We start from the raw sequence: 236,264 nt of genomic DNA on the forward strand, positions 1-236,264 counted from the left end.
GTCCACTAGCAAATTGATCTGTGGCAGTGGGTATGGATCATTCAGATAAGCCCTTGTTAGGTATGTGAAGTCCATGCTCACTCTCCACTTGCCATTTTCTACACTTTTTTTTTTTTTCAATTACACTCTCATTTGAAAGCGAAACTTTAGCACGCTTGTCGTAGTGCGGCAGCTCTAATGGAGTGTGATGTGTACGTACAAGGGGGATATTTTTGTGAGTGCACTTTCCTACTAATGCCCATATAATAATTCCATTATCCCGACCAAAATTGAAAAATGTTGTTCTTTTTTATCTTTCTTTCTAGAATGATCGTGTTCAGTCTCTTCATGCAACTAAAATAAGGATTCTTCTTTTTTATAGTTTTCACTAGAAATATTGCCCGCGCATTGCTGCGGATTAGAAATCGCATGAAAAAAAATATGTTTTAGAAGGATAAAAGATTGTTACAGATGATTAATATTATTTACACTGAAATGTGTTTTAACTTTTTGAAAGAAGTTTTATGTGAAAAGTATAAATTGGGTGAATCTTGGAGCTCTTTGAACCACATTCTGAGCTTAATTGGTACAATTGAAATTGAAGAGTTTAATTAAACTTCATGAGCCTAATTGGAAGTTTGCCACTCAGAGCGTTACCAGGTAATCCAAGTTGTTGGAGGTTAGAGCAACGTGATATGTTGAATGCAATATGACCATTAAGGAGTTGTTTTCAAGGCATAGTTGTTGCAGCCGGAACAAACGACCAATTTCTGGAGGGATGGTGTGGTTGAATTTATTTTTTTCAAGGTTTAATGTCTTGAGAAAGCTCAAGTTTCCAATGTGGGGAGATAGTTGACCTACTAGCCGGCTTGATCGGAAGTCCAACACCGTGACTCTCTGGTGTCTGCGGTCGCAAGAAATGCCAGGCCATTTACAGAAGTGGAGTGATTCATTCCAGGAGGCGAGGATGGCCATGCTATCAATCACAATTTCAGCTTTAAAGGCAAGCAAGGACAGCCTATCCTCTACATCTCCTCCTAGAGTTAAGGAGGATGAAGGGCATGACAATTGACCAAACGCTAGTAACAATAGCAAGGACACCCTATCCTCTTCCATCATAATTTCTTGCACTATTTGTTTTGGGGTTCTTTTTTTTTGAATGAGAGATGTCATTGATAAAACAATAAAACAAAAGCAATGATTACAAAAGAAAAGGAACTCCAAGGAAACTTGAGGATCCTAGCAGCAAGTAAAGACCGACCTAAAGGTGGATATAGAAGACCAAGAGCGCGGCTTGAGTCACCACCCAAGGGTCAGGAAAGATAATGTTAGTGGGGCAGGGTAGGCCATCAATGGACAAGATATAGACCAGAACGGATGGGGGTTTGGTAACCTAGACTTTCGGACACATCTCTCTATTACATTACGAGGCAACCCAATCAGCCGCATAATTCGCTTGGCGAGGAACCCAACACCACTTAGATTTGTTTTGGGGTTCTAATCGAAGTGAAACATGACTGAATTATTAGCAGTGGATGAAATTCTTGTGTGTAATGAGATATAGCTCACATTAGTGTTTTTATTATTATATTTTAATGGCTGTGTAACGCATGTTAGTATATCTCTCGTCACGTGATGAGAAAGACGTAATAGTAGGAATAACTTCACTTCACAAAAATGAACACTCAAATATTTATCTGATTCTCAAAATTCATTAGCTGTTGTAAAATCGACTGTGGGTGCAGTGGAATAAATGAAACAAGACACAAAATTTACGAGGTTCCTCTACAGTCAGTGTGACTGGAGTACGTCCTCGGGGCAGCAGCGGTGCTTTCATTATAATTTGAAATAATAGGAGTACAAAGATAACTCTCTCTATTATCTCCTCTCATCTTCCTCTATTCTCTCTCTTCCTCTTCCTTCTCTCTCTTCTTTTCCTTCCTTCCTTCTCTCTCTTTCCCGTGAACTCTTTACATATCTATCTATTCTTCCTTTATATAAACAAAAGAAAGCACTATTCACTTTACAAATTTTCCACAAATGAATAGTGAAAATACTATGCATAAATAGTAACAAACTATTCATGTGGACCATCCACATAATATTTACAACACTCCCCATTGGATGGCCACAAGTCTTCGATTGACTCGTTAAAATCTTGATCTGTCTTGGATGCTCCCCCTGATGAGTATCTCCCCTTGATCTCAAATCATTTAGGTTGATCGTTGATTGTTCTGCTTTAGTCTCTTAGTAAGAAGAATTGCTAAAAGAGTTGCTTTACTTATTGTTAACTTTCCACAGCCTTTTTCTTGAACTGGGTTGTAGGACTTTCTGCTAGACTAGCATTGAAGATCGGAATTTACTCCTTTTATCTAGAGCGGAATTTGATTCAAGAGTAATGAACACTTGATCTTGAATCGGACTTGTGATTTCTTCAAGGACCTTCGATGCTTGATCTTGAATGAAATTGGACCATGAGGAGCTTCATGTGGCAAGTGATCTTCAGTTTTATCAGGGATGAATCAGCACGCGTTTGTTGCGCTTGTCTCCACATGCTTCAATGTATCATTTTCACTTTCCTTACTTGCTCCCCTTGCTTAAGTAGTATTTTCCCTGCTTTTCCCCCATGCATGTGTGGCATCTTCTCCAGCAGTATTTGCCCTCTGATGCCGGAGTGGAGTGCAACCCTTGCATTTGGATGGTTCATCACTTCTTGGTGATTGGAGACCCAGCTCCAACCGTTGAAGATGACTACTCGAGAGCAACATTAGGTAAGCAATCAGGAAAGGTTCCAGGCAGTCGGTTCCTTACCGGGAGTTTGAGTGGAGGTTTCGACATATTGCTTTCTTTATCCTTGTCTTCGCAGGCAAGAACATGGACAAAGGAAAGGACAGGGAGATTGCATGATATGAGATAATCTTGCTCTGGTCCCTGAAGATATGTGATAATCTTGCCCTGGTGTGACATGTTTGAAGAGGTATTCTCGGAGAGGAAGAAAACTGAGTATTTCGAGATGCTATGTTGAAGATGCATTCTCGGAGATGAGGAAGAGTTAGGTATTCTTGCAGAGTTGCAGGTCTGCCTTGTTATGAAGAATAGAGGTCGACATATATAGAGATTTCCCAATAGCAAGTGGTGGTGATGTGCTTTTACTCTTGTCAGCAACTGTGGTGTAAATAGAACAGTAAGATTTACGCGGTTTCAACTTTGTCAGAGATCTTTGACAAAATTGCACGCGACATTTGAAAAAGTTGGGATTACGTCTGAAAAATGCCAACGAACTTTATTCAGGAAAATCTGGCTTTTGAAATTCGGAGAGCGGTGCCTCTTCGATCTTTGAACAAGTGGCTCTGCTGCCTCTTCTTTTATAGAGACATCAATTGTGTTCAAGGGTATGCTCAGAAAATTGCTGCCTGAGAAATTTCCCCCTTCTTGCATTTCTGAAATTTTATTTGACCTCTGTTTTTCCTTCATCATTTCTGAAAATGACTTGCCCATCTAACATTTGCTTAGATTTGAGTCTTAGGAGTGATACAGACGAGCAGCGTCAGGATAATATATGGCGCCCGTCCTTCTTATCTTCTAATGGTCCTCTTACGGTTGGGGACTCTGTGATGAAGAATAACATAACCGCTACTGTGGTAGCTAGGAATCTTCTCACTCCAAGGGATAACAAGATCCTTTCAGAACGGTCTGAAGAGTCGGCCATTCAAGACTCCTTGGCTCTCAGTGTTCAGTGTGCTGGCTCTGTGTCCAATATGGGCCAACGCCTACTTGCTCAAACTCGCCAAGTTGAATCATTAATGGCGGAGGTGGCAAATCTTAAACAAGAGATCAGAGGGCTCAAGCACGAGAATAGGGTGTTACACGTGCTTGCAAATAGTTACTATACGAGCATGAAAAGAAAGCTCGTCCAACTGCAGGAATCCGAAAGTCGGATTCAAAGTGATCACCAGAGGTTCGTTGCTAGATTCCGAAAGCAACTGATGCCTTCCCCTTCTGGTGTTTTGCTAAGTACTGGGGTGCCACATGATCAATCTCCAGTGCCTCCCCCTTCTGGGGTACTTTCGAGTACTGAGGCTGCACATGAGTAACCTTTGTGAAGGCTCCATCCTGTTTGTTTGTTTTAACTCATGTGTATGTATATATCTGTAATTTCTTGGAGATATTAATAAATAAGCTTTATTTCATTCAATGTATTGTGCCAAATACAATAAAGCATATACTTCACTAAGATGTGGTACTTCTGGACCAAATATTAATTTATCTTTACCCTCACGAAGATAAATGATTATTCTTAGTGTCTTCATCATATGAGTATTCAACTCATAATCTTCAATCCATATGGTTCTTTTAATATCATAAATATCATGGATAAGATTCGTGTTGGTAGATTGTTCGATCTGCAGCTCGAGACAATAATTCCTTCAACACTTTATAATTTTTCTAGACTCTTCAGGAGTCCCAATTTAATATCATCAACTCTTCAAGAGTTCTAATTTAATGTCATTGACTCTTGCAAGAGATTTTAGTATGTTGCAACAATATCATAATGATAGTACTCACTAAGGCAATTTATATTATCCATTGATATTGAGTTCATAATTTATGCTTTACCCTTCGGGGGCTTACTTCAAGCAATTTGAATCCTTCAGGGATTTTCTATACTTCATGACACATTTTCCTTTGGAATTTATACAGAGCAATTTGCTCCCATGTATACTTGAGGGTTTTACTTATGGAGATATAATGTGGGCGACTCACAACCCTTCGTATATAATTCTCCATTCATATGAACTCGTTTACAACCTTGTGTCATATCATGTAAGTGTATTACACTGTATTACAAATGCCCATATATAACCTCCTTGGTTCAACATCTTTTGGCTATTTGTATTGTATTCAAATATATATAGGTTCATTTGCCCACGTTCTTACAAAATTGTAATGGAATTGCCTTTCTCCATTTTGGCCAATAATTTTTCTTTTGTCGACGAACAAAAGAACGTGACTCAATATTAACACAGTTCATTGATGAATTTAGTAGCTACTTGTAAAAACCAAAATTACCATTGGTTATCATCAATCCGTGATCCCATATTCTCATGTGCATGCGCATGCATAAAAGCTTTTCATTTCTTTGGATATCCATTGCCTCTTCAAGGGCATTACACTATCTCTTCCAGGATAGTCATAGTTTAGAGAATGCGGATCATAACCTCTTCTTGAGCGTTATAGAGTTTGGATTTTAATCTCCACTTCCAAGAGTTGAGTCATTTAGAACCTATACGTCAATCATGCTTCATGCATGAGACATCAATATTCCCATGTCTGTGGATTGTCCTATCTGGGACGTGTATCCATGCGGCGACTGTCATGCTTCTGGCATGCAACAGTTATGCTTCGGGAATGCAATAGTTCAGTAGTGCCATATTATTCTTCTTTCGAATAACTGAACCTTTTGAGTCTAAAAATCTGCCACGCTTCAGGCGTGCAATAGATAAATCATTTACTGTCTCATTATTTTGTCCAACAGAGACATCAATTCTTGTAGGCACATTTGCAGTAAGTATATATGATTTCATCACTTTCGTTGCATCATTCAATTATTCATATTTCATTTTCTCATTGATTGCTTCATGAATCAAAATAAGACAAATTCTCTTCGTTCTTCTGGAACGGTCTTTTCTCATCATTCTTTTGGAATGATATTTTCTCATCGTTCTTCTGGAACGATATTATTTTCTCCCCCTAATGGCAGGAAAATTGTCTTATCAAAATGACAGTCCGCAAACCATGCGGTAAACATATCCCCAATCAAGAATTCCAAATATTGAATGATAGATGGTGTTCAACATCAATGCCTAATCTGCAATGATGCCTCATTTCAGTACGTTGTGGCAGTCTTACAGGCACATATACAACACAACCAAAAACTCGTAAATGTATAATGTTTGGTTGGTTCCAAACCCGAGTTGTACTGAGAAGTATTGATGGTCGGTAACATGTCTCAACCGAATTAATAATGCATCATGTAAAGTTTACATGTCCCCATGTAGAAAATTGGCAATTTCGTTTTCATGAGCAGAGCGCGGGAAATCAATTTCATTCGATTAATAAAGGCTTCTGCTAAACCATTTTGAGTATGGACATAAGGAACTTCTGGTCCTTATTTAATAGTCTGTAAACTGAGACTCTTATGGCTTTTATTACAATTAAGTTAAGGCACTGCGGCACTTCAAACTTACGGTACTCATCTAGGAACTTCATGTCCTGATCTTCAGGATCAAGGGACTTCATGCCAGATCCTTTTGTATGATGGAACTTCGGGTCCAATCATTTTATATGATGAGGATCAAGAAACTGCAGGTTCTGATCTGATCAAGGAACTTCAGGTCCTGTATATACTCATAGTAACAAAAGATAAGTACAATAAATAAATTAAAGCAATAGGCGGTAATTCCAGCCATAATGAATAAATTGAATTTAAGTAAATAAAGCTTGTGACAAGGGCTTTAATTCAGCACCATCAAAACTTAAAGCAATAGGCGGTAAAACCGTCCATGGTAAATAAATTGCTTTAAAGTAAATAAAGCATGTGACAAGGGCTTTGATTCAGCACCATTCACATAAATATCAAAACTTTAAAGCAAAGGGTAATAATTCTACCCACTATAAATAAATTGCTTTAAATAAATAGAACTTGTGACATGGGCTTTAAACCAACACCATGCACATAAATAAATATATAATTTTATTATTTCTTTTCATAATGGTGATGGTCTCATCAACTTCCCACTATCAACTTTATTATTATTTTTTATTATTTCTTCCCTTCACTTCTGTCGGGGCACCCATCCAAATTGTCCTTATTTTATTAATGTTTTCATTTCACAACAACAAGTCCTTTTAGTTACTCAGGAAGTAAAAGTAACAATAAGTTCCAATTGGTGTTCCTCCTCCGGTGAGTTTCGAAAAAGTCGAAACGGTTCCCATAAGTTTTGGAGTCAAGAGTGTCTGCAACTTATGAGAAGATCAAACCGTTAGATTTAGTTCAAATTTTAATATGATATGGATAAGAGGATACCAAACAACTTTCGTGAAGAAACAATTTCGATTTGAGCTACAGAAATAGAGTTATGGTACTCATAAGGTGGCTGTCCAGTTTTCTGCGGAAATTGGAAACTGGTTTAGTATTTCAGACATCTGCAACGATCGCACCGTTAAAGTTTTCTGAAATTTTGATATGTTGTAGATACTGAGTAGACGAACAACTTTCAAGAAGAAAGTATTTTAATCCGAGGTCCGCAAGTTGGAGTTCAGAGGCTGTTTACATTGCTGTCAAATTCTTTACGAATTTTGAGTATGTACTCTTTTGCTTCTGCAAAGGATGATATACAGTCATACAACAATATATATAGTTGCTTCAAGAAAATCAATTGTACTGAGATTTGAAGATGAAATGAAAATTGTTTCTTATCTGTGAGATTCCAGTTGAAGGAGGTGAACAGGATTTGTGGCGTTGTGCTTTCCACTGACATAAGAGCTTCTCGTGCTGATAACGTGTTGTAAAATCGACTGTGGGTGCAGTGGAATAAATGAAACAAGACACAAAATTTACGAGGTTCCTCTACAGTCAGTGTGACTGGAGTACGTCCTCGGGGCAGCAACGGTGCTTTCATTATAATTTGAAATAATAGGAGTACAAAGATAACTCTCTCTATTATCTCCTCTCATCTTCCTCTATTCTCTCTCTTCCTCTTCCTTCTCTCTCTTCTTTTCCTTCCTTCCTTCTCTCTCTTTCCCGTGAACTCTTTACATATCTATCTATTCTTCCTTTATATAAACAAAAGAAAGCACTATTCACTTTACAAATTTTCCACAAATGAATAGTGAAAATACTATGCATAAATAGTAACAAACTATTCATGTGGACCATCCACATAATATTTACAACATTAGCTTAATTGTCTTCCGCTTATAATTAACATCTTACATTTTCTCAACAGCTGCTAATTCATAAGTAAACTATCATTTAGCTTCTGATTTTCGGTCTCTCTCGACGGATTTCTACACTAATCAACGCATTTTGTATATGATGCAGCTCCCCGGTGACATCCTGCATTTTCATTCTACGTTTTTGGTGATTCTTCCGAGCACGCGAGTCCAATTTCGAGGACTGGAAGTATGCACTTCCTCACAAATGGATTCATTTCACTTATGTTAACGTAGTTTTTGTTTTCTTCTCCCGACTCAGTTTCGCCATTGATGTAGTTTGCTTCCTTTCCTTTTGCTGCAGGCGCTTTCTCTTCAATAGCGGCAAGGAGAGCAGGATCCACGATCTGCATTGTTCTTTCAGGTATTGCCATCTTAACAAAGTTATGGAGATTGAAACCGTCTTTGAACATTTCTTCAGTCGGTCTTCTTCCAGTGAACATTTCTAACACTAGGATCCCATAACTGTATATGTCCCCTTGTCTTGATGGTTCGCCACCAATTTCGTACCCTGTAACTCATGAAACAATCAAGTTTATAAGTTCTGTGTGGACTAGATACAAATTTGGAGCATTACGTCTATAATATGAAAACTTTTACTAGGTGTAAATGAAGGGTCACTCCGATAGCCATTTCATTTTCAGGTTTTAGTTTTCTTTTACCGGTTTTTCTACCGCTTCAGTAAATAGTCCAACTAGGTAGAAATTTCAGAAGTTGTGAAGTTTTAGAAGAGTTTACCTGGAGTAGCATAGCCAATGGTTCCCATTATTCCAACTGTGCTACTTTGATTTAGAGAGGAGTCCACGGTGGCTGAAATGAGTCTTGCCAACCCAAAATCACCTACACGAGCAATCATGTCATCGTCCAGAAGAATGTTGCTTGGCTTCAAGTCACAGTGAATGACTGGTTGTTCACAATGGTCATGGAGATAGTACAATGCAGAAGCCACATCAACTCAATTTTCAGTCTTTGGTGAAGGCTATAACTCCTTGATTGGTTTTCTCTGTGCAGCCACTGCTCTAAACTTCCGTTTGACATGTATTCGAAAACCAGTGCTTTGAATTCGTTGCCATTGTAATCCATGCTGGAGCAACATGTTAAGATCTTAACGAGATTCCTGTGCCGGATATTTCTTAGTGCATTGCATTCCACCATGAAACTCTTGGAAGCTCCTTTTTGTTGAAGGTTGAGGACCTTTATAGCAACTACATTTTCTTCATTTTCAAAAATCCCTTTATATACAGAGCCAAAACTTCCTGATCCAATTAAAGCGTTTGGAATGAATCCGCTGGTAGCACGATGAAGTGTTTCATATGAAACCTTTGAAAGGAAGTTGATTGATGAGACTGCAGATGGTGGTTTCTTTTCCTGTTTTCTCCTCCAGTGAAGTGCAAGCAAGAACGAAAGCAGGATGGGACATCCCACCACTAAAGCAATTATAAGTTTTTGTTTGCGACCGAGGAACTTTCTAGGTTCTGATCCTTTGATGGGACATGCTGGTAGCTGAAATTCCGAGACACCACCACAAAGCTTTGCATTTCCAACCAATGATGTTATGCTTGTGTTTTGAAAGGCGCCTTCTTTTGGTACCTCACCCTCCAGATCATTGGAAGACAGGTTCATGTACAGCGGAATCTGTCCTGATAAGTTGTTTAGCAAAAGATCTAATCGCTGAAGACCACTCAAAGAAGCCAAAGAAGAAGGTATGATTCCTTGAAAGAGATTTCCTTGCAGGTAAAGAAACTCAAGGCTCAGACAGTCTCCAATACTTTATGGAATTTCTCCAGTAAGGTTGTTTCCAGAGATGTCGAGCGCATTGACATTCTTTAGCTTACTCACCCTCACAGGCACACTCCCAGTCAGTGAATTATGTGATAAATTGAGCGGGACAGATAAGGAGGAAAGACCAATAACATGTGGTGGTATATCTCCCCTGAGGCTATTGTCTGAGATGTCCATATATTTCAAATTTTTGCAGTTTCCGATGCTCGGGGGAATGCTTCCTTCTAATTTATGTTCTGATAAGTAGAATTGAAACATTTGAGTGAGGTTTCCTATGGAAGAAGGGATCTACCCTGATAATCTGTTTCCATCTAAAGACAGTATTTGCAGCTGTTGGAACTTCCCGAAAAAAGTGGGAATGATGCCGGTGAACAGGTTAGCCTGCATGCCTAAGACAATTGAATTGTTGAGGTTTTATAATGCTGCAGGAATATTTCCAGATATTTGATTGACTCCAAGTGAAACACCCCAACCCTCTTTTATATTTTAAAATTGTTTTAAAGCCTTAATTGGTGAGCCCGTGGGGCCCACCTTGTTTATTTTTTTTATGTTTTCTGATCTCTCTCTTCTTCCTCTTCGTTTCTCCCTCCCGTAGCTCTCTCCTTCTCAGCTCTCCCGTCTCTCTCTCCCTCAACCTTTCGCATCTCTCTCTTCCCCTGGACTCACTAGGACCGAGTCACCATCGAAGAGAGGCTCGCAACGAACCCCGGACCCTGCCCTGCGAGTTCGACGGCACGGAGTAAGCTCCGGCGAGCACCGCCCCTTTCGAGGCCATTTCCGGCCAAACCACAGCGAGTTGGCCAACGTGTAAGGTATCAATCTCTTCGTCTCGTCGAGTACTACAACTTTCCTTTTTGTTTCACTTAATTTCGTTGAGTATTGAAGAAGTTATACTCATTTGAATCTTACCCAGTTTCCGGCGAGTCCGACGGCTTTCGAGGCATTTTCCGGCCAAATCACGGCGAGTTAGACGTCGTGTGAGGTACCATTCTCTTCGTCTATTCAAGGGCTACAACTTTCATTTTTGTCTTGCTTGATTTCGTTGAGTATTGACAAAGTTATGGCCATTTAAAGTTGGGTGGTTTTCCGGCCGAAATTCCGGCCTTCTCCTTCGACAAACCCAGGCCATCCGGCCTTTCCCTCTCCCTCGGGCCTTAGGCCCGTGTTGCCTTAGCCCAGTACCCTAACCCATTCAGTTTTTATTTTTAGTTATATGTTTTTAAAACCCAAAGGGCTCGGGCCCTAGTTTTGGTTGGCCTTGGGCCGGTTTTCAACCAAGGGCTTAAAGCCCTGATTTCTGTTAGGAGGCCTTAGGGCCTTGTGTAGTGTGTGTGTGTGTATGTTTATAGTATATGTATGTGTTTGGGCTTAAACCCAAACCCCTTTCCTAACCCTAAACCATTTTAACCCAAAACCTTAGAAATCCAAACCACCCATTTTCACCCTAAACCCTTTTAACCTTAGAACCCTAAAATCAAAACCCAATAAATCCTAATCCTAATTAACCTAAACCCTAATCCGGATTTCAAGCCTAAAACCCGTTAGACCTAATTTGACCGTTGACCTCCGGTCAACATTGACTTTAGAGTTGACTTTTCGGGTTTTCGTCCGGGACCCTTCTTAGGGTAATTCGACGTTCTGAATCCGTTTCCAACGTCCATTTTCCCAAATCCAATTGCTATTATATAGTTTTATTAATTGGACCCTTTATGTGCTTAGGGGCAATATTGGTGACGTTAGTTTGCGTGGCTCTTCGGCGGCTAAGTACTGTGAGTGGACCCCTTCAAAAGCATGTTTTAATAGTAGAAATGCATACATGAAATGCATGATTTAATGATTACGTTTTATGAAACGTTTTGAGATAACATGCTTACTGAGGCTACCTTGAATTATTACTATTTTTCCTATAACCCGTGTTCTTATAGAATATCTGATGGATGACGATATGATATTTAGAACATGTTTCGAACACCTCTTTATAGTATAGATGATGGATGACTTTATACTATGAAGTTGTTTTTCAATATATGTATGTTCAATGGTTTTGTACTTACCTAGTGGTCCTTTCCGCTACGGGACGTAGGGATAGATTCCGGTCCATCCCGGGCGACGGTTTGGTGTTGGCATAGGGCCTGGAGTGTGTTTCCTCTGGCTATTTAGCACAGGGACGGGGAGCCGGCATGGGGCCTGAAGTGTATTTTCCTCTGACTGTCTGCTTAGAGATGGGGAGCCGGCATGGGGCCTGCAGGTTATCGGACAATTCACTAGTGATTATTATATATGAGTTATGATTTGAGATACTGCACATCATGCTAGGTTTCGGAAAACCTATGTTCATCATTATATATTTGTTTTCATAAACCTGGGGGTTAGTATATTGATAACTGTTTTATTATATATATATCAACTTGGTCCACTCATGTTTGTTTTGCGCCCCCTTCAGGATTTAGGATCGAGGCGTACAATCCCGACAATCAAGGCACTTCCGCATCAGCATCTTCGAGTCCTCTTGGTGTGGGACTCATTCTTTTATTCATTCCATTTTATATCATTCTTTTAGTGTTCTAGTTAGTTGTATGCTCTGAATACGTTCCTTAAATGCATATTCCTTATTCTTTTACATTTATAAGTTTTATCTATCCTTTATTTTCAGCAATTGCACTCAATAAATGGCTTTCGTCACCCTCGGGTGTCGGCCAGCACGTGACCATCCTGATATCCCGAGGATATCGGGATCGGGGCGTGTCACCGAGGTAGAGTTTAGTGAGTTGGGTTGAAAGATTGGCTACAGAGTTGGGTAAAACACCTCCAAAATGACCACTGAAGGAGTTGTTTTCAAGGCGTAGTTGTTGCAGCTGGAACAAACAACCAATTTCTGGAGAGATCGTGTGGCTGAAGTTATTGTTTTAGAGGGTGTTTGGACCCAATTTTACACCATCAGTCCGTGTAATCAAGGCCGTTGAGTAAGCGTAGTTCTCAACCGGCGGATGGAAAATGGAAGATATTTTTGTTAAAAGATAATATTATGGTTTTTATCATAATTATCTTTTAATATGAATTATCTCGGTGTATAAGCAGTACAATTCGAATTGATTTGGGATGTTTGACAGCACTTGGAAGTAAAATGGATTTAAAATTCATTTGATCAGAATGATGATGGCTATTGTTGATGAGGTGAGGATGTGATAGGATACCTAAGAGGGCTAGGTTTATGGATGTTGTCAGATGAAGTGAATTGATGATGGACATGGCCTGCATGTTGCATGTCGTGTCAAAGGCTACCAGCCATATACATAAATATATAATATATATATATATATATAATTGGCGACAGGACTGCGAACTCATTGGAAAGGTGCAAACTTTGTTTATATATATATATATATATATAATTGTTAGCTGTTTAGATAAACACTATTTGTTCAAAGTCCAAGCTTGCGGATTATCTTGGAATTCGAATTTGGTTGTATTTTCGACTAGATTCAGAGTCTTGGGGGTAGTATGGCTTATCTGACGAATCAGTGGAAGAGTTATAATACATGGCAGAAGCCTATATCCAAAGTTCTAAAAAACGCTAGGCGCTAGTCGGGCGGTGGGCTAGCGCCTAGCGCCTAGGCGGCTTGGCGGGGTCTAGGCGGATTTAGGTAAATTTCTGATATATTATATAAATTAATTAAATTTACTATATAAGATGTAAATAATTATTGACTAATATGCTATTTCTTATAGAAGAACATACATATATGAATGTTTTATGTACATATATGAAATGCTTGCCTAGGAAAAAAAAACAAAATATTATCTAAATAATTTATAATTTATATAAGATATATATATACACACATAATATATATCCCAAACTTTTAAAAATATAAAAAACCCACATAGTGGGTGGTTTTCATTGTTAAACCATCAAACCGTCCATCACCCATCCATCACCCATCCACCCAAGATGGTTTTCACATCACCCATCCACAAAACCATCAAAGTCCATGGTTTTCAATTTTAAAATCACAAACCATCCATGCTCTTTCACATCACCCATGCTTTTAGTCCTCAACTTGCACCACCAACACAGAAATGTTAGTCTCTCTCTCTCTCTATTTTCGCACTTTCTCTTCGCACTCTCTTCTCTGCTCTCATCTTCACAGATGAGCTGTAGAAATTATGAAATTATCTTCACGGGCAGTCTCACTCTCTCTATCTCTCTCTCTCTCTTCGCACTCTCTTCCCTCATCTTCACAGAGATGAGCTATATAAATTTTTCCGGGTCTCTGCTGCTACGTACGAGATCGGAAATTGTAGATCCTTTTGCGAAAATTGCAGCAAGTTTGGAATTTTCAGCTAGATTCAAACCGCCTAGACTACCGCCTAGCCCGCCTCAGGCGCCTAGCGAGCGTATAGGCGGCCGCCTATATCCTCCCCGCCTAACTAAACGTTTTGGTCTAAATTGAGTCGGAGCTCCACCGCCCAGCGCCTAGGCGCCGCCTAGACGGCCGCCTAGGCCGATTTTTAAAACACTGCCTATATCAGCTTATCAACCAACGCGCATATGTCCCTATAAATACAGAAGCAGAGGCAACGGAAGAAGGACCTCCAATTCAACACACAAAACTGCCCTGCGCAAACCCTCTCAACAACTTTGAGATTTTTTTATTTTCTCTTTTCGCTGACACATTTTCCGTTGGCATCAACAGCACTATGAAAGCAACCGGTGATATCTTAAGTCGGCATAGATAGCTATGTCACCGTAGAATCAGCCGGTCTCGCAGCATCTTCCGTTGGCATCAACATCACTACGGCGAGGACAGTTGGTTATCTATCCAAGTCTCGGTCGAGAAGTATTTCTAAATCCTTGTTGGTCGAGGTCATCTCATCAGCCTTCTCGGCGAAGTGAGGTGTTACGAGTTACTACATTCGGCACATTGAAAGCCGAATTTGATATTGAACTTTGCAGAACTAGCAGCCTTGTCTTCAGGCTCTAGAACCCGAAGGCCGAGAGTGTTCCTTCCTCGGCCGCAGTCGCAAGATTCAGAAGTCAGCAGCGCACCCAACGCAACATCAACAAATTTTACTCCTCGGCCGAGCACGGCCGATGAGTTGGCACGCCCCGCATACAACCGAAGGACGTAGTTAGCTTACTAATTACTCGGCCTGCGCGCCACGTAGGCTTGGTAGTTTTTAGGGTCAACATTTTGGCACGCCCAATGGGACCCAGTGCTAAAACTACGAAGTTCACATGATCTATCTCGACTAGGCTTCAAGGGATGAGTGTTATCGCCTATTAAAGAAGCAAAAACAACTTCTCGAGAGATTGGGAAGAATTTCTTAAAGGCAAGAGGCCGGGGGGCAAATTTCCACTCCGGCCACAACCAATACTCGGCCTAAGAAAATTGTTAATGTGGCCGAAGAACAAAGGCCACCTATTTTTTCGGTCGAGACTGAAAGTGTGGTAGGCCTAGAAAAAAATGTTCAAGTTTCTGAGCCACAAATTGACTCAGAAAATGATTCATCAGATGAGTGCTCCAATGACGAACAAGACCAACACACGACTTCAAACCATAAAATCACATCGATTGATATGGTAATTGAAGACATAGGTCTAGCCGAAAAACTCACGCCAATTGATATGATTATTGGTGATAAAGCCGATATGGGGAAATCTCGTTCGGCTAAGTTGTTCGAGTTAAAAGCCGAAATTGACGAAATTGTTATGCCTGGGGGGCATAATAATTGTTCAATACATTCGGCAGCCGAAAATGAAAAATATTTCGTCGAGTCAAAGATATTTGGAGAAAATTCTTTATTCAGCATAGAGCGAAATCAATTTGAAGATTTCGTTATTACAAGGTCTCGACTTGGAATAAAGCATCGTTGGCCTCCTCCTAACTATGGTTCGGCCACTTTTCTTTTCATTTGTTCAATATATATATGTTATTTTCTTAAACATACGGCTATGCAAGCAGATGCATAAAAAAAAGGGCAGCAACAACATTAGTTGGCCGAATAAAAAATAAAATAAAATAAAATAATTCGGCTGTCTAGGCCGAAGCCGAGAGCCAGGAAAATGCTATGGTGGCCATATAGGTGTTGGCAGATTCAAAGTCTTGTATTGCCGAGCTCGGCGAGGTTGGTTAGATCCAAAAATGAATTGGCAGATTCAAAAAAGGGCAAAGGCGTTAAATCTTGCTGAAGAAATGGAGGCTTCTCATCTTGATGTATGCACGACATGGAAATATATATAAAAGTATGGGGCTTTGAAAGGTCAAATCAGTTGAGAAAAGGCTTTAGGCCTAAACCCTAGACCTGATTGTTGCAGACATTTTTCGGCAGAATTGGGTGAATATATATATATGGCAGTATCACATGGGTGCTGACATTGGGATATATATATAGATATATATGTATAGCAGCGTCACATCAGGCAGGTTTATATATATATATATATATGTTATATGCCGATTGCATGGCCGAGAAATCACATCAGGCAATCTGGTTTACATGTATATATAGGCAGGCCTGGAGATTTTTATTGACCTCGGCCCCAATTTCTCTCGGCCTCGGCCTCGGCCCTGCTCGACCACAATTCTTCTCGGCCTCGACCCTACTTTATGATATTGCCAGAACAGAGGTGACTTTAATGCCGAGGAACAAACTTTGTTTTAGCAATACGACGAGATGTTGTTGGCTATGAACCAGTTAATTTCCTTAACCATTCGGCTTACAGGCCGAAGCTCAAGGAAACTGGGGGGCAATGTTTGGACCCAATTTTACACCATCAGTCCGTGTAATCAAGGCCGTTGAGTAAGCGTAGTTCTCAACCGTCGGATGGAAAATGGAAGATATTTTTGTTAAAAGATAATATTATGGTTTTTATCATAATTATCTTTTAATATGAATTATCTCGGTGTATAAGCAGTACAATTCGAATTGATTTGGGATGTCTGACAGCACTTGGAAGTAAAATGGATTTAAAATTCATTTGATCAGAATGATGATGGCTATTGTTGATGAGGTGAGGATGAGATAGGATACCTAAGAGGGCTAGGTTTATGGATGTTGTCAGATGAAGTGAATTGATGATGGACATGGCCTGCATGTCGTGTCAAAGGCTACCAGCCATATACATAAATATATATATATATATATATATAATTGGCGACAAGACTGCGAACTCATTGGAAAGGTGCAAACTTTGTTTATATATATATATATATATATATATATATATATATAATTGTTAGCTGTTTAGATAAACACTATTTGTTCAAAGTCCAAGCTTGCGGATTATCTTGGAATTCGAATTTGGTTGTATTTTCGACTAGATTCAGAGTCTTGGGGGTAGTATGGCTTATCTGACGAATCAGTGGAAGAGTTATAATACATGGCAGAAGCCTATATCAGCTTATCAACCAACGCGCATATGTCCTTATAAATACAGAGGCAGAGGCAACGGAAGAAGGACCTCCAATTCAACACACAAAACTGCCCTGCGCAAACCCTCTCAACAACTTTGAGATTTTTTTATTTTCTCTTTTCGCTAACACATCTTCCGTTGGTATCAACAGCAGTGTGAAAGCAACCGGTGATATCTTAAGTCGGCATAGATAGCTCTGTCACCGTAGAATCAGCCGGTCTCGCAGCATCTTCCGTTGGCATCAACAACACTACGGCGAGGACGGTTGGTTATCTATCCAAGTCTCGGTCGAGAAGGATTTCCGAATCCTTGTTGGTCGAGGTCATCTCATTAGCCTTCTCGGCGAAGTGAGGTGTTACGAGTTACTACATTCGGCACATTGAAAGCCGAATTTGATATTGAACTTCGCAGAACTAGCAGCCTTATCTTCAGACTCTAGAACTTGAAGGCCGAGAGTGTTCCTTCCTCGGCCGCAGTCGCGAGATTCAGAAGTCAGCAGCGCACCCAACGCAACATCAACAAATTTTACTCCTCGGCCGAGCACGGCCGACGAGTTGGCACGCCCCGCATACACCCGAACGACGTAGTTAGCTTACTAATTACTCGGCCTGCACGCCACGTAGGCTTGGTAGTTTTTAGGGTCAACAGAGGGTCAAAGCCTCAGAAAGCTCAAGTTACCAATGTGGGAGGACAGAACCTTCCAATCGACTTGATCGACTGTAACTCTCTTGTGTCTGCGGCCGCAAGTAAGGCCTGGCCACTGACAGAAGTGGAGGGATGCATTCCAGGAGCTAAGGATGGCCATGCGATCAATCACAATTTCAGCTTTAGAGGCAAGCAAGGACAGCCTATCCACTTCATCTCCTCCTAGACGTGAGCAGGGGGCAGAGGGAAAAGGAAAGAGTCGTATGAAAATAAACCTAGTACTAAGGAGGATGGGAACTCCATCAAGAAGGCCGCACATGAAAGCTTAAGTTTTGAAGCAGAAGTACATATACATGAACAGAAACAAAACATTAATTGCAGCAAATGTAGGTCTTGATGAAAGACATTGTAAGTTGATGGAAAGACTTTGAAAGTTGAAGAGCAGACAGGAGTAAATTCTGGAGTCCAAATTGGTTACTCAAAGACTTGGAAATGCTGTGGGTCTCATTGTCGCCGCCTTCATGACTCATACTAATTTTTAGATATCATAATCTGTTAGAATATTAATTATAATGTGAATGAAAATAATTCGGCGAGAGCAGTAGGGCCTTAGATAGATGTGAAATGGGGGTCTAGGTCTTCTCCGGATTGTTCACAAAACTCTAATCACTAAGATTGATTGCTGGCCGCATGATCTGCATTAACAGGCAGGATTACAGTTTTGGAAAGAATCCGCAGAGAGAGATTCGGGGAGAATCTGGTGTTAATTGCTGTGAGGGATTCTGGTGATCAAAATGCGGGTTATGAGTTGAATTCTTCACACCATGACTGAAGGGCATAAAGAAATTGTGCAGCAAACTGCGGAGAATATGACTATAAATTGCACTCATTCATACTAGTAAGAGTATATGTTAATCTTATATCTGTGTTCACACTTCAAATTTTCAGTGCTACTTCCTTTGAAAGTGTTCTTACTGTTAACACTTGACACACAGAGCAAATAGATGACACGGTCTGTTGCTGTCGCTGTTGACTGGAGGTTGACAAAGAGAAAAAGGAGAAAGTGATGATGCATGTTGGAAAGAAATACAGAAACAAAAAATGCAACTAAGAAGTTCCATTTTGAGTTGATAATTATTACTTTTTGTTTCTGATTTTATTTGATGCTTACAATATTGTTCATGTCTGCAATTCTGCAAAGGTAACTCAGAGTCTAGAAAGCTTATGAAATAAGCCCGAATCCTTGATTCAGTACTCGAACAAACTCAGTTGGATTGCATGCTGCTTAGGCCGTGATCTCCCGGCAAATCTGCAGAACAAGCAACTCCTATCCTGGCCATGATAACCAAGCACTTCCTAACTCTTTGCCTTTGATCATCTTGGACCTGATTCCTATTGCTTGAGCCATTACTACGAGTGCTGCTTTCTTTTATTTGAAGAAGCACCGGATCACATATTTCTTCTACGAGTTCAAGCAAAGCTATCTGAACAAACTTGTGCAGGTTCAGACCATCATTGAACATTTCATCTGTAGGCCTCTTTCCAGTAAGCATCTCCAACAGCAGGATTCCATAGCTATACACATCACCATATGTTGAAACCTCGTTTCCCATTTCATACTCAACAGGTTTTCGTACAGAAGATACAGTTAAAAATTGAAATAAGAAGAGAATTGTTCTCTTGTACATGTTAGAAAGAGGTTGAAACAACAATCCAACTTACCAGGGGCAATATAGCCTATGGAACCGTTAATGACATTTGCAGTGCTTCTGTGCAAAGGAAGTGAACATGAAGCATCTGGGAGGTACCTTGCTAGACCAAAATCAGCAACGCGAGCAGTCATGTCGCCTTCCAAGAGAACGTTGCTGGGTTTCAAATCACAATGAATTATTGGTACGTGAGAGTGGTTGTGCAAATAAATTAGAGCATTAGCCACGTCGATGGCAATGTTTACCCTCTGAATAAGGTTCAAATGGCCCTGCACGATGGGGGCCCCAGGTAGTCTATGAGCTGAAAAATGCAGCCACTCTTCAAGATTTCCATTCACCATGAATGCATATATCAAAGCTTTGAAATCATGTCCTTGAAAATCGATACTTGAACACACGGTCAGTAGCTTGACAAGATTCTGGTGCTTGATGTTTTTCAAGGCTTAACATTCAGCTGTAAAACTCTCTTGAACCTTGCACATTAAGCACTTTAACTGCAACAATTCTTTCTTCCTGATTGAGAATTCCCCTGTACACTGACCCGAAGCTACCAGCACCAATCAAATTCCGAGAAGAAAACCCATTAGTCGCTTTGAGGAGATCACTGTATGAAACTTTCAAGAGTGCAACCTCCCATGATGATCCTGAAGTTGACTTCATTCTTGATTTTCTTGATAGATAAAAAAGTACACAGCGCAATGATTTTCTTGATGGATAAAGAAGCACAAAGCACAACAGGAAGACAATTCCAATATCACTCCCACAGGCAATTGAGATAAGTACTTTTCGCCATGGAAATATTTCTTGCTTAGGTTTTTTGTTAGATTTGTCGGAGATGCATGGTGGCAACACTAACTGAGATATACCTCCACATAGCCGTTTATTTCCAATGATAGAAAACGAAGTTGAATTCTGGAAAACTCCTTTTATCTGTACTGCACCTTCTAAATCATTGAATGATAGGTTTAAGTTCCGCAAGACGCAGAAACTCCCTTAACAGTTAGGAATTCTTCCAGTTAAGAAGTTGCGAGAAAGGTCAAATTCTTCAACTCCTCTCAAAAGAACTCCAAGCGTCAGGAATGGTCCCTCGCAAAAAATGTCCTTCCAAATGCAAACTTTCCAAACTTATGCAGTTTCCTATCGAGCTTGGAATCTCACCAGATAATTTGTTTATCAGAAAGATCCAAGTAAGCAAGCTGCAACAAAAGACCTACTCCAAATGGAATGGAATGAGTAAAATAAGTTTATTTTGAGAAAGATTCAAAGCTTGCAAATTCCTGCATTCACCGAGACTTAGCGGTATGCTTCCTTGTAAGCTGTTTGACATGAGAAGTAATCTGCCTAACGAAGTTAGATTGCCTAGCAAAACTGGGATAGTACCGGGCAACTCATTGTGATTCAATGACAGACTAAAATTTTGTTCAGTTTACATATTGAGATTGGTATAGGGCCCGTTAATTGGTTTACCTGAAAGCCTAGTATCCCCAAGTTGATGAGATTTCCAATTCCTATAGGAATGCTATCTGATTCCCACCCAATCTCATTACCTCGAGCTTTGCTGAGAGGTTGCTGAGAGATTCAGGTAGCACTCCTCCAAAATTATTGTCACTGATATCCAAACGCTCTAAATTGGTGCAATTAACCAGAGAAGAGAGAAAGTCCAAGTCACCTTCCTCATTATTTCCAAGATTGTTAGCATCCATTTCTAACCGAAACAGATTGGACATCCCTGGCAGGCTAGGCACTCTTCCTGTAAACATATTGGCTGAGATACCAAATAATGCAAGGTTGGATGCATTGGAGATTGAAACTGGTATTTGTCCACTGAATCGGTTGGATTGAAAATAAAAGGCTTCGAGGTTTGGAAATGCAGGACTTAAATTATGGTAATGCAAATAAGAAAAATTATATATCTAATAAGAACATTTAAACATACAAAAAAACAATTGCAAAAAGTTCACTCGTTTGACTCCTCATCGTCATCATTAAGAATATCACAATGAAACACAAAAGCACCATCATGGGATTCACTAATTCGGCCGTAATCACAGATGCTCTCTAGGCCTCCTTGTTCCAGTTAGCACATCCCTTCTTAGACACAACTCAATGACAACATTGCTCATGTCCTTCCGATCTCTCGGCATTGCTGCAGAACAAGCAACTCCTCCGTCGATCTACGCCGAATCGAATGGACAGGGCTTTGATGGAGGTTTTGGCGGGTCCGACGATCCCATTTTGCCGCCTCCGTCGGAGATGCTGCCAGAGGAGGGCTTCGCTCTCAGAGGATGGAGGAGGTAGGGTTTCGAATTTTGATTGTTTGCGATTGAACCAATAGTTCTATATAGCAATTAAATTTTGACTCTTTTGTGCAATTCAGTTGAAAGTTCTTGGTTTTGATTTGGTTTGATATTTCTTACAGACAAATCTGCATATGCCAGTGCCCACACGTTCAAGACTAAACTAGCCCTCTGAAATCGCTCCAATCTTCACTATAAAAAATTTCTAGAAACGACTTCGAAACCTAAGAAAACTTTAGGGCCTGTTTGCTGGAGGACTTCGAAATCTGATTGTTATTAGTTTTGCTGGAGGACTCAGTCATGGATGCAGGACTTAGATTACGGTAATGCAAATAAGAAAAATTACATATTTAATAAGAACATTTAAACATACATAAAAACAATTGCAAAAAGTTCACTTCACTCGTTCCACTCCTCATCGTCATCATTAAGAATATCACAATGAAACATACAAGCACTGTCATGGGATTCACTAATTCGGCCGTGATCACAGATGCTCTCTAGGCCTCCTTGTTCCAGTTAGCACATCCCTTGTTAGACACAACTCAGCGACAACATTGCTCATGTCCTTTCGATCTCTCGGCATTGCTGCAGAACAAGCAACTCCTATTCTTGCAATGGAAGTCAAGCACTCCACAACCCTTTGTCTTTGATCATTTGGGACTTGATTCCCCCTATTACTTCTGGGATTAGTACTGCTGCTGCTTCTTCTATTTGAACAAGTACTGGATCACATATTTCTTCCACACGTTCTGGTAGAGCCATCATAACAAAATTGCGCAAGTCCATACCATCTTTAAACATGTCATTTGTTGGCCTCTTGCTTGTTATCATCTCCAACAGCAGGATTCCGTAGCTATACAGGTCACCATATGTTGACACCTTGCTTCCCATTCCATACTCTTAAGTTATATACACAAAAACACAGCTAGGTTCTTATGTGTGACTTCAAAAACTCATAAACAGAAAACATCGTGCAAGCACAAACAATATATGTGTGTGTGTGTATTTATTTTCACAAAAACAGAGATATTTTTTTATGTATGACTTTAGAAATTAATGCTAAAAATAAAAGAAATCTCATTTGTGTGTGTATATATATGTCACAAAAATTTACTTGGGGCAGTATAGCCTTTGGAGCCTTTTATTGCATTGGAAGAGCTTTCGTGCACAAGAAATGAACAAGAAGCCTCTGGGAGGAACCTTGCCAAACCAAAATCACCAACACATGCAGTCATGTCACCATCCAAGAGAATGTTGCTTGGCTTTAAATCACAACGAACTATTGGCATGTGAGAGCGGTTGTGCAAATAATCCAGAGCACACGCTATGTCGATTGCAATGTTTACTCTCTGAATAAGAACCAGATTTTTCTGCGAATTGGTTGGATTGTCACCCCGTTGAGCTGAATTATGCAGCCATTCTTCGAGACTTCCATTCACCATGAAGTCATAAACCAAAGCTTTGAAATCATTCCCTTGAAAATCGATGCTTGAACAAGCAGTCAATAGCTTGACAAGATTTCGATGCCTAAATGTTCTCAGAGCTTCACATTCAGCAGTGAAACTTTTGGAAGCTCTTGCACTTTGAAGATTGAGTACTTTCGAAGATTGAGTACTTTCACTGCAACAACTCTTCCTTCATACTGATCGAGTATTCCCTTATATACAGACCCAAAACTACCAGCACCAATCAAATTAGCTGCAGAGAACCCGTCAGTTGCTTTAAGGAGATCTCTGTAGGACAACTTCAAAAGTGAAACCCCCAATGATGATCCTGATGTTGACTTCAGTGGTCTTGTTTTTCTTGATCGGTAAAGAATCACAAACAAAATTGCAAAACTCAATCCAACAACCCCACAAGCAGCTGAGATAATTATTTTCGGCCTAGAAGATAAGCCTTGCTTAGAATGCTTGGAGACGCATTTGGGCAATCTTAAAGAAGGTATACCTCCACAAATTCGTGAGTTTCCCGTGACAGAAAGTGCACTTATATTCTCGAAAACTCCTTTCATTGGTCATGCACCTTCAAAATCATTAAATGAGATGTTCAAATTCAGCAAGAAGTGGAAACTCTCCAAATAGTTGGGAATTATGCCAGACAAGTTGTTGCGAGAGAGGTCGAAATCCTCAATCCCTCTCAAAGAGCTCAAGGATTCAGGAATGGTCCCCTGCAATGAGTTTTCACTCAGATTCAGAGTTGTCAAACTTGTACAAGTCCCTAAGCTTCGTGGAATCTCACCAGATAACCGATTGTGAGAAACATCCAAGAAATCTAGATGCATCAAGTTGCTTATCTCCATTGGTAGGGATCCAGTAAGCTTGTTGCTGGATAGATCCAAAACTTGTGACAAGGATGCTGTTTGCTCCCTAAATCCGCCATGGCGCCTTGCGGGCAAGCCGGGGATTTACTTCACATACAAGATTGGTGGTTGCGGGCGTGCCACTACTAGATGCCGCTAGTAGACGAGATTTGAATGATTGAGGTTGCGCCTTTTGACTTCAAATCAAGAGATTGTGCCATTTGAGTGGGAGTTGCTCAAATCAAGGTTCTTTCTTTGCCTTAAAAATAAGGACTTTACATATATGGAAAGGTAGAACAATATGTAAATGACAAAGGAAAGTAAATGACTAATATTGTTGATTGTTTGCAAATTAAATGACTGAAGATGAGTTGTACATGAAAACTACAAAGGAGATCGATACTGCAAGTGAGCAGCAGAGCTAATAAACTAGATAAAAGAAAGCTTTTAGTGAAGGTTGATCCTGAAAATGATGAAGGCTTGGTGCTGACTACAGCTTCGTTGAAGGCAAATCTGGTTTGAGCAAAGTTTGTGCTTGTATTTGTTTGTTTGTTTGAGTGTCCATAATCCTTCTCCATCTGCTTCTTTATATAGAGGTCTGGAGGAAACCCCCCTGCTGAAGACATTGCATCTGCCCGAAAGAAACTTGGGCAGCTTGCATTTCATTGCTTAGGCAGCTGGCAGCTTGCATTGCTTTGGGCAACTGGCAGCTTACATTGCATTTGCCAACTTGCGTGTAGAAACAATATTAAAAGGAAAACTTGCATCTCCACCACATGTTTTTAGCACATGTCTCCCCACTTGTAATAAACTAACAATTAAAAAAGAAGCAAGTTGCATCTCCACCACATGCCTTTTCCCATTTGCAATAAAATAATTAAAAGAAGCAAACTAGCTTCTTTCACTACACATTCTTGCCCGAAAGCATGCATGGTATCTTTCCATCCACTTGCATGAAAAAGCATGCCAACCTATCCCACTTGATAGCTAAATATCTTCCAAGTTAGCTTTCTTGCACATTAATCCTCCAAATGCCATATTTTACCCAAATTGCCCAAATAAGTAAAAATGGGTATATTTTAAGTGCAAACAGATGCTAAACCAATAACTTCTTTAGGAATTTGACCGCGGAGATTATTTTGGGAAAGAGCTAAAAGAAGAAGATTCCTGCATTCTCCGAGACTTTGCGGTATGTTGCCTTCTAACTTGTTTGACATGAGAAGCAACCTGGTCATTGAAGTTAGATTTCCAAGAGAAGATGGGATGATACCTGATAGTTTATTCTCGTTCAGATACAAAGCATCCAGCCTTTTCAATTTACCAATAGAACTTGGTATTGTGCCTGTCAATAGGTTTGCCTCAGAGCCTACTGCCTCTAGGTTGATTAGATTTCCGATTCCTATGGGAATTCTTCCGCGAATCTGGTTATGACCAAATACCATTTGCATGAGCTTTGTTGAGAGATTGCTGATGGATTCAGGTAGTACTCCTCCAAAATTATTGACACTAAAATCAAAGATTGTTAATTTGGTGGCATTAACTAGAGAAGATATGAAATCCAAGTCACCTTCCTCATCATTTCCAAGATTGTTATGGGCAAGTGTTAACACATACAAATTTGACAGGCGTGCTAGACTAGGCACTTTTCCTGTAAACTCATTGAATAAGATTAAAAAAAGTGAAAGGCTTGAGGCATTGGAGATTGAATTCGGTATCGGTCCACTGAATTTGTTGGACCAAAAATAAAATTCTTGGAGGTTTGGAAATATAGTGTGGCCCAACCCAGGAGGAAGAGTTCCATGCAGTTCGTTTAGAACCACAGAAATGACTGTAATTGATGAGAGGTTGTATATGGAGGGAGGGATGGTACCATTCAAATAATTTTGACCCAATGCAAGATATGTTAGACTTTTCAACTGGCCAAGGCTATTCGGAATGCCTCCATGCAGATTAATTTCTTCCACATCTAGTGCCTGGGGAGAAGAAAGATTTCCAAAAGAAGGTGGGATTTCCCCACTTAAATTGTTTTTTCTTAAAACAAGTACCTGAAGCTTGGACAAGGAGCCAATTTCAATTGGAATTTTACCCCTAAGATGGTTTCCATTTATGCGAAGTATTTGGAGGTTAGAGCAACGTGATATGTTGAATGGAATATCACCACTGAAGGAGTTGTTATCAAGGCGTAGTTGTTGCAGACGGAACAAACGACCAATTTCTTGAGGGATGGTGTTGTTGAAGCTGTTGTTTTGGAGGTTTAAATTTCTGAGAAAGCTCAAGTTTCCAATGTGGGGAGATAGCTGACCGTACAGCCGGCTTGATTGGAGATCCAGCACGGTGACTCTCCGGTGCCTACGGCCACAAACAATACCTTGCCACTGACAGAAGTGGAGGGATTCATTCCAGGAGCTAAGAATGCCCAGTGGATCGTTCACGATTTCAGCTTTAAATGCAAGTAAAGACTATCTATCCGTCTCATTCCCCACTAGATGTAAGGAGGATAAATTAACCATCAAGAGAAACAGTTGCATGAGAATTGATCAGATGCTAATAATGATACCCGAGAACCCTATGTATGCACTCTGCGAAATAAAGCTCGAGTTGTGAACCAGAGAGGCTAAGTTTTTACAAGAAAAAACCTTTGCAAAAATTATTGAAAAGGGGTGTGATATCCACACACCCCATTTTACTTCTCACACACCTTTCTAATTTTCGACCGTCGGATCGGATGAATTGAAGAAAATCAACGGATAGAAATTAACAAGGGGTGTGTGAGAAGTAATTTGGGGTGTGTGGATAACACACCCCTATTGAAAAATGCAAAAATTCTAGGCTTTGTTCAATGAACCTAACAAAGATACTTTGTGGAGTGAGACATTCTCCAATATTTAACACTGTTAGTGTTATCATTATGGCCGTGGCCCTATGTGGGATTGACCAATTGCAACGATCAGCTTCGAGAAGTCGAGGACTCATATTTCTAAACTTTACCATTATTCTAGATTGAAGGTCACGACTCACGGCACCCAAGCCATAATGATTTCTCTTCTCTTGAGTGCAATGATTTCTCTTAGGGAAATGTGAGTCTCCGCCCACGTATGAGTCTTTTCTTAAAATTCCAATACCGCCACCAACACAATAAAAAAATTAAAAAAATCACAATTAAACTTGATATTTTTTCTTTTTCTCTCCGTCTTCTCTCTGCCTGATGAAAACCAGAAGCAATGCTTCCCAAGTTCCAGTTGCTTCACTCCTCTCTGAAATTGATAACCATGGCAGCCAAGTTGTAAAAAAATCCATGAAAAAACTCTCTAAACCCCAAAACTGAATTGTGTAATCGGATATAAAAATATGAAGTTTGAATCTTTAGCAAAAAAAAAAAAAAAAAAAAAAATCCCAAGATCTAAATCTCCGTCTACGTTTCTCTCTATCCAAAATTTTAGTTCTTTAATGGGCTTCTATATCTACCTTATCAACTTCTGCTGGCATGAGATGATGAGATGTTGGTGGTGTGGAATTAAAGAAGCAAACCCGCTTAGGACTGATTGAGTTCCTTCCTTTTAGATTTTTTTACGTCAATAAATTTGTTATCGTAACTTTTAATTTCTAAATCTTCTGCACTATATTAGCCATGGCCCAAGTTCATATAGATAGCAGAAATGGCTTTTTTTGCAGACTTCTGGATTCATCAGTTTGGGAAGGACGTGAAAAGAGTTAAAATAGGTGGGTTAACTTTTTTTATTGTGTTAGTGGCGGGACCCATATATTATTTTGATTTTTTTAAGGAAGGTGCATAAGTGGGCGGCGGGTTCCATGCATGACTTTCATACTGTCTTCGATCTTTCTTTGAAGATTCGTTGACAAGTCTTTGATACGTTTCTCTTGCATTTTTAAGTGCAATGGCATAATTTTGTAACAGCACGTACCTCGGTTGATAACGAAGGTTGTTGCCTTCATTTATGGTTTGTATATCTTTGTCTGCTTGTATCTGAAGTAAGCATCCATGAAGCTCAGCAGATCATGATCTGCTGTTGAGTCCACTAGCAAATTGATCTGTGGCAGTGGGTATGGGTCATTCTGATAAGCCTTTGTTAGGTATGTGAAGTCCACGCACACTCTCCACTTACCATTTTCTACGCTCATTTGTTTACTTTTTTTGTCAATTACACTCATTTGAAGGCGAAACTTTACCACGCTTTTCGTAGTGCAGCAACTCTAATGGAGTGTGATGTGTAAGTACAAAGGGGATATTTTTGTGAGTGCACTTTCCTACTAATGCCCATATAATAATTCCATTATCCCGATCAAAATTGAAAAATGTTATTTTTTTTTTCTTTCTAGAAAGATCGTGTTCAGTCTCTTCAGTGGATTCTTCTTTCTTATGGTTTTCACTAGAAATATTACCTATGCAGTGCTGTGGGATTAATTAAGTACGATTACAAGAGGAAGCTGAATAAAATGTAAAAAGTTATACATTGAGATAGTTGGCCGCTTTTCAGCCTTCTTCGTATTGCACCTTCTTCGTATGTGAAACAATTCAAGACACCCAACAATCTCTTTCAGAAGAGAATGCTTTGAATGATGATATATTCTTCTCAATAAGAGGAACTTATAGGTGTACAACCCTAACATAAAAGGAAAGAAAAACTAATTACAAGTGATTACATGGGATTACATATCAATTAGGGATCCTACCTAAAATACAAAAGTCAACACTCCCCCTCAAGTTGGTGCATATATGTCGCTCATGCCCAACTTGTGTAAGAAACTTGAAAACTTGTGACTCGAAACAGCTTTTGTGAGGATATCTGCCAACTGATCTTCTGTTCTTATCGCTGGTACTTCAATTATTTTCCCTTCCAATTTTTCTTTGATGAAGAACCGATCAACTTCAACATGCTTTGTTCTATCATGTTGTACCGGATTATGTGCAATGTCACGAGCAGCTTTATTATCACAAAATAATTTCATGGGTTGATCATCTTGTATACCCAAATCGCTTAACAGAAGCTTAAGCCACAAAATTTCACAAATCCCCAAAGCCATACCTTTGTATTCTGCTTCTGCACTGGAACGGGCAACCACATTCTGTTTCTTACTTCTCCATGTAACCAAGTTACCATCAACAAACGTAAAGTAACCTGATGTTGAGCGTCTATCATCAATGGAACCAGCCCAGTCTGCATCAGTATAACCTTCAACACTAAAGTGATTATTCCTCTTAAACAAAATTCCTTTGCCCGGACTTCCCTTCAAATATCGCAATATTCTCGTCACGGCATTCATATGTTGTTCTCCAGGATCATGCATGTATTGACTCACTACACTCAAGGCATAAGCAAGGTCCGGTCTTGTGTGTGCCAAATACATCAAACGACCTATTAACATTTGGTATCTTCCTTTGTCAATTGGTACTTGATTATGATCAACACTAAGCTTCAATCCTTCTTCTAATGGTGTAGCTACTGGCTGACAAGCTGACATGCCAGTTTCGTGCAACAAATCAATAATATACTTCCTCTGAGACAAGAAAATTCCAGAACTGCTTCTCGACACCTCAATCCCTAAAAAATATTTCAGGGATCCAAGGTCCTTCATTTCAAATTCTGTAGACAGGTATCTTTGCAAGGCCGCACGTTCTTCTGGATCATTACCTGTTACCACCATATCGTCTACATACACAATAAGTGCAGTAAGCTTCCCATTCTGTCTTTTCAGGAACAAAGTATGATCAGAGTTACTTTGTCTGTAACCAAATGCTCTCATAGATTTCGTGAATCTTCCAAACCATGCTCGAGGGGACTGCTTCAAACCATACAAGGATTTCTTCAATCTACACACTTTTCTTTTGTATTTATTTGGAGCATTACATCCCGGTGGAAGATCCATATAAATTTCTTCTGTCAAGTCTCCATGCAAGAAAGCATTCTTCACATCGAACTGTTGTAAGGGCCAATTAAGATTTGCAGCCAAGGACAACAAAACACGAATTGTGTTGATCTTAGCTACAGGTGCAAATGTATCTGTGTAGTCGATTCCATATTTTTGAGTGTATCCTTTTGCTACCAGTCTTGCCTTGAAACGATCCACCGTCCCATCTGCTTTGTATTTCACAGTATAGACTTATTTGCATCCCACAGGTTTCTTACCAGCTAGCAAATCTGTGATCTCCCAGGTAGCATTCTTCTTCAAAGACTTCAACTCTTCATTCATTGCTACTTGCCAACGTGGATCGGTTAAAGCCTCCTGCACACTGTTAGGAATATATACAGTAGATAATTGATGCATAAACGACTTATTTGATTCTGACAGGTGACTGGTAGACACATAATTACTTAACGGGTATAACACATTAGACTCAGGGTTGGGCTTACTCACCGGATACCTAGTTTTGCATTTAGGGTCGGCTTCATAAGTAAGTTTAGGAATACCTCGGTTGACGCGATCAGGGAGACGACATAGTGGTGATGCATCCGGGATCGAAGACGATTGATTATGGTTATTGGGACTCAAGATCGACTGTGACGTAGCTAGCGACACATGGCTGTCCGGTGGTGAGGAAACTGGCAGTGAGCTATCAGGCAGTGAGTTATCTGGCGATGTCGACTCGTCCCTTTCAAGGTTTTCAACATTGTTTCCATGTGAATGATCACCACTTGTCTCCAAGACATTACCACTTAATTCCAATTCATTCACATCATTATTTTCGTTTGAATGATCACCACTTATTTCCAAGACATCACCACTTAAATCCAAATCATTCACTCTATCTATATCTAGAATAGTATAATCAAGAGTTTGAACTTCTTTCTGATTCTCCCCATGAAGTGAAGACTCGGGATTGGCAAAGTACATATCATTCTCATGAAACGCAACATCCATAGTGACAAACAACTTATTCGTCGGTGGGTGATAACAACGGTATCCTTTCTGCCTTGATGCATACCCCACAAACACACATCGTAAGGCTCGAGGTTCAAGCTTACTTCGATGTTGTTTATGAAGATGAACGAAGGCCACACAACCAAACACATGAGGTGGAAGATTAGGGACTGCAGGAGCATCAACATATGAAGAAAGTGCCTGAAGGGGTGTCTGAAAATCAACCGATCGGGATGGAACACGATTAATGAGATACGCAGCTGAGGTGAGAGCTTCTCCCCAATAGGATAACGGGAGACGAGCCTCGAATAAAGAAGCACGAACAACCTCCAGAAGCTGACGGTTTTTGCGTTCGGCAACCCCATTTTATTGTGGAGTATATGGACATGTAGTTTGATGAACAATCTCATGATGATCAAGAAAGGCACGAAGTTCAGAGTTAACATATTCGCCATCATTATCACTCATGAGAACCTGTATTTGTGACTTATATTATACTTGTACCATTTTGTAAAACTATTGAAACAAAGAAGTAACTTCACATTTGGATTTCATCAAACAAACTCAAGTCATACGTGTGCAGTCATCAATAAAAGTAACAAACCAATGAGCACCACCAAATGTAGCAGTTTTAGATGGACCCCAAACATCAGAATAAATTATCATAAATGGAACAGAACTTTTATTCAAACTGGATGGAAACGAAGCACGATGACTTTTAGCTAGTTCACAAACACCACATTTAAAGCTAGAAACATCATGCTTAACAAATAGGCTAGGAAACAACCTTCGTAGATAGCCGAAAGAAGCATGTCCAAGTTGACGATGCCACAACCAAACCTCCGAAGCTTTATTCCTATCCCCCGGATTTCCGTCCACTGCAAGAGCGTGAGTCAACATTCGAGAACTGTTTGATGTCAGCTCCAAGTAGTAGAGCTTCCCCTTCCTAATACCATAACCAATCGTCTTGCGAGTCCGAATATCCTTAAAAACACAAAAGGAAGGCCAAAAAATCACAAGACAATGCAGGGCGACAGTTATTTGAGCAACAGATAATAAATTATAGTCAAGAGAAGGAACAACAAGCACGGTATCAAGACTAAGGGTATCTGACAGGGAGACAGTGCCTTCTCCAATAATGGGAACAACATTACCGTTGGCAACACTCACAACAGTTTTGGTGGGTGGTTTTAGGATTTGTACCTGTCTAGATTCACAAGTCATATGTTCAGTAGCACCGGAATCAATTATCCATGTATTATTCGTAACAGATGCAGAAACTTTTAAAGCCTTACCTTTGTTACCTGTATTAGAATCTATTTTCGATTCAACAATCGAGGTACACGACTTGTTACAGTGGGGATCACAAGTCTTGAACTGGTCTCGATCGGTCCTACTCTCATGTCCGGTTCGGTCAAATCCATTTGAAAAAGGACAAGCACGGGGAGCCATTGTGAAGTGGGTGCACTGGTTTCAATCGAATCTGGGCACGCAAAACAGATACACAGGTTGAAATCTGGGACAAATTTTAGGCAGTAGGTTGAATCTCGGTTCGTGGTGGTGGATGTAGGGAGTGGCTCGGTGAACTCGGATCAGCAATGACGGCGTCGCTCGCTGGTTGATCGGCGCATTGCACACCTGGGTACGTGGCGGGTAGTTCGGGTTCTCAGGTCAGCAACGACGGCGTCGCTCGCTGGTCGGACGACGCTGCACAACTGGCTGCGCGGCTGGTAGTTATGGTTTTCCGTACATAGCACGATCTCGTCTCCTCTTTCTTTTCTTTTTTTTCAAAACCTAGGCTCTGGTGCCAAGAAGAGAATGCTTTGAATGATGATATATTCTTCTCAATAAGAGGAACTTATAGGTGTACAACCCTAACATAAAAGGAAAGAAAAACTAATTACAAGTGATTACATGGGATTACATATCAATTAGGGATCCTACCTAAAATACAAAAGTCAACACTTTCCACTCAACGGAATTTCAAAATTTGTAACTCTTTGCGCTATTCACCCAATTATTTATAGGGGTTTGGGTTTTAATGAAAATGAGATATAACAAATATTTAATGTAAAACACCTAATGGAGTTTTATCCGTCTAACGTGAATGTGAATTACACCTTGATCGAAACACAAATCATTGAATAGTTTTCTTTTCTCTTAGGAAAAGTTTCACAAACTCGAAATCAGCCAACAATTTGTGAACAACAGATTCTTGAACATAATGAGAACAAAGCAGACCACAACAAAAAGAATCAGAAAATGTAGCATGCATAAAGAAACCCAAAATTCATACTCTAAATCGAAAACTCTGACGGATCTTAGGGAGCGAAAAGAACGAATCATTTTCGGGTCCAATGGATAGTTCATTGAGTGTCTGCTGAATTCATCGTCGAACTAGTACATGCGGTTCCTAACAGTTCGAAAGTGGGTGACGGTCTATGCTTATAAATCAAGAAAGAAAAAAAGGATCAAGGCGATTACAGCTCAAAAAAACCACAACAGACTTCTTGATTTTAAAATGGTGTTACTGAAAATAAACACAAATTGCATCGAAAATGAAAAACTAGCAAATTCTGAAAATTCGAATGAAGTGAAATGGTCCAATTTCTGAATTCTAACAATCTCTAGGCATCCTGGTACCCATCAGCACATCCCTTATAAGACACAACTCAGATACAACAATGGTCATGTCCTTGCGCTCTCTCGGCATTGCTGAAGAACAAGCAACTCCTATTCTTGCAAGTGAAATCAAGCACTCCTCAACTTTTTGCCTTTGATCCCCACCATTTTTTTCTTCTTTTTGAAGAAGTAGCGGATCACATATTTCTTCCACGTGTTCAGGAAATGCATTCACAACAAAGCTGTGCAGATTCAGACCGTCATTGAACATGTCATCCGTTGGCCTCTTGCCTGTTAGCATCTATAGTAACAAGATTCCATAGCTATACACATCACCAGATGTTGACACCTCGCTTCCCATGCCATACTCTATAATTTAATGCACAAAAACATAGTTATGTCTTGACTGTGAATCACAAAATTAAAGCTAAAAAGAAAGATATCAGGAAAATTTACCTGGGGCAGTATAGCCTATGGAGCCTTTTATTGCATCGGAAGAGCTTTCGTGCACAGGAAATGGACGAGAAACGTCTGGGAGGAACCTTGCCAAACCAAAATCACCAACAGATGCAGTCATGTCACCACCCAAGAGAACGTTGCTCGGCTTTAAATCACAATGAACTATCGGCATGTAAGAACCGTTGTGCAAATAATCCATAGCACACGCTACATCAATTGCAATGTTGACTATCTGAATAAGATTCAGATTTTTCTGCAGATTGGTTGGATTGTTAACCCGTTGAGCTGAATTATGCAGCCAGTCGTTGACGCTTCCGTTCACCTTGAACTCGTAAACCAGAGCTTTGAAATCGTTTCCTTGAGAATCAATGCTTGAACAAGCAGTCAGTAGTTTGACAAGATTTCGGTGCCTAATGCTTTTCAAGGCTTCACATTCAGCTATGAAACTTTTAGAAGCCCTTGAATTTTGACTGAGTACTTTCACTGCAACAATTCTTTGTTCATGCTGATTGAGAATTGCCTTGAATACAGACCCAAAACTTCCACCACCAATCAAATTCGCAGCCGAGAACCCATCTGTTGCTTTATGGAGATCTCCATAAGACAATTCCAAGAGTGAAACCATTAGATACGATCCTGAAGTTGAGTTAAGTGCTCTCACTTTTCTTGATCGGCAAAGAAGCACAACGGACAACACTAAGATCAACCCAATAACCCCACCAGAAACTGAGAGAATTATTTTGAGCCTAGAAGATAAGCCTTGCTTAGATTGCTTGGAGATGCATTGGGGCAATCTTAAAGAAGGAATACCTCCACAAATCCTTGAGTTTCCCATGACAGAAAACGCACTTGTGTTCTCGAAAACTCCTTTCATTGGTAATGCACCTTCAAAATCATTAAACGAGAGGTTCAATTTCAGCAAGAAGTGGAATCTCTCCAAATAGTCGGGAATTCTGCCAGATAAGTTGTTGTGAGAGAGGTCGAAATTCTCAATCCCTCTCAAAGAGCTCAAGGATTCAGGAATGGTCCCCTGCAATGAGTTTCCACTCAGATTCAGAGTTGCCAAACTTGTACAACTCCCTAAACTTCGTGGAATCTCACCAGATAACTTATTGTCAGAAACATCCAAGTAAACTAGATGCATCAAGTTGCTTACCTCCATTGGTATGGATCCAGTAAGCTTGTTGATGGATAGATCCAAAAATTGTGACAGGGATGCTAAACCAATAACTTCTTTAGGAATTTGACCGCGAAGATTATTTTGGGAAAGAACTAGAAGTAGAAGATTCCTGCATTCTCCGAGACTTTGCGGTATGTTGCCTTCTAATTTGTTTGACATGAGAATCAACTCGGTCATTGAAGTTAGATTTCCAAGAGAAGATGGGATGGTACCTGATAGTTTATTCTCGTTCAGATACAGAGCATCCAACCTTTTTAGTTTACCAATAGAACTTGGTATTATGCCTGTCAATAGGTTTCCCTCAGAGGCTAGTGACTCCAAGTTAACTAGATTTCCGATCCCAACGGGAATTCTTCCATGTATCTGGTTATGACCAAATACCAGTGTGTTGAGCTCTGTTGAGAGATTGCCGATGGATTCAGGTAGCACTCCTCCAAAATTATTGCCACTAAAATCAAACTCTGTCAATTTGGTGCAATTAACTAGAGAAGAGATGAAATCCAAGTCACCTTCCTCATCATTTCCAAGATTGTTATCGGAAAGTGTTAACAAATACAGATTTGGCAGGCGTGCAAGACTAGGCACTTTTCCTGTAAACTCGTTGAATGAGATTAAAAAAAGTGAAAGGTTTGAGGCATTGGAGATTGAATTTGGTATGGGTCCACTGAATTGGTTGGACCAGAAATAAAAGTGTTGGAGGTTTGGAAATATAGTGTGGCCTAACCCAGGGGGAAGAGTTCCATGCAGTTCGTTTAGGTACACATAAATGTGTGTAATTGATGAGAGGTTGTATATGGAGGGAAGGATGGTACCATTCAAATAATTTTGACCCAATGAAAGATATGTTAGTCTTTTCAACTGGCCAAGGCTATTCGGAATACCTCCAAGCAGATTATTTTCTTCCACAGATAACACCTGGAGAGAAGAAAGATTTCCAAAAGAAGGTGGGATTTCCCCACTTAAAGTGTTTTTGCTTAAAGCAAGTACCTGAAGCTTGGACAAGGAGCTAATTTCAATTGGAAGTTTACCCCTAAGATGGTTTCCAGCTATGTGAAGTATTTGGAGGTTAGAGCAACGTGATATGTTGAATGGAATATCACCACTGAAGGAGTTGTTACCAAGGCGTATTTGTTGCAGATGGAACAAATGACCAACTTCTTCAGGGATGGTGTTGTTGAAGTTGTTGTTTTGGAGGTTTAAAATTCTGAGAAAGCTCAAGTTTCCAATGTGGGGAGGTAGCTGACCATTCAGCCGGCTTGATTCAAGGTCCAGCACGGTGACTCTCTGGTGTCTGCGGCCACAAGCAATGCCTTGCCACTGGCAGAAGTGGAGGGATTCATTCCAAGAGCTAAGAATGCCCAGTGGGTCGTTCATGATTTTAGCTTTAAATGCAAGCAATGACTGTCTATCTGTCTCATTCCCTCCTATACGTAAGGAGGATGAAGTGATCATAAGGAGAAACAGTTGCATGATAATATAACAGATGCTAATAACGATACCCGAGAACCCCATGTGTACGCGCTGAGAAATAAAGCTCGAGTTGCGAACCAGAGAGGCTGAGTTTTTACAAGAAAAAAACTTGCAAAAAATCTAGCCTCAGCTCTTCCTATTTATTTCGGTTGTACTTGGTCTGGTTCCCCCTTGTTTTTTATATTATTCGGTTAGTGTCGGGGTCTCAATGACAAGGAACTGTCTGTGTAAGCCGGCTGTTTTGTTCTATATGTTTGGAATTTAAGGCCAAATGGCGCAAAGACTTGAAAGAAATTGTCATAGTCATGACTTGATCTCAATTAATTATAAATTTACATATAACAAACAAGGAAAATAAAGATTAACCCAAATAAATGTGACCACAAGGTGAACGACAAACACAATTATTTGAGCTTTGATTCTCAACTGTAAAAATAATAACCTATTTTTTACGTTGAAATGGTGATAACAAGGTATTACTTAATACGTTAGGTCGTGATCAGCTGCAGCAATCAGCATTGCTGATGTCCGGCCGGTCGCTCTGTCTAGGAGTCAAGGAGTCATACTTCTACACTTAGTATCAGTCTAGTTACTTAAGTCTTCCAAGACGTACGGAGGATGAAATGATCATCAGGAGAAACAGTTGCATGAGAATAGACCAGATGCTAAGGGCTGGTTTGGTATTGCTTTCCTTTAAAAAAAAGTTGTTGTAATAATAAACGGTTGTGTTGTGAGTATAAGCGGCTGTGAAATAAATCAGCAGAGTGTTTGGTAAACTTTTTTGTAAAAGTGCTTTTGGAAGAAAAAAAACAGTCTAATAGTGGGTCTTTTCATTAAAGAAGCATTGTAGCTCCGTGTGCTTTGAAAAAAAACTAGTTTTCCAAAGTTACAAATAGCAGCTTCAACTTTTTCCTTTGATTTCAGCTTATTCTCACAGCAGCTTCCAAAATAAGCCATTTTTTTTCAGTTTACCAAACACCTGAAACTCTCACAGCTTTTTTTCATGGATGTTTTTTTTTAAGGACCTCACTCCCAAACTAGGTCTAACAATGATACCCGATAACACCATGTATGCGCGCTTCGGAATAAAGCTCGAGTTACCAGAGGCTGAGAAACTTGCAGAAAATCGAGCCTTAGTTCTTCCTACTTATTTGGGCTGTACTTGGTCTGGTTACCCCTTGCTTTTAATTATATTCGGTTATTTTCGGGGTCTCGGTGACAAGAACTGCCTGTGTAAGCCGGCTGTTTTGTTCTCTCTGGATTTCAGGCCAAATGGCGCAAAGACCAGGCATGCCGGATCCTGCATAACTTGCTCTCAACCGGGCTGGAGGTCAAAGAAAAGGCGACGGTAAATTGATTGTATGTTCGAAAAAGAGATCTTCGGTTATTTCTTGGGCAACATTGCTTTGGGCTGAACTAATGCAAGCTCAATGGGCCGGCCTAAGCCCAAATCAAAGCCCGCGGATATATCTCCTGCGTAGTTTTTGCCTCTGCGAGCAATTCGCTCGGCAGTTTCTTGCATGTCAGTACATTTGTTTGACTCGATCATGGCCTCGTTCACTCAGCCCGAAGACGACTCAGTCCCGCCCACCGTGTCAACTCGCCCATTCGACGACGACGGTTACCTGGGTTACGACCCCCGACTCCCCTCCCAGCCATTCGACTCCTTCGTCGACACCGAGTCGCTCAAGGACTCCGCCACCGATTCCCCAATCTTCCACGGCTCCGCCGCAGGCGATGCTTTCGCCACTCAGCCTGCGTCGGAGGCCTTCTCTCCTCCGTCGATCTACGCCGAATCGAATGGGCAGGGCTTTGATGGAGGTTTTGGCGTGTCCGACGATCCGATTTTGCCGCCTCCGTTGGAGATGCTGCCCGAGGAGGGCTTCGCTCTCAGAGAATGGAGGAGGTAGGGTTTCGAATTTCTATTGTTTGCGATTGAACCAATAGTTCTGTATAGCAATTAAATTTTGACTCTTTTGTGCAATTCAGTTGAAAGTTCTTGGTTTTTATTTGGTTTGGTTTGATCTTTCTGTTGCGCCAAAAATTGCATGCCTGGTCAGCAGTGATTATATTTCTGATATCAACTTGTTAAATTGAATGTTTATCAAAAAAATAAAAAATATAGACTTGTTGAAATCTTTATGAATTTAACATGCCGATTGTTTGTATAAGAATGTGGGGCTCAATTCGAAGCGGAAAAGATTCGTGAATCGTGATTGTTGTCAATGTGTAGTTATTCACTGTCAGAAAATGGTTTTATGTTTGCATTAGAAGGTGGTGGAAAAATAAATGGTTGAATTGTGTGAGGTTGTAAGGGAGTTATCGTAATCCGAACTTTTGTGACATTCAGGCAGAATGCAATTCAGCTCGAGGAGAAGGAAAGGCGGGAAAAGGAGTTGTTGGTTCAGATAATCGAGGAAGCAGATGAATTCAAGGTGGGATTCTACCAGAAGAGGAAGATCACATCTGAAAATAACAAGGCTGCTAACAGGGAAAGGGAGAAGGTTAGATCAAATTAAATTTTCCGAAAAATATGATTAGCGCTAATTTTTGTTTTTAATAAGATCCTCTGTGTAATAATGTGGATGTCTAACCTCACTGCCTCACTGCCTTAATTTTAAGTTTGGCATGCATATTAAGATCCTTTGAGCTGATACTGGTAGGGTATTTATTTCATTCGTTCTTGAATTGCTGGTTCGTTGAATAATTGATCGAAATTGTTGTCGAACAAGAGCCACAAATTGTTGACGCATAGCTCCCCACATCCACTCGACTTGGTTTTTCATAAATTTTACTGCAGGATCATAACTTTTATACCCTCCCTCTACTCGGACTGAACGTATGTGAATTCAATTATGTGATTGTCACAACTGTTTAGGATTTTCTACATAAATCTCAACTGCAATGTTTCCCCGTTAAGCTTCGTTGTAAAGCAAATATTACTAATACTGGATGTTTGGTCGGGTTAATGATTTCTGAAATCTAGTCTTTTTTTTGGCTAAACATTTTGGAATTGAACTTTGTCATACCATTCTGCTTTTCTTCGCCCTTAATATCCATATCAATTTCTCTGGTGTCTAAGTTATGAAGATGCAGAGAGTTAATATGCACTCCTAACATATGTTTTGAACTTGTACGTTTGGCGTTTCTCAGCTGTTCCTGGCTAATCAAGAGAAGTTTCATGCTGAGGTAGACAAGAACTACTGGAAGGCAATTGCTGACCTCATTCCAAATGAGGTGCCGGCTATAGAAAAGAAGAGAGGGAAGAAGGATCAGGAAAAGAAGCCATCCATTCTCGTTGTCCAAGGACCAAAGCCCGGAAAGCCAACCGAGCTTTCAAGGATGAGGCAGATACTTTTAAAGTTGAAGCACAATACACCTCCCCACCTTAAGCCTTCACCACCGGCCCCAGCTCCCGCCAAGGATGCAAAACCAAGTACTTCTGCTCCCCCCAAGGCAGCAATTGTCGCAGCTAGCCCCGACGCTGTAGTTGCTGCTTCGTAATTTGCCTGGCGTTCTTTGTTAGGCGTATTTCGTAGAAACTAAATACTTCCATTACAGGGCTGTGGAGTTTTTCTTGTTTAGTAGAACAATTTCCTGAGGGGTTATCCCGTTCTTAAATTTTGTGTTTCATGTGTACAAATGCGAGTCAGAAGGGAACTAGGACCCCTCCAGATTTTATTAGAATGTTTTTTGGGTGCATGGTGGCAAAAGTCTCTCAACTTTAGCCCATGTTTGGTACCATATTAGTTTTCTCCTGCCCTCCAACTTAACTCTGTGTTGCATGATTGGTCCTTCTGTCAAATTTGTTTTTTTACCCGTCAAATTTGTCTTCTTACTTGCGGCCAAAGACACCATAGAGTCACGGTGCTGGACCTCCGATCATCCGCGCTGGAAGGTCAGCTATCCCCCCACATTGGAAACTTGAGCTTCCTCAGGACATTGCGCCTTGAAAACAATAGCTTCGGCCACACCATTCCTTCAGAAATTGGTCGTTTGTTCCGCCTGCAACAAATACGCCTTCACAACAACTCCTTCAACAGCGCTATTCCATCAACATATCGTGTTGCTCCAACCTCCAATACCTTCTCTTATATGGAAACAATCCTAGTGGCAAACTTCCAACTGAAATTGCCTCATTGTCCCGCCTTCTTTCGGAAATCTTTCTTCTCTCGAGAAGCTTTATCTGGATCACAATAATCTGCATGGAGGTATTCCAAATAGCCTTGGCCAGTTGAAGAACTTAGCATATCTTGTATTGGGTACTAATAATTTGAATGGTACCATACCTCCTTCAATATACAACCTCTCTTCGATCACATATTTTTCCATGCTTATAAACCAACTTTGCGGAACCCTTCCACCTAGCTTGGGCCACACTATATTTCCAAACATCGAAAAGTTTTATTGCCATATGAACCAATTCAGTGGACCGATACCAGTTTCAGTCGCCAATGCCAACCTTATGCGATTTGTGATCTTAGACAACAAGTTTACAGGCAAAGTGCCTAGTTTGGCAGGCATGTCGAATTTGGTCTGGTTAGGAATCTCGAATAACAGTCTTGGATATAACCAGGAAGGTGACTTGGATTTCCTCTCTTCCCTAGTTAATTGTACAAATCTACAAATTTTATCAATCAGTGACAATAATTTTGGAGGAGTGCTACCTGAGTCTCTCGGAAATCTCTCAACAACGGTCAAGCAAATGATATTCGGAAGGAATTGGATGCGCGGAAACATTCCTGTCAGGGTTGGAAATCTCTTCAACTTGGAGGTACCAGCGTTTGATGCAAACCTATTGACAGGAACTATACCAAGTTCAGTAGCCATATTGGTTCTCATGTCAAACAAGTTACAAGGCAACATACCGCAAAGTCTCTGAGAATGCAGGAAACTGCTACTTCTGGTTCTTTCAGAAAAAAATCTTAGCAGTTCGATTCCAAAACAAGTTATTGGTTTATCATCCCTGTCACAAGGTTTGAATCTATCCGGTAACCAACTTACTGGATCCATCCCCACAGAAGTAGGTAGCTTGGTGAATCTTGATTCCTTGATTGTTTCTGACAACAGGTTATCTGGTGAGATTCCATGAAGCTTAGGGAGTTGTACAAGTTTGACAACTCTGTATCTGAGTGGAAACTCATTGGGGGTTTCACTTCTGAAATTGTCCTACGGAGATCTCCTTAAAGCAACTGATGGGTTCTCTGCAGCCAATTTGATTGGTGCTGGTAGTTTTGGGTCCATATATAAGGGAATACTCGATCAGCATGAAGGAAGAGTTGTTGCAGTGAAAGTACTCAATCTTCAAACTTCAAGAGCCACCAAAAGTTTCATTGCTGAATGTGAAGCTCTGAGAACCGTTAGGCACCGAAACCTTGTCAAGCTACTGACCGCCTGTTCAAGCATCGATTTTCAAGGGAATGACTTCAAAGCTTTGGTTTATGATTTCATGGTGAACGGAAGCCTCGAAGAATGGCTGCATAATTCAGCTCAACAGGGTGACAATCGAACCAATCTGCAGAAAAATCTGGATCTTATTCAGAGAGTAAACATTGCAATCGACATAGCAAGTGCTCTGGATTATTTGCACAACGGCTCTGACATGCCAATAGTTCATTGCGATTTAAAGCCGAGCAACATTCTCTTGGATGGTGACATGACTGGATGTGTTGGTGATTTTGGTTTGGCAATGTTCCTCCCAGATGCTTCTCGTCCATTTACTACACAAGAAAGCTCTTCCAATGCAATAAAAGGCACCATAGGTCCATAGGCTACACTGCCCCAGGTAAATTTTCCTGATATCTTTCTTCTTTGCTTTAATTTTGTGAAGTCACAGTCAAGACATAACCATGTTATTCTGCATTAAGTTATAGAGTACGGCAGTGGAACCGCAGTGTCAACATATGGCAACGTGTATAGCTTCAGAATCCTGCTACTGGAGATGTTAACAGGCAAGAGGCGGACTGATGACATGTTTAAAGATGGTCTGGACCTGCACCACTTTGTCTTGACGGCTCTGCCCGAACGTGTGAAAGAAATATGCGATCCCCGGCTCCTTCACACAGAAGAAAGTGGAATTACTACTGCCACGGACAACAGGGGCGATCTGGGCCAAGATGATCAAAGGCAAAGAGCTGACTACTGCCACGGACAATAGGAGTTGCTTGTTCTGCAGCAATGCCGAGAGAGCGAATGGACGCGAGCAATGTTGTAGCTGAATTATGTCGAACAAGGGATGTACTCGTTGGAACCAGAATGCCGAGAGAGCGTCCATGACCGCGCGGTGTTTGAGTTTGTTTGAGTAATGGATTTATGTAGTTACACAGACCTTGCATAATTTTATCACCAGCAGCTTTCCTGCTTCTGCTTACTGAACAATAGTGGTTTCTAGTTACCTAATTATAAAGAGCCATAATTTTACAAGTTTTTCTTCTTCTTTCTAACGCATAACTCATAGAGATTTTCGAGTGTGCCGAGAACACGATGAGGTACATCAAGTGTAATAATACAATTGGTTATAAACTTGAAAAAAATATAATTCAACCAATTGTATTATGACACTTACTGTACCGAACCATAGTCGGCACACTAAAAAATCTCTCCTTAATTGTATAATGTCATGTAGTATTCAGCCGCATGTTCCGAACAATCTCTCATTGTTCTGGCTTTTTATGTTGTATATACTTTGTTTACGTTGAGCTTACGTGTAATATTTGAATGGACCTAATATGCAAGGATTGTGGAACCGAATATACACTTGATTGACTTTTGAAATTATGTAATTCGAATATCCAGATTTCTTAAGGAAAATTGCAGCTTTCACTACACTCCCAGAAGTAAACATTCTGGTTTTTCAACAGAATATCCGTAGAAAGCGAGCCACGAAAAGCTGTTGGGTACACATCCAGATTTCTTAATATTACAAATATCATGAAGCACAGAGGGGGAATTTCTGGTCAGGTCTCTCAGAAAATTGGTTTTCTTTTGACTGTCACGATTGTTGGAACCGAAAATATAAAAACAAGAGGTAGATTAGAGATGCAGTTTATGTGGGATGATGGTAGCTCATCCAATCGATTACCTACCACGCACACTGGTTGGAGATCGACCACCTCTCTCACTGCCATTATCTTCTATTTCGCACCCATCTAAACAAAGGCCATTGTTGTTTACGCTAACTTCGGAGCTCGCATTACTGCTAGTGGCAAGAGGAGAATCTGAAACACTAATTGTTCTGCTTCGTGCAGGCCCCGATCTCACACTGTACATTGAGGATGCAGGAATATTTGTCATCAACGGTCGTAAATTACCTGGAATGGATCGCCTTATGTCCTGCAACCAACAGTTGAATCAGGTTAACATTAAATATACCAAACTTGAATAAAATATTTTCTCTAAAGGAAAGTAATTATCGACTGCGTAGCAAGCAAACTGGGAGGGAATGTGGGAAAGCCATATGGGGAAGCACACCGGCTCATAAAATATGAGATACTTCCGCAGAGTTAGCATGCACAACTTTGCAGGCATTCTAAACCAACTCATGTAGGGATGTAACCGACTCAAAAAATGGAATAATATGCTTACCATGTGGCGTATAGCCATATCAAGGGATTTCTTTGAGAGTGATCTACCAAAGCCTGAGCTGTCTGGTGAAGCTGACTTGCCGGAGTGGTTACCATGAGGAGAATGTTTGTCCTCTTGCTTTGGTGGTGCCAGTTTCCGCATATTTATTACCCTCTCGACCATTTTTGTTCCCATTAAAACAGGGCTCACATTGTCATTAACTTTAGAATGTCCACGACTGAATGCAGGAACAGAGCTCCCACTGGTATGACTAATGCCATTGGGAGCCCGTCCTCTTGAAGGAGAGCATGATTGCCGTCTTGGCCTTACATTAGGACCAGGCTCAATGGAAGATGATCGAGAACTGGGTGCTCCGGGCCTACCTCTAGCGGCTGAAAGTGGTCTGTCAGGAAGTGTTGTCCTTAAATTTGGTGGGGCCTCGAGTGAGAAACCAGGCATTTCTGAGGGCTTCCATGGTCTGGACTTCACTGTTGGGGACGCACCACGTGATGGCACTGGATTTCTTGCTGCTGTAGGAGCTGGCTTGGAAACTGAAAGTGAGGGCTTTGATGGAGGAGCGGATATACTAGGTGTAATGGATGGCATGGACGGTCGTCGAGTTGGTGTTGATGCTCTTGATGCAGATTTGGATGGGGGTACAGTGGGTCTGGAAGTTGGTGTTGAAGATCTTGCAGTAGACCTTGACGGTGTAGAGGATCTTGAGGGAACTGTAGATTTAGTTGCAGGAGCTGTCGATCTATTCGTAGGAGTTGTCGATCTCATTGCAGGAGTTGTTGATCTATTTGCAGGAGTTGTCGATCTCTTTGCAGGAGTTGTCGATCTATTTGCAGGAGTTGTCGATCTAGTTGTGGGAACCGTAGACTTAGGTGCAGAATTTATGGACTTGTTTAACGGCAAGGTTGCTCGAGAAGTAGGTGTTGATGATCTTGAAGGTCTAGGTGCTGAAGGCAATGTGGGTCGTCCAGTTGGTGTTGCAGGTCTTGATCCTGGACCACCAGACGATGAAGGCCTCCGGGTCCCTGAACTCGAAGAACTTAGCCCAGGGGAAGAAGTTGATTGTCTGGACACTAAGCTGCTCCTAGCAGCAGGCTCTGGCTGGGGGTTTGCTAACTATGACACAATGAAGAAATGACTAAGAATACTACATTAAACTCAAGCACAATTAGAATTTAAAACTCAAAAGTCATAAACTGAAAACCACCACGTAATTTATCCTTTTTATAGAGACTCATAAAGGAGGGAAGCAGCATCTTCTATGAATTACTACATTCTAAGCTCAATAGTTGTTGAATCTTTTCTACGTTCAATGCTATCTATAAGTTGTTTTCTCTTAAATGCAGTTTCTAAGTTAAGCAACGAAGAGTTTGAGAGATGAGAATGAATGACAATAATTCAGATGTTCATATAACTACCAATTAAGCGCCATATACCAAGGATATCTTTTGCAACTTTTCTGCTTCCTAATGTAACCCTTGTTCTGCAAGATTAACAGCACTCCAACATAACTATTACTTGGCAGAGAAAATAGGAGATTCCTCAAAATCAATTATCATAATGAAACGGGTGGCTTCTGCTTTAAAGAGGACTATCAACTCCCTTTCACATACTATAAATAAATTACAACCTGATCAGATGTAGAACTGCAACCCAGTTGAAAAGGAAATTCTTACTCTAGATTTCAGTGCAGTGGGACGAGCCTTTGGGGTTCCATGCTGACTCATTACGGTCTTATGTGATTCCAACTCCAATGAAGGAAAAAGAGGAGTCCCGGGTGGAGTTAAAAGCCTGAAAGGAGAATAAAATAATTAATACCAACTTAGACAAAACTTATCAGTACCTAATAGCATCTACGCTAGACTGAAATTTAATATGCATTTTATGATGAACGCTGTACAGACTTATTTCGTAAAAACACTTCGATTGCCATGCTTTCCTTTGTCAGAAATTTCTACCCCCTACACTGCATAGGCATGCAAAACTTCTAATGCTAAAATATGGTATTAGAAGCAAAACAAAGGGGAGGCAGGCAGGTTTAGGCCACCTTGAAAATTACCATCACACATGTAATCAGCAGAAATGCACTCCATCGATTATATCATGAGTGTATTATTATACTCTTGTACTTTATCCAGACACTTTGCAATCCAAAATATTTCATAAGATACGCGTAACTGGAACAAAATCTTCAAACATCTTAACATTTAAGGATATGGTTAACCTGATTTAAAAGTTCCATAACACGCAGGACAAATTTCGGAATCATAAGCACACAAAGGTAAAACAAATTCTGGCATTACCAATCATAATCGTTCTTGTCATTCTCAGAATTGAGGAAATCATCAGCGCCAGTCTTGCGTGGAGGTGCCGGCGTTGATGAGGAAATACTGAAAATGGGAGAAGTTCCGGGTTTCGCCCCTGCTATGTCAAAGTTACCATATCAGACGCAACCTTAGTAACAATATCAATGCACAAAATAAGAAACATTTCTAAACAAATTTAACATCCAAATTCAGTTTAAACTATTTTAGCATCGATTCAAGCAAAGAAGCATATTACAGATTAAGAATTCGAAATTCGAAATCCTCTACATTGCACTTGAAAATTAAAATCTTTATACCTAATGGTGAATCGAACTCTTCGGAGCTGTTGAGAAGAAGATCGTTCCGTTCCTTCTCGCGCTTCTTCATCTCTAGGAACAAAGCGAGCTCTTCTTCCTTCTCCTTCATCACCGAGGCTCTGAGCTGCTGCCTCTGCTTAATCATCGCTTGCATTTGCGAGTCCTGAGCCCTAAAACTCCGATTCATCGCTATAAACGCAAAGTCCACCGATAATTTTATAAAATCTAAAACTTAATTTCCAACCACCCGCTCAAGCAACCATTCTCAAAGAAAACGCCACGCAGTCGTAGCCGAAATGAAGATCAACGGCGGTTAGATCTGAAACCGAGGCCAATCAGTGCACAAATTCGAAGGCTGCGTCGGCATGTCGGCCTCGTTTTCTACCAATCGCCTCCAGAGCTCGTAGGAGTGTAAGAACGCTGAGAAATATGAAATCTTGGAGAGCCCTCAGCTGTAAGGAACCGGAACCGCCATTGCTGAGGAACGGAGCTCTCGAGTGTAGTGGAAACTAGACGAGAAGAGAGGTTGAGCTCGGAGGAACCGCCATTGTTGCGAAACTGAACTCGAGAGGCTGCGGAGGCGAGCGGGAGTTGCGGTGAGAAAGGTCGGAAGATCGGAGATTTCACAGTCGATATGGAGAGAGAGTGAGGGGGAAGAGGAGGAGTGGCATTGAATGGTAATTTAGGAGAGGTTTGGAGTCCGAAATCGGGAAAATGAATGGACGTGCGGACCGTGCAGGTTTTGTTGTCTCTCTCACTTAAAGCCTACGTTTTCAGCCTGTGGGTTTTGGTGGTAGATAATCACGATAATGCCCTCCTTTTTAATTTTTTAATTTTTTTTTTCGAATTTTGAAGTGGTTGTATTTGCAGTTAAGCCCGTGTATTTTTGTGTAATTTTGATGTATGGCTTCGAGGATTTTCTTGGTTTGGTGAAGATGAATATTGTGAATCGTACTCCACCTACAAGTAGAAGAAGTCCAGTCATGAGAGCATCTTAATGGTCTTCCTTGTCCTCGTTGATTTTGTTGTGGCGGTGTTAGGGGTGACGTTTATTTTGTTTTAAACGTCTTCTGGTTGTATTCCCTTTCATCGCTTGTTCTTCGTTGTGCCTATGTGGTGTTAGCTTCCTGGTAGGCTTTCTTGTTTCTGTTAGCTTTGTTGCATGGTTTGTTCAAAAAATAATAATAATAATAATAATAATATTGTTTTAATCTAATAATACAATGTTAGGTATTAGTATTAGCGAGATTGTCTCACTTCTTAAATCTCTTTGTAATCTTCTATATTAGATTCATTGTTTGGATTAGGCTCATTGTATGATGATGATTAGGTTTAGCCTAAACGCTAAATCTTATAGATTAAGTTCATTGAATTATTATTAATTTGTGTATTTGTACTCAGTATATATTGAATGTTTAAGAATGAATGAAACAACAAGAAATCATTTTCTACCGTTATTCTTACTTCACATAATATTATGTTACCGAATTAGAATGTCACAATGATGGTTTATTATGTCCATTTGGATCCTCCTTGCCCGATGCCCTTGTATTGTAGCTTTGGGTATGTGGTCGTATCGATGACCATATGAGAATTCCTCTTGATTAGGTTTAATACTATTGTAATTATGGAAATTTCAGTACTCGCATTAATTAAATTGAGAAGCTTCCTTTTATATTTCTTTTCACTAATGTGCAAAAAAAAAAAGTTTTCTTTAAATACGTGTGACGATTTGAATTTAAAATTTCTAAATTAATTTTTTTGGAATAATGTCTCTCTTTCAGTTTATTTTCTCGAGATAGGTAAAGACATGAACGCGTTGTAGAAGATTAGGATTGATCAAGGATTGATTAATTAGTAAATTATTCACATTCAATTTTAGATTGTATAATAGGTGTAACTAGCTCTCTTGGCATAGTGAAGTTTCTCTCTTCGGTCTCATGTAGAATGTTCAGTGAAGATAACGTGAGTAAAAAATTTATTATAGTTCAGACCATTTGCTCCGAAATTAATACTCAAGGTGTATAAAGTTTAAAATCTCAAAATTATGTATTTGCAATTGACGCATGCTTGAGCGCATATCAAGAGGCTAGTAACATGTATAGTGAACTTTGAAATTTGTATGTATGACCATATAAATACTCCAATTATTTATTTTTGCTGGTTATTCCTTTTTCTCACTGAAATAAAATAAATACAAATAAGAAGGGGAAAGAAGAGTAATTGCAGTTAAATTCACCACCAATTTGGCAATTTTCTTTAAAATTTTATAATAAAAAAACAAACGAAACTTAATAAAAATAATTTAAAATTTTTGAATTTTAACAATAAATATAAAATAATAGATAAAATAATAATACCAAAATTAACATTTTAATGTAAAAATATATTTTTTCGACTTTTCTTAAAGTTCTCAGAAAAACAAAACAAAAGTTTTTGTTTTTTGGTTGAAAAAACAAAACAAAAGTTAGATACACAACTGAAGTAAAGAATTAAAGCCCAATTGAAAATCAGCCGGCGAGATCAATAGAGAAGAAGGGAGGGTCGTCGTGCTCGTATAGGTGGTTATCGCGCGCCCCGACGTCGTTTGGAAGCTAAAACGCGGTCCAGAACCTCCTATGCAGAGGAGGAGCTGAGAGGAGAGAGAGGATCGAATCGGAAAATGGCAGGGAAGATGAAGAAGGGCGAGGCGAGCAGTAGCAGCAGAAGCGGCGGCGGCAGTAACCACAGAGGGGAAAGCGTGGTGGATGATTACGGCGAAAATAAAAGCTCCTGCGGCTACTGCAGATCCCCTGCTCGCACCAGTATCACTCACGGTTCGTCTCTCTCGTCAACTCCGTCTCTCTCTGTCGTAGTTTGTTTGGTTTTAAGTTCGTAATCCAGTTGATTTGTCTTGCTGATTAGAATCTGAACAAGTTTAGAATTTTGATTGTGATTAATGGAGCTGTGTGAAAAAAATTAGGCCTTTAAAGTTGATTACATTCTTCGGATGGTTGCTGTTCATTCAGTAGTCGTTGCGAATCCTCGAAAAATTTGTAGTTTTGAATCATTGGGTTTAATTCCATGAATACAAGGTACTGTGATCAATTTACAAATTAGTTATCAGGTTTCTAAGCGATTCGAATTCGACAGAAAGAGTTGTGATGTTAGTCCAATGCTAATATGGTAACTATAGCTCTATTTTCCGTCCCCGTGTTAAAGTTCTTTTGCTGTTTTTTTGATGAATTTAATGTTTCTGATTACGTTCTTAACTTGTCTTTGATTTTTCAGGTTTGTGGGCACATAGCATTACGATTGATGACTACCAAGGTTGGTTTTTTATTGGCTGCTCTTTATATTTTGTGAACAATACTACTGTTATTCTACTGGCATGATTTCTTTATTGTGTACGTATTTTAACGAGTCTCTGTTTAGATCTTCTTGACCGGGGTTGGAGGCGATCTGGTTGTTTCCTTTACAAACCTGACATGGAAAGAACATGCTGCCCTGCTTATACTATTCGTCTGAGAGCAGGCGATTTTGTTCCTTCCAAAGAGCAAGTGCGGGTGTCTAGACGAATGCAAAGGTATAGTTATGTTGCCTTTTATTATTCTTCCACCTCTCCCCAAAAAGCACAGTTTTCAGTGTTGTTGCGTGTAGATTGGGAATGATCATTCTTTTGGTATGTTTAGAATAATTCATCAGTTAACTTACAATATAGAACCCCTCCAAAGATAATGTCTGATGATCTTTCAAGGTTTCTGCACAGAATCTGCTTTAAAGAAAATTCTAATGTCGTATTTTGCAATTTTCCAAGGTTTTTAGTGGGTCATGGACTAATTGATGGCGATTACTTTCAGTTATCAGTAGTGTAATTTTTTATGATCTTCGTATCACTATTAAGTTCTAGCAAAACATACGTTTATTTAGATTTGTACTTTATCCTGATCACTGAAAATGATCTATGCCTAGGTACTTAGAAGGTAACTTGGAATGTAAGAAACTAGGGGAGTGTATGGAGAATCCAAATGCCTCTAAGGACACACGCAGCCATACCCATCTCGAAGTTTCAAGCTCAGCTGCGAAAGAATCCTGTTCCAATAACAATGAACAGAAGGGTGGGGAAGAAAAGATTATGCATTACTTATCAGATCAAGTTGATAATGCCGTTCGTGGTTGCTCTGAAAATGGGGAATTCCCTGACATTCAATTTCCAAAAGCTATTGTTAAAAAGGTTTTACAAGCCAAAAGAAAGCTATTGGTTGAAGGATCTGAAGATCTCTTGTACTCGAGCAATATTGCATTCCAAATAGCGGCTACTATAAGGAGGTCGTTACCAGGTGAGAAGGATGTCCACCAGGGAAGATTGTCGACGCATATTACAGATGAAAAAGGGCCATCTCCAAAACTTATTGCTGAAAAGCTAGAGAGTTACTTGAATCAGTTGGCAGAAACATCTGGTCTGTTAGTCAGGGCTTGCAACGGACATTTAAATTTTTATTCTGCCACAAAACAAGCTTCCTCATACGAAAGTGCTCAAACTGTTAACATCTCAAAAGGATCTGCTGCCGGGTCTGAAAGTAAAGGCTGCAGTGTGACACATAGCTCTCAAAATGCTCCAGTAAAGAGGCGTAGACTTGAGATTCATTTGAGAAGGTCCAGTTTCGATTCAGAAGAATATGCTTTATATAGACGGTATCAAATAGCGGTGCATAATGATACCCCTGAGCATGTTACTGAAAAATCGTATAAGAGGTTCCTGGTTGATACTCCCTTAAATTATGTGCCTCCAAAAGGTGATGGAACAGTTCCACCTTGTGGCTTTGGTTCTTTCCATCAGCAATATGTTGTTGATGGCAAGCTTATTGCAGTTGGTGTTATAGATATCCTCCCTAGATGTTTGTCGAGTAAATACTTATTTTGGGACCCAGATTTTGCCTTCCTATCACCTGGAAAGTATTCAGCACTACAAGAAATAAATTGGGTGAAAGAAAATCACGCCCATTGCTCTACTCTCCAGTATTATTATCTCGGTTATTACATTCACACTTGCAGTAAGATGAGATACAAAGCAGCATATTGCCCGTCTGAGTTACTCTGTCCGCTCCGTTACCAGTAAGTTCCCTTTCACTTGTAGCAGCTGACAATGGAAAGCCGTTACTTGTTTCAATTTACTAATTAGGTTGAAAATTCTTCCTTTATACATTTGTCCTCTTTGTTACTTCTCTTGATAATTATATACATGCGAGCTGAAGTTTCAGATGAGACCAATGTCAACTTTATTTACACACGATGGAAATCATTACTTGTCAATATTTTCATATAAATCAAGAAAATTTTCTAGTGTCCTGATATTCAAAGTTTTTCGGTGACTGACAAACAGAAATTTTAACTCCAGGTGGATTCCTTTTCATATTGCCAAGCCTTTGCTTGATAAAAAGCGGTATGCTGTTCTGTCGGATGTTTCCGTCTCACAAGATAGAGAGTCCTTGCCACCTCATGTTTCTGAAGAAGTCATGGAAGTGCAACATGATGACATCGGGAAAGAAGACACTAATGATTTTCCTATGTATGATGATGAAGGAGCAATTGACGTTGAATATGAAAGCTCAGACAACGAACAAAATCTGGTATCTGTTGATGTGAAAGATGGAGATATCGGTAACATTTTAATCGGGTTGAATGGATCTCGTGTGAGATTCAAGGTATGTATACTCAAGAGTCATAGAATTTTCAGACCTCCCCACCCAAAATCCAGATACCTTCGGGCATTCATTTACTTGCTACACTGTTTTTCGTTGAAGGATATAAAGTTCGCTTTTGGTTCTTCAAAAAGGAGTTACTTGGAGTTCCAGCTGCACCGATATATGAGAGTTGTAGGTGAAGAGCTGGCTGAGCGAATGGTTTATTCACTCGAGTGATTTGGTCGTTCTCGTGACCCTTCGATTGATTTCATCACAAATGAAAGATTTGCACAATGTAGCCGGAGCCGACTTTTCTGCCTGAATCAACCGCCTGGCCATTTTACCTGGGGGCTAAACCGGTAAGCCAATGCCGAGTAGTTTGGTTCCGGCAGCCGTTCCAACCGGCTATGTTCAATATCCGACAGACTCCTTCCTCGGATGCATCTTGCAGTTTACATTTTTTTCTTCATGTCAAGTTATGGAAAGGGATCCTGTTCCATCAAATCCTCCCCATCAATCAATCCGGACCTCTTGAAATTTGATACAACAATTAAAGTTATTATAACTTTTAAAGTGGATCCCTGTATGTAGCCGTTAGATCAAATTTTAAGGGTCTGAATTAGTTGATGAGGTGATGAGGAGGATTTGGTAGAAGGGAGAGGATCCCCTTCCTTCCTCAAGTTATATCTATTTAAATTGGTAAATTTATAAGAGTTGCCCAAATGCATAATTAAGCTACGATTCACCCTTTTATATTTTAATATAATATTAGATTTAATTTGGTCCCCAGCATTAATTTTGTGGGTCCCGTTGTACGATTGAAATTCTGACGTCAGCAAACTGTTTTTTCCCGCCGGACTGTGCGGATTAATTTTGGCGAATGAAGATGTTCGAGTCGGTTTATATTTGCTTCTGTTTCTTCATGTGCTAACTTTAAAAGTCCTTAGAAAATAAGGTGAGAAAATGACCAAATTAGGAATTCAAACAGAATCACCGATAATCGTGATTTATATAGCCCCGTACTGAAAACACGAGATAATCTGTCTTAACGTAATGAGAGGGATAGACAAAAAGAAATATACCATCGATGTCTGCTAAGAATGTCTCGATCACAAACACGCTAGACGAGCAAATCAATCATCGATCAATCACAATGGTGAGGGCAAGTGGGAATTTTATTGAACAAGAGATTGCATTTAAAGAGAGGTTACATACAAGAAGATCATATTCGAACACAATCAAAAGTTTTACGATTCCGTTATTGAAGGCAAGTTCGGATGGTTGCCTAAATTCAGGAATTACGAGCTTCTAATTCACACGAGTTGAAGAAGAAGAACAATGAGATTTGAAGAATGTACAGTTGAGTATGAACGGGGTCATCGATCAAGCTTCATCTGCATCGCTGCTACCGACTTGTGCTTCGTGACTGACCCAATAATTGTTTCCATCCGGACCCAACACCTTCACCCTGCTCAAGCATGAAGCTCACAAACTTATTTTCACATAACTCAGATTAGATTAGAATGCTAAATTTTCTTTCTCCGCACGTCTACTGACCGCTCAAGTACGGATTTTCCTTCCTTGTACTTCTGGGCCTCTTCGTGGGCAGTCTCCTAAAAGAAACCATCAGAACGAATAACAGCAGAAAAAGAAATGTATAAATCATGATAGTTCTAATCATGGCTCATGATCTTACATATTTCCACCCCACTATCGATCCACACCCGACACAGAAAATGTCAGCAACTGTGTGCAGTCCAGTGATCATCGATCTATCTTCACACTCTCCGGAAAATACGTTCACTCTGTAATATGATTGGAGATGTGAATCACATATCTAAAACCAACTAATTGCATGCATATACGGCTCAATGACAAATTTCGTTGAATGAGCTTGCAAATGTGCACTTATTATCCTATTTCAGACGGCATTATCCCCCCCACATTCCATACTTTCAGCTATGTTGGGACATAATTTGAGAGACCAAATGAAAAATATGACTCAGAGACTGAGTGCTGGAAGCTATTGGGGCAATTCTCTCGTTATATATAAATTCAAGGAAAGAAAGCAGATTTTCATTGAAACGGAAATAGACCAGTGTCGTATGATCAATAAAGCACACATGCAATCGATAAATGTTTCTTGAACACGGGTAAAAACAAACAGAATAGTCTTTCACTATTTCAACATCTCATCTGTAACTCCCATATCAGACATGGTAAAGATGTCCAAATATTAAGAAAAACTTACACCTTCTTGAAGAGATACGCCTTCCCGTGCCTGGAGTGGAAAGACTGAATGAAACACAGGCAAAACATGTAGTCAGAAAACGCGCTTGTTTTCAAATTTGAAATTACCAATCAAGAGTTATTTGACTCCAAATGAAAAGTGAAAATAAGTGGCAATCACAACAACGAAGAACAGAACAAGCCTTAGTTATACTAAACTATTCAATAATCAACATTGTTTCATACCTTGTCATCAAAACTTTAAAGACAGCACAGACTATAACCATCTTTCATTTCATTCTAATTAGAGCATTACGTTCTCTTACATTATACCACTCGAGACAATACCGATGCACTCATTCGCTGACAAATGCTTCTAAAACTAGTTGTGCACATGGACGTGAAGGCGCATTTGAAAGCAATGAACAATGAAAACTATGAAAGCATAATAACCAAAATTCTAACAGCTACACCATACACCACCAATCCATGTCCTCTCTCGGTCGAAAAGAGGATAAGGTTTCAATTAAGTTCTAGCTGTCCTCTTCACTAAAAACTAGAACCAAGTTCTTCCGGCACTCCCGGCCTTCAAGAGAAACAATAAAATGCAGCATCATGTTGGTCCTTGATATAAGTTCCAACTGCCTTATCATTAAATCCATATACTTCAACGGACAGACACCCTATTGAACATTCCTCTATTATCTAGATCATAGTCAATCAAGCTCACAAAAGACTATCTAAGAAACTACGACATACTTAACCAGATCTTCTGCTAATAACATTAATCACAAAAGCAGACCAAGTAATAGAGTTGACCAATTACACCGTCAAAGAACATGCACATCATCTCAAAAAAAGAAAAAAGAAAAAAGAAACAATTAATCAAGACCCGGATGGAAAATTCAGTAGAAAATCACAAAAAAGGAATAAATTGTTGCTGATTAAAAGATTGTAAAAGATCAAATTAACAACCCTGGAAACTATGTCCTCACAAAGAGCAAGATGGGTCCGGCAGTGCCTGCAGCTGTAGATCTTCCCCTCGAGACTCACCACAAATAGCCTCCCCATGTCTCCACCGCACACCCAGAAAATTCCTCTAGCCACCCAAATCCGAAGCAAGATGAAGATCCAGGAAAAGGGTAGTCGTTAAAATCGAAGAAAACCCAGAGGAAGATAGATTTTTGAAGAAATGAATCGACTGAGAGAGAAAAAGAATACCCAATTGAGAAAGAAAAGGGCAGATGCCTGAAAAGAAGAGAGAGAATTTCCGGCTGAATATTTTTTACCTTTACCCGGTGTCGTTGGTCTGGTCAAGTCTCTGTATGTAGTCGCAAGAAATGTGGACGGAAAGGAGGTATCACTTTTTCGGTCACAGTGGAACCCGACAACATGAAATCTACGGTTCTTTGCCCCTTATTAACAAAATATTTAAGGTTGGTTTTTGCAATAACCTCTGTCGTGTTTTCTACTTATTCATAATTAAAACTTCGCAGGTATGATGTATGGTTTTCATTTCAAGACAATAGGAGAATTCGAGTTTAAGTGCAAAAAGAGAATAAGACATTTTGTATATTGTTTTTGTTGGGAATGTCTTAGCGCAAAATTAGAAGTTAAGGATTTCGATTGATTTGATCACAACCTTCGTATACTAGACACATTGATTTAACAAACTTAATTACAGTTAAAAGTTACATATATGATATGTTTTCGTTATTAGAAATGCTAAGAAGACTTAATGGAATTCTTCATGGACTTTCTATCACATCACATTTTAACGTAATTCTCGTATTTACATTATAAAACATGGATATTAAAGAGACTCTAAAAACATGACTTTTCATGAACTGTCTGTCACTTCACACTTTAACGTCAATTCTCGAACCAATATTATAAAACATCGAATGAGACCGTTTAGGAAAAAGGGCCTCCAAGACGAATAGTTCTTCCTGATCATGATCACCAACATGTATTATTAATTTATTATCATAAAAGAAGCTTAAAGATATTCACCAAAAAATGAAGCTCAAAGATGATATTGACCGTAAGGTTGTAATGTGAGTTTACAAAGGTTCATAAAATATCACCCTAGTACATCTACTTACCATGTTTCCCCATATGTAACTAAATTTTGATGTCAAAGTTTCAACTTCTTTGGTATTCTTATATTAACAATTATTGTTGATAACATATGAATTTCTGATCTGTATATATATATATATATATATTTTTTATATGAAGGTAAGGTATAAAATAGAAACGTATCGCAAGCTCTCATAGGATAGGCCATTTAGAACCTGACAATTTCAAATTGGTATGCTATACCTATTACCTGAAAGGGATTTGACTCATGATTACTCAGGCCAGACTCTAAGAATTTGGGGTCTCAAGCAAGTCTTCGAAGCGGAGCCCTAAAGTTCTTGGACTCCCGAGCCTTTGTACATTGATATGTATAAAAAAAAATCGCTAAATACATGAAAGAGTATATTTCTATATCAAATATCATTAAAAATCAATATCAAAAGAAGAAAGATATACAAACATTACTTGAATATCACACGTCTGGCGTTTTTAGACACAAATATACTAATTAAGTTTACGTAATCTAATTTTTGAACCAATACTTTTTCAATTGATAAAATAGCTAACCCATCCAAATGGTTCAGCCGTTTAGGGTTTGGTGTATAGCAATCTAGGGAGTGCAAAAAAAGAAGTAAACAAATTTGTTTTTCAAGTTAATAAGAACATGTTTGAGTTGCTAGACATTTCACTCTTCATGTACAAAATAGGTTTGCTGTTTTTTATTCTATTAATATTGTTTGGGCCCAAATTTACACAATCGGCCCGTGCAATCAAGGCCGTTGAGTGAGCATAGTTCTCAACCGTCAGATGGAAAAATGAGATATTTTTGTTAGAGGATAATATTATGGTTTTTATCATAATTATCTTTTAATACGAATTATATGCATCTTTTTAAACCAGATAAATATGATTCGAATTATATCTCAACGGAGAGACATGTGGAACAGTCCAATTTAATTTGGGTTTGTTAGCAGTATACCGTGTGGGTTAGAATAACTCGACTATATATATATATATGATTATATATATATATATATATATATTTTTTTTTTTTTTATTGATGGCTGCCGTAACATACATATGGCAAGGAAAGGAGGCCTAGCCTAGCTAGGCTTCTAATATGATGAGGTTTGAATAAGTCAGGATGCATGGTTTTGGGATAATGTTGAAGTCAAGATAATGATGCAAATTGGAGCAGATAATGGTGCATGGGAATTTGGATGGCAGTAATCCACGACATTTAAATATTATTATAACCAATCTTTGGGTTAGATTGGTGTTCTGCAAAGATGAAAGAAGCATGGCATTACAAAATCTATAAATAGAGGCAGCGGCAATGATATAAGCCCACAAAAATCAATACAAAATTGCCCTGCGCAAACTCTCACAACTTGTGATTTTTCTTTTTCCTTTTTCGCTGACACATCTTCCGTTGGCATCAACAGCACTGTGGAAGCAACCGGTGATATCTTAAGTCGGCATAGATAGCTCTGTCACCGTAGAGTCAGTCGGTCTCGCAGTATCTTCCGTTGGCATCAACAGCACTGCGGCGAGAACGATTGATTACCTATCCAAGTCTCGGTCGAGAAGGGTTCCTAAATCCTTATTGGTCGAGGTCATCTCATCAGCCTTCTCGGCAAAGTGAGGTGTTACAGTTATTACATTCGGCACATTGAAAGCCGAATTTGATATTGAACTTCGTAAGAATAGTAACCTTGTCTTCAGGTTCGAGAGCCCAAGAGGCCGAGACGTGTTCCTTTCTCGGCCGCAATCGCAAGACGCAGAAGTCAGTAGCGCGACCCAACGCAACATCAACAAATTTACTCCTCGGCCGAGCTCGGCCGACGAGTTGGCACGCCCCGCATTCACCGAAGGACGTAGTTAGCTCATTAATTACTCGGCCTGCACGCCACGTAGGCTTTGTAGTTTCTAGGGTCAACATTTTGGCACGCCCGGTGGGACCCAGTGCTAATACTACGAAGTTCATATGATATATCAAGATTCCAATCTGGCTCAACGTAGCCGATTGTACGAGCTCCTGGAGGAATTGAAAAAACATAATGAGGAATGTAAAAAATCTTTGGAAGCAGAAAAAGTTCTTCGTGGCCATAGAGAGATGCAAAAGTCATTCGCTTGCATGTTGGAAATAAAAACTCCTGTTACCCTACAAGGGCAATGGGTAAATGAAGACAGGGCTCGATTTAATGCCTGGCTAGATAAAGAAAAATTTCCTTACGTTTCTGATTACAGATCAATTCCATTTGAAAAATGGTTAGGTCCAAAGACCGGGGGACAATTTTCCGCTCCGGCCGTAATCAAACATCGGCCTAAGAAAATTGTTAATTTGGCCGAAGAACAAAGGCCACCTATTTTTTCGGTCGAGGCTGAAAATATGGTCGGCCAAGAAGACAAACCTAGGCCACCTATTTTTTCGGTCGAGACTGAAAGTGTGGTAGGCCTAGATGGAAAAATTCAAGTTTTTGAGCCACAAATCGACTCAGAAAATAATTTGTCAAAAGAATGCTCCAATGACGAACGAGGCCGAGATATTGGCCTAGCCCAAGAAACTACGCCAATTGATATGATTATTGGCGATAAAGTCGATATGGAGAAATCTCATTCGGCCAAGTTATTTGAATTAAAAGCCGAAATTATGCCTAGGGGGCATAATAATTTTTTAACACATTCGGCGACCGATAAAAAACATTCCTTCAAGCCGAACGTATTTGGAGATGATTTTTTATTCGGCTTTGGAAAATGTCAAAATGAAAATTTTGATGTAAAAAGATCTCGGCTTGGAATAAAACATCGTTGGCCTCCTTCTCTTGATAGCTCGGCCACTTTTGTTTTCTTTTATTAAGAAAATGAATAAATTATTTTCTTAATCATCTGGCTAATTAAGCCGATGCATAAGAAAATAAGGGGGCCAACGGAATAAAAAAAAAATGTATCGATGCATAGAGGGTCTGTGGTAGTTGAATAATTGATCAAGACCACATGGTTTCGTGGTGTTGTTGCACTGTACAGCCAAGCCCCAGGAATAATTTGTAGATGGCCGAGTAAAATAGGTTTTTATATATAGGCAGACCGATGTCTTATTTTTTTATTTTTTGGTATCGGTCTCGACCTCGGCCACTCTACAAAGGCCTCGGCCTCGACCACCTCATATATAAGCCTTGGCACACATATATATATATATAAAGGAAATGGGAGATGCTCTCGGCCAAAACTATATATATAAAGGAAATGGGGGGTTGTTTTTAATGAAGGCATTAGAAACTCGGTGGACCTCAATTTGAAGGAATGGGTTTGACTTTCAACAGCCATGTGGGGCCGACATCATCATTTCATGGGATATATATATATATATATATATATATAGTTGAGGAGAGAAGCAGGAATGAAGAGTGAAGGTGATTCACAGATTCGGTCAAAGAATATGGTTGTGGCCATGGGGTGCTATTCTTCAGCAAATTATTTATTCAGCCGAGATGACTGATTTAGCAGAGATGAAGTCGAGCATTTTATGTTCACACTTGCTCGGCTGTTAGTCTGCCGAGTAGTGTATAAAAAAAAAAGAATGGCTTTTCGACAATTGTTCTTCATTGATAAGTTGGTGTATAGTCTTTCGGCTGGTGTATTCGGCTAGAAAGACAGGAAAGGTAACATCTTTGATAGGTGACAGGCCGAGCTGCCAGGAGTGGTTTGCCTCGGCCCCTATTTTTCTCGACTCTCTAAAAGTTTTTCGACCTCGGCAGTCGAGAACTACGGCAGGTTTTTATTGGCTGTGAACAATTAATTTCCTTAACCTTCGGCTTACGGGCCGAAGCTCAAGGAAACTGGAGGGCAATGTTTGGGCCCAAATTTACACAATCGGCCCGTGCAATCAAGGCCGTTGAGTGAGCATAGTTCTCAACCGTCAGATGGAAAAATGAGATATTTTTGTTAGAGGATAATATTATGGTTTTTATCATAATTATCTTTTAATACGAATTATATGCATCTTTTTAAACCAGATAAATATGATTCAAATTATATCTCAACGGAGAGACATGTGGAACAGTCCAATTTAATTTGGGTTTGTTAGCAGTATACCGTGTGGGTTAGAATAACTCGACTATATATATATATATGATTATATATATATATATATATATATATATTTTTTTTTTTTTTTATTGATGGCTGCCGTAACATACATATGGCAAGGAAAGGAGGCCTAGCCTAGCTAGGCTTCTAATATGATGAGGTTTGAATAAGTCAGGATGCATGGTTTTGGGATAATGTTGAAGTCAAGATAATGATGCAAATTGGAGCAGATAATGGTGCATGGGAATTTGGATGGCAGTAATCCACGACATTTAAATATTATTATAACCAATCTTTGGGTTAGATTGGTGTTCTGCAAAGATGAAAGAAGCATGGCATTACAAAATCTATAAATAGAGGCAGCGGCAATGATATAAGCCCACAAAAATCAATACAAAATTGCCCTGCGCAAACTCTCACAACTTGTGATTTTTCTTTTTCCTTTTTCGCTGACACATCTTCCGTTGGCATCAACAGCACTGTGGAAGCAACCGGTGATATCTTAAGTCGGCATAGATAGCTCTGTCACCGTAGAGTCAGTCGGTCTCGCAGTATCTTCCGTTGGCATCAACAGCACTGCGGCGAGAACGATTGATTACCTATCCAAGTCTCGGTCGAGAAGGGTTCCTAAATCCTTATTGGTCGAGGTCATCTCATCAGCCTTCTCGGCAAAGTGAGGTGTTACAGTTATTACATTCGGCACATTGAAAGCCGAATTTGATATTGAACTTCGTAAGAATAGTAACCTTGTCTTCAGGTTCGAGAGCCCAAGAGGCCGAGACGTGTTCCTTTCTCGGCCGCAATCGCAAGACGCAGAAGTCAGTAGCGCGACCCAACGCAACATCAACAAATTTACTCCTCGGCCGAGCTCGGCCGACGAGTTGGCACGCCCCGCATTCACCGAAGGACGTAGTTAGCTCATTAATTACTCGGCCTGCGCGCCACGTAGGCTTTGTAGTTTCTAGGGTCAACAAATATATAAAACAATTATATCTTACAAATGTTGGGGTCAGTCACTCAGCCACAAAGACTCAAAGACTCAAAGTCTCTAAACTTCTTATTTGAATAGACACAAGGTTTGTAATATTAATAATATGGAAAATGATCCTCGCCGGATCCTTTTCCTGGGGATCTGCTGAACCCCGTGGTTGTGACCATTCATCGTATATCGTGCGGTCAAAAATTATTTTAAAATTTAAAATTAAATATAAATAGTACCTAACGAAAACTGATCACACGATATACAATAAACGGTCACGATCACGGAATCTCCAAGAAAAGGATCCGGTAAGGATCCTTTTCCTAATAAAATATATATATATAATATGTATGTGGTTCAATATCCTAGTATATAGAGTATTAGATTTCCACCCATATGTTCCAGGTTCGAAACTCCCCATTCGTTAATTTATTGTTATAGTTCGAATACTCTCCTCCCCTTAATAATAATAATAATTTAAAAAAAATTGTATATAAAATATAAAAATATTGAAGCCCTTCCACAATATATTCCTAAGAGCAACTCCAGCGTTGCAAAGGCCTCCTAGGGCTACTCACTATTGAATCCACCCAGTGAACAATAACTGCTCTTAATGAACAGTAATTACATTTTGCATCTCCACCCCTACATTGAATAGCCCTAACAATAGGCAATGAAATATTAGTATTTTTTTAATAAAATAATACAAAATAATTTTATTTGTAATTTCGGATAAGATTTTTAATCGTTGATGAAGGTAGCCACCGTAATAATCCTCATCCTCGTTTTCTTGTTTGGGTTGGAAGAATGGCCTATCCAAGGAGTCCCCTTCACTTACATTTTCAAAGTTAACCATTGAATTTGAACCTGCACTGTGACGACCTGTCCCGAATAATTATATATTTTTCTCCTTGCATGTGTGAAATGACGATTATGCCCTCGAGGCTTAATGGCATGGATGTACATATATAGTTTTAAATTATTATTTTTTCGCTAATGTGATCAAATTATACTCGACGTCACGAGAGCGTCGACGCAAATTAGGATCAAATCGAGTTCGTAACGGAAATGTTACGAACAAATAGGTGTATATGAATAAGTTTTAGTTTTACACTTAATCTACCAATCATTTTCTTTTCTTTTCCTACAACTTTGGACCAATTGTTAGGCTCTAATTCCATAGCCCAATCAAGGCTTTGTTTCTTTTATTTTTGCCCAATCCCATAACACACACATACACTCACACGTACAAACCTTATATTTCTCTCTTATTTCTTCTCGACTCTTCTCCCTTGTTCGTACAATCCAAGCCTTCAACTCTCAAACACCATCCAAACTTCATCGATCGAGCTTGAGCTTTGCACCAACGTGTTTCTGGTGACTTCACGAACCCATCCATACCATTGGATCAAAGAACGGATCACGGGAACTCGAGAACCTAAGAGCTCTGGCGTGGTGCTATGTTGCTCTGTCGTGATCGTGGTTATTCCACGGAGTTTTAAAGCTTAAAGAAGTCTTAAAACCACTCCATATAGACCTGTGAACAATTTTCGGAAGGTTTTGGACGTCGGGATAGGCCAGTTCCTCGAGTTCTAGGTTGACCAGAATATTCAAGATATATTCCAACTATATTTCGTCAATTTTATGACCTCTGAGAGGAAAGATCATGTTCTACTCGTTCAGGGTTTCAAATTGATATAAAGTTTGTGAAATTTGGTTGAAAAACGAGGAAGATATTAAGGTTTAAAGATTTTTCCAGAATCCAGTGACTCAGCGACAGCCGGCAATGGATCTCGGTGAAACACCGGAGAAGAAAATAGCATATTCCGTCAACTTTGATAGAATATACTAATGGAGTCACGTATATTTAACGAAATATTCTATTATTTAGCGGAATATTCTCTAACAGACTTAAAGGTTCCGTCCACCGTGCTAAGCACGTGCCTTGGCCGGCGCGTGAGGGCACGTGGGTCATCGGAACTTTTTTTTAAAAATATGGGGATGCTCGTGGTGTTGAGTAGGCCACGATGGTATATTCAAACACCCAAATTGAGGAACGTATGAGAAGTTATTACACAGTTTTGGTTATGTGCTTAAAATTAACGTTGGATTAGTTGTTTCACATATAGGTGAGATGTTTTCGGAGGACAAGCGTAGCCAGGCGAGACTCGAGGGTTACGACCCAGTTACATACCAGTAAGTGGGCTTTTGGTTTTCTATATATACGTATATATGTTTTCCATTTTTCCAGAAATTGTTTTAAGTGGATTTGCATTTTTAAATGTCATGTCAATTGCATTACATTTTAGTATATGCATTAGTATATATATGCATATTATTGCATGATACTGCGGACGCCCAAGTAAGTTTCAGATGAGTACATATTAATGATAGTGATTGCAGTGTGTATAGTTATGTTTACATGCATTTAGTGCTCATTATCCTACACCTCGATGTTAGTGCTCCGCCCAAGGCCAGGTGCCAACCTGTCGTATAGACCATATTAGGTGGTTCCGACTCGTAGGTGACTTGCGATATTTCGCACAACCTTCACATGATCGTAGCACTTGAGCGTATTCATTTACACTTAGAATGTCGTACAAACCACATTAGGTGGTTTCGACTCGTGTGCAGGATTTGATTGATGAGCTATAAACTCAGCCATATAGGTCACGTTAGGTGACTCCGGCTGGCATCTCATTTTATGTTGATTCATTTCACTTGGCTTACTTATTTTATTGCTGAGATGGTTGACATAGCATATACTTGGTTTTCACTACTCTCGAGCATGATTTCTACATACGTATGTATTATTATTTTTTGGAAAATTATACGGGTTTTATGGTAAGGGGTTATTACTTTTGAAAAGTGAAATGGTTTTTAAAAGTTTTATTTTTGCCCACTCACGTTTTCTGTTTTGCGCCCCTCTAGGTTCTAAATAGAAGTTCGTGTTGGTGACTCACGAGGACTCTATGGCAGTTCTGACAGACATCCATCAATGTAGGGTTTTCTTTCATATCTTGTATAATTAGTATTTAGCTTGCTCGACTGCACCTGGGTACCTACGCTCTGATTATGTGCATCTACACTCCAATACTTCCACTCGTACTTATATACTAGTCTAGTGCAAGTTAGTTAGTTTGATTTTTATTTACCCATATTATCTTATCACCTTCACTTCTGCATGGCTCACATGGCTACGTCACCCTCACATGAGGGCCAGCATGCCTCGATTTAGGTCGGGGTGTGTCAGTTTGGTATCAGAGCCTAGGTTCGACAATCCTGCATATTTTGTGAGTATTCTAATCATTTTGATGTCTTATGTTAGAACCATGTCGCCTTGTAGAGAGCCACGTACTTCTTCTGAGTCTAATTTTTCAGATATTACCCAACTTGGGGGAGGCTATTGCTAGTGTTATCCAATCATTACTTCGTCTTTCCCAGAAAACTCCTTTGGAAACTGTTTATAACCTAAAGTTGAATACCTTTGCTGGTACTAAGGGGCCTGAGGGAGCTGAGCGATGGCTTAATCATGTCGAGAAAACTTATCGAGTGATGCAATGACAGGGGAATTTCCCTGAGGATAGATAAGTCGACACGACCACTTGATTTTTGGGTGAGGATGCTGCATCCTAGTGGAGGCATGAATCTTTTTAGTTGTCACCAGAAGAAACCGCAGACTAGGAGGTTTTTAAGCAGCTATTCCATAAGAGATTTTTACCTCCAGAGTATTTGAATTGTAAAAAGCAAGAATTCTCGTCTGTAAAGAAAGGGAAAATATCAACTAATGAGTATTATTGGAAGTTTACCGATTTGTCTCGGTATTGTCCGAAGATTGTTGAGAATCTTGTTAAGATGTTTCGACGATTTAAATGGGGTACTCAAAAGAAGTGGCGTTTTATGGCGACCACAACTCCCTGCTCTACATATCAAGAGTTTTATGAGATTCTACTACGGGTTGAGGATTCTGAAAACATGCCCAGTGACAGTGAGGAAGAGGAAGAAAAAGATAATAATAAGAAACAAAATAATAATAAAGATAAAGATCAGTCATCACAAGGACCTTGCAAGACGCAAAGTTTTAAGAAAAGTGGTACTAGTTTTAGTTCTTCTAGTGAGGGTTCAAATTCCATGACGTCATGAAGGGGTCGTTGTTCAGGCGGTTCTCGCTTCCAATGACATAGAGGTTTTAGTGATTCTGGTGGTCCATTCTGCCGTAGGTGCAATAATCGACAATTTGGGGAGTGCAAGCAAGGTAACAGATGATGTTTTGTTTATGGTTAGATGGGACATCAAGCTAATCAGTGCCTACAGAGCTAGCAAAAGCCCCAACCATTTGCCTTACCACCACCAATTCCTATTCAGCAGGTTCCAAGACCTAGTGGTCATACTCAGACTGGTTATGATGGAGCATATCATTATCAGGGTGATATAGCTCCATATTTTGGAGGAAAGTATTAGTACCTACATGATTCGTATCATCAGAGTGGTTATGCTCAATATCCAGGAGGTTATGCGCCATATTCGACATATCCAGCTGGTGGATCACAGTGGTATCCTAGAAGACAGTCCTAGAACGTTAAGGTTGCTTCTAGCAGTGCAGGATCATCGAGGTAGCCTAACCAGCCTAGTCAGGGATGAGGTACACAAGGGCGTGGAAATCAGGGTAACATGGGTCGTGGATAACGACAACAGCCACAGGGCTATGTTCACCATATCATCTTGCAGGATGCCCAGAACAATCATGATCTGATTATGGGTACGTTAAATATTCTTGGCCATTTTGCTACGGTATTAATTGATTCTGGTGCTACATACTCTGGTATTTCTCATACGTTTGCTTAGACAACGCAACCCTACCCTACACCTCTCGGTTATGAGTTAGAGTTTTCGATGCCTAAGGTTGAGACATGTTATGTTAGCTGGGTATATCAAGGATGTCCTGTTCTGGTGGAGGACATCGTTAGGCCGGCTAATCTTGTTCCATTAGATATTGTTGACTTTAATGTTATTATAGGCATGGATTGGTTACATTACAATCGTGCCAAGATGGATTGTTATGAGAAGACAGTCACATTTCATCGGCCTATTAAGGAAAGGTTGTCAGGGTTATTTGGCATACATGGTATTGAATGAGGATACTCCTATCCGTGTGGAGGATGTTCGAGTAGTTAAGCATTTCCCTAATGTTTTCCCTGATGATTTACTTGGATTACCACCAGATACAGAAGTAGAGTTCACTATTGATTTACTTCCAGGTACATATCGTATTTCCTTAACTCCTTACCAAATGGCTCCCGCTGAGTTGAGGGAATTGAAAACCCAGTTGTAGGAATTGGTTTGATAAGGACTTCATTCAGCCTAGTACTTCACCCTGGGGAGCTCCAATATTATTTGTACGGAAGAATGACGGAACCTTGAGGCTATGTATCGATTATCGACAACTGAATTAGGTAACAATTAAAAATCGTTATCCGTTGCCACGTATAGATGATTTATTTAACCAACTTCAAGGCGCTTAAGGTCAGGGTACTATTAATTAAAGATTAAAAGTGAAGATGTTCCTAAGATGACTTTCAGGACTCGATATGGTCATTACGAATTCCTCGTGATGCCATTTGGGTTAACAAATGCACCCGCAGCTTTTATGAATTTAATGAATCGAGTATTTAAGCCATACCTCAGCAGGTTTGTTATCGTCTTCATTGATGATATATTGGTGTATTCTAAGTTTAAAGCAGAGCATACTCGACATCTCACTTTGGTTTTGAAGATATTGAGGGAGCACCAATTATATGCTAAGTTTAGTAAATGCCAGTTTTGGTTAGATCAAGTAGCATTTTTGGGGCATGTAATATCAACTCAGGGTATTCAGGTGGATCCACAGAAAGTAGCTGCAGTCGAGAATTGGGAGCAGCCACAAACCGTCACCAAGGTATGGAGTTTTCTCGACTTAGCAGGTTATTACCGACAGTTTGTTAAAGACTTTTCAACTATAGCACTACCACTGATGAGGTTGACTAGAAAAGATGTTAGATTTGAGTAGGACGACGATTGTGAGGGGAGTTTCCAGCAGCTAAAGTATCGTCTCACTCATGCACCTGTTTTGGCACTTCCAGACGACGATGGTAATTTTGAGATTTTCAGTGATGCTTCTCTGAATGGCTTAGGTTGCGTGTTAATGCAACATGGCAGGGTAATTGCATATGCTTCACGACAATTGAAGCCACAAGAGATGAATTACCCTACCCATGATCTTGAGCTAGCAGCCATTATTTTTGCCCTGAAGATTTGGAGGCATTATTTGTATGGAGAAAAATGTCGAATTTTCATAGATCATAAAAGCCTCAAGTACCTTTTCACCCAGAAAGATCTAACCTTCGACAACGGAGGTGGATAAAATTAGTCAGTGATTATGATTGCATGATTGAGTACCATCCTGGTCGTGCAAACTTAGTGGCTGACTCGCTTAGCAGAAGATCACATGGCCGACTTAATACTTTATATGCTTGCCATATCCCTTTCCTCACATAATTAAGATCTACTGGAGTTGATTTGGGAGTGATAGATCAGGAAGAAGCTTTACTTGTTAGTTTCTAGGTTAGACCAATTTTAATAGATCGTGTGCTAGAAGCTCAAGTGGAGGATGAGGAATCCCAGGAATTAGCAGAGGTAGTGTCACGAGGGAAAAAGAAGAATCTTAGGATTCCACGTGATCTAGCTGTTTTCTTAGCTGGGTCGTCATTTTTTCCTTTAAATTCAGTTGGGTTTTTGTAAAGTTTGGAAATTTCAGGGATTTTGGTGGGTTTTTCGTATGAGTTGTGTCGACGGCGGATAAAAGTGGTTATGCGGGGGTGAAAAGATAGTGGGTTAGGGTGTTTGATGGTATCTGGATTTGATTGTTTTAAGGTTTGTGAGAAATGGGTTTGAAAGTTGATGACGGTAAAGTAAAGGCCTGGGACATCTGCAAATCGAAGGTAAGGAGGAAGAATAAGCAGACGTCAGCTTTGCATCACTTGGCCCTCAAGCTCTTGAGCCACTGATTGGAGCTGGGCCTCTCGATCGAGCACCCTTTCATCCACACGCTAGCATGGGTTAGAGCTTGCAACTCTGGCTATTGGGTTGGTGGAATGGTCGGTTCATCGGGCTAAAGAGTACGGTAGAGTTGCTCTAAGTTGCCGTCTATTCCAACTACCAGACTTGGATCATCTTCTGAGCTAGCCCCAACGGAGCCTAGGGATCAATTGATCCCAACCCTTCAATTTGATCATACGGCTAAGAACGGCCAATAAGCTTTCAAATTGTTTCACATAACCCAAGGCAATTTTGTTTGCCTTATACCATTCCCGTTCATAATCCACTTCTTTCTCCTCTTTCCCCCTAGTCTCCAGCTTTTTACGAAATTTCTGTTTCCCTAATCTCCAGCTTCCTTCCTCCGAAAAAAAAATCCAATTCCTGCATGCAATTTGGTGGCGGATGAGGAGGTGAGCTTGGCTGGGGTATGGGCCCGAATGGCTGTGCTGGATCAACGTCATCAGCTGCTTTGCCGTCTTCATCGTCATCGGCCGCGTTGACGTCGCAATTGGGTTTTGATTCTGTGCAGCATCAACAACATCAACAGCAGTAATTGGGGTCTAGACAGGTAATGATTGATTTTTATGGCTGGAAATTTGGTTTTTTGTGAGAATTTAGTTGAATTGGAATGTGGGTTTTGGAATTTGGAATCAGATCCTCTCCTGATCTCCACCTTTATTGGCTTTAGGGTCCGTAGCTCTTTCTTCAAGTAGAGGAATTTATGGAATTTGTTTCAATTAGGGAGAAAACATTAGGGAAAAAGTCGAAAACAATAAAAAATTGTTACATGTATAATGTATTTGATGCAGAAGTGAATTTTTTCTTAAGTTTTTTGGAAATTTGTGTTTTGATTTCAGTTGGAGGCATAATTTGCAGAAAAGATGGCTATGGTTGATGAAACCTTGTACCCAATCACCATTTTAATTGATGAGCTGAAGAATGAAGACATGAAGCTCCGTTTGAACTCAATCCGGAGGATTTCCACGATTGCCCTTGCACTGGGAGAAGAGATATGTAGCTATTGTTTTTTGGTCATCATTGGATTTCCTGATGTACAACTATTGTTTTTTGGTCATCATTGGATTTCCTGATGTACAAGAAATCCAAATGTATTAGGGACTCACTAGAGAATGCATGAGTTAGGGCATGTAAAGCTAGAGGTTTTTTGTAAACCATAACCTGTTATGTAAATGTCTACCTCAATTGATTATGTAAATGTCTACCTAACGTTCATCTTTTACTTCTTAAAGTGAAAATATATCACATGTGTATTTCCTTAGAGCTATGTCTATTCAGATAAGAATCTTGTTGATTCATTCTTCAAATAATATGCTCCAACACAGTCAGTTACACCAAAAACAAAAAGTAAAAAACATAGTACTCTGTACAAGCAAAAAAACAGAGTACTTCATGAAGTTAAGGTTTTGGGAAAAAGGAAGGATCTGCTGAATGGCAAGTTCTGGAATCAAAATTCGGCAAAACTTAATTACTTTTCCTGCAGCAGCTATTCGTAATTCAGCCTTATTATCTCTTTGAACCTGAACATATGCAGGCACCAGGTCCGACCTAATATATACCAACATCACCACACTCATCAATTAATTTAGAACTTAACAAAGCAGGTAGAGAGAGATCAGACAATTGATTCACATTTACATAATTACAACATCCTAATCCAAGTAATACAATATTCACAATAAAAGCCAAGCCACAAAATAAACTGACTACCTTGTAGCTTCTGGACCAACAACTTTACACAACTCGTATAATTTATTCACAACCATGTACCGAACACGCCAAGACTTATCCTAGTCCAAAGAAAAAGTTTGCATCATGAACTAGGGTAAGCAATATGAAACAAATTACTCGGGCTATAAACCATTATCCGGCAGCAAGTCTCTGTATTCAAAATGATGTATGGAGAGAAATACAGATAAGTCGTTCCAATACACTGAGGTAGAGCATTCTCATAGGGATAACGTGAACAAAATATAAGTTCTAGTGGATTTTGTGAATAATTACATTTTATGAACTGGAAAGAAAATAAAAGAGATAACGAAACTTTTGAATTGTGAACCTACTACCATGGCATTTTATATACACTCTACAACTCAATTCGCCAAGTCAAACCACAAGATCATGTGTCCAGAGTGAAAACGTAATGAGAAGGCAAACAACTACAATTAAATAATGGAATAGGATCAAATCATCTAACCTTAACCAAGGAAGGAAATATTCAACCCAGAACGTTGGCATGATCCACACCACCCACATAAAGGATAAACACCCCTAACTCTTCCGCCATTGCCAGCAGCACTTCATCATCGTCGTCATTGTTCTCGCTAAGGAAAGGAATCAGTTCCTTCTTGGTCATCTCTTCTCCGAGTGCACGGGCAATCGTGGAAATCCTCCGGATTGAGTTCAAATGGAGCTTTATGTCTTCGTTCTTCAGCTCATCAATTAAAACGGCGATTGAGTACAAGGTTTCATCAACCATAGCCTTCTTTTCTACAAATTATGCCTCTAACTGGAATCAAAATACAAATTTCCAAAAAACTTTAGAAAAAATCCACTTCTACATCAAATACATGTAACAATTTTTTATTGTTTTTTACTTTTTCCCTAACTTTTACTCCCTGATTGAAAAAAAATTCCATAAATTCCTATACTTGAAGAAAGAGCTACAGACTCTAAATCCAATAAAGCTGGAGATCAGGAGAGGATTTGATTCCAAATTCCAAAACCCACATTCTAATTCAACTAAATTCTCACAAAAAAAACCAAATTTCCAGCCACACATATCAATCATTACATGTCTAGACCCCAATTGCTACTGCTGATGTTGTTGATGCTACACCGAATCAAAACCCAGTTGCGGTGTCGACACGGCAGATGACGATGAAGACAGTGAAGCAGCCGATGACGTTGATTTTGCATGGCCAACCGGGCCCACTCCCCGGCTAGGCCCACCTCCTCTTCCGCCACCAGATTGCATGCAGGAATTGGATTTTTTTTTTTCAAATGAAGGAAGCTATAGATTAGGAGAGCGGGAATTTCGTAGAGAGCTGGAGATTAAGGGGAGAGAGAGAAGAGAGGGAGGTGGATTATGAGCGGGAATGGTAAAAGGCAAACAAAATTGCCTTGGGTTGCGTGAAATATTTTGAAAACTTCTTGGCCACATGATCAAATTGAAGGGCTGGGATCAATTGATCCCGAGGCTTCGTTGGGGCTAGCTCAGGAGAGGATCCAAGTCCCCAGCTACCTTTAAGGCAGCATATATTTGTGAAAAATATCTATTAGGTAGTTTTATTTAGGGTAAATTACATAGTAATCCCTCAGGTTTGAGGTCTATTACAACCCCATACAACAACTTTAAAAAATTTCACTTTCATACCTCACGTATTATTTTATTTCAAAATAATACATCTGTTACATTTTCCATCAATTGATCCGTTAAGCGCTGACGTGGCTGCCACATTTGTGCTGATGTGGTTGCCACGTGGCAAAAAAGATCTTTTATACATTAAAAATATTATAATATTAACCATATTTAAAATTTAAAAAAAAAAAAGCTGAAACCCAACAACCCATTCCCCTGACCCTCATTCATTCTTTTCACTATCTCTATCTCTCTCTCTCTCAAACCCTAAACCCCCCAAAATCCCCAAGTCCAAAACCCACACAATGCTGCTCAGCTGACGCCTTCCTCCTCACACTCACACTCCTCACGACCCTCACTGAAGCGAATGGCACAACATCACACGCTGCCAATCCCCTTCCGCCATGTTATCAGACCCCTTCTTCGACCTCTCCGACTACCTCACCCCCACTGAGGACTGATCGACAATACCCAACACGGCCTCCGACCCACCCCTTATCTGATCTGACCCAGCCCACGGAGATCGTCTCGGCCCCGTCGCCGTCCGTTGACCGGGACATCCCAACTGACACCGACAAGACGTCGTCGTCTCAGGAGAACGAAACGAGCGCTACGGCAGCAACGACCAATACGAGGTTCAACTATCTCTCTTTCTCTGTAATTGAATTTGTTGAAATTTGTGCATTTCGGTCTCGATTGGTGATTGAATTGGTATTTGCAATCCCTTAAATTTTCAGATAAGAGTTTGGAATTGATTTGATTAGGGTTCTAGGGTTTATTTTACTCGTTTTATTTGTGATATTGGTAAGAGAGGCTCAAAACAAGTTGAGCTTTTTATTCAACTCTGACGGGAAGGAAGAGATGGGTAGGGGTGGAAGGCATGGACGGAAGGGAAGGAAAAGATGGGTAGGGGGTGGAGGGCATGGACGGACAGGAAGGAAGAGATAGGTAAGGGGTGGGATGTGGGGTTGCGGGGAATCATTTCTGGGTTTGGTTTTTTTTTTAATAGGATTAATATTATAATATTTTTAATGTATAAAAAAATTATTTGCCACGTGGCAGCCACATCAGCACAAATGTGGCAGCCACGTCAACGCTTAACGGATCAATGGATAAAAAATGTAACGGATGTATTATTTTGAAATAAAATAGTATGTGAGGTATGAAAGTGAAATGTTTTAAAGTTGTTGTATGAGATTGTAATAGACTTCAAACCTGAGGTGCTACTATGTAATTTACCATTTTATTTATTTAGCTTACTCTTGAACTACCCATTATCAATTTTCTTTTGGGGTTAATTTATCTGTTATTATTGGATATCAAGAGAGGGTGGGTGGCGAGAGAGATCCTCGTCAGATTCTCTTTGTGAGAATTTCTGGATCCTCCAATCGCATCCCTTCATCGTACATCATGCTGCTTGTTTTCGCCATGTACTATTTATATTCAATTTTAAATAAAAAAATTTACAAAGATTTATAACCGCACAATATACGATGAACGAATGTGATTTGAGAATTCCCGGAATCCTCACAAAGAGGATCCGGCGAGAATCCTCACTCGGTGGGTGGGATGTGATTGTGCAAGACACTATGATGATAAGATGTTTTAGGCAGCTAAGACTGCTAGTGCCCATTGAATTTGCACAGCAAGGTTTAATATAAGAAAGTTTTAACGAAACACGCCAAATATTAAACAATTGATCTATTTACATCACATATCTGAATACACTGTGCCAATGATTGGAGATAAGGTGATCCAAGGTGGCTAAAATAGGTCCTTGGAGTTGAACCTACAACTCCACAAAATCTTAATTTGAACATAAAATAAAGTCCACTAGTTCTTGAACCTCATAAAAGTCCACACCTCCTACACATCGTCCAAATTATGCTCATCGATATGTTTGGCCCTTATTTTAGGGTAAATAATGCAAAGTTACAGTCTTACTTAAAAAATTACTCGTTAAAATATTAATAGTTTCACATATTTTAGTATGTTACAAACTTTTACCACACATATGCCAAACAAAGTTTTTTGTTCAAACGATATTCAAAACTAATTGAAAGGTGAATTCAAACGAACTTTGATACAAGAAGCCAAGTTGGTTACACCCAACATGTCAGGCGTTTCTTCTTCATCTTTTTTTTTTCTTATTGATAAATTGTTCATAATGACGTCCGCGATAAATGACAATTTGATTATCTGTTTTTTCTCCACAATTATACATTTGTAAAATCAAAGCATTATGAGTTTATAAGTGTACAAAATCACATCACAATTCGCATAAATATAGCAATTAAATATATGATAAAGAGCTAAGGAGGGCCATATATATATAGGTGATAAGGGTACTCTTAATCTTAGTCTTGGACTCTTTGGCTAGAGAGGAATAGACTGATACAATTAAGCTTGATTTTTTTTTTCTTTTAATTATCTTATTTGTTAAAGGTAAGAAGAAAACTGATAGGTCCCTTTCCTGTGACAGCAGCTTGGATTCCAAAAATGAGGAAGACGACCATGGCAAGACGGGCATGCTTGATCTCAGCCAGTTGAAGCCTTTCAAATTCATCGGGGTCGGAGGCCAAACCCAATGGGTCGAAAAACTTGCCACCCGGGTACAACCTCTTCTCCGGGTCAAGCTCGGCATTCCTCTGGAACTCAATGTAGCCAATCACCAACACCTCGATCCATATCAATGTGGTGATGGAGAAGGGAAGTGGAAGGCCAAGGTAGGACGATCCTTCGATCAACTCAACCTGTTGAGTCAGTAAAAAGAAAATTAGTCGTCGACAATTTATAGTAATGTTAAATTACGTGATGAGTGTTGTAAACATAAGAAGATAAATCTCCGGCTGTGGGGCAAACTTTCTCAGATTATCATGAGCACTAATAGGTTAAGTAAATTATTGTGTGAGATGTATAGAACAAGCCTGGAATTTGGAATGGTGTGGCTTTCATTTTCAGTATCTCTATCATCACATTCATCGTCAATAAGGACCTTACCTTTGGAGTTAGGACCATCATATGTTTTTTGCATGGATTATACTAAGACACGACGACGAAAACGCTGTGCCAGATATATGTATATACTCAGCTCTTTATATAATACTTACAAGATACGAGATACGGCCTATATGTCATAAATACAAATTAAAAAAAATGCATTTCCAGGACAAATAAGAAGAAAAAGCTTCAATGGGCACATGCACATCTTTATCTTTATCCACTCTTGAATGTTTTATATCTAGAATCTATGTATAAAATAGAAGATATATTTATTAAAATACGATTTTTAATATCTTTATATAGCTGAAAAATTCGTCAATTTTGACTCTATGGTTGATGAAAAAAATCAAAAAAATTACATTAGATTATTTTATCTGTTATCAACATAGATGAAAGATTTGAACTTTGGTGTTTTTTTATTTCTTAAGTTCTTGATAACTTTTTTGTACGTATAAACTCTATGATTTACATACAGTGTACATGTATTAAGCAGGCAACTGAGATCCATCGCACTAGCTAAACATTTTCATTAGAATCCTAAAACTAAAACAAATTTGGAATAATCAAATTAATGAAACTTAATTTAGCATGTGATGCACATACGATGTATTTTAGATTAATTAAGTAACCTTTCCAGCGTCTTGCCATGCAACACCGGTGAGTCCCTCAACGGCAAGAGCACCAAGCGCTCCTAGCATGGCCCACCTCCCGTGAATCAGCTCGCACTCCCTGAACCTCTGCAGCCCAAAAACCTCCGTGTACGGCTGAAAAGGCGTCGGATTCACCTCCACGGTCTCGATCCTTGTCCCGATGATGTCACCCGCCACATTCTTGGCCAGGTTCTGGTCGAGCCCATCGTAATCGTACTGCAAGTACTCGGCGGGCTTCCCCAACCCAAAGGGGTCAAACCCACGGTCCCCGGGCAGAGATCCGTCAAGCCACTCTGGCGGTTCAACACCCGGAAACCATACCAGTCGTTCGCCGTCATCAAACTTTTTTTGCTTTTGCTTTGGCGGTGCAGGTTGTGGTGACTTCTTGGTGCCGAAGCTGAAGCCTCCGAAGCCGCCAAGGCGGGCTTGGAAGCGTCCGAAACTGGGCTCTGGGGTTCGGAGTTGGGATCCAAAGAAGTGGGAGGTAACGGTGGCTGTGGCGGCAGTCATTGTCTCAAAAATGGAGGAGAGTAGGGTGGTGGGGTGGGACTGTAAGCGGAGAGCTATATAGTGTAAAAATAGTGGGAATTTTGTGAAGGATGTGTGTGAAATGTGAATGTTTAATTTTAGGCCTTACCTTTTGGCAAAGCCTTATCTTTTGGATATGTATGTACTATGTAATTTACGTAGGTGTGGGGTTATGCCTTCATCATCAGTCTCAGTCCTCATAAAAGGGATTGCGATTCTTTCTGGATCTCATACTTCAGAGTTCACAGATTGAGAGATATGGACCGCATAATATAAAATGAACGGTCTAAATTTCTTGTTTTGTAGGCTCTAAAGTGTGAGATTCGGAAATTATCTCAATCTGAATATGCACATGTATTTTAGTCTTTTACCCCACACAATGTATAGTTTTATCATAGAATTGTCATGTTACACTATGAACATATAATACACAGATGTCTCAATCTGTGGTTCAATATGTGATTTATATTCACCACCTAGCAATATACACATTTTGAGGTGGTAATATAGCTAGTTAGAGTAAGATCTCTTCATAGTAGCTCGAAAAACGGAAAAATTCTTTAATGTAACTATCACATCATCATGTATATTATCAATTTACTTATATTATAACACGTAAATCTATTTACTAGTACTAACTTTAAGTAAATGATATATTAATTACATTATTCACGTATATTATAATACATAAATTAATAACACCACATCATATTTCACCATCACCATATATTTTCTCCAATAAATGGGAGCAATGTGCTTCTTAAATTCATTGTAATTGTGGTAAGAGTGCTTCTTAAATTCTTAAACTCATTATTTTCTCAAATAATGATGCCAAAGCCCAACAAAATAAAGGCCTTGAAAGTTGGAAACCACCCATGTATGATCCCAACTCCCAAAATCAGGTCCGAAACCGACTTTAGGCCATGAAAGTCCAATGACAGATTTCAACCCAAATAAAAAAATAAAAAAATAAGTCCAATGACAGATGGACAAAACTTTCCATGCATTCATCTATAGGAAAACTAATGAAAATGACTTAAAAGCTTTAAGTTTTAACGAAAAAGACAAAATAAAAGGTAAAGTGAATAGTACTAGAATTGACTTTTTAGTGTAAAAAATATGGTTTTTCGTTGTGAACAGTATTAAAAGCTTTTCGTTAAAGTTCCCTTCATCTATTTTGAGAGGAAATATGTAAAAGTTTGTAAATATTTATTTATATATTAAGATTTTAAGTTTGATTCCGTTGTTGTTGTATAATAATAATAAAAAAAAAAGAAATAGAAGAGAAATTCCACGAATGAGGATTCTCTTCTGATCTTATTTGTGATGATCCCGGTAATCCTCTAATCATGTCCATTCATTGTATATCATGTGGTCAGAAATCATTGTAAATTCTTTTATTTAAAATTGAATATAAACAGTACCTGACAAATATCGATCGCACGGTATACGATAAACAAACATAATTAAAAGATATGATCAAAAGAGGATCCTCATGCCACCAGTAAACACCTATAACTCATGACGTTAGGTAAAATATAATATTTTATTTTATACACATATAATATTGCTTTGCATAAAACCAAATAGGATTGATGTGCTCTAGCCTTCTGGGTTACACTTTGAAAACATCATTCCTAATGGACAGACATGACATAATAACTCTCACCATTTAATTATTAAGAAATTTTTGTGTACAACAATCATACAAAACAAACCATTCAACTTACTAATAAATATCGAAGTTGTATTTAAACAATACCAAATAGTATCGGCTTTAGGTTTGCTATCTCCTTTTTATGTATCTCTTTACTAATATTGCGACACATGATTTTTGACGCTATCCAATCAAAACCCCTCAATTATCTTGTATGTATGTGTATACATGTGGCATGACCTGAGCCCAAAAAAAGAAAGAAATTAAAAATAAAAAAGAAAGAAATTTAAAAAAAAAAAAAAAAAAGTTCACCAAAAAAAAAGAAAAAAAGAAAATAAATGGTCAACCAGCTCAGTGGCTCCAGACGTGTCAGCTGCTAGAGTTCACAGACATATCTTCTTGGCATCTCTCTCTCTCGATGGACCGGATGACTTCCCACAAATATCTCTCTACTTTTTATGTCTTTGGTTTCTTAGCTTGAACTTGCTTTAGCCACACTACTCTCTCTCTCTCTCTCTCTCTCTCTCTCTCCTTTCCCCTGTTGCGTTCGCTTCTCTCCAAAACCAAGAGGTATGCGATTCTTCCATTTTCTTTTACTTTTCTCTCAGATTAATTTATAAATTTTATTATTTTTGCTCATATTTTCAGTCTGCTGATCATTTGTTTGCATAATTCACTTGCCTGTTGACAATTTCAACCATCTGGGTTGGTGATCATTCTATTTTTCTTCCTAGTTGTTTTATTTCTTTGATTTGGTATTGATAATTAATTCTGCTTGGCTGCTGAGAAAATATAGAAATTTTTACTCTTCTGTCAGTGGTATAACTTGCTTAAATTTCCTGGAAAGTTGAACTGAATGGTTTGACTTCTCAGATTCAGCAATGGTTTTCTTAAGGTTAGAATTTAATGTTAATACAGCATGGTATCATAACTTTTGATAACTCGAAGAACATCCTCAAAAGAAAAAGGAAAAGATTAATAACTTGATGAAAAGTCATAATTAAGGTAAAGATTAGTGGTTTGATTAAAGAGAGAGTGTTTTTAGCACTTAAAAAATGTCATTTGCACTCCTTCCCTCTGTATTTTCTGTGCACTAGGTTGTAGTGCTTAATGGCATTTTACGAGGGCAAATAGCAGCTCCCTGATTATTATCCATAATTAGTATATTTTTTTAGGGTAATATGCCCGTTTTGCGGCCTGAATTTTCACCCCTAGCGTTAAATTAGGGCTTGAACTTCTTTTTGGCCAATTCCGTACTTCTTCAAGGGAAATGATTTTCACACACCCCATGGCCAAAACATAAAGAAGGGTTTGTAGGGGGAGAAATGGATTGTGAAAATCATTTCCCTTTTTTTGAAATAGGCCAATGTAGGGTGTACTGACAACTTTTTTGGACGTCATCTATTATTCCGTCCAAAATGTCGTGTGCACAGGTTTCATCCATTGTTACTACAATATCTGTTTTCTTTCCGTTGGACTTGGCAGTGGTGTTTTAATCTAATTGTATTTTTCCAGAAATCAGTCTGTTGAGAATGAAGGCTTCCAAAGGCAAAGGACCTGTGAGGAAGGACAAGAAAGAAGTATTAAAGCCTGTCGAGGACGTGTAATTTTCTTTAATCAAAATTCTCTATATGAACTACTATCTTGAGTGAAACTTTAGATTAAGAATTAGTGAGGCAGTGTCAGATGTGAGTCTTAAATAGCGTTCCTTGAAATTTAATATTATGTTTAATTTTCTTCAATTCAGAAAGGTGGGAAAACGAAAGGCGGCGATTGAGGCTGACAAGAGCCGCCGAAAACTTGCCAAGAACGCAAAATTGGGCAAGAAGGACCCCAATAAACCAAAGAGACCTGCGAGCGCTTTCTTTGTTTTTCTGTAAGTACTCTCTTTATATGAGATGGGTGGGGGAAACATGTTAAGACTTTTAAATGAATCTTATAATAAGTTGCTGTTTAATTAATTAATGTAGAGAAGAGTTCAGGACGGTTTACAAGAAAGAGCATCCGAATGTGAAAGCTGTGTCAGCTGTAAGCAGCTACCATACTTTATGTTTCATTTAGTAGAGAGTTGTCTATTTTAGTTTGGTAGGTATTTAATCTTTAGTTGGATATTGATGAGATTACTGGATGCTTGAATGAAGGTGGGGAAAGCTGGTGGAGAAAAGTGGAAATCTATGTCACCTGCGGTAAGTCTATACTGTATAGGTATTATCCTCTGAAAGTAACAGTATTGGGATGTATGGAGGATGATATAATGTGCTCTCACTGGACCTAGCTATGCACAAAGCAATTTAATGGCTATGGAAATTTGTTGTGTGTCATAGCCATTGTCATTCGGGTAAATGGCTTCGTAGTTGTTGCCTGCCTGATGAACTTAAAGGGCAGAAGTGTCGAAGGGTGAATTTTCATCTTCAATTGTGTACCAAGTTGGTAATTTAGCAGAATATTAAAATAGTCAGTGAGGAAAGGATATATAAGTTCTTAGTTTCTGTAAGCTTAATTCTCTTTTTGTAGATTCAGTCCAGGTCACAATTGATTGGTCCCTTGCATTTATTGTCTAATTTATTTTTTACTGGGCCGGCATTGGTAGGAGAAAGCTCCATATGAAGCTAAAGCAGCAAAAAGGAAAACGGAGTATGAAAAACTTATGAAAGCTTACAACAACAAAGAGGTATAAATGGACTTGCACGTTAATAGAAACAAACCCTTCATCCTTTCTCTATCTTTAGTTTCTGACTGTCACGTCTTCTATCAGGATGAGACGGAGGATGACGAGGAAGAAGTTGCTGAAAAGTCAAAACCCATTGCGAAGGTTGTTGAAGAAGAAGAGAGTGCCGAGGTAATCTTCGCAGCCATATATGAATCCTTGCACGGCTGCGCTGTACTATTGCTTGCTTTGTTCAGTCTTTGATACTTTCATATCTTGCATGCATTCTGATCTTTCATCTGATGCTATCAAGATCTTCTTATAATATCAGAAAGTTCAAACGTATGAGCTGCATTTTATTATAAAAATGACGTGTAAAATCAACTGCAATTTCTGTTGTGAACAAGTAGTTCATGTTGCAGTGAGTCAGATAGATACAGTTTTTACCTGAACAAAAATGAATTGCTCCTACTTTTAATCGGAAAAAAAAAACATTAATTGTTCCTACAGTCCTACTATATACTCTACTAGATTGTCAAAATGGGATGCATGAGGTTCATCTTATATTTGGAAATCATTTGTTCCCTTGTTCATACTTGACTAATTAGGATTGCTTTCATCACGGGGGCTTCTCTGATCATGTTAACATAAATTGGAATTTTCAAATTGCAGGAAGACGATGAAGAAGATGATGACGACGATGAAGATGAGGACTGATCTGGCGTGCCCGGTTGATCCATAATCATTCCCACGGGATGGGACTTGTACTATGACACCTTTCACTTATGTTAAATATGCTTGTTTATTTGAGAGGGAAGCATCAAGCATGCCGAGCCCTTGCATCTTCTAAGTAGCCTTTCTAGGTTACATCATCTATATGTACCTTGACCACCATTGTTGTATATACCGTGTTTAAACCGTGTTCATTGGCCGTGCAGGATATGATATCTATGTTATTCTATTTACTAAATTAGAGATGAACGGGTTGATCTTTGATATGGAAGGTGGAAGCGATTAAGAATCGTTTTACGAGTCATCTACTTATTATCCATCAGCATTAGCTCTCTTTTCTCCAAATCGAGTAGCACACTTATTCCTGAAATGATTTCGTTTCAGTTGCCGAGTCATGTCATGGAGTCATAAGGGATGGCAATTTTACCTGACAAAACCCGACTCCTGCCGGGCCTCGGACCGGGTACGTTTGCCGGGCCTCGGACCGGGAAGGTTTGGGGAGAAACAACCAGGGAAGGTTTGGAGAGAAAAATATCACGGATATGTGTTGACGCGGGGAAATTTTATACCTTTCTGGTTTGATCAAAGTGTGGAACTTCCGATTTTGTATGGCATGGAACGGAGGGAGGGTAAACCGGACCCCCTGCCCTACTGCCATCATATCACGGGAGAAATTCTTGTGTTCATCTAGAGGACCAGTCCATCCGTATACTTAACACACAATTAAATGTATCCCTAATACATAGGGTCTTACTTCGTTATGTGTTGAGGTGTACGAATGATGTGATCCTTTAGAGGATATGGCTCTCAGCCTGGGCAGCTGAATGATGACATTTGATATGGAACATTTTCAAAGGGGAGGCCCAACCGAGGCAAAACGAATACACAAAATGTAACCACCCAAAGAAAAGAAAAAAAAACCAAATCCTGTGATAAGTATTTTGGGATTAGGGTTTATGTGAAATTATGAAAAAGCTAATGCTTTTTAGAACAAATGAAAGGGCAAACCACTTTCCAAGCAATTATCTTTATCTACACTGAGCTTTATACATAAGTCTGATCAAACAGATGGATTATGCTGTAAAGAAAATAGATTAGACATTATAGTTACAGGAAAAAAATAATCAAATGGTGACAGGAAAATTGATGAGAGAATTGCCATGATTTCACACCTGTCGTTGTCGGAAACATGTTGTGAGAAAGTGAGAAATGTGATGGTCACATGGTCGCCAGTAACAAAATGTAGCATGCCGCAGTGCATCATGATAAAATTCCATGATTTCATCATGTTTATGAGATATAAATTCCATTTAAATGATCACATTCCATGCATAATCCTCAACACTAATCATGTTCAATGTCATTTCCCACCCAAAACCAAATTACTACACAGTTACTATGCTTGTTTATGTCGGAATTTTGTCGCAGTGATTAGCGGCCGCACGTATGCTGTTCCAATAACGTTTTTTTCTTTTATTGTAGCAAAAGCTAATTATAGGAGAGTTTTACATTTTTTTCATCGACCACTCATCCTCTTCATCAGTATCATGACATCTTAAGGATATTGAACGACAATATCTTGGAGTATCATTGAATATTGTGTCTTCCTTAGTTAGAGGAATAGTTTGATCCGTGTAAATTATGTATTGATATTCATGGTTGACTTCTTAGAATAGCCTCATGTATTATTGTATAAATCTTGTACTCCATGTAAAGTAGAATTTGCATGAAATCAAACTACCATTATTTTCTCCCTCGCTTATCCTAAATCCTAGAAACCCGAAACCCTAGCAGCTTCATATTTTTAACATGGTATCAGAGCATTGTTTCTGGTGACTCTGAATACCCAACGTTTTCACACCTTAACCAAACAATACTATCATCATGAATGAATCAGCAGCCAATCCAAAACCAACAGAGATGTCTACTGACATCTCGAACCCATTCATATTACATCCATTTGATCAACCTGGGAACATTTTGGTCTCCAAAACTCTTCAAGGAGACAACTACAACACATGGAGCTGTGCTATGCACATCAATCTGAGTGCGAAAAAGAAGATGGCTTGGTCGATGGAACCAATGACTTTCGTGCTGAAACAAACAAACAATTTGTATTGTAGCAATGATGCAATGACATGGTCCTTGCGTGGATCCTGAACTCTGTGCATGAAGACATCGCAAACATCGTTTCTTACTACACATCAGCAGCAGATGTGTGGGTAGACCTGCATGATCGTTTTTCCCAAGGAAATGATTCACGCGTTTATCAGATTAAGAGAAAAATTGTTGAGCACAGACAAGAGCAACAATCGATCTCGGTTTACTACATGAAGTTAAAGGCATTATGGGATGAATTGGCATCCTACCATGAGCTTCCAACATGCTCTTGTGGGGGCTTGAAGAAGATTAATGAACGAGATGATAAGGAAATGGTGATGCAGATTCTCATGGGATTAAAAGAATCTTATGTCGTGGTATGTGGGAAAATCTTGTTGATGCAGCCACTCCCAGACACTCGGAAGGCATACTCTTTGTTCTACAACAAGAGAAACAAGTGGAGGTATCTCTCACTCGCAATAATAACAACTTACATGCCATAAATGTGATAAGCAACAAGGAACCTGCTACACAATGAGGTAATTTATCCTTTAAATGCTCCTATTGTGATAAAAATATCACACTGTAGATCGATGCTTCTATCTTTATGGCTTCCCGTCGGGGCACAAATATCAGGGCAAGAAGGTAACACCTCCTAACAAGAGAAAACATGCGGCCAACCAAGTGAAGACTGGTGATAAAGTCGCCAAAAACGTTGAATAGTGCCACAAAGGAACCACCAGTGACGGGCCCAAATTCATTGCTAAAGAGTACAATCAACTCATGGCAATGCTTAAGAAAAACAATCTTGACGGTAACCCACAACAGTTTGCAAACGCCACAGGTACACTTACACCCTTGTCTAATATATATCAGAAGTTTTACCATAAAAAACCCTCTATTAGATCATTTATAGTGGGGCAACAGAATACATCTCTCATTCACCTCACTTACTTGACAAGAAAGCCTCATCTATGTTTGAGTCTGTACACATGCCGAATGGGTTCAAAGCCCCATATGTCACATCCCAGCCCAAGGCGGACCACTTCCCGGGCTCGCTCCACCACCATAGCACGATGTTGTCCGCTTTGGGCCCCGACCACACCCTCACGGTTTTGTTTCTGGGAACTCACAAGCAACTTCCCAGTGGGTCATCCATCCTGGGATTGCTCTCGCACGCTACTCGCTTAACTTCGGAGTTCCGACGGAACCCGAAGCTAGTGAGCTCCCAAAAGGCCTCGTCCTAGGTAGGGATGAGAATATACATTTAAAGATCACTCTCTTGGGCGATGTGGGATGTTACAATCCACCCCCCTTAGGGGCCCGACGTCCTCGTCGGCACACTTCCCGCTAGGGATTGACTCTCATACCATTTATCACATTCCGGCCCAGGTTTACCACATCCCGGGCTTGTTCCACCACCGTAGCACGATATTGTCCGCTTTGGGCTTACCATTCCCTCACGGTTTTGTTTTTAGGAACTCACGAGCAACTTCCCAGTGGGTCACCCATCCTAGGAGTGTTCTGGCCTCCTTCTCGCTTAGCTTCGGGAGCGAGAATAAGGCTAGAGCATTCCTAGGATGGGTGACCCACTGGGAAGTTGCTCGTGAGTTTCCAAAAACAAAATCGTGGGGGAATGGTAAAGCCCAAAGTGGACAATATCATGCTACGGTGGTGGAACGGGCCCGAGATGTGGTAGACTCAGGTCGGGTTATGACAATTCAGCCCGGGGTCCACCACGTCCCAAGCTCACTCCACCACCGTAGCATAATATTGTCCGCTTTGGGCCCTGACCACGCCCTCACGGTTTTGTTTCTGGGAACTCACACGAGAACTTCCCAGTGGATCACCCATCATGGGAGTGCTCTCGTGCGCTACTCGCTTAATTTTGGAGTTCCGGTGAACTCCGAAACCAGTGAGCTCCCAAAAAGCCTCGTGCTAGGTAGGGATGAGAATATACATTTAAGGATCACTCATCTGGGCGATGTGGGATGTTACACCATAGACTCTGTTGGTTCCGTTCAAGTCACTCCTCTTATTAAACTTGATGATGTGTTACATGTGCCTAACTTTCGAGTCTATTTGTTATTCGTTAGCAAACTCACCGAGTCCTTACAATGCATAGTGATTTTCTTTCCCACCTTCTGTGTGATACAGAACATGGATACGAGGAGGACGATTGGCCTGGGCAAGTGATATAATGGGCTCTATTACTTGTCGTAGGCACAAAATCCTCACCTTGCTCGCAACGTCAGCTGTCATTCCAACCTTTGGCACCAACGCTTAAGACACCCCTCCACCGGCCCTCTATAAGTTTTGACCAAGCAAGTTTTAACTATTATGTTTGACTCGAGTCATTCGTGTGACATTTGCCCTGTTGCTAAGCAAACTCGTTTATCTTTTCCATCAAGTTTTATTTCATCTAAAGCACCTTTTGATTTAATACGTTGTGATATTTGGGGACCCCATCGAGTCAATTCCCATTTGGGGGCTTGATATTTTTTTACCATTGTTGATGATTATTCTCGTTATACTTGGATTCACCTTATGCATTTTGAAGTCTGAAACACAAGGCTTGTTATGCTCTTTTATTGCTTGGGTTCAAACACAATTTAATTGCATGATCAAAACACTTAGGGCAAATAATGGGGTTGAATTCACTTCTTTACGATCATTCTTTGATAGCAAAGGTATCATGTTTCACACATCTTGTCCTTCAACTCCTCAACAAAATGGGGTAGTTGAAAGGAAACATCGCCATCTTTAAATGTTGGGAGAGCACTTCGATTTCAAGCCAATTTACCTTTAACATTTTGGGGGGAAAGTGTTCAAACCGCATGTTATTTAATTAATCGTTTACCCACACCACTCCTTTAGCACAAAACTTCTTTTAAGCTTTTACATCATACCCATCACGATTTTAACCACCTCCGAGTTTTTGGTTGCTCATGCTATGCCACAAATCTTACTCCCACACATAAATTTGATCAACGTGCTCAGAAATGCATTTTTGTTGGATACCCTCTTGGTCAAAAAGCTACCATTTCTATGATCTCACTACCCACAAATTTTCCACTACTCGTGATGTTGTCTTTCACGAAGATCAATTTCCCTTTCTTTCTCAGCCACCAGATCACCAACCTGATAGTGTTGTCCTACCTCTACCTCTTGATCCCCCTATTTCCACACCTTCAGAACCTATCATTAATTCTCCCACTACCATGCCTTTACCACCTCCCACAGACACATCTCCACACCCACCACCTCCCACCTAGTCTACCCCCCACCTTCACTCGACCTTACTCCTTCAACCCATTCCCCTTGATACTCGACACTCCCATTGTCCCACTAAACGCTTTGTGCGACTCCAGGGCTACCATTTATATCATGTCCAATCACTTACTCTTGGTGCCAACTCCTCCTCCATGTCAGGTAGTCACTATCCATTATCTCACTATGTTTTTTATGCTTATCTTTCTTCTTCCTATCACTTTTTTGCCTGTGCTATTTCCACCCTTGTCGAACCTACCACTTTTGAGTAGGCTAATAATGATACTCAGTGGCAAGCTGCTATGCAATCCAAACTTCTTGCTGTAGAACACAACAATACATGGACTCTCACTCGTCTCATTCCCGGTCATCAGGCCATTGGTTGCAAATGGGTCTATAAAATCAATTACAATTCATATGGTTTTATCGAACGTTATAAAACTCATCTTATTGCTAAGTGCCTTCGCCCCTGCTGCCAAACTCATTATAGTTCATTGTCTTTTGGCCGTGGCTTCTGTTCGTCATTGGTCTCTCCACCAAATGGATGTCCAAAATGTTTTCCTCCATGGGGACCTCGGGGAAGAGGTGTATATGTAGCTGCCTCCTGGTCTTCGTTGGCAGGGGAACATAATGTATGCCGACTGAACAAGGCACTTTATGGGCTCAAACAAGCTTCTCGTAGCTGGTTTTCCAAATTTTCCATCGTCATACATCAAGCCGGTTATCAACAATCCAAGGCTGATTACTCTTTATTCACCAAGGTACGTGATCACTCATTCACAGCCGTACTAATCTATGTCGATGACATGATCATCATATGTAATGATGAAGTGGCCTTCCGTGACCTTAAGCAATTTCTTCACACTCATTTTCGAATTAAGGACCTTGGACCATTAAAATACTTTTTCAGCGTAGAAGTGGCATGGTCTTCTCAAGGCATCTCCATTTCTCAACGGAAATACACACTTGATATTTTTTATGAAGCTGGTTTACTTGGTGCCAAACCTACAAAATTTCCCATGGAAGAAAACTTGAAGTTATCTCTAACGGAGGGACAAGTTCTTCACGATGCTTCGAAGTATAGGAGGCTTGTTGGCAAACTCATTTATCTTACGATCACCAGCCTAGAGATTTCATATATATACAGTTCATATACTCAGTTAATATATGCAACAACCAAGAAAACCACATCTAGAAGTCGTTCATCGCCTCTTGCGTTACTTAAAAAAGGCACCTGGACAAGGACTTCTATTTCCTTCAAAAGGGGACTTAATGTTGACTGGTTATTACGATGCCAATTGGGCTTGATGCCCAATTACAGAGAGATCCATCACAGGCTATTGTATATTTCTTGGTGGTGAATTGGTGTCTTGGAAAACTAATAAACAAACGACTGTTTCTCGATTTTCAGCAAAAGCGGAGTATCGTGCCATGGCTTCTACTACATGCGAGCTTACATGGATGAAATATTTATTAGCTGACCCATGAGTTGATCATCGTGTGCCAGCAAAGCTACATTATGACAATCATGTTACTCTACATATAGCTGCTAATCCAGTGTTTCATGAGCGCACCAAGCACATAGAAATCGATTGTCATGTCGTTCATGAGTGCATTTAATCAGGGATCATCACAACAACTTACGTTCGTACTGAAGCGCAGTTAGCTGACATGTTCACCAAGCCACTTGGAAAAGCTATGTTTCGATCCTTACTTGGCAAGATGGGTGTGATTGACATTCACACTCCACCTTAAGGGGGAGTATTGAACGACAATATCTTGGAGTATCATTGAAGATTGTGTGTCTTCCTTAGTTATAGGAATAGCTTGATCCGTGTAAATCATGTATTGATATTCATAGTTGACTTCCTAGAATAGCCTCATGTATTATTGTATAAATCTTGTATTCCATGTAAAGCATAATTTGTATGAAATCAAACTACCATTATTTTCTCCCTCGCTTATCCTAAATCCTAGAAACCCGAAACCCTAGCAGCTTCATATTTTTAACAAGTATTGAGAAAGGACAACGTATACACGTGACAACACATTAACCAAATGACTTTTTCTTGTTTGAGAGACGATCTTTAATGGTCTTGTGTATGCATGTGCAGTAATACAAATTGTTGCTAACATGATCAACTGAATTTGTTTATCTTTTTTCATAGGCTGGCAACAGAACTTTAGCTCAAGATCTAATTGTTTTACTTTTGGAGTTCAAATCTATACTATAGTGAGCACTATCGAATAGATGTGAATGGCATAAATTTTCCTAAATAAATTAAAGAAAACAAAAGTGGAATACCGACAGTAGATTTATAGTAGGTAGGTTTGTCCACCATTTTTCAAACAAACAACCAAGATGGTACGCGTCTCGAATTAAAAAGATAAAACCCTAACCCTGTTCACTTTTGCTGTTTCAAACTCTTTCTTGCAACTCATACGCATGGTATAAAATATCGATAATATCGGAAATATCGGTAATCCAAAAACATGGAAATTTCGATGGAAATATCGAGATATTATCGATATCGATAAAAATTAAATAAAAACCACGGAAATTGTAAGAAAAACTTGGAAATTTTTATTGAAACTTTGGAGAATGTTTATTTAATCAATTATCTATTAGTTTATCAAAAAAATTAGAAGGAAATGCATTACATGATGGATTTAACTGATTTAAGTTGATTATACAGCTAGCTGGCAAACACTGTGAGTGTAGAAAATATGTAGTAATTAATGAAAAAAAGATTAAACACACCATAATTATTTATATATAATGATTTACTACAATATTTTACACTTTATACATTGCATGGTAAGATACATGAGTGATTTAGTACCACATAAAGTTCCTATGAGGTTCAAAATTTTCACTATCTTCATCATCTCTATGTGTAGAGTAAGTTTATTGTGAAGAGTATTCATCAAATGATAAATCCCCAAAATAGTTTTGCATGTAATTGTTAACATGCCACTCTTATAAATATAAATATTTTAGCATATTATCACTAAAACATAAGTGATATATGGTGGTTACGGTGTTGGAGGAGTAAAATGGGAGGGGTTCAAGTACCCTTTGTGTTTTTTTTCCTCCCTTTTTCCCTTTTTTTTTCTTCTTTTTCTTTTTTTTTTCCTTCCTTTACATCGATATTTTCGATATTTTAGCGATATTACACCGATATTTTGACAAAATATTGCTGAAGTGTGAGCGAAATTATCGACATCGATATTTTCCGATATTATCGTCGATATTGTCAATATTTGTACGATATGTACATGGATATATTTCGAAATATCCGTGATTTGAAAAAACCAAAATATCCTTGATATTTCGTCGATATTATCGATATTTCAGACTATGCTCCTATGTCAGTCACTACACGTTCGCGTGAGAAAATAGAATTTGTTATTTCGTCTTTACAAAAAATAAATAAAAACAAAAATATGATTAATTAATGGTGACACGTTCACTAAAAATAAATCCTTTTTGTAGCAAGAGGGGGGTGTTGAGGGGAAGATAAAAGTACAATCGTACAAATATTTTAGCGATATTACACCGATATTTTGACAAAATATTGCTGAAGTGTGAGCGAAATTATCGACATCGATATTTTCCGATATTATCGTCGATATTGTCAATATTTGTACGATATGTACATGGATATATTTCGAAATATCCGTGATTTGAAAAAACCGAAATATCCTTGATATTTCGTCGATATTATCGATATTTCAGACTATGCTCCTATGTCAGTCGCTACACGTTCGTGCGAGAAAATAGAATTTGTTATTTCGTCTTTACAAAAAATAAATAAAAACAAAAATAGGATTAATTAATGGTGACACGTTCACTAAAAATAAATCCTTTTTGTAGCAAGAGGGGGGGTGTTGAGGGGAAGATAAAAGTACAATCGTACAGGGCCTCAAATATTAAGGGGCTTTAAAAATTTTGTCATCTAATATTATGTAATGATGTTTTATATTTAAAAATTATTTTTGTTAGCACTTTAAAATCTCATTGTGCACTACTTAAAAGAGTATTTTTTTTTTAAATATAAAAATTTGAAGTGCAATGAGATATTTTTGGTGTCAATAGTAACATCCTATAAGGGGATATTTTTCAATTTATTATATAATAATGTTATATATTCAAGTGAAACTTTAAAGTTAGCATTTTGAAGTTTTTTTTCATGTTTGGTTGTTGAAGATTGAAATGCTTTTGATCATTTAGTGAATGTTATATTTATAACTCTTTTTACTTATAATTAATGACATTTGTAAATTTGCAATTAGTGAGTGCTAAAGTTCGTTTTGATTGAAGTGATTGTTTTCTGGCATCAACATTGTCCTACTTTTCTAAAACTATCTTAGAGAATGGCTCTTTTATAAATTTCGCACAGAACTCCCAAAATCTCTGAGATGACCATACATGTACGTACCTTAATTTTGCCCTAAATTCTATATCTAATACAAAAGTATGTACCATAGAAGGCACGAGAAACTAATTTGGATGGAACCGAAAGCTAAAGACCAAGGTTGAATGTGACCAAGTCTGTGAAAGAAGCCACAAACAAACTAGTTAGTTGTGAATCAATTGGAAGCTAAAGCTAAAAGCCAGGCACAGAAAGAGAAACCCGGGGAAGGGGGGAGGGTGGATCGACAAAACCTTGCTCCGGAAGTACCTGAACATCGCCAGTGCTCTCTCAAATCTCAATCTCTTCCATCTCTCATGTCCCCCACACTGCGTTGGCACAGAGAGAGAGAGAGAGAGAGAAAGAGAGAGCGCCCCCGGGGAGGGGGAGGGGGAGCGACAAATGGCATGGGAGTGCATGTGAACCTTGCTCCGGAAGTACGTGAACATCGGCAGTGCTCTCTCAAATCTCAATCTCTTCCATCTCTCATGTCCCCCACATCGGGGGGAGGGGGTGTTTGGGGGTGTGGGGTGGGAGCGACAAATGGCATGGGAGTGCATGTGAACCTTGCTCCGGAAGTACGTGAACATCGTCAGTGCTCTTTCAAATCTCAATCTCTTCCATCTCTCATGAAGGTCTAAAATACCGATATTTCCATCGAAATTTCCGTGTTTTTGGACTACCGATATTTCCGATATCATCGATATTTTAGACCTTGATATGAACTCTATGTGATACAAAGTCACTCATGTATCTTACCATGCAATGTATAAAGTGTAAAATATTGTACTAATTCATTATATATAAATGATTATGGTGTGTTTAAACTTCTTTCATTAATTACTACATATTTTCTACACTCACAATGTTTGTCAGCTCGCTATATAATCAACTTAAATCAGTTAAATCCATCATGCAATGCATTTCCTTCCTATGTTTTTGTGATAAACTAAAAGATAATTGACTAAATAAAAATCTTGCAAAGTTTCAATAAAAAATTCCAAGTTTTTCTTACAATTTAATTTTTATCGATATCGATAATATCCTGATATTTCCATCGAAATTTTCGTGTTTTTGGACTACCGATATTTCCGATATCATCGATATTTTAGACCTTGCTCATGTCCCCCGCACGTGCACTTCTGACAGACAAACCCAAACGTGAACATCGTCATGCTCTCTCAAATCTCAATCTCTTCCATCTCTCATGTCCCCCACACGTGCACTTTTGACAGACAAACCCATTCGTGTGAAGTCAGACTGATGAAATTTACAGACATTGAGAAGTGTACACACTCACACAGACATACAGAGAGAGGGGTATGGCATTCAACGCACAGTCGCCCCACACGTGTGGCTGCAGACCTCGTGTCTAGTGGCTGACCACTCTATAACCCTAGTTTGGCTCTGACCTCAGTCATCACTCTTTCTGTTTCTATCTCATCCGAGTCAACCCTCAAGGAGGTGGATTGTCTGCCCTCCCATTTCCATACTCTTCACATTCCTTTTTATTTTGTGTGGTCACGATTAAGCCACGATAACATTTTATATTCCCATTACTTTTTATTTTATTATTTTTATAAAAAAAATCAATATAAAAAATTAACGTGGCTTAACCGTGACCACATAAATATAAAAGAATGAGAAGAGTATGAAAATTGAAGGGCAGACAATCCACCTCCATCCCTCACCCCCACACTTCCCTACTTGAATGTGTATCTTTGGGAACCGGGCACTTTCATCTTCTTGTGGTACATTGCATGCATGCGCTACTTCTCTAATTTCATCGATTTATTGTGATTAATTGGGCTGCATTTACAAAATTAGTGGCTATGACCAACACTTTGTTTTATGATACAAACTATGGAACCATATCTATGCAACGGGGTATCTGCTTATTAGGCTCAGCGAAAACAATAACGACAATAACCGATCACATTTTAATAATACTATATCAATTGTATCAACAATAATAATAATGTATAGATAACATATAAACTACATATATATGCGCATATTTGTTTTTTAATGTGAGTCACTACACAACCTTAAAGTTTAATACTTTAGCTTTAGCATATAACACGTAGAGGACAATCTAGCTATATATGCGATTCACCAACCATACATACGAAATTCGCAGGTTTTTAAGCCTTGCATAATATCTTTTGCCAGGGTTTAGGATTATGTCTTAACATGATTTCTTCACTAAGGGTTAGGGCTTTATTGTTTCTCATCAAAAGTCTATCCTAACCGAAAAAAAATTCTATCTTAACATGAAGAGCTTAAAAATTCTTCACTAGGGTTAGGGTTCTATTGTTTATCGTCATAAAGTTCTATACTATTTCCAACTTGCAGAGGCATTTGCTCTTAAATATACAACTCCTAAAGTTAAGCATATCGAGATTCATAATCATATTAGGAAATTGACAAGTGAAGCCAGCCCACTTTTCTTTTGAATGTTTGCTACTGATTTGTCACAATTGGACAAATTATTGGAGTTCATCAATCTTGCATTATTGGTATTGCTTGACTAGCCACATAAAATTCCAATTTATGTCATTCACTACCTGACACACATTGAATTAATGGATGAGAATTCACCAATGATTGCATAGCACGCATAGATTTTTCCTCAAACACTTGCCCGTGTAAATCCAAATTATACGACCATAGAAATATTAGTCCACCCTCACTGATCCATGTCCAGCATGATTGAACGCTCTTGATTGTTAGTGAAATACATGAATATCTTCAACCTGAAAAGGATGTCTTTGGGAAATAAAGGAAAATAAAAACCTTTGTCATGTTTCAAGACCAAAAAAAAAAAAAGTATACATAACAAAAAAGTGCGTGATTTAAGGCAGACTACCGCGTTCCACTATAAAAATCTATCATCTCTATCCAAATTCTAGCCTAATTAATCAACTAGAATTTATGACCTCTATTCGAAATCTTAGTAAAAGATCTTAGATCTGTTATCTTATGTTTGATCATTTCATTTATTCAAAGTAAAAAACAAAAACATTTTCATTGGAATTATGATCTTGAGCTTTTTAATTAAACGAAATTAATTTTTTTGGTCCCCTTTACAGTTGAATCAATGAATCCAAGATTTGATAAGATTCCGTGGTCCTTTGGTGGCGGCTTTATAGCTGGTACAGAGCTGATAGAAAAGAAAGGAAATCTAAAGAAAATTCGGAACCTCAAATTGAAAATTCACAGTTCATCATGTTATCTTGCAACTAAACCAGTTAACCATATAGTTATTTGAATGTTATTGTGTCGGCAAGCGTACATGATATATGCGATGCATCAAAAAATTTCCAGTGTCCCACATGACTTCATGAGCCCCTCGTAGGTCGCCAAACAGACCTCAAACTCCCATATTTTTCAAGTTAAATCCCCTTCACTGGATAAACAAAGCACAACTAGCTACCATTTTCTCCTTCGATATTCATCATTTATGTCGTTTACATCACTTACAAGAATATCTTTTTCTTACCAAGCAGTTTGAATATTGTTTTGTAACAGAATACGTCATCAGTTTGTTGTTTTGTGTGTGTTTAAATCCATACATTATTTATGTTGGGGTTATAGGAGATAAATATCGACGATATAACAATGATCATATTAACTACAGATCAACAATGATAATCTCAGCAGGTCAAAAACATTGACTAGCTCAACATATCGACTACTTCGGGTCCACATTCTTAAGAATAGGATTAACTCCAACCCAGAAATTCTGTATATGAACCCTGGAGAGCACGGACTCGTACCAACTTGGCTGCTGGATCAAATCCCAAAGGATCGGTTTGATGGACCAGCAACAATATTAGATCGTTTGATGTGTTGTAGCTTCACTGTGGTTGGTGCAAATACATGGATATTACAGCGACCAATCGATCGAGGGCTAGTGGCACATATGGTTGGAGTCGGGCGTAATGGCCGGGCCCTTGAAAAAGGACACAGTTTATACACATGATCACTTCCATATGCATCTCACTAGCTATAGATTAATATCAGGACTGTCACCTCACACGTGAGCTGAGACGTGTTGTAGGGGCAACATCATCTACTACAATTGGCCAACCTTGATGATGACTTGCATGAGCAATGTCTCACGATTGGGGTTTGCAACTTTTCTTAAGGTAGGGTTGACTTTGCATCATCAAATATATATAACAATTGATTAGTGCTTTCTTGTTTTGACATAATCATTCAGATTTTTTTTAACAGGACATAATCATTCAGATTTCGTTCATGAATTTCAGAGGACATTGGACATTAACCTCAAATATCCTAGTGATATATACGCATTAATCTAATGTATGTCTAACTAACCTAAATAGATGCATGAAAGAACAATCTTTTCGGATGATTTAAATTAGATGGCGGAGTGGGTGGACCAAAGATGCAAATTCAGCAGCAAAATATACACCTTCCATATTAAGCTTTATTGTTTAATTTGGGCTCATGATCCGCCTGTGTGCAACTCGTTCTTTTCAATGAAATATGATTTTTCTAATATCAAATTTTGTGGTTTACTATGTTTTATCAGCGTTTTTATGTTTTTCGGATAATTTTGATAATTTTTGTTTCTATCTGTTAGGGTTATATATCTTTCTTTGGAGTGTTAGATTTTGTTAACTTTTATTTATTCAATTAATATACTTTGAGGCTTTCTCATATATTTTTTTAGTGGATTATAGTTCTATGATGCATTACGATTATCGTTTGATACCATTTTTTGGTTACAATGCGTTATCAAAGTACCAAATTATAAAATAACAACCATATAATTCAAATGCAATAATGCTATTTAGACATTGATAAAAATGACATATTTATTGACATACCCACTAATGCCTATGTGATCTATTGTGATCCAAAGTTGATAACATATATAGCATATAAAATTACACCCTATATTAATATATATATTCTGAAACAACAATGATGAGGTTAGTTTATAAGGAATAACAGACTATCTCTCTGGCAAAAGAAAGAACTCGATCGAACTACAAAGATTTAAGATATATTTAAAAGTGAGAGCTTGTTCTAACATTGTTCAAGCTAATGAATTAATGGGGATTGAAGGATGTGTGTGTTGTATGGGTTCGTACAGTTGCAGTGATCACCAAAGAAAGGGTTGGAGGGCACAACACAAACACATGCATGATAGGATTCTGTCATGAAAATAAAGCTTGATAAATACGAATATATAAAAATCTGTGGTTTTGAGAGTGCTTCATAGGGATCATTATCTTATGGGGCAGGACTTGTCCAGTTGGTAGAGATCGATCGATCGAGCCTAATGTTCCTTATGGGGACCATGTGGATTGAGCGATGTGTTATCATCACCTCATATTCTTCAAGTCCAAACCCTATAATTGCATCATACTGATCATTATTTGTATACACGTGGCCCCTTGCTATGTTTAAATTATCTTTTTAGAAGCTTCATTTGTGGGGTTCACACCCCCCGTGGCTGCATCCTGCAGGAAGGAGAGTTCAGATGAACTTGTTTACTACTCATAGTTCGGTTTGATAATGACAATGTAAAGGAAGAGGTTTAGTAAAGTATGTATTGAACATTGAATGGGTGGGACAATTAGCGTTTAGTAAGTATGATGACATCCAATTTGATAACATTAAACCTCAACTGAAGCAAGATACTAACTCATTACTCATTATTGTATCCTATTTTATCAGTTAGACAAACACAGATTACTTGAAGATGAATAACGTTAGCAGCAGGGCCGTCTCTGAGATTTTGGGGTCCTGTGCCAAATTAATAAAAGGGCGCCTTTTAAGATAGTGTTTTAAAAAATGGTAAGACAATGTATTGACGCTAGAAAGTAATCACTTAAATCAAAACAAAATTTAACACTCGTTGATTGCAAGTTTAAAAATATCACTAATAATAAATAAAAAGAGCTGTAAACATAACGTTCACTAAATAATTAAAATCAGTTCAATCTTAAACAACCAAACAAGAAAAAAAACCTCAAAAACTCTAACTTTAAAGTTTCACTTGAATATATAACATTATTATATAATAAAATTGAAAAAAAAAATACTTATTATTGCCATTAAAAGTATCTCATTGTAATCCAACTTTTTATATTTATAAAGGAAAAAAAATTAAAGCTTATAAGGAGTGCATTATGAAATTTTAAAATGCTAACAAAAGCAATTTTTAAATATAGAACATTATTACATATAAATATTTTTTTTTAGTACAACAACATATTTTACACTAAGGGAAGGGGGTTCGGTTAAGCCACACAAGGGCAACCTAATTTGATATCAAATTCGTCATCCATGAGATTCGAACCTAAGACCTCTCACTTAAGTGAAGAGGAATATCAATGGACCATAGTACTAAATGGCTATTACATATAAATATTAGGTGACAAAAATTATGGGGGCCCCTTCAAATTTGAGACCTTGTGCGACTGCACATTTCGCTCCCCCTCAACGCCCCCTCTGGTTAGCAAATAACGTCGAATCTCCCCCCTTATATAATAGATTAGGATAGCTTATAACTTTAGGGGAATTTGTCAAACATGCATGTATAATAAGAATCAAGCTTCGTTCAGTTATTTTCAACGTCGTCCAGTCCACCAAACCCTTGAATCTTACCATCCCTCAATCTGTAATCCTACACTTACCACCTATCATTTGTATTAGTTCTCTGATAAAGGTAGAACCCATCAACGCATATGGGTCATATTTCTATTAAAAAAATTAGTGGCAAAACCTAAATTAAATAAAAATTTAAATGAGAATATATTAAGTGCTATATATACTTTTTTTTTTAACCAAAGAAAGAGAATATATTAAGTGCTATATATACTTTAATCTCCTTCCTTACATTAGGTATATGTTTCTATATATAGGTTGTGTAGTCAGATACAAGGAAATGGATTCTCTCCTGAGCATCTGCTCAGGATCCTACTGACCCACACACAAGGGCCGTTGGATGAAAATCTAACGGCTACAAACAGGAAGCTCTCTTTAAAGTTCTAATAATTGTAGCCGTTAGATTTTCATCCAACGGCTCTTGTACGTGGGTCAGAAGGATCCTGAGCAGATGCTCAGGAGAGAATCAATTTCCCAGATACAAATCCAGAAAAGGATTAAAAATTCGAATCGGGTTGGTGTACTTGCAACTTGTATGATATAACTTGTGATTTTATACTCCCAACCCATAGTTTGAAATATTAAGAAATGTTCGTGCGCCACATGACCAATAATTAATGGCTCAATTAAACAAATTGAATTCGATTTAGTAATCATATTGTTGCTCAATAGATTTTTCTTATATTTTTATGCATAAAAAAAAAGAACTTTAACGAAAAGTTTATGGTGTTGTTTACTCTTTATTTTATCATTTTCTTTAAAATTCAAAGTTTTCAAACATTTTTCATTAGTTTTTCTTAACAAAAAATGGTGTCTAAGGTTATTATTATTAGCTAGTCTTCCACATGTTAGGAGGGTTTCTCTACAAGCTTTATTTTAAAACCATTAATTTATTATCGATTGCGAGTATATACTAAGACGAGGAGTGTTTTGCGCTACTAATTCCAAGTCGTTGCGTTAAATTGAAATCAATATATTTTTCAGTAGAATTAATGTTGTATATTTTTTGTCAACCAAAGGTAAAAACCTTTATTACACAAACAACACAAACTTAGAAAACACCACCAAAGACAAATATACAAACAAAATTAGACGAGCTCGTTCAAAAAAAAAAAAGCACAATTAGACGAGCCAAAATTACATGAGAAGCCCAAACCAAACAGAAACGAAAAGAAACCTAGAACACTGCTGCAACCTCTTCCGCACCAGCAAATTCCGTCCAGGTCGATTCCACATCCCTGACAAAGCATTCCCACTCCGATCACCTCCATCAGTTTAGAACAACACTTCAATTACAATCACAAGCTGGGAAAACCCAGCCATGAAGCATGTGGAAATCCACACGCAACGCTGTAAAAGGCAGATAGAAGAAGGCGGTGGTGTTGATAACACCGAAATAAATACAAACATTTACCGAGATCAAATATTCCGCATTTATTTTGTGTGTGGTCTTTGTGTGGCCTCTAAATTTATGACAACAAAGTTGAAATTTATTAAGCTTATTAATACGTGTTAATTAATAATATAAGCCACAGTGATACCACACATAGAATAATTGCAAAAAAATTAAACTCATACAAATATTTATCTTCTCCCAGACTATAAAGCATTTAAACTGTGAAGTTTTAACAAAACGCTTCTGGTATTATTCACTTTTAACGAAAAATCATATTTTTACCTTTCTTTGATACTATTCACTACACCTTTATTTATCATTTTTCATTAAAACTAATTTTTTTAAAAACTTTCCATTAATTTTCCTTTTAAGCTAAAATTCGCAATCGGTAACTTAAAAAGTCAACAATTTTCTTTCTCCTAATGCATTCTTTTAATCAAACGGCCAAGACATGGACACTTCAACACATTCATACAACACCAATGAAACACACCAAAACTAAACCAACAATCCGCTCTTTTTACCACTCCATATTTTCCCCAACAAAGTCTCACTACTCTTTATCCACAGAAACGCAGAAAAGGAACGATATCGTTTTATGAGAAAAAGTAGAAAAAGTGATTAAAAATAAAAAGTTGTCAGACACTAAAATATCCGACATTAAATTTCCTTCTCTCCTCTCATCTCCCTCTTTAGATTCTTATTTAACAATCAGATCCACCGATCCATTTTTCGATTCTCGAAACCCCTCGTGTGCTTTCCCCACCACCTCCCCGCCATCTCTTTCCCTACCCCCAACTCTTTCCTTTTTCTATATATACCCACTCCCCATACACAAATATATACATATAAACAAATATATACACAAGCACTTTGAGCTTAGAGAGAGAGAGAGAGAGAGAGTACACAAGCACTTTGAGCTTAGAGAGAGAGAGTACACAAGCACTTTGAGCTTAGAGAGAGAGAGAGAGAGAGAGAGAGAGAGAGAGAGAGATTGTTAGTGTGTACTCAAATATTAAAACTCCATGGATTTCCTCTTCTCATTTTTCTTGGTTTTCTCTATCCTTTCAACCCTAGTTTACGTTTTTCTGAGAAAGTCTAGGTGCCGGAGGCTGAGGCTGCCTCCGGGGAATCTAGGGTTACCATTTATAGGGGAGACTCTGCAGCTCATCTCAGCCTACAAGACTGAGAACCCCGAACCGTTCATCGACGAGCGCGTGACCCGGTTCGGATCCATATTCACAACTCACGTGTTTGGAGAGCCGACCGTGTTCTCCACCGACCCGGAGACCAATCGGTTCATCCTGCAGAACGAAGGGAAGCTGTTCGAGTGCAGCTACCCTGGCTCCATAACCAACCTTATGGGGAAGCACTCTTTGTTGCTGATGAAGGGCAGCCTCCATAAACGGATGCATTCTCTGACTATGAGCTTTGCAAACTCCTCTATCATTAGGGACCACCTTTTGGACGACATAGACCGGTTGATCCGGCTCAACATGGATTCATGGGCCGACCGGATCTTTCTCATGGAGGAGGCCAAAAAGGTATTGTACCACTGTACTTCTTTAAGATAGGATTAGGGCAGGTTCGGAATTCGAAATTAAGACCTACAAGATAAGCTATTACATTTTAGTTTGGATTTTTTTCTTCACCAAGTTAGAAATAGAAAATGGTGTTTTTCTTACATGGTGTTGTTTTCTTTTCTTTTTTTAATTAAATACAATTATAAAAAGATGATATTGGACACGTAAAATTGGCACAGTTATTAATAAACAGAGTATGAAGTCATGAGGACTGATAATCTGTCAATTTTGTGGATTCAAATAGTTTTATTAAAAATGCAAAGAGATATTGACAATTTTTTTTTTGTTGCTATTCCTCAAAAAGTAGAGGACAAAGGTAAAGTTTGTTTAGAATGCTTTATAATCAATGGAATGTTTTAATTAAAATGAGTTTTTTTTTATAAAGGAAAGCTAATGAAAATAGCTTTAAAACTCTGAGTTTTAACTATAAGGACAAAATAAAGGTAAAATAAATAGTACTATAATTGATTTTTTAGTGTAAAAATGTGATTTTTCGTTAAAGTAAACAATACCGGGAGTTTTTCATTAAAGTTCATCTTTTATAATTGGTTATATAGTTAGTTTTAATTTAATTAATTATGTTATAATTTAATTAATCATGTTATAATGGTATTATGCTCCATGGGGTTTCGACTTCCAGTCGAAGAGAAATGGAGGTGACTAGGATCCCATGGCCTAAAGTGTGGGTGACATGCATACAAGTGCAAAGTGCACGTTACCACAATTTAAAGTAAACGGCTACAAATAGAAAAATAAAAAAAAGAAGTCTTTAAGAGAAGGGATCTCATTTTTCAAAAAAAAATAAGAACATCCTCTTAACTGTTAGATTTGGCTTTAATGAAATCATGTGGTTGAGATTATGTGTTTTGTAATTTAATCACAGTTACGTAATTTCATTAAAGTCAAATTTAATAGTCAAGAGGGAGTTCCCATTTTTTTTTTTTTAAATAAGGACTCCTTCCCTAAAAGGGGCTGTCCCCTTGAGACATCATTTTCTTGCTAGCTCGTGTACTTCTGGATTTATATTTTATTGAACCTTAATTAATCTTAATTTTTATTAGTTAATTAATTAAATTATGTGCAGATAACTTTTGAACTAGCAGTGAAGCAACTCATGAGCTTTGATCCAAATGAATGGACCGAAAGTCTAAGGAAGGAGTACGTCCTACTGATCGAAGGCTTCTTCTCCGTTCCTTTGCCTCTATTTTCCACCACCTACCGCCGGGCCATTACTGTAATTTCCTCTCTTTTTCTTGTACGATGATTTAATTAATTGTGTAATTAGAACTATATTATTTGAAAACACAAAATAACGGATTTATCGTTTGTCAAGTGTGTTAGACTTTGTGTATTTTTCATGTATTTAAACCTAATTAGTTTTTTTTTTGTCAAATTTAAACCTAATTTATTTAATTAATTGGGAATTTGAAATTGAAGGCGCGGACAAAGGTGGCGGAGGCATTGACCTTGATAGTGAGGCAAAGGAGGGAGGAGAGCGAAGCCGGGCAGATAAAAGAGGACATGTTAGGCGCACTTTTGAGCGGAGACACCGCACTCTCCGACGAGGAGATTGTGGATTTCTTGCTTGCTTTGCTGGTGGCCGGCTATGAAACCACCTCAACAATCATGACACTTGCCGTAAAGTTCTTGACGGAGACACCTCTGGCCCATGCTCAACTCAAGGTGCCACTCTCTCCCCCACGTCCCTTTTTCTTTTCTCGCTTTATTTGCCTAGTGGGGACTGCTAGTCTTGCAACTGCCATCATATGCTCACGTTACTCTGTTGGGCATTTCAACATCCACTTTTTTGTTATCTAAATCCTCAACCATTCACTTTGTTTTCGATAGATTGCATTGGATAAACTAGGGTTTAAGTGACCGCCATATGGTTTACTGAGTAATTGCACGTATCTTGATCAGTCGTAAGTTGCATTAGATAATTACATATATAACTAAACAACGTGTCCTCGAAATACATAAACTTGTAAGATTATCACATCCGATGTGTGTGCATAGAGAATTAACATAAGAAAGAAAAATGAGTGTCGGACATTCCTCTCCATGTTTGTATCTTTCAATTATCTTTCAATTTATTCACTTTTAAGACCCAAAAATGAATGAGGGTGGGGCGTTAAAGAGAATGTGAAAATTACTTCTCAAATTTTTGCATTAAAAAGACAAAATTGTCCCTATCGAGAAAATATAGCCTAAAGTGTTACAAGGTAGTAAAAAAATAGGGGTGTGATATCCATACATCTATTTTTACTTCTCACACATTTTCTCATTTTCGGTCTTCGGATCAGATGAATTGAAGAAAATCAACGGACAAAAATTAACAACTAATGTGTAATAAATAAAAAGAGATGTGTGAATATCACATTCTAAAAAATAAAGTAGAGAATGTAAAAGTGGGACAACATACTGATAAAACCAACGGACAGAATGATGACATGCTTTTCCCCTTCGCTCCCTTCCAAACTGCACGCTTCAGTGTGCTGTAAATATTGTCAGATTCTCGGCAGTTTTGGTCTTTTGACTACGTCGCCTCTTTGCTTCACGTGCAGCTGGTTTGGGAGGGTATTCTGGTCATTCTACTGACCCTAGGGGTCCCAAAGCTGGGCCATTGGGAATCGTGCGGTTCTGATTTCTAGGACCACAACAATCCAACGGTGTAAATAGGAGGTTTCAATGCTGTCAGCACCCTAGCATTGTTATCCTTTTTCGATTCCTAGGATTGTTTTGGTGTCCGTGCACTCGTGTGATGTTCCGAGCTCTACCGTCGGATTATGTTGTCAACCGAAAGTGCTAAAATGGACCTGCTCTTAGTCTGGAGTCTGGACTGAGTTTCAGGCCATGGCTAAAGGGTTAAACAGCTAAATATCTCGATTCATGCTATGAGCCGGTTCATACTAGACAATCAAGATTATTATCTTTGCTGAATAATGGAAGTCTTTTTCTTATTTTTTATAGGTAAAATGTTTGTTAAATTGTTAATGAAGTTCTGAATCCACATTGCAGGAGGAACATGAGCAAATTAGGGCGAACAAGAAGTCATCCGAGACTTTGGAATGGAGTGATTATAAGTCAATGCCATTCACTCAGTGTGTAAGTATTGATTTCAAAACTCTCAAAAATAACGGATATTATTATGTCGAACTCTAATAACAAAAGTGTTGTTAGAATCCGACATTATGTCATTGCCAAACATGCTTACAAATTGTCGGGACTCTAATTCTTCGAAGTTTATTGACTTTGTTCGTTCAAATTTAGGTTGTAAACGAGACACTGCGAGTAGCAAACATAATTAGCGGGATATTTAGGCGGGCAATGACGGATGTTCACATTAAAGGTAACAACTTTCTATACCACGTAAACAACCTGCATTCCGAACTGGATATTTTTCAAATTCTTATGCACGCGAATAAAGTTATTAATCGGTGAAAATAATATGAACAGGATACACAATCCCTAAAGGTTGGAAGGTATTTGCATCGTTCCGTGCTGTACATCTTGATCAAGATCATTTCAAGGACGCTCGAACTTTTAATCCATGGAGGTGGCAGGTACTTAATTATACATCTCTGCCTAATAAGTATGTTTACTCATTTTTTTTTAATTTATAATTTTTTATTAAAAACATGATTTTCGTAGAGCAACTCTGGACCGGCCACAAGCCCAGCAAATGTGTTCACACCATTCGGAGGAGGGCCAAGGCTGTGCCCAGGCTATGAGCTTGCCAGAGTAGAAATCTCAGTCTTCCTTCACCACTTAGTCACTCGTTTCAGGTACCCAAAAAAACTACGTAAATCTGCACAAATAGAAGTGGTATTATATTTTCAATCACAAATAGAACTTGAGGGGCACTAAACCGACAATAAAGTGGCATGAAAATGTTTTATGTGTACGGGTTATTGTTTGTTTAGATTTGCAACCACTTGTATTTGCGCATATTTCCTGTTAAACTGACGACGCTGATTGTTTATGTTAGCAGTTGGGTTCCTGATGAGGAAGATAAGCTGGTGTTTTTTCCGACGACGAGGACGCAGAAGAGGTACCCGATCAATGTGCAGCGGAGGAACAATGTGTCATATGGGCAATGTAAAGAGTAAACCAGAGGAGAAAGCAAATGAGTCAGGAAATTATGTAGTAGTACTAGAGCTGTAATATCCTTTGATCTCCAACCCAATAAAATTATATTATTAATTAATTAATAGTTTAGTGAAATTAAATCAAATGATTAATTGATAGGAAAACTAATAAAAATAGTTTGAAAACTTTGAGTTTTAACGAAAATAACTAAATAAAGGGTAAAGTGAATAGTATTAGAATTGACTTTTTAATGTAAAAATATGATTTTTTTTTTAAATAAACAATACCGAAAATTTTTCGTTAAAATTCTTTTAATTGATTTCTCTTTCCTTCGTAACGTGGGGGTTTTGTAGGTGATGGCAGATTTTGTAGCTCTTTTATGTTTTAGCCTATCATTAATGTGCTTTAATTATTAAAAAGGAAATCCACCTGAAAGACTTTTCCTCCTCGAGCCATTCTTCCGCGTGCTTTTATGGCCCTGGTCCACATCATCATTCGCCGTCGTTGGGATATGTTCTCGGTTGCATCTAAGAATCTCTTAAAACTTCGATCGTTGAAGTGATTACTTTTTAGTTTTTAATCAATTTGCCGTTTGTATTTGATTTTGATTAGTTCAACTCACGTTACCAATTACAACAGAAACATATAATTCCAAAGAGAAAATGAATCGACCAAAAATACATTACAAGTGCAACACATTCAATAATGTTTCAATCTTTCAACAGATTCAACATTTCTCATCTTGTAAAATGATAGAAGCCGAAATTGCTTAAGAAAAAATTACAATTATTTTGTACACAATACGTCGTCTCTCAAGGAGAGCATCTGCCACTACAAGCATGCCAGAATAACTACAGCAGTAGAGCTGTTGGCGCCCCCCGGCTTCAATTGCCGGAAGCTTCCGCTCGACTTGCACATCTGCTGGGCAATACCGTTCAAAATGGCACCGTCTTGACGGAATGACACATTGTGCACCGCCACAGGTTCAAAACTTACATCCGAGTTGCCATAACTTAATCGCAGATTCGGAAACAAAGTAGGTCTCAACATCTGCCTGTTTCCTGACTTTTCAATGCAGATTCAACAAGCTTAACCTTTTTCGAATTTTCGCTATTGAGCAGTGAAAGTTTCTCAAGTGAGGATTTCAGCTGGGAGACTTGAGATTCTTGCACAGGATCTTTCCCCCTTGCAATCAGCCTACGTTGGTTTGATGCATTGCCCTTCGGCGATTGTGTGTGCCTTTTTAACCTTGCAGTTACAGCATTAATGGAAGAATGCAATGCATCCAATTCAACTACGGAGAAGTGGTCTGCGTAGCAACAAAAATGTATGTTAGAAGTGAAAAATTAGTGCTGGGCATAACTCCTGACCAAAAATGTATAGGCTAGTCACCTAAGCAGGAGTGAATTATGAAGATTTAGGAACCAGTAAAATAGGAAAACGGAAAATTAAATTACTGACTACGAACTAGGGCATAACTCCTAAGCTCATTTATGATGGAAAAAGCTACATTAGTACACTTATTATTGAAAAATGGTCATTACCAAGCTCCAACTTGAACTCTCGCTCAGCTCTGGACAGTGGTTTCTTATGAGGCCCTGGCAAGTCCCGCAAACATTTCAAGCGCTCCTCCAGAAGATTTTGCATCTGCTTTGCACGGTCAATTCTGTCCTCCAATTTTGATTGTTTCTCCTCAACTTGTGAAAGCCTCTGTTGTGCATTACCTAGGCGAGCATGCTGGTCATCGATTATCCTCTTCAAGATGGGTCCATGATGCTTGAGTTCAAAGTAAACCTAGAGGGTGGAGGAAAAATTCATAAAAAAACAAAAGGAACCATTTCCCTTAATAAGGTAGATTTGACACAAGTAAACATAATCTGTTGTATTGCTTGGCATATTGTTACCTTATATGCATACTCCGCATAATTTTCATGAAAGCTTCTGAAGTACTCATGAAGCATTGATCGACCTTCAATAGAATCAGCTGAAAGAGAACGTAAACTTGGTGAGCTCTGAGGAAGAAGAACCACCTTAGGTCCAACTAGTAGTTCTTTGCTTATAAGATCAGGCATATCTTTTTCTTTTGGTTCTTCCAGGCAAAGAGATTTGTTCTCCGTATCAACTTGATGAGGAAGTAACAGGTTCCAAGTCTTCATCTCCAGCACTATACATTCTCGCGAAACAGTGAGTCCCACGATCCAGGAACACCCAAATGAATCTGATAATGACACAAAACCGGAAAGTGGAGATTGTGAGGGGACTTCTCCCTGGCATGTGCTTAGAACAGGATGCACAGAAGGAGTTCTCATAGTCTCGTTCTTGCCACTGATCTGACTTGTAAATGGAAGATAATGCAACACTATTGAATCTAACCCTCCATCATGAAGGGTGTATATTCTTTCCGGCATCAGCGGATCAGTAAACATCATAATAAGAGAACCACTCTTTGCTTTCCTAGGCAAAGCCAGATCCACAATAGCCAACCTCAAAAGAGGGGGAGGAAGTCCCAACCAAAGAGTACTATCAAGAGGTTGATCAAGCTTCACAGGTGAAAGCTTGCCTGGGGTTGGCTCACAAATCATTGCAAGACCAAGAATATGATCATGGGAATCAACACGGAGTCGAGGTGGGCTGCCAGCATTCCACAACGGTTGGATTTCATCGGCCATAGCATCTATTTGCAATTGCCCACCACTCCAGGCAGTGACCAGAATTGAGTCTTTGACGACTAAATTATAAAGAAGACTGACTGCTCCACCTTCACATTCTGCACCCCGGAAGGCTAAATCTTCTTCATCCTCACCACGACACACTTTCCTCAGAGGTCCCTGGGAAATTACAATGTAGGTCAGACTGTGGACTTCTACAGATTGCAATAAACACAGACCAAACTTGGAGACACAAATTACCAACTTAAGACACCCAACACTGAAAGAGAGTAGGCTTTAAGCCATTCGTTCAAATTTACTTGGAGAGATTCAAACAGATAAAGGGCAGCAACTTTGAAGTAAATGAAATTATCAAGGAATTGTAGCTAGTGCCGACACATAATTTACTCAGGAGCATAGATAGAGCTATAGTAACTACTGCACGCTTATAGGTAAGAGAGCACAGATACCTGCAGTGAGAGTGAGGCATCAAATATAGCATACGGATGAGCTTTTATCACATATGGATCTGATCCTTCTGTTTCTTGGTTTGTGATTGCTGGAAATGTTGCTTCCAACCAAGAAATAGCTAGATTCGAGTTACTAACAGCCTCTGAATTGGCTGACTTCAGGCCAAATGTCTGGGCATCATTATGTATCTCTACAATGGATTCCCATTTGTAGGCACTGTTCAAAAGAAAACAATTTATTATGCTCAGCACCCAATACAAAGATCAGTTAGCATACGATGGCTACAAGGTATAAATACTTCTAACACCCCAAGATGCTACAGCCTATACAAGGGTAACAACTCAAGGCAGTGATGCAAAGGGAAAAGACTATCAGTTAAATATTTCGCTTTGATTTATAACATTAGACTATCAGTTAAATACTTCACAACCTTTAAGTGACACAGAAGCACCAGATTTACATGGAGGAATATTATGTCATAGTTCCAACAAAAACGTATTAGGACAACTTTAATTCTTCTCTGTAAACTAACCATTTCTGAAAGGTTCCTAAAAGGATTAATTGACGCATCCAGCTTTATAGTACATGGCACGTGTCCCGGAAAATGATAGTTGAAACCATACAATCCTCTTGGTTTAGGTATCCCGAATCTTTATGCTTTTAAACAAATTAAAAATACCTTGATCACTTTCTTCTCAAAAAAAAATACCTTGATCACCAGGCCTAGTTGATCTCTAGTTGATCAACTAGGCCTACGTGTAGTTCCTCTTAAGAAAAAACTATAAGCCTTACAAAGGGGCACGACATGAAGAATAAAATACCTTCCAAATGGTACAACGGGACAAAGGATGTAAATTGAACCATCGTTGAACAAAATGAAAACCTGTACAATAGCATATGAATGAGAATTTAAGTAAATTACGTGAAAACAGTTAAAACGGTTAAAATGCAAAACTCAACTTGCCTAATATGAATGACCATAGTAACAAAAAGATGAACAAACAGTTGAAACATGTGTTATGCTAAAACAAACGTAAGCTTTGAAAAATCCTAATAGAATAGCTCGTATCTTCATGACTTAATTGATAGAAACAGACAATATTTCAAGGAAAAATCATATTACAGATGAACAATAAATGACGCCACAGGAAACAAAAGACCAAGAGCATTCCAATCTATAGCATCAGTGTTTGAACAAAAAAAAAAGCATGACAAAATAAATTACCAAAGTCAATTTTTTTTTTTAAATGAACTTACACTAAATGAATCCCACAGGTGTTCACTCCCAAATGAAAAGTCAACTGGGCAAATTGATGTCGCATTCCTGGATCGACCTGGTTGCACAGGCTGTAGATAGTATTCTTGCTCTGGTTGAATAAGATCTGAAGACAAATCAAAGATTCTACAAAAAAACTGAAGGTAAATGTAGATACAAGGACATTAATTGTTCAAAACACAAAAATTAAAATAAATTCAGAGATACACTAACCAAACCTGGACACAATGTTTTTTTTTTTTTTGTCTAAATCAGACACAATATGAATAAGAAACACCATTTATAAAAGCTAATGCTCGATCTGATGAAACCTAAGAAGACCTCAAAGAATTTCTTTTACATTTGAAAAAGATTTCATACCTGAAAACTGAATCAGAAGAAAGAATTCCCAGGTGGGTGTCACTGTTAGGATGCCATGAAACTTGCAGTATACGTATGAGATTGTTTTCTCTTAAGTAGATTTGTGAACCAACAGTTACAGTCCTGTAAGGTTTTATTTAAAAAATAACAGATACATTAAGAATCTTTACTTTGGAACATCAAAACTATTTAATTTGCAACACAATCTCCATTAAGCTCATACGGTCATACCCACAAGTACATTTTCAGAAAGGGAACACAGGCTAGTACATGAATACAAAATCATGATGATAGATAACGAGGGAAGGGGAGAGGGGAACTAAATAATCATATTGTGCTCCGAGAGAAAGATCAGCAGAGGAATCACCACCACCACCCCCCCCCCCTTCCCCCCAAAAAAAGTGTATAATCTAAACCATCATTACGATTCATCACTCAGGTTGCTCTCTAAGACACCCCAGCACAACATGTTCAAAGATGAAAACGAAAAATGATAACGTATTTCCATTTTTCCAATCATACCTGCAAATGGTTGCATTGTCTTTGTTGGAAGCCCGCCCATAAAGATACAGAACGCAGAGACCACCTGAACCAGAAAGAAGCAATGCTGATCCATTCCTATTGATTGAGATTTTGTGAACCGCAAAGTCGAGCTTTACATCAGTTTGCAATACCTATCGAATTACAGGCATAATCAACAAGATAAGTATTAACTGACATAGATAGTACACTCCAAGATTAGTCGATAATCGTTACCACACTATGCCCGAAAATTCAATTCACAGTATAATTTTCAATTCTTGTACAAATTATCGCTTCAATAATCACTTTCTGTTACCATAAAACTCGAAGCTAGGCAACTAACTACATTAAGCTCAGCTGAGTACCTACCATTCGAGTGCATTTACTTTCTTATCCTTCAATTTTCTCAGCGACCAAACAGAACCAAAGAAATTGAAATTTCAAAAAAAAAATGAGGGAAAGAGAGGAAACCTTGGAAGGCGAAGAAGCGATGACGGAAGTCGGGTCGGGTTCGCCCAGCCGGATGGAGATCCGGTGAAGGCAGAGCTTATCGGAGTCCCAGAAGTAAAGCCGAGAGGCTCCGTCCCAGGCCAAGAGATTTCTGGGCGCTCGAGCCGCGGTCAAGTCGTGGACCGGACCGGCAGCGGAGGAGGAGAAGACCGGGTGGTTCTGCAGCAGGACCCACTCCACTTCGTCTCTTTGGGGCGTCGGAGACCGCCCCGGTTCCGCTTCCGTTGCCTGCAGGTCGAAGTTGTACCTCATTTTCTATCACTTTCTATTCCGAGCTCTGGAGTTTGTGGAGGCTTCTTTTCGCACTGTGGTTTTGTTTTTCTTTAATGGAGTTTGTGGAGGCTTCTTTTCGCACTGTGGTTTTGCTTTTCTTTAAAAGAAGTTGGACGGAAAGCTAGGGATACTGTTTTTAACAAAAAATTATATTTTTACATTAAAATGTTAATTTTGATACTATTTATTTTACCCTTTATTTGGTCTTTACTGTTAAACCTCAAAGTTTTCAAGTTTTTTTTATTAATTTTCCTTTTCTTTAAACGATGCAACACAGGGGTTAAACTGTGGGACGACGTCGTTTCGTTGAGTTTTGCATTGCACCTGGGGGGGGCAATGTAGAAGCGCGCATTGCGTTTTATCTCAGGTCTAAAATATCGATATTATCTCGATATTTCTATCGAAATTTTCGTGATTTTGGACTACCGATATTTCCGATATCATCGATATTTTAAACCTTGATAGGAACTCTATATGGTATTAAGTCACTCATGTATCTTACCATACAATGTATAAAGTGTAAAATATTGTACTAATTCATTATATATAAATGATTATGGTGTGTTTAAACTTCTTTCATTAATTACTATATATTTTCTACACTTACAATGTTTGCTAACTCGTTATATAATTAACTTAAATCAGTTAAATCCATCATGCAATGCATTTCCTTCCAATTTTTTTATGATAAACTAATATATAATTAACTAAATAAACATCCTGCAAAGTTTCAATAAAAATTTCCAAGGTTTTCTTACAATTTCCGTGGTTTTTATTCAATTTTTATCGATATCGATAATATCATGATATTTCCATCGAATTTTCCTTGTTTTTGGACTACCGATATTTTCGATATCATCGATATTTTAGAACTTGGTTTTACCAACGCTCCCGCCACACAAGCCTCGCGCGACACCAACGTTGGTATTTGGTAGAGAATTTTTAGAGTGTCCGTAAGATTAGTGGTAATGATTGTACATGTTTCGAGGACATTAAAAAATTTAAGAAAAACTAATGAAAATGGCTTGAAAACTTTGAGTTTTAACGATAAGGACAAAATAAAGTGTAAAGTGAATAGTACCAGGATTGAATTTTTAGTGTAAAAATGTGGTTTTTCGTTAAAGTAAACAGTACCAGGAGCTTTTCGTTAAAATTCCCAAAAATTTATCTATATTTTGAAACGTTTTATGTCTATTTGACAAAAGAAAGACGTTTTCTGTCTAGAATAAACGACACATCACACATACAGTCGAAGTTCGAAATTTCAATCTAAAATCTCTTTCAACACTTTCTAAGAAAAATATTACATAACTGAGTTTTAATATCATAAGTCAATTTAGTGTTCTAGATATGTTACGCTAAGTTGCTCATACAGATAGTTCTGACAACAATAATTTCATTAATTTCAAGCACAAGTTTACAAAACCCTAGCTTGGGCTAGTTTCATAAATATTATGCCTTTTACATAGAAATTAAACTGTACACTTGATGAATATAAAGAACAAAAAATGATGGTATTTGCCGCAGTGGTAACAAGTTATATACTCTCTCTCTCTATGATGAACAAATATATACACAACCTCCATTTGCACAACATGATGTTGATTGAAGGGGCTGCTTCTATAGCTTCTTCTATATACTTTAACAAATCTGCACCAAAACAAAAGCCACTGAGATGAGAAGAGAACATAAGATGGGGAAATGGAAAGGAAAACATCACGAGAAGCACTTCTGGTACATATGCTTTTGTTAGGCTTTTTAGCTAAAATAGTTTATGAAATTGACATAACCCCTTGCTTTGGTCCCTAAGACTAATCCTTGAGTTTGTTCACTATCATTCATTTTTGTCATTCAATGAAAAATCTTCGTTAAATAATGAGAAAATGACCAAAAACCATCAATTTTTGTTAATTTTGGCCCATTGTTTATGAAATTAAATGTATTTTTGTCATTTTAGTCCTTATTTAACATATATTTTTCACTGGATGACCAAAATAATTTACGGTAGACAAACTTAAGTACCACTTCTATCAGTTTCAAATCTCATGGACCAAAGTGAGTAAGGAGGAGTTATGCCAATCTAATAGACCATTTTGGTTAAGATGTCTTTTTGTTATAAGAGTTTTTTGTTATCTCAAAACGCTGATAACCGTTATAAAAACCCTTCCAAACAAAACCAAAAATTAACTGCTGCAAAATCAAAATTACCTGTAACTAAATGAACCACCCCTAAGATTGGGGTTGGTTTGTGCGAGTTTACTTCACTCTTTCTTCTTTCAGAAGCTTCTGGTACCTAGGGAACCCATTTTTGCAAGCTGAAACCTGCAAACATACCGCAATTTTCACATCAGCATTTGATAAATCATGAACTTTTTTATGCTTAATCATGTTTAATTATGATTAACTGGGGATTAGCAGAAAGCACATGATTTGGGGAAGATTCTCATGGCAGAAAGTAGTTTATTCTGACGTGACAAAATATTTGGCAGCGTTGCTGCATATGGCATGTGGTCAACAATTCGAATATAAAGGAAAAGCTGCCCATCTCTGTATACGGCCACCCATCACGGATTCTTCCTCGAATACAGGACTCAGTGATGTATTTGGCCTTATTCCTTAAAATGATCGATATAACTCTCCACTTTGATTCTTGAAATGAAAAATCGATACAAGTAGTTTTGACTTTGTCCACCGTCATTCATTATGATCATTCCTCGAAAAATCTCCGTTAAAATTGAAGGTATTTTGTCAAATCATTTCCTCCACTTTTTTTTTCATTTAATGAAGATTTTTTATAAAATAACCAAAGAATTGACGGTGGATGGACTCATTAACCACTTCTATCAAGTTTCAATGTCAGGAAACAAAATGGAAGTTATGCCAACCATTTCGTTTAAAAAGCCGATATATTTTGACAATTCACCAATAAAGTTAAAAAAAAATGGAAAGCAGGGATTATGGACAAAGATTAATATTAATATGGTAAGAAGCAAGCATCGTAAACGTTTTCAATGTTGCCTAAAGAAAAATGGAAAATGAATTTCGACCTTCCAGAAGATTAGAAATTTAGAATCCAAAGTATTCAACCCTTTCACGATCAGCAATTAAATTATTGGCCAAAACAAAAAAAAACACCAATTGAATTGAAACTTTCAAGCGAATTTCAATGATAGTGGTTGAACCACAGACATCTCAATTTACTCATATACGCTTATTTACGAACAAGTCACTTAAAAAGCCTATTTTATCAGAAAAAATTCTTAAAACACCGTTTTAAAAAAGAAGAAAACTTTTGATTTTCAAACGTTTCTCATTGATAAGTGGGAGCAAGATTTGCCCTTCTTTTCAGGAAGCAATATTCTAAATTATTCTAACTCGTCGTGAGATGATTTGAACTTGTGTTAAGGAGGCGCTGACACAAACCTAACCAACTAGCTTAACCTTCGTCTGTCATTTGATTTAAGAACTCCATTTCTTCCAATTAAAGTCAAAACTTACAGCCCCAAAACTGACACGATTTCATCTGAGAAAATGGAGATTAGATAAGAGCGAAAGGACTTACAGCTTCAATGTCAATTTTGTACACCCAAAGCTTCCTTCTTTCTCTGCAACTTGTTCTATATGCCACCACAATATGCCCAACGGCCAAAACCAGGGAGCAGACGAACAAAGCAATATCTGTTGCTCTCACATACTCTGCCCTCTCCACACCGGAAGCCCCAAACACGAACGAAGCCTTCAATGAAACAAACACCAGGGACAAAACAGAACACATGGTTGTGATCCCCAAATACGGTCCGTGTGATAGCCTTCGTCCATCACAGAAGCTGTAAACGCCTGCAGATAAAAGAAAAACCCAATTCTAATTAATTTCACCATGATTAGATTAGTCGAAAAACAATCTAATCTACAGGGAGGTGATTCAAACTCGGGAGGTGGCAAAACATGCTATTCTGGCCAGCTAACCTGACTCATGTCTACGATCCTAAAACATAGCTCATGAGAGATGACACACTGACCTCGCCAACTAACCTAACATATGTATCCAATCTAAAAATATATGCTTTTTGGATCAGGATTCCAGAGCAACAAGATCAACTGTTCTGATCAAATGACCTAACTCACGGCTGCAATCTCGAGACTTATGCTTTTCGGCTGCAATCCCGAGACTTATGCTTTTCTCGATTCAAATTTGAGTGCAAAGCGACAGGAGACACTGTTCTGCTGTCATAGCCAGCTAACCTAACTCATTTCTGCAATCCCAATACAAGCGTATTCTGCTGTCCTAGCCATCTAACCTAACTCATTTCTGCAATCCCAATACAAGTGTGATCATTGAACGGCACACCAACTGAAGTAACTCGTATCTTACGGCTGGCCGACTGACCCGACTCACCTAATTTTGTGCTCAGAAAGTGAAAGAAAAACAAGTAGTACGAAAAAAACAAGCAACGAAAGGAGTAAGGATTAAGGCTTACAAAATATGACAGCTGATCTTATGATGGAAATCAACGGAATATCGACGAGGGAAGATCGAAAATCGTAGTTATTGAAATGGGACGACAGCGTTTCAAAAGAAATCAAAGAAGAAGACGAAGAGGCAGAAAGTATAGCCGAAGGAACAAGCGTATCGGCAATCACAAGCAGAATCGGAGCCGAAAACAGCAGCAGAGAAATCAACATAGTAATCAAGAAAAACACAGTCTTAACCCCCCTCAGAACCCTCTTCGATTTCTCTTCCTTCAAAAAACCCATGTCTTAATCTTCGGTTTCGAGTTCTGGTTCTCGAAGAATGATCGGAGGCTCTAGGACTGGTACGAAAGGGAGAAAGAAGGCAATTAAGAAGGGTGGGAACTGGGAAGGGAGGGGAAGGTGCAGTGCAGGCGTGAGGTGTAATGTTTTGACTGGACTCGGTTCTTGGATTTCTTCCTTGGGGGGTTAGTGATGACAATGACTGGGACTTTATACGCGCAAGTTGCCGGTCAAACGGATGAGTCCTCCCTTTCTCGGTATTTTACTCATCACAAGTTAACGGCAATACCTAAATGCCCTAGAACCGACAATCAACGACATATTTTACTTTTTTCGGCAAAACAAACGACATATTTTACTTTTCTATTTTATTTAGAAAGGGTTTGATTGTTCATGCATCGATATTTTCGAGTTCTAAATTGCCTGAACATGCGTAGAAATATGCGAATTACACAATAACTTTGTCACTGATTGCGTGAACGAATTATGATCACCAATAATCATGGGTCAAATCATTCAAGCTTAAGCACATAATAACTTTGTCAAGGATAATCTCTTTACTCGTGTTAATTCTGATAGTTGATGAATCATAGGTTTCAAATCTGGACTTGGGTGCGTGTCTATGCAATAACTTTGTTAAGGACAATTTTCTACATGCATGAATGAATCATAATCGTTGATACCATGTGTTAAATCATCTAGATTTGCATGCATGTCTACGCAATAACTTGATCAAGGACATTAGTCTACATTCGTGAATAAGTATTGATCCTTTAGGCATGATGAGTCTTTAATCATTCAAATTTGTGTGTACGCCTATTTAATAACTCTGTCATAATCTGTCTCACAAGCATACATGATTATTAATGTATTGTAAGTCCTATATAAATCAACGATAAAAAATTAACAATACTCACATAAACGACCAACTGTAACATACTTTTCACTCACAATTTTAAAGTTTATTGCTACAGAGTTTTGGCAAATATCTCGTTTGTGGGTCAATTGACCAGGAATATTTAGGCTGTACGATGTACATGAATCTTATCAAATGGGCAAAAGCTGCTATATTTCTTTTTTTCAAAAATTTGGTTCACTTCACTATTAAAAGAACTGCCAATCAATTGAACCGGGTATAGTGGAACCAACCGATTCGAGACCATGTGGCCACATGGAACAATTCGCCTTTGCGAATCAATTTGTGGGTTTTAAATCAATTTTTGGTTTGTGTATATTTGGGGGCTAAATACTTTACAATTTTCTAATGGCGTGGTGGTTAGATTATTTGGTGGTTGAATTTATAAACCGTTATGGGTCATGCTGATAATTATCCAACTTAATCTGTTCTTTAATCTAATTAAAAAATAATTAATCCAATCTAATCTGTTCTAAAAAGTTGTACAAATTGAGGAATAAAATATGGAATTGTTACGTTGGCATTGGAAACTTTGGTGAATAAATTCAAAATCCATCTGGGAAGATAAGATATCCATCGGCAGCAATCATGCACCTAATCTGTGTGCAGTGAGTAGTTATAAGAGGACCCTATGTGGCCTGGCATGTTGGTGATACTGATGAGATTCCTCATACAACGGCTAGTGAAGTATATACTCAAATGTTATAAGGACGAATCCGTGATATTACTTTTTTTTTACATAATTTTGACACATGTTTTTTGTAAGACTCACTTTGTAATGTACTTCAACGATCCGAACCAACTGTATATCTTTTAGGTCTTTCTCCAAAGATCATGTCTACCAAAAACTATTCAAATCTGAAATCATATGACCGTTAGGTAAAGGGTTCAGAGTTTCTTTACAGTGCTGTATACGTCCATTCTTTTTTTACTACAAATGAATGTCATGATTTTGGACCTGGCTAAGTTTTTGCAAGGGTGATCTATGAATAATATTCTAAAAGATAGACAATTCGGCTTGTTAAAAATACAATACGAAGTGAGCCCCACAAAAACAAAAAAACGAAGATTGTACACTCATCCGTTAGATCGGTTTATTGAGGTTGTGCGGCTGAGATTAAATATGCCATAAAACCTTTTCCTTCTCCATTTTCTCCCTTTCTTTCCTGTTTCTCCTTTCTCTTCCTCGCGAATGAGGCGCAACGCGAAGAGCACAACCAAAGCTTCACTTGAAGCTCTAAGAATCACATGCCATCGCGTCAAACCTTTGCAATTTCAAGTTTGGGAGATTATGTGTGTAATTGGATTCAGTACGGTTGTCTTATCTGATAAGACTAAAACACAAGAGGTCTCTGTATAATTTGTCTTACGAATGACGCCGTCAAATGATTTTGTCCAATTTTTTTCTGTTTAAATGGCGATGCTCTCGTATACAACTTTAATAACGTTACAAGAGTTGTTGATAGAAAAGGATGATATTAATGACCGAATTGTATAAAATCATCTCTTGTAGACGAGCCTATAAATATATGGCCTGCAAAGGCGGACAAGCCACCGAGATTAAGTGAAGTTTTGTCCTCCAGCTGTTTGTAAAGATTCCAGCGTGCCTCTCCGGCAGCTTTGTGTTATGAAACACATTACATATGCCAGGCTATGCCAGCTTTGAGATTTCTTTATCAACCTGATCCAAAATGGGCGTGAGAGCAACCCAACAACTAGACCTGTAAAGGGGTGAGGTTTATTGGGTTTGGATCGGGTTGAACCCGACCCGTTAATTTAAAAACTCTTCCAAACAAGACCTCAGTCATGAGTGCTATTTATAGGTTCTTTTTGTTAACTGGTGTTTCACCGCATGCAGAAAAGTTCTTCCCAATACTTGACGTTGTTTTGGTATTTGAGGTTTGAATTTTTTTTGAGATTTCGGTCAGTTTGATTCATCACATGAAACAACAGGGTGTATCATCAACCAACTATATTTTGCATCAAAACGCAATATGAAAACTAAAACCAAGGCTTAGCTTGTAATGTGGCACAGAAAGTACGCAAAACCTGGAAATTACGAGTTAAAACATTGTTAAAATTCACGATCACATGTAATTATAGTAGAGTTGGATGTTTAGGTGTGTTGAAACGAAGAAAACTTACATACAAACTGTTTCTTACCGTCGTTTCTTAAGTTAGAATTTATGCATGGTGAGGAGGATATGAAACAAGTTGAATGCAAATTTTTCTCCGTTGAAAAAATGTATTTTGTTTTGTGAAAGATATACACTTACATTGTTACATTGTAAATAACTAGAGATTCGTTAATTTAACGTACATTCCAAAGTTAATTCGATAATATTGGACGTTAATAGTTTATACGAACGACAACATAACCATGGCAAAAGAACTCTTGCACTTTTTATCTCGACATCCACTTATCCAGCTGATAGAACATTTCTCGCAAGACCCTTTGGATGCGCGGAATCACGTCCGATTCCACTCCCACGGCGCAGTCGGCTTCCACATGGTCAAAAGAAATCCATATATCTACGTCATTACCTTTTGACATAGATGGGATGGCGATTATATTTACACAGAATATATTATTATATAATCTGTGTATGTGTGAAAACTGTGAAACTTGGATAAGACCAAACCCCTTTTACGTGATAAGGCGAATTAAAATTGAACAAAATCTGTCTTTTGCTTGGAGGACTAAGCAAAAGCAGCCTCAATCTTTATTTTTGTCAAATACGTAAAAAGTTCGTTCAAATTTAATAGAGTAATGTTAGAAAAATCAAAAATTTTAAATCAAATTACAAATTAAATAATATGTCATTAATAAGAAATATGTGTATTAATCAATGTTTAATTAATAATCCAATAAGTAATGTTAGAGAGACTAAATTTGTAGACAAAATTTTAAAAACTAAAGGACATAGAAGTTGATGATTGATTTATTAGTTGCACGTTGATAAACGTGTTAATTCCTATTAGTGACACATCATTTAGTTTGCAAATTTAGTCTCTAAATTTGGTCTCCCTAGCATTACCATAATCTAATTATCTACAACTACATCATTTAGTTTGCAAATTTGATTAAAAAAATTTGATCTACCTAGCATTACTTAATTTAATAAAATTCAAGTCTCTTGGGCATCACATGGTGGTTTAGTAGTTAAAGATGAATTCTAGGTTTGTATTCCACACGGCATATTTTGGTATGATATATTGCACTGATGAATCACATGATGGTAATCGATGAATGTTGAAATGTCTCTTCGAGTCTTCCTTATTTAAAAATAATAATAAATTACTGTGACAAAATCACCGACTAGTCTCTTTTTAAAGAAAAAAAAGTCTTTTGGGTTCGTTGAGAAGAAGGATATATTTAACTTGGTGTCTAATTGGAAGTAGTCAAGTATTACTAGAATTGTGAATGATCAAAATTTGTATTTGGAGCCGCCTTTTGTTAATTATAATTAATGAGTCAAATGTCAGAAAAAATCAAAGGCCGTGATTCTAGAACTACATCATGAGAGGCCCGTGAAAACAGCGTGGTATTGTGACATTTGGTGCTTAATTAAAAGGTTTTTCATATTATTTGCATTTTCAAGTGTTTATGATGTTGAAACTAATGCTAAATTATAAGGTTGTACTAAAATTTTCGCATTATTCTGTATTTAATTTTAGGTTATTTATAATGTTGAACTAATCCTTCCAACTCAATTAGTACACCAACAGTGTTTTTGATATATAATCACATTTTATATATACTAAAACTCAATTTTATAATCACTATTCGTTAACAGTATTTTTGACGAAAATGTTCCTCAACAGTTGGCCATCTCCAGTTTCCTTTTGATGTTGCACAATTGATTTACTATTTTGCCACTAGGTTACTCGTGTTGATCATGGCAGCCGAATTGGGTATGCTTCGAACACGAATTATGGTTCCATTATGACTCCTCTCTCAGAAACCTCGCCTTTACTCTCCCAAAAATTTTAAACTAAGCTTCACAATAGTCTAGCAATAATAAGTTAGTATCGAACCTGTCATTACAAGATTTGAACAAAAAATCTCTCGTTACAAGTGAAGATGAATACAACTTAACTGTAGTACTAATAATAAATTGGTTTTGAAATTGAACCTCAACTGTTTTTACAGTATTAGAGCAAGTTCGGCACATACAAAATTAAACTCTTTATGTAATAGGTCGAGCCACTCTATCCATACTCTATCCATTACGGATTCATTTTGAGATAAAACATCACACGTGAGCGACTCACCTAGGCATTGGTCGAACTTTTTCGTTGTACAATCGAGCTGTTACTTGTTAGTTACATAACCGCTTTTTAACCTTTCCATTGACATTTCATGAAAATGCGTGGGACAACGCATGGAATCCGATTCCAAAAAACTCCGTGGTTAAGCACTATGAAACAAAAGAGGAACTTTCCACCTATAAGATTGGACATTGAATCGTATTGCCACAATTACAATGAACGGGTGAATGAGATTGAGAGAGACAGGACAGATCACAGGATCAACACTGTTCCGCAAGAAATCACAACGCAGGCAATTGCCATGGGATACCGTACAAATTATACCATGAGCAAGAACAGTAAAATTGACTTTGCTAGGTGCCTTGAGATTCTTAGCCAAATCACAATTGTATGGTTCTTTAGGCTTTTTACACTGTGATTATATTCTAAAAACCGCTATGTGCTAGTCGGGCAGCGTTCAGGCGCCTAGTGCTTAGATTTTTAGGATAAATGTCTACTTATACTTAAAAAAAATCTACTTATACTAATAAATTTTTGGGATAATTACATTTATTGTATAATGTATAAATAAATATCTACTTATACTTAAAAAAGTACATATTGTATTGGGATATATAAATTACAAAATTGAATGACATATAGACTATGAAGTATTAGAACATGTTGAAAACATGGGGAACAAGCATATAATGAGTGTACATCCAAGTATTAAACAAGTCTCTTACAATTTATTGAAAGAATAAAATGCCGAATGAAAATTATATATTTTTTGTTCATGTGAGAGTCGCGTCCTAGACAGATGCCTATGCAGGTCTAAATGTCATTTCTTAATTTACAAACGCCTATGGATTGTTCAGGATGGTGGCCAGCCGCCTAAAATTACAGCGCAAACTTTTAAAACACTATATTTAGTGATACAAGTATGTCACATCCCGGCCCGGGACCCCCACCACATCTCAGGCTCAACTTCATCATAGCACGATATTGTCCGCTTTGGGCCACAACCACGCCCTCACGATTTTGTTTTTGGGAACTTCTCAGTGGGTCACCCATCATGGGATTGCTTTCGCGCGAACTCGCTTAACTTCGGAGTTCCAATGGAACCCGAAGCCAGTAAACTCTCAAAATGCCTTGTGCTAGATATGAGAATATACATATAAGGCTTATAGGATCCACTCCCCTGGACGATGTGGAATGTTACAAGTATCAGTCGTGCATAATTTTGTGGCCAAATGTCAATCATTAATTTAAGTGGTTGCGTTAAAAAATCAAACCTACAACGTCACATAGAAAAATTAAATACACATCGTCGTTTTATGTAAATCCTTATCTATTGTGTGTCTCATCCAACAAGCGCCTAGGCCCTATGCAATAATTTTTAGAACAGCATATGTAGTGATACAAGCATCGGTCATTCATAGTTCTGTGGCTGAATGTCAAATCGTTGATTTATGTGGTTGTGTTAAAAAATCAAACATACAACGTCATAGAGAAAAACTGAATACACATCGTTGTTTTATGCAAGTCCTTATCATGTGTGTGTCATCCAACACGTACCAAACTCGGAAATGTGTATAAACACGCAACAGAAAAGGAAGGAAAAGTACAAAGGAACATTGCCTCCCCCTGGAAGGATAAGTGTTGCCCTTCACTTAGTATTGAAGGGAACAAAGATGGGCATGTATTTATGCGCATACGGCGTACAGCACGCGGCATAAATTGATTAATATTAGAAACCGTCTGGAAAGCAAGGTAGGTGATGTGGATGAATTGTCACACAATTTAACTTCTCTTCTTCAAACATTTGTTGTTAATTTATTATGGAAGAGGTCATGGCATTGACACGCATGGGACATGGATTCTGAGCATGGTTATGAACGTGCATGACTCATTGAAATACAATCTCTATAGACTAGCAATTTATAAATAAAAAATACTGGTATTGTGACGTTTTATATCATAATAAATTGTAGTAATAGTCTCTCAAATTTAATCTAATTGGAGAAATGGTACTTCAATTTTAACCCTATTGGAGTAATGATCCTTTAACTTTAACTCAATTGTAGCAATGATCATTTCAACATAACTTATTTAACATAATTTTGACGAAGTTGACTAAAACGAACATAGCTACACGTTTTGATGAGTTAAGGGACAAATGATCATGAAATTTTAGTTGATGGACTATTACTCCAATTAGGCTAAACCTTGAGAGACAATTGCTACAGTTTCTCTTTATGTTAATAGTATGAATACATATGTAAGTTTCTCTTAACATAACATTAAGTAACTGTATACTCGTACAATTAACAAACAATGAAAATGTGTGGCATGCTATGCAATTATATGAACTTTTTGTATTTTTAAAGAGAAATTTGAAAAAATAATCAAAATTTGTAACTATATATAATTATAGTCATATAACTAAAAGTTGATAGAAAAGTATTAATTTATCCTTAAAAATGACGTTTCCTAATTAAAATGAAAATGAAGATCACCTCCTCTATCTACACCTCTAAGCTTTGTCTCCTTCTCTAAAATTAAAGATTAGTTTTCCTTTGTTCTTTGACACTGTCATTTTCCTCTTCTTGGTCGTCAATGTCTACATCCCACCGTGCTCTGCAATTGGCTCGCGTGGTCTCTGTGCTCGAGCCTGTCCATGGGTTCCCTGCCATGAAGAAGAGCTATGAGCAGCTAAAGGGGAGGGTTGGCCTGCTATTGCAAGTGTGTTTTGCTACGTCTGCAAACATAGAGATGAATTCTTCAAATTGACACCGAATTCTAATTGTAATTTTGTTTTTACTTTGGGTTATGGTTATCACAAGGCTATTTCTGAGATTTCGGAGGCCTTGTGCGAAATTATTTAAAAGGCCACTGCTTAAGATAGTATTAAAAAAAGTAAAACAATGTATTGATGTTAGAAAACAATCACTTAAATCAAAATAAACTTTAGCACTCACCGATTACAAGTTTACAAATGTCATTAATTATAAGTAAAAAAGCTACAAACATAACCTTCACTAGATAATCAAAAGCAGTTCAATCTTAAACAACCAAACATGAAAAAAAAAAACTCAAAACTCTAACTTTAAAGTTCACTTGAATATATAATATAATAAAATTGGAAAACTATCATTTTTTAGGATGTTATTATTGACAATCAGAATATCTCATTGCACTATAAATTTTTATATTGAGTGAGATGCTAATGATACTAAATTTGTAGACAAAATTTTGTAAATTAAATGACATATAAGTTGATAATTGGATTATTATTTAATGATTGATAAACATGATTATTTCCTATTGGTGACTCATCATTTAGTTCACAAATTTAGTCTCCCTAGCATTACCCTTTTATATTTAGAAATGAAAAAAATTTACTCTTATAAGGAATGCATAATGAGATTTTAAAATACTAACAAAAATAATTTTCTAAATATATAGCATCATTACATAACATTAGATGACAAAAATTTTAGGAGCCCTTTCAAATTTAGAGCCCTATGCAACTGCATCCCCCCCCCCCAAAAAAGGGCCCCCTCTGAGTTATTATAAACTTAAAAAAGTTGCTATAATTCTATATAGAGTCTAAATTTTAATTATTTTTCCAAAATTACTATTTTTAAAATATAATGGAAAAGATAAGATTTTGGAAAAGACGAACCTGGCTGGCCTTGTCATGCCCTTTTGTCATTCACAAAGACAGTACGATGACTGCGCAAACGCAATAATTTTCTAGGGAAGGTGTTTTCAAATTAATTAAATTCCCAATAATGGACTGTATGTAATTTTGTATTGTTCTTTCAACAAGCGAGAACAACAAAGACTCATCCAACTAACGAGGAGCTTTTGGCCAAAAAAAAAAAAAAAACTAACAAGGAGGAGCCTTGTCCGACCAGATAATCGTATCTCATCACACTTTAAAGCAAAACTAAGCATAATTTAGAAGAAAGTGTAATGTTATATAGATGATAAATTTATTCATCAAATAACGTGATAATGTTTAATTGATTTAACTTAAGTGCAGTTTAAACGATATATATTACTAATATTAAATGAGTTCACATATACACTGAAGCATCATTTGGGAAACATATTTTACCAATAAATTGGCCAGTCTAACATCATTGTTTCTTGGGAACTTTAACGAAAAGCTCCCGGTACTGTTCACTTTAACGAAAAACCATATTTTTACACTAAAAAGTCAATCCTGGTACTATTCACTTTACCCTTTATTTTGTCCTTATCATTAAAACTCAAACTTTTCAAGCCCTTTTCATTAGTTTTCCTTTGTTTATTAGCTTTGAGAATTTCACTAGTTGTGTCTATAAATTGGGGAAAAAATGGAAGAGAAGAAAAGAAGTATTTAGACAAAATGAACCAAGCCCAGCCCAAATAGACCCTTAAAAACCCCAAAGTCAACCAACCCAGCCCACTAACTTCGGATTATGTCAAAGCAAACCGGCCCAATCCAATAGCTCTATTTTTTTTTTAACAAACGATATTATCTACACTAAAGAGATGAGGTGGGTTTAGCTTCACAATGAGCCTGCAATAGTATGGTTCAAATTCGCCTTTGAGAGAATCAAACCTAAAACCTCTCACTTATAAGTAAAAAAGAATATCACTAGACCGTACCACTCCATTTAATTAACTGCTTTATCAAACCAATAAAATAATAAAAAATTAAGACTTTAGAAAGACATCGAAACGTCACCGTTGCGTACCACCTATTTATTGGTTTCCCTCGCACCTTTGGCTCTTTTCTGGCAACGCGCCTATGCCAAAAACATGGCCACGCGATCCTTATGGAGAGCCACGAAGCTCGCGCTGTCGGCGACCGCCCTCATCGGCGGCGGTGCGGCGGCGGCGGATGTCGCCACCTCCGACGACCCCGCCATGACTTACAAGCTCTACAGCACTGTTCCCCCACGCCTTGTTCGCGGCGCCGTGACAGCCGCTGCCATCGCCTTCGGTAAGTCCCACTCCGCCTCATAACCTCTGCGTTTTCTCCAAGCAATGTCAATTCTAGGGTTTAGGGCTTACAATACGTCGCCGTTTCGAAGTTGAAATCATTCAATCGAGCATTAATAACTCAGCTTTAGCTTAATTAATCCGATTTGTTAAATTTAAGTGAAAATTCGATTCTAATGGAGTTCCGAAATTGCTTGTATGTAATCAGATTATGAGTACTCACTGTTGGGGCTTCCTGAAGGAAGCAATGAGAGGGAAAAAGCTAAGCATGAAGTTCACCTCAGGTCTGCGCTTAAACTTCAAGAATTGTGTTTCAAAAATGGAGGAATATATATCAAGCTCGGTCAGCATCTCGGGCAGCTGGTAAGCTTTCGAATTCAAATTTGAAATGATCAATCAGAATTCGGAAGAGTATGGGAGCTGATTATTTTTTCGTTAATTCGATTTTATACAGGAATACTTGGTACCTCAAGAGTATGTCCAGACAATGAGGGAGTCCATGTTGAACAAATGTCCGGTTTCTTCGTACGAACAAGTGCATGAAGTCATCAAAAAAGAGCTCGGAGATAGTCCCGATAAAGTATGTGATATTGGTTGTAGGGGTTTATGATTAAGCTCTCGCAAATGCTCGATATTTTATTAGCTTACTTATAGGTTTTGATCATTATTTTCTTTGATGAATGCAGATATTTTCTGAATTTGATCCTGTTCCAATAGCAAGTGCTTCCCTTGCACAAGTCCATATTGCTCGCGATCACAATGGCGAAAAAGTGGCTGTGAAGGTCACCGTTGTCAATTTTATAAGGGTTTTACTGCTAGGTGCAATCAAGTAGTCGTTTGGATTTATTCAACTTTTAAAACATGCATCTTTCTTATCAGAATTTTCTTTCTTGGCCCAAATAATTTTCAATTTTCAGGTTCAGCACACTCACATGACAGATACTGCAGCTGCGGACTGTGCTACTGTGAACTTTATTGTGAACACCCTGCACCAGATTTTTCCTTCTTTTGATTACAGGTAGTTCTAGGAAACCTGTTGTACCTGTTTATTTTCTTGTCTAGTTACTAGTTGACAAGATAATGAACACCATGCTAATCTTACTGACAAGCAGATATGTTATGGTACTAATTGCTGTATTTTCATTCTTGCTTTCATGAACAGGTGGTTGATTGAGGAGATGCGGGAAAGTTTACCCAAGGTAATTTGTTTCAATTTCTCTAACCCTTGATTGGCTTCTTCATAACCTTGTAGAAATATACGTCTACAATATGTCTAATTGTCTATTAGTAACTTTTATATGTCCATAAATTCTTTTTGGCACAAAATGTTTGTTTCCTTCCTTATATGCCACTGTAGCGATAGAAAAACACGTGGAGTTTGGACCTTAGCTTGACGCGTGTAATAATTCTCTATCATACAAATATGTGCTGCGTAGTAGTTTCAACTTTCAATAGATGTGTTGTCATTTGTTTGCATGTGATTGTGGAAATCAGGAACTGGATTTTATAAACGAGGCCAAGAACAGTGAGAAATGCTTGGAAAACTTTCAGAAGTTCTCTCCTCATATTGCAGCTTATGTATATGCGCCAAAGGTGTATTGGAGTTTAAGTACCTCAAAGTTATTGACCATGGAATACATAGATGGTGCACAAGTAAATGATGTGAAGACCATCAAAAGACTCGGAATGCGCCCTGATGAAGTTGCAAGGCTAGTAAGTCCATGAGTTACATGTCATGTTTTTACAATCTATGTTAGACAATCATGTTGTAAAAATACTGATTGCCCATTTAAAACTACATACTCTTTCTTCTAAACAATCCCATTGACCATAAGTTGACCACAGAAGTAGGTCCGTAATATGACTGCATACTGATTTTATTTTATTTTTGAGAATAGACTGCATATTGATTTGACTGCAAATGAATTAAGATTTTAGGACATTGGAACCACAACTTTGGGTCTATGGTTTAAGGTTGCGGCTAAAACATAGACTGTCCACAAAGGCTGGTTTTGGATGCCTGTTCCCTTGTGTGATTCATTATTTGTTTACGTGTTAAGGATATCAAACAATGGACCACAAAAAGGAAAATAACTTATGCTTCATCTCCCCTCCCTTATAAAGATGTGTAATTTAGCGAGAAAAAAAGAAGTAAGATTGGATGTACTTTTTGCAGGTTAGTGAATCTTTTGCAGAAATGATGTTCAAACACGGGTTTGTGCATTGTGACCCCCATGCTGCCAACTTGTTAGTTCGTCCTCGGCCTGGTAGTGGAAAGAGCTTTCTAGGTGAGAAACTACTTTGTTGTAGAGGCTATCATTTGAGAATTTTTATAGTAGTGGCTATCATTTGAGAATTTTTATAGTACTTTGCTTTCTATGGTAACCACAACTAGAAGTAAACCATGACCTAGTTCTATGGTATTATGATATTCAACTCCATTTGTTTGAGAGCTAGTTGGCCGGTCATCTTCATGATATCTTATCATGCTATGCTTGTGGGTCACAAGGATGATTGTAATGCTGCTGATAAACTGTTTGGTAGTATATTTGTGTATTTCTCAATCATATTTGGGGTCTTCAAGACTCACTGTTGTGCATAAGGTGCCACAAGTTGCTGTGTACTTGTGGTCGTAATAGTAAAGCACAATATATGCAGACCTTCAAGACTCACTTAATTATTTTCCCTGACTTCTCATGTACAGGAAAGAAAGAACCACAATTGATACTTCTAGACCATGGTCTGTATAAAGTTCTTGACTCCGAGACCAGAACTAACTATGCTGCACTATGGAAGGTACACCATTGCTTTTCTTGAGTTAGTTTTCTTCCATATTGTAGCAACTTACTTTGCTGCATTCTCTAAGTTATTATGATTGTTGCAGGCATTGATTTTTTCTGATGCCAATGCAATAAAAGAATATAGTGCAAAATTAGGTGCTGGAGAGGACTTGTATGCATTATTTGCAGGGATTCTTACCATGAGGCCTTGGGATAGGGTCATTGACCCAGCCATTGATCATTTGATTATACAAGGCACTGAAAGCGACCGTTCCGAACTGCAGGTGAGCTCTTGCAGTTATATAAGAGCTTTTGCCTGATTTATATGCTGTTACTGTGTTGCTGATAAGTTCTTTTGTGTATTGGGACTTTTTTCACTGACCAAAAGCGACTTACTTTGGAGCGTTGCACTTGCAATTAAGTTCTTTTGTTATGTGATTGATGTTGTTGGTATATAATCATACTTTACTTCTCTCACTGCTTGAATGTCCCTCTGTTTCATTTTCAGATGTATGCTTCTCAGTATTTTTCTCAAATCTCACAGCTTTTGAGGAGGTTGCCGCGCGAGATTCTTTTAATGCTGAAGACAAATGATTGTTTGCGATCAGTTAGCAATGCTCTGGTATTGCTTTGCTGTTATTTCTTTTGCTGATACCATTGAAAACCTGGTTATAGTAAGATGAGCATGTTTTTCTTATACTGCTGTTGAATACACGTAGCATTTTTTGCCTTCTGCATAAGCTGTATGTCAAACATCCTTACCATGCACCCATTGAGTTTTAACTATATAGCTTTGTAATCTTAAATTTGTCAAATTATGCGAGTCAGATTTCAGTTGTTGCAGAAAAATTAACTTAAGCATCTATCATAAGGGAGCTGTTTTCTATTTTAAAATTTTTTAATTTTTGAGCTCGAACCTGAAATGCTTCTCAAACAGTTGCAGGTACCTTCTCTTGAGACATTCATGATCATTGGAAGGGTTTCTTCTGAAGCCATCATTGAGGCAAAACTATCACAAAAGAGATCCTTCCTACGTTGGTTGAGTGCTTGGTTAGACAGAATCATATTAGAAGTTCGACTTTTTACAATTCAAGTAGCATTGTGGCTTATACGGGGAAGGAGAGCTTTATCTTGGGAAATCTGAGAAGATACTGCAGAAACACAATTTCTTTGACTTGCGAACTCAGGAAACCCAAAGTTTGGTGAAATTATGGTTACTTCTTTGTTCATTACCCAAAAATGGGCATACACATTCTTTGTCTCCATAGATCAAGCCGCTTCATCTACAAGCGGGGTCTCTGAAAATGGATTGACAGGTGATTTTTTATCGCAACAGAAGGAATAAATGATTTGTATTGTATCTTTTTCGTTTTATACGTAATTATTCTCAATGTCCTCTGGAATCTGATCTATGTTTAGAAACCCTTTGATGGGAGAACTGTATATCGGAAGCAGATTATTTGCTAGAGATATTAGTTACAAACTTATATGCACAGAGAGATTTTAAACTTTTGAACCGATTCTTTCACAAATGAGTTGTACATTACATTCTTATTTGGATAATAAAGCTTCTTGAGTTACTCATATGAGTTATATCTTGACCTCATCCGTATTCTGGTTGTCGAAAACACACATGAACCAGGTGTTCTATGCAGTGTGCCCAAATCCCTTGCTTCACAACATGCTTCTTAAATGCGAAGGCTCCATGGCAAAGGGGTTGTTTGGCTGCAGACTGAGGTAAGCCTCTTGAATGCCTAGCATGCATATGAGTAGTGCTTGGATTTGGCAATGCTAGGATCAGTCGACTCTGTGTGCGCCGAACTTGGTCATTCATGCCTGTGGAGCCCACAAAGCAGGAACGGCCAGAATCAACGCACATACGCGACCGATCTTAGCACAGTAGCAGTCCGCATCCTAACATTGACCATGTCCATTGCTGGAATAAGTGGTTGGTTTTATTTAATTTTCAGCAGTGTCCATGTTATTTAGGAATGGTAACTATAGGGAATGGATGGGAATAAATGCCACTTCTGATAGTAGTTGGTTTATTAATTCCGGTAGGTGTTATTGCCTTATTACCCCCTTTTCCAATCGTTTCCAATCGTTGTCCTAGCGACTAAACTTCAACTAAACTATTGTCAATTGCTACTTTTCTTTGCTTATAAATTTTTTGGTTGAGTGTGAATTATAGACCCTTTTGGATTGTGAACATTGGCAACAAGAAGTGCACACTTTTGCTTCACCCTTCCATGGAAGTGTAACCTCCAAAGAAAACGACCGCAACTTTGATCGGTCCATGCTATACTTAGGTCAGTTGGAATTGCTTTGGTAGGAAACACTTTTCCTTATTTATGTCAGGCACTGCTAGAAGGGTTTTTCAGTATTTGAAAGCGCTTTTAGTCATTCCTACGATTTCCAATTCGGACCCTGGTTGTTTCCGTCTAACATTTATGATTTCCCTAGCAGAGAAGTACAAGGTCAGTGCTTGGTAGATATCGTACGTTGGGTATTGAAATCTTTGTTTGGTTGATAGTTGGTATTTGTTTGAAATTGAATATTACAACTAGATACCCAAGTCCCCATAAAAAAAACAGATGATAGTAAAGAAGATGAAACAAGTCATAAATGGGAAGGGCTGGATGGTCGGCCAAGTTTGGTGGCCTATTTGGTATTTACCAGCTTCACCTTCTTTTACGTACCTACGTCAGATTGCTTTTATTTTTCATTGTTATGAGATTTCTTCTAACTATAAGCATTTTTTGACAACTAAAATCGCTATTGAATGTGTTCTGGCTCTTAAAAGCACTTTCTAAAAAAGTATGGGCTCATAAGTGTTTTTAAAATGACTGGAAGGGTTATAGGTAGAAGTGCCTTTAGGTTTCAAAAACATTTGAAGTGCGTTTTGGAAGAAACATCAGTTATATACTTTTTGCCAGAAGCATTTGAAGTGTTTCTCCTAAACTCACTTGCATTTTTATTAAGGATTAGTTTCAAAAACACTTTTATCAAAAGTGCGTTAAGTTATTTTAAAAGTACTTTTTAATTTAGTTAAAGGCTATATCCTAAAGTGTTGGCCTGCCTCTATAAATAATAAAATAGGTGAAATCATATTAACACACTAATTAGCAAACAATGAGAAGCTTTCATCTTAATAATGCAAGTTTGTGTTGTTTGCAATGCTCTATTTTGAGGTTTGTGTAGTTCTTTTTTATAAAAGTCGGTCGAGGAGAATGTATGTAACAAGGATGGGGCAGTGATTTGGAGAGGGAAAGTGACTTGTATGGGCAAATAATTAAGTCTTTTGCCTAACCTTCATGTGAGGGGCAGTGATTTGGAGAGGGAAAGTGACTTGTATGGGCAAATAAACAAGTGTCATATGAGGGAACTATCTTCCATTTCTATAATTTTGTGGCATAATGTGAATACTAGTCAATTATTTTCGTGAGAAAACTACGCTAAAAACAATAACGGGAAAATATTAGGGAGGGAGAGCTTGAGTTGAAACTTTTTAATTTAAAACTATAGACTTAATTATTTGGTACTCTTTAAAAAGAGCTAGAAGTGTATATCGGTTGTAAAATACTTTAAGTACTTTTTTAACAAGTATATAGGCTCCTTTTAGTCCAAGTTTATACAAAATCCATCTCCGATCAAGAGTCAAAATAAGTATGCTAAAAAGAATCAGGCTTAAATTTAGCCAAAGGTTGGATACCTATACCAAGCCCTCAAGCCCCTCGACAGGCTCCAACGCGTACATTCCAAACTAAAGATTTAGTCGGATGAAAAATATAATTCTACAATATTGTCTTCTTTTTTTATCACAAGATATATATTTAAATGTAATCAAAGTCGAACATCGCCACCCACCTTAGCGGCCAATACATTGGATACCTAACTGGGTTCGAAACGATCCCATTGATACCTAGCACCTTCCTTGGGTTGGTTTGGTATTGCTGTCCTTTAAAAAAAAGAAAACTAATGAAAATGACTTGAAAACTTTGAGTTTTAATGATAAGGATAAAATAAAGGGTAAAGTGAATAGTACAATGATTGATTTTTTAGTGTAAAAATGTGGTTTTTCGTTAAAGTGAACAGTACCATGTGCTTTTCGTTAAAGTTCATTTTAAAAAAAGCTGCTTCTGCTGTGTTGTGAGAATAAGCGGCTGTGAAATAAAGTTGTAGAGTATTTGGTAAACTTTTTTGTAAAAATGTTTTTGAAAAAAAAAAACAGTATTATAGTGTTTGGTGAACTTTTATGTAAAACATATGTGAAAAAAAGCCGGCTTTTCAAAGTTGGGTTTTGCAGCTTCTTGTTTTTGGCTTTTTTTCACCCAAAACTGTGAAAAAAAACTGAAGCTGAATGTTTACCAAATACAAAAAAAAAACTAGGAGCTTTTTTTTATACCAGTTTTTTTCAGAATGATCTCAGTACCAAACCAAGCCTGGGAAACATAAGCACCCACTACATGTGCACCCTCATTACAACATCGGGGAACAACACGAAACACCGTCTTGAGAAGCCAAGATGCCTTCATCGATGCGTCTTGACCGGAGATGACCTAACGGAATTAACCAAGGGCTATGTATAGCCTTCCATGACGGGAGATGGCCTGACGGAATTAACCTTGTTTCTCTTTCTTTGGTTGTAACTCCGTTCCTCCCCACAACGTAATTACCATAACGGTTTTGTCATGACTCATCATGTCGTTACTCCTTTTATATACGAACAGTACAACCCCAAATAAAAAACAAAATTACGAGGAACATTGATTGCGACAACCCACTAATTACATAACATCATTTGCTTGCACCCAGCTGCCCACCAAACCAAACTATTTCAGAGTAAACTCCGAGGTCGTCCTAGTCCTCCTCCTGCTCTTTACTCTTCCTACCAATTCCTCGTATTCTTCCTCCTCTTCTCCCTCCTCGTACATTCCCGTGCTTTTAGAGAGAGGGAGAGAGATGGTCGGACCGGCAAGGCCCTTGTTTGTTCTGTTCGGATCCTCCATTGTTCAGATGAGCTACGACGTCGGCGGTTGGGGCGCAATTCTTGCCGATATCTACTCTCGTAGAGTTCTGTCTCTCTCACTCTCCCCACCTTTTTTGTTCTAATTTGGGTCGTCATTTTTCGCTGCGAAAATCAAGAAACAAGTCTAAAGTTGCAATCTTTGGGTTCATTTTGCTGATTGGGTTTGTGATTTTTTGTAGGCAGACATATTGGTGCGTGGTTACTTTGGTTGGAATTCACGGCGTGCTGTAAATGTCCTTGATCAAGTCTTTCCCAAGGTAATTATGCTTTTTTAGCTGAGAAGTTGCTTGTCTTTTCTGTATGTGTTTGTCAAGGAAAAGTAATTTAGTGATTTGAACCCGCCTTTTTAGTCCCTCCACTCGTTGTGAGTGCTACTGCAGAGAAAGATTTTTAAAATATTCGATTTGGAGTGTACACGGTTAAACTTGGAGTGCGAAAATCGCTACCTTTCGAGAATATGGTAAACCAACAAAAATCTTTGTTAAAGAGAAACAAGAGATGGGTTTGTTTGTGTTGAGGAGTAGATTATCTCATTCTCTTTATATTAAAGTAATTTAGAATACCGTCTCGTAAAAAGGAACATGTGTGTCGAAGATTATATTGCTTGTTTGTACTCTTATTCCTTAATAAATGGCATGTTTTTGGGCGTTAATATTATAAGATTGCAAACTTAGATATTTTATTTGTTTATACTTTCATTTAGGCATTTTTTTGGGTCAAATATTTATGCTTCAATAAAGTACACGGTGGTCTGACTCCAATGTTGCATTTGTGTTTTTGTTATAGGATGCCGCTGTAAAACCTTCTTTGGTGATAGTTTATTTTGGTGGTAATGATTCTATGGGGCCTCATCCATCCGGCCTTGGCCCTCATGTCCCGCTTCCTGAATACGTCGAGAACATGAGAAAGATTGCAATTCATCTGAAGGTAGTTTCTTCATCTATGTTAAGATACATGCCTTTGAATTTCTGAACCATCTGTTACATGAATTCCATTTCGGCATCTATTGTTTTTCCTAGGCTCCACCGAAATTGTTGTTTGCATTGTTCGGAAGTAGACATAACGGAATCAACCGTTTATTTAGCATATCACAAGTCTCTAATGCGAATGGAAGCTTAAACAAGTAGCCAAATTTGTTTTCAGGAAACAATAGGGGTCGATTTTTGAACACTTGAGAACGATAATTATCCAGAATCATGTATCTTTTATGTGGTTGCAGTAATTCGATTCTGGTTTTGTTGCATATGTGTTTCCTGTAGGGTCATCCTCAAACAAAAGAATAATGTGCTTGCATATCTAAGTGAAAATATTGATGCATTCTAACACGGTATATTTGATAACCAGAGCCTTTCAGATTCAACGCGGATCATCTTTCTTAGTTGTCCTCCAGTGAATGAGACCTTAATTAATGGAAGCTCAAGGTACTCAGATGCAACTCTTGTGTTTATAGTTAACCTTATCATATGTCTATGGCAGTGTCCCTCATATCATTTTTCTCCTCTTTAAAAGCAGCGGGATTTTCAGTGAGATTATAAGAACCAACGAGTTATGCCAACAGTATTCAGAAGCTTGTATAAAGCTGTGCCAGGAAATCAATGTCCCATTTGTTGATCTTTTCACTGCATGTCAGAGAAAAGATGACTGGAGAAATGCTTGTTTTACGTATGTTAACTTGGCCCTTTCGCTCTCTCATTTTTGTTATCTGTTTTGACATTTGTATCATTTGCTTTAAATCATCAATTTTCCCTGCCTAATATCTTAGCGTCCTCATGTACTGGATAAGTTATATATATACTTCTGAATCATCAATTGCTTAGTCCCCTGATATACCTTGCGTATAATATTTTAGCTAGTATGGTCATATATGTAATATGTAATGGAGCGATGATTTATATAGACGATTAGCCATAACCTGTACGGTTGATTTGCTATTACAAATTTACACATTCATGCATCTTGCATTCTTGCTACATGTTTGCTTTTCAGCACACGTATTCAAGCCCTTGGTTGATTCAGTTGTGAAGATTTTGTTTTTTCAGTTAATAGCTCATACACTAACAAATCCATACATTCGGGAAGAAAACACTTAATATCCTCTCCTCAGATAGGGTTTCCATCCTCCATCCATCGCGAGTAAATGTCTAGATGATTTTTGTCATATGGTAGTCGTTACGAACCAATTCAAAGTAGCGATGAAATACCATGATCACCGTTCAGATATCTCTTTGAGATGTATTCCTTCCGCTTTTTCCCGGAGGAGAGTACGGTGTCATTCTGCATCTTTATACTGAACCCCGCCATTAAAGTAGTTTAGCTTTGAAATAAATCTCTCTTAATTTTTTTAACGTATCTCCGCTTATCTTTTTCCAGAGACGGGATTCATTTTTCAGCAGAAGGGAGCAAAGTAGTGGTGGAAGAGATACTCAAGGTACTGAGAGAAGCTGACTGGAAGCCAAGTTTGCACTGGAAATCAATGCCGATAGAATTTTCAGAGGATTCACCGGATGATCTCGTTGCTGCTGACGGAAAGACAACGTTAAATCCTTCCAGCTGGACTTATTACAGGGAGATTCAGTGGGACTAGTTCGCTGAAGGGGAATGATTTCCGCACTCTTTCTTTTTCCTCTAGCCTTTAGAATCAATTGACAGCAACAAGTGGAGGCAGAAGGACACAAAGGAAGTGCGAAAATCACTACCCTTGCGGAATCGTGTTTCACCGGCGTTCCCATGGTGGAGCTCTGCCATCGAAGGTTGAAGTATGTAATGAAAGCCGAAAATAAAGGAGGGGTTGAAGTATTTTATGCACATTGGTAATTATATTGAGGTATTGGAACCACTGGTGAATACTTTGTTATAACTTCTTTTGTTGAAGCATTGTGAAGTTAATATAAATAGCCCAAAAGATTTATTTAAAACTCAATCATGAAAATTAAAACAAAAACCTAATTTCATTTGTGTTTTTTAGAAAATGGAGTCTAAATAAATAAATTTCGGAAAATATACATAATCTCTATAAAGTTTACTAGAATTCATATCTTTCTTGCTTGGGAGCCTCCCGATATTGGATGGTGAGAGCTTAGGGCGTGTTTACGTATCCGTAATAATCAGAATGTGGAATTGAATTCCGATTCTGACTTCTCCTCATTCCAATTCCTCCTCAATTCAATTCATCTTATTTTCATTACCGTTACGTAAACGTGCCATTAATGTTGATGGTTGGGGGAATTTTCTGCTAATTTGGGTAGGAACAAGTTATTAAGGCAAAGATTTGGAGTTTGTAGTTTGGCCTTAAGCTCACTTTGGACAAAGGTGTCTTTAGACTTATTATTTAGATGGATTAAGTGGGTGCGGTCAACTTGATTAAGCAAAATATGGCACATGATTTTCACCTCTCCATACAATTTTGAGCAGCTGCAAAAATACGATGGGTCAGCTGAAGCTTTATGGATCTGGGGTTGCATTTTCATGATCCTCCTATGTGGATTGGAATGGTGTTGATGGATGATTGCTTAGGAATCTCCAAGGCTCGGTTTTTCTGTTATCATGTTGTTTTATAGTTTTTTTATTTTTATGTTTAATCCCTTATTTTATCTTAATTTTGTTTGGATGTTTAATCCCTTATTTCATCTTAATTTTGTTTGGATGTTTAATCCCTTATTTTATCAAAAAGAGAGAGGACAGAAATGGTGAAACATTTAACATATATATTTTACACTAAGGGAAGATAGGAGTTCGGCTAAACAATACAATGGGCAATCTAATTTGGTACTGAATTCGTCATTTCTGCCTAATATCTCCAAGGCTCGGTTTTTCTGTTACCATGTTGTTTTATAGTTTTTTTTTTTCGCTCAATGTTGTTTCTTAATTTTGTTTGGATGTTTAATCCCTTATTTTATCAAAAAGAGAGAGGGCAGAAATGGTGAAACATTTAACATATATATTTTACTCTAAGAGGAGATAGGAGTTCGGCTAAACAATATAATGGGCAACCTAATTTGATATTGAATTCGCCATCCACAAGATTCGAACTTAAGACATCTTATTTACAAGTGAAGAAGAATATCACCAGACCGTAATACTAAGTGGCACAAACCCACTTGTTATGTTTGTTATTTTATATGTTTTTATTGAAAAAAAAATTAAAAAATCATTTTTAGTTTAACATAAAAAAGGTCAATTTGCGCTACGTGTGCCAAGAGAGAGATTTTTCCACACGAGATGGTACATTATGTGTCCCTATATAAATGATAGATTATGTGTGTTAAAAGGTTAATAACTTAAAAATTAAAAAATTTCACCACTTGTGTAAAAAATTGTGATGGTACACTATCTGTATTTCCGTCACAACTAAAAATCTCTGATGCCAAGAGACTAGATGATAAAATGGTAATGTCTATGACGAGACACGTGGTCATTTAAAAGTTAAAGCCATCTCATTAATGAACATTCTACATAATGGTACACCGCATCACACTGGAGCATTTCATCTCTCAATATTTTTTAGTTTCCCTCCTTTTTATTTTTTGGATCGTCTTCTTCCCTCCCGTTTTGTTTAATCTCTCTCTCTCTCTCTCTCTCTCTCTCTCTCATCGGCCTCAGATTTCACCCCTGAAACAGAGAGCGAAACAACAACCCAGGTAAATACTAGTATTTCTAACTCTATTCTTTAATTCCGCTGCGAATTATGCTCTTGTTTTTATTGGATTTTAGATCATTTTATTTCCGAATTTTTGTCTCGCTATGTGAAGCTGTAGATTCATGGTTGGCCTGATCTGATTCTTGCTTTTGAAGCTAGTGTTAGTTGGATTTATATTTTCGACCAACTGGGTGTTTGTGGGTTTCGTTTCTTTTTTCAGAATTTTCTGTCTTTTCCTAAATTATCTGTACTTCTTCCATGAAATCAATAAGATGGGTTTGTTGCCTGCAACGTGTTTGTCAAAATGCTTCAGAGAGTTCATAACTTGTTGGTATCTGGAATCCTCTCGCTTTGGCAATTGTTGAAATAGGAAATCTTGAATCTGTTGGCTCAATATATCTGTAGAACCCAAATAGGCATTCTAACCCCAAATTTTGGTTTTCAAATACATCCCAAGTACTTATGTCACTGGAATATGGGAAATCCTATTCCGGAGCGGTTCAGATGGTTCAAAGATTTATGCTTTTGCAAAGTCAAAGATCGTTTATTAAACAAGAATGTGACAATTTTATGCCTATGATTTGTTTGTCATTTTGGGTTTTGGTGGCTCGAGAGATGATAAGATTGGAAGGTTCAATTAGTAAGGTTTTTGAAATTGGTCTTTGTTGCTTCAGGAATCTGTTTTGGAGAAGCAGGGGACGTTACAAGGAAAGTGGGATCTTTCCTGAATATGGCTAACTACTATGACATTGATGATATTATTATGGAGCAACAGGTTACTTCCCGTCTCTTCGTATCCTTGAAATCTAAAGTGCATCTGCTACATTTATTTAAATCTGTATTCTAAGCATTATTTCTGTTTCCAAGCAGCTCGTCCCGGTTGTTTTCCATAAAGCAGTAAATGGTGTGGAGATTGATCCTAGTGCTGAAACTGATTATGTAAGTGATCAGAGTGGGTTTGGAGCGGATAGCCTTTGGTGAAAAGGATGTGCTCTTATATCTTCTTGGGTTTGTATTTCAGGTTGAAGCCGGTTCAAAGGTAGAGCTGCCTTTATGGCTTGCTTATGAGTTACACCTCAAACAAGTAGTAAAGATGAAGGTTCCTGCCTGTTTCAATCACAGGTATGATATCATATTATAAGTTCGTTTAACATTTTTAAATGGCCAATTTGGTTTGGGCTGAGTTTAATGGCCAGTTTGGTTCATTCAACAGTTTCTGGCCATGGTCATGGAGATTCATTTTGTTCTCAGGCTCGAAATCTGATATCCGTACATTTCTTGTCTGTGGTATACAAGATATTATGTTTATTCGTCATATCTTTGAATGTGCTTAGTTGCCACTGACCAATTACAATTGCTGCCATTCTGTGGGATGTGTAATTTTAGGAAAGCATGAAGAACAACTCACGTGATTCAAGTTCAAAACTAGCGATAGCTATATATCTAACACTTGTACATTTTTTTTTATCAGAACAAAGCTGGAACTTGGGGCTGATGGTGCAGCAGTAGATTTGAGATCTCGATGTCTATACTTCTATGAATTTGGATGCAAGATAGCACCATTGTGAGTCTCTCTCCTACTGATTTCCTGTATACATAATTCAATCGGTATGTTCTCTTGATGTAATTTATCTTCTAATAGGCACATTTTTAATAAAAATCACTCTTAATGTGGTAGAGGGTTGAGAAAATGGTACATGACAAGGACTCCCATGGATAAACTTGTTTTCACAGTAACTTGTCATGATCTGGTTCTTCGTCAATCTGAAAGAGAAAATAATTCCGCAAGTAATCCAGTTTCTCCAACATTGTGTGTTCATGCTATTAAAAAAATTTCCGGTCATGAAATTAAAACTCCCGTAATTTAGATTAGATTAGAACATCACTGGTAAATGTGACTAATATTTTCTTTATTTTGTGCAATCATTTGGATGGACAGGATTGGTGACAGAGACATGGGATCTTTCCTATTATCTGCATTCAGAACCAGGTACCAGCAAATACTGGCAAAGGCACATAATGCAGCATTTACGGCACCTTCGAAATTGTTGAGTTTCTTAACAAAAGAAGAAACCAACTGTAAGATTTATATTACATTTGTTTTTCTTTTTTTTGGGTTACGCCGGAGGGAATCGAACGCTTGACCTATGTGTATCTCTTTAGTCTGTTTGACACAGAATGTGTTTACAAATTACAATTGCAGTGTATGAGGCGGCTCAATCCTCAATGGCAGCCTTCAAGAAGTGGCGGATCGGCGGCCCCCGATTCGAAAGAGCTTCTGTTCTTGGGAGGAAGAGGAAATCAACTGACTAGTCGATCCATCTTTTTCTGAATCGTTACCTCAGTTTGTAATTTTTCCCGAAATGTATCAGTTCTTATAGTGTTCTCCAAACACCATTTTATAAATTATGAAGTTTATTTCGCGGTCCCTAACTCACGACGGGTAGAAATGGATTGTGTTCGAGCTTACTTATATGTCATGTTTTTATCAATTTACGAGTTTATTGACATGCAAGATGAGAAAAGGCTTTGTATTTTATAAGATCATTTTTAAAATAACTGAAAGCGCATCGTTTTTTATCAGAAGCGTTTTTAATCATTTTAAAACTCATATTATCTTGCTACCCAAACAGCAATTTTCTCCTTTCAACCTTAACCAAACATACTGCTTCTTCTCCCACGTCAAAGACACAAACATACATCTTCACTACCATCACCAGAAACCATCCTCTTCCACCACCATTAGCCCCCCCCGTCCTTCACCCCTCGTCCGTCGAACCCAGCCCCAGTCCCTCCTCTCAATTTCCCACTCCGAGTCTTGTAAGTTAGTCTAACTGGAAGGTGACGAGGGTGCGAATTTCTGACGGCAAAGGCAATGGAAGGAGGAAGATGGATGTTTGGATATGGATTGAAAGTGAGCTGCCTGCTGTTTGGGTAGAAAGATAATATCATTTTGGGTGAGAGTTTGATACGACAGGTGTAAGCATTTTATTGGGCTACATAGGAGAGGCAGTTTACCAGAGGAAAATGATCATCGCCGATCATTTTCCTGAAGATCTTAAGAATCTTATGATTATGATCGTACATCATTGATCAATATGACAGGTTGGCTTGTCCGTCTGAAATTGTTATTTGTCACAATTTTCTTATCGGTGCATATTTGTATATTTGTATATTTACCTTGTCCCCAAAACCCAAAACAGGAAACAACAAACGACAAAACACAGAGCCGACCGATGCGCCCGCATTTTTCACGCACATGACCTCCCGCGATTCATCTTCCGGAGCCGAGTCGAGCATGGACTACTTCAGCCACGAATCCCCAACCAAACGCACCGTTCCGGCCACCGCCGTCTTCGATCAAGACGAGGAAGCCGACGATTCGGAGCTGTGGGACCAGTTCAACCGCAGGTTCAGCGAGGTCCAGTCCTTACTGGATCGCAACCGCTCCCTGATCCAGCAGGTCAACGACAACCATCGGTCTCGGATCGCCGACAACATGGTCAAGAACGTGGCGCTTATCCAGGAGATAAACGGCAACATCTCCAAGGTCGTTTCTCTTTACTCCGACCTCTCATCAAATTTCTCCACCTTCTTTCACCACCACAACGCCTGCAAAAATGCCGAGGACGGCGGTGCCGAGCCCGATAACTAGTGTCGTTTTTCAGTAGAATTTACTCCGATCCCGACCACTTGGAATTTGAGTTGAATCTAATAAATCCCAGCTAGGTTTTTACAGTGTTATTACTGTTCTTATTTTTAAAGTTTATTTTCCCCATCTGGTCAATAAATCAGTGAAATATTAATATTTGGTGTTTAATTTTATGAATTTTTTTTTTTGGAACTGCAAATTTAGCATATATAACGGAAAATACTTAGCTCGTTACACGACATATCCACTTTGTCATGTAAGCATAAACTTTTCTTTTTGTAATTCTAACGAGTTACACATGTACATGCGTCGAGCTACAATTTGCAAACACGGAGTCATTGATCCTTACATGTGAGGAGCGAGATTCGAACTTAGATCAGAAGTTACTGAATCGAAACTCTTTAGTGGTACATGTATCAGTCTTGTGCAACATAAGCATATAGTGGTTGTACAGCTTTTTTACATCTCGTTCGCCGCCCGTTCGCAGCTTGTCTGAAAGGTTAGTGTACACTGTGTGGTTACATTGGAAGTTCGCCGCTGTCGGTGATGACAACCTTGCTCCTAGGTACCCCGTTCGCGTCTCCAACTTCTTCGACTTTGTACACTACGTCCATCCCGGAAATCACCTTGCCAAATACGACGTGCCGCCCATCCAACCTTTCAAGAAAAGCAGAGCGAAATGCAGGCATGTAAGTTTTATAAACATTTCATTCGGATACATGTTCGGTTCCCAAATCGAAATATGCATGCCAAAATCATAACCTAGTTCGGAATCATACGACCGGATTGATCTAGTTTCAGTTCTAGGAAAGGATTGTTCAAATGGTAATTGAGACAAGTCGGCGTTTGGGATAAACAACTTAACAAAATTGGTATCAAAACTACAGGTATTCCAAGAAACGTCGAAAAAGAAACCTACCAATCAGTTTTGACTGTTGTAATGAAGAATTGTGATCCATTGGTGTCTGGCCCAGCATTTGCCATAGAAAGAATACCTGTTTTTCAGGCAGCAAGTCGAATTCAGATAGAGTAGTAATGCATTTCCAACATATACAGTTAAACTTCACTGAAAGGAGAACTTTTGCATGAACAAACTACTCAAATACAAGGCAGATTTTACTTGCCTGACCCTGTGTGCTGTAGTTTGAAGTTTTCATCTGCAAACTTATCACCGTAAATTGACTCACCACCTCGCCCATCACCGAGAGTGAAATCACCTCCCTGTATCATAAAGCTGGGAATAATCCTGTGAAATGTACTGCCCTTGTAGTGAAGAGGCTTCCTACTTGTTCCAGTTCCTTTTTCCCCTGAAACCCGAGAGGCTCACTAAAGTTGAAAACAACACAAAATCTGTAGCTTCCATGCAAATAATCACAAGATTACAGATAAGGGAGCTAAAGTTACTTGTTTACCCGTACAAAGGGCTCGGAAATTCTCTGCATTTACAACAGAAACTTTGGTTAACTCTTTCCATGGCAGTGATATCTCAACAGAAACTTTAGTAGTAGGCTGTGGGGTACCAACCTGTGGTTTTAGGGACTGTTTTTCCAAAGAGACCCATCACAATGCGACCTTAAAGAAAACAAAATATCAATAATTTCAATCAAACACCACTTCTCTGCCAAATAATTTACAACAGCTGAATGCTGATACACAAAACACAAAGTTCTTATATTTAATTTAATCTTATCAATTATCGGAGGAAATTAACGACTACCTTGCTCACAATTAATTGATGAACATGAACAATATCAAGGAAACAACATTTTCTCTGCCAAATAATTTACACCGGCTGATGAAACAAAACACAAACTTCTTAACTTTAATTTAATTGTATCACTTAGTGGAGGAAATTAACAACTAAAAGTTCAATTAAACAACATTTCTCTGCCAAGTAATTTACAAATACAAAGTTCTTAACTTTAACATATTTATAAATTATTGGAAGAAATCAACAAATACCCAGAAAATGTATGCTCATAAATTGATTAAATCGTCAATTAAATTAGCAGATTAAGAATTCATTTCATACCAAAGGGTTTTCCATTTATTTCGATATCGAAGTAACCTTTGTGAGTCACTTGCTCCAAATCGCTTTCCTGCCAAAACACAGAAGCACCCAACAAACGTAAGTAGCTCCGTTGGTTCCCAAAGAAAACTGGCGGGTGAGTTCCCCACCTCACGGAGCTCGCTTTTGACAACATTCGGCTCGTTCAGAGCTCCGTCGCCGCCGAGTCGGGTCTGAAATCGAATCGCAAAACAATTCCTAAAAACAATTCGGAGAGAAGGGAAGATTGCAGAAATTGAGTTATGCAATTGGAAGAGAGAGGTGATGGAGTTTTTACCAGGATGAATACTAAGGCGCCGAAGAGGAGTAGGACCCACAAAAGAGCCGCCGAAAACAGCCTTCTTCCCGTCGTCATCCCGGTCCTTCCTCTGCAGCTGCGGACTTGTCAGCTGAGATGTGAGTCTGTTGACTGTGAGTGGACTCTGTGTGGGCCTGTTGACTGGACTAAATGTTTGTTTGGGCCCAACTAGCAGACATTTTCTCTTTGTTTGTATTTGAGGGATTCCATGGCCGGCCACCCTAGGATGTTATTTGGACACCCTTAACATGTCCAAAAATGTCAATTTCATCCTTTTGGTAATAATTGTACCTCTCACACACTCTTGTTAATTTTTGTCATTAATCTTCTTCGATTTGTTTGATCTGACGATCGAAAATTGAGAGATGTGTGTGAAAAATAAAATCGCACATATTAGTGTGTTATAACCTCTTTTTACTTGGCAGTAACATTATTAATTTGGGGATAAGTTCCGCTTAGGAAAGTTTTTCTACGCATGTTTCCTACCTCTCTCTCTCTCTCATCATCTTGCATCACGTGATTTATACGTAACATTATTCTAATATTCCAAATGAGAGAAACTCTCATGAAATGTGTTATATAAGTTGTTAACATACACAAGAGAGTATGAAAAACGTGATAGGTAAGTTTTTCTCCATAATCAAACTAAATTACTCAGAATTAACGAAATTTTGTAGTGTTATTGACGAAATTTTTAGTTATTAAATATTTCATTGCATTTTTTATCACGAATTTAACGATTAAAAATTCATTACCCCGAAGAATACTAAGAAATCCCATATAATTTAATTATTCGTTAGAAATATTGAATGCAGTGTACCGATAAGGTGTCACTTTTCTTCCCTTGTTTGCAGTTTTCATATGGGAGTGTGGATTTGTCCAATGCTTCCAACTTTAAGTGGATCCAATACCAAGTCATTGTCAACTTCTGCATTGTTCAGATTCTGCCTCTTCCCCATTTATGAGAAAAAGTAATGGTGAAGAGACTCTCTCAACTTTTTATGGACTTTTCATTGTTGAAATATTATATATCGATCGTATTTATGAGAAAAAAATAGTTTAAATATCTTAATTTCATTTTAATTATTTAGAAAAAAAATTGATCTCGACCCAGAAAAAAGATCAAAAATTTTTATGATAAAACCTCACTCTCTTTGATAATTCTATATCTACCGCTCATATTTTTGACAAAATATCTATGAAGAATTTAACTTTTAAGAAAGTCTTAAAATATACGAAATACTATGTACTACGGAGCACCTAAGAATTATTAGATTTATATGTCCAATGTCTTTGTGAATTGGTAGCTGTAATAGGCAGCTTTATCTTGTACCATTGTTATTGTATTCGCACTTGCTACTATAAAATATACTCACACTCACCAATGCTAATATATAAAGAAGGACTTTACATTTTATTTGGTATTTCACAACATTAAGTCAACTTCGTTACTTTAATTCCAAGCATAATATTTTTTATTTTCAAAAAAAGTTTAACCGATAGCTTCATCACGATAATCTACTCTTTCAAAAACTATGAAAACTTACAAAGGTATTTTAGCATTTCAGTAGCCACCATCATATGATTCACAAGTATTAAGAATTTACCCTAAAACATGCCGAATCCATCTCTAGCTAGTTTCCCATGGTGATTCCAATTGCCAAAATTAAATTTACTTTTTATTTTTGTCAAAGTTGAAAAGTCGTATCGAGTTATGTTGTTGTCGTTTTTTCCCCTCCTTTCTTTAATCTGAAGAAGTTGCTTTTAGTTTAATCTGAAGTTTTTTTTTTTTTTTCTTTTTCTAATTTGATGGATGCAATGTTCTAGTTGTTACCTGTTAACGATCCAATTTTTAATTCAACCTGGTTAGGTGTTTACAGGGACGGTGCCACTCTATGGGGCCTTTGTCTCTTTCTAATTGCTCCAAGCAAGATAATGTAGCCTACTTAATTGATGACAAAATTTTGGGAATCTTCATTCTTTTGCGAGAAGAGAGCAAGGATTTTATAGTACTCTAACAATCAAGTCTTTATGTGTAATTTGATTTTTAGAAAAAAAAAATTACTATTTGTAAGGAAAAGGAAGATAGTTTGAAACTAATTTAAGAGAGAGAAGTTTCAAACCCGAGATGCGTGATAGAAATTCAACATTGTCCATTATGATATTAGACCACGTCATTTTCAAATGTTTACCCCGAACCCTAAATAATCAAAAGATTATGTGTGGTTCAACTTGCAAATCCTTCATCATTTTCAAATGTTTATTTTGCTTTGAGCTTCCCATTTTTACGGTTGATTTATTCACAATATTATATCAATTTTGATTTTTACCATTGGTCACTTCATCAACTTCGTTGATCAGTTTTTTTTTAATTAAAATTAAAATTTATTATTAATGGGAGAGAGATGTTTAAAACTACTACAATGATTAAGAGAAGAAGAAGTTTCGAACTCATGACGACGCATGTAAAAAAACTCAATATTCTATTACTATAATATTGCACAACATGTCGTTGCTCAGTTTGATATAATGATATTGCACTTTAGAAAACGAGTAAAAATAAATCACCGAATGATCAACAATGATAAATCTCTACTAATTAATGAAACACTCTTTGTTAATCAAAAGAGGGTGAAAAAATAAATTAGTCTTCTATCACACCCAAAAAGTGATGAGAATAATGTAATTTCACAGGTCCTACTGTTTTTTATTGAAGTCTCACCTACAGGTAATGTTAAAATACCTCCAATATTTAAAAACAAATTAAAAAAAAACAAAAACAAAAACCTTTCACTCCCCCACGCTCTCTCTCTCCCTCCCTCTCTTCTTCTCATTTTCTAAAAAAATACGTTCATACACACAAAATATGTAGGCCAATGCTAGTATTTATTAAAATATTGCAAAGGGATAAAATTCTTTCATGACCAACTTGTAAAGGACAGTCACAAATGTTGTTGGAAGTTGTAACCTAGTAAAAAAATAGAGTAGGATCCTCTCACCTCCTAGTCTCCATCATCTTCCCTCATCTTCTATTTGAATGATCACCATTAAATCACGTTAACGTTTTGTATTAATTTTTTAATAGGTAGAAGACAAAAAACATTTTGTGATAGGAGAGGAGGGAAGGAGATGAGAATACGAGGGGAGATAATCCTACTAAAAAAAAAGACATGACCTCCTACGGGAGAAAATTTTCATTGTGACCTGAGCACGATCTGAACACGAATGGTACACTACGTGTTTTTATATAAGTGATGAAAATTTTTATTTTTTAAATTATTAACTTTTTAACACATATTTTACTATTTATATAATAATACATGAGGTACTATTTCGTGTTTCGTCATACCACCCCGGTCTTTGTTTTCTAACTCGTTTTTGACTTGGCACGTCAATGCCAAATGCTCTCACCAACTTTTCAAAAAAAACCAAAAAAATAATATAAAAAGGTAAGACAAGTTTTTGGTATTGGAACGAACGGTTGATTAGTCAGTTAATCTCCAACGATCCAGCTGATTTCTAGGGTCCCCTCTCCTCCTTCATCACTTCCTCCCTCTCCCTCTTCCCTCTTTTTTCTCGCTTCATTTTTCCGGTGACCAAACAGGAAACTCAGGAAACCGAAACGAAGATCGGTCGGACTCGGAGACGGGAACTTCGATGGGGGACAGCAATGCACCGCACCACAATTACAAGATGTTCAAGTGCTTCAACCGGAAGTTCAAGGCTAGCGAGGCCGGCCCGCCGCCCGACGTCAAGGCGGTGTTCGCCAAGTACGCTCAGGGCGGGGACCGGATGTCCATCGACCAGTTCCGGACCTTTCTGGTCGAGCACCAGGGCGAGTCGGCCCTCACAATCTCCGACGCCCACACTATCCTCCTCCAGTTCACGACCCGCCACCCGGGCGAGGCCGCGCAGCACAAGAAGCACGTGGGGGGACTCTCTCTCCAGGATTTCTTTCATTTCTTGTTCCTTGAAGAGTTCAACGCCCCAATCAGAAGTCAGGTCAAACTTTATCGCCCCCACCCCATGCATCTTTATTTTGTTTTTGTTAAATGTTATTGACACTTCAAAAATGCACATATGCTGTGAACATCGTTATCGGAGTTATCATGTTGATGCATGCTCTAAGTTTACAATCTGTTAATATAAGTCCGGCGAGAAAACATATTTTTTGCTTATAAAGTTTTGTTTTATTAAATTTTTAAATATTGTATGATATAGTGACGATTTGAAATGTTTTCGAAGTATTACTCGAATCTAGATATTTTGAAAGCGAGTATAGATGATAAGGACTTCTTGCTTAATAATATAGATGATATAGGGAGGTTTTGAACAAGTGAAATAGAGATGAGAAACTTTGGTAGTGTTGTCTAATTAGGGCAACTCTCATACCAAATGAGACCAAATTACCGGGAGGTTTGATGTTTTTGTGAGAGTTGCTTTACATATGACGTAGTCAGGCCGCTTTGCTTAAGATTTTTCTCGAAATAAAGCATCATTGTTGGCTAATATGTAAGTGATTTTGCAATTACAGGTACACCATGATATGAATGCTCCGGTATCACATTACTTCATATACACAGGGCATAATTCCTACCTTACTGGGAATCAACTGAGTAGTGATTGCAGCGATGTCCCAATCATCAAGGCATTGCAAAAGGGTGTTAAAGTAATTGAACTTGATCTGTGGCCAAACTCTGCAAAAGATGATGTTCAAGTTTATCATGGAAGGTACTAACTAGCAGTTAGCTCAGTTCGTTACAAAATCCGTCTCATCTTAAATTGTATTTCGCTTATAGACTTACAGTTAACGATCACAGATTGAAACGAAATTAAATACAGAATGTATTTTGCAGGACCTTGACCGCTCCTGTGACGCTAATCAAATGCTTGAAGTCGATAAAAGAACATGCTTTTGATAAATCACCATACCCCGTTGTTATAACTTTTGAAGATCACCTCACTCCCAAGCTTCAGGCTAAAGTTGCAGAGGTTAGCTTTCATGTTTTGAATTATGCATCTGTTCCTTTCACATTCTTGTTTTCCGACCTCGAGTTTATGATTTTGCGTAATGCAGTTAGTTATCAAAACATTTGGAGACACGCTGCATTATCCGGAGGCAGAAGACCAAATGGTAGAATTCCCATCACCCGAATCTTTAAAAAACCGAATTATTATCTCAACAAAACCGCCAAAAGAATGTAGCGAATCAAAGAGTTCGAAGGGCAAGGGTAGTGGAAGGTCTTCATCTGAAGAGGTCAGCTGACAGTTGCAATTAATTTTATCTCCCCATTTGGTCTTGGGTCTGCTTAGTTTACAATACTTATTTTACTGGGTTCAGAGTGGCAGTGATCAAGATGAAGAGGCTATCCACAGTGCCAATGCAGCTGAAGCCAATTCATACCAACAATCAGCGCCTGAGTACAAGCGTCTCATAACAATCCACGCTGGAAAACCATCAGGTGAATTAAAGGATGCTCTAGCAGTTGGTGATAAAGTTAGACGTCTTAGTTTGAGTGAACAAAAACTTGAAAAGGCGGCTGAAGATCATGGAACTGATGTCGTAAGGTAATACCTACAAGAAGTTAACTCATTTTTTAGTTATCCGTGTTCTTCTCAGTACTAATGGCTCTGTTACTTGTTGTTATGCTCTCTAGGTTCACACAGAAGAATGTTCTAAGGGTGTACCCGAAAGGAACACGATTCAACTCCTCAAATTACGAACCACATGTTGGCTGGATGCATGGAGCTCAAATGGTTGCATTTAATATGCAGGTCAGTTTCAAGTTTTTATTTTTCTCAGATGTTAACTTCTAGTTCAAAGTCTCAAGATCCAAAGAAAAGGGAATTTGCTTGTTTTTGAAACAAACACAATTCAATCTCTGCTAATATATAGAAACCTGCTAAAATGTCGAAAATATTTAACAGGGAAAGGACAAGTACAATTGGCTGATGCATGGGATGTTTAAAGCCAACGGAGGGTGTGGTTACTTAAAAAAGCCGGACTTTTTGATGTGCAAGGGTCCGAAAGGTGAGGTCTTCGATCCTAAAAACGCCTTGAAAGTGAAAAAGACATTGAAGGTGAGCATATTTTTTTTCAACTTAAAAATGAAGTTCATTGTTTGCAGTTCCGAAATGGTCTCATGATAACATGAATGTTAATCGACAGGTGAAAATATACATGGGAAATGGATGGCACTTGGATTTTAGCCGGACGCACTTTGATTCCTTCTCCCCACCCGACTTCTACACAAAGGTTAGATCAATTATGCTTGCTAACCACGCGGTTATATGTTAATACGAATGTTCAACTCGAAAACTGAGAGTGTTCTGTGGATTATTCCAGGTCTATATTGTTGGAGTGCCAGCAGATTGTGGTAAATTCAAAACAAAAATAATTGAGGATGATTGGATACCTGTATGGGACGAAGAGTTTGCATTCCCTATGACTGTTCCCGAGCTTGCCATACTCCGGTTAGAAGTCCGGGAGTATGACAGGTCCGAGAAAGATGATTTTGGCGGGCAGACGTGTCTGCCCGTCTCCGAGCTAAAGCCCGGGATCAGGGCAGTCCCCCTGTATGATAAGAAGGGGGAGAAATACAAATCTGTAAGGCTTCTAATAAGGTTTCAGTTTGAGTGAAAAGTCGGAACAATATCCATAATATCACATCAGGACAACAGCACTTCCCCTTACAGCATGATTAAGCTGTATGCAGGTGGTATGTGTAATTAGTGAGAATGTTAATTATGTTTTTAGCTTTTGATTTCGATTGAAGCCGTGACTTTGACTCATGAGTTTTGCTAGTGGGATCTTACTAACTTTTAATCATCACTTGCTTGCTGCTAATCATCAGATGAGATTGTTTATACGACATGCTCAACATGTGACCCTTTTAATTAAGCAGTAATGAAAAGATATATAGTTAACAAGTCTCCTTTTAATTAAACAGTAATGAGATTGTTTATACTAGGTCACCTATCGTTGAATTTGATATCAAGGCCGAGGATTAAAACACTAAAACATATTCATCATTTTCCACCTTGGTATCCAATCCAAGGATAAGTGACCAAGAGAACATTTACGTGTTGTCATTTTAGAGATATTTTAATAAAATACTTGTAGTTTTAATTTTGGTTTTTTTTTTTTGTCAAACGATTGATTTTGTTAGATGTTAGAGTAGCCGTTGATGGAGTTTGAACTTATACCATCATGCAAGGGCTCAACTCATTCCCGCTACTGTGATAAAAGGCTACTTGTATAAATTTTGTAATTGGAGTTTCGTAGTTTGCTTAAATTTCAATTTAGACAATCTGTTAAATCAACTAACATAATTACATAATTTAGCGTTTTTGTCATGTGATAAACATGCAGAGAAGAAAAATCGGTCTTTTTTTTTTTAACAAACAAGGGGGAGTGGGTGAGTTTATCCTCACAATGGACTAGTTATAATAAGGTGATTCAAATTCACTTATGGCAATAATCGAACTTAAGACCTCTCACTTACAAGTAAAGAAAAATACTATTAGACCGTAATATTATTCAACTTTCTTAAACTTGAACCTCAAGATCACCAAATTACACTAAAACACTGAAATTTAAGACTGTATTTCGAAAATTCTCCAAACAATGGTTCAGGGTCTAAAATATCATTATATGTGGCAAAAGATAAGCTATCTTTGTGCAGGTGTATGTGTAATTAGTGAAAATGTTAATTATGTTTTAGCTTTTGATTTGTATTGAAACCGTGACTTTGACTCATGAGTTTTGCTAGTGTGATCATATTATAAAATATAATAATAATAATATTATTATTATTATAAATGTTTTAATCATCACTTGCTTGCTAATCATCTGATGAGATTGTTTAATGCTTAATCAAGTTTTCAAGTCAACTCAATTGGGTAATTTTTGACTTGTCATTGCTTGATCTGTGAAATGTGAAATGTGGCTGTACAACGAGCTTCCACGAAAGCAAAAGTTATAAATTATACGACGTGCTCAACATGTGACCTTTAAATTAAGCAGAAAAATATAAGATAAGATCATACTACATTATATAGTTATAGTTAGTCTTATTTTATTTTTATCGTGGATAGAAATCTTAATCAAACTACATAAATTTATTTGCCAGAATTTAAACTATTGAAAAAAATGATTTTTCTCTTCTTTTTTTTTCAAAATTTAAAATAGAAATTTACAAATAAAAAATAAAGAGAGCATAAAAAAAAAAATTAATGTAAGAGAAATGTTAAAAAGCTTTTTTAAAATCCGACTCTTTATAAACTCTTTTTATTTTACAATTTTATGTCAATTTCATATCAACATTATAAAATATTATATTAAAAATATAAAACGATGACAAAAACAAAAAATGCCGACAAAAACTGATAGTAATTAATAATTATAAATGGAGGGCCACGGATGTTGATGGATTACTTCACAATATTTCAAAAGTTGATGACTTGGGTGGATCCATCCATGTCGACATTGATGGTGATGTCGTTTCTTTCCGCAGGATGCGCCGGACATGGGACCCATGGACATTTTTCTATCTCATTTAATTATTTTTATGCTACCACTAATCCACTGCTGCTCCACTCCTATCATGTAAAATGGCTGTAATTAGCGTAATCCAGACTGTTTTGTTGCTGATTAAAACGGAATTATTACTTTTTAATCATACATTAACAGCTCCAAATATTACTAATGAGATTACCTTAATGATTTGTTATTATCCTAATCCAGCTATGATGTTCCTATTGGAGAGAATAATTTTAATTACTTTTGGGATTGAGAGCACAACAAGATGTTCTACAAAGAAAGGTAGCACTATCAACATACTAAATTATATTTTTCACACATTTTTGTTAATTTTGTTTATTGATCTTTTTCAATTTTATCAATTTAACGGTCAGAAATTGAGAAATATGTGAAAATTAAAAAGAGTGTGTGAATAACACTATTCTACAAATAACATTTGTTAGTGCTAGCTGAAGAAAACTTTTTTTTAAAGGTATAGTGAATAGTATCATGAAAATGTATAAATGTGATTTTTCGTTAAAAGTAAATAGTACCGGGAGTGTTTTGTTAAAACTCCCTAAACATAAAGCAGCTAATTACTTTTAGAATTTCAAATTAAGGTTAAATATTTTTTACGAGAATAATAATCGCAGTAAAATCAGTCTCAAACACGTCCGTCTCTGTACTATTATAACTTGCTTGCAAGTAAAACAATAAGATTCTATGCCCGATCTCCGTACAATTTATAACTTGCAAGTAAGACAATAAGGTTCTTTTTCTCTATTTTCATTAAGTGCAAATTACTCTTTTTTAAGTATATAATCCACATGAAATATGAAGACAAGAAACTGATGAAAAAAAAAACATTTATAAATGAGGGAAAGGATAACGTTGGATCTTTCGGATATTCTTTCTTTCAACCGTAAAGACAAAATAGGCAAAGGCAAATGGACAAGGATTGTCTTCCCTCCATCTTCGCTGCCATTTCCGTACTCTCTTATTTTATGTGGTCACGATTAAACCACGTTAACATTTTATATTATTTTTTATAGATATAATAAGATAAAAATAAATAGTAATATAAAATGTTGACGTAACTTAACCGTGACCACATAAATAGGAGGGCACGGGAAGGGCACCGAAAATGGACGGCAGACAACCCTTGTCCAAGACAAATACATCCCAGTAAAATAACACACAATGTTTATCCACTTATTATTTTTGGTCCCCCAAAGCCACCTTGTCTCACCTATAATTAATACAAATCAACATTGTTATGCATCCACATAATGCAAATCTCGTCAACTTGATTAGAGTAATATGTTTATAAATATATAGTAAATATCGTATTTTTTAAATATAATCTTTACCATATATTGTCGTATCGTTTGTAAAAAGTCAGATCATCTTCAAAGGAAATTTGACACCAGACATGACACTTTGACATCTTTTAAAGTTTCAATCTTCACGTGATATATCAAAATAAATATTATTTTGTGTATTACATTATTTTATTTTCTTAATTTCTGTTATATATATTATTTGAAGCTGTTGTCAAATTTAACCGCAATTAGCCTTGCTGCCGTTCCATTTCATGTCACATAAGAATTAACATTTTGATTAGACAATACTAATGCGGCCTTTCTTACTATAATTGCTGATATAGGTATTTTGACTTTTACTCTAAAGATGCTCAACAATCAAATTCTGCGGAATAGGATCCTCTCCGGATTGTCTTTGTGGGAATTCGGATGATCAATCAATCGTATTCGTTCATCGTATATCGTATGATTATAAATTATTTAAAATTGAATATAAATAATACTTAACGAAAATTATCCGCACGATATACAATAAACAGATAAAATTGATAATCCCCAGATCCTTGTCCAAATTCTGACATCATCTATTCAGCAGTTAAACGATTTTAAGATCATATTTAAAAATAAATTAGAAAGTAGACAATTATCGTCACCACAATCCATAACTAATGACTATAAAATGTCAGACTGTACAGCTCAGCGGCGCCACCTTATTAAATTACCCACGATTCAGCCACGTGTAACGTAAACAGTAAATCCTATTGGTGCGGTGGGTCCCACCCTACCACCCCATCATATTCCATTCCTTTCCTTCTGGAGTTACTTCACTCTCCCACCCATCTCTCAAATTCCCCAACCAACCGGACACCGACGCGGGCGAATCTCCTCCAAATCCTCCGGCTCCGAAGTCCGATCCGAACAAGGCGATCCTCCATGTCGAAGCAGACCTACAAAGTGTGCTTCTGCTTCCAGCGGCGCTTCAAGCTCGCCGTCAAGGAAGCACCGCCGGAGATCAAGGCCTTGTTCGATCAATACTCGGAGAACGGCATCATGACCGCCGATCACTTCCACCGATTCCTGACGGAAGTGCAGAAGGAGGAGAGCGCCACCAAGGAGGAAGCTCAGGCCCTCATCGAACAGAGCCTCTCCGAGCTCAAACACCTCAACATCTTCCACCGCAAGGTCCTCAATCTCGAAGCATTCTTCAAGTACCTCTTCGGCGACATCAATCCCCCAGTCTCTCCAGCTCTCGGGGTACATATTATTAACTTTAATTTTAATTATGTTTGGTAATTTTTATGAATTTTTTGCGTATGAATTTTGAATTTTTGTGATTTTTTGGTAGGTGCACCATGATATGAATGCGCCATTGTCGCATTATTTCATATACACAGGGCACAATTCGTATCTGACTGGGAACCAGCTGAGCAGTGACTGCAGTGACGTTCCTATTATTCAAGCGCTTCACAGAGGAGTGAGGGTGATTGAGCTGGATATTTGGCCGAATTCGAATAAAGACGATGTCGATGTGCTTCATGGAGGGTATGTTTTCTGTTAAATTTGCAATCTTTATGGTTTAATTTTGTTACCCATTTGGACAAATATGCTAAAACTAGTAGTGGAATAATGGGTTGTATGTTTGCTTTTCAATTTGCAATCTTTGTTATGTAATTTTGTTACCCATTTCGACAAATATGTTGAAGCTAGTAAAGGAATAGTGACATAATATAGGTGGTTCAGTTTGTGCCTAATTTAAGACGAAAATCGATTTTGTTTTATTAGAAGACCAGTGAAACTTATCCTTGTGCTGTAAATTTGTCACCTAATTGGACAAATATGCTACTAGTAATGGAATACTAAAACTGTATAGTTTGATTTTGTACCGAATTGAGATGAAATTTGGGTTTGTTATACCATAGGACATTGACTACCCCGGTGGAACTTATCAAGTGTTTGAAGTCTATTAAGGAACATGCCTTTGTTGCCTCTGAATACCCTGTTGTAATCACTTTGGAAGACCACCTGACCCCGGATCTTCAAACTAAAGTCGCTAAGGTTGGTATTTGCAATTTCCTTGTTAGGATTTTAAACTTGAATGGTCTGGTATTAATTGTTTTGTCAACCATTTTCAAGATGGTCACTGAAACATTTGGAGAGGTACTGTTTTCTCCTGGCTCGGAATGTCTGAAAGAATTTCCATCCCCAGCGTCACTAAAGAAAAGGATTATTATCTCGACCAAACCGCCTCAGGAATATCGTGAGGCAAAGGATGCTCTGCAAAGTGAAAGTGATCCGAAGAGTGGAAAACCTCCAGCTGATGAGGAAGCGTGGGGTAAAGAAGTCCCGGACGCCAAAGGTGCAATTGCGGTAGATGACAAGGTATGGAGACTTTTTTGGTATAACTTGCTGCATTGCTGATTTGGCGAGACCAAAATCTTTTAGTTTATTTTGTTTATGTTTAACACTTTTGTGTTTTTAGCACGATGAATTGGATGAAGAAGATAGCAATGAGGAGGAAGATGTTGATAATGGTGGTTCCAAGTCCGTTGCACCTGAATATAAGCGTTTAATTGCCATTCATGCTGGGAAACCCAAAGGTGGATTAGCAGAGTGTCTCAAAGTAGATCCCAATAAAGTGCGGCGTCTTAGCTTAAGTGAGCAACAGCTCGAGAAGGCAGCAGTAACCTATGGAAAGGAAATTGTCAGGTATTTTATCCATCTATAATATGATGCTCACATGCCATTAACTATTACTAAAATAAGAACGTAGCACTAGTGAGACAATCATATCCAGTCATTGTAGTTCAAGTTTCATTTAAGTACTCGTTAACCTCAACTCAACGCATTGAATGTTCACTGCCAAATTACATTACAATATTTGATAGGCTTTACATTATTGTCCTGGATAGATCTTCGAGGGCATACTCAAATTCAGATCCATTATTAATCCTGTGCATTAGAAGACAAAATTTCTGGTCTAATGATTGTTTTTGTGTAGGTTTACTCAGAGGAATATTTTGAGGGTGTACCCAAAGGGCATACGTGTTGACTCATCAAATTATAACCCAATGATTGGGTGGTCGCATGGGGCTCAAATGGTTGCATTCAATATGCAGGTAAAATGTTTTTGCATATAAAAGTCTATTTTCCACCAGCTGTGGGTTAAAGCCAGTTGGCCCAGGCACACTGCCTGCCCCTTTGCACCTGAGTTTGAATCCCCCTCCCTTTAAATTAGAGTCATTTACAATATCGTCTTGTCAAAAAGGTCTAATTTTCCATATCGGTAGTGCTTAATGGTATCCATTGTGCTAAATAAATATTATTCTTGTTTGGAGTGAACTATAATCAATGTGTCCTAGTTAGGCTTATGTTATCTGTGTATAATAATTAATTGAACAATTTTGTATGAAGATCGGATTATATATATTTGTGATGTACCCATTAATGGGAAATGGTCGGTGTGTTCTGTTGGTCCTAATATTTGTTTTGGGGTCAATGGAATATCACTCTTGATTCTATAGCTTTCGAATATAGATAAAGAAATAAATAATTTTGGGCTTACCGCTTGCAAATACTTAGAATGGGTTTGCTTGTGACAGGGATATGGAAGATCATTGTGGTTGATGCAGGGAATGTTTAGAGCCAATGGTGGGTGCGGCTATGTGAAAAAACCGGATTTTCTTTTGAAGAGTGGTCCACATAATGAGGTCTTTGATCCTAAATCTGATTTACCAGTGAAACAAACTTTGAAGGTGAGCGCCTTATCTAGGCTTTTGACTATCGACACTTGTTTTGTCATACGCTCATAGGCATAGCTAATGGTAATTATTCTGTTTTCTAGGTAAAAGTATATATGGGAGAAGGATGGTACTATGATTTCAAGCATACACACTTCGATGCATATTCTCCTCCAGATTTTTATGCAAGGGTAAGTTGGAACAGCCTACATCGGCGTTATCATTTCTCATATTTTGGAATGTTTGCGTACACTGTTACTGTCCTGTGGTTTGCTGTTTGCTTGGTTTTGTTTGCATCCTTTTACTTGCGCGTTTTAGAAACTCGCGAATCTTGTATACCAAAGAATTGAATATGTGATTTGAACTTTATAACGATTCAGGTAGGAATTGCTGGAGTTGCTGCTGATAGTGTGATGAAGAAGACAAAGACCCTAGAGGACGACTGGAGTCCAGCGTGGAACGAAGAATTTGCATTCCCATTAACTGTTCCAGAACTAGCTGTGCTCCGCGTTGAAGTTCACGAGTACGACATGTCAGAAAAGGACGATTTCGGAGGCCAAACATGCCTACCGGTGTCTGAGCTCAGAACAGGGATTCGAGCAGTTCCATTAAACTGCCGGAAGGGAGTGCCGTACAAATCCGTAAAGCTTCTCATGCACTTTGATTTTGTTTGAATAAAAACCCCGGTTTGCACGTTGTGTGGGCAGAGAAGAAGAAAACGCCACAATAATGTAAAGCCTTTTGTTGTGTTGCATTTGTGTGTACATGTTTTTGTGTGATTATATGTATTTGCTTATACATTTTCTACACGTTCTCTGTTTGATATACGTAATACGACGTCGTGTGCCTGGAACTTATGTAAATTTGTAAGATTGAAGTGATTGAAGTGATTGAGAACAGCAACATTTTACTAAACTTTATCTAGTAGTGTTTTGTTTTATTTTATTTTATTTTATTTGGGCCTTATTGGCCGGACCAAATAATAAATGGGCTTTAGTTTTTGTGAGGCCCATCAACCATCCAAATAATAGAAATTTTCCAAGGGCCGACGTGCCGTGTCGCTCAAAATCTCAGTCGACTCCGAAATCTTAAGAGTTGTTGTTCTCTGCCTTTAGTGTATTCAATGTTTAAAATATCGGTATTAGTGGAAATATCAATATAAAAATTTGTTGATATATTGATGTCGATTTCGATATTTGTTGTTTTCGATGGTAAAAATTTATACTTAAGAGAATGTCAAACATTGGTTTAGATGAAATTGTCGATTGTAGCCGAAATTTGAGAATTTCTCCGATATGTAGTGAAGTTTAGACTTCACCCTCTTTCCATATCTCCTCTAATTTTCGAATATTTCTACGAAAATATCTACAGTATCGCACAGTTTGTACTCGTGTGCCCAGAGATTTGTCATCCTGGTGGTCAGTGCTCGCTCATCACCCCAGAAGTGCTCTAAAAACTGTGGGGGTAAGATCTTGAAATTCAAACAGTTAAATGATAAGCAAGGACCAAAGCGGAAGAACGGGCGTCACAGGGTGCAACAACTGACGCAAATTTCGACGTTACAAGTACGTAATTCCTTTCCTGGAAAGAAAAACTGAGCACTTTGAACCGCCTCCTGGTGGTTTTAGTTGCCGTATCAGTCTATGCACACAATTGTCTCCTCCGGCTTGATGATTGGATGAAACGAAGTTGAAGAGAAACGAGAAAGAAGATACCCCCGAATATAACCAATGTAAACCTCGACGACAAAGGTAGTACATTATACAGCAATACGGATTTGAGGTTCTTTTTTTCTTACGATCAAGAAAATGGTTTCACCAAGTGCTTTCTGCAGAATGTAGCCGGAATGTCTGGCCTCGTTGGTGCCCTACACTCGTAGGACTAGCAAATCAAAGACCAGTTAGTCCTTACAACTGCAACATCCTCGAAATGTTAGTATGTGCATGACTTCTTCAAGCCGAAAAAGTTTACCAATTTCGATGGCGAGACACATTCAAACAAAGAGTGATGGCTCATTGAAATTTATTTTAACTACATGCTTGACTTGGTCCTCTGTTTTACAAAAATAAAAATTAAAAAGAAAAAAATGATCCTTCCAACGTCATGTGAAATGTATGTTGAACGTTCTTTTTGTTTGAGAAAACTAGGAAATTGGTTTCTGAATGATTACTGAATTGGAGTTTTGATCCTTAAACTAAGAATCTGTGAGTACTGGTCCTTGAATTTATTATGTGGAGCGGTGATCTTTATCGGTAAAATTGTTGAAACTTATGATCCTTATTTTCAACTTAAAACCCTTTATTTTGGACAAGAGTTTAACATTGTTATCCAAAATGATCATTACTCCACATTTCAACATGTTTATAAAATAATACTTACAAATATTTAGTTTAGGGAGTAAAGTTTTGACGTTGCAAGTACGTATCTCCTTTCCTAGAAAGAAAAACTTGAGCACTTTGAACATCCTCTTGGTGGTTTTAGTCGCCTTATCATATTACGGATACATTTATCTTCTCCGACTTAAATGATTGGCTGAACGAAGTTGAAGAGAAAGGAGAAAGAAAAATACCCTCGAATGTAACCAATGAAAACCTCGACCAAGGTAATTCATTATACATCCAATACCAATTTGAGGTTCTTTTTTCCTCATGATCAAGAAAATGGTGTCACCAAATCCAATAAGATTCTCCGCTTTACAAAGTGATTGTTTCCACGATTCAAATCCGTGATTTTTTTGTCACAAAAGAGCAATATTTTCGTTGCGCCAAAACTCGGCCTCTTGTACCCTATATTAGTATGACTAGCAAATCGAAGACCAGTCAGTCCTTACAGTTGCAACATCCTTGAAATGTTATTCTGCGCATGACTTCTTCAAGCCGATAAAATATAACAATTTCGACGGCGTGACAACGTTCAAACAAAATTTTAGCGTGATGGCTCGTTGAAATTTATTTGAACATTTTGCACATGCTTGACTTTGGTCCTTTGTTTCTTACAAAATAAAAATTACAAAGAAGAAATTACCCTTCCTACGTCATGTGCAATGTATATTGAACCTCTTTTTTGTTTGAGAAAATTGGGGAATTGATTTCTAGACGTTGACTGAATTGGAGTTTTGGTATTTCAATTAAGAATTTACGAGTATAGATCTTTGAACTTATTATGATATTTTGCGATGATCTTTTTGAGTTTGAAACTTCTGATCCTTGTTTTTATCGAAAATGATCATTACCCCACATTATAGCATGTTTAAGAAATAATGCTCATCAATTAGGTCATAGTTTAGGAATCGATGGTCCATTTTTGGCTTTTTGTTTAAGCATAAATTGAATAGACAAAAGGAGAAGGAGAAAGAAACTAGGCCGTGTGAAAAGGTTTGTGAATTGTGACACCAAATTACAAGGCAAAAAGAGCATGCAAGAAGTTGAGGTCAACAAAATCCTCCTACTACCATGTTCACTAACAAAATCTTATTAAATATTTTCCTTTTGTATGAATTAAATCATGATGAAAGGAGGAATGAATTTTATGGAATTTTCCTTGCTCCCTCAGTGGGCCTAATTACTTACTTAATTATGTTTAAGTGCGTGTCACCATCACCAACACCAACAAAGATTGACTAATTTTAGTCCAACTGGTCCTACCCTAGGACAGCCAGGGCCCTATAAAGTTCTAGAGAGTTAGTATATATTGACTTTTTTTAACCCTTACAACTCCATATTCAAGTGGCTAATTCACCATTCCAACTGTTTGATCAATCCTTCAAATTTGTAACGCAATTGAGTTACTCATGTTTATTTTCCCACACTTTTCACTTGTTTAGCCAAAACAAATGAGAAGAAAATATAAACGCGAAATTATTTTCCCAAATAGTGTGTTTGAACCAGAAATTTCAAAGATTCATACTAAATTGGTAGAAATTCCCAACAAAACATTAGAAGATGATTAAAGATGCACTTACTGACTTACATGAGCATTACAAAGCTAATAAGTAACGAATTTTTAGAGTTGATTTGGGGTTACTTAAACTTCTCAAAAAAGTTTTTCATAGTTGTTTATTTTCACATCGGAGCAGAAACAGTTTTTTAAAAAATGCATATCAACCCAAACTACTCATTTCAAGTAGTTTGCATGTAGTTATTTCAAATCTTCTGTCTAATGTTTTGTGCTGTATTTCTAATTAAATTAACCTAAATTCCGAGCTACTTAAAATCTGGTTATTATTTCAATAGTTTCCTTCCCTTTCTCCTCCACAATACATACACTAAGAAATATGAGCCATCCTTTTTTTTAGGTACATTGATATTTTTACATTAAAAGGAATGAGAGTTCGGTTAAGTCACACAGACAGTCTAATTTGGTATCGAATTCGCCATCTACGAGATTCGAACTTAAAACCTCTCACTTCCATGTGAAAAAAAATATCATCAGACCGTAGTACTGAGTGTCAAATACGAGTCATCTTTGATACACACTAATACAAGAAGGAAAATTGCAATCTCGTATTGGAATAGATTTAAATTTGTTTTCCAAGTTCACGTGGCGGCGTCACAGATGAAATATGTAACGGGACCATCGACAAAGACGTTTGATGATCATTCATGTTGCATAATATTTAAAGTATTGAAGCCACAATTATAATTGTCGACGGTCTTCCACAAGCATCTCAATAAATATATAATCCGCGCAGTAGAGGTGGTCACCGGCCACCCCCAGTCCACAATCCATATATTGCGTTCATACTCTTATACAAAAATAACAGCAGCATGCATATATTTATAGAAAAACTAATGAAAATGGTTTGAAAACTTTGAATTTTAACGATAAGGATAAAATAAAGGGTAAAATGAATAGTATCAAAATTAATTTTTTAGTGTAAAAATTGAGATTTTTGGTTTTTATTAAAATAAACAGTACTGTGAGCTTTTCGTTAAAGTTCTCTATATTCATTTATAAATGTTATGCTTTCGTATTAAAGTCTCTCATTACCCAGTGAGGCTCTGCTTTAATTTATGGACACGTACTAGACATGCTTTTTTAGTTTTTTTTAGAACATTGATATTTTAACAATAATTATATGAGAGGAAGTTTAGCTAAACTACATAATGAACAATTTAATTTGGTATTGAATTCGTCATTCAATAAATTCGAACTTAAGACATCTCACTTTTAAGTGAAGAAGATTATTACTAGACCGTAATATTGAGCGACTAGCCATGCCTTTTATGTGAGAGAAATTTATGTATGACAAGGGTGTTTTAGCCGTTAGATTTTTGTTCAAAAGAAGAAGAAGAAGATATAATGGTTAAACAACCTGAGCATATATACCTTATCTCATACTCCAAAACGCCTTAGAACTTTTGTTCCCAGTCATAAGTAGACGCCCTTTCTGTGTAGGGAGGGAATGAAAAAAAAAAATTAATGATATGGTTCAGTACAACAAGTGTTATATAATTGGTTGAAATTTTTTCAAATTTCCAACCACATATGTTATAACTTGGTGCACCAGGCCGTGTTTCTATCATTTAGAAAATCTCTCGGAGAAGGAGGAGGATTCTTTTTACTTCTAATCTCTCTCCCTTCATCTCCTCATATTTGAACGGTCACAGTTAAGTTACGTCAACATCTTTTTATGATTTATTTATAGGGGCAATAAAACAAAAAGTAATGTGTGAGAGGAGGAAAGGGATGAAGATGAGAATGGGAGGAGAGAGAATCCTATTTTTTCGGAAAATGGATCTTGATCCTACACGTGTCGATTGATTTAGAGAACACATGGGCTTAACGAATTTTGCAGCCTTGTTTGAATTTCCGAGTCAAAGTGTTGGACGTGTAAACTAAACTGAGATTCAAAGTTGCAGACTCTAGTACTTTTCTTGCCCTTTCGTGATGGACCATACCTTATGACTCATGACATGGGAAAATTCTCTTTTTTTCTCTAAATATTTGGTGTCTTGTGTGCCACAAAACATACTGCTACTGGCTACAGCTCTCAAGTACAAACCGCAGGCTGCAAATCATCGGCTGACTTCGCAAAAAGCAGAAGAAAGAAAACACATTTATTAGGAAATCCCTATGGTTTTTGGAAAGCCAAACTTTTGTGTCACATTCTTTGACTCTCTCATCTGCCAAGACAGTATTGTCATGCACCCTTCTGTGAATGAGGACACCCACCCAAATGAATTGTGCCTTGTTCAAATCACATCACAAATACTCAATCGCTTGTTCAGTTGACTGGTCCGATCATTTAATATTAATAAGCACATTGATTATTGACATGTTATTCATATTATTGATACTGTTGAAACTTATATAGCAAGTAACTGACAACGTGATATTATCTAATTCGCTAATTTTACGGTATGACCCTAGTTGAATGCATTGGCATGCACATTTAAAAGTAAAAAAAATAATAAATAAAAAAAATTAGGCATTACTTGAAAATTGCAACCAAGGGCTACATTTTTCTAGCTGTTAGTGTTTACAAAATGTTACACTACAGCAAGGTTAGATGGAACCCCCTAAATCTCTAGTCTTTTTACAACCCCCAATGGTAAAAATCCTAATTAAATCCATCCAAATTATCCTCTAAAAATTTGACAAAATTTGAAGAAATAATTCAATTCTTTCTATTCGATTTTTTCTTTCATGGGAAGGAAGCACATTTTACTCACTCTTACTCTGCAGACACAATGGAGTTTCCACCACTAGATATGTTGCCGGGGCTTTCATCGCAGAGAGCAAACGCCCTCTCCAAATTCGCCACAATGTCCGCCATCGTCGGCCTATCTTTCCCTTCCAAATTCACGCAATGCATTGCGGTATACGCCATCAGCTCAATCGCCTCCGATTCATTCACCTCCGGCGGCCCAACCCGCCTGTCCAAAACCCTCACCAACTCCCCGCTCATAATCGCCGGCACTGCGAAATCCACCACGCTTATAGGCGTCCCCTCGTTCTCCGCATCCTTAAATATCGCCCTCTTCCCCGTCAGAAGCTCCAATAGCACCACACCAAGTCCATAGACATCGCTCTTTGCTGTCAACAAGTTGAGTCCATAGTACTCCGGATCAATGTAGCCAACCGTCCCTGCCGCCTTCGTTGGCCTAAAATCCGCCTCTGAGTCCGGCCCCATCAACGACAACCCGAAATCAGACACCCTCGCGGTCCAAGTCGCGTCGAGCAAGATATTCGATGATTTGATATCTCGATGAATGATAGGCGGCACGGCGTAATTGTGCAGATACTCAATGCCTCTTGAAGCATCCAATGCAACCTTGATCCTCACTCTCCACGAATTCAACAAACTGCTACTCCTCTCCACATTGTTCTTGTCATGCAAGTGATCGAAAAGCGCACCGTTTTTCATGTACTCATATACCAAAAGCCTCTCATCCCTCTCTTCGCAATATCCGACAAGCCTCACGAGGTGCTTGTGATGAACTCTCGACAAGAACGCAACTTCCGAATCGAATGCGCTCTCCTTCTCCTGAAACTTCTTCATCTTCGAGGCCGTTTCGCCTCGCTTGATCGCAACTTCCCGGCCGTCTTGCAGTTTGCCCCTATATACAACTCCGAAGCTTCCGGAGCCAATCTTGTTCTCCATTGAGAAGTCATTCGTGGCGCCCGCGAGCTCGGACAGTGAAAACTCCTCCGCCCTGTCAGGATGCTTCGAGGATGTTCCGCTCCTCTGCCGCCGCATGATCCTCGAGCCCTGGCGGCGGATGGTGGACGATCTCGACGGAGGACTATTGTTTGACGTTGTCCCATTGCCATTGTTTGAGCTTGCAGCTCTAGTAATTGTCGGCTGAACTGAATTATGAATCTTCTTGTTCCCAAAACAACCGCCAATCCACAAACAATAAATAACTGTACAAATACCTGCAAATCCTCCGACAGAACCCACAATGGCAAACACCAATAAACCCGTAGTCAACGTCGCAGACCGCCGCGTTGACGTCTGTGGCGGTGTTGATGGCGGCGGTGGTAATGCTGGTGGGGGCACTGAAATTGGAGAAAAACAGCGGTTGCAAATGTTACCAGTACCAAAACAGAGTCTTTGAGACTGAGGGTAAATTCCACATTCACTGCAGGAGGAATTGACACAAGAACCGGGGAGAATTTCGGGCAATTCGAGCTCCACCCCTGATTCTGAACCGGAGAGAATGGGCCAGCCCGGACCCCAACAAACAATCGAAAAATTCCTGGTGGTTAATCCACATATGAAATCCGACCCAGAAGCTAAAATTTGAAAAGACACTCCATTTGTTTTGTTAATTGAAAACTGGCCCATTCCTCCCCAGCAGACGACTGTTTGATTATGAGTTCTGATTGCGCAGCTGTGATTTCCTCCGAGTGACAGAGCGGAGTACTCAAAAGGCGAGCCGGAAGGGGCGTTCAATTGACCGCCGCCATTTCTTCCCCTGCATACCAGAAGCCCGGTGATGTTGATCCCGCACACATGCGAGTCGCCAGCTGTGATGGTCTCCATTGACATGTTTCCGAACCCGTGTTGTATTTCTTCCGCCATTGCAGTTGCTCTGCCCCAGCATCGAACCTGGAGGCTGGGTTTCAGAATTCCGCAAGAGAAGCCCGATCCAGATGAAATCGAGGAGAATTGGTCCGCCCTAGATGGCATTTTGGGCACGTCGTTGGGCCGCCAGCATTCTACGGTGTCTGTGTCGACGGTTCTGGCGCAGATATGGTCGTCGCCGACTGCGAGATTTTCTAACGGAACGGTTCTGTTGAAGTAAAGGCGTTTGGATTGGAAGGTGGACTTTTGGGAGGTGATGTTGTCCCAGCAGAGGAGGCTGTATCCGCCGGAGCGGATGCCGCAGAGGGAGGTTCGGCCGCCGGAGATGGCTGAGAATGAGATGTTGGGCTCGACCTCGACGGTTTGGCCGCGGCGGTAGCAGACGATGCGCAGCCGCGGTTGGTCCGAAACGACACCACAGACGGTGCCGGTAGCGGATATTACGGCGAGGGTTGAGCCGGAGCCGAGGGCATGAGCTGGTGGTGGGATAACGGCGAAGAGGATGGCGGCGGTGACGATGATGAAGGTGGTGGTGGGGAGGGAGGAGAAGTGTAGTTTCGTCATAGAAAAGAGTGGGGACTGACGGCATGGGTGGTGGGTTGGCGTGATCTGGTGTGCTTCATTGGAGGCGCTCTTTTGGAGTCTGCATGTGCACAGACACGGAGGAAGAGAGAGAAAGAGAGGAGAGAGAGAGAGGGGAAGAGGGAGATATTCCAAGTAGATTTTGGAGAGTTCAGAAACTGTTAAAAGACTCTTGATGTTGTTTCGCAGCATTGATATATCCCATGACGGAAACATTATCCTAATATTTAATTCCTTTCTTTTCTTTTCTTTCTTGTTTTTTTATCCTTTTTTTGGTTGTTACTTTTTGAGGGGAGAGAAAATAGCTGATAAATAAATTCTTGTGGTTTTTTTCAAATATACGTTACTATACAAGTATGATAGTCCAATGGTCGAAATTTTGTAATTCTGTTAAGATACGGGTGGTAAATTTGTATTTCGGATGTGCTTAGTAGACGTTTCCACTGCCGTAAATTACATTACAGCTTGTAACGAAAAGAAATTGTACCTTTTTTGATACGTGGTGTTATCAAACAAAATTTTAAAACTGAAAGAACTTACATTTTTTTAGATTTGGTGTTGTCAAACATTGAGAAGCAATATTCCGATAATTAGATTTTTTTTTTGTTATAATGAGAATAATCGAACATTTAGCCTAACTTAATTTTACTGTACTTTTCCAACTACTCTCACACATTGAGTTAATCCTATTCCTAACTGATAAAACATAAAATTAATCTTTGTAGGTGAATCGGTGATATAAGTTATAACAATTTTTTTTTTCAAATAAAAACAAATATGATTTAACCAAGAAAAATAAACAAATCATGTGAATTTTTAATTTTTTTTGTGAAGTTTTCTTTATGAAGGTGGGCGTCAAACGAGTGGACAAAATAAATCTGAATTACGCGCCTGAGAGGTGAAACACGTGCAATGTGCATGTTCCATGCAAAAAAAAGGTATTTCTGAAAAAGTGAAAAAAAAAATGTAAGAGAGGTAGTAGGTGGTGATTCTTTTTGACCAAAATCTAATAATCTATGGCTGGTGTCAGGTAATTTTAAATTTTAAATATAATTTTAAGGATTATCCCAAATTCCTATCTTCAAAGCTAGCAAAAATTTATTATCCGAAAACAAAATAAAACTAACAAGAATTTGAAAATTCAAAATTCAAATTAGAAACATAATTAATGATTCAGTAACTATAAAAAATAATTAGTAATTGGGTTAGAGGAAAGAGGAATACAACAAAAATAAGTTAGCCAACCAAAAAACAAAAAGAGGAAAAGAAAAAAAAGATTTCTTTAGAAAACATAACATAGTAGATACATTATGTCATACAAAAATAAAGTTCTAGATACGTTATTGTTGTAAAAAAAAAAGGTAAATTATTTTCCTAATTATTAAACAATAGAGAAATTATTTTTGTAGCTACATTAGCTTTGTAAAAATTGAACAAGAGGTATATTATATGCAAATGACATTTACCATAGTGGTGGAAATGTGTTGAGCCTTACATGACAACGTGACTTCAAATCTCGTGACTAATCCAACAAAATCTATTTTTTGACAAAAAAAGAAGAATTAGTTTCCTCAAATTAAACAATGAGTAAATTAGTTTCGTAGATACATTAGTTTTGTTAATTAAACAATAAGTACATATTTTTTTTTAGTACAACAATATATTTTACACTAAAGGAGGGAGAGTTCGGCTAAGCCACACACTGAGCAACTTAATTTAGTATCGAATTCGTCATTCACGAGATTCAAACCTAAGACCTCTAACTTACAATTGAAGAGGAATACCATCAAACCGTAGTACTGGGAGATAACAATAAGTACATTATTAGTTTCACAAACTTTATACGGAAGGTAAATTATTTAAAAAAAATGATAGGTACATTATTTTTGTAATAAACGATTTAGTAGATAGACTATTTCATTAAAAAGTATACTTAAACTGAAAAATATTGTTTTTCTTTTCTTTTAAAAAAAGAGATATGTTGGTGACTTATGTACTGCATTCTTCCTTTACAGGGGTCGAAAAGACTCATAGATACATTGCAACCTCTCCCTGACCACAATCGTGTGATCCACCAATGTTAGAAACTGAACCCAGGATGTATCGTGTAGAATACATACATGAAATTCGTCTCTAAATTTTATGTAGTGAGGGAAACATAATGCACATGATCAATTACAACCAAATTAATTACAAATGTGAAAATTATAAAATTCTCATACAACATACAATGGATTTATCCGAATGGGGTAAATCGCCAAAATGGTCCCTGAGAGTTGCATAACTCATCACTTTGGTCCCTGAGATTTCGAATCGATAAAAGTGGTCCCTGAGATTGTCCACCATCCATCATTTTGATCATTCCGTTAAAAACTCCGTTAAGTGTCCTGGAGCTCTTGGACGGAAGTTTAGGCAATTTTCAAAGTTTCGTAACTCAATCGTTTCTTAACCAAATTCGACCCATAATATATCAAAATGTAGATAGGAAAGTGTAGAATAAGATTATACCTATTTCAAAGCCCAATGGTTGCCAGAGATGGTCGGAAAATAGCCTCAAAGTTGACTGGTCCGAGTGAAAACTTGAAAACTCGCCGGAAACTGGGTAAACTTTAAACGTTCATAACTTCTTCAATATTCAACGAAATCAAGTGATTTAAAAACGAAAATCATACATCTCAACGAGAAGAAGAGAATGGTACATTTTTTGGTCGCTAACTCGCTTGGGTTTGGCCGGAAAACAGCTCGAAAGTGGCTGTCTTGGTCTCGAGTTAGCCACTTTCGAGCCGTTTTTCAGCCAAACCATGACGAGTTAGCCATCGAAAAAGGTACGGCCAAACCATGGCGAGTTAGCCATCGAAAAAGGTACCATTATCTTTGTCTCATCGAGAAGTATGATTTTCGTTTTTGAATCACTTGATTTCGTTGAGTATTGAAGAAGTTGTGAACGTTTAAAGTTATCCAGTTTCCAGCGAGTTTTCAAGTTTTCATTCGGACCAGTCAACTTTGAGGCTATTTTCCGGTCATCTCCGGCAATCATTGGGCTTTGAAATATTAAGTTTAAAGGGAACCATTTTGGCGATTTATCCTTTAGAATATTAGTGTTTTTTTTTTTAATAAAATCATTAATCCCCTTAAAATCCGAATAGAGAATAGGAGTATTTATGCATTTGAAAAGGTAGAATATGTAAAGTCTAACATAATTATCAATTTATATGGAGTTTAGTCACTCAGTTTTATTTGAGTAAAAAAAAAGTCAAATTTTATATCAAAAATATTAAGTTTAAAGGATTAAAATCATACTTTTAGAAAAATAAATTACCTGCAAAACAAAAGGAAATAAAAGTAAACTACCAGTAAAACAAAAAGAAATAAAAACGAAAGAGAAATTGGAACTTTTTGTAGGCTACAATATAGTCAAACACGCTTGATAGAGACCCCAGATAAAGGTGGGAGGTCGTTTTTTCACTTTACAAATTTAACCAATATTTTCTTCCATCACCAAGAAAGTTTTCCTTCCTTTTTTCTTACTTAGGGTTTCCCATATGAAGGTTTCTATCTACCCAAATTCGACAAGTTTAATGTGAACAGGCAACTGAATTGAAAACCCGTGATTCGTGTTTTGGCTGCAAATATATTTAAAAATAAAAAGTTTGAACATAAAATGTTAATTAGGAAACAACCTAAGTATTACGAAAATAGAAATTTTTATTAAACATCATCTTTACACGTGAACATATAATATATCGAATATAAAAATATCCAATGGATGTAAACACGTAGTCAGATATTCAAAATAAAATGTAATTCGTTTCATTCGTGTTGTAATTTGATGGCATAAATAAGATATAAACTAATTAATCACCAAAGAAAAAGATGTAAGTTATGACAATTAATTAGTTAAATATTGCATTGTTCTTTTGAATCTTTGACAAATTATAAACCATTGAAGATGAAGATACAACGTTCTATTTTCTTGTCTGATCACATTTCCACGCTTTGACGTGTGAAATTGACGGAGTCTTCCCCTCACATAACCAAACAAATATAGGAGACTGACTTTTCATTACGTTGGTTCTGGGAGTGCTCTCAAGATCGTTGTGTGCATAATGCAAATTTTGTTAGAAAATGATAGGGCACGACAGGTTGTTAACTTACTAAAAACGCAGACATAATATTCCACAATTTAGGTTAGAAGTGCCTATAAATAAATCTCGTTTTTGCATAAGTGTGAGTTTGAACATGAGACCTACGCTTGTGCAAAATTATACATCGCTCTTGCTGGTAGTATATGTCAGTATATGAAGGTAAAAGAGTCTTACGGTGAAAGAAAAAATCTTGCACGGACTTATAAGAGTATAGTGGAACCTCAACTTTGTTCATTGTATCAGAATAGGTTGACCCATGTGTGAAATGCAATAGCCACAAGGGCTGCACGTCATCAAATTTGTATTGTCCACATGTTTGGCTTGAAAATTTATTATACATGAGGAGACGTGTAAGGATGTAAAGGTAAAAGAGTTTCACATCAGTGAAAGAAAAAACTTTGCAATAACTTATAAAAAATTGAGCTACTTCTTATATTACCAATTAATTTTACAATTGAACCTCAACTTTATTCACATGTATGAATAATCTGCAGATTGATTATTTCTTCATCCACGATTATCCACAATATGATAAGCTACGCACCCTTCTAAAAAGGTTTAAGGGTGGTGGGTTTGCTTTCAGCGGAAGGTATGGGATCATGATTACCTATCAACTAAACAAATGAAATAAGGTAGCAAAAAGGTTCTTTGGAGTTTTGACCTAACAAAGAGTCTTGACCCGATATTTTTTGTTATTATTTATTAGATAAACTTAGGAATCTCCAAATGAACAGCTCAAAAGAGACTTGATTTATTAAAACACTAAAATTGGAAACAACTCAATAGCTTCATTAGAAACAACAGAGAGAAATAATAAGTAAAAAAATAGTGTGAACTGTGAAGGAAAGTTGTAGTGACTAGATAGTTGTCAAACAGTGTGAAATGGGAAGGGAGATAATTGAACAACAAATAAAATCTGGGCCCGATGATTAATTTCGTTATTATTATTATTTATAATCACAGTTGTTGAGCAAGATTAGGACATGGCTAATAGGTATATTTAAGTTAATCATGTTTTTTTAAAATATTACAATTATTCTCATAGACTTGCCAAAGAATTCCCATCTTGTTGAATCTTAGATTTACATTCAAACCTTGACCTAGAGGTGGCAAATCAATTAATTGAATTGTTAATTGATAGCTATTAAGACCCGTTTAATTTGATATTACTATAATATAAAGATGATATTGGTATTGATTATGATGTTGTAAGGTGAAAACAAACTTAACGAGTACTTATTAATAATCTAAATAGTTAATTTGTCACCTGATAGGCTACAAGCCTTTAATGTATATAACATAATTTGAAGTATTGGAATTCTCTTTTTGCGAAAGTCCATTTCTATTTTCATACTATAATTGCGTTTCTTTTTTACTTTTCAGTTTATTTGGTGATTATACTTAGTGGATAACCAAGATAAAAATTAAGTAAAAAGAGATAAATAGGGTCCCAACCGATATTTCATAGAACGGAAGTCTTGTCGAGAAAAAACACTCTTTGTACATAATTAATCATATAAACATAATGATAAAAATTTGGCCTTTTCGGGTGATGTACATTCTTATGTATTAGTTGTTTAATTAACGTGGTGATGATGAGGATGATGTGAAAGTTTGGGGTTTATAAGGACGGAGAAAAGTTGGTGATGAAACTCAGAATAAAGGTCGGGGCAGCACTGCAGGCATGTTATCAAGATTCATGTTGTCTGCGTTTGGCAAGTATAACATGGCGTGGCACCGAAATTTGTGGACTAAACATGTATTTACTTTATCGACGACGCTGACGAGCGGTGACGACAATCCTTTTAAAAGTGTTGCATTATTTTCAAGGGATACGATTCGATAACACATGTTTTTTACATATGTTTTTTTTTTTTTGACTAATTTTGAAATGAATTTCAGCAATCTAAATCGTTGATCTTTTAGATCTTATCTCAAACATTATGTTTATCAAAAATCAACCAAATTCGAAATCATACCGATGGATTAAATTTGGTATTTCTTTGTAAAATCGTATTCGCTTATTTTCTTCACTACAATTGAATATCTTAATGGTTTTGTATTTGTCTAATTGTTTTGTAAGGATAATCTATCAATGATGTACTAAAATCTTAAACATTCGGATTGTTAAAATACATTACGAAATAGGCCCTCCAAAATGTTTGTTAAAAGCGTGTGTCCCAAATCCTAACCATATTTAAAAGCCGAGATTTGATTAAGTTATAATGATCAAGCAAGAACACGTCAATCAAATAAGCTAAATCTGAAATATTGTCAACTATGAGTCTGAAAAGAGTTTTACTAAACCGTAATGTTAGTTGTAAAGTGTTGAATTTGAAATTAACATTGGGTTGGTACTATTTAAACACACAAAACTTACACGCTTACACTTGGTATTACAGTCTAATGATATTTATTTTCACTTGTAAGTGAGAGGCCTTAGGTTCGATTCTCACCAAAGACGAGTTTGAACTACATTATTCTTAGCCCATTATAAAGCTCATCCCCTCTCATTTATTGTAGATAATATCGTTTGTTAAAAATTAAAACAAAAAAATAAATAAAAAAAACCATTCACCTCTATTACGAGTTGTCTCAGCGTCATAATTTTGTAGGTTCAGTAGGTTCATTAGCGCGATAGCCAAATTCAAGGGAAAAATGAACAGAAAATACTAACAGAAAAATACAAATAATCAAAGAGATCGAAAGGCTGCAATGGACTTAGGAAAGTGAACGACGCAGACCCGCATGTCGTATTGTCGTTGCTTTTGGTTACCGAGTTAACATTAGTGCCTAACATGATGTCGGATTGCTGGCTAATCCCCAATTAGCACATTAACAACGAAACAAACTAAAAAGAAGCTTATATATAAATGTCAGATGTGGCCATGAACTGGGTGTCCGTGTTGTGCCAGGTAATCTCAGATCAAGGTAGGGCAAGGTGAAGATATGGTGAAGGCTTTTTTGGCGAATCAACTTCACCACCGTTTCCAGGTAGTTCTCTAGCGTAACCTGGATATATCGCTCTTCTTGTGACCTGATCACGTGATGATAGATATAGAATGATGATAAACGACCCTGATTGTAAAGTAGAACCTCTTCTAGTTTTAACTATTCGAGTTGTGCTAGCAATAAACGCTCGATCAGCTGCCAGTTTAGGTTGGCCCAAACCCTTTTCCCTTGCCTTAAGTGATAAAAGAGATTAGCAGTTGGGCAGCAGTTGGGTCTATTCATGTTCCTTCTGGTGGGTACTACCGTACTAGGAGAGACTGTTTAGCCTCCATGCTAGGATTAGAGTTGCAAAAGGTCTGGTCATAAAGGAGGGTTGCCATCAGTTACACTAGGCTAGAAAATAGGACCACCTTGATTTTCTTCCTAGGTATCATTTAATGTTAATTAACGTAAATGCACATTAGCATCGTGATTCGGTTGGGATCCTTAGAATCTCTGAGCCGGCCCTGACTGAGAATTGAACGAAGTGATTCGAAACCCTTAACATGTATATTATTTATTGATAGTGTGTGACAGACATATCAGCAACAAATAAATCTCAATGCACGATGAGGAACGTACAAAATGCTAGTAATTATTGGCAACAATTTCACAAAAATTCTAGCAAAATACAGACGCTGAAGAGAACTGCAAGCATATAGACATAGTTACACGAGAATAATCGATTTCTTAACCAATCTAAATACATCAATGGTTTTCGTATGATAGTGAGGCGCAGCAGTTTGACCTCTGGCGAAAACACAGCCTTGTATCAACAAATTGCAGTGAACACACCTGCTGTACAGAAACCTGGAGTCCGACGATGAGACACTGCCTTGAGGCTTGAACAAAATAACTATCGAGGATTGCGTGAAACAAGAATGGGTAACGCCATTGCGTACAATTTTGAAAAATCTACTATTTCCAAGCATTTGAAGGAATCCCCTGCTTTTGAAACCATTCGGGCATGTGAAACCTTTCATAAAGGGCAGGTCTCACATCTTTCTGCAGCGAGAGCTGCTTGAGGAGTGGAAGAAGAACATCCAAAAGCTGCGCAGCAAGGTAAGAGGAAATGAAAAAGAGATTAAAGAGGTAAACAGACAAAGTTAAGAGGTACTGAAATTTCAAAAGTTGTAGCAAGATAATGAAATCTTTACCTGTGTGTCGTGTGTTTGCCCGGCAGAAAATGGAATACATGGAATTCCATTCGAAGGTTGCAACAAGAAACTGAAAGGATTGTTGTCAACAATAACAATTCGGCGCATATCCTTTGATAGACCAGATAGATCCTTCACATGCTCCCGGTATTCCCTGTATTCATCCGGCATTAGAGATTTTACCAAACCAAGGATTTAAAGTCTCCAATAACAGTATTGGGTTATTTAGACAAACTAATGGAGCCAATGGGTCACCCAAAAACTCTACATCAACACGTTCGAATAAGGACTTGAAACAATAAAACCAAGGAACATATTGAGTGTGGAAGTGTATACACATCCGTTGAGAATTGTATGATATGTTTGGATTCTATACAGAATCTTACTGAATATGTAAACTCCAAAGAATCGGTAGCTAAAATATCATATCCATACAAAAACTCGTTCACTCTCTTCATAAAATGTGTGATCCCTAAACTGAACAAATACATATCGCTTAACATCAACATGAATCATCCGCCAGGGGAAGAGGAGGGCATCTACGTGCATTGTGAGTTCACTGAGAATGACCTATGATCCACCATTCAACCAAGTCCAGTGACGGTACATGTGTACAAGAATAAATATTTCATGCTCAGAGTGCTGCGGTTCATTAGCTAACCATACAGGGTGGCTATTTATGTAAGTGATGATGACATGAGACAAAAGACCATAAGATTCCAGCGTCTGTAAAGTGCTAACCATGGTAACATATGACGGTATCAGAGTCAATTACTATAAATCTTCACAGAAGAGACCAGACTTATTTACAGTAGATCAAACATACAAGCAGCAGAACTTACGTGCTAGTTGTTGAAGGCCGATAAAGTCGACAACTGAACAGATTATCCACATCTATTCTGTCAACAAGTGGCCTAGCATAACCTGTAACCATACAAAAACATAAGTATCCCAAACAGTTACAGGCAAAGGAAACGGCCAAAGAGAAAATATAAACAAAGAAACGGAAAGTCATAAGCAAACCTTCAAGACCAGCAGTGAATAGCACAAGCTCTGCAAACTGACTAACTTGTTTTAGGAAGTCATGCAACCCTGGACGCTCAAAGACCGTGACATAATTGACCTTCGGTTTGCCATCACATTCCTTCAAAACCCAACACACTCATGTCAACAAACTTTCATCTTTCGAAAGGAATGCAGGATAATCAACGTAAATAAGAAAAAAGCACCTTGTCCGAAGATACGCATTCAAGCTCAAACCACTTCATCCCACCTTCAGTTGCTTGAGTTCGAACTACAGCCGGCAAGCTGGATGTTTCATATGCACACACTAGGGTTTCATCCAGGTCCAGAACTACCTGCAGGTCTTAGTGTCAGCACACCCACTCTCTTCCTCCCTCTACTGAATTTCCATTTTCATCCATTACTAGGTCCCTTGGGGGACTGCTACCGGAAGAGCTAAAAGTGCTCTCTGATAAGCAAAATCACTTCTGATTTCATTTGGCAGAAAGCTCAAAAGCACTTTTGGGTCAAAGAAGCCAAGTGCTTCTTCATGAAGCACAAGAAGCACTACCAAGGCTTTTTCATGAAGCACTTGGACTCTCAACAAAAAATTCGACATGTTTACAATAAAAACACTTCTAGCAAAAGTGCTTTTGAGCACAAATGCTTCCCAAACTAGCCCTTACTAATTCTGCATTAACTTAACCAGAACCATAGAAGCTTCTAAGTTCCTATCAAACACTTAATTCAGATAATTCAATTGGAGTATAATTCCAGCTAATTAAATTTTTATTCCCTAATCTACATATAGAAATATCAATTTTTTTCTTGAATTAATACAAAAGAACAATAATTTCGGTGAGCAATTCGAAATTCTGAAAATTATAATTTTAAACAGGATTCAAAAATAGAAATTTTTTTAATATGAAAACCGCACCGTGAGCTTTTCAAAAGGGTCGTCGGAGTCGGAATCGGGAGTGTCGGCGATTACAACGGCGGAGGCGGCGGGGGAGTCGTTCTCGGGCAGCTCGATGACGGGCAGTGATTTGAAGGCGGCGGAAGAAGCGGAAGAGGAGGAGGAGGAAGAGAGGAGGGGGTGGTGGCCTAGAGCTCGGAGGATTCGGAGGAAGATCTGGAAGAAGAAGCCGAGCCAGTTGAGCAGAGCTCGCCAGACTTGGAGAGTCTTGGGCGAGTAGACCACCTCGCCCTGAGTCAACTCGGCCATTATCTCGGTTGTCAGACTCCGAAGAGAAGAAGCTGATTGATTGGCCCTTCTGCGATAAAACTCTCTCTCTCTCTCTCTCTCTCTCTCTTGTTCCTTGTTTCGTTGGCGATGCTGCTTTCGACAAAGCCTATAGAGATAGAGGAGGGAGGGGATGAGACCGACGCGCTGCTTAGGCGAGAGTGAGAGTTTTGGTGGTGGTGAATACTAGGAGTGGCAATTAGTTAATACCAGTTCGACACAACACAATTCGAGTTTATCGATTCTTAATCGTGACTTAGCAAATATAGTTTGGTAATATTTTTCTTTATTTGTAAGAGAGTTTTAGGTTTGGATATGAGTTTATCTAAAAGTGATTCTTAATTGTCGCTTAGTATTATGATCGGATAATATTTTTCTTCATTTGTATGTGAGCAATTTAAGCATTTCTTGTCCAAGATAAATTTGAACTATTAATAAGTGACTCATTGTGTGGCTTAGTCCTACTATTTGGTGTAAATATATCATTGTATTCCAAAAGTTAAAATAAAACATGAAATCAACAATTTTTCTTTTTGATGATAAAAGTGATAATTACATTAATTTATAGTAAGGGGAGGAAGGATAGTTTAAATGTGGGATGCAAGGGATTGAAAAGAAAAACCCAAACTAACAGGGGCAATCCATCACTTGCACAAAGTTATTTCCTATGACTTGAATATGACATGATTTTTTTTTTTGTACTTTTTAACGCAACGATATATTTTATACTAAAATGGTGGGGGACTTCAACCAAGCCACATAATTGGCTAGTCATATTAATTTTCTTCAAATTTGTTAACGACCAGAATTGAATTTAAAATTCTTACTTTTGAATGAAATAAGTATCAATACATTATAGTGCTTAGGGGCAATATGACACAATTATTAAATGGAACCTAATTTTCGCATATTATTTTTAACATAAATTTTTGCAAAGAGAAAATTAGTATATGTTTATCATCAATTTTCAATTAGATTATGTTAGACCATAGTAAGTTAATAAAATGTTTATGTCCAGTTAGAGAGTTTAATTGCACGCGGGAAAGGAGAGCGTGGGCGTTGGAGAAAGGTGAGAAAGTGAAACCTAGTCCCGCCAATCAGAAGAGACAATCTTTTCTCCTTTACACCAACATTGGTGTCGTTTACAAAATCACCACCGAATCTAATAATTATTCACTCATCCTTAAATTAAATACTATTTACTTTTCAAGTCAAAGTATTTTTGTTTTGTTTAATTTCCGCCAATCAAATTTGAAGACCCTTTTTTCTTATCAAAACATGACACGACACTTGACACCTTCCATTTTTTTTGAGAATATACCGATACAAAAGCTTGGTTAAAGGTTGGAATTGACAAGAACGATATTTGTTGGTTCACAAGATTTTGCTGTTAAAACAATAGACGTGTGATGAGATAGATATAACGTATCACTAATTACACTGAAAAATCTATTCTGTGTGATATAGCATATGCATGTATCAAGTAGTAATGCTATGCTACCGATTGAATGGTTCTCAGCTCTAGCTGACACTTTGAGAGTCAAACCTACGACCTGATGATCACAACAAAAACAAACAAGTTACAAGCGGACCAGCGTTATTAACAGACAAGATTTAAAGCGTCAGAAAAATTGAATTTCATTAGAATAAGTGAATCAGAAAGCAACACCATATTAATGCAGAACGTTCTATTGCATTTGTATGACCTAGTCACTCAAAACATTACATTTTGTACAAGAAAAGTATGAATATGTTATATCAGAACGAGAGAATGTACGATAGACAATGCAAAACAAGGCCATGTACACGAAACCAAAACTGAAATCCGAAGCGCACCGCAGTCCAGTGTTCACCGGAAGCAGATCGTAGTTCACAAATTGCTCTTCAAAACTCAATTTACAAATGAACCCACAAGGAGAACTGCTACGTACCCCATGAGTTTATTCGTATGTGTAGGAAAGCCATGGGTGCTCTAGTGCTTCCCTTGCGGTTGGGCGTCTCTCAGGATTGACTTCAAGCAGGCTTTTGACAAAGTCGATAAACCCAATGTCGGTTACTTGCAGGTGATTCTCCAAGGAGGACTCCTCAGGGATTATGTATTCCAGTTGGCTGGTTTCCTGAATGTGGGATGGCAAAGTGTTTAGTCTGAATGATTTATGCATTGACTTATAAAAAGGAAAAGAATTGATGATTTTCCTATTAGGAGAAACCGAAAACACCTACAAAAGTTTTTCGATTCTGTGGAACGAGTGAAACTTAAAATCAAAGAAAGTTCCTACACTCTATTTATCGCAAGATACGTTCTCCTTGCGTATTTTCCAGAAAAAGCCTACTGCATGCAACTCACATCTAGAGAGAAAGATTTGAAGTATGCACCTCATTTATGTGGTAAAGATCTAACTCGTTTGTGAAGTACTTATCGGTCTCCTGACCTTTCACTAACATATCCAGATCGATAGGACCAAGCATTCCAATCATGCGCGCAAGGATCATAACAACCCCGTCATTTGGAAAGAGCACCTGGTCAAGACAGAGATATTATGAGCGTGAATGTATTTATATATGAACATTATACCAGAGGAGTTATTCCTTCAATTTGATGGGAAACTAAAGAAAATATCATATGAAAGGCATAAACAGTGTAAGAAGTTTGCAGGGTACCCCAAAAATAATAGCCAATCAGTAACAATGCAATCAAATTTCAACATAAGTAATAAAACAGAGCTGAACATAATGAATAAAACCAAGCAAAAGAGAGGGCATACTTCTCCGGAGCATAACTCCGCCAATATACAGCCAAGAGACCACATGTCAATCTTCTCGTCATAAGGGAGGCCAAGTATGACTTCAGGAGCTCTATATGAACGAGATTGCACATATAGACACAAGTTGTCCGTGCGAAAGCAACTGCTTCCAAGATCAATTATCTTTATTTCACATCTTCTGTAACTTTTTATAAGAATGTTTTCAGGCTTTAGATCACAGTGAATAATTCCCAAGCGATGCAAATAGTCCAATGCCTCTAAACATTGACGGGTTATGATCTGTTAAAAAAGGGCACCATTAAGTTCTGCGTAAGCTGTGTTACTCGTAACTAATTTTTAAAGCAGCTGAAAAGCCATGTTAGTAGGTTGATGGAATCTAGTAGGGCAAGCAGCATTTATGAGTTAATACAAACGAACCTGCAACCTTCTTATTGTGAAGTAAGCTTCTCCACCAGATTCTTGACTGAACTTCTGAAATTCATACAAGTTTGCCCGAAGGAGTTCGCATACAATGAAGAGATGCTCCTGTTTTGCAAAAATAAATTTGAGCACGCTAAATAGTTTGAACAATGCATGCTATTGTAAGAATCTCAATCAACCATCTCGAAAGAGATAAAGGTAGTCACCATAGGGTTATAAAACTTAGCGTCAGTGAATGACAACTACCACATCCCACTCAAAACGAAGAAAATCAAAACGGTTTTTGAAGTTTCTTATATTGGATCAGAAGGAAATACCTGATGATAGAAGTAGTCATAAAGTCGCAAAATGTGGTGTTCGTCTGCAGGGTCATTTTTGTTGGCAAACTTTAGAAGTTTAATCTCATCCAGACTCTGATCGAAAAATTCTTTATCATTCTTTATGATCTTAAGGCAAACATCGACTCCTGCGTGAAGATCATGAGCCTGTACAACCTTACTGAAAGCTGCTGAACCAAGATATTCCGTTACATAGTATCTGCTTGCAATTACAGTCTTTAGCACAATAGGGAAATCCTTGCTTTCTTCAAATCCGGTCCTGTAAACGGCAGAACACGAGTAAAACTGATAGCTACTTATCAATTTACACAAACACGAGCTCAATCCTACATCGAAACAAAGATACAAAAATATCCTCACAATGGTAAATGCATCTTCTCAGTCAAGATGTATCAAAAAGTTGTCAAAACCATAGAAAGGTGACTATGAGCAACAAACCTGTTCTTCCTGTGTACGATTCTCAACTCAAAAACTTCATAATCCTCGTCATTATTGTACATCAAAACCTCATCGGGAGCAACACCATCTCCATCAGCACCAACCTCGGGCTCGTGGGATCCTTTTTTTACTTCACCGACTCCTTCATATCCTTTAACTCCCCTTGGCATGAAATCCTTCACTGCAACCTTATCGTCTAAACCAGAGGACCCCATAAACTTGTCACCCTGGCCATTTTTCAAACTCCTTTTGGCCGAGTAATTAGAACTGTTGCTTAACTTGTGATATGGAGCAGAATCAATATCCATACGAAGGATACCCCCCGAAACATCTAATTGGCAATTGTTGAAATCAGTTTCTTTCAAACTTGGATAGCAGCATTCTGCAGAATGTTCCTCAAAGCCTTCTTCCAACTGATTTTTCTTATCAAAATGATAATAATTCGTCGCATAAATCTCGCTTGTATCATCCACGGGAGAAACATCGGTAAGACAACTCTTGTCCAAGCAATCAAGGCTTATTTCCGATTGAAATGCTTCCGATTTATAATTCAGACCCAGCACTTTCTCGTTCCCCTTGTCTGTGTCGGAAGTCATGATGAACTTATCCTCAGTGGGACAAGCGAAGAAGTCTGGCCCTTCAAGGCAAGGAGTCATGAAGTCTCCCCCATCATCTTTTTCATCTTGCCAGAACAGGTCATTTTGCATATCGAAATCGTGGTAATCGCGTGCCGTGCCAAACTGAGAGAACCTATCAGATGAAGCCTGGGAACTGCTTGGAGATGTTGATCGAACTCCATACGGATTTGTAAATTCTGGGAACGAGAGAAAAAGATGAGACTTCTCCAATTCACTATCAACTAACAGAAACAAATAGTGGCACGATCATCACCAGGAAATCTTCTCTGTTCCCCAAGCTCAAGATACAACTTATACATTAAGCATTAAGTTACTCCGAACACTATTAATATATATATATATGTGTGTGTGTGTATTTATATGTAAATATATGTATATGTATATATGTGTGTGTGCGCGCGCTCTTAATTTGAAATCACCCAGAAACCAGAAGCTTAATTTTGATTGAAAGTAAGTAACTTTTAAGTTTCTGACTACCTGAAGAGCACTTGTTAGAAGTAGAAGACCCCAAGCTCACAAACTCATCGTCCTCCGCCGAGCTAGATCCCGAGCATTCTACGCAGCCCTGAACCTCCGGTCGTCGGAAACTCGCCGGAATTCTGACCGGCGGCAGCGGAGGAACCATCGGAAACAAGAACTTCTCGTAATCGAAATAACCCAGTTCGCCTTTCTCAATCATGTCCTCTTTGAGAGCAGATTCGGCCTCCGAAAACCCGTTTGCCCTCAGGAATTCGAGCACCGCCGAGACGTCGGCCGAGTCCCCCATGGACGTGGGAATTCAGAGCTAGTGGAGTAGTACTGGTGAGAGAGGTGACCAGTGGGTGTGAATAAAGGGAGTTGGGAGGGGTAAAAGTGAAAACTACGATATGGTTCAGGGCTTGCATGCTTGTAATAGAGAGAGAAAGAGAGATGAATCCACTCTCTCTCTCCTCTCTTTCTGTGTCTGCTGTAAAACTGAAGCTAAAAGAGGAGAGAGAAAGAGAAAGAGTAAGAGAAAGAGGAGAGAAAGAGATGTCTTACCCACTGTGAAAAGCGAGGGCCGTGGGTTTGGTCCCGTGGGTTTTGGGGGGGTTTTGGTTTTGTGGGCCCTCCCCTTTTTATCATGAACCCGGCTTCTCTGACTTTCCAGTTCCTATACATTCTTATTCCTTTCTATTTTGTGCAGTCACGTTTATGTCAATATTTTATATTAATTTTTTTTATACAAATAATAAGACAAAAAACAATAATGATATAAAATGTTGAAATGATTTGACCGTGACTATACAAATAAAGGATGAGAATGTATAGAAACTGGAATGGCAAAGAAGCCAGGTCCTTCTATCATCACAACAACCGTACACGTGTACAGACATATTTATCCACATGGAAATTGGTCTTATTGATTTTCTGGTATTTCCCGTTATTTTTGGCGGGAAGTGCTTTTTGTCGTTCATGGGACCATTTCCATCTCATCCAAAAAAAGAAAAATAAATAATGCGTTTTCTTTTGCTTTTTCTTTACAACGACTAGAAAAAAGCCCACGGGTGAGAAAATTATGATTTTTTCACTAGAACAAATGTGAAAATAAAAAATAGAAAGAGATTTGTTGACTATATGTGGATCGGGAGGAGAAAAAACAGTGAAATTTTTTTATATGAAATTATCTTTATGCCCATCATTTTTTAAGAATGTTTTTATTGAATTGTGAATTGAGGGTTAAAATTGTCTTTTCATTCTCATTTGCTGACAAAGAGAATTTGTTAATAGATAGTATAGATATATTTGTAGTACACAAGGTATAAAATATCGATGATATCAGAAATATTGGTAGTCCAAAAACATGGAAATTTCGATGGAAATATCGGGATATTATCGATATCGATAAAAATTGAATAAAAACCACGGAAATTGTAAGAAAAACTTGAAAATTTTTATTGAAACTTTTCAGGATGTTTATTTAGTCAATTATCTATTAGTTTATCAAAAAAAATTGAAAGGAAATGCATTGCATGATAGATATAACTGATTTAAGTTGATTATATAGCGAGTTGGCAAACATTGTGAGTGTAGAAAATATGTAGTAATTAATGAAAGAAATTTAAACACACCATAATCATTTTTATATAATGAATTAGTACAATATTTTACACTTTATACATTGCATGGTAAGATACATGAGTGACTTAGCAAGGTCTAAAATATTGATAATATCGGAAATATTGGTAGTCCAAAAAAATATCGGTAGTAAAAAAACACGGAAATTTCGATGGAAATATCAGAATATTATGGATATTTTAGACCATGGTAGTACATGCATATATGAATTGAGTTTTTTTTTTTTTTTTGAACAAATGAATTGAGTTTGTTAACCTAATATGTGAGTCTGGTTTCTTTTAAATAAACTTAAATTGTATTGAATTAATATAGTAAATAGTTTTTCTTTTTAATATTGAGACGAGAAATATTGATTGCTCGCTGGCTGGTTGATAGAATAGTTGGTAGTTGGTTAATTTTTTTCATCATGGTAAGAAACAATAAACATAACAATGAAAGGTAACCTACATGTTTGATAGTCAAATCTGAAGCTTCCTCGCCTTAAATGTAGTCTTTGATTTTTAAAGCAAAGTTTGGACCAGTTTGCAAAATGCGCAAGGTTCATTATCAATTAACTCAATTAAAACGATTCTCCCATTCATTCAAATAATGATGTGGATTGAAATTGAAGAATTTTCCTTCATCTTAAATGAAAAATATGGTATAGATTCTTTCAGTGATTGTCCTTTTGTCTTTTATTTTATTATACATATATATATAGAGGAACTTATTTGTTCTTCATATACGATTAATAAATATTTATTGTCCAAAAATCATAATCAGAATTGTTCAATCTCCTTATTATCATCTATAGACCATATATGCAAAAAATCATTTAATTTGGAAATTGTTTAGTCATCCATGCTTTAAACCAATGAACATTTTTTTATAACAAGTAGCATCATCAGGATGAACGGTCTATTTATTTAATGTATATGAATGGTTAAAAGATCTCAAAATTGAATAATTTTTTTTGCATATATAATCTTGTAGATGATAAAGAGAAGGCTTTTAGCCAAAATAGTCCATGAGACTCGCATAACTCCTCACTTTAGTCTCTGAGATTTGAAATCAATCGAAGTAGTCCCCGAGTCTGTCCATTATTAATCATTTTGGTCATTCTATGAAAAATTTTGTTAAATAAGGATCAAAATGACAAAAGTATCCTCAATTTAATAAACAATAGGCCAAAATGATTTTAAAAAAAAATTAAGGGTATTTATTTCATTTTATCCTTGTTTAGTGCAGATTTTTACAGAATGACCATAGTGATTGATGATGGAAAAACTCAGGAGCAACTTCTATCCATTTTAAATCCCAAAGACCAAAATAAAGAGTTATACTAATCTAAAGAATCATTTTAGCGGACTGTAAAAGTCTGTTGATCATAAATAAAGGAACAAGTAAACAACACATGATGAGAGGACACGAGCATTACCCATTAATCATGCGACTTTGATTATGTTGAGGTATAAAGCATTAATGTACCGTTCAGAATTAATCATTTGATGCTTATTCACGGTTGGTGGACAATAGTACATGGTCAACCAATATTTTGTCGAGTTCGATATATATCTACACATAAAATTGCTTAATTATTAGTTTTAATGAAAAATGGTAATCACCCACCGTTTGTCTCTTTTTTCCACATTGTAGATTCGGAGAAATTTAGCTTGTTTATGAAATTTTCAACTTTATCATATGTGTTATTAGCACTAAAAAAATTTATCATACGAATACCTTATCTTTTTTTAGAGGAAAAAATAATAAGAAAAGCAAAAGAGTTGGATGGTTATTTATTAGTTTACTAATTGTTACAAGTGGTGATTTGTCCTGATAAATATCGTATTTTTCTTTAATCATTGTGTCTTGGATTTAAACACATACCTTTATCTTTCATCTAGCCTAGAGTAATAATATCGTCAGTAGTTGGGGACGAATTTTTAGCCTATATTTCACACGGCATATTTTAGGTTTGATTCCTACCACTAATGAACCACACAATGATAATAAAAAAGAGACTAAAATGATTTTGTGAGTTTTCTCGACTGAAAAAATGATTATTATGATGTAGTCACCGTCTAGTTCCATTTTAAAGATCAAAAAGTGCCCTAACGATGAAAAACGTTGCAATCTAAGTCGGGGTCTACCATGCATCTTTAATTTTAACTGGTCCATGTTATTGTTGCGGGTGAATCCAATTGCTCGATTTACCCGTGCAACCACTTTTCATGGGGTCGTGAAGTAAGTAAAGGTCGACCCACCGCAGGTCATCATGTTGTTTCTCCAAAGAAAGTGGGACACAGAACCTCTTTTTCCCCTTTCTACCTTCTTCTCCATGTGACGATGGCAAATAATGATTAAAGCCTACATCTTTTCCCATTTTTTTATTTCTCTCCTTTATTTCTTTGTGTTGATTTGACTGTGAAGTTTGAAAGAAATGCCGGTTGGTGAAGAACCTTGGGTGGGGATTTCGACCTCATCAATTGCATTAGAGAGACTTTTGCACGAGAAAATGATCTCAACACTCGTGTTTTAGTTTTTTATGTATTTTTGTTTAATTTTGTTCGTTCATTTCATTTTATGTTGGACGGGTCATTGCTAATGTAGAATTTCAAGTCATCAGTATAATGTTATGTAACTTATGTGGATGAAATCTTAGTATAATGTTATGTAACTTATGTGGATCAAATCTTACACATCATATTGTACTAATAGTTCGGAACGGCAGAGTGACTAAGAAATCCGTTTTATATGAGTTTTTTTTTTTTTTTGCAACCAGAGGCAGATGCATTGAGGGGCAGGGGGTCAGCTGACCCCCAATCATCGGTGAATTTTCATAGATAACTTGAGTGTTGACCCCCCAAATTTCGGTGAATGTCCATAGATAACTTGGGTGGTGAACCTTTGAAGATTGGAGTTGGCTTCATACATGCCCTCCAACTGTAAGAGTGGTTGTTCTTATTATTATTTTTAAATAAATATGACTTTGTCAAAACAACATAGTTTTGGAACCTAAGTTTAATATAAATAAATAAACACCAAGAGCCAAAATAAATAAACACATGGATGATGGATATGTTACTCGAGGGAGATCACGGCATGGAGCTCAAAGAATCACAAACTTCCATCATTATCATGTGGAGCTCTTTGTTTGATAAGCAACTTGTGGAATTAAATATTTGTTTTGATGAGGTAAATACAAAGTTGTTTCTTTGTTTGGCAAGTTTGAGCCCGAATGATTCATTCTCAGTTTTTTATGAACAAAAGTTAATATGTTTTGTGCAATTTTATCCAAATGAATTTACTACTTGTCAACTCTTGGCACTTGAAGATCAACTTGGGCATTATATTCTTGATATGCGTTCGAGTAGTGAATTTTCTCAATTGAAAGGAATTGGTTGCCTTGCAAAAAAATGGTGGACACAGGGAGGAATAGAGTATATAATCATGTGTATTTGCTAATTACATTGGCTTTGGTTCTACTAGTTGCTACTGCTTTAGTGGAGAGAGCTTTTTTCTGCTATGAATATTATGAAGACTTCATTGCGTAACCGAATGGGAGATCAATAGTTGAGTGATAGCATGGTGATTTATATTGAGAGCAATGTTTTTCTTCCATTGACAATGAAGCTATAATGCAACGTTTTTAAAATATGAAAACGTGTCGGGGACTATTGTAACTTGTATTGTTATTTGTTCTATAAGTATGAATGATGGAACTCTAGTTTAATTTTTAAGGTTATATATGTCTATGAAATGTTTGTGAACTTTTATATGTGACCTCCCGAAATATTTTTCCTGGATCCGTCACTGTTTACAACACAATTCTCACAATAGCATGGAACCTTACCTTATGTTTTATGATAAAGGTTATTACGTGTTGGTGAGCCATAAAGATTTATACTCAGTGGAATCCTTGCATTGTGTATAACGATGTTTCATTTTGTATTAGAATAGTATGTTTGTCCTCTCGCACTTGCGTTCAATCCGTTCTCGAAAATTAAAGTAGTTTATAATCAAATATCACATATCACATTGCTAAGAAGGAAAGATAGACTTATTCTTTTTTTCTTCTTTCTTTTTTCTTTTTTTTTTTTAAATTTCCTGGTTAGTTGTTTTTAATTGTAAATACAACATAGGTAGATACGCAATATTTGGTCCAGGTTCCAACCATAGATCACCATTATTTTTAAGTTTCAAAGTCAGAGGCATCTTTAGATTCCGATGCACATTCCAGACATTTGTTGAACTTTCATGGATGGAAGTGGAATAATAAGAAACTGAGTGAGAATTAGTTGAATACTGCCAATCCAAATCAAATCATTCAACTAAATTCTAAAACTGAATGACGTAGTGATCACTACAATCCTTGACAAAAAGCATGACTAAACACACGTTAGGTATATATTCCAATCATTCTAGATAATTATCTTGAGGCGGTTTGTCCTTTGAAACTGTTATTTAGTTTCACTTTACCTTTTGTAATTGATTTATCTCGTTTTGTTCTATAAAATTGTCATACTACACTTTAATTTAGCGTTTATTTGACCGAATCAACGAAAATATGGTGAACTGAGACTAAATGAGACGAAAATGACAATTTCATAGGGCAAAGTGAGACAAAATCAGTTTCAAAGGGTAAAGTGAGACTAAATGTTAGTTTAAGGTAGTAAATCAGTTAATAAGCCTATCTTAATTCAAACTAAAACTCGGATGGTACTATTCTTAAATCTTTATTTGACAAAATATGTAGCTACCTATTTTTTAATACCAGCATGGGCAACTTCATCCAACAAAATTATTCTTCCAATTATCCAACAAAATGATTTGACTCTTCACATTTAGTTTTCTATGCTTAACTTGAAGAGCAAGAAGGTGCAATTGGCATTAAAATTGAAATAAAATAACGAAAAGTCTAAATTTTTTTTAGTTTTAATGAAAAATAACAAATAAAGATGTAGTGAATAGTATCAAGAAAAGGTAAAAATGTGGTTTTTCGTTAAAAATAAACAGTACCATGAGTGTTTCGTTAAAACTCCCTAAAATTAATCGGGTTTGTTTTGTTAGATCCTTCCCTTACAAGTGTGTGTGTGTATATATATATTAATTATTAATATCTGACATAAAACAAGAACATGTTAATTGATATTTATGCACAGAAAAAACGAGAGTCTGGTTTTCATTTTTGTTATAATATTCATGATCATCCGCTGTTTAGATAAAACACATGGCCGTAGCAATGCAATATTTTGTTTGGAAAAAGGACCATTAGGCATTAGCAGATGGAGTAAGCAGAATTATGGTTGTTTTTTTTTTTTTTTTGTCAAGAATTATGGTTGTTTTAAATATAGAATTGTAGAGTAGGAATTCTACGTTGATGAGATGATGAACTTTGCTTGAGTTTATAAGGAGTTGGGCTGCTCCCCATATTACCAAGTGGTTTTATGGTAGAACCTCAACTTTCTTCATGGTGTCAGAGCATGTTGTTCCATTGTGAAGCCAAACGGCCACATGCGCTCCACTTAACCCTATTGTGTTGCCCACGTGCTACACTTGAAAATTCGCCACACGTGAGGGGCCTGTTGAGAGTGAATCCTACATTGATGAGAGGAGGGACTTTACATGAGTTCATAAGTAAGTTGAGATATTCCTCATAGTGTTAATTGATTTTATGATGGAACCTCAATTTTCTTTAACAATGACGCTACGATCAGTTGCACATATACATGTAAGTTGAAATACTAAACTTGAAGATTCATGTTTTATTAGTCTTGTACGCATAAACAATTAAAATTAGTGCATCCAAGACTCATCTTACCATTTTTCTTAAAAACATAAGCAAAATAATATCAAATTAAAAAGAATAAGATTAGGGTTTTATTTGATAAAAATAAGATTCGATGCCACATAGTGTACTGTTTATGTGGCCTGTGTTTCAAGTTTCGAACACAGAAGCCAACAAACAACATTCCCATGCATTAAACGCATGAATACAAAAGGTCTTTTATGCCACTGAAATCTGATCTGGAAGTGCGTGTAACGCATACCTCAGTTTCTTCTGAATCACCACCCTCTGCCGCTGCTGCTGCTGCAATGCGGAAGACTTGCCAGCAGCGCAGAAGCACCATACGAATCTGCAGATGTGGGTCACCGTGGGCCTCCGCTGGAGAGATTTTTCAGTATGTCAAGACGGTCTTATATACTAAATATTTGATTCAAGTAGTTTTTTTTAACAATCGATATTATCTACACTAAAGGGAAGTGGTTGGCTTAGCTTCACAATAGACTAGCAATAATGTAGTTCAAATTCACATTTAACGAGAATTAAATCTAAGAGCTCTCATTTACACCATGTCCGGAACACTAAAGCATTTCTCCTTCGGCTCATTGTACTTTATCAACTAGGGTTTAGTTGGGCTCAGTGGCAATGGATTGTATCTTCTTGGGCTGCATTTCATATTTACCTTTTCATTAATTTGATTTAGAGTTTTTTCCTTTATTTGTTTAGATTTGAGTCTTATAAATGACGAGTTCAATACAAATTATTACTTGTTCATTATGTGATTTATCTCAACCCACACCCACATTTTTTTGGTGTCAAAATAAATAAAAAGATCATTTAATTTGGTGGCACTCTGTTCTACGAAGAAGGTCGTGAATTCACATCTCATGAATATACAAATAATCAACAAGAAAGAAAAAAAAATTGTTATTAGCACTACTAGAAATATTATCTTGCATTGACTATTTTAGATTAGCCCGCTCTGTAGAACAGAAAAATGGTACTCGATTATCTAGGTCACTTATAATATATAAGGACCATCTAAGTCGTCTCATACAAGCCATTAGTTTTTTTTTTTTTTTTTTTTTTTTTGAACAAACCATATAATCTACATTAAGAAAGAGAGGGTAGGCTAAGCCTCACAATGTGCTAGTAATAATGTGGTTCAAATTCGTCTTTGATTAGAATCGAACATAAGATCTCTCACTTATAAATGAAGAGGAATTATTGGTAATCTTCTCCGCTTATAAATAAAACATCTCATATTTAAGTGTAATGACGAGTTCACAACTAATTTCGTTGTTAAAAAAAATGTGTTTAAAAAACAAAGCCCAAAAGGTGTTGGACATACATATCTCCACTTAGCTGGGATAAATATGCTCTGTTAGTTCTGTGTTATTTTTGGGCTTTGGCCCATTGCACCAAAAAAATTAAAAATTGAAAGAAAAATTCCCACACTTTGCACATTGTGCAAGAAACATAGGACATTTCCAAATATCTAAACTACTTATTAATAAATAAAAAATTGTTAACTAAAAAGGGTAAAAAGATTATTTGATCTTATATCACAAAAAATAATGTAATTTTGCACAAACCCAATGTTGTTTTTTTTTCTTACACTCACATGTCAACATAGTATCTCTTTAATTTAAAAAAATAAAAACTAAAAATATAAATATCTCTGCACTCCCATTTTCTCTCTCTTTCGCTCCATCTTTCTGTCACATTTCCATCCAACTTTTCTCTCCCCCATATATTTATTTATTTTTTAAATAGAAAGAGAACAAATAAAAATGCAAAACAACTGAACCACAACGAAGTTGTCTAGTGGTCGGGGACGAATTTTATGGTGACCAGGGAGAATCTGAAATATCATTGTAAGGTCATCTCTAACCGAGGGCTGGCCAGAGGGCTCGTTTTAGCCCTCTGGCCCTCCAAGATTCCCCAAGATATTAATATTTTAATGAACAGTACATGGCCATATTTGCCTCCGTCTCCAACCGAGGGCCAAAAGGCCAGAGGGCTCGTTTTAGCCCTGTCACAAAAAACCGTCACCAACCGAGGGCCAAACATAATTTATTATTTAAAAACTATAATTTAAATTCAAATCCAACGGCTAAGTGACGTCAACATGACGTCAGCTAGCCGTTGGATTTGAATTTTTTTTTGCTATAAATAGGGTGGATATTAGGCTATAATTCACACAACTTTGAATTCAATCTATTTCAATTCAATCTCTTGCAATTCAATCTCTTTCAATTCAAGTTTGTAATGAATTCCAACTTTGGATCCTCATCCAATTCCAATTGGGGGTCCTCATCCAATTCCAAATTGGAAGCAAAATGGGCGCAAATGAGACGAGAAGATGAGGAGTCTGATGAAAAAGTTCAAGTAAGGCGCAATAAACAAAACATGGCTGCGGCCATGGTGTGTCAGCCAACTGAGGAACAACCTCAATGGGGTGGCTCTGTTGCTGGTCGCTCTTACAAACCACGAAACAGAGCGATGGCGCATGCCAATCTGATGAACAACTATTTCAGCCCCAACTCGGTGTACACAGAAGAGGATTTCAGACGTCGCTTTCAGATTAGGCGTTATGTCTTCGAGCGTTTACTTTGTGATGTCCAGCAGGTCAATCCATACTTTCGACAGAAGCGGGACAGAGCAGGCTGCCCTGGTTTCTCACCTCATCAGAAGATTACTGTTGCACTCCGAATGATGGCCTATGGCTCCTCAGTTGATTCGATGGATGAAACCCATGGTATGTCTGAGTCTACATGCCTTAATACTCTTGAAGAATTTTGTAACACAATTGTTCAGGTTTACAAATACGAGTACCTCCGAGAGCAAAATCAAGAAGATCTGAATCGGCTCCTTCGCAAAGCTGAAAACCGTGGGTTTCCAGGCATGATAGGGTCATTAGACTGCATGCATTGGGATTGGAAGAACTGTCCCACTGGATGGCAATGAGGCTTTAGCGGAAGGTCGAGAAAGCCAGCTGTTGTGTTAGAGGCAGTTGCCTCATATGACACATGGATCTGGCATGCTTTCTTTGGAGTCCCTGGATCCCAAAATGACATTACAATTCTTGGGCGTTCACCCCTCTTCAATAACTTGACGGAAGGTAAAGCACCTCAACTTGACTACTACATCAACGGCTGTGAATACAATATGGGGTATTACTTGGCAGATGACATCTACCCAAAGTGGGTGACACTTGTCCAAGCAATTTCAAACCCTAAGAATGACGCAGAAAAGTTGTTTACCTTACACCAAGAGGCATACCGGAAAGATGTTGAAAGAGCTTTCGGTATTCTACAAGCACGGTGGAAGATCATAAGCGAACCGGTAAGAGGGTAGAGTCGAGAAAATTTGAACTCCATCATGATGTCTTGCATCATATTACACAATATGATAGTGGAGGATGAGCGAGATGGGTATATTGATGGAGAGTCGGATGACGACCAAGAAGATCCAAATAAGTCAAGAAGGGCTCTAGCAAAAATATATGATGGGCCTAATTTGCCTTTCAATCCAAGAACTGATAGTATCTCTATAAATGAGTACATGAGGCGCTATAGAATGATACGTTCTCGTGCCACAAATAAGTACCTACAACAAGATCTTGTTGCACATCTTTGGGCCAAAAGAAGCATGGAGTAGGCTTTTAAGTTTTATGTTGTTAAATGTTTTTAAAAATGTTGTTTAAGTTTCATGTTGTTAAATGTTTTTTTATGTTGTATAATTTGTATGTTGGTTAATGTTATTTAATGTTGTTTCATATTGTTTAATTTAATTTAATGTTGTATAAATGGCCTAGGAAGTTATAGGAAAAAAATAGAATTGAAAAAAAAATATGAAACAAATTTTGTGAAATAGAAGTTATAGGAAAAAAATGGAATTTAAAAAAAATGAAAAAATTTTGTAAAATAGAAGTTATATGAAAAAAATATATGAAACAAATTTTGTAAAATAGAAGTTATATGAAAAAAAAAATATGAAACAAATTTTGTAAAATAGAAGTTATAGGAGAAAAAATAGAATTTAAAAAAAAATTGAAACAAATTTTGTGAAATAGAAGTTATAGGAAAAAAATGGAATTTAAAAAAATATGAAACAAATTTTGTAAAATAGAAGTTATAGGAAAAAAAAAATAGAATTTAAAAAAATAATTGAAACAATTTTGTAAAATAGAATTGAAAAAAAAATATGAAATCAAATTTGATTCATATGAAAAGGACAAAAAAAAGGGGGAAAAAGAAGTTTAAATTCATATAAAAAAACAAAAAAAAGTTAATACAACAGCTACTAGCCGTTATATTGAAAAAATTTCAAATTATTAGTGTCGGTTATAACCGACACTAATAGTAATTAAAAAAAAAAATTTGCCTTTGAATAACTATTGCTGTCGATTATAACCGACAGTATTAAAAAATCATTCTTTAATGCTGTCGGTTATAACCGACAGCAATGGGAAAACCATAAAAAAAAAAAATAGCCAGCCAGCCAGCCCTTTGGCCTTTTGGCCCTTTGAAATTCCGTGGGGCCCTCCCAGATTCCAGAGCCCTCTGGCCTAGCCCTCGGTTGGAGATGGTTTTAGGGTTATTTTCAACCCTCTGGCTCTCTGGACCCTTCAGTTAGAGATGACCTATGTCTTCCGACCCCCATAAGGATGGACTAACTTGACAAAGCCAACGAATGTTTTTTTTTATTTTTTATTTTTATAATTTTTGAAAAAAAAAGAAGCAAAAAACAGAGCTTAGGGTAGTATATAAGGATGGAAAGTGAAAATTTGTCAAATCATTGAAACAATGGAGGGAAAGAACTAGGTTCTCCACTAGCACACTAATCATAAATTCCTATTTTGGGTAAAAAAGTTGAAGCATCATCAACTAGGCCACTCTCACCCACTCAGCCAGGCAGCCAGTCAGTCATGCACCCATGAATTTGATGTCCCCACCCACCCTAACCCAATGTCTCTTCCTCCCTCTCTTGAGTTTTGCATCTTTGCAAAATTTCAACATCTCCATAATTTATTCTTTACGTGGAAAGAAAAACTTTTTCCACAGTTGAAGGATCACTTCCTATGCTTGGACATGGTCATACGCATCTCCTACTAAGCAAAAGCAATCCTCATCCCCCACACACACGTACAGAAAATCACATTATTAAAGTTGTTTTCTATCTCTCTCATTCAGATTGATTTTGAAAGACATACGTATCTAATTGTAATTAGTTTATAAGAAGAAATTCTTAGTTTATATCAGAAGTTGTTAGTTTACTTGCTCTTCTTTTATTTGTTTGCGTTCAGATTGATTTCGAAAAACATACGTATCCAATTGTGATTAGTTTATAAGAAGAAGTTCTTAGTTTATATCAGAAGTTGTTAGTTTACTTGATTGCTCTTCTTTTATTTGTTCGGAATGAAACTATTAGATCATCAGTTTACTTTATTGCTCTTCTTTTATTTGTTTGGAATGATGAAACTATTAGCCCATTTGGAACGGTGGTTGGTCGCCAATCTTCCAAGTCACAATTAACGACCATATTATTTTTAAAAGGATACGATTTTTAAGTCTTATAACTGTTCTGATATTATCAAATAAAAACGCTTGTAAACATAAGTGCTTTTTACATCAGCAGCATCTGACCCATAATCATACCACTCAGTAGCATGATAAAGTTGATGGTGCGTGTGGGCATAAGCCACTGTGGAACGTTTGTACCAAATATGGGAAAGAAAATACGAGTGGGTTCGGTTCTCCTATCACTGGCTTTCGCAAATTACTTGGACTATTCGATCGATTAGATTTCTGAGGTCACTTATTTCTGGAAAGTGGGGTGGCAATGTCCGGGGCTTTTCAAAATTATTAGTGTTGGTGTCAACTCTTGCTCTTTGGTGTATTCTCCAACTTATTTTTTATGCTCAAATTTGTGTCATGTCATCTGTGTTTCAGTAAGTTTTTTTAATTAAGAAACCCTAACTACCAAAAACCATCTGATTATAGCCAAGTGAAAAAGATGGAAAAAATGAAAAGAATGAAAGTTAAATCATGTCGAACCAGCTTTATGCGACAAGCATGTTCAATCATGGTCCCATGGAGTTGCTCAAATTGTTAAGGGAAAGGGATGTTGAATATATTCGTGGCTTGCTTCATCTCAAAATATAAACTATAAACTACTAATATTGTTAATATGATATTAATGAATAAGAATGTCGAAACGACTATAAACTAAGAGGTACACCTTAACTCACTCGTTATCTACTCAATAACAAAACACTCTATTTATTATAAACTAATCCTAATTCCTAATAAGTAAGGAAATGCAAACCTAATTCTAACAAATTAAGCCTAAAACCCAAACAATAAAATAATCCTAAATATTATTACTTTCCAACAATTTTCACAAAACAAATTCAACTCGTTCATCTATAATCTATTTCTTTGCCCTTTTATGGACCGACCTATTTTCAACTTTTCAAAATTTTCCTGCTCTTTTTCATCATTGAATTGAATAAACTACACGAAAGCAACGAAGATTAAACATGAGTATTTGAGAGGCTAAAAAGAATGTGTGATTATCATTTCCCTTGCAAAATTAATCCAAGCATATGTTGTGTTCATCATATATTTTGTTCTCGCAAAAGTATAAATTATGTTTCTTGGTATAAAGGAATAGGGTCCATGCATACGTACTGTACAAGATTCCAAACTTTTTTATTTTATTTTGTATAAATGGAGTATGCGAAGTAGATATAGAGAATAGTAACTTGGATTCGGTTCCTACACATAAAAACCACCCAGAAAATATTGCGGATAGTGTAAGAATATGTTCTCTCTGATAGCTGGTAAGTTCGTTCCATTTGCTAATTAATCATATCTTAGCACACAGTTATAATCCAATATACAAATCAATGCTTTACTTATCTACTTTTTATGTATTAGTTAATGACGTTTTGTCTTTTCTAATCCTCAAACAATTCGAGAGAAATGACTAATGACACAACGGCCCCAGTCTAATCATAACTTGATGGAGAAAACCCACCAACGAATATTATTAAAAATTTGAGTAGAAAGTGTGAGTAATTGAGATGAAACGCAAATGGAGATTATGGCCCATAAGAAATGCAGTCAAATCCCATCTCTCATTTTTTATACATGAAAAAAGCTTATTCGGATATGATCGTATGATATGCAATGAGGCCAATAAGTTTTATTCAACTGCGAAAGTGAGAGTAAAGTTGAATAAAACATGTCAAATGTTACAATATAGCGACAACACATCACCACCCAAAGCTAATTTCAAACTAGAAACTGAATATAATAATCACCACGGAGTGGTTTAATGGTTGAGTATGAATTTCAGGTTTGTATTTTACACAGCACGTCATGAGTTCAATTCTTGTGACTTTCGCGAATCACACGATAGTGGTCAGAAAAAAGGTTGAAATGTCTCTGTGAGTCTTCCGGCTCCTGTGAAAGTGGATTGTTGTAGCAAAGTCACCAACTAATAAAAAAACTAGAAACTAAATATTGGTTGTTGCATTGCAGAGATTTTTTGTTGGACCTAGAACATCGTGCTACGTAATGTTATTATTTTTATTTTTTTTAAATTTACTATAGTATCTATATTAAGAGGGTGAAGGAATTGACTAAACTTCACAATAGGCTAACAATAATATGATTCAACTTCACATTTAACGAGCATCGAATCTAAAATCTTTCATTGATATCAACTATAACATTCACATATATTAAAACAAATGAGATAAACAAAGTGTGTCCGATTCACATAAAAATTTCTCATTGCGTTGTTGGTCCTCTTGTACAAAATTTCAAATGCGGGTCCCCGGGGGCATCATCATGCATGGTACTACTGGGGTTTCCATCTATGGGAACTTCTTTCAATTATACAACAAGGCTTGAGTTACTAATACTCCACCGAAACACACAAGCAACATCTACCACTGAATGAGGTCTGAGTGTCAATTTATACAACAAGGCCATCATTCAATCTAAGAAACACACTGTTACTTGTTTGACTTAGTATTGGGAGTTTGGGACTCACCTCATGATATAGGACGTTAGGATATGGTCAGGATGATTATCATTTTACTTGAATACATGAGGACCCTCAAGATCAGTTATCCACATACGCGTTAATCGGTTTCTCACCACTGTAAACATATGGGGTACGTACACGAATAGTTGTCATAAATCAATCACGTGCTCGCTCACAATTAACCTAGCTAGTATTTTCTTAAAAAATTATTTCAAGAAAAAAAGAATTGGCGAACATATTTTGAATATGAAGAAAATAATATAATTTAGGTGGATATCGCACCATGTCCATAGAGGCAAGGATGAAGGATCACGAATACAATAAGATAAGTACAATTAATACAAATAATTGTAAGGTCTATGCAGGATGCATTTTACAAATTTTGTTACTGATAGTAGTAACAGACACTAGTAATATCACCTAACATGCATGTCGAATTGGTATTCTCAACAATAATGCGATGATGCGATATGGTGTACAAAGCGCGTGAAGAAAGAAATTATTCGGATGTTTTTCGCTGCAGAAATGATTCCCAAAAGACTTCTACGTACGCGTAGGTGCTGGTGAAAAAGGTGAAGGCATGAAGTTGAAATATGCAGTGCTTCAGCTTTTTACAAAGAAGATAAAGGTGGAGGGAGATTCTAAACGCAGGAGATCTTCCAAGACCAGATTCTTCCTTTTCCATATCTCCATCATTCCAGAAATACAAAGAAAGAAATAAATAGAAATGAACTTTAGGATTTTGGCTGCAACTTGGGTGGGACTCGGAATGTATGTCGACTCTTGGCCGTTGAGAGAGCAACATTATATGCGAAAATGACACCAACTTTCTTTCACTTTTGTGGTCGAAAATGACACCACAGTCACAATATTCTTAGAAGACATACAATTTAATAACTTTCTGGTAAGTTTACGGAAAATGATATTCGTCCACCATTTATTTTTATCATTTGCACACTCTTACTTAATTATCTCTTGATTCTTTTTTAACTTTTTCAATTGCAAAGGTATTACGAACGACTAATAGCTCATACAAATTTATTTACTTATATTTTCTGTCTCCCTCTTTTCTCCAATTATTCATCGTACCCAAAATAATAATTAGGGAAAACCAAATCAACTTATAATTTCGGCTCATGAAGAAAAAAGAATAAAACCTTATTTTTTTATAGGAGAAATTAGGTTCTCATTCCTTTTTTTTTCAACTCCATTGATTAAAACCTTATTCCTTTTCAATTTTTTTATCAAGGTCTCTTGGTTTTAATAAACGTCATTAATTATTTCAATACTAAACTATTTTACAAGTCAAGATAATTAAATTTTATTTCTAAATATATTCGTTTTGTATCATATATTTTTATTTAGTTTATACCCATTTTAATTTGCAACCCTTTTTTAAATTGTACCAATTTTCTTTTCAGTTTTAGTTTGTACACATGTATTATTTATTTTTGTGTCCATATTTTTCAAACTTTTATTTGTACTCAATTATTTTAACCTTTTATTTGTATCAATAATTTTTTAATAATGTACCCATTTGTCTTTTAAAAATGTGCCACTTTGTTATATGTAAAATGTACCCATTTTTTAATGTAAGACCTTTTTTTTCAATCTAAAATGTACCCCTTGTTTTTTTTTTATATGAAATGTACCCATTATTTTTTATATAAAATGTACTACATTTTTTGTATAAAATGTACCAACTTTTGTATGTAAAATGTACCGTATAAAAATTACCAAGTTTTTGTATCTAAAATGTCATTAATATAAGTAATGACAATTTTATGAGTTTTATTTTAAATATAATTTATTTTAATGAAAAATCATGTCATTAAGATAAATTATACTTTTTTATATAAGTATATATTTTTTTTCAATCCCCAAAAATCATGGATTTTATTTAAAATCTCATTAATATAAGTAACTACAAATATCAAATTTTAATTTTAGAATTATGTTAACCTACATAGAAATGCATTATTGTATTAATTCAGGAACTTCAATAAAAAACTAAAAACCAACAAGGTTTCAATCAAATAACGTTGATAAATAGGGACCACATCCAAAGCGACCATTTTTAATATTTTGTTATTGGTTTCACGGAGATGTAAGATTCAAACTTTGACAACTATCTATTAGTCTCTACTAATGCCTCTAAGTTCTTTTGTAAGACGTTTCGAGTTCGAATCTGTCTGAAGTAGATTCAAACTCTGTATTATAATCAAGGGGTTTTACTTTGGTGCTACATATAACATTAAATGGTACGAACATTGGAGCGTCAAGATTAACAAGACCACAATAAAAATAATAATATAAACCAGTCTAAATCATCCAAATATTAATAATATTTAATGCTAGATAGCATAAAAAGAATTTTCCATAATCAAGCACTCAAAGCCGATTTACTGTATTATTATTGAATACGACACTGCGGTAGAAGATTGCTCAATCAAAAACTGCTTTTAGGGTTTTGGTCGAGTCAATTGTTTGGAATGGGAGGAAGGTGGTTTGGAAAGGTCCAATTGGAAAGACTATATTTGGTTTGGTATACGGGAAAAAGCAACTGAAAAGGTTGGCAAAAGCATATCATGTAAAGGAAAGTGCCAACAAAAACCCATCAAATCAAACACCCACTTAATTACATTCTCTAGTCTTTTAAAAACAACTTACATTAAACAGATTTATCGTCAAGTAACGTTTTTATCTACTACACAAATCACGTGAAAAAAAAACTTACACATAAAATTATATTATTAAATTGAGAATTCGCGTGCAATTACCATGATCATAAAACGTGCGTGTATGAATAGTTTGAAGAGGGAGGAAGAGAAGTAGAAGAAAACGTTTGATGATGGGTGAGGGGGTCCATTTCTTTCCTCTTCCCGAACCAAAAGCAAAGGAAGAAAAAAATCTTTTCAAATATACGATTTGAGGTGATGCATGCATGTGTGGTCGTGGTTTTAGGGTTTCACTCTCACGGTCTCACCCCATCACTTTTGTACCTTTACATATTCAACCAACCCTCTCTCGCCGTCCCTCTCACCACGATAAAGATAGGCAGCGACACCTGAGCATCTGTAAGGTTTTGTTTGATGGACTGGATGAAATAGATTGTGATAAATTAAAATGAACTTGAGTTCAATTCATTATTTGTTATGTTAAAATGTGAGATGAATATAAATGGACACAATAAGCTATGAATCCACAATAGAGTGGTTATCTAACCTATCCGTTTACATGTGTTATAAGTGATGTCTTATAATTTTCTGCTAGTCCAATCATATCCCTAAGCCTAATTCCATCCAACCCACCAAACAAGCCGTAATAGTTTAGCTAAATGAGGTTTTGATTACTTTAATAAAAATAATTACAGAAAATTCAAGTTTTAAGCTAGCTTTAAAGAAAAAATGTTTGGATTGTTTAGAAAAAATTAATATTAAAATAGTTTAAACTAAGTTAAAATAGCTGGTATTGGTGGAGATGCTCAGATAAGTATTTTCTGCAAAAGAAAAGAGGTTTTTTTGACTTGCAATTTGATGCAATGAACATCGAAACGGAACAAAATACGCTTAAGGTATAGTCCATCTTGTGAATCTCAACGTTTAGTGATTGAATAATATGAAAAGATTACAACTCTAGCATCGTAAGTGTTGTTTATGTAGTGCATCATATCCGTAGACTTTCTAGGAGGACAAACAGAAAACAAATTAAAGAAATAGCAGAGTATGGAAAATACCCAAAATTTCTTAAAATTATGTTTTGGGATAGTAACAATGAAATATAGCAAAAAATTCCCATACGTCAAGGCAAGACATTGAGTCTTATTCGTGACGTTTCTCTTTGCAACGATAGGTCATGTGTCGAAATCAAGGATCAAAGATCAAATTGACAATTCTTAAACTTTGTTGCATATTTTACACTTTTTTTACTTGTTCTTCGATCCTTTTAACCATGTGTTATGCATCATTTTCATACCAAACGATAAGCATAATTTCAGAAATGAAATCTTAATATGTTAAAAGTGAATTGATAACTGTTTGATGTAGTGACACTCAATGTATGGCAACTTATATGTTCAGATTTTATGTCCGACAAATGTTGAATAAAACTTCTCTCTGAAAGTTACGGTGCCTTGGTCGCCAAATATATGCCAATTGCCGAAAGGTTCAAAGGCCATGCATATATATTTCCATTATTACTATCGTATTCAATTATACGACTTATTATCTCTAATTTAAACATCTGCTTATCTAAAGCAATGTCAAGACTCAAGTTGGAGAAGAAATATCTAATAGTTAATTAACAATTACTCCTCGTATTCATGGGAATATAATTATACGAGACGGAATAGATGTTATTTGAAATGTTAAGCACTCTTCAAAAGAAAAAAAAAAATGTTAAGCGAATTTTTAAAAGTGAGACTGTTCATAAATACTCTGCTACCTCATATTTTTAATACATTTTCATGTCAATACAAAAAATATTGTGACAAAATTGAAATGGTAGAAAAATCGTAGAAAGTCTTATTTTGTGAAAATATCTTTTAACATAATAGTATAACAACTCAATGAGTCAACTTATAGCATCACCACCATGCTGGACACGTCAGCAGAAAGTGACGTTGACTGTCAGTCTGTGGCCCACTCACTCAAATTTAACAAAGTGGACTCAAGCATCTTTCTTTCCACAGTTTTCATTCATTCGTGCTTTCACTCCTTCGAACATGATGATGATGAAGAATTGATGAATCATGATGATCGTTATACTGATCATGCACAGGAAAGGTTTTGTCAGCTTCTGTTGTTTACGCGCACTTAAATTAATCATAACCGTTAATGATCCGTGATACAAACATCCTTAAATTATGTTAGGGCAAGGGATTAAGAAGACAACTTAAGACTCTCGGTGTTCAACTCAATCATGATAACACAACATTAAGTCTCACTAATTATCTGACGAGAGAAATAAACGCAATTCAACTAACAACAAACAAATATGCTTTCTCTCGTGGGCCCCACCATCGTCATGGTGGGCCATACCACAACACTTGACATCCTATAGCTCTTCCTCCCCTTCCCCCCATAAATAATTAGAAACTCTTGCTACACATGGCACTCTACTCGACTAGTTTACATATACTCTGCGGCGATGCCTACGCCGGTTACTGTGGCCAGGCAATGCCTGACAGCGGAGGCAGCAAACGCTTTGGACGAGGCCGTGGCAGTCGCGCGCCGTAGAGGACACGGCCAAACGACGTCACTGCACGCCATATCCGCTCTGCTCTCCCTCCCGTCCTCCGCGCTACGAGACGCCTGCGCGCGAGCCCGAAACTCCGCCTACCCGCCCCGACTCCAATTCAAGGCTCTGGAGCTCTGCCTCAGCGTCTCGCTCGACCGGGTCTCCTCGACCCAACTCGCCGACGACCCGCCCGTTTCGAACTCGCTCATGGCCGCCATCAAACGGTCACAAGCCAACCAGCGAAGGCAGCCCGAGAATTACCACCTCTACCACCAGCTCTCGCAGCAGTCCTCGATCTCCGCCATTAAAGTGGAGCTCCAGCACCTGATTCTATCGATTCTCGACGACCCCGTCGTCAGTCGGGTCTTCGCCGAAGCGGGTTTTCGTAGCTCCGAAATAAAGCTCGCAATTTTGCGCCCTTTTCCTCAGATTCTCAGATACCCGCGCTCCAGAGGCCACCATCCTCTCTTTCTCTGCAACTTAGCCGAGTACCCTGACACGGGTCACCCGACCCGATCCGTTTTAACTGACGGGGACGAAAACTCGAGGAGAATAGGAGAGGTTCTCGGGAGAAACAGAGGGCGGAATCCTCTGCTTGTGGGTGTATACGCTCATGACGCACTCAAGAGCTTCGTGGAGGCTCTGGAGAAAAAAGACGGCGGCGTTTTGCCGGCGGAGCTATCTGGGTTGTCTGTAGTTTCAGCGGAAAACGATGTGTCAAAGTTCATAGCCGAGGATTACGATAAAGGGTCAGTAAGTTTGAGGTTCGGGGAGGTGGGTCGGGTCGCAGAGCAGAGTTTGGGGCCTGGGATTGTTGTGAATATTGGGGACTTGAAGGCGTTTGTGGCTGAGAACGCGGTGGCTGACTCTGTGAGTCACGTGGTTGCCGAGGTCACAAGGCTGTTGGAGGTTCAGCGCGGGAAAGTTTGGTTGATTGGTGCAACGGCTAGCTATGGAAGTTACTTGAAGTTTGTGGGGAGATTTCCATCTGTGGAAAAAGACTGGGACTTGCAGCTTCTGCCCATCACTTCTCTCAGAGCTGCTTCCATGGCTGAATCATATCCCAGGTCCAGGTGAGTCATTGCCTCCTAATCTTTACTTTTATATGCATTTTATTCAATTTTTTTGCGGGAAGATTCGAACTTGGGTGCACGAGAGGGGCACTAAAATGTGTTTCCTTGCTTATTTAGTGCCCGTGTAGCGAAAAAGTTGTAATTTCTGTTGAAGGTTTCTAAAAGTTTTGATCTATGTATATTTCCCTACATTTTAAAGTCTTCGGAAAAAGTGTGTCCTGCGTGCCAAGAGTGTATAGAACTCGTATTTTCGGTTTAAATCCTGACTGTATGATGCCTGCTGCTGAATCTCACAGTTTCCTGGTCATGATGTACTTACAGCTTGATGGAGTCGTTTGTTCCATTTGGTGGATTCTTTTCAGCACCTTCTGACCTAAAGCTCCCAATAAGTTGCTCCTACCAATGTCTTCCCCGCAATCACCAGCGCAATAAAATATCCGAGCAAGAAGCATGTTCAGTTCCAATGGGAGGTATTACCGCTTCAGTGGCAGGTCAGCCCCAAGCTAGTTTGCCTTCTTGGTTGCAGATGGCTCCGCTTTGCACAAACAAGGGATCGGATGTGAAGGTGTGTATCGCGATCAATACAGATTTGATTCTGATTTTAATTGTCTAAATTGTGCAATGTGCCAAACCTCTGGAATGGAATATGTGATGCGATGTATTGATAAATGAACTCCTACTTGCATCACGCATTCTGTAAAGTTTTATTCCTTATGAATTTTAAGCCTTTCCCCCGTAGTGTCCGTTAACTCATAGAGGAATTATTCCCGTTAAGATTTGTATCTGGTCTAATATTTTCCAGTCTGGTGTATTGGGCTTTCTTTTTTTAGTTAACAATGAAATCATTACTTCAAACTACAGGTTTTTTACGTTATTCGTTTGAAAACTAGTTTGTGTCTCTTCAGTGCAGACCAAAGATGATGGTGTGTTATCGAGTGCCAAAGTTTCAGGATTGCAAAAGAAATGGGATGATAAATGCCAGCATCTTCACTACTCTCATCCCCTGCCCGAAGCAAACTTCTTTCCAACTATGGTAGGATTTCAGTCTCCTGTGGAGAAGTGCAACCACGACAACACCACCAATATATCTTCACAGAAAATTGAGTGCAAGATTGCAGATTCATGCATGCCTGCAGACGTGCAAACACAGTCAAGCCTTCCTCCAAAGGCTAAGAACGACAGTTTCTCTTCCGAAGTGTGGGAAAAAACTTCAAAAGATGAAGATCTTGAGTCCGCTGGCCTCAGGTCACCTTGCTTGTCCAACTCTACTGTGGTTGATGGTAGCCAAACATCTGCCACATCAGCTGCTTCCGTCACCACAGATTTAGGGTTAGGAATATGCTCTTCTCCTGCTAGTAATACGCCGAAAAAACCTCCAGATCTGAATCCAGCAGTTCAACAGGACATCTTGGGTTGCTTTTCCTCTAATATTGATTTAGTCAATGGGAATCTCTATTCTACTCGATCATCATCCTCCTCGAGTCCTGACAACCATGGGCAGTTTGATCCAAGTGATGTCAAGATGCTTTTCAGAGCTCTCTTTGAAAGGGTTGGCTGGCAAACTGATGCTGTAAGTGTAATTAGCAGAAGAATAGCTAACTGCCGATCTAGAAGTGCAAAATTCTGTGGAGCAAGTCACAGAAGGGATGTATGGTTCAATTTCACAGGACCTGATAGGTATGGTAAAAAGAAAATTGCCCTTGCCCTTGCTGAGGTATTATACGGAAACCAGGAACAATTGATCTGTGCGGATCTAAATTCTCAGGATGGAATGATCCATTCAGACACAAACTTTGATTGTCCGGTTGTGAATGGTTATGATGTGAGGTTTAGAGGTAAGACGGTTATTGATTATGTTGCCGGAGAATTGTGCAAGAAACCATTGTCCATTATCTTCTTAGAAAATGTAGATAAGGCTGATGTGGTGACTCAAAATAGTTTGTCCTTGGCTTTATTGACCGGTAAATTTTCCGATTCCCATGGAAGACAAGTCAGCACCAATAATGCGATATTTGTTACAACTTCGACATTCTCGAAGGGATGCAGTATTCTCAGTTCCACGAAGGGACTCTCCAACTATTCCGAGGAAAGAATCTTACAAGCGAAAGAGCGGCCTGTGCAGATTACTATTGAATGTGCCTCCGAAGACAGCAGCAGAAGCCAAAACTGGAGGGCATCCACGAATCAACATTTTCTAAATAAAAGGAAACTGGTCGGTGTCAATGAACTTCTAGGGCAGCATGAAGTCTCAGAGATGCCCAAACGGGCCAACAAGACGTCAACTAGGTATCTGGATCTCAACCTTCCAGCTGAAGAGAATGCAGTGGAAAACACAGACGATGGGAGCTCTGAAAACGACTACCTATCTGAAAACTCCAAGTCCTCGTTGCAAGACTTCCTTGATCAGGTGCACGAGACAGTGGTATTCAAGCCCGTTGATTTTGATGCACTTGCTGAGAAAATATCAAAGGAAATCAAGAATAGCTTCCACAAGTTTGTTGACTCAGAGTGCCTGCTAGAAATCGATTCAGAAGTCGTGGAACAACTACTTGCAGCTGTATATTTGTCAGACAGGTCGAGGGTGGTGGAAGATTGGGTGGAACAAGTACTCAGCAGGGCATTTGCAGAAGTTCAAAAGCGACATAACTCGCACAGAATCACTACCGTAAAACTCAAAACTTGCGGAGGGATTTGGTTGGAACACCGAGCACCAAAAACTTATCTTGCCCCTAGCATTGTACTAATATGATTGCCAGGAAAAGTGTAGTGTTTGTAAGTAGATGTATAAGGAAGGTATCATATGTAGCTTTGTAGTAAGCTTGTTTAGCCTCTTGCTGTAGTTATTTATGGCCAGTCTATGTAAGCCTCGTAAATTCCATATGGTTTTGGTGGGCTTTTGTTCGAGCATCATATGTAAATGTAGCTACTGTGTTTGTAATTTTGTGTCTTCTATGTGTGCCAATTGCCAAAACCAGAGAAAGGATGAACACTGCCAAACTGTATATTTTTTGTCAAACAAGAAGCATTTCTCGAGGGTCTCAAAAGTCTCAAGCGGGTTTTGAGTGGCTATATTTCTAAATTTTCAAAAATCAAAAGAATAGCCAAAATACGAGTTAGTTTTATAAATTTTCCGTCAAGATTCGAACTTGAGACTTTTTTTTGACATTTGGAAGAGAGATGTTTGGATGTGCTTTCATGCGGATTCCCCGCCATTTTTCAAGATTTGAGCTTGGAACTTTTTTGACACTTGGAAAGAGATGTTTGGATGTGTTTCATGCGGACTCCCCGCCATTTTTTACTTTAGTTAACAGGAAAAAATGACCCATATCTTGAATCAACTAATCCAATCCATTGTCCTAACACGAAAGATCATACGAGGATTGAAAATCAAGACTAAAAGCTAGAATTATAGACCAAGATTCTAACTTGGACATTTTCTACCCATTGTGTTCGACCAATTAGCTTTTAGTCTATTGTTCTCAATGTTAAAAGATGTCCCAATTTCGAACGCTCAATCTTTACTAATAAAGACAAGAGCGCTAGTATTTGACCTATCTTTGTAGACTACATTATTGACCGCTTCTCTAATACAGGTGAGTCCACACACATTATTAAAGAGGTCAGAGTTGGTCAACAAAGTAATTAGTAAATATGTTACAAATTCGATGTATATTATCTGACATGACCCATTATGAGAAAAATCCAATACAATATCTGAAGCCCAAGCCCGATTGAAATCCCGGGTCTCCTCCTTATGTAATCCATCTCTTCTGTTTTTACAAAAATATAAATCAAATAACAAACAAATTGGGAAAATGCCATCGTCCAGCCCTCGCACCGTCGAAGAGATCTTCAAGGACTACAGCGCCCGTCGCTCCGCCGTCATTCGCGCCCTCACCTACGGTTCTCTCTCTCTCTCTCTCTACATCTCTCTTTCTCTCTCTACGTTTCGGTTTCATTTCATACATATACTGCATTGCTTGTATCGTGACTTCCATTGACGCTTTTGCTTCCTTTTTGTACTTTCAGATGTGGACGAGTTCTACTCCCTTTGCGATCCAGGTACTTTCTTGTTTCAATTTTCGTTCTCTGTTTGGTTGCCGAGAAAGTTGAGTGAAAATACAGGCTTGAGCTTAAGTACGTTTATTTATTTGTTAATTATTGTTTTGGTGTTTAATTTGTGTCAAATTTATTTTCCAAGTGAGGATAATAGTCGTCATAGGTTTTGACTAGGTAGGAATATTGCAACAAGTAAGATTTAGAGTTTTTCGTTTCGATTTCTGCGTTTTGTAGGTAACCTAACAAAGTGCATTGTTGCTCAATTTCCGCTCATTGATTCTACTCATCGTTTTCTAGTGGTGGTTTAGTTTAATTTGAATGAATGATGCTTCTGTTGAATTTCGGATTCTATAGTTACGAGCTTGTACGATTAATCTCTTTCAGAGAAGGAGAATTTGTGCTTGTATGGACACCCAGATGAGTCGTGGGAGGTGACCCTGCCGGCAGAGGAAGTTCCCCCGGAGCTTCCCGAGCCTGCACTGGGCATCAATTTTGCAAGAGATGGGATGAACCGTAAAGATTGGCTGTCATTGATTGCAGTACATAGCGATTCTTGGTTGCTCTCTGTGGCTTTCTACTTTGGTGCTCGACTTAATCGGAATGAGAGGTTTGTTTATTCTTGTCCTAGAGCTGACAGTTGGATATTTTTATTGGATTCAAATTTCAAATACATTTCATGTTTGTATGTTTGGTCTGCTACTTGTGGAAGTAACATTACTATTTGATTTGTGGGTTCTACCAGAAGGTTTCTACATTCTCGTGCATTTACCAAAAATCTTTCCTTCCAGCATGTCCTCTTACTGTTTCATCAACTCTTATTATCTGTTTGCACGAAAGATTAGTATTGCATTTGCAAGGATTCGTTGACAGCCGATGGCCGAAACTTGTAAAGGATGATGATAAACTTAGGGGGTGTGATATTGTATCGTTTGTCAATGTTGATTATTTGAAAACACCAGCAAGACCAGCTCTTGGCGTATGTCTCTTTTGTTGTGTTATTCTTGTTTTCCCCCTTTTAATATGCCTCTTTTAATTATTATAGAACTAGTATCTTCTGTTACTCTACAAAAGATATGTTGGTTACCAATTTTGCTTGAAGCATATCGTACAGCATTTCACTTCTTAAGTATATGTGTGTATTGCATATGCACATTCTGTTTTGTGGTCCTTAAATGAGTTGCGTTTTTCAGTCGTTAGAATTTAGATCAAATATGGTAGGCTAAGACATACAAGGATGGGAATCAATGCCTCTTCAATATAAAGTCTGGTAGGCTAAGACATACAAGGATGGGAATCAATGCCTCTTCAATATAAAGTCTGAGTTAATAGCTAAGGACCTTCTCAAGGACCCTATGAAAGTAGCTGTGAGTTTGTGTCTTTATAGAGAATGTATGAGGCAAGAAAACTTTCCTGAATTTTTGTGAATTCCTATTCAAGTTAAAAGAAACTGCGTTTCCTTGGACTATGTTAAGAGTTTTTTTAATGTCTAAGAATTCATGGTGCTGATTTCTCTGGGATGAACTCGCGATTGTTTCTTTGACTCAAGTTGAACAAAAAAAGATCTCTATCCCTATTATTTGAACCGGTGAGATTGCTAAGCATTCTTGGGAAGTTAGTTCTAAATGCACGGGATTCTGATAGTTGCATAAACAATTGTCTGAGACCAAAAAAGAACACAACCAATTGCAATGTATATCAGTGAAGCTGTTGATTCTACATAGTACATACATCCAGTCCAGAACTTTCATTCTCACTTCCCTCGTATACATTTTTCTGCCCCGGCCTCTAGCTCCCTGATTCAGCAGAAATTGTTCATTGAGGGCACTTGGAATAAAGTGTATAATGCTCCGTTGCTCCACCAGTTCATGTTCATGCAAATTATTTCCTTTATTTTATCAACATGTTGAAACTAACATGAAACTAAAATGTGATTTGGGGACCATCGATCCTGGAACAGGAAGCGTCTGTTTAGCTTGACAAATGATCTGCCTACAATCTTTGAAGTCGTAACTGGAAGGAAGCCCGTAAAAGACAAGCCCAGTGGGGATAGCGGAAGTAAATCCAGGAACTCAAAGGTGAAGCCCTCTTTCTCTCTCTCTCTGAAATTATTGACTGCCAAAACGAATCTGCATACTCTTTCCCTTTATGCAAAATTTGGGCTTATGACCCAATTTGTGTCTTTGCAGAGATCGATTGACGGACAAGTAAGGACCAACAGTAAGGTACATGATGTAAGCTATTTGGAGGATGAAGATGAGCATAGTGAAACCCTATGTGGAAGCTGTGGGGGAAATTACAGTGCCAATGAGTTTTGGATCGGCTGCGACATCTGCGAGAGGTGGTACCATGGGAAGTGTGTCAAGGTAACACCAGCCAAGGCAGAATACATTCAGCAGTACAAATGTCCTTCTTGCAGCACAAAGAAGAGCAAGTAGTGATGAGTAACAAAAACCTCGGGGGCACTTATGTCTGGTCAGCAGATACTCTCTGGCCATTGTTATTCATTTCTGTTCCTACTCTCGGGTCATGCCGCCATGGTAGTGGTCATGACGCCGTGGTTTTTTCTTCTAGCGTTTTTCTCCCTTCGGATATATGCCCCTCCGTATTCCTCTAATGTACAAAGTAGATCTCGTTTCATTTGTGTTATTCATGGAATGCTCTTGAGTTTTCGTTATTAGAAGATGTTTATGGTTTTGATTTTTGGCTCTGAATTGTTCTATGATGTTTATGCATCCTCTTGGGAGCAATTTAAACGATCTCGGGGTAACAAAAGTTCTCATATTTGGCTAGTTTTGTGAAATTAATTTCAAAATAAAACTAGGGAATTTTTTTTCTTTCTATTTTTCATTTCCTCTAGTTCAAAAGGTAGTTAAACGAAGAGCAAGGTACTTGTAGTTCAGTTTGTTAAAAATCACTCATGTTGATCTTGTTTACTTTAGTTATCGAAGAAATTATTAAATATTCTCATTTTTAATAGTTTAATGTGTGATTTGCAGTTTGACACAATCAGAATCGATATCTTAAAAATGACAAATAGGTTCAATCGTTATTAATCCGAACTCATAAGCACGAAATTTTTGTATACGAAGCCGTGTATAATTTAAAAAAAAAAAAGTGATATCAATGAAATGAGTCAAGTGTGTATCAATCATGGAATTAGAAAATCGAGTATGCGACAAAATATCACCAATGTAGGTCTCAAATGTTGTCATTTTACAATTTTCTTCTCAGATGACGCCAAAGTCTTGTTCACTAGCTTTGTGTGAACGTTGTGATCACAAAATTATTAAGTCCAAAAGCAAAAAGAAAAATTAAGAAAATTCAGGTGACATTGCCCACCTCACAATCTTATATATTATTTATTTATTTATTTATTTATTACTATTTAAACTACCTATTAATAAATAAATATAAATTGTCAAATAAAAGAGAGATAAATGATTTTTTTTTCTTCACAAAATTATAGGGAGTAATATAATTTACGGAACCTAAATTTTTCTTTATTTTTTCTTACTCACGGACATATCATAAGTATATTTTAAAATTTTAAAAATAAATTTAAACTGTTCCACGCTGTATTTCTCATATTTTTCTCAAACTACTCTCTCTTCTATATTTTTATTTTATTTTTTTATGGATGCGGACTTGATCTAGTTACTATGATATTAATAATAACAATTATTATTATTATTATTAACAAATTCTAAAAGAAACGTGCTCGTATTTATGTAAGCACCGCACTGTACCATTGAAGAAACTTGTTTATTCCTTTAATTTAAGAGAATTTTAACGAAAAGCTTCTGGTACTGTTTATTTTAACAAAAAATCATATTTTTACACTAAAAAGTCAATCTTGATACTATTCACTTTACCCTTTTAATTTATCTTTATCGTTAAAACTTAAAGTTTTCAAACCATTTTCATTAGTTTGCCCTTAATTTAATGATGAAATGTCACCTCCCGTTCGCTCCCACTTGGAAATTGCAATCGTAGCCTTTACATGCATGAACCCCTTTGCATGTTCATTCTCTGCAACTTTTATTCTTTCTCTGCAATTAAGATGACATAAATATCTTTATTCTTTGGAGGTAGATGCTTTAGTTTATTGTTTCACCAATAATCTATGGATTCAAATATTCGTCGATACACCGATATATTAGGATCCGAGGACACTCATTGTTTATACATTTGTTGCAGGAATAAAGCTAAAGAACTGTAGCAGAGGGGCGGTTCTCTCGTCCGAGTCTTTTCACCAGCTCTGTTTGTTTTTTCTACATCTTCAAATGCCTTTTGAATTATACGAGTGATGAATTTCATGAACACCAACTAGGGTTTTTCATTTTTGATCTCCTAATATTTCTCCAGTAACTTGTCCCGAACTTTCCGTTGATATCGATGTCTCACTATTTCCATAAAATTGAGTCGACGTGTCCACATATAAATCAATACTTTAATCCTTCCCTATGAGATATATTATGCTTGAATTATTGGTTGGAGCATTGGATTATATGACTGATTCAAAGTTGCATGTCCTTATTCTTGCGTGTACATATAAGTAAAACAGTTGAAACGTTTGTTAATATTTCTTTTAGTACACTTTGGATGCGGTCCCTAACTATCAATATTATTTTACTAAAATCTTGTTGGTTCTCAAATTTTTATCGAAGTTCCTGAAATTAATGTGATAATATATTTATATGTAGGTTACTATATTTTTTAAATTAAAAATTGAAATTTATAGTTATTTGTATTAATGAGATTATAAAAAAAAAAACCCATAATTTGTGGATTAAAATGATTAAAATATAAATTATACTCTCCAATATATTGTGTGTGTGTGTATATATATATATATGTATATAAACATGGGTACATTCATCAAAATTAACAAAAAAATTATTGTACCAAAATATGGGTTGTAACATCCCACATCACCCATGGGAGTGATCCTTAAATGTATATTCTCATCCCTACCTAGCACGAGGCCTTTTGGGAGCTCACTGGCTTCGGGTTCTGTAGGAACTCCGAAGTTAAGCGAGAAGGTGGTCAGAGCACTCCCATGATGGGTGACCCACTGGGAAGTTACTCATGAGTTCCCAAAAACAAAACCGTGAGGGCGTGGTCAGGGCCCAAAGCGGACAATATCGTGCTACGGTGGTGGAGCGGGCCTGGGAAGTGGTCCGCCCCGGGCCGGGATGTGACAAATGGTATAAGAGCCAATCCCTGGCCGAAAGTGTGGCGACGAGGAAGTCGGGCCCCTAAGGGGGGTGGATTGTAACATCCCACATCGCCCATGGGAGTGATCCTTAAATGTATATTCTCATCCCTACCTAGCACGAGGCCTTTTGGGAGCTTACTGGCTTCGGGTTTTGTCGGAACTCCGAAGTTAAGCGAGAAGGTGGCCAGAGCACTCCCCCAAAAACAAAATCGTGAGGGCGTGGTCAGGGCCCAAAGCTGACAATATCGTGCTACGGTGGTGGAGCGAGCCTGGGAAGTGGTCCACCCTAGGCCGAGATGTGACAAATGGTATCAGAGCCAATCCTTGGCCGGAAGTGTGCCGACGAGAACGTCGAGCCCCTAAGGGGGGTGGATTGTAACATCTCACATCGCCCAGGGGAGTGATATTTAAATGTATATTCTTATCCCTACCTAGCACGAGGTCTTTTGGGAGCTCACTGGCTTCGGGTTCTGTCGGAACTCCGAAGTTAAGCGAGAAGGTGGCCAGAGCACTCCCATGATGGGTGACCAACTGGGAAGTTGCTCATGAGTTCTCAAAAACAAAACCCTAAGGGCGTGGTCAGGGCTCAAAGCGGACAATACCGTGCTACGGTGGTGGAGCGGGCTGGGGAAGTGGTCCGCCCCGGGCCGGGATGTGACATGGGTACATTCTTCAAAACCACACAAAAACTAATCGATATTAGGCTTAATAAAATTAGTAAATTTCTTTGATTAAATTTGACATGGAAACATTCTCAAATCAAGAAAAAAAAATGTACCCATATGAGTTTAAAAATGGATTAGAAAAAAAATGAATAGATTTTATATAAAAAAAGGTACATTTTACTACAACAAATTGGTATATTTAAGAATTGGTACATTTTAAGATTAAAAATTTGAAAAATCACATGAATGGGTGCATATAAGATTAAAAAATTGGAAAGCTTTTTATAAAAAATTAAGGGGTACAAACTTATTCTAATTTTTTTTTTATTTTGGAAATGTTTTGAATTGAAAATTAGTTAGGAGTTTAATAAAGGTGTGAGTATTGAAATCCTAAATCAATTATTAATTTTTATTTAAAAAATTATGTAACTGACATGTAAATTCATTATTGCATTAATGTTAGGGACTTTAATCAAAATCTGAAAACTAATAAGGTTTCAATCAAATAACATTAGTAACTAAGGACCGGATACTAATTTTTCTTTTTCTTTTTGGAAGCTATCATGGTGTAGATGAGTGATAAACGTCGACGATAAATCAGTAACATGTCAAAAACAAATACGTAAATACAGTTGCAAACGTGACCTGAAAAGAGAATCTCACTGTGCTTATTCACATCCTCTTTTGCTTAGTCTAGGTTTACCTTCAATCTGTCATCATCGTAGAAGAGCTTTTCTAATTTAGGTGGTTACGTCCTTCCAAGGTGCTGCTGCATTCTCATAGTCTGTAAGTGATTGATACAGATTGGTACTGACAATTGGCCATGATCCATGGTCCTTTTGTCTACAATTACAACTACTGGTAGCTAACCCTAATGGATATCTTAATTTAGAACGCGGAATGAAATGAAGGGCTTTGATCTTCTGGATTGGACAATTGCATGTGACCTAAAATTGACCATTGATGGTAGACTTAAACCAACAAGTTTCTAAGGGACTACGTGCCATCATAGACAACCATATAACTTGGTACTTGCATATAATCTATCATGGTTTGGTGCTTAAAATTAGATTATATCGCACAACTCACTAGATTTGGTGCAAGTTGAATGAAGAAATAAAAAAAATATTGTACAAGTCAAAGATAAAAGATTCATAACAAAAACTTACCCATTTCAATTCCTATAAAATAATAAAGCATCAACATATTTTACAACTTATCTTTTATACTCTCCATACGATAAAAAGTTCGTCACCTCCACCAGTATTTAGTTTATGAGTTATTTAATCGAATCTTCTACACCAAACGAATTAAAAAGTTGTTAGATTCAGTGATTTTCTTGAAATATTAATTAATTAGAATTGTAGTTGAGAAAATAGGAGAGGCTGACCGCACGGCAGAGACTAGACTGGAGGCCAACGAAAGTTTATCACACATGCCACAATTGTAGGTTAGTGGAATATAATTAATTAAGAAAGAAAACAACAAATCATTGGATTTTGATGATGGATAATGAAAGGGGTCCTACACATCTCCAGCAGCTCCTTAGAGATTTTTTAATGTGATCAGAATACGGGATGATATATTATATATTATTATATAAATTATAGGATATATGTGTTAAAAAATTAATAATTTTAAAAATATAATTTTTCACTACTTATATAAAAACACGTGGTGTACCACGCGTGTTCCAGTCACAATGAAAATTTTCTCTCTAGTAAGGACCAAACCCAGATCCTCTCTGGATCCCTATAAATCTGAGCCTAAGGATCTAATGATCCAGGTTGTTGAAATTTGATCAAACGGCTACAAGCAAGGAGCTCATCTAAAAGTTATAATAATTGTAACCGTTGGATTAAATTTCAACGGTCTGGATCGATGAATCCTTAGATTCAGATTATTAGGATCCGGGTTCGTAAGGACCACCATGTATAATCACATCAGACATCACCATGATTAAAATATACAACTCTGATGGTAAACATAGTGTTCCAGATTTCAACCCAACAAAACTGCCGAGATGTCGACCACAACATTTGTCCAACAAATCAACAATTTAAAATGAAATAGAAGATAAATTTGGATATGTACATTACGAACGACAAACTTATTAGACATATGAGTCAATAATCTTACTTTATCTTATAAAAAGCTACTTAATTAATAAAGAACACGTGATGAATTGTTATTAGTTAAATGTTATTGCAATCAATCGACAAATTAAAGACACTTGACTTTGTACAGAATTGAGGCATAGAAAATTGAAGCTCTACTAGAGCACGGCTTTAAGCCTTTATTAATGGTATATGGATAACAATTTTTAGTTGCGACGGGAATATAAGTGGTACATTATGTGTTTTAATAGGAATGATGAGAAGTTTTATGTTTTAAGTTATTAACTTTTTAGCACACATATCCCATCATCTGTTTAGTGACATGTGGTGTACCATCCCATGTACCGATCACATTAAAAAATCTCTCCACTTCATCCAGTAATTTTTCGTAAAAATTTTGCCAACCCAAGCAATGGAATAGCAAGCTGTACTGTGGCTGTGGCGGTGTAGACTTGTGTCAACAGACTAAGTCTGATGAATCTTGTTTGGGCTTCTTGGTCTTTTTGGCCTAATTACAACTTGTTTATATGTTTATCTCATATAACATATTCTTCTATTAATAAAGTTTATGTTTGCCTTTGACAAAAAAAAAAAATCGTACAAAATTTCATAATCCATATCATTTAATATATTACTCTTCAAATGAAGATCATTCCTAAAAAAAATCGAATTGGAGGCTGGTTAATCATTCAAGTGTTAAATAAAAGAACGATTCATCATAAATATATTATTTATATTCACTCTGTCAATTTGTTTGATACATTTGATGCATAAACGATCTTTGTCCGTTCGAATGGTTTTTATGTAAAGTTGATCTTCAAATGAAGATAAGAAAGAAATGAAACGGCTCGAATTATTAAAATATATATGGTAAAGATATGTTATTTGCAAGATGCGAGATATGCGGGGATAAAAGTATTATTCTACAAATATAAGAATTAATTAAACAATGAACACGTATTTTCTATAATTATGATATTTTTGTTTAGTGCAATATAAAGTTCAGTAAGACAAGAGCTGGGTCATTAAAAATCGGATACAAAACCTGATATTTGATCTAAACTACTGCTTTTGTTAGTTCAAATGACAACTATAATTCTTTTTGCATGCTAAATAATGTATTTTCCTCCTTTGTAATGACGATTAATGTACAAGATGGAGGAGCTAGTCAAAAATCGTACATTTAATCAATTAGTCAAAGACAATCGATGGCTGATGGCACTATATTACGCGCATGATCAATTGAAATTAGGTAGTTTCTAATACATATTATGATGCGTTTCCAAATATTAATGTTTTATTTTTATAGCTTTGCAGTTTAACGTTAATTTTCGTACTAACATTATAAAATATTGTGGTAAAAATATGAGGTGACATAGACTCCATAGAGAGTCCCACTTTTGAGCGAGTCTCCTTAGCATTTCTCATAATTTTTTTGTCTCTCTCTTTTATCAAGTAATTAAAGAAACCAAAGAAAGTTGAGGTTCCACCATAAAATCATTTAGCAATATGAGGAGTAACTCGACTTATTTATAAACTCATGCAAGGTCTCTCATTCCCTCAATGTGGGACATTCTCAATACACCTCCTCACGTATGACGAATTTTCAAGGCAAACATGTGGACAACACAAACAGGGTGACATGGAGCGCTTGTGTGGCCATTGAGTTTTACACGTGAGACAACCTACTTTACCATAAAACCAATTAGCAATATGAGGATTAACTCAACTTACTTATAAGCTCATACAAGTCTTTCCTCATATTAATATGGGACATTCTCAACAGAAACAAGAAAAAACTATGAATCTCCCCACCAACAGATAGCAGACATGACTCATGAATATAAATATATCATGTGTGTCGAAGTATTTTATTGTTGCCCCAAAGTAAGACAAATTATCCTTGTCAATTGTCATTGATGCAATTTGAATCCTTGTAGACCCATAAACATTCAGCAATATTAATACAATGATTTCTGGCTAGCTCCAATCATTTTCTTTAATTAATCAATTTTTTTCACTATACTTTGACCATATTCTCATCCTTTCATGATTACAAGATGTACAATTAGCTCAAAGGAAGCAATACAAAGATATCGTTACATACATTCATGTAATTTTTGTGGTGAAGAAAATTAATTAATGTCACAATGTATTTCGTGGAGACTTTAAAGATTCGACTTGAGATTTTCCTCGAGGGCCATTCAATCTTATGTAAAGCCTGTATTCATTGAACGTCATAGGAGAATATTGTGCAGGCTTGTCCGGCGTTACAAGCTCCTTCACCGGTTGAATGGGTATGTCGCTCTTCGGATTGTAGAAGAAGGCCAACGAGAGTCTCTCTTTAGCTGGGTTTACGATGACCCTGTGCTCTACACTCTTGTACGTTGCATTACTTAAGACCTAATTCAAAACAAAGATTTGGACAATACCATATGAGAAATAGTTCAATTTATAAAAATTAGAATATTGATAGAAACAGAATGAGTGATTATTTGTCGATAGTATCTTTTTAAACAATATTCTATCACAATTGCATGTATAAACATAGCAATTCATTTTTCTTCAATTCATTTTTTGAAAAGCAAAATATATTGAGAATGCATGTCGTTTAAGTTCCGAACACATGTCGTTTAAGTTCCGAACAATCATCACTTGGCACACAACTTGTTCAAGCACCTTGCTGTTTTGAGCGGGCATGGAAATATGACTCCATCACATGGATTTATTAAAAGAGGCACGTTTTGACCCAAATTGTATGACTTGGTAAGGAAGAGGAGGAGCAGCCCATCACAAGTTGACCCCTCCATGTGCTTGTGGTTCATGCATATTGGTAAACCATACTTTTTTTTATATTTATTTAATACTTAATATAACAATATTGGAATGGATGATGTATGCGGAATCATATAATGAGTCAGCTGATAATAAGATATCGAATTTGTTACCAAGAGAATCGAAAGATGAAAATATAGCTAAACCATAATATTAGTGTAAAAAATTTTCAATATTTTTTTTATATGAGCTTAATCTAGAGGAAAAAATAAATATAATAAACGAATAAAACCAACAAAAAAAAGTAGTAGAAAAATCACCTGAATTTGATCCCCAATATTGACAATAAAAGCGTGTGGAGCTGGTTTCACAGTGATCCAAGCGTCATCTTTCCGGACTTGTAGACCTGGGACTTGTTGGTCGGCGAGCAAAATGGTCATTCCGCCGGGGTCCGAGTGCGACGACAGGCCAAGGGTCAGGTCAGGCTGGGGGCACTTTGGATAGAAGTTAGTTCTTAGACATGCCCCAATGTCTTGGCCACCAAATGCATTTTGAAGAAAGTCTTCTCCTAATCCAAGGTTTAGTGACAAAGCCTTCAATATCCTCCCACCAAGCTTCACTACCTCCTTTCCATACTCATCTATTACTTCCCTATTAACCATGCAAATACACAACTCAATTATCGTGAAAAAAAAAAAAAAAAGATACACAACTTAAATTTCCACAATAAGGAAAAAAAATATACAAATTCATCTCAAGGAATTCAAATTTTGACATTTCGACTTAAAAGAGAAATCGTAAATATTGTTGCAAATCCAACAGACAAGTTTAACGTGAAACTAACTATTAAAAATTTAAGTACAACTCACTTGTACTGTAGACTAATTTTATTTCCTGAGCATGCACATATCACTTACTATACGTATGCTGTTTTTTTGTTTTCCCAAGCATGCAATACAAATAATTAGTAGGGATGATTTATGATTATGAAGAACATACAGGAAATCGGGAAGACAAAACATATCAACGAGTTCTTAATATAGTGATATTTTTACTATAACAAGTTGTACTATTCAAATACGAATATTTCCATCCATCCATCCATCCATCTATCCATACGTAACGGAAAAGAGAACCACACACTAATTACTTAAGTATGAATAATTAGAAACCTACCTTCCATAATCAGGGAGGGCAGGCCACTTGTTGTAGTCCTTTAAGCACGACGGAAGATAGTGAAGGAAATAGTAATCGCTCCAGTCAAGAATGGCGCCTCTCTCAATTCCAAGCCTGCTCCCATACCCTTCATAAGTCTTTGGTGAGTTGGCATACGCCTGTTTCAACTCCATCGGCAAGTGGAAGAATTCCCGCCAAACCTGTTGGGTTTTGTCCATCAGTCCCGGGCTAACGCCGTGGTTCACCACTTGGAAGAATCCCCACTCACGGCAGGCCTCGGAGATTTGGCTAAGCGTGGCGGCACGCAGGCGATCGTCTTCGCCGGATAAGCCTTGTAAGTCAATAACTGGGATGTTGGCATGATCAGAAATATCGGATGATGGGATATAGGTGGGTCTATCAGGTGGGGGTTTGATGTATCGATCTGGGACTACGGGGCTGTTGGATAAGGATTGTACTCGGACTATTGGCTCTGGCCAATCCTGTGGGCAACTCATGGTGTTTTTAATAGTTTGGAGTTCAAGTTTTCGATGCTTTGTAGTTTGTATGTATATATAGATAACAATTGTGTATATGTAGAGCGGGATGACATCATGACAACCAACTTTAAAAAGAACAACAATTTTTTTCTCTGTTTTGAGGGGCGAGATAGAGAGAGGATCATGGGGTGTGGATGACAGTGCGGAGGAACAGTAGTTAAACGTGGGGATGTAACTATAGTGGTGGGGAAAGAAATGGACGTGAAAGAAAGACGTGAAATATGAATAATGTTAGGAAGATTAAATTTGGAGACTCAATTTGTAAACTAAATCATGTGTTACTAATAGGAATAAACACGTTTATCAATCTTTAAGTAATAAACTAATCATCAACTTTCATGTCATTTAGCTTTCAAAACTTAGTCTCCAAATTTAGTTTCCCTAGCATTATCCCGTGAAATATATATACAAACTTTTTAACAAGTTTCAATCAGATACAAGGGTACTTTAGATGTAGAGCTTAACTTTTTTTTAAATTTTTTTTAAATTTTTTTTTTACAAACGATATTATCTATATTAAGAGGGAGGGAGTGAGATTAGCCTCACAATGAGCTAGTAATAATATGGTTCGAATTTACTTTTGGCTATAATCGAACATAAGACCTCTCACTTACAAACGAAAAAGAATATCACTAGACCGTAGTACTAAGTGGCGTGAGCTTCTAAGTTAGTTAATATGTTTTTTGGCTATAATCAAACCTAAGACCTCTCACTTACAAGCGAAAAGGAATACCACTAGACAGTAGTACTAAGTGGCACGAGCTTCTAAGTTAGTTAATATGTTTTTTGTTATGTACTCAAATTTGAAATTCTCTTTCTATAATTTAAAAAAACTTTTTTTTATATGCCAAATGGTAGATTTGTTAGATTAGTCATTGACGGGGTTCGAACTCAAGCCGTCATACAAAAACTCAACTTCTTTCCATGATAAAGGGTCACTTGCAATTTAAATAAAGGATAATGCTAGGGAAACCAAATTTGCAAACCAAATGATGCGATTGTTGATGATTGAATTATTATTTAAGTGTTGATTAACGTGTTTATTTCCTATTGATAACACATAATTTAGTTTGTAAATTTGGTTTAAATTTATAGTCATCCTAGCATTATCCTTAAATAAATATTGGGGTAAACTATTCTTTGTATTAAAAAAAAATATTTCTAGTTTGTCTAAGGCTTTGACTAATGAAGGAACAAGATTTCAGATTATCTATCTATATATATAAAGTGAGCACCCTAAAATGGTGAAACATTCAAAATACCATAAATTGTCCTTTAAGAATTTCATAAATTACAATTGAACCAAAAGAAGCTAAAGTATTTAACCATATTTTTATTTTGAATGAATTTAATATTTAAAATTATAGAAAAAAAAACAAAACCTCCGACATTAGTGGGTGGTTTCACATTTTTAATTCATTTCTTCTTTTTTTTTTAAATAATTTTTTAAAAAATATGTAAATTAATTATTTAAATAAAAGATATATAAAAATGTCAATTGCCACACGCGTATGCGTGTGGCAAGAGGCTAGTATAGTAAACTATGTACATACTAGAAAAGTATGACAGTTATGGCGGCCAGATGAAAAGAGACTAAGAATAGTGGTAGTTATTGTAGGCAAAAAGGAAGGGGATCATCTCCATATCCCTTTCTCATAATCCACAAAATTCAGAGATCTAGATTATTAAAATTTGATCCAACGCTAAAGTTATAACTTTTAAAGTAGGCATCTGTTTGTAGCTGTTTGATCAAATTTTAATAGCCGGGATCCCTATACTTGGTGGATTATGAGGAAATGATCCAGAGATCATCCCTTTCTGGCAAAAAGAAAGTGGGGAAAAATTGAGAGATTTATTATTATTATTATTAAAATATTTTTATTTACTTATTTTCTCTTGTTATTTAATTTTCTTTTCTTTATCAGATAAATTTGTAAAGCATGAACATCTAGAAGAGGTTTTTTTTACCTTTTTTGTTGGAACATCAAGAAGAGGTCGACACAGGCTAGGTTCTTTTAATAAAAGGGAATTTGGACAAGTATCATCTGAACTTATAAGCAGGTGCACCAACACTACTTGAATTTTCAATTTTTAATTGTTATACATAAATTCTCTTAATTATTGGAATCTAATACATATATTACTTTCCATCCATTTTTCCATTAAAGTATGTCATGGGCCTCTCATGTGGAAGGATATTTTTGTCACTTCACTTCCTATAGAACGATGATCATATTAGAATGTGTGATTCATTCATATGATGTGACTTTTTTATAAAAAAAAAAGAAGAAAAGAAATTCTACACTAGCTAATTTTTATTTTAATCACATGAGGAAGTTAAACTTAAGAAAGAGTACAGTGGCTCTAAGTTCAAACTAATTTAGCTAAATTCAAATTTGCGATGACGTGATGTGATTTATTGTGATCGCCTCAACATTTATGTTAATGGTTATGAGGTCTGTGTTTCCTGAACTTGACATGCCGACATAGAAGAAACAGCTCCGCGTAAAAGCTTGGAAGGAGTTATGCATGCATCAGTTATGTTTGGCCTTTCGAGCACTCATAACTCGTGGGGTAATATTACAAGGAATTGGTCCCGGCCATTTCGGCGCCGTGAGCGACTTGATTTACACAGCCACTTGTCTTTTCTTGCTTTCTTTTCCAGCCGCGCCATGTCTTGTATTGTCTCAATAAGGACTATGAAATCGATGATGCTGACATGATATTAGAACTATAGCTAATTAGCATCATGCATACTTTATATATATTTTTTTACTTGAATCATAAAAACATTACAAATTTAATTGTCGATGAAGAATTTGAGTTATGATTGACCTTACTCTTTCATTTATTTTGTTGTAGCGTATAGAATTTGCTTTAATATTTTGAACATAAGTACCTTTGGACTTTTTTTCATGCCTATTACTGTAAAATTGATATCATTTTCTTCAATAAAACTTACAATTCATGATAAATTAGCTCTTAGTTTAACTCCTTGCCCTTTATTTTCGCCCCTAATGGAAATTAATAGGGTGAAAACTTTATATCGGCCTCAAATCCACCACCCCTAATAATCACTATTCTTTTAGTGTTCAAGGAGGTTAAGCTAGCACATAGATTTGGATGTTGAAACCATGGGACGGAGCATGTTAAGCCTAATAATCAGGATGATTTAATTTATTAATGAATCTAGCCGACAGTTAACTGCTTCAAATGATCAGAGAATATGTCCATATGCCTGTCACAGTATCAAGTGTTCATCAATCATTAGGAAAGTCAGATTGTTCAAATTAAAAACTGTTCATCTTACTAAAAACAGAAAAATAGGGCAAGATTTTTCATTTATTCAATTTGGATTGATAGAGATAATTCAACTGCCAAATAATCTAAAAATTAATTATACGATATATTATCCATTTTCTTCTTAAAGTTTCCCTTTTGGATGATCAATCATTTTATTATGTTACGCATCAGATGTATATCTTCAAACTTCCAACATATTTTACAGACGATTGTTGGTCATATACACCTCTTACGTATGTTCATAGTTCACACACACATGCACAAAGAGAATTTTATGAAAATAAAAAAACATAAACAATTCCCAAATTTCAATTTTCAATTTTTTTTATAAATTGTTATTATATAATATCAGTCCAAACTTCTATCAAATTTTTAGCATTATATTTATTCGTACCATAAGGACAAATCAACACGTTGGTACCATCTTGGTTTTGTCCACGCTTATTATTATTACTTCAATGCCACTTGTCAATATTGTGATTTATTTATGAAGATAGTTTCTCTTTTCGGTATGAGGCCCTACATTTCCAACTTCTTCCGTTGATCATCTAGTTTATCTTTTCAGGCTTAAAGACACAAAAATCAAACACACTTCTAAAATAAAATCAGATAAATACAAGTAGAAAACCTTTTTTTTTAAAGAAGCTGGGGTTGCTCAATGCCCTAGTTGATCATCTTGCATGCCCCTTTTGTTTTAAAGTGTGTTTATACCATATTTAGGGCATCGTATTTAGGCATCGTATAAATACTCAGAGGACTTAAATGTAATTATGTAATAAAGGAATGGGCAAATATGTAATTAGGGGAGGAGCCCTTATTTTATAAAAGGGCTTCCTTACCCTCACAAACCCTAAGTCTCTCCTATCTAGAGCAAAGCTCTCACACTCTCTCCATCACAAATACTCTCAGAGAAATACAATCAGTGTGGACGTAGCCCAAACCTTGGGGTGAACCATGATACATCTTGTGTTATTTACATTACCTGCAGATTCACGGTCGAATTTACGTTGTTCCAAGACCTCTGGTTTTGTGCATCAACATTTGGCATCGTCTGTGGGAAACGACATGAAAAGCTATATCGGTTCTCTCTCAATTTTTCACCTCCACCGTGAATCTGCAAAACCCCTGTGACCAAATTCTCTAAGCAGCCTAGACACAAACCAACACATTCCTTCATATGTTCTCTCTCTCGTCTTAGAATCCTTCTCAATCTTTCGTTAACTGACAACATAGTCGAAAAGAATGGATGAGAAGGACCATGAAATCCACAAACCAGGAGCACAACCTAGACGCCCCCCTAATGGGCTTCATGGTCCAATTGCCCCCGCCCACTTTGCCCAATTATTGAACCAAACTCTCCAAATGGCTATCCTCTCTGCTTAATTCGCCTCTACAGTATCTCTGGGAAGCTCTTCAATGACGATGAATTCGTGGATCCGGATCTGGGTCACCTTATCGAAGCGGTTGAGCAGTAGATTTTCGAGTCGGTGCATCATCCATGTACTTATACGAGTAGCAGCAATACGTGTGGCTCTCGCAGAACCATCCACATCCTTCTACTGCTACTAACGTCGGCCGCATGCGGGATCTCAATCCTCAGACCCAAAATTACAAGGCCAAGTTCATGTGCAGCTACGGCTAAAGGATTATCCCTCGTCTGCACGTCAACCGGCTCTGCTACGTCGGCAGCGAGACCAAGATTTTTGCTGTCAATTGCAACATCACGTTCGCATCCATCATTTCCAAACCCCCACCGTCTCTCTCTACAAAATCCAGAAAGCAAAAAAAGGACAGAGGGAAATAGACGTAGAAACAGAAGAAGGAAAACTCGGATTCGAGTCTTGTACTCGGGAAAAACAGGTGACATCCCTGGTTAAGTCCCAGGTGCACCCACCCATCATCAACATTTCGACACCACCACCGCCCAACAACGGCGCCGACGGAGCAGTAGGCACTCTGGTCATCCTATCTTTCAGCAACACACTGATGGCTCCGTCGAGCAAGTTGATAGTTTTGCAGCCACGGTTGGTGCTAGCAACCAAGCAACCTTCGGTGGTGACCATTGGCACAGATAACTATCTGTCGTCGAGCATAGTCGAACCTCTAAACACTCCTCAACCTTCCCGCATATACCATCCACCGCCATACGATCTCGTCTTCGTATCAATGCTCTGATATTCTGAAGCCTAATCAGACGGTGCTGGAAGCTCAGACCAGGGTTTTGCACGGGCCCCACACGGATCAAGCCTCTTAGCGAAGACCAGGCTTTCAAGATGCTCGATACCATTTACAGATCGGTTAAAGGCAAACTGAAGGATGAGGAGTTGGTGTCGAAGTCGCAGCTTGGCATTGTTTGCGGCATTTTTGATAGGTCAACGAATGAACAAAGCACATGGGTAAATGATGGGTACCTCAAATTCCACCACAAAAGCACATGGGTAAAGGATAGGTACCTCAGTATTAAAACCCTAACCAGAAGATGCTCTCGAACGTGATAGCTGGAGCCACTCAGAAAGACATCAACTTCTGGAAAAGATAAAGACTCTCATCATGAATAAGTGCACGTTCCCACTCTTCATAGATGACACCATTATGTTAAAGAAAGCAAAAAAGAGAAAGCAAAAGTGAGGAATAAACACCCACCATAATGATGTGATTTACTTTTCTTGTTTTTTGACTGATGTAATTTATTTTCCGTATCTTTCGGAGACATCTATATAAACCCCATCAGAGGGTAATATGTATAAACCCCATCAGAGGGTAGTAAAAAAAAAGCCCAAAATAATGAGCTACAATGTCATGGGCGAAGGCCCATATGCCCAAAAGACCCAGACCCTCTATTACCACCAACCAGGTGATCAAAAGTACGCCCAGTACTTCACAATTATTCGGCAACTTGACGCTATTACCACCAACCAGGTGATAAAATGTACAACTCGTACTCTAATATCATTTGGTAACTAGCCATTCATGCCACCAACCAAGTGATGAAATGTACAACCCGTACTCTCCTTCATGTCACCAACCAGGTGATCAAAAGTACGCCTAGTATTCCAAATTATACATGAGCATTACTCATGTCATTCATATATAAACATTCATGAGCATCACTCACGACAATCATACATAAACATTCATGACCATCATTTATGTCAACATTCATGAGCATCACTCATGTTAACATTCATGAGCATCACTCATGACAAAGCTTCAAAGTTTCATTTACAGAGCTCTAGCTTCAAAGCTTCACCTACAAAGCTTCAGTGCAAGGTATACAAATACCGCATCCGAACAACCACCACTTCGGCCCATACATGGATTGAATTTGAAGTCTCTAGACAACAGACTCTATTGACCGAAGACTTGGGGGACTACATTATGTACCATATATTAGGCCTCAACTGGGCCTTATGAAAAATACTTGGGGGACTTAGCCCATTATTTATGTATTGAGGAGCAAGCCCTTATTTTATAAAATGGACTCCCTCACTTTCATTAGAGAGCACCCATTATTCATGTACTGAGAAGCGATCCCTTATTTTATAAAAGGGACTCCCTCACCCCCATTAGAGAGCAACGCCATCAGCTGAGTAATCGCCTCGCCGCGAGCATCACTTCTAACCTATCACTTATGTATTGTGGAGCGAACCCTTATTCTATAAATGGGACTCCATCACCACCACTAGAGAGCATCACCGCCTACTGAGCAACCGCCTCGTCGCAAGCATCAACTCTAGCCCATCATTTATGTATTAAGGAACGAGCCCTTATTCTATAAAAAAGACTCCATCACCATCATTAGAGAGCATCAATTCTAGCTCATCATTCATGTATTGAGGAGCGAGCCCTTATTCTATAAAAATGACTCCCTCACCTTCAAACGCTGCAAGCCGAGCCAAGCAAGGCAACATAAGCCATGAGCCGAGTAGCTTCGCAGCATGTGCTACTTCTAGTTGAGCGTCATTTCAGATTGAGCACTGCCTCATATCGAGCATCAGTTCAAGACAGCATCTAGTTACTTCGACCCACACATGGACTGAATTTCAAGTTTCCAGCCAAAAGACTCTCTTGACTGAAGACTTGGGGGACTACAGTTTATACCATATTTAGGGCCTCGTATTTAGACCTCGTATAAATACTCAGATGACTTAAATGTAATTATATAATAAAGGAATGGGCAAATATGTAATTAGGGAAGGAGTCCTTATTCTATAAAAGGGCATCATCACCCTCATAAACCCTAAGTCTCTCCTATCTAGAGCAAAGCTCTCACACTCTCTCCCTCACAAATACTCTCAGAGAAATACAATCAGTGTGGACGTAGTCCAAACCTTGGGGTGAACCACGATCATCTTGTGTTATTTACATTACTTGCAGATTCAAGGTCGGATTTACGTTGTTCCAAGACCTCCGGTTTTGTGCATCAACAATGTTGATTGACATGAGTAATGCTCATGAATGTTTATGTATGATTAATATGAGTAATGCTCATATATAATTTGAAGTACTTGGCGTACTTTTGATCACCTGGTTGGTGATAATAGTGGCAGGCTGCTAAATAATTTTTTGTAGTATTGGACGTACTTTTGATCACCTGGTTGGTGATAATAGAGAGCCTGCCTCTTTTGGGCATATGGTCCTTCGCCCATAACACTCTAGCCCATTATTTTGGGCTTGCCGTATTTTATTTTTATTTATTATTATTATTATTATTACCCTCTGATGGGGTTTATACAAATGTCTTCGAAAGATAAAGAAAATAAATTACATCATTCAAAAATAAATCTGATCTTCTACTCAATGGGTCACGCCCATAATTCCTTTTTTTGCATGACATCACTACCGCAATTATGTCTGCTTCTTTTTATTTTCTTTTGCTTTTGGCTTTTGCTTTCTGCTTTTCTTGATCTCCCCGCTCCTTCTCTGTCCACCCATGTTGTTTTGTAAGGTATCTTTTGCTTGCAAACCCACTTACTTTTCTTTGACAGCCTGGTCGTGCCCATCCATTCTCACTCCCATTTTTTCTTTTATGTAAAGGAAAAGAGACTTTGGGAATCTGTGAAAGAAAAGAGAGAGCTTTTCTGGTGCTTTGGAGACATTTTTTTCTATAAAGGAAAAGAGACTTTGGAGACATTCTTTTCTGTTGCTTTTGGCGCTGCAGCTGATGGTGATGAGGAAGATGACAGGCCAGGAACAAGAAGAGGGTACCCCCGTGCATGCGGTGTCCCAGAGGTCGGCAGTGAGGCGGGGGAGTTCACGGGAGTTATTTTAGTGCAGAAACGGTGGCGTTGGGGTCGACGACGACTGCGAGGTGGGTGCCGAGACGCTCTTATGTAGGGCGAATCCTCGTGCTTTAAAAGACCGTGCATTTACTTAACAATGAGTTTCATGGTGAAGAACTTGTGCAGCAGATAAAAGGCAGTTAACGGGCCACGGCAATTCCTGGTCATCCACGGCTCGACATGGTCTACTTGGTTGTAAATTTCATCAATGACTTCATGGTACGTCTTTAACCGGTAAAGCTCATTGAAGTAGTCGAAAGATAGAATGTTCATACAAAACACCTTCTCGAGCAATGAGTCAATGGATTTCCCACTTGTCTGTACCTCCATCCACATGTCTGGATTTCCCACATGGTTGTAACTGTGCCTTCCTTTTCCTGCATGTACAATGATATCCGAGACGTTCTCGACGGCTGAGAAATATGAGGGTGGATAACCGATGGCCAACTGCAATCGAAGCCATTACTTTTGACCAGCTTGTGGGTCCCGCAAGTCTACTGCGATGAATAGCTGCTGACATTGCGCTGAGTCAGGTTTGGTGTCGGGTTTTCGTAACACTCGTGATCCCTGTTGTTGATCGGCGAGGCTCCGTGGCTGCTGCAGCCGCTGCTACAGATGATGCTGAACTCGGCGGAGACAATGTGGTCGTGATGGTACTGCTTCTTGTGAGCAGCAACAGATAGCAAGGCCTTGAACATTTTCACCAAGCTTGGCGACAGAAGGTCTGACGACGACGAGAACCCGAGCCTCTGCATGATAGCGTCACGGTACGAGCGAGTCATGCCCAGGATCGAACTGGACACTACCATGGTCCTCACCAGGTCCGGGTAGAGTTCGACTAGCTTAAACGCCACCATCCCGTCGTAACTAAACCCAACTACCATGCATTTCTTCACGGTCAGAATTGAGGTACGTGTGGATGGGCTTGGACTTGAGGAAATAAAGGAACTTTTTCTCCATGGGAGTGGGACCCTTTGTACCGGCTGCTATTAGACTCAGCACGACGTGGATTGACAGCGGTGAGTACACCATGGTCATCTCTTTGGCCCCCTTGAGTGAGAAACAACTGCTTTGTGATTCTTAATCCGACGTCAGTTTGGATGCTTATGGATCTTGGAGCTCCATTTTGTCTCGGGAATCTGCTGAGCCTACCATGGTGTACCGGTACGGTACGTTCGAGTCATGCCCAAACTGACGACGACGACGAGAACCCGAGCCTCTGCATGATAGCGTCACGGTACGTTCGAGTCATGCCCAGGATCGAACTGGACACTACCATGGTCCTCACCAGGTCCACCTGCTGAGCCTGGGCCTCCGACGCCATAGCCCGGACGCAGACGTAACGAAACGACACCGCCGCCGTCGATCTCGACGACGCCATAGAAGCTATGACCCTCCGTATCAACCTCGTCGCCATTGTTGCGTCTCCGAGCTTCAACAACTGCAAACCAAGAGAGAGAGAGATGAGTGAATGAACAGGAGATTTGTGCGAGCTTGGTGGGTTTTGAGAAAAGTGAGAATTTCTGGGATTCTTCCGGCCAATGCATTGTCGGAGACGTTGAGAAACTGGAGTGAATGGAAAAATGCTGGGAAATTTTGAAACTGGATCAGACCGTTGAATCAAAGTTTCAGATCTAAGACAAATCATTCTCAAAGAATAAACAAGAGGGAAGAGAGATTGAGAGATACGACATCGGAAGATTGCATGAAGTCCCGACTCCCGAAGTGTCCTCCCCTCCTCTAATATCTGTAAAGACCCAAACTTCTTGGTGTAGTCTATAGTGTTTCCAGAAATGTAGAGAGAGAAAGATGAAAGCTTTCTACAGAGAGAAAGAGAAAGAGATGGTGTTCTTGGTTTCTGTGATTTTTTCTGGGAAAGCTTTGGGTTGTTGGGTTTTTTGCAAATTTTGCAGATTCACAGTGGATGTGAAAAAATGAAAGAGAACCGACATAGTTTTTTGTGTTGATTCCCACAGACGGCGCCAAATGTTGATGCACAAAACCAGAGGGATCTTGGAACAACGTAAATTCGACTGTGAATCTGCAAGAAAGTAAATAACACAAGAGGTATCGTGGTTCACCCCAAGGTTTGGGCTATGTCCACACTGATATTGTATTTTTGAGGAAGAGAGCTCTGAATATGAGAGTGAGAGCTTTGAGAGAGCTTAGAGCTTAGGGGATGTGAGGAGGCTTGCTCTGAATATGAGAGTCTTCCCTCATTGTGAAGGTGAGGAGTCTCTTATATAGAATAAGGGTTCATCACTTGTTACATATTTGCCCATTCCTTTATTACATAATTACATTTAAGTCCTCCGAGTATTTATACGAGATATAATACGGAGGCTCTAAGTATGATACAAACATATGAGTTATAAGCTTATATCTCTATTAATTAAATGTAATAACCATTTTTTATGATTCAATATCATCTCCCTTATGCAGATTTTTAAAGTTGAGATATTAAAAATTCTTCGTTCGGCTGCTTCGGCATGTAATAAGATAGTTCGAGAAATTGACTTCAAGAAACGCCACAAGCGAACGAGCGCAACCAACAATCATTTTTTATTTTTTTTATTTTTTATTTTTATGAAGCAACTTATCAAATGAACAGCTAACATATTGCAGATATGAAAACATAATTAAAAAGAAAAGATCTAATAGTAAATAAATATTTATACGAGTAATGATTTTTCTTATAATTATTATTTAAAAAATTCAGACATGACTGAGAAATAAATTTTTAATTTTATAATTAACTATACGGGAAAGTGCCTAAGGCCATACGAGGGCCATACATTTTTTGGGAAAAGGATCCGGGAATCTTAGGGATTCTATAATCTTGTCTGTTTATAGTACATCGTACGGTCAGAAATAATTTAAAATTCAAATATAAATAGTACCTAACAAAAACTAACCGTAAGATGTACGATGAATGGACAAGATTGCAAGATCCCTAGGAAAAGGATCCAACGAGGATCCCATTTTTTGTCAAATTAATTAGCAACTAACATGTGTAAAGGTCATGTGTCACATGTACGTGGATACATGGTACTCTTATGCTCACACGGTTTTCTAATTAAGGAGCGAGCTGGAATTATCATGTGAACCTCTTTTTTCCTCTAAACCTAGCTAGCGGAGAAGAATTACTGGAGATTAGCTATTCTGTAATCGTCGTGTGCGAAGTTACTTTCTCTCTTTCATAAGGGTGAGGACCATTATATTTGGAAAATCACCCTTCCATCCCCCAGCACCCTATTTTATTAATAAAATAAAATAAGAAAAGTATTATTGGCATTCTAAAAATTTTCTATATTAGAAAAAAAAATACATTTATAAGAAATGTAAAATAAAAATTTTAAAGTGTTAATAACTATTTCCAAAAATAAAAAGAAAGATAACGTATGTGTTATATAATACTTTTTTGAGTCGAAATGTGTTACAAATACTATCAGTCTGTCATGTGTTTCTTGTGGAGGCCTGCAAGACAGACATACATCAGGCTTACCAGCAGAAAAGTAATATTGAAAGGTTTTCAGCCCATTAATCTGTAAGACTTTTTTACTCTTTTTATTTGATTAGAATCTCTAAAAGATTTTCGATAAGGTTTTGAAATCTTTTGATAACAAGAAAGTTTTAAATTCGGTATGTGTGTGTGTGATTATATATATTTACCTTTAGCAACTAACATGTGTGAAGGTCATGTGTCACATGTACGTGTATACATGGTACTCTTATGCTTACACAGTTTTCTAATTAAGGAGCGAGCTGAAATTATTATGTGAACCTCTTTTTTCCTCTAAACCTAGCTAGCGGAGAAGAATTACTGGAGATTAGCTATTCTATTGTCGTCATGTGCGAAGTTACTTTCACTCTTTCATAAGGGTGAGGACCATTATATTCGAAAAATCTTCCTTCCACCCTTTTTTATTAAGACCATCTCCAACCCTTGGGCTAAAAGCCAAATTTTTTAGCCCGGAAAATTTAGCTTTTAGCCCAGAAACATATTTTCTGCTCGAACCCTTCTACTCTAAAATTTTAGCCCGGAATTATTAAAGAATGAAATTAGCCTAAATTTTTTTCTTAAATCAATTTTTTTAAAAAATTAAATATGTAGATTATTGTAAATTAATTTTATGAACATTTTAATCTAAAAAAATTTAAATTCCGATAAACATTTCGCATTTAGCCCGGGGGAAAAGCTGGGGGGTATTTGGCCCAGAAATAGCATTTGGCATTTAGCCTAAAATTTTAGCATGGGTTGGAGAGTGTTTGGAGGGGTAATTTGGGGAGTAATTTGACTTTTAGCCCAGATTGAAGATGGTCTAATGAAATAAAATAAAAAGAAAGATAACGTATGTGTTATATAATACTTTTTTGGAGTCGAGATGTGTTATACATACTATCAGTCTGTCATGTGTTTCTTGTGGAGGCCTGCAAGACAGACATGTGACAGGCTTACCAGCAGAAAAGTAACATTGAAAGGTTTTCAGCCCATTAATCCGTAAGATTTTTTTACGGGAGACTTTGGATGCGGTCCCTAGTTATGAATAGTCTTTGACTGAAACCTTGTTGGTTTTCAATTTTTGATCTAAGTCCCTGAAATTAATTGATAATTTATTTCTATGTACGTTACTATATTTTTTAAATTAAAAATTAAAATTTATAGTTGTTTATAGTAATGAGATTTTAAATAAAAAACCATAATTTGTGGGATTAAAAATATTAAAATATAAATATACTATTATGTGTGTGTGTGTGTAAACATGGGTACATTCATAAAAAATAACCAAAAAATTATTGTATCAAAACATGGGTACATTCTTCAAAATGGGTACATTTAGCAAAAATAAAAATGGGTACAAATAAATAAATAAATATGGGTACAATACAAATAAAACTTTAAAAAATATAGGCACAAAAAGAAATTAATATATGGGTACAAATTAAAACTGAAAGGAAAATTGGTACAAATTAAAAAAGGGTTGCAAATTAAAAATGGGTACAAACTAAAAATAAAAATATATGATAAAAAATTTAGCCATAAATATAAATATACTAATTGTAACATTTTTAATATTAAATGAATATATTTAGAAATAAAAAATATTTGATTATTGAAATAATTAATGATATTATTAATACAAATGACCTTGATAAAAAATTGAAAAGTAATAAGGTTTTAATCAATAGAGTAGTAAAAATAAGGATGAAAACCTAATTACTCCATTTTTTTACTATTTTTATTTGATTAGAATCTCTAAAAGATTTTCGATAAGGTTTTGATCTTTTGATAACAAGGAAGTTTTAACTTCGGTATGTGTGTGATTATATATATTTACCTTTATTTTTGTATACTTTATTGCAGATATGTAAAAGTAAAACTAAACGAGTTTTTCTTGATTTGTCATGTATTGATTATTTGAAATATATAGCGAATCATGCATGATGCTTAAATTTAAAGAAAATTAACGAAAATGATTTGAAAATTTTAGCTTTTAACCAAAATGACAAAATAAATATATAAATAAATAGTACCATGAGCGACTTTTTAGGCTAAAAATATCTTTAACATTAAAAGTGAAAAGTACCAAGAATATTTCATTAAAACTCTCTTAAATCTAACAATGTAAGATTTCAAGTGGTGGCTAGATTGCTATATGGACATATATGATGTTCGTCGCACCGCACCTCATATTCAAACTCTCTCACCTTTTTAAGTTTGGTTTGGAATAGTATCGCTATTTGTGATAAATAAAATAAAAATTAATAAAAGAAATTAGAGGAAAATGGAAATTAATTATCTTAAAACACTTAACAGTTATTTTAAGCTTTAATGCTTGTTGTTAGGAGAACTACTGTATCTGTATGTGAACGTACGCAATGCATGAACTAGCTAGCTAGGAGTACGTGCAAGTAGAAGTAGAAGTTAGAAGGAGGCCATGGAAAAACAAATGGCGCCACGTATATGCATGTGCATGGCAACATGGGGAAGCTACAGAAGCGCAAGAAGGGGCGGCCGCCCCTATCCTCATCAGAAATCAAGCCCATGAGCGATGGTATTGTCTCTCTGCATAGCGCAGGCTGTGCGCGGGCTCTTTTTCTTTTTCAAATACCAAGGCCAAAGAAAGGAGGAAGGGAAATCTGCGATTTGTAGCTTCTGGAATAGAGTTCGTATTCCCACGAAGACGGGAGGAAGAAGGGAGACTCCCCCTCCCATCACCACACGTGCCCTTGGAAAATTGGCCCAATTTGTTTTTTTTTTTTTTAACTATTGTCCAATCAATTTGCACCACCTAGCTTGCTATTTACATGTGTTTTTTTATATTTGTTTTTGAGTTATTGTCTAATTAATTTTCCCCTGATAGTTTTTAAATTGACAACGTTATTTATCTTTAAATTCATTATAAATCTATACGAGTCTCAAAAATATTTTATAAAGTATTAAGAACACGTAATGTTTTGAATTTTTATC

At 37.5% G+C, this 236,264-nt stretch overlaps 26 protein-coding genes, 2 long non-coding RNA genes and 1 pseudogene across 41 annotated transcripts; 17 read left to right on the forward strand and 12 right to left on the reverse strand.

The window, feature by feature from the left end:
* The first annotated feature begins 8,083 nt into the window (after positions 1–8,083).
* LOC139194583 (uncharacterized) lies at positions 8,084–12,378 on the forward strand. 2 transcript variants are annotated; one of them, XR_011579556.1, is made up of 7 exons: positions 8,084–8,164; positions 8,279–8,338; positions 8,986–10,131; positions 10,352–10,568; positions 10,670–10,738; positions 11,476–11,525; positions 12,200–12,378. It is a non-coding gene; the product is annotated as an uncharacterized lncRNA (long non-coding RNA). The 2 variants fall into 2 exon arrangements; XR_011579555.1 differs by lacking the exons at positions 8,084–8,164; positions 8,279–8,338 and having other exon boundaries at positions 8,670–10,131.
* A 6,206-nt stretch (positions 12,379–18,584) lies between these two features.
* On the forward strand, positions 18,585–18,977 carry LOC139194590 (uncharacterized). Its single transcript, XR_011579562.1, has 2 exons — positions 18,585–18,716; positions 18,814–18,977. It is a non-coding gene; the product is annotated as an uncharacterized lncRNA (long non-coding RNA).
* A 431-nt stretch (positions 18,978–19,408) lies between these two features.
* On the reverse strand, positions 19,409–21,230 carry LOC114826327 (probable LRR receptor-like serine/threonine-protein kinase At3g47570; annotated as a pseudogene).
* Positions 21,231–22,448: 1,218 nt separating this feature from the next.
* On the reverse strand, positions 22,449–23,838 carry LOC103455181 (probable LRR receptor-like serine/threonine-protein kinase At3g47570). The gene is made up of 3 exons (XM_070809769.1): positions 23,471–23,838; positions 22,942–23,354; positions 22,449–22,726 (listed from the first exon to the last, which is right to left on the reverse strand). The coding sequence occupies exons 1-3, from the start codon at positions 23,836–23,838 to the stop codon at positions 22,449–22,451; spliced, it is 1,059 nt and encodes a 352-aa protein (XP_070665870.1).
* A 9,518-nt stretch (positions 23,839–33,356) lies between these two features.
* Positions 33,357–36,778, reverse strand: LOC103437158 (putative receptor-like protein kinase At3g47110). Its single transcript, XM_070809795.1, has 2 exons — positions 34,084–36,778; positions 33,357–33,996 (listed from the first exon to the last, which is right to left on the reverse strand). Exons 1-2 carry the CDS (start codon positions 36,776–36,778, stop codon positions 33,929–33,931), a joined length of 2,763 nt encoding a protein of 920 aa, XP_070665896.1. The 3' UTR covers positions 33,357–33,928.
* Positions 36,779–38,225: 1,447 nt separating this feature from the next.
* Positions 38,226–40,438, forward strand: LOC114824725 (clathrin light chain 2-like). The gene is made up of 3 exons (XM_029101813.2): positions 38,226–38,642; positions 39,087–39,240; positions 39,890–40,438. The coding sequence occupies exons 1-3, from the start codon at positions 38,257–38,259 to the stop codon at positions 40,238–40,240; spliced, it is 891 nt and encodes a 296-aa protein (XP_028957646.1). The 5' UTR covers positions 38,226–38,256; the 3' UTR covers positions 40,241–40,438.
* An 820-nt stretch (positions 40,439–41,258) lies between these two features.
* On the forward strand, positions 41,259–42,512 carry LOC103438101 (probable LRR receptor-like serine/threonine-protein kinase At3g47570). The gene is made up of 2 exons (XM_070809851.1): positions 41,259–41,595; positions 41,836–42,512. The coding sequence occupies exons 1-2, from the start codon at positions 41,259–41,261 to the stop codon at positions 42,504–42,506; spliced, it is 1,008 nt and encodes a 335-aa protein (XP_070665952.1). The 3' UTR covers positions 42,507–42,512.
* Positions 42,513–49,354: 6,842 nt separating this feature from the next.
* Positions 49,355–53,396, forward strand: LOC103437184 (arginyl-tRNA--protein transferase 2-like). 2 transcript variants are annotated; one of them, XM_008375664.4, is made up of 6 exons: positions 49,355–49,753; positions 50,208–50,246; positions 50,352–50,502; positions 50,889–52,031; positions 52,315–52,621; positions 52,721–53,396. In XM_008375664.4, exons 1-6 carry the CDS (start codon positions 49,600–49,602, stop codon positions 52,835–52,837), a joined length of 1,911 nt encoding a protein of 636 aa, XP_008373886.2. In that variant the 5' UTR covers positions 49,355–49,599; the 3' UTR covers positions 52,838–53,396. The 2 variants fall into 2 exon arrangements, with proteins under 2 accessions (XP_008373886.2, XP_008373873.2); XM_008375651.4 differs by having other exon boundaries at positions 49,381–49,753; positions 52,315–53,396.
* Positions 53,397–53,757: 361 nt separating this feature from the next.
* LOC103406413 (protein yippee-like) lies at positions 53,758–56,351 on the reverse strand. Of its 3 annotated transcripts, none has more exons than XM_008345393.4 (6): positions 56,119–56,351; positions 55,805–55,928; positions 54,852–54,895; positions 54,297–54,405; positions 54,158–54,213; positions 53,758–54,068 (listed from the first exon to the last, which is right to left on the reverse strand). In XM_008345393.4, exons 2-6 carry the CDS (start codon positions 55,898–55,900, stop codon positions 53,984–53,986), a joined length of 390 nt encoding a protein of 129 aa, XP_008343615.1. In that variant the 5' UTR covers positions 55,901–55,928; positions 56,119–56,351; the 3' UTR covers positions 53,758–53,983. The 3 variants fall into 3 exon arrangements, with proteins under 3 accessions (XP_008343615.1, XP_008343617.1, XP_008343618.1); XM_008345395.4 differs by having other exon boundaries at positions 55,805–56,030; positions 56,119–56,283; XM_008345396.4 differs by having other exon boundaries at positions 56,051–56,232.
* Positions 56,352–74,655: 18,304 nt separating this feature from the next.
* LOC103437223 (chlorophyll a-b binding protein CP29.3, chloroplastic-like) lies at positions 74,656–77,112 on the reverse strand. The gene is made up of 2 exons (XM_008375695.4): positions 76,065–77,112; positions 74,656–75,185 (listed from the first exon to the last, which is right to left on the reverse strand). The coding sequence occupies exons 1-2, from the start codon at positions 76,593–76,595 to the stop codon at positions 74,865–74,867; spliced, it is 852 nt and encodes a 283-aa protein (XP_008373917.2). The 5' UTR covers positions 76,596–77,112; the 3' UTR covers positions 74,656–74,864.
* A 1,514-nt stretch (positions 77,113–78,626) lies between these two features.
* On the forward strand, positions 78,627–81,843 carry LOC103437212 (high mobility group B protein 1-like). 2 transcript variants are annotated; one of them, XM_008375676.4, is made up of 8 exons: positions 78,627–78,840; positions 79,786–79,873; positions 80,018–80,146; positions 80,241–80,298; positions 80,412–80,456; positions 80,861–80,941; positions 81,026–81,109; positions 81,590–81,843. In XM_008375676.4, the coding sequence occupies exons 2-8, from the start codon at positions 79,803–79,805 to the stop codon at positions 81,632–81,634; spliced, it is 513 nt and encodes a 170-aa protein (XP_008373898.1). In that variant the 5' UTR covers positions 78,627–78,840; positions 79,786–79,802; the 3' UTR covers positions 81,635–81,843. The 2 variants fall into 2 exon arrangements, with proteins under 2 accessions (XP_008373898.1, XP_070675572.1); XM_070819471.1 differs by lacking the exon at positions 78,627–78,840 and adding an exon at positions 78,843–78,975.
* Positions 81,844–83,787: 1,944 nt separating this feature from the next.
* LOC139190115 (uncharacterized) lies at positions 83,788–85,945 on the forward strand. The gene is made up of 2 exons (XM_070809891.1): positions 83,788–84,212; positions 85,228–85,945. The coding sequence occupies exons 1-2, from the start codon at positions 83,788–83,790 to the stop codon at positions 85,943–85,945; spliced, it is 1,143 nt and encodes a 380-aa protein (XP_070665992.1).
* A 14,113-nt stretch (positions 85,946–100,058) lies between these two features.
* LOC103437230 (3beta,22alpha-dihydroxysteroid 3-dehydrogenase-like) lies at positions 100,059–105,268 on the forward strand. 2 transcript variants are annotated; one of them, XM_070819487.1, is made up of 8 exons: positions 100,059–101,022; positions 102,146–102,295; positions 102,499–102,744; positions 104,080–104,166; positions 104,332–104,410; positions 104,518–104,624; positions 104,713–104,846; positions 105,053–105,268. In XM_070819487.1, the coding sequence occupies exons 1-8, from the start codon at positions 100,504–100,506 to the stop codon at positions 105,168–105,170; spliced, it is 1,440 nt and encodes a 479-aa protein (XP_070675588.1). In that variant the 5' UTR covers positions 100,059–100,503; the 3' UTR covers positions 105,171–105,268. The 2 variants fall into 2 exon arrangements, with proteins under 2 accessions (XP_070675588.1, XP_070675581.1); XM_070819480.1 differs by having other exon boundaries at positions 100,213–101,022; positions 105,050–105,268.
* A 545-nt stretch (positions 105,269–105,813) lies between these two features.
* LOC103437244 (nuclear pore complex protein NUP88) lies at positions 105,814–111,582 on the reverse strand. The gene is made up of 9 exons (XM_008375719.4): positions 110,899–111,582; positions 110,428–110,579; positions 109,906–110,028; positions 109,527–109,671; positions 109,091–109,152; positions 108,269–108,485; positions 107,055–107,978; positions 106,695–106,944; positions 105,814–106,459 (listed from the first exon to the last, which is right to left on the reverse strand). The coding sequence occupies exons 1-9, from the start codon at positions 111,187–111,189 to the stop codon at positions 106,194–106,196; spliced, it is 2,430 nt and encodes an 809-aa protein (XP_008373941.1). The 5' UTR covers positions 111,190–111,582; the 3' UTR covers positions 105,814–106,193.
* Positions 111,583–112,589: 1,007 nt separating this feature from the next.
* LOC103437252 (uncharacterized) lies at positions 112,590–116,147 on the reverse strand. Its single transcript, XM_008375729.4, has 4 exons — positions 115,689–116,147; positions 114,773–115,047; positions 113,419–113,532; positions 112,590–112,860 (listed from the first exon to the last, which is right to left on the reverse strand). The coding sequence occupies exons 1-3, from the start codon at positions 115,963–115,965 to the stop codon at positions 113,467–113,469; spliced, it is 618 nt and encodes a 205-aa protein (XP_008373951.1). The 5' UTR covers positions 115,966–116,147; the 3' UTR covers positions 112,590–112,860; positions 113,419–113,466.
* A 9,754-nt stretch (positions 116,148–125,901) lies between these two features.
* On the forward strand, positions 125,902–131,155 carry LOC103437264 (putative ABC1 protein At2g40090). Of its 3 annotated transcripts, XR_001790485.3 has the most exons (14): positions 125,902–126,128; positions 126,336–126,490; positions 126,582–126,707; positions 126,814–126,909; positions 127,045–127,145; positions 127,290–127,326; positions 127,622–127,840; positions 128,304–128,415; positions 128,832–128,923; positions 129,012–129,191; positions 129,416–129,529; positions 129,845–130,223; positions 130,550–130,644; positions 131,099–131,155. XR_001790485.3 is itself a non-coding variant. In XM_008375739.4 (12 exons), exons 1-12 carry the CDS (start codon positions 125,945–125,947, stop codon positions 130,049–130,051), a joined length of 1,623 nt encoding a protein of 540 aa, XP_008373961.2. In that variant the 5' UTR covers positions 125,902–125,944; the 3' UTR covers positions 130,052–130,493. The 3 variants fall into 3 exon arrangements, 1 of the variants encoding a protein (XP_008373961.2); XR_011579598.1 differs by lacking the exon at positions 131,099–131,155 and having other exon boundaries at positions 130,550–131,092; XM_008375739.4 differs by lacking the exons at positions 130,550–130,644; positions 131,099–131,155 and having other exon boundaries at positions 129,845–130,493.
* Positions 131,156–133,421: 2,266 nt separating this feature from the next.
* On the forward strand, positions 133,422–136,851 carry LOC103437277 (GDSL esterase/lipase CPRD49). 2 transcript variants are annotated; one of them, XM_008375762.4, is made up of 6 exons: positions 133,422–133,980; positions 134,116–134,193; positions 134,723–134,863; positions 135,281–135,357; positions 135,449–135,598; positions 136,307–136,851. In XM_008375762.4, the coding sequence occupies exons 1-6, from the start codon at positions 133,870–133,872 to the stop codon at positions 136,518–136,520; spliced, it is 771 nt and encodes a 256-aa protein (XP_008373984.1). In that variant the 5' UTR covers positions 133,422–133,869; the 3' UTR covers positions 136,521–136,851. The 2 variants fall into 2 exon arrangements, with proteins under 2 accessions (XP_008373984.1, XP_008373975.1); XM_008375753.4 differs by having other exon boundaries at positions 133,643–133,980; positions 135,446–135,598.
* Positions 136,852–138,381: 1,530 nt separating this feature from the next.
* On the forward strand, positions 138,382–141,005 carry LOC103437292 (DNA replication complex GINS protein PSF3-like). 2 transcript variants are annotated; one of them, XM_029101851.2, is made up of 8 exons: positions 138,417–138,573; positions 139,247–139,347; positions 139,443–139,511; positions 139,594–139,694; positions 140,044–140,136; positions 140,251–140,360; positions 140,512–140,651; positions 140,776–141,005. In XM_029101851.2, the coding sequence occupies exons 2-7, from the start codon at positions 139,303–139,305 to the stop codon at positions 140,622–140,624; spliced, it is 531 nt and encodes a 176-aa protein (XP_028957684.1). In that variant the 5' UTR covers positions 138,417–138,573; positions 139,247–139,302; the 3' UTR covers positions 140,625–140,651; positions 140,776–141,005. The 2 variants fall into 2 exon arrangements, with proteins under 2 accessions (XP_008373995.2, XP_028957684.1); XM_008375773.4 differs by lacking the exon at positions 140,251–140,360 and having other exon boundaries at positions 138,382–138,573.
* Positions 141,006–141,194: 189 nt separating this feature from the next.
* Positions 141,195–142,392, forward strand: LOC103437302 (protein EARLY FLOWERING 4-like). Its single transcript, XM_008375782.4, has 2 exons — positions 141,195–141,677; positions 141,776–142,392. Exons 1-2 carry the CDS (start codon positions 141,671–141,673, stop codon positions 142,225–142,227), a joined length of 459 nt encoding a protein of 152 aa, XP_008374004.1. The 5' UTR covers positions 141,195–141,670; the 3' UTR covers positions 142,228–142,392.
* Positions 142,393–142,447: 55 nt separating this feature from the next.
* On the reverse strand, positions 142,448–144,724 carry LOC103437310 (peptidyl-prolyl cis-trans isomerase CYP19-4-like). Of its 2 annotated transcripts, XM_008375790.4 has the most exons (8): positions 144,570–144,724; positions 144,403–144,465; positions 144,257–144,323; positions 143,749–143,796; positions 143,637–143,660; positions 143,349–143,531; positions 143,144–143,219; positions 142,448–142,881 (listed from the first exon to the last, which is right to left on the reverse strand). In XM_008375790.4, exons 1-8 carry the CDS (start codon positions 144,645–144,647, stop codon positions 142,743–142,745), a joined length of 678 nt encoding a protein of 225 aa, XP_008374012.2. In that variant the 5' UTR covers positions 144,648–144,724; the 3' UTR covers positions 142,448–142,742. The 2 variants fall into 2 exon arrangements, with proteins under 2 accessions (XP_008374012.2, XP_008374016.2); XM_008375794.4 differs by lacking the exon at positions 144,403–144,465 and having other exon boundaries at positions 144,570–144,703.
* Positions 144,725–147,983: 3,259 nt separating this feature from the next.
* Positions 147,984–151,382, forward strand: LOC103437320 (phosphoinositide phospholipase C 6-like). Its single transcript, XM_017333392.3, has 9 exons — positions 147,984–148,592; positions 149,125–149,321; positions 149,447–149,582; positions 149,668–149,847; positions 149,932–150,158; positions 150,248–150,365; positions 150,519–150,671; positions 150,760–150,846; positions 150,937–151,382. The coding sequence occupies exons 1-9, from the start codon at positions 148,248–148,250 to the stop codon at positions 151,228–151,230; spliced, it is 1,737 nt and encodes a 578-aa protein (XP_017188881.2). The 5' UTR covers positions 147,984–148,247; the 3' UTR covers positions 151,231–151,382.
* A 3,863-nt stretch (positions 151,383–155,245) lies between these two features.
* LOC103406415 (phosphoinositide phospholipase C 2-like) lies at positions 155,246–159,085 on the forward strand. The gene is made up of 9 exons (XM_008345401.4): positions 155,246–155,687; positions 155,779–155,975; positions 156,353–156,488; positions 156,567–156,812; positions 156,913–157,139; positions 157,432–157,549; positions 158,033–158,185; positions 158,275–158,361; positions 158,551–159,085. The coding sequence occupies exons 1-9, from the start codon at positions 155,367–155,369 to the stop codon at positions 158,842–158,844; spliced, it is 1,779 nt and encodes a 592-aa protein (XP_008343623.2). The 5' UTR covers positions 155,246–155,366; the 3' UTR covers positions 158,845–159,085.
* A 5,502-nt stretch (positions 159,086–164,587) lies between these two features.
* LOC103437330 (putative serine/threonine-protein kinase-like protein CCR3) lies at positions 164,588–167,477 on the reverse strand. Its single transcript, XM_008375810.4, has one exon. It carries the CDS (start codon positions 167,475–167,477, stop codon positions 164,847–164,849), a length of 2,631 nt encoding a protein of 876 aa, XP_008374032.3. The 3' UTR covers positions 164,588–164,846.
* Positions 167,478–174,995: 7,518 nt separating this feature from the next.
* LOC103437342 (uncharacterized) lies at positions 174,996–177,937 on the reverse strand. Its single transcript, XM_008375814.4, has 6 exons — positions 177,518–177,937; positions 176,808–176,936; positions 176,602–176,722; positions 176,421–176,502; positions 175,579–175,732; positions 174,996–175,471 (listed from the first exon to the last, which is right to left on the reverse strand). The coding sequence occupies exons 1-6, from the start codon at positions 177,803–177,805 to the stop codon at positions 175,340–175,342; spliced, it is 906 nt and encodes a 301-aa protein (XP_008374036.1). The 5' UTR covers positions 177,806–177,937; the 3' UTR covers positions 174,996–175,339.
* A 1,268-nt stretch (positions 177,938–179,205) lies between these two features.
* Positions 179,206–183,481, reverse strand: LOC103437351 (uncharacterized). Of its 2 annotated transcripts, none has more exons than XM_008375822.4 (8): positions 182,900–183,481; positions 181,785–182,598; positions 181,326–181,605; positions 181,006–181,113; positions 180,589–180,867; positions 180,200–180,343; positions 179,755–179,940; positions 179,206–179,376 (listed from the first exon to the last, which is right to left on the reverse strand). In XM_008375822.4, exons 1-7 carry the CDS (start codon positions 183,186–183,188, stop codon positions 179,764–179,766), a joined length of 2,091 nt encoding a protein of 696 aa, XP_008374044.2. In that variant the 5' UTR covers positions 183,189–183,481; the 3' UTR covers positions 179,206–179,376; positions 179,755–179,763. The 2 variants fall into 2 exon arrangements, with proteins under 2 accessions (XP_008374044.2, XP_017188888.2); XM_017333399.3 differs by having other exon boundaries at positions 181,785–182,643; positions 182,900–183,347.
* Positions 183,482–192,788: 9,307 nt separating this feature from the next.
* Positions 192,789–193,253, forward strand: LOC139190126 (uncharacterized). The gene has a single exon (XM_070809913.1). The coding sequence runs from the start codon at positions 192,789–192,791 to the stop codon at positions 193,251–193,253; it is 465 nt and encodes a 154-aa protein (XP_070666014.1).
* Positions 193,254–203,433: 10,180 nt separating this feature from the next.
* Positions 203,434–207,596, forward strand: LOC103437379 (protein SMAX1-LIKE 8-like). Its single transcript, XM_008375848.4, has 3 exons — positions 203,434–204,658; positions 204,980–205,223; positions 205,569–207,596. Exons 1-3 carry the CDS (start codon positions 203,496–203,498, stop codon positions 207,405–207,407), a joined length of 3,246 nt encoding a protein of 1,081 aa, XP_008374070.2. The 5' UTR covers positions 203,434–203,495; the 3' UTR covers positions 207,408–207,596.
* A 790-nt stretch (positions 207,597–208,386) lies between these two features.
* ALF5 (PHD finger protein ALFIN-LIKE 2-like) lies at positions 208,387–211,506 on the forward strand. Of its 2 annotated transcripts, NM_001294358.1 has the most exon segments (5): positions 208,461–208,561; positions 208,688–208,720; positions 209,102–209,324; positions 210,675–210,792; positions 210,904–211,498. In NM_001294358.1, coding segments are annotated over 5 exon segments (711 nt in total). In that variant the 5' UTR covers positions 208,461–208,473; the 3' UTR covers positions 211,153–211,498.
* A 7,184-nt stretch (positions 211,507–218,690) lies between these two features.
* On the reverse strand, positions 218,691–221,258 carry LOC103406417 (jasmonate-induced oxygenase 2). The gene is made up of 3 exons (XM_008345403.4): positions 220,669–221,258; positions 219,813–220,143; positions 218,691–219,120 (listed from the first exon to the last, which is right to left on the reverse strand). The coding sequence occupies exons 1-3, from the start codon at positions 221,163–221,165 to the stop codon at positions 218,863–218,865; spliced, it is 1,086 nt and encodes a 361-aa protein (XP_008343625.2). The 5' UTR covers positions 221,166–221,258; the 3' UTR covers positions 218,691–218,862.
* Positions 221,259–236,264: the final 15,006 nt, after the last annotated feature.

Source organism: Malus domestica, chromosome 01, assembly GCF_042453785.1.
Source record: "Malus domestica chromosome 01, GDT2T_hap1".
In the NCBI taxonomy this organism is placed as follows: Eukaryota; Viridiplantae; Streptophyta; class Magnoliopsida; order Rosales; family Rosaceae; genus Malus; species Malus domestica.

What these genes read in the sequence shown, in the direction of transcription:
- LOC103455181 (XM_070809769.1), bottom strand. Translation starts at nt 23,838, where the DNA reads ATGAAAGGAGTTTTCGAGAATATAAGTGCACTTTCTGTCACGGGAAAC. An exon ending in TATAAGGGAATACTCGATCA is followed by an intron (nt 23,355 to 23,470) that starts GTATGAAGGAAG and finishes GAGAACATTTAG; the next exon opens with GCATCGAAATCTTGTCAAGC. An exon ending in CAAAGGCTATACTGCCCCAA is followed by an intron (nt 22,727 to 22,941) that starts GTAAATTTTTGT and finishes ATATAACTTAAG; the next exon opens with AGTATGGAATGGGAAGCAAG.
- LOC103437158 (XM_070809795.1), bottom strand. Translation starts at nt 36,778, where the DNA reads ATGGGGTTCTCGGGTATCGTTATTAGCATCTGTTATATTATCATGCAA. An exon ending in CATAGGCTATACTGCCCCAG is followed by an intron (nt 33,997 to 34,083) that starts GTAAATTTTCCT and finishes ATTAAATTATAG; the next exon opens with AGTATGGCATGGGAAGCGAG.
- LOC114824725 (XM_029101813.2), top strand. Translation starts at nt 38,257, where the DNA reads ATGTCAGTACATTTGTTTGACTCGATCATGGCCTCGTTCACTCAGCCC. An exon ending in GCTCTCAGAGAATGGAGGAG is followed by an intron (nt 38,643 to 39,086) that starts GTAGGGTTTCGA and finishes TGTGACATTCAG; the next exon opens with GCAGAATGCAATTCAGCTCG. An exon ending in CTAACAGGGAAAGGGAGAAG is followed by an intron (nt 39,241 to 39,889) that starts GTTAGATCAAAT and finishes GGCGTTTCTCAG; the next exon opens with CTGTTCCTGGCTAATCAAGA.
- LOC103438101 (XM_070809851.1), top strand. Translation starts at nt 41,259, where the DNA reads ATGTCGAATTTGGTCTGGTTAGGAATCTCGAATAACAGTCTTGGATAT. An exon ending in CATGTCAAACAAGTTACAAG is followed by an intron (nt 41,596 to 41,835) that starts GCAACATACCGC and finishes CATGAAGCTTAG; the next exon opens with GGAGTTGTACAAGTTTGACA.
- LOC103437184 (XM_008375651.4), top strand. Translation starts at nt 49,600, where the DNA reads ATGGCAGGGAAGATGAAGAAGGGCGAGGCGAGCAGTAGCAGCAGAAGC. An exon ending in TCGCACCAGTATCACTCACG is followed by an intron (nt 49,754 to 50,207) that starts GTTCGTCTCTCT and finishes TTGATTTTTCAG; the next exon opens with GTTTGTGGGCACATAGCATT. An exon ending in CTCTGTCCGCTCCGTTACCA is followed by an intron (nt 52,032 to 52,314) that starts GTAAGTTCCCTT and finishes TTTTAACTCCAG; the next exon opens with GTGGATTCCTTTTCATATTG.
- LOC103406413 (XM_008345393.4), bottom strand. Translation starts at nt 55,900, where the DNA reads ATGGGGAGGCTATTTGTGGTGAGTCTCGAGGGGAAGATCTACAGCTGC. An exon ending in CGATAGTGGGGTGGAAATAT is followed by an intron (nt 54,214 to 54,296) that starts GTAAGATCATGA and finishes GGTTTCTTTTAG; the next exon opens with GAGACTGCCCACGAAGAGGC. An exon ending in GGAAAATCCGTACTTGAGCG is followed by an intron (nt 54,069 to 54,157) that starts GTCAGTAGACGT and finishes ATGCTTGAGCAG; the next exon opens with GGTGAAGGTGTTGGGTCCGG.
- LOC103437223 (XM_008375695.4), bottom strand. Translation starts at nt 76,595, where the DNA reads ATGACTGCCGCCACAGCCACCGTTACCTCCCACTTCTTTGGATCCCAA. An exon ending in CATGGCAAGACGCTGGAAAG is followed by an intron (nt 75,186 to 76,064) that starts GTTACTTAATTA and finishes CTGACTCAACAG; the next exon opens with GTTGAGTTGATCGAAGGATC.
- LOC103437212 (XM_008375676.4), top strand. Translation starts at nt 79,803, where the DNA reads ATGAAGGCTTCCAAAGGCAAAGGACCTGTGAGGAAGGACAAGAAAGAA. An exon ending in AGCGCTTTCTTTGTTTTTCT is followed by an intron (nt 80,147 to 80,240) that starts GTAAGTACTCTC and finishes TAATTAATGTAG; the next exon opens with AGAAGAGTTCAGGACGGTTT. An exon ending in ATGTGAAAGCTGTGTCAGCT is followed by an intron (nt 80,299 to 80,411) that starts GTAAGCAGCTAC and finishes GCTTGAATGAAG; the next exon opens with GTGGGGAAAGCTGGTGGAGA.
- LOC139190115 (XM_070809891.1), top strand. Translation starts at nt 83,788, where the DNA reads ATGGTCCTTGCGTGGATCCTGAACTCTGTGCATGAAGACATCGCAAAC. An exon ending in AACAAGAGAAACAAGTGGAG is followed by an intron (nt 84,213 to 85,227) that starts GTATCTCTCACT and finishes TTTTGTTTTTAG; the next exon opens with GAACTCACGAGCAACTTCCC.
- LOC103437230 (XM_070819480.1), top strand. Translation starts at nt 100,504, where the DNA reads ATGGATTTCCTCTTCTCATTTTTCTTGGTTTTCTCTATCCTTTCAACC. An exon ending in CAATGCCATTCACTCAGTGT is followed by an intron (nt 104,167 to 104,331) that starts GTAAGTATTGAT and finishes GTTCAAATTTAG; the next exon opens with GTTGTAAACGAGACACTGCG. An exon ending in CACTTAGTCACTCGTTTCAG is followed by an intron (nt 104,847 to 105,049) that starts GTACCCAAAAAA and finishes TGTTTATGTTAG; the next exon opens with CAGTTGGGTTCCTGATGAGG.
- LOC103437244 (XM_008375719.4), bottom strand. Translation starts at nt 111,189, where the DNA reads ATGAGGTACAACTTCGACCTGCAGGCAACGGAAGCGGAACCGGGGCGG. An exon ending in TCGCTTCTTCGCCTTCCAAG is followed by an intron (nt 110,580 to 110,898) that starts GTTTCCTCTCTT and finishes GTAATTCGATAG; the next exon opens with GTATTGCAAACTGATGTAAA. An exon ending in AGAGTTCAAGTTGGAGCTTG is followed by an intron (nt 106,460 to 106,694) that starts GTAATGACCATT and finishes GTTGCTACGCAG; the next exon opens with ACCACTTCTCCGTAGTTGAA.
- LOC103437252 (XM_008375729.4), bottom strand. Translation starts at nt 115,965, where the DNA reads ATGGGTTTTTTGAAGGAAGAGAAATCGAAGAGGGTTCTGAGGGGGGTT. An exon ending in AAGATCAGCTGTCATATTTT is followed by an intron (nt 115,048 to 115,688) that starts GTAAGCCTTAAT and finishes TTTTATCTGCAG; the next exon opens with GCGTTTACAGCTTCTGTGAT. An exon ending in ACAAAATTGACATTGAAGCT is followed by an intron (nt 113,533 to 114,772) that starts GTAAGTCCTTTC and finishes GTATGTTTGCAG; the next exon opens with GTTTCAGCTTGCAAAAATGG.
- LOC103437264 (XM_008375739.4), top strand. Translation starts at nt 125,945, where the DNA reads ATGGCCACGCGATCCTTATGGAGAGCCACGAAGCTCGCGCTGTCGGCG. An exon ending in AGCCGCTGCCATCGCCTTCG is followed by an intron (nt 126,129 to 126,335) that starts GTAAGTCCCACT and finishes GTATGTAATCAG; the next exon opens with ATTATGAGTACTCACTGTTG. An exon ending in GCGAAAAAGTGGCTGTGAAG is followed by an intron (nt 126,910 to 127,044) that starts GTCACCGTTGTC and finishes TTCAATTTTCAG; the next exon opens with GTTCAGCACACTCACATGAC.
- LOC103437277 (XM_008375753.4), top strand. Translation starts at nt 133,870, where the DNA reads ATGGTCGGACCGGCAAGGCCCTTGTTTGTTCTGTTCGGATCCTCCATT. An exon ending in CCGATATCTACTCTCGTAGA is followed by an intron (nt 133,981 to 134,115) that starts GTTCTGTCTCTC and finishes GATTTTTTGTAG; the next exon opens with GCAGACATATTGGTGCGTGG. An exon ending in TTAATTAATGGAAGCTCAAG is followed by an intron (nt 135,358 to 135,445) that starts GTACTCAGATGC and finishes CCTCTTTAAAAG; the next exon opens with CAGCGGGATTTTCAGTGAGA.
- LOC103437292 (XM_008375773.4), top strand. Translation starts at nt 139,303, where the DNA reads ATGGCTAACTACTATGACATTGATGATATTATTATGGAGCAACAG. An exon ending in CTAGTGCTGAAACTGATTAT is followed by an intron (nt 139,512 to 139,593) that starts GTAAGTGATCAG and finishes TTTGTATTTCAG; the next exon opens with GTTGAAGCCGGTTCAAAGGT. An exon ending in AACAAAAGAAGAAACCAACT is followed by an intron (nt 140,652 to 140,775) that starts GTAAGATTTATA and finishes TTACAATTGCAG; the next exon opens with TGTATGAGGCGGCTCAATCC.
- LOC103437310 (XM_008375790.4), bottom strand. Translation starts at nt 144,647, where the DNA reads ATGACGACGGGAAGAAGGCTGTTTTCGGCGGCTCTTTTGTGGGTCCTA. An exon ending in AATAAATGGAAAACCCTTTG is followed by an intron (nt 143,797 to 144,256) that starts GTATGAAATGAA and finishes GTTTTCTTTAAG; the next exon opens with GTCGCATTGTGATGGGTCTC. An exon ending in ACTACAGCACACAGGGTCAG is followed by an intron (nt 143,220 to 143,348) that starts GCAAGTAAAATC and finishes CCTGAAAAACAG; the next exon opens with GTATTCTTTCTATGGCAAAT.
- LOC103437320 (XM_017333392.3), top strand. Translation starts at nt 148,248, where the DNA reads ATGGGGGACAGCAATGCACCGCACCACAATTACAAGATGTTCAAGTGC. An exon ending in ACGCCCCAATCAGAAGTCAG is followed by an intron (nt 148,593 to 149,124) that starts GTCAAACTTTAT and finishes TTGCAATTACAG; the next exon opens with GTACACCATGATATGAATGC. An exon ending in CACCCGACTTCTACACAAAG is followed by an intron (nt 150,847 to 150,936) that starts GTTAGATCAATT and finishes GGATTATTCCAG; the next exon opens with GTCTATATTGTTGGAGTGCC.
- LOC103406415 (XM_008345401.4), top strand. Translation starts at nt 155,367, where the DNA reads ATGTCGAAGCAGACCTACAAAGTGTGCTTCTGCTTCCAGCGGCGCTTC. An exon ending in CAGTCTCTCCAGCTCTCGGG is followed by an intron (nt 155,688 to 155,778) that starts GTACATATTATT and finishes ATTTTTTGGTAG; the next exon opens with GTGCACCATGATATGAATGC. An exon ending in TATGGAAAGGAAATTGTCAG is followed by an intron (nt 157,140 to 157,431) that starts GTATTTTATCCA and finishes GTTTTTGTGTAG; the next exon opens with GTTTACTCAGAGGAATATTT.
- LOC103437330 (XM_008375810.4), bottom strand. Translation starts at nt 167,477, where the DNA reads ATGCTGCGAAACAACATCAAGAGTCTTTTAACAGTTTCTGAACTCTCC.
- LOC103437342 (XM_008375814.4), bottom strand. Translation starts at nt 177,805, where the DNA reads ATGGCCGAGTTGACTCAGGGCGAGGTGGTCTACTCGCCCAAGACTCTC. An exon ending in AATGCGTATCTTCGGACAAG is followed by an intron (nt 176,723 to 176,807) that starts GTGCTTTTTTCT and finishes TGGGTTTTGAAG; the next exon opens with GAATGTGATGGCAAACCGAA. An exon ending in ATTCACTGCTGGTCTTGAAG is followed by an intron (nt 176,503 to 176,601) that starts GTTTGCTTATGA and finishes GTATGGTTACAG; the next exon opens with GTTATGCTAGGCCACTTGTT.
- LOC103437351 (XM_017333399.3), bottom strand. Translation starts at nt 183,188, where the DNA reads ATGGGGGACTCGGCCGACGTCTCGGCGGTGCTCGAATTCCTGAGGGCA. An exon ending in TTCTAACAAGTGCTCTTCAG is followed by an intron (nt 182,644 to 182,899) that starts GTAGTCAGAAAC and finishes TGTTTCTGTTAG; the next exon opens with TTGATAGTGAATTGGAGAAG. An exon ending in CGGAGTTATGCTCCGGAGAA is followed by an intron (nt 180,344 to 180,588) that starts GTATGCCCTCTC and finishes TGTCTTGACCAG; the next exon opens with GTGCTCTTTCCAAATGACGG.
- LOC139190126 (XM_070809913.1), top strand. Translation starts at nt 192,789, where the DNA reads ATGGCGCATGCCAATCTGATGAACAACTATTTCAGCCCCAACTCGGTG.
- LOC103437379 (XM_008375848.4), top strand. Translation starts at nt 203,496, where the DNA reads ATGCCTACGCCGGTTACTGTGGCCAGGCAATGCCTGACAGCGGAGGCA. An exon ending in GAATCATATCCCAGGTCCAG is followed by an intron (nt 204,659 to 204,979) that starts GTGAGTCATTGC and finishes ATGTACTTACAG; the next exon opens with CTTGATGGAGTCGTTTGTTC. An exon ending in ACAAGGGATCGGATGTGAAG is followed by an intron (nt 205,224 to 205,568) that starts GTGTGTATCGCG and finishes TCTTCAGTGCAG; the next exon opens with ACCAAAGATGATGGTGTGTT.
- ALF5 (XM_029109777.2), top strand. Translation starts at nt 208,474, where the DNA reads ATGCCATCGTCCAGCCCTCGCACCGTCGAAGAGATCTTCAAGGACTAC. An exon ending in CATTCGCGCCCTCACCTACG is followed by an intron (nt 208,562 to 208,687) that starts GTTCTCTCTCTC and finishes TTGTACTTTCAG; the next exon opens with ATGTGGACGAGTTCTACTCC. An exon ending in CGACTTAATCGGAATGAGAG is followed by an intron (nt 209,325 to 210,674) that starts GTTTGTTTATTC and finishes ATCCTGGAACAG; the next exon opens with GAAGCGTCTGTTTAGCTTGA.
- LOC103406417 (XM_008345403.4), bottom strand. Translation starts at nt 221,165, where the DNA reads ATGAGTTGCCCACAGGATTGGCCAGAGCCAATAGTCCGAGTACAATCC. An exon ending in GCCCTCCCTGATTATGGAAG is followed by an intron (nt 220,144 to 220,668) that starts GTAGGTTTCTAA and finishes CATGGTTAATAG; the next exon opens with GGAAGTAATAGATGAGTATG. An exon ending in ATATTGGGGATCAAATTCAG is followed by an intron (nt 219,121 to 219,812) that starts GTGATTTTTCTA and finishes GTTTTGAATTAG; the next exon opens with GTCTTAAGTAATGCAACGTA.